Source organism: Bos indicus, chromosome 3 (assembly GCF_029378745.1).
Source record: "Bos indicus isolate NIAB-ARS_2022 breed Sahiwal x Tharparkar chromosome 3, NIAB-ARS_B.indTharparkar_mat_pri_1.0, whole genome shotgun sequence".
Lineage (NCBI taxonomy): Eukaryota > Metazoa > Chordata > Mammalia > Artiodactyla > Bovidae > Bos > Bos indicus.
The window spans coordinates 43,129,385-43,417,742 of record NC_091762.1 but is presented as its reverse complement, the minus strand read 5'-3'; the positions used below and the strand labels follow the sequence as shown (position 1 = coordinate 43,417,742).

At 40.4% G+C, this 288,358-nt stretch overlaps 2 protein-coding genes and 2 pseudogenes across 12 annotated transcripts; 3 read left to right on the top strand and 1 right to left on the bottom strand.

The window, feature by feature from the left end:
• Nucleotides 1–16,346: 16,346 nt before the first annotated feature.
• On the top strand, nt 16,347–20,234 carry LOC139182187 (high mobility group protein B1 pseudogene; annotated as a pseudogene).
• A 25,577-nt stretch (nt 20,235–45,811) lies between these two features.
• Nucleotides 45,812–235,485, top strand: CDC14A (cell division cycle 14A). Of its 10 annotated transcripts, XR_011565780.1 has the most exons (18): nt 45,812–45,961; nt 47,892–47,982; nt 70,092–70,167; nt 75,407–75,451; nt 81,726–81,818; nt 114,259–114,338; nt 134,973–135,039; nt 138,165–138,227; nt 157,567–157,654; nt 168,304–168,534; nt 176,795–176,933; nt 193,612–193,771; nt 212,437–212,552; nt 214,350–214,397; nt 216,657–216,779; nt 217,491–217,827; nt 232,552–232,638; nt 233,505–235,485. XR_011565780.1 is itself a non-coding variant. In XM_070786027.1 (17 exons), the coding sequence occupies exons 1-17, from the start codon at nt 45,868–45,870 to the stop codon at nt 233,532–233,534; spliced, it is 1,881 nt and encodes a 626-aa protein (XP_070642128.1). In that variant the 5' UTR covers nt 45,813–45,867; the 3' UTR covers nt 233,535–235,485. The 10 variants fall into 10 exon arrangements, 8 of the variants coding, with proteins under 8 accessions (XP_070642128.1, XP_070642129.1, XP_070642130.1 ...); XM_070786027.1 differs by lacking the exon at nt 232,552–232,638 and having other exon boundaries at nt 45,813–45,961; XR_011565781.1 differs by lacking the exon at nt 232,552–232,638 and having other exon boundaries at nt 45,815–45,961; nt 217,514–217,827.
• On the bottom strand, nt 68,595–69,106 carry LOC109556014 (large ribosomal subunit protein uL23 pseudogene; annotated as a pseudogene).
• Nucleotides 235,486–258,940: 23,455 nt separating the features above from the next.
• GPR88 (G protein-coupled receptor 88) lies at nt 258,941–262,913 on the top strand. Of its 2 annotated transcripts, none has more exons than XM_070786035.1 (2): nt 258,941–259,399; nt 259,813–262,913. In XM_070786035.1, exon 2 carries the CDS (start codon nt 259,882–259,884, stop codon nt 261,031–261,033), a length of 1,152 nt encoding a protein of 383 aa, XP_070642136.1. In that variant the 5' UTR covers nt 258,941–259,399; nt 259,813–259,881; the 3' UTR covers nt 261,034–262,913. The 2 variants fall into 2 exon arrangements, with proteins under 2 accessions (XP_070642136.1, XP_019812537.2); XM_019956978.2 differs by having other exon boundaries at nt 258,942–259,453.
• The last annotated feature ends 25,445 nt before the right edge of the window (nt 262,914–288,358 follow it).

Genomic DNA, 288,358 nt, shown 5'->3' with positions numbered 1-288,358 from the left:
GTGTAGGAGAAGGCAATGGCACCCCACTCCAGTACTCTTGCCTGCCTGGAAAATCCCATGGATGGAGGAGCCTGGTAGGCTGCAGTCCATGGGGTCTCAAAGAGTTGGACATGACTGAGCGACTTCACTTTCACTTTCTCTGTATGTATATGTCTTTCTGTTTATCTTTCTTGTATTGGTTCTATTTCTTTGAAGACTCCCTAATACTAATTTGTAAGCCACTCCAGTACTCTTGCCTGGAGAATCCTATGAATGGAAGAGCCTGGTGGGCTCTAGTCCATATGGTTGCACAGAGTTGGACACAACTGAAGCAACTTAGCAGCACAGCTTTGAAGGAGACGCTCTCTGGAACTGATGATCATTTCTCAAGAAGGAGTACATTTCAGCTGATTTTCAGACCTCAGAAGCATTATGGTTGGTACTCAGACTTTTAAAGGAAGGGGATGTAACCCGACAGGTGCTTAGATGGTTCAGGTGGCATGGTACAGCCGGTGAGGAAGCACAGTGGATCGAATGTTCTTAGTGCCAAGGGAGCACAGCAGGGTATGTGGCAGGGCCAGCTGAAAAAAGCTCGAGTCATAGTTGGCAGTGGCAGCAGCAGCTGCTGCTGCTGCTGGAGCAAGCCTGACAAGAACTGAAAGCAGGAAGAGTCCTTCTTCCTCTTTCCAAGCTCCACTGTAGGCTTCTGTTTTGCGGAATCTAACCAGAAACTGGTTGGCAAGACATCGGGAAATTTTAGTACATACACCCAAACATCATGAGCAGAGTCTTGAACGGAGTGCTTGGAGCTGAGAGTGAATAGCTAGCAGAATCTATTTTTTTGGTCATTTAGTATCTATTTTCGTGTTTGTGTTTTACAACAATGATGTCCTTTGGTTTTGCTTAACAAGATGCTGCTGTCTTTTTTACAAAGCTATTTCCATCCTCTCCTTCAAAGAAACCTAAAGGGCTTCCCTAATGGCTCAGTGACAAAGAATCTGCCTGCTAATGCAGGAGACATTGGGTTTGATCCCTGTTTGGGGAAGATGCCACATGCCATGGAGCTACTAAGCCTATGCCTGCAAGCTAAGTCGCTTCAGTCATGTCCGATTCTTTGTGACTCTGTGGGCTGTAACCCACCAGGCTCCTCTGTCCGTTGCCATGCCTTCCTCTAGAGGATCTTCTCAAGCCAGGGATCGAACCTGTGTCCCCTGCATTGGCAGATGGGTTCTTTACCACTAGTGAGTGCCACCTGGGAACCCCAACTAAGCCTGTGCTGCACAACTATTGAGTCTGTGCCCTACACAACCCGGGAACTGCAGCTACTGAAGCTCTCGTGCTCTAGAGCCTGTGCTACGCATCAGGAGAAGCCACGCAATGAGAGGCCTGTGCACCTCAACTAGCGAGAAGTCCCCATTTGCCGCAACTAGAGAAAGCTTGCATAGCACCAAAGACCCAGAATAGCTAAAAATAATTAAATTTTAAAAAGAAAGACACCTAAAGTCCCAGTAGTCACCGTAACTATTTCTGGATGATGTTACTATCTATGCTACTCAGTTCAATCAGTCAGTTCAGTCCCTCAGTCATGTCTGACTCTCTGACCCCGTGGACTGCAGCACGCCAGGCTTCCCTGTCCATCACCAACTCCCGGAGCCTACTCAAACTCACGTCCATCATGTTGGTGATGCCATCCAACCATCTCATCCTCTTCCCCACCTTCTCCTGCCTTCAATCTTTTCCCAGCATCAGGGTCTTTTCCAGTGAGTCGGTTCTTCACATCAGGTGGCCAAAGTATTGAAGTTTCAGCTTCAGCATCAGTCCTTTCAATGAATATTCAGGACTGATTTCCTTTAGTATGGACCGGTTGGATTTCCTTGCAGTCTAAGGGACTCTCAAGAGTCTTCTCCAACACCACAGTTCAAAAGCTATTCTACTCAATCCCAACTAAGTAAATACTCTGTAACATGCAGATTAAATTGGAAAGTTAATCACCAATAAAAGCCCTTACAGAAAATAAAGAGGGACAATAGGGAAGGAAAAAATAAGTGGGAAGGAAAAAATAAGTAAATATATATCATTGTATACATAAGAAAGGGAGATTTGCATAGCTGCTGCAGTCATGTGTGCTCATTATCTGCCCTAAAATCTATGTTTCCTTTGCCCTCAACTGCCACCACAGTCAGTCAGGGTTCTTTTCATGGTGGAGGCAATCCAAATCTTTACTCCCAAAGGATCTGAATGTTAGTGGTCTGTGTTTTTTTGTTTTTTTTTTTTAAATATGGACAAATAAAATAATGCTTTATTCCTACTATATAAAGAGTATTCTAATATAACGTTATTTCAGGAGGTAAATCCACATGTTTTTCTGTATTTTCATATCATTGCACAATATAATTTAAAGACATTGGAACATGTGTCAGTACCCTAAATGTGTTCTTAGTGGTCTATCTTTAATATGTTGCTATAGTTTTGCCTTAACTTGTACAGCCACGTTTGAGAGAAGTCAAAGAATGCCTTGGGCTCCAGACAGAGTCCTATAGCAGACACTTGGTTTACCCTTAGTGGTTGGGAGCAATTGCCCCAGGAAAAACAATGATCTCTTCTTTGTTATTTCAGTAGCATGAGAATTTCAACTTAGCCAGTGGAAGTCTTATCTTCCAGTTTACTGGAACTATTGTCGTGATCTCTGATAGGAGCATGCTGCCTTAAATTAAAGCCTCTAAAACCAAGAACAATCAAACTTGCAAAGATAGAAAACAAAATTTTGGGGGGTTGTAATGAACTATTGTAGTGGAGGATGCTCTCCCAGATCTACTCCTTATTTAATGTATTCTCGCTATGGAAGAAAACAGTACCCTATATTAGTTTCAGATCCCAAGAATAGCCCACATCCTACAGAATAGAGCCCAGTCTTTGATTGCATTGTTCCCCAACAGGTGTTCTTTTTTTTTTTTTTCAGGTGTTCTGACTGATTTTTCACTGGGCTCCTTTATCAGTTCTGCTACTTCTGAGGGTGTCTTAACCTGACAGAATCAGTAAACTCAGTGGGCATGAGCTCATTGGCACACTTTTTTAGCTAAGAAATGAGTTCCTTGTTCAGAAGCAATATTGTTTAGAACAACCCATAGATAATCATTATATCTGTCTGTTATGACATAGCTGCTGCTGTTGCTGCTGCTAAGTCGCTTCAGTCGTGTCCGACACTGTGCCACCCCATAGATGGCAGCCCACCAGGCTCCTCCGTCCATGGGATTTTCCAGGCAAGAGTACTGGAGTGGGGTGCCATTGCCTTCTCCGGTTATGACATAGTAGGTTGCTTCAAAAAATTGCAGCTTAAAACAACAAATACTTATTTTTCACAATTCCTGTTGGTCAGGAGTACAGGACCAGCTTAGTTGGTGATTCTGTGCATGCATGCCCAGTCATGTCTGACTTTGTGACCCCCATGGAGTGTAGCCTGCCAGGCTCCTGTCTATGGGATTTTCCAGGCAGAATACTGGAGTAGGTTGCCATTTCCTCCTCCAGGGGATCTTCCCAACCCAGGAATTGAACTCGCCTCTCCTGAGTCTCCTGCACTTTACCACTGAGCCACCTGGGAAGCCAGACTCATAGCATTTCCTGAAGTTACAATCAAGCCAAAGTACTGGGTAAAGCAACAGTCATTTTAAGACTTGACTAGAGTTGAAGGATCCACTTCCAGCTTCACTCGTAGTTGTTAACACGCTTCATTCCGTTCCTTCTAGGCTGATAAACTGTGGGCCTTTCCATAGGGCTTCTCACAGCAAGACAGCTTGCTTGGTTTCTCTAGTGTGAGTAGAGAGAGATAGACATTGGCCTAGAAATGAAGCCACAGTCTTTTTATAATCTGATGTCACCATGATATCCCAATCACTTATGCATATTAATTAGCAAGCCACTAGTCTAGCTCATGGGCTTCCCCAGTGGCTCAGGAGTAAAGAATCCATCTGCCAATGCAGGAAATGTAGGAGACCCAGGTTCAGTCCCTGGGTAGGGAAGATCCCCTGGAGAAGGGAATGGCAACCCACTCCAGTATTCTTGCCTGGAGAATCCAAAGGACAGAGAAGCCTGGTGGGCTACAGTCCATGAGGTTGCAAAGAGTTGGACATGACTGAAGCGACCGAGCATGCATGCATGCATTCTAGCTCATACCCAAGGGGCTGGGATTAAGGGCATAAGTAATAGGAGGTGAGGATCATTGGGAACAATTTTAGAGACTGACTACAACAGTCATACGAGCAAAAGCACAGAGCACTGGGGTTTTGGAATAGATAACTGTTCTTTTCAGAAACAGATCTTGGTTTGCTACTGGATCCTGGTAGAGACTGAGCTTCTGATCTGGACGTCTAAGAGACCTTATGACCTGAACTTCCAATGATGAACTAGATGTTTTCTTATCCACCAAGAGATCAAATTGCCAACATCTGCTGGATCATGGAAAAAGCAAGAGAGTTCCAGAAAAACATCTATTTCTGCTTTATTGACTATGCCAAAGCCTTTGACTGTGTGGATCACAATAAACTGTGGAAAATTCTGAAAGAGATGGGAATACCAGACCACCTGACCTGCCTCTTGAGAAACCTATATGTAGATCAGGAAGCAACAGTTAGAACTGGACATAGAACAACAGACTGGTTCTAAATAGGAAAAGGAGTGCGTCAGGGCTGTATATTGTCACCCTGCTTATTTAACTTCTATGCAGAGTACATCATGAGAAACGCTGGGCTGGAGGAAGCACAAGCTGGAATCAAGATTGCCGGGAGAAATATCAATCACCTCAGATATGCAGATGATACCACCCTTATGGCAGAAAGTGAAGAGGAACTCAAAAGCCTCTTGATGAAAGTGAAAGTGGAGAGTGAAAAAGTTGGCTTAAAGCTCAACATTAAGAAAACGAAGATCATGGCATCTGGTCCCATCACTTCATGAGAAATAGATGGGGAAACAGTGACAGACTTTATTTTTGGGGGCTCCAAAATCACTGCAGATGGTGACTGCAGCCGTGAAATTAAAAGACGCTTATTCCTGGGAAGAAAAGTTATGACCAACCTAGATAGCAGATTAAGAAGCAGAGAGATTACTTTGCCAACAAAGATCTGTCTGGTCAAGGCTATGGTTTTTCCAGTGGTCATGTATGGATGTGAGAGTTGGACTGTGAAGAAAGCTGAGTGCCGAAGAATTGATGCTTTTGAACTGTGGTGTTAGAGAAGACTCTTGAGAGTCCCTTGGACTGCAAGGAGATCCAACCAGTCCATTCTGAAGGAGATCAGCCCTGGGTGTTCTTTGGAAGGAATGATACTAAAGCTGAAACTCCAGTACTTTGGCCACCTTATGTGAAGAGTTGACTCATTGGAAAAGACTCTGATGCTGGGAGGGATTGGGGTCAGGAGGAAAAGGGAACAACGGAGGATGAGATGGCTGGATGGCATCACTGACTCGATGGACGTGAGTTTGAGTGAACTCCGGGAGATGGTGATAGACAGGGAGGCCTGGCGTGCTGCAATTTATGGGATCGCAAAGAGTCGGACACAACTGAGCGACTGAACTTAACTGAACTGAAGATACAAGGTTGGTTGAAGGCATCAGCAATCCACCATCAAGTGGAAATGGTATAAATAAGATGAAGTCCTAGCAGCTCCTGAAGACAGAAGCATTTGACTGAAGAAGAAAAAAAAGCTAAGGCCTAATTTATACATGGTTTTCACAATGTGTTGCTGTCAACTGGCGGCAGATGGCTGCAGCATTGTAACCCCATTCCGAGGTGGCCCTGCGAGACAATTGTAATGGAAAATCCTCTCACTCTCAGTGGATAGAACTTTGAGCAATATGTTTGTGTCTGGGTTGAGAGAAGGTCACAAGTGTAGATAGACCGATTCATGGACGGTGACTGGCAGTTGTTCACATGGTGGGGACCCAGAAAAAAGTTTTGGCAGATTGCTGACAAAGAAGATGGGGAAGGAGTTATGTGGATGAAACTTTCAGAATGAATACAGAGTGTGAAAAAGTTTTATGTCCCGCATTACTCAGCAAATGGCATCCATGTAGCAGAGACTTTAAATAAAAAGGTGGACAAAATGACTCACTCTGAATGTCAGCCTCTTTCTGCAGTTACTTTAGTGCTTGCTCACCAGCCACAGTGGTGGGAGCAAAGGTTATGGGTGGGCCCAGCAACGTGGGCTTAACCCCATCAAGGCTGGTCTGGCTGAGTGCATAACCTGCCAACAGCAGAGACTGATGCTGGGCCCTTGACACAGTGCTTTTCTCTAAGAAAGATCAGAAGATAGGCTGATGACAGCTTCATGAAAGGTTGATCATAATGCAGGGGGCAGCAGTTTGTCCTCCCTGGAAAGAAGTCAGTCAGGATATAGATTTATCATCCCTGACCACATGGTTCTGAAAACTGGTGTTTCCCGGGCCTCTGAAGAGCTTCAGTATCACAGTTCTTTATGTCTCAGTGCAGAAAAGAATTCAGTAAGAGGTAAAAGGATAGATGAGAAGTGATTTATTAGAACAGAACTTTTGTGAGCTTTACAAAGCGGGCAGGTGAGAAATGCCACGCCCTGAGAACTTAACCTGGCTACAGTTGTATAAGCAAAGAAAAAGTGGGGAGGGGGAGAACTTTTCTCTCTCTTGGGCAGACATCATGCTTCCATCATCAGTTCCTCCTCCAGGTTGAGCAGGGGAGTTTTCTTGTCTCTACATGGTCAAGCTAGGTCCACAGATTACTGTTTTTATGTGTGCAGAAAGCATGTTCTAGGGATCATTAACTCCTGAGCTCACTGGGCGGGATGTGGGTCTCATGCCACTCTTGTTTTATTGCTTTAGGGCGTGTCCTGTGCTGCTGTTGTGTGATTTTGTTGCTAGGCAAGCGTGCCTGATTTTGTGGTTAAGCAAACCTGCTTTCTTGAGTAGTCATTAACTTAAAGGGGTCTCCCATATTTTTTCTACTTACAGGCCGCTAGTGGGATTAACTGTTTAATCACCTACTTTGTCCCTTTACTCTGACCCTATCAGTTCTGCCAGTGTGACTATCCTTGTACTAAAGGAAGTTTGACACAATATTGTTTTTGACTAAAGAGTTCATTTTTAAGTCATCCTCAAAGTTACAAAAAGCCTGCATTCTTGAAGAAAAGAAAAAGAGAAGATAATATATCAAAATATTAAAAGTAGCTCTCTAGTGGGAATTGCTGATTCTTTCCACTTTTCAGTATTTTCCAGATTATTGTGTATCTGCAATAATCCATAAAGTAGATTCTGAAGGCAATTCAAGGTAGTTTTTAAACTGCACTCTGGAAAAAGTTCAGGTTTGTAACTAAGGAAGGATTTTCCCGGAGGCAACTGTATTCTAATCGTGATTTCAGTTCTATTATTTTCAGGCCAACTGTTACAGTCTCAGTCAGTGACATTTCTGTATTATCTCAGTCACTCAAATTTCAATGTACATAAGCCTCCAGGGAAACTTATAAAGATGACAACTCCCAACCTACCCCTCCATCCTAGAAATACTGGGTCATTCTGGGTGGGACAGAGGAATCTGTATATTTTAAAAAGGAGCTCAAGCTCATGACCCTTATTGAGGTGGTCCACATAACGTCCTTAAAGAAACACTGCTCCAGGAAGCTCCAGGGCTGAGGAATAGCTAGAAAGAATTAAATGACTGTGGGGGAGTTCACAGGTGCAAGTTGTTATTCTGTTTACAGTAAGATCAGATTCCAGAAACGCAAGTAGACAACCCCAGATCCTTTTTGCCTTTGCTTAGCATTGATTCAAAATGTGGCATGTCATTGCACTCACATTACCAATCTAGGTATGCAAAATAGTTCTCTGTCTGCATGAGAAAGGCTGCACAGCATAACGGGTACTGGTGTCCGATTGCTCTTTCACAGCCATGTCACAGCTGTCTCCAAAGCCAGTGGAGACATCTGAATTTGAGTATGAGCGTCATCATTTGTTAGTTTTTGATTTTAGGTGAATTAACTAAGTCCTTAGAGCCTTGGATTTTTCACAGGAATACTATTTTTGAGCTTTTACAGGGTATGACTTCTATTGAAATATTTAATCATTCTAGACTAGGGTTCTTTTATAAAAATAAAGAGCACTAGAGTCTGATGGTCTTTCCAGTTTTAAAATTCTTTGTATATTTTACTAGGATCCTATTTTTATTATAAACTAAGTGGAAACATTCAGATACTTGCAGAGAATAAAAAATGACAATATAGAGATAAAAGCCATTAAAATATTTCTGCTTTCTTAGGCAGAATTTTATTTCTAAATAATTAGTATATTCTTAAATAAAATAATGGAGAATAAAGCAGTGATTTCTTCAGGTGAAATGAGACTACATGGTGAAGCTATAAGGTCTCCTGAATTACAGGCAATCTTTGGACCTACCGCCTAAGTGCTACCTTTTCAGATAAATCCGGTGAATGCCCTCAGGAGACTCTCTGTCATGAAAGAGTGTCCAGTGAAGAGAACTTGGAGTTCTGTCACACTGAGCCTGACGTTACCACCTCCAAAGTGGAGTGTGTGGAGAGTGGATGACGCTGGATTCCTCAGGAGCCTTTGAGCTAAAATAGGGCATGGCACCTCATTTCATTCCTGATGTGTCTCAGGTTTCTCCCCACTCTCTGTCACCACCAGACAATACAAAGAGGAAAGATTTTCCAGCCAAAGACCAGGAGCCCAGAATCCTGCCTTTCCCCATTTTCTCTCATTTTCCTGGCACCCACTTGTCCACTCCAATGCATTGTCGAGGTCCGTGCAGACAACAGACCCCTGCTGCGTAGTGGGGATTCTGAGGCACGAGCACTCTTTAGTTGAGACTTTTCAAGTGCACTTGATAACATTCAGTTGGTTTACATAGTTATTAGATCGCCTAGACACGCATACTTGCCGAACAACTAAACAGATCTTGGCATTCCACCTATCTCTTGGGTCTCTATGGGGACTTCACCACTGGGAGTATAATTACTCTGATGGCTCTTTCTCCCTTTTCCATAATCGGAGTCTTTCTGTTTCCTGGAGGACTTTCCCTCACCCTGGAGGGTAGCAGGTGGCATCACTGAATCAAGGAGAAACAAAGTAAACCAGGTTCAAGAAAGCCAATGAAAAGGCCAGAATGAAAGTGTTAGTCTGTCAATCATGTCTGACTCTTTGCAACCCCATGGTCTGTAGCCCACCAGGTTTTTCCGTCCATGGAGTTTTCCAGGCGAGGATACTGGAGTGGGTAGCCATTCGTTCTCCAGGAGATCTTCCTGACCCAGGGATCAAACCTGGGTCTCCTGCATTGCAGGCAAATTCTTTACCATCTGAGCCACTAGGTTCAATAAAACCAGTGAAAAGGCCAGAGTGAAGCACAATTTAGAAAAGTCCCTGGTGGGAAAAATTTCGTGAGAGTCCGGGGTCGTGGAGAAGTTATAGGTTAAACCAGGGGAGCGCTCAGGAAACCAGAAGCAGATACAGAGAACCACAAACAAGACTTTAAAACTGAGCTCAAGTCTCAGCAGAAAGGAAGCACCATATAGTGTTCTCTTTTGCTGTCTTGCTGAAATCTTGTCGTATGAGGGATGCAAGTCACTTACTTTTCCAGAGAGGCTGGTTCAATGCAGGGTTGAAAAACTCAACCTTGCCTCCTGTGAAAGAACTTGGTTGCATTCTGTATGTGATTTAGATGTATACTCTGGCTTTTGCTTAAAGCTGCACTGACTTTCCTTTGTCAGTTTGACTGGTGTAGCTTCTCCTTTCCTGCCCTGGAGATGCTGCTCTTTTTGTCACTCCTGTATTGGCCATAAACATCCTAGATAATCTGTTTTTCCCTGTCTCTTCTTTTGTTTGTTTGTTTTCTATCAGTGATACTCTTTGGATTCTTCCTCTTCTTCTTTTCCTCCTTCTCTTCTTCTTTTCCTCCTTTGTAGTTGATCTGCTGTCACATTCACTTTTATACCCTGTGCTTTTTTCTAGCAGGTAGTTTGGTTATTCTCATAGTTTCCCCACCTTTATCTTGTGGTTATTTTTTTAGCTCGTTGTTACTTCAGTCCCTGGTTCTCCTTATTGTCAATCACCTTACATAAAGTAGAGATTATCTTGGAAGAATTTTCTTGGCTCAAATACAGTCTTTTCAGTGTGGCTACCAACTTGATAGAAGCTTTATTGTCTTGCATTGAATCAATGCATATCAAATTGCATGTTCTACACAAGAATTTAAAATAAAAAGAATTTGTTTTCTCACTTTAGTGATTATTTAAAAATTAAGCATATTGATGACCATCTGGGTACCCGTTTTATAACTAAATACTGTTATGAAATTTCAGTATCCACAGTTGCACATATAACTGCATAGAAACCGAAGAGAGCAGGAGTAGACTTAACAAAGTGGAGGGTGAACGAGATGAATATTTTTCAGTGGTTGAAATACAGAGAACTGATGGGAAAAGTGAGTCACCACAGCCAAACTAAAGCAAACTTATGCTGGAGCAATTAATACCATGTCTTGTTCAAATCACATCATTAATCACCTTAATGTTACTGATTCTCTTTTGGATTTGATTATAATTAATTTATAAAATTTAAAAACTTTTTAGTTGTATAAGAGTTTTATGTACGAGGGACTTACAACTTTTAAATTTGAGGATAGTTATGTAATATAATAAAAAGAAATTTATCTGGCTTCCACTTGCATCCAACATGGAGTAAATTTACCATTCTGCCTGAGATGACATAAAAAGTGAAAAAAAAATATATGGGACGATAATTTTCAAGATATTAAACATCAGACAATGAAGGATAGTGTTCTTTGAGAGATAAAAAACAAACAGTGAGCCCTGTGATTGCCCCAGATGACTGCCAAGAGAAAGTTTTCAGGCCATGGCAGAGGGAGGGAAGACCCTGGTTTAGCCTGGTGAACCCTCTGATTTGAGGATACCAACTGAGAACTTGGAGTAATCTGGATGACTAGAGTTTTCAGGACAGAGTACTGAAGAAGAGACAGAGTGAGCATCACAGAGCAGTCCAGAGACCTGCAGAGGGTTTCCTTCCAATATGTAGAGAGCTGCTGAAGACTGCATGTACATGAGGAAACTACCTGAGATTTGAAAGAATCACCCAAGAAAATGACACTTGGTGTTCACCTGGGGCTATGAAAAGTACCTGTCCACTGCCCATTCTCGTCCCCCGCACCTCCTGCCAAATTAGAAATCCTCATAATTCATAGGACATGGCTCAGAAGTCAGGAATCATTAGCCCTAGAATAAATACTGAATTGGGCCCACCTAACAGTATTGAGGGCTTCCCTGGTGGCTCAGACAGTAAAGAATCCACCTGCAATGCAGGAGACCTGGTTTCGATCCCTGGGTAGGGCAGATCCCCTGGAGGAGGGCATGGCAATCCCCTCCAGTATTCTTGCCTGGAGAATTCCATGGACAGAGGAGCCTGGCAGATTGCAGTCCATGGGGTCGCAAAGAGTCAGACATGACTGAGCGGCTAAGCACACATACACACAACAATCTTGAAAGACAGATATAAAAGGGCCAAACTGTCTCCTACTTATTTAACTATGGCCTAGACCAATCTCCAGGCTAGTTATAAGAATATATAAATATCCAGCTCCTAACAAGGGAAAAAACAATGTTTGCCATCCAATCAGAAATCACCAGGCAATCAATGTTGTGGGAAAATATGAACTTTAGGAAAAATAAATCAGTAGAAACTCACTCAGAACTGATAAATGAAATTATGCATAACAACATTAAAATATGACTATATTCCATATGTTCAAAAAGCTAGGGAAAAGATTGAATGCTAATTAGAGACATAGACAGTATCTTAAGCTTCCCTGGTGGCTCAGCTGGTAAAGAATCCGCCTGCAATGCGATAGACCTGGGTTCAGTCCCTGGGTTGGGAAGATCCCCAGGAGAAGGGAATGGCTACCCACTCCAGTATTCTGGCCAGGAGAGTTCCATGGACTCTATAGTCCATGGGATCGCGAAGGGTCCGACAGGACTCAGCGGCTTTCACTTTCACTTTCAAGATATCTTAAGACAGTGGAACTTTGAGAGATGAAAACAAAGATCTGACATGTCACAGAGACATGCGTCCAGTCTAATTCCCTTATGAAAACTACAAAACCATGCAAAACTATTCATTTACTTTATTGGGGTACAATAAATCCCAAGATAATGGGAGAATTCAGTATTCAGAAAAGTAATTACCTTGGGGCAGAGGGAGGGAAAGACAAACAGGCAACAAAAGGCACAAAGCAGGTTTCCAAGGTGCTCTTGGTATTCTGTGACTCAAGCTGGTGGTAGGCGTGTGGTATGTTCTAAAAAGCACGCACGTGTCATCTATGCCATTTGGTATATATAATATATTTATAGTGTACATATCTGTAATATATATATTTCATAATATATTTAATAACAATGACAGTAAAGATAACTCTGGTGGCCATGTGGATGAAGGGAGATTAATAGAGGAAGGGAGATTAATAGAGTCAGGGAGAAAATTAAAGCCACTTTTGCAGTAGTGATAAAATGGGAAAGAACAACAAAGCTCACAAGTCTTTTGAAATAGAATTTAGGAATGTGAGTTGAATGCAGTAGTTTAAAGGGAAAAAATGAGTTTTTTTCAGTTTCCTGAAACTGAAAAAGCTTCTGAGACTCTTTTAAGTTTTTATGAATTAATAGAAAATTTCTGGAAGGCTAGCTATAAACAGACAATATTGTTACTTTCATTGGGCAACTAAAAAGCTCTAGGCCCAAGAGGGAGGGTGTCTTTTTTGAATTCTGAACCATGTTTGTGTATTAACTACCGAAAAAATGGAAAGCAAAATTAAAGAGCAGAGATTTTTGTTTAGCTCAGAATTGACCATTCTAATTTAATAAGGGAAAATGTTGGGAGAAGCAAGATAATTATGGAAGTGACTTCTCCTGTTTTTAGTTTTCTGCCGCTGAATTAGGCTAAATAGCAAGTCTTTTGTATTCATCATAGACTAGGATGGGAGTCAGAGTTGACTGTCTTCTAGTCAGGGCTGACTCCTCATGAGGTAAAGTGTAGGGCCCAGGGGTGCCCCTTCAGGAGGGCAATGGGTGGGGGCAGTCACTATGGTTGATGTGTTTAGCAACAGCACAAAGAAACTATAAAGTGTTTCCAGGTGGATCCTTGTGACTGCAGCAGCACCATTTAAAAATGAGGAAGTGAGGTTGATCCTGTCTTACTACCCTTTCTATATTTTTTTCCTGATGGACCCGCTCCTGTATATAATCCTGGGCACATATTAGCTAGTCTTCAATAAGCTGCTAATTTACTGATAATGCCTTAAGGCATTTAACCCTCCAAGAGGGTTATGCATTTCTGCATTTTTATCAGAAATCCTAAAAAAAAAAAAAAAACTCAATGCTAAAAACAGATGTTGTATGCTGTCTAACATTCTTGCCTTTCATTTATATTTGACTAATTACTAAGGCTAACCTTGTCTCTCATTTTACATAATATAAAATTTTGATCATTGCTTAATTTTTATTCATGTTTTGCCTCATTTCACAAAATATTTTTGGAGACTTGTAATAAACACATACCATAAAGTGGTGAGCTATGAATAAATTAAAAATCAGGCTCAGAGAAATAAAAACTTGAAAGTTGTCCCCAGGTATAAAAGCAGAACACAAATGGAGCACTAGAACTGAGTTTCTTTCAAGTATGGTCTAGGATTCGTGGCGAAAGTGATAAAGGAGACGTGACATGTTACTAGTTATTCTCTGTCCCCCTCCCCCTCTCATCTCCTCCCCAAAACCCACTATTTCCGTAAAGGAAGTATATAGCTTTTCCTACATAAGACCCTAGAAGAAATTTCTCACCAGGATTATAAGCTTTTATTATCACATCCAAATCTGCATGCCTTTGAAAATAAAGGACACAGAACCAAAGAAAAAATAAGTTTTAGCTGAATTAAAATGGAGCACTGGGCAAGGAAGGGACAGTAGATATATCTGACATTTGAGAGAACTGTGTCTTTGTTTACTAGTTTATATCTCAGTAACAAATAACCAGGGATTTAAGAATCCTCATTGTGTACTTCAGAAATACCATGCAATCACCTGATATGGTTGCATCACTTTGGGGGTTCATATGAAAATAGTTGAAGTGATTTCACTTGAAAATTCTGTTTGCTGAACTTTGTAATACATGTTGTTATTCTATAGCATATTTAAGTTGTTCTTTACAGAATTAAACACCTTTATTTAATGGGCCACTGGGGAAATAATAATAGTTTCTAAGGAAAAGTTTTTTCCAGCATGTTTATTATTGACCTGAAGAGAGAATATATGGATTAAAACTATACTGGACATGAAGCTGTCAGGGGGAACTGGAACCATGGATGATGGAATCCGGGTCTCATTTCATTTTGAGACCCTAAGTGACCCTTGATGAAAAGAGCCTCTTCATGAAAGTGAAAGAGGAGAGTGAAAAAGTTGGCTTAAAACTCAACATTTATAAAACTAAGATCATGGCATCTAGTCCCATCATTTCATGGCAAATAGATGGGGAAACAATAGAAACAGTGACAGACTTTATTTTCTTGGGCTCCAAAGTCACTGCAGATGGTGACTACAGCCATGAAATTAAAAGACCCTTGCTCCTTGGAAGAAAAACTATGACCAACCTAGATAGCATATTAAAAAGCAGAGATATTTCTTTACCAGCAAAGATCCATACAGTCAAAGCTATGGTTTTTCCAGTAGTCATGTATGGATGTGAGAGTTGGACTATAAAGAAAGCTGAGTGCTGAAGAATTGATGCTTTTGAACTGTGGTGTTGGAGAAGACTCTTGAGAGTTCATTGGACTGCAAGGAGATCAAAGCAACCAATCCTAAAGGAAATTAGTCCTGAATATTCATTGGAAGGACTGATGCTGAAGCTGAAGCTCCAATACTTTGGCCAGACAATGTAAAGAACCAACTCATTTGAAAAAACCCTGATGCTGGGAAAGATTGAAGGCAGGAGGAGAAAGCGATGACAGAGGATGAGATGGTTGGATGGCATCACTGACTCGATGGACATGAGTTTGAGCAAGCTCTGGGAGTTGGTGAAGGACAGGGAAGCCTGGCATGGTGTAGTCCATGGGGTCGCAAAGAGTTGGACACGACTGACCAACTGAACTGAGCTGAACTGAAGTGACCCTGTCACAAGTTGTCTGAAACATGTTCACATCAGCCAAATCCATTTCCACCTATCCATGGGATTTCTCAGATAATTCTTCTGAGCTTCTGTTCCTTTCTCTGCTCTGTATCTACACTGGTTCAACCCTGTCATCTCAGGACTTGCTGCAGGTCTTTTGCTCACTGACCTACTTGGACCCTCTTCTCCAGCTCGACCCTTGGTGCTAGTTTCTGGAGATGGGCTTATGTTCAGTTCGACTCCATGCCCTGAAGCTCTGTGGCAAGGGTGTTCCTGGCCTCTCCTGCTCCTGCTTACCCGGCTTGGCTCAGCTTATCATGTTTCCTCATGGTATGTGAGTGTTTCAGTGTTTATCTCCTTCGTGTTCTGACTGGAGTCAAGGTTGAGGAAACCTGAGCGCTGCTCTGAGTTGTTTAACAAAACCGAAAAGCTCAAGGGAATATTCATAATTAATTCATCGTTCATTCATTGTCCATTGTGTGCTGGGTACTGAGACCACCAAGGCAAAAATAATAGACACTGTGTGTCTTCACAGAATTGAATTAACAGCAAAGGAGGAAGTCATTTCAAGGCAGCCTTTTATGTATGTGATTTACTTGTCATTGAGTTACCTAGTAGACATAGTTGATGGGACATTTAGGCAAGAGTGATAAGACAAAGAGGGAGCGTCAGTGTCCTGAATAGCAGCTATTAATTGCTCTAGCACAGTAGTTGTCAAACTGAGGTGATTTTGCTTCCCACTCCTGCCCCAGAGACACACAGCAATGTCTAGAGACACTGGATATTACAATTGAGACAGTGCTTCATAGTGGTTAGATGTCAAGGTTGCTGCCAAACATCCTACAGTGCTTAGGACAGTCCCCCATAACAAAGAATTATCAAGTCTAAAAGGCCAGCAGTTCTGAACTTGAGAATCCTTGGCTAGTGTATGTGTCAATTGTATGTTTCTGAGAAAGCAACTCTCAAGAAAGCTTCCTTTGGCCTGTTGTTTGTTACTGTTAGTTGCAGCTGACATTCATTGAGGGCTTACTATATGCCAGGTATTTATTGTAAACAGTTTAAGTGGATTATCTCATTTAATCATCAAAAACTCTATGCTGGATAGAGACAGTACCAGGGCAAGTGAGAGCTGCACGGGCACTTGGAAACTCTCTGCCTCTCGGAGGAAAGATAATTAAAAATGGGCAAAGGAGATCGTAAGAGGGAAAATGTTATCATATGCATCCTTTGTGCAAACTTGCCAGGAGGAGCACAGGAAGAAGCACCGGGATGTTTCAGTCAACTTCTCAGAGTTTTCTAAGAAGTGCTCAGAGAGGTGGAAGACCATGTCTGCTACAGCGAAAAGAAAATTTGAAGAAATGAAAAAGGCAGACAAGGCCCGTTATGAAAGAGAAATGAAAACTTATATCCCTCCTAAAGGGGAAACAAAAAAGTTCAAGGATCCCAGTACACCCAAGAGGAATCCTTCAGCCTTTTTCTTGTTTTGTTCTGAGTATTGTCCAAAAGTCAAACATGACCATCCTGGCCTGTCCATTGGTGATGTTGCAAAGAAACTGGGAGAGACGTGGAATAACACTGCTGCAGATGACAAGCAGCCCTATGAGAAGAAGGCTGCTAAGCTGAAGGAAAAGTACGAAAAGGATATTGCTGCATCCCGAGCTAAAGGGAAGCCTAATGCAGCAAAAAGGGAGTCATCAAGGCTGAAATAAGCAAGAAAAAGAAGGAAGAGGAGAAAGATGAGGAAGATGAAGAGGAGGAAGAAGATGAAGAGGATGAGGAGGAAGAAGAAAATGATGAATAAGTTGGTTCTAGTGCAGTTTTTTTTTTTTTTTTTTTGTCTATAAAGCATTTAACCCCCCTGTGCACAACTTACTCCTGTTAAAGAAAAGCATTGAAATATAAGGCTGTGTAAGATTTGTTTTAAAACTGTACAGTGTCTTTTTTTGTGTAGTTAACACAGTACCAAATGTGTCTTTAGATAGCCCTGTCCTGATGGTATTTTCAATAGCCACTAGTCTTGCCTGGTGCAGTATGAGGGTTGTAGATAGGCATGGAAATTTAAAGCAGGTTCTTATGGTGCACAGTGTAAATTAGGTATATATGGGGATGGTAGTTTTTTCATCTTCAGTTGTCTCTGACGCAGCTTATACGAATAATTGTTGTTCTGTTAACTGAATTACCACTCAGTAATTACAAATAAAGAAAAAACTGCAGCTGTTTTGTTGACATTCTGAATTCTTCTAAGTAAACACAATTTTTTAAATTAGTATTGTGTTTTTCATAGGTCTGAAAATTTTTCTTTTTAAGGGGAAGCTAGTCTTTTGCTTTTGCCTATTTTGGATCACACGAATTATTACAGTGTTTATCTTTCATATAGTTAGCTGATAAATAAAAAGCTTTTGTCTACGCACCCTGCGTATCCATGATGAGGGTATAAAAGTTGAATTGAGACAGTTTTCATCCATAACTGAAACTTAAGTCTTGACCAGTTAATAGCAGATTTCACATAGCCCAGTTATGTTTACAAAGTGAAGAGTAATGGGATTACTCACAGCATGGGATTATTAGAATCAAACATTTTGAAAGTCTGTCCTTGAAGGACTAATACAAAAGTATGTTCTAGTCTTTACGTGAAGACTCTATACTCTTTAACTCCCATTACCATGTAATGGCAGTTTTATTTGGAGTTCCTATGTTTGTTTGTTTTTTGTTTTTTTTTGGAGTTCCTATGTTAAAGACCTGAGAATGTATCCCCAAAAGCGTGAGCTTAAAATACAAGGCTGCAGAAGCTTAGGTCCCTTTGTTTATCTTTGCTTTTGTTTCCAGTATTCTGGGAGGTGGGTCATAGAGGATCCTGCTGTGATTTGTCAGAGAGTGTTTTGCCTATGTTCTCCTCTAGGAGTTTTATAGTTTCTGGTCTTACGTTTAGATCTTTAATCCATTTTGAGTTTATTTTTGTGTATGGTGTTAGAAAGTGTTCTCAGTTCAGTTCAGTTCAGTTGCTCAGTCGTGTCCGACTCTGCGACCCCATGAATCACAGCACGCCAGGCCTCCCTATCCATCACCAACTCCCAGAGTTCACCCAGACTCATGTCCATCGAGTCAGTGATGCCATCCAGCCATCTCATCCTCTGTTGTCCCCTTCTCCTCCTGCCCCCAATCCCTCCCAGCATCAGAGTCTTTTCCAGTGAGTCAACTCTTCGCATGAGGTGGCCAAAGTACTGGAGTTTCAGCTTCAGTATCATTCCTTCCAAAGAAATCCCAGGGCTGATCTCCTTCAGAATGGACTGGTTGGATCTCCTTGCAGTCCAAGGGACTCTCAAGAGTGCAACCACAGTTCAAAGCATCAATTCTTCAGTGCTCAGCTTTCTTCACAGTCCAACTCTCACATCCATACATGACCACTGGAAAAACCATAGCCTTGACTAGACAGACCTTTGTTGGCAAAGTAATGCTCTGCTTTTCAATATGCTATCTAGGTTGGTCATAACTTTCCTTCCAAGGAGTAAGCGTCTTTTAATTTCATGGCTGCAGTCACCATCTGCAGTGATTTTGGAGCCCAGAAAAATAAAGTCTGACACTGTTTCCACTGTTTCCCCATCTATTTCCCATGAAGTGATGGGATGCCATGATCTTCGTTTTCTGAATGTTGAGCTTTAAGCCAACTTTTTCACTCTCCTCTTTCACTTTCATCAAGAGGCTTTTTAGTTCCTCTTCAGTTTCTGCCTTAAGGGTGGTGTCATCTGCATATCTAGGGTTATTGATATTTCTCCCGGCAATCTTGATTCTAGCTTGTGCTTCATCCAGCCCAGCGTTTCTCATGATGTACTCTGCATATAAGTTAAATAAGCAGGGTGACAATACACAGCCTTGACATACTCCTTTTCCTATTTGGAACCAGTCTGTCATTCCATGTCCAGTTCTAACTGTTGCTTCCTGATCTGCATATAGGTTTCTCAAGAGGCAGGTCAGGCGGTCTGGTATTCCCATCTCTTTCAGAATTTTCCAGTTTATTGTGATCCACACAGTCAAAGGCTTTGGCGTAGTCAGTAAAGCAGAAATAGATGTTTTTCTGGAACTCTCTTGCTTTTTTGACCATCCAGCAGATGTTGGCAATTTGATCTGTGGTTCCTCTGCCTTTTCTAAAACCAGCTTGAACATCTGGAAGTTCATGGTTCACGTATTGCTGAAGCCTGGCTTGGAGAATTTTGAGCATTACTTTACTAGCATGTGAGATGAGTGCAATTGTGTGGTATTGTGAGCATTATTTGGCATTGCCTTTCTTTGGGATTGGAATGAAAACTGACCTTTTCCAGTCCTGTGGCCACTGCTGAGTTTTCCAAATTTGCTGGCATATTGCGTGCAGCACTTTCACAGCATCATCTTTCAGGATTTGAAATAGCTCGACTGGAATTTTATCACCTCCATAGCTTTGTTCGTAGTGATGCTTTCTAAGGCCCACTTGACTTCACATTCCAGGATGTCTGGCTCTAGGTGAGTGATCACACCATCGTGATTATCTTGGTCATGAAGATCTTTTTTGTACAGTTCTTCTGTGTATTCTTGCCACCTCTTCTTAATATCTTCTGCTTCTGTTAGGTCCATATCATTTCTGTCCTTTATCGAGCCCATCTTTGCATGAAATGTTCCCTTGGTATCTTTAATTTTCTTGAAGAGATCTCTAGTCTTTCCCATTCTGTTGTTTTCCTCTATGCATTGATCTCTGAGGAAGGCTTTCTTATCTCTTCTTGCTATTCTTTGGAACTCTGCATTCAGATGCTTATATCTTTCCTTTTCTCCTTTGCTTTTCGCTTCTCTTCTTTTCACAGCTATTTGTAAGGCCTCCTCAGACAGCCATTTTGCTTTTTTGCATTTCTTTTCCATGGGGATGGTCTTGATCCCTGTCTCCTGTACAATGTCACGAACCTCTGTCCATAGTTCATCAGGCACTCTATCTATCAGATCTATTCCCTTAAATCTATTTCTCACTTCCACTGTATAATCATAAGGGATTTGATTTAGGTCATCCCTGAATGGTCTAGTGGTTTTCCCTACTTTCTTCAATTTAAGTCTGAATTTGCCAATAAGGAGTTCATGATCTGAGCCACAGTCAGCTCCTGGTATTGTTTTTGCTGACTGTATAGAGCTTCTCCATCCTTGGCTGCAAAGAATATAATTAATCTGATTTCGGTGTTGACCATCTGGTGATGTCCATGTGTAGAGTCTTCTCTTGTGTTGTTGGAAGAGGGTGTTTGCTATGACCAGTGCATTTTCTTAGCAAAACTCTATTAGCCTTTGCCCTGCTTCATTCCATATTCCAAGGCCAAATTTGCCTGTTACTCCAGGTGTTTCTTGACTTCCTACTTTTGCATTCCAGTCCCCTATAATGAAAAGGACATCTTTTTTGGGTGTTAGTTCTAGAAGGTCTTGTAGGTCTTCATAAAACCATTCAATTTCACCTTCTTCAGCATTACTGGTTGGGGCATAGACTTGGATTACTGTGATATTGAATGGTTTGCCTTGGAAACGAACAGAGATCATTCTGTCATTTTTGAGATTGCATCCAAGTACTGCATTTCAGACTCTCTTGTTGACCATGATGGCTACTCCATTTCTTCTAAGGGATTCCTGCCCACAGTAGTAGATATAATGGTCATCTGAGTTAAATTCACCCATTCCAGTCCATTTCAGTTCTCTGCTTCCTAGAATGTCAATGTTCACTCTTGCCATCTCCTGTTTGACCACTTCCAATTTGCCTTGATTCATGGACCTAACATTCCAGGTTCCTATGCAATATTGCTCTTTACAGCATCGGACCTTGCTTCTATCACCAGTCACATCCACAACTGGGTATTGGTTTTGCTTTGGCTCCATCCCTTCATTCTTTCTGGAGTTATTTCTCCACTGATCTCCAGTAGCATATTGGGCACCTACTGACCTGGGGAGTTCCTCTTTCAGTATCCTTATCATTTTGCCTTTTCATACTGTTCATGGGGTTCTCAAGGCAAGAATACTGAAGTGGTTTGCCATTCTCTTCTCCAGTGGACCACATTGTGTCAGACCTCTCCACCACGCCCACCCATCTTGGGTGGCCCCGCAGGGCATGGCTTAGTTTCATTGAGTTAGACAAGGCTGTGGTCCTAGTGTGATTAGATTGACTAGTTTTCTGTGATTATGGTTTCAGTGTGTCTGCCCTCTGATGCCGTCTTGCAGCACCTACCGTCTTACTTGGGTTTCTCTTACCTTGGACGTGGGGTATCTCTTCATGGCTGATCCAGCAAAGCACAGCCACTGCTCCTTACCTTGGACGAAGGGTATCTCCTCACCACCGCCCCTCCCGACTTTGAATGTGGAATAGCTCCTCTAGGCCCACCGGCGCCCTCGCAGCCACCGCTCCTTGGACGTGGGGTTGCTCCTCCCGGCGCTGCCTCTGGTATCGGGTGTGGGGCAGCTCCTCCTGGCTGCCGCCCCTGACCTCGGACCTGGGGTAGCTCTTCTCGGCTGCTCCTGCACTGTTGCAGCCTGGTGCTCCCGGCTGCTGCCCCGGACGTGGGGTAGCTCCTCTTGGCTGCGCTCTGCGTGCCGTCGCAGCTGCCCGCACTCTGTGTTCTAGTTTCTAGCGTTCTAGTTTCATTCTTTTACAAGTGGTTGACCAGTTTTCCCAGCACCGCTTGTTAAAGAGATTGTCTTTAATCCATTGTATATTCTTGCCTCCTTTGTCAAAGGTAAGATGTCCATAGGTGCGTGGATTTATCTCTGGGCTTTCTATTTTGTTCCATTGATCTGTATTTCTATCTTTGTGCCAGTACCATACTGTCTTGATGACTCTGGCTTTGTAGTAGAGCCTGAAGTCAGGCAGGTTGATTCCTCCAGTTCCATTCTTCTTTCTCAAGATTGCTTTGGTTATTCGAGGTTTTTTGTATTTCCATACAAATTGTGAAATTATTTGTTTCTAGCTCTGTGAAAAATACCGTTGGTAGCTTGTTAGGGATTGCATTGAATCTATAGATTGCTTTGGGTAGTATACTCATTTTCACTATATTGAAAACATGGTATATTTCTCCATCTATTAGTGTCCTCTTTGATTTCTTTCACCAGTGTTTTATAGTTTTCTATATATAGGTCTTTATTTTCTTTAGGTAGATATATTCCTAAGTATTTTATTCTTTTTGTTGCAATGGTGAATGGAATTGTTTCCTTAATTTCTCTTTCTATTTTCTCATTGTTAGTGTATAGGAATGCAAGGGATTTCTGTGTGTTGATTTTATATCCTGCAACTTTACTATATTCATTGATTAGCTCTAGTAATTTTCTGGTGGAGTCTTTAGGGTTTTCTATGTAGAGAATCATGTCATCTGCAAACAGTGAGAGTTTTACTTCTTCTTTCCCACTTTGGATTCCTTTTATTTATACACAATGGAGTATTACTCAGCCATTAAAAAGAATACATTTGGATCAGTTCTAATGAGGTGGATGAAACTGGAGCCTATTATACAGAGTGAAGTAAGCCAGAAAGAAAAACACCAATACAGTATACTAACGCATATATATGGAATTTTAAAAAAAGGTAACGATAACCCTGTAAGCGAGACAGCAAAAGAGACACAGATGTATAGAACAGTCTTTTGGACGCTGTGGGAGAGGGAGACGGTGGGATGATTTGGGAGAATGGCATTGAAACATGTATAATATTATATATGAAATGAATCACCAGTCCAGATTCGATGCATGATACTGGAGGCTTGGGGCTGGTGCACTGGGACGAACCAGAGGGATGGTACGGGGAGGGTGGAGGGAGGGGGGTTCAAGATGGGGAACACGTGTATACCTGTGGCGGATTCATGTTGATGTATGGCAAAACCAATACAATATTGTAAAGTAATTAATCTCCAATTAAAATAAATATATTAAAAAAAATACAAGGCTGCCATATTGTTTTTTTGTTGTTTGTCCCAGCAAAGGCTCTGGGGGAAAAAGTGCTGGCTATAAATGTCTTCTCCTATTTATCTAAATACAGACTGTTTAGGAAACTTGAGACGCTCACTTAAAGGTATTTTTTAATTAATTAGACTGACTTTTAAAACTGTATACCACGTTTAAAATCAGGTTTATCTTCCTATATTATGGGTTGCCCCTTTATAAGTTGAATAGACATGAGGGGAAAAGACACTTTGTATTTCAGTATGAGTTATCTGATTTATTTGAATTTTACTTTTGTTTACAAAACTCAAGCTCATATATTAGGGTCATATGTTTATCTGCTTAGCAGTTTGGGGAACAATTTGGCAATTTTGTGGCTTTTGAGATTATTGTTCTCTTAAAGTGCCAGTGTTTTAAAGTAGCATTCTTGTAATTTTACATGCTTTTGTGAGGGAGTGCTGTTTTATTATAGAATTTTGACTTGGGTTCTTTCCATTTGCTTTTGTTTATGTAATTTCAGGAGGAATACTGAACATCTGAGTCCTGGATGATACTAATAAACTAATTTCAGTGGTTTAAAAACAACAGCAACAACAACAACAACTCTATGATGCAGTCCACAACCTTTTTGGCACCAGGGACAGGTTTCATGGAAGACAGTTTTTCCATGGACAGGGGGCAGGGAGGGGGATGGTTTTAGGATGCTCCAGCTCAGATCATCAGGCATTAGATCCCAGAGATTGTGTATCCCTGCTATAGAAGTGAAGAAGTGAAGTCGCTCAGTCGTGTCCGACTCTTTGCGACCCCATGAACTGTAGCCTTCCAGGCTCCTCCATCCATGGGATTTTCCAAGCAAGAATACTAGAGTGGATTGCCATTTCATAGAGTAGGTATTATTAGCTCTGCTTTACAAATAAAGGAGCAAGTTTATTGGGATTAAGAAACTTGGCCAAGATCTAATGTCTAACAAGTGACAGAGCAGGGAGTTGAATCCAGGACACCTGGCTCTTCATTCTTCACTACCAGAAATGGTTAGCATCTCTAACTTAGAGTCAAGCGCTCCCTTCAGCTGGGCCTTATAGCTCCTGAGAAGTTGCTGGCATGACAGCTGAGCTAGCTGGCTACGGGCTTCTGCTGGAGGCCTGAGGGGAAAGACAGGTTAATTTAACAGCATGTTAGTCATTCAGTCATGTACAACTGTTTTGTGACCCCATGGACTGTAGCCCAGTAGGCTTTTCTGTTCATGGAATTCTCCAGGCAAGAATTTAACAGTATAATTCAGCCCAAACTTGGGAAAAGAGAATTTAATACTATATTAAACACCAGCATCTAGTTTAGGATGAACGGTTCTCCCACATGGGTGTGCAGCTAGCTCATTAATCTGACCCGATTAAACTGGATCAACCAAAACTGTTAGTCATATCTAATTTAGCGATGATTGTGTTGATAGAGTGAGCCACAGCACTATAAATAGCAGAATGGCACTAATAGGCTCTGATGCTGTCAGCTTTCATTAGCTTACACTTTAGTTTTACTTTTCATGGTTTTATACTTCTGCTTTTCTAAGAGCTTCTGGGCAGTTTGGGGTAAGATTTTTAGGCTCAGACTGCGCTTTTTGTCAGTTTGGTGTTCTCCGAGGGCAAAGCAGCAGCCCACTGTCATCCATACCTTTATTAGCGTTACGAGGCCTGAACGCTCTTGGACAGTAATTTGATCTAGTTCCTTAACCCTATAATCTAGCTGATAGAAGGTAATTGAACACCACGTCTGCCCATGTGATAGGGCAGAATTCTTCTGTCTTCTCACCTGAGTACATCAGGCTTGTGCCACCCAGAAGAATGAAAAGGTAACTCAGAATATGTGGGGTCCGTATAGCCCAAGCGGATATCCTTATGAAGAAGAGGAAGTATGGGCCCCACAGATAGCAGGTTAGTGTGAAGCGAGCATGGTTTTGGTCCCAGTAAGTTTCTAAAATGACTTGCTCTGAGAACGGTATATGTGTGTGTCATTTTGAAGTCCTAGGAATTTTTAGAGTAACTTCCGTAGAATTCCTGTTTGGTTGACAGGAAAGACACCTTTGTCTTAGGGCCAGTAACAGCTTCTAAGAGGTGGCTAAATGTGAAGGATGTTGACTTTCTTTTTTATTGTGATCATAGTATGAGCTGTTATGTAAAGGAAGGTTGGCAGGTGAAGGTTTTTGGTGGGTGAGCATTGTTTTTTCTTTCATCAAGACTTGTGTGTTACCTCTCCCCCATATCATTCAATAGGTCTCTTAGACACTATTTCATTAATTACCTCGCTGAATTCCTGGAGTCAGTGTCGGCATTTTTTTTTTCCTCTTGTCCTTTGAAAAGTTATAGAGACGTTGAATATCTTGAACTGAATGACAATGAAGTAGAGATCATAGTCCCTATCATTTATTGACGGCAGTGTGCTAAGCACAGTACTGAATGCTTTAAATGTGCTCTCTCTTTTTATCTGTACAATCACCCTTTTATTTATTCATCCTCATTTTACAGAGCAGAAAAGTTTACATTAAGCAATACAAGTTGGGTTGAGTGTGGTAAGAAGGCAGCTGGGTAGCTAGACTGGGATTTGGACACATGTCTGCTGATACCAAGTTTCCTGTGATTAACTACTCTCCTGCACTGGGGATCCTTCTTGGGCTCAGAATTTAGCTGAAGGATTATAGAGCACAGGGAAAAAGGAATAAGAAGTGAAAGAATAGAGCAGGAGTAAAGGAGTGAAACTTTCCACCAGGAGACAGATAACAGTTTGTTTCCATTTTTTTTCAGCCAGGTTCTGCTTCTGTATTTCACAACACTTCTAAAAAGTGGCAATGTGCTCTAGGCAAACTGATGTCACCTTCCAGATATACAGTACAATATTTCATAATCATCATTTTTAAGGGCACACACTTAGAGCATTTTACTAGTGTTGCAGATCTCAGGCTTATTTCTGATAGAATTTCTCTCCCTTCTCTTTTCCCTTTAAGAGGCAAATAAAAGTTTAAATAAGACTTACCTAAGAAGCTACTACAAGTGTAGTAGTCATTTGATCAGAGATATAATATGTTGAGTTGTAATTTCTATCCAAAAGTCTGAATGTTTTTAGACAGATGTTTCCCGATACTTAGGCTTCGCAGTCTTTTCACAGACCATAAATCTTTAGGGGGAAATATGGATGTGAAAGTTGGACTGTGAAGAAAGCTGAGCACTGAAGCATTGATGCTTTTGAACTGTGGTGTTGGAGAAGACTCTTGAGAGTCCCTTGGACTGCAAGGAGATCCAACCAGTCCGTTCTAAAGGAGATCAGTCCTGGGTGTTCATTGGAAGGACTGATGCTAAAGCTGAAACTCCAATACTTTGGCCACCTCGTTCGAAGAGTTGACTCGTTGGAAGAGACTCTGATGCTGGGAGGGATTGGGGGCAGGAGGAGAAGGGGACGACAGAGGATGAGATGGCTGGATGGCATCACTGACTCAATGGACATGAATTTGGGTGAACTCCAGGAGTTGGTGATGGACAGGGAGGCCTGGCGTGCTGCAATTCATGGGGTCGTAAAGAGTCGGACACGACTGAGCGACTGAACTGAACTGAACTGAAGGAAATGTTAGTTCTTTTTGAATGTTTTCCAATACTTCTTGGTTCTTACCTGCTTTTGACTCAGCTTCATCTGCAAAGGAAGGTTGTAGGGCAGTAGTTGAATAAGCTGGTACTTCAGTGTGATGTCTAATAATAGCTACTATTTATTGAGCACTCAACTATCTGGCCCAGCACTAAAGCTGGGTACTTCACACTGTTATCCATTCTAGCAACCCAATATGTAGGTACCAGTGTCATCCCTTTTACAGATGATAAAACTGAGGTTCAGTGAGGTTTAGAAACTAGCACAGTGACAGAGCTTATACTCAATCACAGGTCTGACTCCAAAGTCAGTATTTTCAGTTTTGCCTCAGTGGTATCTGTGTTGAAACACTCCCAATGCCTCAGCTGGTGTTAGAAAGTGCCCATTATTTTTCTCATATCCTAGAATTTTCTTTCATTTGCCCCTTGCTCCAGTCACATCACATTGGATTACTCATCATACCCCAGGCATGCTTCACCTTTTTTTTTGGCTGCACTGTGTGGGATGTGGAATCTTAGTTCCTTGACCAGGGATTGAACCCGTGTCCCCTGCAGTGGAAGTGAGGAGTCTTAACCACTGAACCACCAGGGAAGTCCCTGCTTTACCTTTTTAGGTTACAAATTTGTCTTGGATTTAATAGATACAGGGAATTCCTTAAATATACGGAAGGTTAAAGAAGAACAGATAGTTCATAGTCAAGTGAAATCCATTTCCTTTCTATAGTTTAAGTATTTCAAATATTCACTCTTCTCCAAATAATCTCTACTGAGTCCCAAAGTTGTTAGGTGATCCCAATTTGTAATTCATAAAGAAAATAGGAGTAATTAGAAAAGTATACCATTTTTACCACTTGCCAACCCAATTAATAAATGTAAGTACATTTGCTCTTATTCTTACTTCCTCCCGTCTAATCTTAGAATTGAGATTGGCAAACTACGGTATCTGGGTTTGCCGAATGCTTTTGTGAATAGAATTTCATTGGAAGGCAACTACGCCCACTTGTTCATGTATTACCTATGGCTTTTTCTGGAGTTTGAAGGTAGAGTTGAGTAGTTACCACAGAGACTCTGTGACACAAAAAACCCTAAAGTATTTACTATTTAGCCCTTTAAGAAAAGTTGGCCAATCCCTGTCTTAGAAGATGGAATGGTCCTCACATGATCAAGGCTAATCTTTCTCATTCTTAATCTTGTTTTCTTTTCTTTCTTCAGATCATTTAGGCTTTCCCTTTGTCCTCTGCCTCTCCAACTCCCTTGGCCCCTTTCCCTCAGTCTATCAATATGCTATGCTCAAAATACCAGCCTTAAGACAAAACAGAATAAAGCAAAATGAAACTTTCCTTTGGTCTTTCAAGTCTCATGACCTTGCCTTATTTTTTGTCTTCCCTACTGACCTACTTCTTAAAAGTGTTGCTTTCAGGATTGATCTCACATTCCTCAATTCCTCAAATCACTTCAGCCTTGCTTTTGTCTTCATCATTTGTTTTTAATTAGTTAATTAAACCAATCAGTTTAATTTATCAAGTATACTATTTAATTAATCAATTAGAATATTTGTTGGGTTACCACCATGTTCCAGGTTCTGTACTAGGCTGAGGACACAATTGAGTGAACCAAATTGGCAGAAATTCTTGCCATGAGAAATTTATAATCTGGTTGGGGAGACACAATAAATAAAATAAATAAGCAAAATATCCAACATATTAGAAAGTGATAAGTACTACTGAGGAAAATCAATCAGGAAAGGGAGATAGGAAGTGTTGGTTGAGAGTGGGAAGTTCAGATTTTAAAGGAGTGGTCATAGAAGTATTCAATGAGAAGATGGCACTTGAACAAAGACCTAAAGGACGTGAATGAGTGAATCCCCAGCGGAGAGAACAGCAAGGGCAAGAGCCCTGAAGTGGGTGTGTGTATAGGATGTTCAGGAGCAATGTGGCTGGAGTGAATGGGAATAAAGGGCAGAGTGATAGGAGATGGGGCTGCAGGGCTAAAGGAGAGACTGTCATTTAGAGCCCCATATGCCATTTAAAGGATTCTGGCTTTTACCCTGAAGGATTTGGGACATTTTGAGCCAAGAAGTGATACGATGTAACTTAGCATTTTAAAGATTGTTGTGGTAGTTCTGTTAAGACTAGACCACAGTTGACAAAGGCAGAATGAGGAAAGTCAGTTGGGAGATTGTTGCAACTATCCTCGGGTGATAGTGGCTTGGATGTGGTAGGGTGATGAAGAGCTGTTCCAGTTCTCAATATATTTTCATGGTAGAGGCGACAAGATTTGCTACAGATTACGTGTGGTATATGACATTATACTATTTAATTAATCAATTAGAATATTTGTTGGGTTACCACCATGTTCCAGGTTCTGTACTAGGCTCTGAGGACACAATTGGGTGAACCAAATTGGCAGAAATTCTTGCCATGAGAAATTTATAATCTTCCCTGGTGGCTCAGAGGTAAAGCCTCTGCCTGCAATGTGGGAGACCCCGGTTTGATCCCTGGGTCAGGAAGATACCCTGGAGAAGGAAATGGCAACCCACTCCAGTACTCTTGCCTGGAAAATTCTATGGGCTACAATCCATGGGGTCGCAAAGACCCGGACACGACTGAACGACTTCACTTTCATGACATAAAAAGGGGGGGCTGTAGTTAGTTGCTTCAGTCATGTCCAACTCTTTGTGGTCCCATGGATGGCAGCCTGCCAGGTTCCTCTGTCCATGGGATTTTTCAGGCAAGAATACTGGAGTGGGTTGCCATTCCCTTCTTCAGGGGATCGTCCTGACTCAGGGATTGAACCTGCCTCTGTAACGTCTCCTGCTTTGGCACACGAGTTCTTTACTGCTAATGCCACCTAAGAGGGGGGCATCAAGGATAAATCCAAGGTTTTTAAGCTGAGGGACTGGAAAGGTAGAATTTGCCATTAATTGAGAAGAAGCTTGTATGTGGAGCAAGTTTGGGGGGAAAGATCAGGAACTTGTTTGGGACATGCCTTTTACATATTCAAGTGAGTATATCTAGTTGGATATGTAAGTCAAGAGAACAGTGGAGATGTCAGGGTTGGAGATAAACTTGTGCAGGTCAGCGTATCAATCAGAGTTAAAGCCAAAAATGAGCTACGATTGTAATAGGAGTGGCTGAGATAGAGAAGAGAAGTGTATAGGCTCTGTGTCCTGGGGTACTCCAGTTTTAAGAGATTGAGAAAATGAGGAGGAACAAAGTCCAAAAAAGCAGCAACCAATGAGACAGAAAGAGAATCAGGAGACATGGTGTCATGGAAGCCAAGTGAGGAAAGTGATTCTAGGAGGAGGAAGCAAACAGTGGGGTCCAGGAATGCAAATAGGTCAAGAGGAAGACAAGAGACTTGACTGTTTAACTTAGCACTATGTGGATCAATGGTGACCTTGATAAGAGCAGTTTTGATGGAATGGTGGGTATAGATCCCTGATTGGAGTGTGCTCAAGGGAATGAGAGGAAGAACTGGTAACAGGGAGGAAAAAAACATTTTGAGTTTTGCTATGAAAGGCAGCAGTGAAACAACTTCTAAGGGGCAAATCCAAAGACAGGTCATTTCTGTGTTCTTTATCTGTTATCTTTGACACTATGGACACTTCAGTTTAATTCAGTCACTCAGTCATGTCTGACACTTTGCAACCACATGACTGCAGAATGCCAGGCTTCCCTGTCCACCACCAACTCCCGGAGCTTGCTCAAATTCATGTCCATCGAGTTGCTGATGTCATTCAACTGCTCATCCTCTGTCGTCCCCTTCTCCTTCCACCTTCAATCTTTTCCAACATCAGGATCTTTTCAAATGAGTCAGTTCTTTGCATCACATGGCCAAAGTATTGGAATTTCAACTTCAGCATCAGTCCTTCAGTGAATATTCAGGACTGATTTCCTTTAGGATTGACTGGTTTGATCTTATTGTAGTTCAAGGGACTCTCAAGAGTCTTCTCCAACATCATAGTTCAAAAGCATCAATTCTTCAGTGCTCAGCTTTCTTTATAGTCCAACTCTTATATCTGTATATGACTACTGGAAAAACCATCGCTTTGACTAGATGGACCTTTGTTGGCAAAGGAATGTCTCTGCTTTTTAACATGCTGTCTAGGTTGGTCATAACTTTTCTTCCAAGGAGCAAGCATCTTTTAATTTCATGGCTGCAATCACCATCAGCAGTGATTTTGGAGCCCAAGAAAATAGAGTCTGTCACTGTTTCCATTGTTTCCCCATCTATTTGCCATGGAGTGATGATAGGACCGGATGCTGTGATCTTAGTTTTTTGAATGTTGAGTTTTAAGCCAGATTTTTCACTCTTTTCTTTCACTTTCACCAAGGAGCTCTTCAGTTCCTTTTCACTTTCTGCCATAAGGGTGGTGTCATCTACATATCTGAGGTTATTGGTATTTCTTCCAGCAATCTTGATTCCAGCTTGTGCTTTATCCAGCCCAGCATTTTGTATGATGTACTTTCACTTCAGTTCAGTTCAGTCGCTCAGTCATGTCTGACTCTTAGGGACCTCATGGACTGTAGCACACCAGGCTTCCCTGTCCATCACCAACTCCCAGAGCTTAGTCAAACTCATATCTATTGAGTTGGTGATGCCATCCAGCCATCTCATCCTCTGTCGTGCCCTTCTCCTCCTGCCTTCAATCTTTCCTAGCATCAGGGTCTTTTCCAATGAGTCAGTTCTTCGCATCAGGTGGCCAAAGTACTCTGCATATGATGTACTCTGTATATAAGTTAAATAAGCTTGGTGATAATATACAGCCTTGATGTACTCCTTTCCCCATTTGGAACCAGGTTGTTCCGTGTCTGGTTCTAACCGTTGCTTCTTGACCTGCATACAGGTTTCTCTGTATACTCTGTATACAGAGTACTTTTTACATTTCTTTTTCTTGGGGATGGTGTGAAAATGCAAAAAGGCAAAATGTTTGTCTGAGGAGGCCTTACAAATAGCTGAAAAAAGAAGAGACACTAAAGGCAAAGGGGAAAAGGAAAGATATACTAATCTGAATGCAGAGTTTCAAAGAACAGCAAGGAGAGATAAGAAAGCCTTCCTCAGTGATCAGTGCAAAGAAATAGAGGAAAACAATACAGTGGGAAAGACTAGAGATCTCTTCAAGAAAATTGGAGATACCAAGGGAACATATCATGCAAAGATGGGCTCAATAAAGGACAGAAATTGTATGGCTCTAACAGAAGCAGAAGATATTAAGAAGAGGTGGCAAGAGTACACAGAACTGTACACAAAAGATCTTCATGACCCAGATCACCACAATGGTGTGATCACCTCCACTGGTTTCTAGAACTTCTTTCTATCAATATCTGCATCTCTGTGCCTAAGGATCCTCTCTGAAACAGGCATACACCAAAGCGAAGTGACAGAGAATTGACATCCATGGGAGCAGCCTACAACCAATAGATAGCGGGAGGTGGTAGACAAATATCATAACTCCTTTGTCCTTTGGTTGATTTGGGGGTACTCTGGGACACCTGAGTTTACACCCTTATCCTGTGGACCCAGTGGCAGCTGGCTTTGAAACATACCCTCCATTGCTTGACTTCCTTCTCTGCCCATGTCCTCACTCCCCATGTGAAGTTCCTTGCATCTCTCAAATAAATAACTTGCACTTGAACCCTTGTTTCAGAATCTACTTCTTGGGGAATGTAAACTAAAACATTGCATATATAGATTTAATCTAAGAAATAAAGCTCAAATGGGCCCACATTAATAAATACTGATTTTTGGCTTCAGTCAGTCAGTTCAGTCATGTCCAACTCTTTGTGACCCTGTGGACTGCAGCACGCCAGGCTTCCTGGTCCATTTGTAACTCCTGGCGCTTACTCAGACTCATGTCTATCAAGTCAGTGATGCCATCCAACCATCTCATCCTCTGTCATTCCCTTCTCCTCCTGTCTTCAACTGTTCCCAGCATCAGGGTCTTTTCAAATGAGTCAGTTCTTCGCATCACATGGCCAAACTATTGGAGTTTCAGCTTCAGCATCAGTCATTCCAATGAATATTCAGGACTGATCTCCTTTAGGATGGACTGATTGGATTTCCTTGCAGTCCAAGGGACTCTCAAGAGTCTTCTCCAACACCACAGTTCCAAAGCATCAATTCTTCGGCGCTCAGCTTTCTTTATAGTCCAACTCTCACATCCGAACATGACTACTGGAAAAACCACAGCTTGGACTAGACAGAACTTTGTTGACAAAGGAATGTCTCTGCTTTTTAATATGCTGTTTAGGTTGGTCATAGCTTTTCTTTCAAAGAGCAACTGTCTTTTAATTTCATGGTTTTTAATGTCTTTTAAATTAATGTCTTTTAATCATTTCCAGTGATTTTGGACCCTCAAAAAATAAAGTCTGTCACTGTTTCCATTGTTTCTCCATCTATTTGCCATGAAGTGCCATGATCTTAGTTTTCTGAATGTTGAGTTTTAAGCCAACTTTTTCGCTCTCCTCTTTCACTCTTATCAAGAGGCTCTTTAGATTTTCTTCACTTTCTGCCATAAGGGTGGTGTCATCTGCCTATCTGAGGTTACTGATATTTCTCCTAGCAATCTTGATTCCAGCTTGTGCTTCATCCAGCCTGGCATTTCTCATGATGTACTCTGCATGTAAGTTAAATAAACAGGGTGACAATATACAGCCTTGACATACTCCTTTCCTGATTTGGAACCAGTCTGTTGTTCCATGCCCAGTTCTAACTGTTGCTTCTTGACCTTCATACAGATTTCTCAGGAGGCAGGTCAGGTGGTCTGGTATTCCCATCTCTTTCAGAATTTTCCACAGTATATTGTGATCCACACAGTCAAAGGCTTTGATGTAGTCAATAAAGAGGAAGTAGATGTTTTCTGGAACTCTTGCTTTTTTGATGATCCAACAGATGTTGGCAATTCGATCTCTGTTTCCTCTACCTTTTCTAAATCCAGCTTGAACATCTGGAATTTCACAATTCATGTATTACTGAAGCCTGGCTTGGATAATTTTGAGCATTACTTTGCTAGTGTGTGAGATGAGTGCAGTTGGTGCGGTAGTTTGAACATTCTTTGGTATTGCCTTTCTTTGGGATTGGACTGAAAACAGACCTTTTCCAGTCCTGTGGCCACTGCTGAGTTTTCCAAGTTTGCTGGCATATTGAGTGTAGCACTTTCACAGCATCATCTTTTAGGGTTTGAAATAGCTCAACTGGAATTCCATCACCTCTGCTAGCTTTGTTCATAGTGAGGCTTCCTAAGGCCCACTTGACTTCACATTCCAGGATATCTGGCTCTAGATGAGTGATCACACCATCGTGGTTACCTGGGTCATGAAGATCTTTTTTGTACAGTTCTTCTGTGTATTCTTGCCACCACCTCTTCATATCTTCTGCTTCTGTTAGGTCCATACCATTTCTGTCTTTTATTGTGCCCATCTTTGCATGAAATGTTCCCTTGGTATCTCCAATTTTCTTGAAGAGATCTCTAGTCTTTCCCATTCTATTATTTTTGGCTTCACATATTTGCAATTAACAGCTTCTTCTTAAAAAATAGTTTTGGGCAATGTACCCAGGCACTAGAAAATGAAAAGGCTGAGAAAACCTCCTTTCTGAAATAATGCCTAGGCAGCTTTTCTACCTGTGCTAAGAAATATATATTTAGTCTTTTTTTGTTTCTGACACAGAGCTTGTAAAACCCTTGGAACTTCCTGAGTGAAAGGGTGAGAGGAGCATCTTTTGTTATTCATAACAAATCTTATCTGAGTTTATGCTAATGAGGTGACTCCTACAGATACATTCTGGAAGGTGTAGGTGTTGGATACCTTGTAATTTAGTCAGTCAGTTAAGTAGCTCAGTTGTGTCCGACTCTTTGTGACACCATGGACACAGCATGCCAGGCTTCCCTGTCCATCACCAACTCCCATAGCTTGCTCCAACTCATGTCGTTTCAGTCAGTGGTGCCTTCCAACCATCTCATCCTCTGTTGTCCCAAGGGAACTTTCAGCCCCACCCCTGGACAGCTGAGAAGGGGAGAGAGGCTTGAGATTGAACACCCTAACGGCCAGTGGTTAAAAGAAAGGGTTTGGAGAACTTCAGAGTTGGTGAATGGCTTCCCAGGAGGCTCAGTGGTAAAGAAATTGCCTGCCAATGCAGTAGACCTCAGTTTGATCACTGGGTCGGGAAAATCCCCTGGAGGAGGAAATAGCAACCCATTCCAGTATTCCTAAAGGAGGAAACAGACAGAACAGGCTGCAACTTGAAAGCAGGACTCCATCTTGGGCTGGACTGTGGACTGAGCTATATGCCCAGTATCTATGGAAACAACATACCAACTGGAAAACCAGACCCCCCGGATGGAAGAGCCGGGGCTTGTACCTAGACTGTCCAGCTAAAAGAATATCCTAATTATCTGTGTAGCTGAACAGAATCATAAATTCTTTTATGCTTATTGGGGTATGACCACGGGCCTATTGATAATTGTCAACTGTTAACTACCTAGGCTTAAGGCATATGAATCACGGGTTAACTTTGAGTATATCTTTCCTTTGTTCAGACTAGTTTCAGGGAATTTGGGGAGGTGGGTTTGGGCATGTACACTCAGGGTATATCAGGTTTTCACAAAAACTGGTCGGGGTCCTTGGCTAAGAGGAGACTCTGCCTTGGGCCCACCGATATAGTAAACTGAACTCCGCTATCTGCATTGTCCTTCTGAGTGAGTTTGTTTCCCGGAACGTGTGGCTACAACATTCCAATCTGGGAAATAGCATGGACAGAGGACCCTGGCTGACTACAGTTCATGGGGTCATGAAAGAGTCAGACATGACTGAGCAACAAATCAACAACAACAAGAGCTGGTGATGACATCGAGGTGCAGGGAGGGTGACATGCCCAGAGAGGACATGGATGCGCTGAGCCCCTCCCTTCCGCAGACCTTGCCTTATGCATCTCTTCCATTTGGCCCTTCCTGATTGTATCCCTTGTAATTAACTGGCAATAGTAAATAAAATGTTTTCCTTACTCTTGTAAGGAGCCATTACTTACTCTTGTAAAAGAGCAATTACCCTTGTAATTGAGCTATTCTAGCAAATTATTGAACCTAGGAGGGAGTCATGGAAAACCCTGTTTATAGTTGGTGGATTAGAATTACAGGCAACCTGGGACCTGGGACTGGCATCTGACATAGGGGCAGCCTTGTGGGACACAGCCGTGTGGTCTGTTCTATCTCTAGGTAGATAGTGTCAGAACTGAATTGAACTGCAGAACATCTAGTTAATATCCACAGAGATTTGGAGAATTGTTTGGTGTGGGGAAAAAAACAACCAACCATTTATTTGGTGTTAGAAGTATTGTGAGTAGAAATAGTAGAGAACTACCAAAAAGTATTTTTAAAAGGTGCATTTCCTGGACTTCCCTGGTGGTACAGTGGGTAGGAATCTGTATGCCAATATAGGAGACATGAGTTCGATCCCTGGTTTGGGAAGATCTCACATAGTGGTGATTTATTCACTAAGGCCTGTCCGAGTCTTGTGACCCCAGGGGCAGAAGTAGCCCGCCAGGCTCCTCTGTCCATGGAATTTTCCAGACAAGAATAAGCCCATTCTCCACAACTACTGAAGTCCATGTGCCTAGAGCCTGTGCTCTGCAACAAGATAAGCCACTGCAGTGAGAGGCCAGTGTACCACAAAAAGCAGTAGCCCCTGCTCACCAAAACTAAAGCCAGCCCTCACTAGGAAAGCACCTAGCAACCCAGACCCAGTAAACCAAAAATAAAAGTAAATTAATTCATTAAAAAAAAGGTACATTTCCTGCATTTTAAAGTGTCTGGTATCCTTTTCTGGTTATAAAGAAGCCTCACATTTGAAGTTTTGAATTTGCTGCCTTAGAAAAAATCACAGGCTCTCAAGAGGAGTAAAACTGCTCTGATCATAAAATAGTATCTACTTCACAGATTCTAGGTTGAATAATTAATGTTCATAAAGTGTTCCAAAAGGAAAATCACTTCTCACACATGCCATCTTACTTTTTTCAGTTAATTAGAATATTTTAATAAAGTATAATTCTTGTATAGTTTACTTTTTACATTTGCTTAGGGTCCTTTAGTAAAAATACCTACAATTTAGAGGAAATATACATTGCCTTATTCACATTTATTAATATGCAGATTATTAAAAATTTCTTTTGGGAGTATAGGTGCTTTAAAATATTGTGTTTCTACTGTACCGTGAAGTGAATCAGCTGTACATATACATATGTCCCCTGTTTTGGATTTCCTCCCCAGTTAGGTCACCACAGAACACTGAGTAGAATTCCTTGTGCTATACCGTAGGTTCTCGTTAGTTACCTATCGTATACCTAGTAGTATGTATACATTAGTCCCAGTCTCACAGTTCTTCCCACCCTTCTTCCCCCTGTTGGTTTCCATATGTTTCTTCTCTATGTCTGTGTCTCTGCTTTGCAAATAGGTTCATCTGTACCATTTTTTCCTGATTCCACAAATATGTGTTAATATACAATATTTGTTTTCACTTTCTAAATTACTTCAGTCAGTATTACAATCTCTAGGTCCATCCACATCTTTGCAAATGGCACAATTTTGTTCTTTTTTATGACTGAGTAAAATCCTGTCATAAATATGTGCCACATCTTCTTTATTCATTCATATGTCGATGGACATTTAGACTGCTTCCATGTGCTGGCTGTTGTAAATAGTGCTGCAGTGAACATTGGCATACATGTATCTTTTGGAATCACATTTTTCTCTGGGTATATGCCCAGGAATGGGATTGCTGGATCATATGGTTGTTTTATTTTTAGTTTTCTAAGGACCTCCATGCTGCTGCTGCTAAGTCGCTTCAGTCGTGTCCGACTCTGTGTGACCCCACAGACGGCAGCCCACCGGCCTCCCCTGTCCCTGGGATTCTCCAGGCAAGAATACTGGCGTGGGTTGCCAGTTCCTTCTCCAATGAATGAAAGTGAAAAATGTAAGTGAAGTCGCTCAGTCGTGTCTGACTCCTAGCGACCCCATGGACTGCAGCCCACCAGGCTCCTCCGTCCATGGGATTTTCCAGGCAAGAGTACTGGAGTGGGGTGCCATTGCCTTATAGTGGCTATATTAGTTTACATTCCCACCAACAATGTAGGAGAGTTCCCTTCTCTCCATACTCTCTCCATTTATTGTTTGTGGATTTTTTGATGACAGTTATTTTGACTGATGTGAGGTGATATCTCACTGTAGTTTTAATTTTCATTTCTCTAATAATTAGTAATGTTGAGCAATTTTCATGTACCTCTTGGCCACTTATGTCTTTGGAAAAATATGTATTAAATCTGCCCATTTTTTGATTGGATTGTTTTTGTGTTTTTTTTTTAGTATTAAGCTTTGTGAGGTATGTATATATTTTGAAGATTAATCTCTTGTCAGTTGCTTCATTTGCAAGTGTTTTCTGAGGGCTGTCTTTTCATCTTGTTTATGGTTTCCTTTGCTGAATGTATATAAATTAAATTTCAAGAATCTCAGATAGCTCTTCCTTTTGTGCACTTAATTACATTCTGCAAAAATTGGGCAAATTCGACTGTCTTTTTAACAGTGAGAAGAAAAGGAAAGAATGAAAGCCCCTATTAAGTGAGCCTTAGTCTATATTGTTATAATTCTGCTTCTTTGGGGATAACTGGGTAAGCTCCAATCTATTTACAATTAGTTTAACTATTTTGTACACTATTTCCAGCAATTTTTTAATCCCCACCTGACTAGACTTTTCCTACTTAATATATTTTAATTTTGGTGCCCTCTTGCCTCTGGATAATGTCCAAATTTTTAACCTTTTCTTACCAAGATTCCTTTCCCTCTTCTCCCTCTTCACACTCTATTCTGGAGCCAAATGAAACTATTTCAGATCTCTAAAGCAGCCTTTCTCATGATGTTTCCCAGCCTATGTATAGACTATTTTCTCGGCCAGAGATTCTTTCTTTGCATCTTCCTCCTTCTTACCTCCCTTGCCCTTTTTTAGCTCCACAACCTGGCTCCTTCCATCTGGCTAACTCTTGCGTGGGGGTGGGGAGTGTGTGTGTGTGCCCAGTAGTTCAGTCGTGTCTGAGTCTTCTCGACTCTATGAACTGTAGCCCGCCAGTCTCTTCTGTCCATGAAATTTTCCAGGCAAGAATACTGGAGTGGTCCTACTTCAGGGGAGCTTCTGGACCCAGGGATCAAACCTGCATTTCTTGTGTCTCCTGCATTGGCAGGCGGATTCTTTACCACTAGCACCTCCTTATTCAGTCTCAAGTCTAGGTTTCTGCAGAGAAGTCTTCCCTCACTTCTTAGCACTAACGCTGTCCTCAAAAGCTTCCTAATAATACTCTCCACTTTCTCCAACCTATCATGTATCTTGTTTTTGGGGCTTACTTGCTTATCTATATCACTGTCTAGAATGTATATTTCTCAAGAAAACAATCTACCTTGTCCTTGATTGTATTAATAATCCTAGCACCTAGTACACTGCCAGGAAATAGTATCTATTTGTTGAATGAGTGAATGCATAAATATAAAAAGAAAATGTATGCTTGATGTTATGGGAAATAAAACATGGTTATGAAGAGAAGTATTTTATCTAAAATATGTTGTATATATATATATATGTTTATATATTTTATATATATTTTAGGATAAGCAGAAATTATTTTTGTCTGTGTGCACAGTAGATTATTCAAATCATTATTATTCTACACTAACATGTCCAAATTATACTTTAGATATAATCTAAAGAATAACACAGAATCTTCATGTAGGAAGGCTTGGTACACAGAAGACATTAAGTGTGTTTGTTTCAATACAATTATAGGTGTTAATAACAACAGCAGCAAGAACAACCATCAGGAATCATTCAATAATTGTATACAATGTTGTGATTGGAAAAATGGAAACCAAGAGTCTCCCTTTAGTCTGTCGAAATATTATTTTCTCCTGGAGTTTCTGCACAGGAGTAGGCAAAACCTGAGATTCTAAAGGAGCACCAAGGGTCACCATAGGAACCACAGGGAACAACATTTGTGTTTCAGGCTTCTGGAACAGAACAACTGAAAGAATGTGAGCCAGAGCAGGGGAATTTAGGAATCCATGGAAATTGCTTGAATGGATTGTTGACCCCAGTCACATTCTAGGGACAGTACGATGCTGCAGGCAATCCAAAATGAAGGACAACATTTACTTGTATCCTGTGGAATTGTCTTCAGTTGATCAAAACAGCTTCCCTGTGAGTGTATATTTTGCTTGTGTTTTTAATCTAGGTATAAATTAAGTAACAATACATAGATCCAAAAAGACATGTTTGGAGGCTTGTGAACATCAGATTTTGGAAATAATTCAGTATTTAATATCGGCTTTAACACCAGTAATGAATGTTTGTATACAATGGCATCATAACATAGTAGTCTTATTGAATTCTACAATTATTCTTGTGAGTTAGAAGTTATTATAATCCCCATTTAACACCAGAGGAAATAGTCTAGGATAATGCATACATTTGGTGATAGAGTGATACCTGAAACCCAGGCTTCCAATGATAAATCCCAGTATTTTTTCTGCTATCTAGGCTACCAAGGAACCAATTTACATATCCAAGTGATTCACATAAGTCCACCTTCCAACATTTTAAATACTCAATTATTTATTCTCCAAATATTCATTGAGCATCTGTTTTGTGGCAGTTTTCTCATCTGTAAAGTGGGAATAATAATACCTGCCTCATAGACAACTGATGTGAGACCTGCCACATAGGTAACTGATGTGAGACCTGAGATATAAATCGCTCTACTTGGTTTTCAATAAACTCAACTTTTATTGCTTTCCTGATAAAAACATGTATAGAGTATAGTAGTGACAGTATTAAATGTACATGTGGGAGTGAACATCGGAAACAAGATTAACATGTGAGTTCACTAATGATATTTCTCATCAGGGTGATGGTAAAGGGGGTGGTGGTAAGTTGAAGTAATGATGATCAGGGTGAAGAATGGTGGGAGGAATATTATTTTATATAGTTTTGGAGAAAAAAGTTCACTTCTTTATTTCTTCTTCAAAAAGTAGGAATGACAGATAAGTATAGATGAATAAACTATGTAAATTTTAAAAGTTAATTATTTATTTAGTTTTTGGCTGTGCTGTGTGTTTGTTGCTTTCTCTAGTTGTGGCAAGAGGGGGCTACTCTTCATTGTGGTGCTTGGGCTTCTCACTGTTGTGGCTTCTCTTGTTATGGAGCACCAAGTCTAGGTGCATCAGTTCAGTTCCGTTCAGTTCAGTCCCTCAGTCGTGTCTGACTCTTTATGACCCCATGAATCGCAGCATGCCAGGCCTCTCTGTCCATCACCAACTCCCGGAGTTCACCCAGACTCACATCCATCGAGTCAGTGATGCCATCCAGCCATCTCATCCTCTGTCATCCCCTTCTCCTCTTGCCCCAATCCCTCCCAGAATCAGAGTCTTTTCCAATGACTCAACTCTTCGCATGAGGTGGCCAAAGTATTGGAGTTTCAGCTTTAGCATCATTCCTTCCAAAGAACACCCAGGACTGATCTCCTTCACAATGGACTGGTTGGATCTCCTTGCAGTCCAAGGGACTCTCAAGAGTCTTCTCCAACACCACAGTTCAAAAGCATCAGTTCTTTGGTGCTCAGCTTTCTTCACGGTCCAACTCTCACATCCATACATGACCACTGGAAAAACCATAGCCTTGACTAGATGGACCTTTGTTGGAAAAGTAATGTCTCTGCTTTTCAATATGCTATCTAGGTTGGTCATAACTTTCCTTCCAAGGAGTAAGCGTCTTTTAATTTCATGGCTGCAGTCACCATCTGCAGTGATTTTGGAGCCCCCCAAAATAAAGTCTGACACTGTTTCCACTGTTTCCCCATCTATTTCCCATGAAGTGATGGGACCGGATGCCATGATCTTCGTTTTCTGAAGGGGCTTCAGTAGTTGCAGCACGTGAGCTCAGAAGCTGTGGTGCACGGGCTTAACTGCCCTGTGGCATGTTGGATCTTCCCAGACTAGGGATCAAACCTGTGTTCCTTGCACTGGCAGGCAGATTCTTAGCCACTAGACCTTCAGGATGTTCCAAACAATGTAAATTTAAAAATTGTATTTTAAACTATTTGAAAAAGTAGCAAAGTGGTCAACAAATTGAGCCATCTTATGTATAGTGACCTGCCCATGGAACTTTCTTTTACTTTCTAAAACTACATCCTTCTTTACTGACAGCATTAGTCAAGGATGAGGTAATTATTGAATTATTTTATTTAGTGTTCACTGAAACTATTTCTTAAACTATATAGAATGCTGGTATACTATTGATAAATCACAGGGGTGGAAAAATAATTCAGAATTTTATAGAAGCCACATGACAACAATAGCAATGCAGATAATTAAGCACCTTTTATTTTTTCATTCTGAGTTTAAATTATTTTCTCTAAAATTTTGAAGAAAATAGTTAATAATGTACATTATTGGTTGATATTGTATCATTTCAAAATTTTCAGAATCTATGAACTAAGCAATGTCAATAAGCTAAGTTAGGGGAAAACTTAGAAAAGATGGTTAATAGAGCAAATAATGAATTCTTGATTCTACCACCAATCAGCTACATACCTTGGGAAACTGGTTTTTTACTGTGAACCTCAGTTTCTTCTTTTTTCTTTCCTATATTTTGACACATTATCTTTTACAAATGAAATATTTTATAGAAATCCTATGTGCTTGCTCATCCTTCCCTCTCCACCTCCATCCCTAGGTGGGGCCTCTGCTCCCTTAGATTCCACGGAATCTGCTTGAAAACTGGACCTAGCTAAACTTTCAGGTCCCTTCTGGTTTTTACTATCTTTGATTCTGGCTTGAAATTCTTAAATACAATTAGTGTGATGCCAAATATGACTGGGTCAGGCCAAGATCTTAGCATCTGTGAGCAGCCACACCATCTATAATTTTTTGTGTATCTGTATTTTATTAAAAGCTGCTGTAAATTATTTTTGACATTAGATAAGCAATCTATCAAAATATTGAAACAATTAAAATTACTTTGAATTTCAAATTACTCAACAGTGTAGGTTTCTACTGCCCCTTGATTCACAGTTAAACTGAAAATTAAATTTTTAGAAAGAATTCAACATATATTTTGTGTATTTGCTTTTATTTATGTAGATAACATCATGACTGAACAAGCAACTAAAAGAGCAAGTTAAAATTATAGTCTGAGAAATAATGATAATTTTAACAGAATTGAATATGTAAATATCATAGCTGTCAGGCCTTTGACTATTCTGAGCAACTTTTTCCCCCTCTCTTCTAATGAGAGAATATTTTTCTTTTATTTTTGGCAGCCAAATAATAAAACAGTTCTTGGATGGTTTTCAATCCTTTTATTCCCATCTGAATCTTCATCAGTGCCTTTTTTTCTGATCTCAGAACTAGTCACACCAGGTCACCACTGGCCTGCATTTGGTCCTGGGACAAACTTTATGAAGGATACAGTTCAGTTCAGTCGCTCAGTTGTGTCCAACTCTTTGCGACCCCATGAACTGCAGCACGCCAGGCCTCCCTGTCCATCACCACCTCCTGGAGTTCACCCAAACTCATGTCCATCGAGTCGGTGATGCCATCCAGCCATCTCATCCTTTGTCGTCCCCTTCTCCTCCTGCCCCAAATCCCTCCCAGCATCAGAGTCTTTTTCAATGAGTTATCTATTCGCATGAGGTGGCCAAAGTATTGGAGTTTCAGCTTTAGCATCCTTCCTTCCAAAGAACACCCAGGGGACTGATCTCCTTTAGAATGGACTGGTTGGATCTCCTTGCAGTACAAGTTGGAAAAGACAGTGACTGGATAACAAAGGGGCTTGCAATCCATGTCATTTAAAAAAACGTTGAAGAAAATGGAGATTTCTATATGGGAAATAGTAAGGAGGAAGAAGTGGCCTAAGGGAGCTACCTTTGCATCTTTGAAGACTTGTTATGTACACGAATAACAAACAGTGTTCAGCACAGTCTTAAGGGACAGAATTAGAACCAGAGAGTGATAACCTATTTTGGAACTGCCTCCAGAAGTGAGTTTTCTAGCTCTGGAGATGTATAAGCGTAGGCTGCAGACTGCCTGTCAGGGCGGCAGAGGCAGGATTCAAGCTATGTTGACAAAGTTGGAATAAATATAGTCAAGTTTTCAAACTTGAGACACTTCTATACTTAGTTAAATTTCTATGTATAACATTACTTTCCCTCTCTCCAGTTCAGTGATGTCTGAATTCTCTTAGTACTTTCTTTATATGTGAAACACTGTTCCTTATTGTTGTTTAAGATAAAAGTCAGTTCCTAACATTTATATTGAGTGATTGGAAAGAAGTTTTTCCCATTATCTTCCTCCATAGACTGTGAAATCATGCCTTTATTATGAAACAAACATTAGGAACTTTGACCTCATGATAATTGAGAGAATAAAGTGTTTTATGATCTCATTAGAACCTTGACATGTATGTGCGATCTGCGGACTATTTTGGTCACAATTTTTCTTGTAGGATTTTTTAAATACCATTTCGATTGTGAAGATTTTGGTTTAGAGAGATTTGATTGTATGGACAATCACTTATTTTCCTTTATGCAGCTTCAAAAAAACATTATAAAGTCTTATCAACCTGAAAAATTTCATTAGAATACTCATTATAAATATGCTAAAGAAAAAATAAACATTTTCATTTTGAGTTCTTAATTTTAAGAACCTCTATTTGTTTGAGTCATAATTCACTCCTCACGACCAAAATTTCTAAGCAAGAGAGTTACATGAAAGAAAATGTTTTCATAAATTCATTCTTGAAAACAGCAAGAAATGTTTAATTAAATCTGACTTACCTGAAAGTGTAGATTTAGAGTTCTTTCCATTAGACTATTAACTTAGTAAAATGAAAAGTTCATGCATTGAATGAGAACCAGAGCTTCTTTTTTCTAATGCAATTTTTCTAATACAACACTTATATGAAAAGTTGTTAGGAATTTTGTTAAGGAATTTAGTCTACATGAATTTTACATCATCAAATTTGGAAACAGATTGCCAGCACTGGATTAATATAGCTTTTTAAACAAAGTGGGTAAGTTTATTGAGACATTCACATATTTTGCTTTTCCATAACTTTCACATATTAAGTCTCAAACTTCAGCAAAATAATATGAACTGGCCGACATGACTGCTGATACTCGATTTGTGGGAATAAATATCAGGGAAAATGCAAACAATTGTTGAATGTGGACAGGACATTTAGAGATACTTCGTTCTTTAGAATTCCATAGCCATGGCCAGGGGCCCGTAAAACGAGAAGTGCATCTCGGCAGAGTGGAACACTCATTAGAATTCATCTTTTCAGGACTTTTTCGGCTTTAAAAACTCTTTTGAGATAAGCTTTACTCAAGACTAGGTGATGACAGGAAGTCGTCTTTACTGAGTCCCCAGTTTTAAATTTATATGATTCTTGTCTTAAAGATGTGGATGTTAGGGTAGGTTTTTCTTTTTAACTATCTTGCAAGGGCTTGTTCGATCTGAATATCCAAGTAATATTCGTTTATCATTTTTCTGCGGCTGTTCAGCCTGTTGGATAGCCAGCAAAGCTAAGACCAGTAAATTTGAGTTTTACTTGCTGGCCTCAGAGCGCTCCTTGAGTCAGTCGTCTCTTCTCTTGCGCGCCCCCTTCCTCCAAGAGGTAAACAAACGACTGCGAAACCGATGGCTGGCACAAATCCTTTTCTGTTTCTGGAGAAACCACTCAGAGCGCATGCTCTTCCGGCGATAGGTCCGTAGCGCCATTTTCATATCGCAGGGACTGCCCTTTAATTAAGCTCGCGGGTAGGACACCCGGCATTAAAGTTGTTCTAGCTGTTCAAAAAGCCTTACAGAATCAAGTCAAGGGCTTCTTTGAGATGAACCACTCCCAGCGCTTCAGCTAAGACTGCGTCAAGAAATTCTTTTGTGTTTATTTTTCCCGTGGACATGTGGCCCTCTCCCTATACCTCTGTTCCCTCCCCGCCCCCGGGCTGGTCGCGTTCCTCCGCCCCGCCCACCACGGGGACCAGAGCGATATTAAGGTTTGGCATTTGTGATGATTTGCGCCCACAGCGGCGACCCAAATGAGAGGACGTGGGGAACCGGATGGGAACGTTTTACCCCGTGAGAACAAAGCACAAGTTAATTCAGAATCCAGTATGTGTAGAGGAAACCAGTAGGTGTTCTTCTGAGCTAGGAGGTAGGGCTTTTTTTTTTTTTTTCTGCAGATTTTATTTCTTATAAAGATAGAGATCCATCAGTGGTGGGATGGGCGGTGGTTGAAAGATTAGCTGTAGGTAATCTTATAGATTTTATAGATCCTAGATCTGTAACACTCCGTGTGCTCGCGCGCATGCAAGAGTTTGGAACAAGGGTGAGTGGGGCGTGAGAAGTAGAGAATGAGAGAGACAAACGAAAACTCTAGAGTGGGAAGAAGACTCAGTGGGGTGCAGAAAACGAAGGGGCGCGGGCTCATCCTTGCCTGAAAAGCCACAGCAGCGCTCTCCGGGACACTCCCAACTCCACCGTTTCATTCATAAGTTTCTGGTCTGGAGGCCCCTCCTGGCTCCTCTGCCCAGGGCCGCGTATCCCGTACAGCAATTGGTGGACGGCAACAAAGCCTTAGCAACTGGCTCTTAGTGACCTGCGGGGCGCCTGGTAACTGGGGCGCGGACCCGGCGCGGAGAAAGGAGCTGGGCTGTCCCTTTAAGGGATGGCCGCGGAGCCGTGAAAGTGGAGGGAGCCGTGGGAGGGCGGGGAGGAAGGCCTGGGGGCGGACCCAAGGGGAGGAGGAGGAGGAAGAGTTGCTGCTGAAAGGAGGCGGCGAAGGAGGAGCCGGAGCAGCTGCTGCCAGCCGGCGGGCACCAGAGTCCTGCCCGCTGCCTCACGAGTAGCCACGGGCGCGATCGGGGCCAGACGTCTCCTCCTCCATGATCACTTTGGGAGCCGGGGGAAGACTTTGCCCGGCCGTGAGAGCTGGTCTGCGTTTCCCAGGCGCGGCGGCGGTGCAGCAGCGGCAGCAGCCGGGTCCGAATCGGAGTGGCCACAGCCCGGGGCGTGTGCGCCCCGCTCGGAGCGTGCTCGGGTTCCCCACGGAATGTCCCCGGGGCGCCCGGCGCGCTGACCCCCCAGCCGCCTCCGCCTTCGGCGCCTGCTGCCTCTCTCGGGCGGGCTCGGTGTTCGCGACTGCAAGCTTCCCGGCTCCTGGGCACTGGGGAAGCCCCCGGGGGCGGGTAACCTCAGCTGGCCACGACCCAGCCCTCCCCCGTGCGTATCTCGCTTAAGATGGCAGCGGAGTCAGGGGAACTAATCGGGGCTTGCGAGTTCATGAAAGGTGAGGAGCAGTCGCCCCGCATCCTCCAACCCTCTGTCGACACCCCAGCTCTTCACTTCTCGCCCCTGTGTCCCAACCACTGTCTCCGGCTTCTTCTGGGGCCCCCAGCGTACTACAATCGCTGCGCGCGCTCTCATCCCTTTTTTGTACTATCCTTTCCCCCGAGGACCCCCCGCTTCCGGCTTCTCTGTCTTTCTTGCGTCCCTCGTTCCCTCTGCAGCACTTTCGGAAGGCCTCCCAGCTCGGTAAAGGGACCGCACCGTCCTCTGCCGGGCTCCAGCGTGCAGCGGCTCGAGGGGATTCTGCTCCAGGGGATCCTTTCAGTTGCCTTTATCCTACTGTTGCTGGATCTCGGTTTTCGGGACACCTCCTACCACACCCCCTGTCTCTCCTCCCTTCCTCTTCTTGAAGTCTCCGGAGCTGTAGGGGAGAGTCTCGCCTCTCTCTTCCCCTTCCGCAGCGGTCTGGAGATTTCTGAACCAAACTTGCATCTCCAGTTCAACGGGTACCCTCAGCTTCTACCTGCTCCCGCTGGCCTGAAACCAGGGAGATCAGGGAGTTTTGCACGCCACTGAGTCCCTCAGTCGGGCCCTCGACTCGCTTCTCTAACTGGTGTGCTCTTGGATCTCTGTGGCTTTCCGGGAGAGATCAGGTTTCTGCAAGAATTCCACGTGTTAATGGGATCTTTAAATACCGGGTAGCAGTTGTTATTTTGTTGTAGTGTATTAGCACCCCCCTACCCCACCAGCTTCCCTGCTTCTCATGTTTTCTCCCATCTTTTAAACTTGTCTTTCAGATCGATTATATTTTGCTACTTTAAGGAATAGACCAAAAAGCACAGTAAATACCCACTATTTCTCCATCGATGAGGAGCTGGTCTATGAAAAGTAAGTCTCTATATATTTTTTTAATCTCAGCTATTTAACTTGTTGGCTCTTGGGTAAGGAAATGCTATGCACCTTTATGACAGTTTTATTCTCCTTCTCCAGTGGTGCAAGTAACAAATCCAATTTCTTAGGCTCAGAGCTGGGGAAGAGGTGCAGGGAAAGTTAAGGTAATTTGAACCTGTCATCACCTCATTCCTTTTAGTCCTCTGTCTGTATTAGTTCTTCCTACCACCACAGTAAACTGCAGCTGTAGATTCCGAACACTCCCCAGAGCAGGGCCAGGGAGAGGCACTCTCTGTCCTTGCTGGATTCTGTAATAGGCATGTGAATCAGTCACAGGGTATTTATTGGAGCACCTACAGAGTACAGGGCAGTGTGTGTATTACAGGTGCTTCAGCTTTACCGATCACAAGGCTTCTGCTGTATCTCAGGATGTTTTTGTTTGTGCAGCTCATATTTGGAAAGTGGGACACACTTAGCTGTGTCCCAGTCATATCCATGAGTAAGATTTTACCTGGGTGGTAAATTGCTGCGTTATTTTATTTGAGTGTCCCAAGCGTCACTGCATTATTATTTTTGCCTTTGAGGAAGTGGCGTAGGAGTGCTGATTTACATTCTTTGGTTACTTTGGCTTTGTGGGGTTAGGATTTAAGAGTGAAAGATGCATGTAGGGAACTGTTTTCTGTGAAAGACTGTTGATCTACATGAAAAAGATTATAGTATAGTAAACATGTAATTCAAAGAGAGAAGTCTCGATTCAATAAAAGCAACATAATAGTAAGGAATAAGAAGGCTGAGTTGGCTTGATTATGTCCTTTTATCAAAAGAGCTGGTGTTTCAGGGTAGTCAGTATATTCTAACAGAAAATTTAGTTTTATTTTCTTGTTGCCTTAACCAAAAGTCCAATTACATGAACATAGTTAAGTGAACTGTATTCATGATAGAAAGTGCCCCAGGACTTGTGCTGTTAAGGGGGATTTTGGGAGTTCTGCCTAAGGATTTGTGAGTGCCATCAGGTGTTCAAAGAGTGAGAGTATTCTCGACCATCCAGAGCATATCTTTTCTTTGAGGGAAAACAATCTTTAATTGTCACTTCATCAGAGGGATTCATGAAACTGATGTCTTCAGGACATTTCTCTTACTGGTGCTGGGAGCAGGATGCTCCTTGAATGGCTGAAGCAAAAGTGGGAATGAAAGAGCCCTTTGCCGCTGCTCATGAATGCCCAGAGCTGCTGCAGCAAAGAGGTCTAAATCCCTGGTGTCAGATTACAGCTCTGCTCCTAGACAGAATGGAGTGCTGCACTGCCTACTCCCTGACCTCAGGTACCTGGGTGATGTCACGGCCAGCAGTGTTTCTGGAGTATTCATTCTGTTGTTGTGAATGTGCATTGTTGTCGCTTTCTTTTTCTGTGTGTAGAGTTTGGGGGCCTCCCCTGAGTCTGAGGGTAGGAACAGTGTATACATTATTATGTTCAGTTCTTCAGTGATGTGCTGGAGGTTAATATGTCACTGAATTAACCCCAGGCATTAAGGTCTCAATTGCTTCTTTTGGGATTGCTAGTTGATAGATCTAGATCTAACAGGAAATTATGTTTAGTCAATTAAACACAGTGCTCAGTGGTTTGATTCTGATGTTTATATATGAGGAAAGATTTTGTATGATTTTAATGTTAGTATTTTAGGATAGGACTTCAAATCACATTCTTCTTATACTGATTCTACTGTATTTCTGTAAAGAAAGACTTTCTGGAAAGACCATCCAATTTATATTGTGAAATTTTGATGTCATTTGAAACTTTGATAAAGACTTCAGTCTGGGCAGAGTGTGTACTTCTTTTTGTTTGAGGTGCCCAAGTACTGTGCCACAGGAGTAGCTATGGTTCTGATCACCCACAACTCCATTTTTTGGTCACCTTCAACATTATACAGGGTTAGATGATATAGTGAATACAATGAAGATGGATACACGTTACCTTCACGGAGCTCCAGAGCTGGAAGGAGAAAGACAGGACTTCAGTGAGAGAGAGAGAAAAGATAACTGCCATAGATTCACATACCCCCCTGTGCTGGGGGGAATTCACAGCTGGGGGAGCACATTTGGTTGAAGGGTTCAGAAAAGCCTTCATGGAAGAGTTAAGACTGGCTTGCAGAATGGACAGAGATGGGAAAGGAGAGATCCCAGAAGCAGGAATAGCAAGGATGAGGAGGGAGGCTCTAGAGTGTCCTCAGGGAATAGTGAGACCTCTGGTTGGCCTGGTGTGTATACAGGTTCAAATGGGGCTGTGTAATCTGAAGCTGAAAGGTCAGCTGGGCGAATTGAGTGCCAGGGTTCCCTTAGTATGCCATGGGACTCTCTTGAGGATTTGGGGGCAGTCCACGGTATGACTGGTCCTATGCTACTGCAAATAATGGCACATTTCATCAAGAATTTAAATGCACGCCAGGTGCTAGGTGCTCCACAACTATTAATTTATTTTATTTTCACTTCGGTTTTTAGGCAGTTACTGTTATTATCCTTAGTGTGCAAACAATGAGAGTAAGGGACAGAGAGGTTAGGTAAATTGCCCAAGGTCACAGAAGTAAGAAGTAGCAGACCTGGAATTTGAAATCGAGCCCTCTAGTTCTGGAGTACGTATGTGTGTTCTGTGCTTAGTCGCTCAATTGTGTTTGACTCTTTGCAACCCTTTGGACTGTAGCCCTCCAGACTCCTCTGTCCGTGGGATTCTCCAGACAAGAATATTGGAGTGGGTTGCCGTTTCCTCCTCCAGGGGATCTTCCTGACCCAGGGACTGAACCCAAGTCTCCTGTGTCTTCTGCATTGCAGGCAGATCCTTTACCACTGAGCCATCTGGGAAACCCTAGAATACATAGGTCCTCAAAAAATTAATATGATAGCATCATTTTGGACAGATTAGAGAGGAAGTAGAGCCTGCTTAGAGAAATTCTGAAATGTTCAGGGGGAAGAAATAAATGCCTTGATTAGAACTGGTGGCAATGGTGGTGGAAAGAAGAGCTCTGAATCCATGTGACTTGGCAACAGATCATGTGCGTGGGTTGGTGCGGTGCTGAGGAAAAAGAGGGGTCCAAGAAGTCTTTAAGACAGCCTGGGTCACAGTAAACCTGTTGGGACCATTGACTGAAACAAGAAGTAGGGCAGAACTGGTTTTTGTGGGGAGATCAGGCGTTCCGTGTTGGTCAGGTTGGAAGGAGGGAGTTTATGGGATGTGCACATCAGGGTTGGATATCACATAAATTAGAAGTCCTTAAATTTGGAGGTTTTCCTCCAAAAGATGATAAAGCTGTGAGAATGATGTAATTTCTGGGAGATACAGAAAAATATGAAGGGCTGTATTTCATAGGCATGACCAGGATGAGAGGAACCAAGGGAAAGAGGTAGTAATAAGCAGCCAAAAAGGTGGATCAACGCTGAAGGAGAGAGAAGAGTGGGGAGAGGAATAGACGCAGTGGAATCCGTATTGTCAGCACTGCTTTTAGGACGTATTGAATTAGAGAGACCACAGAGACCTTTGAAGGATGAGTAATATCAGAGTTCTTCTATGACAGATAGCTTATGGTGACAAAAACCTGGACTATTATATCAGATTGTAATTCTCCAAGGAAAGAAGAGGGCTTGCCTGGTGGCTCAGCGGTAAAAGAATCTGCCTTCAATACAGGAGCCTCAGGAGACTCAGGTTCGATCCCTGGGTCGGGAAGATCCCCTGGAGGAGGGCATGGTAACCCACTCCAGTATTCTTGCCTGGAGAATTCCATGGACAGAGGAGCCTGGTGGGCTACAGCCTATAGGGTCACAAAGAGCCAGACACGACTGAACCGATGCCTGCAAGGAAAAGAGAATATTAGTATATGTGATCACATGGGGCCTTATACAGCCCTATATCTGTGTACTTATTTACGGAATGTGTAAGTGAAATGCTGCCTTTCTGGCTAAATTATCATCCTGGAAATGCAACTATTGCTTTTTGAATTAAATAAATCAACAAATATTTAAATAGTGAGGCTTTGTTCCTCTTAAGGGAACTAAGGGCAAAATTTCTCCCAGCCAAAATTTTAGAACTGTTTTCAAGCTGACTTTGCCTGTGGGGTTGTTGGAGTGGGGTGTCCACTGCAGTGATAGCCCACACCTCTGAGTTGGATCTGGGAAGGCAGTAAAGGCCCTGAAGTTTCTTAATCCTGGTTTGGTAGCTACCGGCTCTGACACCTGTCAGGGCAGAAGGCATAGATTGGCAACCCAGACCCACAGGTGCATCTGCTACCCACACCTGGCAACTGTCTGAGAAGCTAGTGGAGAAGGGTTAACAAAGTGGCCTTATGAGATCCCAACTATCTATTAGAAATGAATTTTCTCTTTGAATTTTAAACAGAAGTTACCACATTAGTATAAAGGCATGAGCAATTTTAGTAAAATGTGGTTGATAATAAAGCATACATTTATCCTTGGGTTATGATTTCACAGATCAGAATTAAAATCAGAGTGTAAACTACCACACTTGTGGGGAAAATGTAGCCCCTAAAAAAGGGAGCCCTTTAAAGATTTGTCTGTATTTGATTAAGCTATAAATAATGCACAACTTTCCAGAAAGGCTAGTTCTTTGGTTTTGGAATTGGGCCGTGTAATCCAAATAGAGGCTTACTTTTTATAACTTGGCTCAAATTCCTTTTGGCTCGAAAGTTAACAAAATCAAATATGTTAATTGTTATAACTTTGTGGGCCCCTCCTAACTGTGATGGGTATAGAGTTGAACGTTTATGCATAGAAAGGAGACTGTAGAATTCTTATCCATTTTCATTTCTTCTGTCTTCGTGTTTGCAAAGGTACTGAAAATGCAGGAGAAAACTCTTCATGGACATACTCTGGGTACTGCATATTAAGCAGTTTCTGAAATGATTCAAAGAATTTCACCAAATGTTTTAGCATGGAAGAATGAGCAGCCTCTAATGAGAACTAATTAACTTGAAGATTTAAATAATTTAAAATGTCCAAATTTCATTTAAACTTTATTAAAGTAGCCTGATATTAATGCAACTGGGAATTTTGGAATAAATAATTTATAAAAGAATGATTTCTTATATGTAGCTTGTAGCATAGGCTTGAGTTGAAATGTGAGACTAGGACATCTTTGAGAGAAAGACAGAAAAACTTCTCTTGCCCGGAAATATTGTAGGAATAGAAAATTTAGGTTAAATCGAGGTAGGAAGAAACCCTTTTGTTTTTTCAGTTTTTATTTTGAATTTAATGTGTAACAAGTAGGCTAATGTCACAGAAAGCTGAATGCCACCTAAGCATATGAACATACACAGATATACACAGATATGTGATCTTATATAGAGCCTTGAAGTGAAAGTTGCTCAGTTGTGTCTGACTCTGTGGCCCATGGACTCTAGCCCATCAGACTCCTCTGTCCATGAAATTCTCCAAGCAAGAGTACTAGAGTGGGTAGCTGTTCCCTTCTCCAGGGGATCTTCCTGACCCAAGGATGGAACCTGAGTTTCCTGCATTGAGCCAGGTTCTTTACCTTCTCAGCCACCAGGGAAGCCCCTGGGCCTAGAGCCTTAGGGCCATCATTTGGTACCTCAAGTCTCATTATAAATTGCTATGATATAGACAGAACAGGGGATACAGTTGAATTCAGAGGCACATTTCATCATGAGAATAAAAATAAAATTATAGCAACAGCTAGTATTTATAGTCCCATGACAAGCTAATATTTACAGTCCTATGACAAGCAATGTTCTTTATGTACATTAACTCAATCTTGGGAACAACCCTAGGAGTTAGGTGCTATTATTGTCACTACTTTATAGTTGAGGAAACTGAGACTCAGAGAGGATTATGTAGATCCGAAGGTCATTGAGCTAGTAAATTTACCCTGAAGTCATGCTCTCCTGCTTCCAGCAAGTTCCCTTTTGTCTTGAGCCTGAGGCTGGTAAAGAGGGTGGAGAACAGCTTTGCCCCTCCCTGGCTCATGTGACCCTTCTAACTTGAGTGGTGATGGCTTTGGCAAGGAATGGGCTGCTGACATTGTGTACACAAATTTATGTCCAGGCTGTATCTGGATATGTGCAGTAGTAATTAAAATGTTTTCCCGCAGCTCCACTTTTGTGGATATGAATTTGCTTTTTCTCCTTTCAGTGGTCTGCCCTGCCTAAAAGAGAGAGAGAAAATAAATTGCGTTAATTATCATTGTATGTTAATAGGAGAGGTGAAAACAAAAGAAGCCCAGTTTTTATAAGCTTATGAAAATTCTTTGCAGGAAGACTGTGAAATGTTCTTGCTGCTTAACTGGTGTCACTTAAGATGTAATGATATGTGCATAGAATTCTCCTGAAAAATCAGAAAACTCTTTAGCATTTAAAAGGTGATATAGGTTTCTACTTTCTTCCCCTTTTCTCCTTTCTCTCATGCTAATCCTGCAGAAATAACAGTTCTGTTCAGGGCCACTTTTTCCATTCTCTGTTTTGAACAAAGAGTTTTAGGTGTGTGCTTATGTAGGTGTACCTGTGTATATAACCAGGATTATTATGCTGTATATGTCATGAGAAAATAGATATCTGTAAACATTCACCACTTCCCTGGTGGCTCGGACAGTAAAAGTGTCTGCCTACAATTCAGGAGACCCGGGTTTGATCCCTGGGTTGGGAAGATCCCCTGGAGAAGGAAATGGCACCCCACTGCAGTACTCTTGCCTTGAAAATCCCATGGATGGAGGAGCCTGGTAGGCTACAAGTCCATGGGGTCGCAAAGAGTTGGACACAACTGAGAGACTTCACTCATTTCGCTTATACATTCACCAGTCAGTTCTTAATTCTGTGACCCACTAGAGTCAACTTTTACTTTCAGGATACTGATTTATCAAATACTTGCTGTTTTGACCTCTTTGGCATTCACAGTGGGGTCGTCGATTTCTGTTCTTCATAAGGACAATTGTTACTCAGTTCTTTCAATTTGCTTGAGCCAAGCTTGGTGAAAATGCAAAAATTAACTGAGGTGCTGAGGACTCAGTTAAAACTGACAGGGCTAGTCTTAATCAGGAAGCCTGAGAAGGGATTCAAATGGGTTGGAGGAGAGTCCTGTGAGGAGCTGTGTGCCGTCCAAGTTCTTTGTTGGCCAAGTCACCACAGGGCGGCTTCATTATTGTGTTTGAAGTAGATCCCTAAGACATCAGATGTTCTCATTTGTAAGTTCATAAACACATTCCAAAGCCAAAAGTAAATGACTTACACTTAGCCACAGCTTAATGCATCTTTGTGCTTTAAAAAGAAAGAGAAAGAAAAAAAGACTCTTGACATGTTTTTATGGGAAGTGAAAAAAGCATAATTTAAAAGCTGTAGGTGGTTGGAAATAGAGGAAACAGTGCAGTCCTGTGATTGATACATCGTGCTTCCACTGCAGAGGCATGGGTTTGATCCCTGGCGGAGGAACTAGGATCCCTCATGCCGCATGGTGGGGCCAAAAAAAAAACCCCACTCCCCCCAAAACAAACAAACAAATGAAATATTTAGATGTGATAGATTTTGGTACAGAGCAGTATGCTAATGCTTTGGGGGTACATAAATACAGAAAGAAGGAAGTGTAAACAAACACAGGCAAGAAATGACAAAAGTTGTAAACGAATATATTAAAAATCCAAGAAAGGAAGAGATATTACTTCCCAGAGTGATAAAGACTTCATAGAGTGATATTTGAACTAGCTTTTGAAGGGTGTGTAAGAGCGAAGAGTATATTTTATGATCTTTATGAGGACAAGTACCGCCTATTTTTGCTCACCACTGTATACATATATCTAGCACAGAGCTTGGCTTAGAGGTTGTACAAGAAATTTTAGCTGAATGAATGAGAGAAGAAGGAAAGAAAGAAAAATTTCAGTGTTGGGGAATAGCAAGATTTTGTTAGGTGAGGCAAAATATTTGAAGTGCAGAGAGGTCATGGGTGAGGCTGGACGCGTGGTTGGGGACTGGCTTATGGAAAGCTGTTTGGATCTCAGTTCTGCTGGTTTACGAATGACACAGGGAGACTGAGCAGAGCTCTGCTTAGGGCAAGTACTCCCGTGACTGGGAGGTGTGGCAGGACTGGATTATGGTTACAGCAATGGGAACAGAAAGGCTAGGTGGGAGAGAGGCTAGAGGGGATGGATTGTCTATATTTGAGGCATTTGAGGGGTCAGGGCAATTGAAGGTTAAGTTCAAGATGTATGGTTTGGATGATTGGGAGAAAGTGACACCTTAAAGTAGGGCATGTATGTAAATCAGAAGGAGAAGCTACCTTTTTGTTGCTTTATTTGGGGGATGGGGAAGGGAAGTAAAAAGGGGAGTCTATAATGAAAGTAAAAGAGGAGTCATTGTCCTTTGTGATCTTTAAGCAGAAAATAGACAATGCCTGCCCTGGATATCTAGCTATTTCCTTGTTTTAAAAATCTGGGGAGGTGGGTGGGACAGCTGATCTCAAGTTCCTTTCTGGCTCACTGATTTGAAGTGGGCTCAAGTGTGGAGTTCATTGTTTCTTTAAAAAATTTTTAAGCTTTAGTTTCAATTTACATTAAAAAAGTTGGTTTTGTTAATCGGCTTCCAGGACCACCAAAGAATCAGATGTTGAATGAGAACCATCAAAAACATTATTTTATTTATTAAAGCATGTAATGATCCCAGCCTTTGACAAACTTGGAAACATCTGGTAAAGCATCACAATTATTTGTGATCATCAGTGAATTTCCTTTATGGAAAATAGTTTCATAAGCTATAGTTTTTGAATAAAGTGTTTCATTTATTAATTTAATATTTTGGTGTTAAAGATCTTCATATCCTATTGATGAACTGAAGAATTTGCTAGTTCGGACATGTTCTTCTTTTATAAAATTTAGTTTTCTTTTGAGAACCAGAAGAGATGGTGTATTTCAAATTTGCTCTCCTTGCTACATATACTCTTACAATGCGTATACTCTTATCTAGTCTTGTCTGGGAATGTGGCATTTCAGTAGGGCAGCTTCTACAAAAAGATGGAAAATTACATCTTGAAATATCAAAGTAGTTTTGTAATTTATGGGAGCCTTTCTAAAATGAATCTACATTGTTGCCTTCGTAAAGAATTTACTGATTATGATTTACTCTTTTTTTCTGTGAGACTTTATTACTATGAGTACATTGGTTGTACAGTTTCATTGTAATTCAGGTATAGTTTTAGGAGCTCCTAAAGGTGGCTGAGGCAGTAAAGAATCTGCCTGCAATGTGGGAGATCTGAGTCGATCCCTGGGTTGGAAGATCCCCTGGAGTAGGAAAGTGCAACCTGCTCCAGTATTCTTGCCTGGAAAATTCCATGGGCAGGGGACCCTGGTGGGCTACAGTCTACAGGTTGCAAAGAATGGGACATGATGGAGCATCTGAGCAAGCGACTGATCACAGCACAATAAAGAGATTTCTGCTTAAGTATCAGATTTGCTAAACATCTTTTGTTTCGTAAACATCTTGTATCTTTTAGTGTTTTTAATCTAGTTAGTTTCTGTTGATGAATAGCTCACCTGAGTACTTTCTAGGTGTTATTTACTGTTGGATTATGTACATTAGTCGCTCAGTTGTGTCTGACTCTTTTCAACCCCATGGACTGTAGCCCACCAGGCTCCTCTGTCCGTGGGATTCTTCAGGCATCCTGGAGTGGGTTGCCATGCTCTTCTCCAGGGATCTTTCTGGCCCAGGGATAGAACCCAGGTGCCCGCATTGTGGGCAGATTCTTTACAGTTTGAGCTATTAGCTTTTGACATTTCTATCAATGTACCAACAGCCACCAATAGCTGCCTCCTGCCTATGGTCTGTCTGATGAGTCTAACATGCTATGGGCATAGAAACCAGATATCATGTTTTATTAGCCTTTGGTGCAGTATAAGGCTATATAGACTTCCAAGTGAGTTGGAGACTTTCATAAATATTGCTAAAGGGCATGGGTTTGTGGCAGGCTTTAAAAGAAATAATATGCCTTACTTGTGATTCTCATTTATATTCCCGATTGAGATTTCTGAATTGGGGATCCTTGTATAACTGATTTCTGATTCTACACATTTCTTTTTCTTTTAAGAGAGTGTGAAATTGATATAGCACTTATCTTTAGTCCCCATAATCAAATTGTTGATCATCTGTAGCTGAATTAATCTGAAATGCTAAAAGCATTTTATTTTTATCTAAGTGTGATGCAAAGAAAAAGGGTTAAAAAGGTCTCTTCTAGGGAGCTGTGAATAGTGGGATTGTAAAATAGTGCGTTTTCTGTTCTGCCAGACACTTCAGTGTCCAATGTACTTCATTCTATATGCTCTATAGATTGCCTACAGCTCTAGAAAACTCAAAAGTAAAGTTTTAGGCTGACTTTAGCTTGGCAAAACTCTCAGATACCACTGAAGGGGCTGCTAAGCAAAAAAAAAAAAAGGAGTTGGGATGCTGTATAGTTGAGGTGAGTCTTTTTAGACTGGGAGCCACTTCTGGAGCAGGTCACATTTAGAGCAAGCCAGACTCTGTGTGACCCTATGGACTGTAGCCCACCAGGCTTCTCTGTCCATGGGATTCTCCAGGCAAGAACACTGGAGTGGGTTGCCATTTGGGCCTTAGGGAAGCTATTAATGAATATTCAGATATCGGACAGTCTGTAAACTCTCTCAAGGAAAGACCTATGATTCTTTGGAAGCACACAAGAATAGGACCTGGCCTGTAGGATGGAGTGGTGTGTGTGTGTGTATGTGTGTGTGTATGTGTGAAGTGGGATGAGGGTGGAGGTGGGGATACAGATGGAGGAGGGATCGGAGAAGAATATCCTGAGGAAGTGTGACTGGAGCTGAGTCCTGAAGGGTAAAAGGGTGTTAATTAGGCCAAGGAGGGTAATGTGCGAAGGGCCTGAGGCAGGAATGAAAAGAAGTAGCTTGCTTGGAGCTTACTAGTACTGAAATGGAAATGGTACAAAATGAGAACTAGGTGGGGGCTACATCATCCTGGCCTCACAGACAAGTTTCAGGGTTTTGGTTTTAATTTCAGGAGTTTAGAGAGGTGATGTGATCATTGCCAGATGTTAGAGTGATTATTTTCCTTTTCAGGGCCTCCCTTGCTTGATGACGTGTGAGGAGGGTTAGTCTTTTATGTACAGGGGATCAGTCACCAATCTGTTTTCTACCAAAGTCACATGTGTACTCTCTGCATAGCTCTCTTGCCTTTTATACCTGCCACTGAATAAAGGGGTTAATTTACACTGCTTGAGAATGTTTCTATGGGAGTGAATTTTAATCTTGCCAGTGCATTCCTGAAGAAGTCTTCTTTTGTTTTCATTAATCTGAGACTCAAAGTGGGAGTGTTTAATTAATTGACTTGCTTCAAAAAGGGAAGTCACAGGATTACAGACCTTGGTGCTGAAGGTTCTCTGTGATCGTTTAGTCCTGTCTTCCGTTGTTGTTGTTGTTCTGTGGCTAAGTTGTGTTCTACTCTTCGCAACCCCATGGCCTGCAGCACTCCAGGCTTCCATGCCCTTCGTTATCTTCCAGAGTTTGCTCAAATTCATGTTCGTTGAGTCAGTGATGCCATCCAACCATCTCATCCTCTGCCACCTCCTTCTCTTTTTGCCCTCAGTGTTTCCCATCATCAAAGTTTTTTCCCATGAGTCAGCTCTTCACATCAGGTGGCCAGAGTATTAGAGCTTCAGCTTCAGCATCAGTCCTTCCAATGAATATTCAGGGTTGTTTTTCTTTAAGACTGACTAGTTTGCTCTCTGCTCAGTCCAAGGGACTCTCAAGAGTCTTTTCCAGCTCCACAATTTGAAAGCCTCAATTCTTCGAAGCTCAACCTTCCTTATGGTTCAACTCTCAGATCTGCACATGACTGCTGGAAAAACCATAGCTTTGAATATATGGACCTTTGTCAGCTAAGTGATGTCTCTGCTTTTTAATATGCTGTCTAGGTTTGTCACATAACTTTCCTTCCAAGGAGCATCTTTTAATTTTGTGGCTGCAGTCACTGTCTGCAGTGATTTTTGAAAATAAAATCTGTCACTGCTTCCATTTTTGCTCTTTCTGTTTGCCATGAAGTGATGGGACCAGATACCATGATCTTAGTTTTTTGAATGTTGAGTTTCAAGCCAACTTTTTCACTCTCCTCTTTCACCCTCATTAAGAGGCTGTTTTTTTTTTTTAATTTTTTTTCAATTTTTTTAAGTTTAATTTTATTTTTTAAACTTTACAATATTGTATTAGTTTTGCCAAATATTGAAATGAATCCGCCATAGGTATACCTGTGTTCCCCATCCTGAACCCTCCTCCCTCCTCCCTCCCCATACCATCCCTCTGGGTTGTCCCAGTGCACCAGCCCCAAGCCTCCAGTATTGTGCATCGAACCTGGACTGGCGACTCGTTTCATACATGATATGATACATGTTTCAATGCCATTCTCCCAAGGAGGCTGTTTAATTCCTCTTCATTTTCTGCCATTCAAGTGATATCGCCTGCATATCTGAGGTTGTTGATATTTCTCCCAGCAATCTCAATTCTAGTTTGTGATTCATCCAGCCCAGTATTTCTCATGATGTACTCTGCATGGAAGTTAAATAAGCAGGATGACAATATACAGCCTTGACATACTCCTTTCCCAATTTGGAACCAGTCTGTTGTTCCATGTCCTATTCTAACTGTTGCTTCTTGACCTGCATACAGGTTTCTCTTTGGCTTTAAGGCAAAGTGGCAGCATTAACCCATTTTACAGAAGCAGCAGTGGGAGCCTCAGGTGGCCCTGCTACTTGCCCCAGATTAATAAGTGAGTAGGTGGAGAAGGGTTCTACATATTCCCAGTGTTTTGTATCTGGACGTCCCTAAAACCCTGGATAATGCACCAAAAGACAGGAGTGAGAGTTGATGTTGGGGTTCTCTCCTTTCTTTGTGATCTCAACAAATGTCAGACTTTATGTAGGTAAATAAATAGTAATGATGTCAAGTTTTCCTATCTTATAAAGCTTCTCTCTGAACTGTTGATTTGTTCTCTAGCTATGTTGAGAGCACAGTGAATTTCAGGGAGAAAGCTGTGAGGGTCTTCCCCTTCTCTGTGGGGGATACCCTGAGGGAAATGCCTTCTGAACCCAGACCCAACACACTGAGAGAGCAGAGTACATCAATTAGAGTGAGTAGATCTTGAAAAACATTTGAACTGTTGAATAGTTTGTCCAATATGGATAACCAGAGTCATGAACAATCTAGACTATTTTTAATATATATTCTATAACAGTCATATAGAATGACTGTGATAGGAAAATGTAATATAATATAATAGGCGGAAGGAACTTTAGAAGCAAATTGAGCATTTTCATTCAATAGATGAGAATGTGGAGTTGCAGAGAGGCTAAGACTTCAGCCCAGGGACACTGAGTGGTTCAGTTGGGACTGGAACCCCTTGTTTTCCAATGGTCTTTAGTTTTCCATCAGTCTGTAGTTGACTGATGTGTGGCTGGGAAGCTTCTTAGACGTGTAGCTTTTCTACCCTAGGAAGTTGACATCATTGTGACTATGGTTTATTATACATGAGCAACAACTCAGAATTGTACTTTGATCTTAGGTTAGTGTTTGCTGAGCATTTGAGGCCTTTTTGAATTTTGATTGTTGTGAGTTTCAGCTATGCACAGAATCTTTATCATCAGACTGGAGGGGTGCTGATAAGTTTTAGTAATAGGGGAAATATTAGGTGTAGCGTATAGCCTAGAGGTCTGTGCTGATTAATTTCACCAAAATTTTGCACATATGTACATACATACACATGCACACATATCACTGTCCTTTGGAGGAGACTGCTGTCTTAGTTAGTGCTTATCAGCGGTAATTATGTTTACTTGTCTGTCATTGGGTGGTGAGCTCCTTGTGGGTAAGGACTGGTGATCAGTAGGTTCTCAGTGATATTTGATTAATGGAATGAATGAATAGATGAAACATGTCAGCAGTGCTGATAAAAAAAAAATGAAGAGTTGGCATGCCTTATAATGATCTTACAGACTTTTAAATATTTTTGGTATGGACAGATCAGATCAGATCAGTCGCTCAGTTGTGTCCGACTCTTTGCGACCCCATGAATCGCAGCACGCCAGGCCTTCCTGTCCATCACCAGCTCCCGGAGTTCACTGAGACTCACGTCCATCGACGCAGTGATGCCATCCAGCCATCTCATCCTCTGTTGTCCCCTTCTCCTCCTGCCCCCAATCCCTCCCAGCATCAGAGTCTTTTCCAATGAGTCAACTCTTCGCATGAGGTGGCCAAAGTACTGGAGTTTCAGCCTTAGCATCATTCCTTCCAAAGAAATCCCAGGGCTGATCTCCTTCAGAATGGACTGGTTGGATCTCCTTGTAGTCCAAGGGACTCTCAAGAGTCTTCTCCAACACCACAGTTCAAAAGCATCAATTCTTCAGCGCTCAGCCTTCTTCACAGTCCAACTCTCACATCCATACATGACCACAGGAAAAACCATAGCCTTGACTAGACGAACCTTTGTTGGCAAAGTAATGTCTCTGCTTTTGAATATGCTATCTAGGTTGGTCATAACTTTCCTTCCAAGGAGTAAGCGTCTTTTAATTTCATGGCTGTAGTCACCATCTGCAATGATTTTGGAGCCCAGAAAAATAAAGTCTGACACTGTTTCCACTGTTTCCCCATCTATTTCCCACGAAGTGGTGGGACCGGTTGCCATGATCTTCGTTTTCTGAATGTTGAGCTTTAAGCCAACTTTTTCACTCTCCACTTTCACTTTCATCAAGAGGCTTTTGAGTTCCTCTTCACTTTCTGCCTTAAGGGTGGTGTCATCTGCATACCTGAGGTTATTGATATTTCTCCCGGCAATCTTGATTCCAGCTTGTGTTTCTTCCAGTCCAACGTTTCTCATGATGTACTCTGCATATAAGTTAAATAAACAGGGTGACAAAATACAGCCTTGACGTACTCCTTTTCCTATTTGGAACCAGTCTGTTGTTCCATGTCCAGTTCTAACTGTTGCTTCCTGACCTGCATACAAATTTCTCAAGAGGCAGATCAGGTGTTCTGGTATTCCCATCTCTTTCAGAATTTTCCACAGTTTATTGTGATCCACACAGTCAAAGGCTTTGGCATAGTCAATAAAGCAGAAATAGATGTTTTTCTGGAACTCTCTTGCTTTTTCCATGATCCAGCAGATATTGGCAATTTGATCTCTGGTTCCTCTGCCTTGTCTAAAACCAGCTTGAATGGATAGCACTCTTTAATTAATATGTTAACTTTTAGTGCCTTGCTCAGAGTAGGTGGTCAAAATTTTGTTTAGTGAGTATTGCTTGGAATATAGTTTATCTTTTTTGCTGAAGAGTTGAAAATTTTCAGAGAAAACTTCTGATATATAGAATAAGGTATCAAGAGGGAGGGGACATAGGTATACCTTTGGCTGATTCATGTTGATGTATGGCAGAGACCAACACAATATTGTAAAGCAATTATCCTCCAATTAAAAAAGAACAACAGCAGCAAAAAAGACTAAGACACAACTGTACTGTAAACAATGATTCCTCTAGGAATGGACCCACTTAAATTAGAGTTTGTTAGAAAAGCCAAACACAACACAAAATAATGATGCATCGTTAAGTGTCATGAATCTCATGAGAAGACGTAGACATGTTGGGTATAACAGAAATGCTTCTAGGTCCAATTTTTTTTTTTTTTTTAATTTAATTTTTGGCCACACCCTGCAGCTTAGTTCCCTGACCTGGGATTGAACCCGTGCCCCTAGCACTGGAAGGTGGAGTCTTTAAGCACTGGATGGTAGGGGAAGTTCCTAGGCTTAACTTCCATTTCCTTAAAATCTGTGGGTCATGGGTGACCCTGATCAACATTTGCTCTGTCCTTGGGCTCCCATTTCTTCATCCTGTCCACATAACCCTCCCTTCCCTTTCTTCCCCACTTGTAGGACTCCAGTTCTTTTAATTTCTTTTCTAACAAAACAGGGAAGAATTTGATTTTAGCTACTTAACACTTACTGAATAAAAGTAAGTGTTGATTTTCACTTAAAAATTCAGGAGTTTCATTCTAGATATTGGCCCATAATTTGCCAACCTTACAAGAGGAAATTTATATATAGATACAACATATATTGGGAAAGGAAATGGCAACACACCCTACTATTCCTGCCTGGGAAATCCCATGGATAGAGGAGGTTGGTGGGCTATAGTCCATGGGGTTGCAAAAGAGTCAGACATGACTTAGCAACTAAACAACAACAACAACAACAATGATATATATGTATTGATAAGGGATAGATATATAGACAAAGGATATTTACTCATATGTTCATTCATTCATTCAATTTGGAGGAGTACCTCAGGGTGCTCTACAATAATAAAATAATACATCCATGGTCTTCCTTGCCCAAAGGAGATGTTTCCCCTCATTCCAGCAAAAGTCTGGGGCCTTGCTTGGCAGTGGCTCTGGTGACCTCCTTCCTGGGAGTTGCCAAAAGAAGACACTATCAAGGGTCATTACCCTCAGGCTTAGGAGCCCACTCAGCCCTTGGGTTTCTTTATTGCATTTCTGCAGGGCTTATCTGTGCCATTTCTCCTCCCCATTTTCACTGTCCCCGGGTTGATGACCTTCCAGTCCTCTTCTACCCTGAGCCCAATTCTTTTATTCTCCTGCCTTGGTTCCAAGTTACCATAGTACGTATTTTATGCCTTCTAGCAATTATTTTGGGAGGAGGCAATGGCACCCCACTCCAGTACTCTTGCCTGGAAAATCCCAGGGACGGAGGAGCCTGGTAGGCTGCAGTCCATGGGGTCCCTAAGAGTCTGACACCACTCAGCGACTTCACTTTCACTTTTCACTTTCATGCATTGGAGAAGGAAATGGCAACCCACTCCAGTGTTCTTGCCTGGAGAATCCCAGGGACGGCGGGGCCTGATGGGCTGCCGTCTATGGGGTCGCACAGAGTCGGACACGACTGAAGAGACTTAGCAGCAGTAGCAGCAGCAGCAATTATTTCAATAGTTACCAATTGATTTTTCTGTTTTCACATTTTCTATGTGAAAATTAGCTAATGGTCTGTCTTGTAATGCATTTCCATTTTCCCCACCCTGGGTGAGGAAAATTCTTACAAAGATACATGTTGTAGGGAGGTGTCTTCTTTGTTCCAGGCATTTTATTGTACCTAAGTCAGTGATAACCTGTCTTGGTGTGAGCAGTGAGCGGCTGTGATTGGTTTTTCAGTGCTCTGGACATTTTTGAAATGTATTTAGCTTGTTAGAAAATTGTATATATACGTATAATATATATGCCTATATACATATATATGGTGCTGGTGCTTTAGTCATGTCTGACTCTTTGAAACCCTGTGGACTGTAGCCTACCAGGCTCCTCTGTCCATGGAATTCTCCAAGCAAGAATACTCGAGTGGTTGTCCGTGCCCTCCTCCAGGGAATCTTCCAGACCCAGGGATTGAACCCGTTTCTTATATCTCATGCAATAGCAGGAGGGTTCTTTACCACTAGCTAAAATCCCATGGACGGAGGAGCCTGGAGGGCTGCAGTCCATGGGGTCGCTGAGGGTCGGACACGACTGAGCGACTTCACTTTCACTTTCACACTGTATTATAAATACTGTAAGCACTGTAAGGAAAGGATGTATAAAATGACCATAAGATAAGAGTTTGTTGGCTGTATACTTGTCTGTGACAGTTCTGAACTTTGAAGACCTGTTCTGAATTGCTCTTGGCTGTGCAAAATGTTTTTTAAATTATATTTATTTATCTTTGTGCTGGGTCTTCGTTGCTGTGCAGGCCTTTTTTCTCTAGTTGAGGCAAGTTGGGGGGCTGTTGTCTAGATGCGGTATGCAGGCTTCTCACTGTGGGGTCTCCTGCCTTAAAGCACAGGCTCTAGGGCACGTGGGCTTCAGCAGTTGTGGCTCGAAGGCTCTAGAGTGCGAGCTCAACAGTTGCGGTGCATGGGCTTCATTGCTCCACTGCATGTGGAATCTTTCCAGAGCAGGGTTCCGTGTCCCCTGCATTGGCAGGCAGATTCTCAACCACTGGACCACCAGGGAAGCCCCTCTAGTTATTTTAAATAATTTATCTATTTATTTATATATCTCTAGTAGTGTTAGTCGCTCAGTCATGTCTGACTCTGCAGTCCCATGAACTGTAGCCCACTAGGCTCCTCTGTCCATGGGATTCTCCAGACAAGGATACTGGAGTGGATTGCCATTCCCTTTTCCAGGCGATCTTCCCAACCCAGGGATCGAACCCAGGTTTCCTGCATTGCAAGCAGATTCTTTACTGTCTGAGCTACAGGAAAGATATATATCTCTAGTTGTTTGTTATTTTTGTTTTTATTTCTTTAAAAAAAAATCTTGATCAGTATCATCTCTCAGCACAGAACATTTTCTGCAGGGATGGAAATGTTCCATTTCTGTATTGTACAACTTAGTAGCCACTGGCCACATGTGGTTTTTGAACTCTTGATATGGGCTAATAAGATGGGAGAACTGAATTTTTAATTAATTAATTTACTTTACTGAAATAAATTTATTAATTAATTTAACTTAATTTAAATAGCCACATGTGGCTAGTGGCTGCCATATTGGAGAGTGCAGATCAACTTAAGAATAACGTCTGTATTTGATTTACTTTTTTCTGTGTTATTGCAGTATACCAATTTATTTTCATGGTTTTGGTGAAGTAAGTTTGTTCATTAACCATGTACTTCCAAAAGTACTCATGGCTAAGCTGGCTGTAATGTTAGAAACAGCTTTGAGTTTGGGATTGAAGTTGGCTTGTAATGGTTAGTATGAAATTAGAGATGACTTGAATTCTTTATGCTTTCCTAAACTTTGTTCACAGTGAGTTAAAAAAGCTGAAATAATTTTAACTAAAGAGTCTAGATTTATCTTAAAATTCTACATCTCAATATTTATGTTCAAGTAGCAAAAGAATCAGATATATTAGTTAAGAGTTTTTCTTACAGTAAGCCAAGGACAAGGAGATCTGTGTGATAGAAACGGGCTGCCTTAACCAGTGCTGATAGGTGCTTATTTGCACAGTCCATTCATTTTGCCTCTCTTGAGTGAATTCTTGTCAACAGGGCTTAATTGGTCAGTAATTAAATGTTATAGGTATAGTTCCTTTTGCATTCATGGGTATTTTGTTTATACTTAGAGCACAATATCACACTGGGGACTTTAGAAATAGATCAAGAATTTTTAATTTCAAATTGTTGCAGCTTTCCTTTTTTTGGTAACTCTACTCAACTCTCATGGAGCCTGTGTGGAGGGACACCTAATTTTTGTGTTACCTTGAATATAAATTACGTGTTACCAAAATATTGTCAAGTTGTCTGACATGGTAAAATAAACAAGTTTAGTACTTTTTGCTTAAGTAAGGCAGGAGACTGTTGACAGATTTGTAATGACATATCTATGATAATGTATTTTGGGTAACAGAAAAAATTAAGTAAACCCTAATTTTTATTTAAAAAACTTAAACAAGGGTCTTTTGGAGATGCTTTTTTTTGGGGAAACGTGTTGATATTTAGTAAACTTATGGTCTAGGTTAAATTGAATTTGGGCATTAATGAGCAAAATATTCATAATGCAGACTCATTTCTGTCTGTGAATGTTGCTCAGTCGTATCTGACTCTTTGTGACCCCATGGACTGTAGCCTGCCAGGCTCACCTGTCCATAGAATTCTCCAGGCAACAATGCTGGAGTGGGTTCCCTTCTCCAGGGTGTCTTCCCAACCCAGGGTTTGAACCCAGGTCTCCTGCATTGCAGGCAGATTCTTTACCATCTGAGCCACCAGGGAAGCAGACACATTTGCTGAAGTTTATTATGAGCAGTCCATTCTTCTAAGCATATTAGGCATGAGATAATATCACTGAGTGAGAAGCTTACACTATAGTTGGCGGTAGAATCCACACTTAAAAAGATAACTCATAGTATGTGATAGATTATGAAAAGAAAGTGAAAGTGAAAGTTGCTCAGGCGTGTCCAACTCTTTGCAACCCCAAAGACAAAATAGTCCATGGAATTCTCCAGGCCCGAATACTGGAGTGGGTAGCCTTTCCCTTTTCCAGGGAATCTTCCCAATCCAGGGATCAAACCCAGGTTTCCCACGTTGCAGGCGATTCTTTACCAGCTGAGCCACAAGGGAAGCCCAGGAATACTGGAGTGGGTTGCCTATCCCTTCTCCAGCAGATCTTCCTGACCCAGGAATAAACTGGGGTCTCCTGCATAGTATGTGTTGTGGGCCAAAAGAATGGCTCAGATGATAAGTTTTGGGAACTTTGAGAGAAGGATGGCTAGTTTTCCCTTAGGATGAGTGGAGAAGTTAGGACTTGAACTGAATTTTGTGGAAGCTAGAAGGTATTAAAAAAGAAAAGGAGAGCACTCCAGGCAAGGAGACCAATGTGAACAGTAGCTTGGATTAAGAATGTGCATGGCGTATTTGGGAATGAAGAATGAATGTTTGGAATGAAGATTCTGTACGGGACCTGTTAGGAGAGATTTGTCTGGAAGCCAGGAGTGTGATTTTTGAGTCAAAGAATTATTCTGAAGGGAGTAAAGAGCCATTAAACATTTTTTTTTTTTATAGTGAAAACTTTTATATTTGGAATTAGCCAGCTGGACTCAGTTTAGATGATGCCAATTTTGTTGGCAACATCCAAAGCATCATAGTCAGGAGCCAGTCGAACATATGCCTTCTTCTCTCCATCAGGCCTGATCAGAGTATTGACCTTAGCCACGTCAATGTCATAGAGCTTCTTCATAGCCTGTTTAATTTGGTGCTTGTTGGCCTTGACATCCACAATGAATACCAGTGTGTTGTTGTCTTCTATTTTCTTCATGGCTGACTCGGTCGTGAGGGGGAATTTGATGATGGCATAGTGGTCAAGTTTGTTTCTCCTAGGGGCGCTCTTGCGAGGATATTTGGGCTGCCTCCTGAGCCACAGCGTTTTGGGCCACCGGAAGGTGGGCGACGTCCGGATCTTCTTTTTTTTGTGGCTGTGGACACCTTTCAACACTGCTTTCTTGGCCTTCAAAGCCTTTGCTTTGGCTTCAGCTTTAGGAGGAGCAGGGGCTTCCTTCTTCGCCTTCGGCGCCATCTTCATGAAAAGGCTAAACATTTTTGAACAGTGAGAGGATATGTGAGAAGCTAGATTTTCTAAAAATTAATTTCTAGTGCGGAGTACAGGTTGATTGGGCAAGAGAGAGAAAAAATTTAAGTACTAAAGATGTGAGATGAAGAAAGACCTGGACTTTTGTTGCCAAAGTAGGAATAGAAGAGGAAGGATGACTTAGAGTAATAGCTTATTTGATATATAAGAACTAAATTGATACTTACTTGCTGCCCTATTGTGATTAGGAGGTTTCATGTCTGAGAGACTGGAAGAAGGAAAATATTTCAGTCTGGAAGGCTGATTGGAAGGAAAGATGGATTGAGTTCCAGGTGACAAAAGGACCCAAAGATGGAAAGTCCAGCAGGTAGTTGAAGATGGGAAAGACTGATGCTGGATCTCAGCTTAAAAGCCGTCTGTTTTCCATGGTGTTATCATGTAATTTATAACAGCAGACTGGTGACTGTACCCTGGAGAGGATGTAAAGGAGTGGAGAGAGGGAGCTGAGCCAGGGTGTTAGAGCATACAGAAAGTTCAAGGAGAACGAAACTGAAAAAAGACTGCACTTAAGGTACCTGAGGATTGAGAGCAAGGTTTGAGAGGAACAGTTGGAATTGGAACCTGGGGTGCATGAGCTTTTAAATAAAACCAGGAAGTACAGACCACATATATGTTTTGTTCATATTGGTTCTTTCAGTGTCTGCTTTTTAATTTTTTTGACTTAATGTCCTGGCAAGGAGATAAAAGGAGGTGGAACTCAAAGCAGGCTAAATAGTTACCTGTTGCAAGACTGCTTATACTAATTGGAGGGTATTGGCAGGGTGAAATCACTAGTTATTTGGGTCACTCGGAATCAGTTATATACTGACTCTTAATCCTGAAAATAATTGAAACTCGGTTACAACTTTAATGAAAATAAAACTGAACATTGATGTAACTGAAAATTATATTTTTACTAAATACTACTTAAAAAAATCTCAGTTTCTATGCAGATTTTGGACCTCTGAACTTGGCAATGGTGTACAGATACTGCTGTAAACTAAACAAGAAACTAAAAGTGAGTATTGTGGTGATGTTTACATTTTGATATTAAACTTTTAAACTGTGAAGTCTAACCAGTGGGATTGCTATGCGCATACCATTTAGGTAGGTAATCTTGATCTTTGGAAACTGAAGTGAGTAGTTCACCTAGAAGTTGATATTGATCTACCTGACTACCCCACAAAGGACACGTTAACCTCTTTCATTTTTCAGGATCAATGGAAACTTGAGCTGAATGAAGTCATTGGAATAGTGATCTAAGAAAGAAAGCACAAATCCTTTTAGGTTGTTGTTAATGAGTCTATCAAGTTCCCTCCTAGGATGATTTTTCTGAAACCTTCAGGTCTGCTCCTAGATGCTGTTAACCAGGAGATAAAAGGGGGCATGGCTCATCATTGCACAGCAGGAGTCGTGGAGCATAAGCTTTTTCTGTCTGATCAAGATTGAAATGTTTGCGTGTTTTTTGAATGCCGTCTCTGTCGCATTAATAGCCGAGTGAGAATAATGAACTAGCAACAGAGACTGGACTTTACCTTTTATGACAGAAATTGGGTCATACATTCACTGTTCATCTGTATGTTTTTATATGTAGCTTTCCCCCCCTCCTTGAATTTTAAACATATATGAGGAAAAGTGATATCTATACTCCTAGTTTTGGTAAACATTTCATCACATAGAAGGAAATATTTATCTTTTTCTCTCACCTTTCTAAATGAGGGTCTTAAATATTTCAATTTGGAAGGTGAAATCTACACAGCAGATTAAGTGCTAACCTCTAAATTATAGCACTCAGTTTAATCTTTCTGTTGGGCAAAATGTTACTGGTGTGACATAGTATAATGCCTTATACATATTATCTGCTTAGTGATAATTTTTTTACTTGATTGATTTTTATCCAACTTAAGCATGAAAAGCAAGTCTGTCATGCAGAATTTCCTGTAAAATATGAATTCACAAATTTTTGTCATTTAACTCAAAATGATAAATGGACATGGAATGAAACTAAAGAGATATTTTTAAAGTAAACAATTATATAATGTAACATCTGTTGTAATCACCTTTGTAGGGAATTGATTTTGAATTTATTCTCTGACTTGAAAATGCATAGTATGTACATTTCTTTAACTGAACCTACTTAACATTTTTCAGAAAAGAAGCCACTCCCTGTACTTTAAAAGATAAAAAAATTTTTTGAAGTAGTTTTTTATTTTTAATGAAGTTAAAATTTTTATAATCACTTAGGAAGCAAATAATATCCCCCAAAGGATTTAATAAAAATATTTAATGGATTTTTAATAGATAAGTTAACAAGGATAAGATAACTTATAAATAATTGAAATCCTTTTCTTCCTTTTGAAGACCTAGGACTTCACTTCCTTGATTAGTAGTATGTAATTTGTATATAAACTGGGTATTATAATCAGCAAAGTGGAACCAGTCTACTATCTAGACTGATTGAAGAGAAAGGAATCATTATTAGGGAAACAAAACTTCTGGTCTGACTCAGTGTTCTATATGTTGTTGTTGTCAGACTCCCAATCGTGTCTGACTGTTAGAGACCCCACAGACTGCAGCACTCCAGGCTTCTCTGTCTCTCACCATCTCCCAACTACATAGAAGTAGATGGATTGAATTAAGATGATTTTTCTATCATATTCTGTACTAAACAATATGAGTAGGTGTATAAAGGACTTGTTTTGCTTTGCTTTCGTTTACAAAGCTTTCTTTCAACATTATATAAATTAAATAAAGTTCAGAACAGTCCTCTAGGTTCATTTTGGTGATCAGATAATCTGACGGATGCCTGGAATGAATGACATTTTTAGCTTTAGTGCAGTTAATGGGCACCTTGTTGCTTGCTGAGGGAATGAATTTTAAATGTTAATAAGTCATGGGTTATCTCAATAAAGCAGGTAGAATCTCTTTATTAGAAGAAAAAGACTTGCTTTACCAATTCAAAGCTACAGTCACTTCAGCCTTGTAGAATCTCAGTTTGCTGTAAAATAGGGATTACAGAGCTCTCAGAGAGATGGTTAGGATTATATATCTAGAGGTTAGAAAACAGGTTTAAGAAAGCGTTATGAATTTTGAAGTCCTATACAAAAGGAAGGTAACGTTTGTGAACCCTGATCGAAACTACAATAAAGACAGTTCTTCAACAAAGTTTATGACCACCTTCTCAGTTTCACAGCTATCATTTCCATATGAGAAAGCTATCTGATATAATTTAGGAATCTAGATGACCATTGAGTCCAGCCTTCTGGTTTGCAGACAGGAAAGCCCCAGAGAGGCATGTGACTTGCTCAGGGATGCAAGGTAAAGTCGGGACCAGGTTCCCAGGCCCTTGACCACATCATTCACGCTCTTTTCTCCACCTTTCCTGCTAACTGCAGCCTCTGGTTTGTCATCTTCCTGTGCTCACCCACAGCCCAGCCCTGACTCACTTCCCCTTGCTGTCCCACTATGGTCTCATAGCTCCTCTGCCTCTTTTTTGCTCCAGTGACTGTTCCTGCCACTCTGGCTACTTTGCCTCCAGGAACCCAGATTCTAGGCTTTCTGATGTTGAACGTACCCTCCTTGTTACGTGCCCCACGTTGTCTCTCCTACCCTTGTGCAATCTCCAGACCTCAGTCTCCCTATTCCTTTCACTTCCTATCCCGTCAGTTGCCTTCTGATGTCTCTTGTCTGTAACCCGTGATCACTCATTTTGATGAGACCTTTGGCACCTTACTTTCGTGCCTTTTGTCTTTCTCACCTTGACAACTCCCATCCTTCCTGGCAGGTGATTTCATGCACCAACTTACTGATTTACTGAAGATTGCAGTCCCCCTGCCTCTCCCAGCCTTGTACTTTACCCCAATCGTATTGCTGCTCCATACAAGTGCATGTGACATCTAGTCTGACTGTGAAGAGCCCTTGCCCTCTGGCTTGATAACCCCTCATTTGAAGACCTTGTTCTGGCACCATCATGTTTTGTAAGCGTCTCCTTGTGCTGCAATACAAGGTGGGAGGTGCTGCCTTGTTTTCCCATAATTCTCTGTGCATATCTCTATTATTGATGAGCTTTAATTTTACCTGAAATTATCATTTCAGTTCTAATTTGCACTTTTTAATTGCATCTTTTTCTCACTAGACTTTGAGTCCTAGAGGATAGAGGAATGTATTATAATTTTGTTCTCCAAGTATCCAGCACAAGGATGCTAAAGACAAAGAAATCTGTTGATCTTATCATGACCTCATGACTTAGACATCCTCTTTTCCTTTGCCTCAAGAAGTTTCAGTAACCTGCCCTCAGCATTTTACATCCTCAGTGTGTCCTGATTCCTCAATCATTTGCTATTGCACTTTTGCCTACCTTACTCCACTGAAACTGCTCCAGTGACATCGTAAGTACCCAGTCTGATAGCACTGATTTGGTCCTCAAAGTCCTTTATTTCTCTGAGTAATTGGCACTATTTTAACAAATAACAGCTTCTTAGAATTCTTCTGTGTGATTTCCTGAATCATTTAGGTGCATTTTATTTCCTACTTTGGAAATTTTTATTTCTCACAATAAAGCACTCATGATTTTTTCCCCTTTATTTGATACCTTATGTAGATAGGTAATATGTTACAGTACATTCTATTTATTTCAAACCCAAATTTGTTATTTTTTATATGTTAAAAGATTTTTTTCAAATTGATGATTTGAGGTGATTTATTGCTGTTTTTTTTGGTGTGTGTGTCAGTATACATTCTATTCCCAATGGCCTTTGTTTTAATTTTATGAATTAAAATGGAAAATTATTCATCAAATGTCTGCTTAGATTGGAAAACCAAAACCAGAAACCACCATCAGCAGCAGAAACCCTGTTTCCTATTTTAAACTATATTTTAAAAAGGGTAAGTATTAAAAGTTGTACAGTAATAGGTTGTAGTTTGTTATTTCTGCTCAAGAGTTACCATAAGAGAATCAGTCAAAGAAAAAAGATTTAATGAAGTGAGAACAATTTGAAAAACTGTATACATTATTTAATTTAAATCCATAAACTCTTGAAATTATATATAAAATTTTGTATGTGTTTACATTTTTCTTCTGAGAGGATTCATAACTTTTTAATAGGTTCTCAAAGGGATTTTTGGTGCACACAATGCTAAGAACTCTAGAACATAAGAGCTTCTTATTAATAATATAGCTTGCTTTACATTAATGAAAGACAAAGTAGTGGTATTTTGAAAAGTAAAATGCCTTTTTTCGTAGTTAATCAGTTAAGAAAATCTTTCAATTACTGATTTAATAACCTGACAGTTTTATAAACATAAGATGGCTGAAATGGCTTATTCTAAAATAAATACAGTTTTAACTGTTGATTTCACTTTTCATCAGAGAAAAATAAAAACCCAGCCTGGGGGTGGGGGAGGGGAGTCTAAGAGCATTGCTGAAAAAAGGGGACATTTTCTAGGGCACTGATTTTTTTTTTTTTTAATACCTGCTCTGTGAATCAACAAGACAATCACAGTAATCTTGGGGACTTATTTTTAAAAAGATTTAACAGAATATTGACAGAAATGTAATTTAAAGTGTACAAAATGTCCTGCGTGACCCTTTTAGGGTAAAAGGAGGAAAGGGAGTGGGAGTGGGCATGGTGAAATGGATGATTGTATTAGAACAATGACAGTACCTGGCAGATGGTGGGGGCTCAGGGAATGTCCTTGTTGCTGAATGGATCAGTGCAGTAATCCTGTCTGGCAACTGCCAGGGAAGCAGGTACTTCATACAAGAACTCTTGATATAATGATCAGACCACCCTCTTATTACAACTACAAAAACATGTGGAAGATTTCTTCATGAGGTTATCTTCTGTTGTAGGTTCATGGACTTCTGGGGGAAGAAAAGCAAGCTACATTCCAGAGAGAGTTCATATAGTTTTAAAGAGGTTTATCAGGGGTGCTGAAACAGTGTGATCATACATAGAGTTTGCAAGGCCTGGAGCCTTTATGCCCATTCACAATCCTCAAGCAAGAAAACCCCCTTTTATAGAGCAACCCCAAATGCCTTCAGTTATTTTATCAGCCTGATCGAATAATCTTTATGAGCAACTGTTCTTGACATTTTGACTTCTGCTTTAATCGAGGTGCCGTTTAATTGAAAGAAACGTACTGGGTTTGAAACAAAATGGACCATAAAGAGACACTGTTTTCTTTTAAAAGAAACTATTCAACCTGCTTTATTTTAGCTCTGAATAAAAACATAAACCATATTTTGTTTTGCACAGCCAAAGAAAATTTTCAAGAATATCCCTTTCCTGGGAAAGTTGGAGGTAAAACATGTAGAGGTCATGGCTGCTCATAGGAAGACCTGTTCATTTTATCGCTTTTGCAATGGGATGACCACTGGTTGCTATGGAGACGCTGATTGCTGAGGCCATTACTGGGCTAGACTAGTCACCTGTAAGAGAATGATGCCTTGGTCACCGTGGTCCCTGTGCTGTAATCTACTTAATCTGACCACCATCATTGGCAGAGCTTGCTTGTTTAGGGAAGTGCATGGGCTCTTTTTTTTTATTAAAGGGCATATTATCCAGGCTGCACTAATATCTTCTTTAGCTCAACCAGGCTGATTCATACAGCTTGGGAAACACCACATTCTAACCACACGACTTGAAGATTTTACTTTTAAGCATGGCAAGCAACTTTACCAAATGGCTGCCCTCTGAAAATCTGTGTCTTTAAATTGGCCATTAACTCTTTTGTTTTTGTATTTTCTGGCTTTGAGCTTAATTGTATCCCCTTTGATTTTGAATGGTTATGTAGTTCTGACCTAACTGAAGAAGTGCATGATTTGTGTCTGTCATCATAATCCAAGGATAGCCTGGTGGTTCTGTGATTTGTGTAACATGTCATCATTTTCTCTCTCTCTGAGTTGCCGTGGCTTGTTTTTCACAGTGACCTCACTAGAATGCAACCTTTCACATAGCTTTCCTTCCTGAGATAGAAAATGTCTGCCTGGAGTCAGTATCCTCATTTTCATTTGTGTTTTTCTACGATTGCAGTCATTGTACTTTGGTTTACAAGTACCATCAAACATTTATATGCTGTGTTACATACTCTTATGATGTACATAAGAGTAGTAGAACTTTAACTCTCACTCAGGGAAACAGTATAGATCTGGAAATTTCCATAGCTTTGCTTAGGTTAATTGATAGATGTTCAATACTGAATCCCATCTTTTAGCTAGTATTTTTTTTACCTTGTTAAATGAAACAGTTATTGTATCTGTAATTAAGATTACTCCATTGGTCCTTCCTGTGCTATGAATGCATCCCTAGGTAGTTATTCTCTTCTGTTTGTCATAAGCCTTGGCCAATATTTCCCCCTCATTTAGCATCAGATATTCATTGAACTGTGAGCCTTATGAGGCTAGAGACTGGGGTTCTGCTCCCCTTGTTACCATGTTGCTCAGTGCTGTGCTTGACACACAACAGCTACTCAGTTCATGCTGAGAGAACCATTAGAACTGTCTTCAGCTGCAGTATCCCGGTACCCAGATTCAGCAAACTGATTACCTGTGGGCTGCTTCCAGTCCACAGACATTTTTTGGGAAGGGAGCATGAATGCTGTTTAAAAATTTTGAATTCATGGTCAACATTGCAATTTATGAAATTCTTCCTTTATTAAACTATGAATTTCTGACTTCTGTTACATATTGTAGCATCTGATTATGGGCCCAGACTCCTGCACGAGAGCTGGGTCTGCTTTGGGCATACTTTTCTAGTTTGCCAACTGACCCACCTCAAATTCGTGGCCACTCAGAGCATCTGAATTTGGAACCTCTGGAATTACACCATTTAAAGCAGTTTGGTTACTGAATCAGTAAAGGAACTTTTTCCTTAGGTGTTACCAGCTGGAATGTAATAATGTACAAATTGTAGTAAATGTTTCTGAGAATCTGGGGAAATGTGTTTTTTATAACATGCTTTAAAAAGTCATATGGCATGATTTGGAGTTCCTAAAAGAATTTAAATGTCTCTTGGAGCTACTTGACCAGATGGACAATATGTTAGGGTCCATATAGTGCATTTCCAGGTGTTGGGCTTATTCACACATTTTCATGCAGCTCTTTTTCAAGATTTAGCAATATGTTAGCACAGTAGAGGTCAGTCTGTGGTCCCTGGACCAGCAGCCTCAGTATCACTGAGGAACTTGTTAGAAATGCAACTTCTTGGGCTCTTCCCTGCTAAATCAGAAACTAGGGGTGGGGCCCAGCAATCTGTGTTTTAATAAGCCCTCCAGGTGACTCCGAACCAGTCTGTTAAGAGAATGAAATGCAGCATAATAATATAGTAATAAAATATAATTTAGATTGAAATTTAGTTTTGTTTTTTTTTTTTTCTGAAAAGTTTTAAAATTATTGACCACTTCAACCTGAGAATTATTTAAATTTCGAACCATGAAGCTTGTCATGGCCTTATGATTGAGAGTTAAAGTTTACACATGTTATCAAGCTCAGAGAGTTCTGAATTTCTCCTGTCCGCCACACTTGCAGAGAGCGTTCAACTCTCTATGATCTGACCTTGGAGCTCTGGGTCAAGTGTGGTAAACCAGGCCCTCTATGGCTTCAGGCTTATGTTCTCTTGGTAAAAGAGAAACACTGCTTGCCTGTTACACTGTAGCCTTGCCCAGAACCTCCTGTTTGGGATTTGCTGTGTCTGGTCAAACTGGACGCCTCTGGCCCTGTCCTACTGCTTTGAGAAATGATGGAATGTAGCAACTGATCAGTAAATATTAGGTTGTTGTTGCTGTTATTATAAAGGAGAGTCCACTTAGTTAAGAAGATTCAGAAGGCTATATATTCCAGTTTCTAGATATAAATCTACAATATAGTATAAATAGTGGCTGCACATTAGAATTTGCAATGAGTCATATGCAGTCTTGCTGCACAGCAGATGAACAGTCCAGAGGTCGTAGTATTCCTTCTGTGACATCCTCCCCTTTATATTTAAGACTATATCCATTTGTTTCACTAGTTTATAACTTTGCTATTGTACACAGTGTTTTTATAGTCTCAAAGCTTTTCATGTAAAGCAGGAAGAATCTGTAATAGAGCAAGGAACTCACTGGAAGCCAGAGGTGATGGTATGATTTAGCAAGTAATGTCCATGAGGGGTTTGGCCAGCACACTGGACTCTAGAGGAGACAGGCCAGGTAAGGAAGAGGCAACTGTCCAATTTGGAGGCAGGAAGTTCTCTTGATATTAGGGCAGAACTTGAGAAAATACCTACAGGGCTCATTTATAAAACAGAGTCCTATGGCTGCACACTGTACCTTTCTTCTCTTGTGTGGTAAAGTTCTACCATGAAAGTTCTCAAAGGATGAGCCACATGTTCCTCTAAAGGCACTTTAGTCATCAGTGTCTCCAATGGACGGTATTGTTCCTTCTAGAGCAGTTTGATATGTAATAGGTAGTTTGTGTGTGTGTGTGTGTTTTAAAGAAAAAGGGCATGTTTAATATTTGGAAGGAGGAAACATTAAAGAGTTTGTGTATATCAGCCCAATCATGTAAAGCACCACTAAACAACTGGCAGAATGTTTTGTTATCCCTGAAAAATTCATGTGAGTAGCAGAATATCTCCTCTGTTGAACAGCATTGCTGCTGCAAGACTGGGGCAGGCCGACCCGTAAGAGGAAGGCCTGGCTGTGACAAGGAGGGAAATTAGGACAAGGCTTGTAATGTCTAAGCTTTTTCTCTGTTGTCCTTCACTTTGAATTAGTTTTGATTCCCTGAGTGAGAACTCAACTCTGTGTGACCTGAGATACTGGGCAAGCTTCACTGAACAGATCGGTTTTTGACTGTGTGCTTTTGAGAGTTAACTGAGAAAAACACTAGAATTCCAAAATCGCTAAGCAAAATAAATACTAGGAGTTTTAGAAACATCCCTGGAAATCAGATAGAAAACTCTCATTTAAAAAAGTTCGTTATTGTAATATACTGCATGGTGACTACAGTTGATAATACTCTATTGTAAATGTGAAAGTTGCTAAGAGAGTAAGTCCTGAATGTTCTATCACATGAGAAGGAAATTTTGTGAATAGGTATGATGACAGATGTTTTAAAAAGTCAATTATGTTTCCATCTCATAGGCAGCTTCCCATAGGAGGTATTTTAAAATAGTTTAAATTTCTAGGTAGATTTTATAAAGACTATTCCTTATCTGATGTAATTTCTTAAAGCTTTTAAGGTAAATTATAAAGCCCTTAAATTTTTACTTTGTATTGTATTTACTTAAAAATTATATAGAGAGTGAAAAGAAAATTTCCTTCAGAATTCTGTCCTCAGTTTAATGGTTCCCATTGCAGGGTGGTGCTCTGCACTCCGTATACTTTAGAATTAGAGAGAAAAGCAAACAAATACAGAAAATTCAAGAACAAGCCAACAGTAAAGACCATTGGCGATAAGAGTACAGCCGTATGAGTTTGTCACTGTTGGCAAGTAGATTTGTAAAATAAATTTAATTCCACATTATTTAATGATAACTTAAGTAGTTTGTCATGAAACCTAAACTCTTAGTAGAAAAGAGCCTCCAGACAGGTAATTTAAACTTCCTCACAGGTGTGTTAGAGAGTCAGGAAATAAAAATAGTGAGAGACTGGGAGCCAGAAGAGCTGAGTCCTTGTGTTCCATCCGACTCATGTTAATGGAGGCCTGGGCTTTGTAAGGCATTCTTTAGGTGGCTTGGGATTTAGAGACCATAGAAGAAGCTTAGGTTTTAAGAGCCTTGATTCTCCTTTCAATAAATATAACTTATTGATGGAGATAAATCACTGGCAAAAACAAAGACACAAACAAGAAATGTCCAGTAGATAATGTAGTTCCAGTGGAGGAAGCAAGTAGGCAGGTGTCAGGACCATTGATGGTGACCTTGAAGTCTTTAGATAACTTGTGTGCATTAACTTGACTGAACGGAATTGAATAAAATGTACTCTTTTATTTTTAAAATGAACTCAAACTTTATTTCGTAGGGGTATTTTAGTAAGCTTGTTTGGAAATAAGGACTTTGGTACTAAGATACTCTCTTAGAGGCAGACACTTATTTTTCAAAGTTTAATTTCAAAGAGCAATGCTATTTTCAGAATATGAGCCTTGGTTATCAAAGACATGCCTGAATTGGGGCAGTGAGGGTTTCCAGGCTCACAACCATGAAACTAATTTTCTTTGGTTACATGTTAAAGCCAGAATGTTGTAGTTTCATCTTAGAATTGACTTCAGAGTTTTGAAAGAGTTTCTTTTCCTTATAGAAAATAGCAGGGTAAAGAAAGGTATATAGTTGAGTTCTTACATTTTTAAGAAGAAAGAAAGAGAAGTCACTCAATCACGTCTGACTCTTTGTGACCCCATGGACTGTAGCCTACCAGGCTCCTCTGTCCATGGGATTTTCCAGGCAAGAATACTGGAGTGGGTTGCCATTCCCTTCTCCAGGGGATCTTCCCAGCCAAGGGATTGAACCCGAGTCTTCCGCATTGCAGGCGGATGCTTTACCTTCTGAGCCACGAGGGGCTTCCCTGATGGCTCAGAAGCCTCATTATCTACATTTTTAAAGGGGCTCTCAAAGCACATATTCTGTGGGTTGTAGTCAGGGTGTAAAGTATAAAAAGCTGCTTTGGCAGTAGCAATGAATTTATAGATAAATGTTAAAATGCATTTATGTGTCTATATTTTTAGAATCATTTGTCTGTTTTGAAATATGAGGAAAACCAAATAACTGTTTTGAAATATGAGGAAATCGAGCTGTATCATGTTTTCATTGTTTTATGTTTGAGTTTATTAATAATTTTATTTTATTTTAATGGATCTTTTAATTTTTCCCTTCTTTTCATGTTTAGCATGTATACAAAATACTGTGTTGCTTATTTTGGATTTGTTTGAGCATGCAGCATATTGCCTGGCGAAGAGCAGCAGGTGCTTAATAACTGTTCGTTTGAATCCATAAATTTAGTGTATGGCTATTGTGTTAAAATGTTTGCTGGCGTAATCCTTTTGATGGTTCATCTTTTTCCATTAATCATTTATTTTCAGATAATGGGGATTTTTATAGAATGTTATAAAAAGAAAATATTAATATTGACACTCTAGTTAATATAGGCATTTAAAATTTTTTAAAGAGGAAAATAGATTGGTTGGCACATTTAAAAAGAAATGGCATAATGTAAAAAGTAAAGATAACTTTTCTGGGAGTGAATATAGTATGCTAGGGAATGAAAAATGATGAATAAATTTTACATACAAGATCAAGTGTAAATCTTCAAAAATGATTCTGGCTAATACAGATCACAATAATTTAATTATTTCCTACTGTGTTAGTCTCCTTTCTTGAAGAGAAACATATTTGATATAGTGTCAGTTCTTACATGATGATTGAGCTATAAAATGTCTGAGCTGGTAACCTTCCATCCTGTAATACTTATACACCGATGCCCCGGAAATTAAAAAATTGTTAAATGTCACTGATTATGACACGTCTCTGTACTTTAAGAGATGATGTTTTTTTGTATGGTGTTTCTGTGGTCACACTAACTCTTTTTATTCCCTCTTTCTAGTCATACAGTTTATCGAGAAAGAGAATAGTGCACTACACCTGTTTTGACCAACGGAAAAGAGCAAATGCTGCATTTTTGATAGGTGCTTATGCCGTAAGTACTTTTTTTGTGATTATTTTCTATAATCAGGCCACTGGAATATTAACACTGTCAAATAAAATCCAGGACGCTTTTTCAGTGGATTTGGGAGATGATGAAGATTATTAGCAACTTGCAAATTGATCTGGAATGGAAAGCGTGGACCGATATTGATGAACCATTTACTCTTGGGTCTTCTTTTCCAGTAGCTAATGAGAGAATCTTGGGACTAAAACATATAGCTTGTATCCCACAGTTGTATAGGTGTTTTATAAAAAGAAAGGATATTTACAGGAAAAAATATATACTAGAAGATGATTAAAGACTGTTAAGGGTTTCCTCTTAGGAATAAGAGGAAATCTTTAATTGCATGGGGGAGGATTATTATTATTGTCAGTCCCTTTATTCATCTATACAAGTGTTTACAGTAAGCAAGCTGAATATAAATCCTGCATATATTACAGCTTCCCTAATAACTAGACATGGCTTTTCAAAATTAATCTTGATTAGAAATTTTGTCCTCTGAAATGTAAATGTGAGTTCTACATGAATGTGCTACACAATTTTGGTGTGGACACTTCTAGAATTTTCTATACATACTAGGATTGGGCAGGAAGGGGAGAGAGGTGTCCTTTTCCTTCTCATCCTTCGGGAGAGTCTGTGTCTCTAAAGCCTGGAAGCTCACTGCTATGTGACCTTTCAAGGGCCTTCTTCTGAAGACCCTGACCAAAGGAGGCACCGGCTACCAGACATCAAACTCTGCCACATCAAACCAAAAGCTCTGAGGGGAAGAGCCCAGCTGTGCTGTTGCAGAGACTGTCAGCTGTTGCACGGTGTGGGCTGAGAACAGTGGCAGGCTGACAGCCAGCCTGTGGCCTGGGGCCTTGTTTCCAAACGGAGGTATCCAGCTCTGCCCACCATTTCTCATCAGGATGTGGCTACCAGAAAGCCTTGGGCCATCCCTGGTGGTACCTTTCTTTCTCGCTCTGTAGACAGCATGCTCTAGTACTTGGAATCATGACTAAGAATCAGAAACACCGCTATTCATCCTGAAGTGGCTCTGGGATGATGGGTAAACCACTTTATCTTTCCTAGCTTTACTTAGTTTCCTTATCTGTTAAATAAGAGGGTTGGATATAATGAGCTCTAAGTTTCCTCCCAATTCTGAGGATACTAGGATTATTTGTAGTGCCAGCCAGGCTCTTGCTTTTATTTGGAGAGCATGCATGAAAAGCTGGCCATTGGCATGAAGGTTCAGTGAAGTGCTGGTAAGCTGAATTAAGCTGGCATGCTTATTTTTCACTTTACCTTTGATGACTGCTATTTATTTGAAACTGATAATTGACACTGTGTATTTAGAATATGGAGAGTCTGCAATAACCTCTGGATTCAGGCCATGTAAACATCGTATCTTGCTGAGGGGTTTTGTCCTACCTTTGAGCGTGTTATTTCTTGAGGCCTTTATCACAAGTAATTGTCATCAGGAAGAGGCATCTGCTGCTCCCGCCTTTCCTTCCTCCTCTTCCCCTCTCTCCCCACTTCTTTCTTTTTTTTCTTTCTTAGTGCCTGTCCTTCCTGTTTTTAGTGACATCCTTAAGTTCAGCATGGTATCTTAGGGATTTTGATCGGAAGTTTAATTCTAACAGATGTGTTGAGCTTGGGGGTAAAATATATCTTCTATTGCAGAAGTTTCCACCACTTTAAAGCAATCAAATGAGAGGAAAGCAGTCTGGGGAAGTGCTGAGGGCAGCTTGAGCTTGTCTTACAGGCTGTTACAGTCCTGAGAAGCAGGGTAATTATTCTTGTATTAGTCATTTCCCAATTGATTTTCTTTTCTAATTTTAGAAATGTGTTCCCCAGGAGGCTTTTGGACACAACACTTAATAAAAATGAAAACCAGGAGTTGCAATCTTTCCTGAAAGATAATTTTATGCTTTACTTTGTATTGTATGTGTGCATTTAATTGTTGATTCAGATATCTTAAGAAGACAGTAGTGGCATTATACATCTCAGCTAAGTTTCACATATATTACATTATTGCTATTGGGATAAGTCATAATCTCCCAGGGGAATCTTCTTGGACATAAAAGACTTTGACTTTGGAACAGCTGTGTAGTCAAATGGCATGAACTATGTACCTGTGTTTTTTTCAGAGTCCCCAGCAGTAAAGGTGTCACCCTTTTTGAAATGTGGTTATCATTCTTCTATCAAGGGTCATTGACTACTAAAAATATTTTGTACTAAGACAAGACTTTTTCTCTGAACCTTAGTTTTCTCATTAGTAAAATTTGATTAGTACCAGGGTTTTCTAGTCTGTCTCACAGGATTATTATCAAAATCAAATATCTAACTGCCTGTTGGATAGCCGCATATCTAAATGATATCTCACATTTATTGTGGCACAATTTTTAAAAATTTATTTTTAATTGGGGGATAATTGGTTTACATTGTTGTGTTGGTTTCTGTTGCACAGCAACATGAATCATCTGGAAGTGTACATATAGCCCCTTTGTCTTGAGCCTCTCTCCCACCCCACCCCTCACCCCTCTAGGTTGTCACAGAGTGCCAGGCTGAGCACCCTGTGCTATACAGGTACTTCCCGTTCGATATCTGTTTCACACTTGACGGTATATATGTGTCAGTGTTTCTCTCGGTTCGTCCCACCCTCTCCTTCCCGCTATGTCCACAAGTCTGTTCCCTACATCTGCCTCTAATCTTGGCAGACATTTTTACTCCTCTCCACAAATCTATTTATTCCCCGACTCATTGAGTTTTTAAGTAAATGAGCTACCATCAGCAACTTACTGAATCAAAGGATAGTAGTCATTTTGATTCTTGTCTCCTCCACATTATACTCATCAGTAATTTCTAACTCTAAAACCTGTACTGAGTCAGAATGCTTCTTTTCATCTCTGTTGCTGTCACCAGTCCAAGCCGCTGTCACTGTTCATGTGGCTGACCACCACAGCTTCATACATCGTCTCCTTTTCACACCCTCGCTTTCCTTTAGTTCAGTTGCCACACAATTGTCAGAGTAATGTTCTAAAACTATAAATTTGATCATTACCCTCTTTCAAATCTGTCTAATGTTTGCTCACTGTTCTTGGCATGAAATTTAGTCTCTTTACCCAATGCCATTAAGATCTTCCCTCATCTAGCCCTTTCTACCTCTGTGGTCTCCTTTCTACCTTTCTACCTCTCCTTTCTACCTCTGTGATGCCTTTTAACCATGACATCACAAGCTTATTCCCACCACAAGGCTTGGTATTTCTGTTCTCTCTCTCTGGAATGTTTTTACCTCAGACATATACATTCCTTCTTCCTTCTGATCTTATATCACCTCCTCAGAGAGACTTTCTCTCAACTTTTACCTTGCTTCCCCCACCTCCAGTACCCTCTGGCCCTTGATGTTTCATTTATTTATTTTTACTGCACTCTACTACTTGAAACTCTCAGGTCTGTTGGTGTACTTACTTTTTTATTATCTCTTTCCTAGACTATAAAGTAGGGACCTTGTCAGTTTTGTTCATTGCTGTGTCTAGGAAATGATAAAATATTTAATCAAGAGTTAGGCCCAGGCATTCACTAGTTGAACTGGAAGCTGGCCACAATGGAGCCTTCCTGCTGTGCTGAATCATGGGGAAGTCCAGGGTGGAGGGTGTCCCAGGGAAGAGACAAGGTGGCTAGCAATGAGGGGTGGGAGGGGGCTGTGCTGGGTTATTTGCCACTGGTATGAAACTGTTTCAGTACTTGAACACTGAGCATCAGTTTAGAACTGTGCCCAGTTGGTGGCAGGTGCTCCATAAGTACCTACTGAATGAATGAATAATGAAATGATAAAATATGAAAGAAAGAAGGAAGATAACTTCCTTTGGGTCACTTCAGAGAGAAACTGAAAACGATCAAATGGAATTAATTGGATATAGCTTAAAGTTGTATCTTCCTCATTACTAGAAATACTTGCAGTAATGACTGAGCCAACCATGGCCTTTAAAAATGCAGGATCAAAGTAAAGGTTATGGACCAAGGGAAGTGTCTGTATACAAAGTCACATCACTACTTTACTTCTCTTTTTTCTCTTTTGATAAACTTTTTTTCACTTATTTTTGTTATGGTGAAAAACACATATCATGCAATTTACTATCTTAATCATTTTTTCTTTGTTTCTTTTTTAATTATTTTTTAATGAGTTATAACTGACATAACATTATGTTGGTTTCAGAGGTACAACAAAATGATTCAATATTTGTATGCATTACAGTATGATCACCACAACAAATCCAGTTAACACCTGTTGCCATATATAGTTACCAAAATCTTTTTTTTTGATGAGTCTTAAGCCTTTTTAAGTGTATAGTTGAGTGGTGTTAGGTACATTCATATTGTTGTACAATTATCATACCTTGCTTTTGAGTATGACAATTTGTGCAAACATTATGTACCTGTAGAGTCAGGGCTTTCTGTGGTTTCTCTGTTAAATCATGACTTTAAGTATGTCACAGAAGCTTTCTTTTTTGTGTGTTTCTCTTTCCTTATCTGTAAGTGAGGGGGAAACTTTTTATGTTCTATCTCCTAGAATTGTCATGAGTATCAAAAAGGAGATAAAATACAGAACATCACATTCAGTAGGAAATCCACAAACCCTTCTCTGTGAGTGATCTGAAAGCCAGAGTTGTTGGAATGATGTGGCCACTGGAGATCACAGTGACACTTCCCAAGGGACAGACATCCATTTCAGGGAAGTCCCCACTCATGAAGCATCTCTTTACCCCTTAAGCTGAGCCATTGTGGACCTTAAGATGCAGGGTTCAAATTTTAAAAACAGATCAACTCTTTTGAAAAGAGGTTTTCCCTTCCAGTACAATACGCAGTGCAGTTTCAGAGTTAAGAAGCTTAGATCATTATATCATCCAGAATACTCTCAGATGAGTTTAAAGAAGATGGCTTTTGAAAAATTATAAGCATGAGTTAATTAGGTTCTTGCTACATGCTTGAAAACCAACTCCTCACTGATTTTTATACTGTTTTCAGTTCGTAGAGGGCTTCCCTGGTGGCTCAGACAATAAAGAATCTGCCTGCAATGCAGGAGACCAGGGTTCGATCCCTGGGTTGGGAAGTTCGCCTGGAAAAGGGAATGGCTACCCACTCCAATATTCTTGCCTGGAGAATTCCATGGACAGAGGAGCCTGGTGGGCTAAAGTGCATGGGGTTGCAAAGAGTCAGACATGACTGAGTGACTAACAATTTAAAGATGGCTTTTGAAAATTTATAACCATGAATTAATTAGTTTCCTGCCACATGCTTACAGACCAGATCCTCACCGATTTCTGTATTGCTTTCAGTTCACAGAACTGTGCTAAACAGGTCAAGGGGAATTTGCAGAGGCCATAATGATTGAAGGACTGGAAAATAATTCAGGGTTAAAGAATTAAGAATTTTTTCAGATATGTGGAAGATACTTAAACAAAGATGGTAACCACATTATATGTTCCTTAACACATTTGTTGAGGTTTCAGATTGCTCAGTAAGGGGTCTAATTATGGATTAACTGGGACTGGCCTGACCCAGATGTCATGTCTGGATCAGGGATGACAAAGCTAAGGTTTGTAGACTTTCTAACCATGTCTGTGTCTGCTGTTCCCTCTGTAGACTATACTTAAGGCCTTAGCAGTTGCATTATACCTCTAAGTCTACTACTAATTGCAAAGAAGCCCTTCTGCCTCTGGTGTAGAGGCTGAGAGCAAAGACTTCAGCGGAGCCACAGCTTGGCCTTGAATTCACTTGTTATTTGTATGTCTTGACCAAGTTCTTTAACTCATCCAAACTCCTGCTTTTTCCATCTTTAAAACAGAGATGATAACATCCCACCCAACATAGTTGTGGTGAGGATTGAGGAGGTCATGCTCATGAAGGGGTCAGGGCAGTGCCTGGCCTTGCGGCATTGTAAGCACTTAGGAACAGCTGGTGCTCTAGGAGGGAAAGCTGTGTTGCTTTCCAGATTGTTTTCTAAGCTGTTGTCTTACTTCCCCTGAAGAGCCAAGGCTGCTCTCCTCTTTTTGTCTTCCTTCCTTTCCATCTATTTCATACTTGATCCTTCCTTAACTCAGTGACACTCATATGGTTGTTACTCTGATGTGACTTAGAATAATTCACTGGAAGGTGTGAAGCTGTGCGTATGAGTTCTTTTTTTGCCTCCTAGGATGAAGTATAACCTTTCAAAACTGGTAAACAGACCAATCACAAGCACTGAGGTTGAAACTGAAATAAAAAAATCTTCCAGCAAACAAAAGCCCAGAGCCAGGTGGCTTCACAGGCGAATTCTACCGAAAGTTTAGAGAAGAGCTAACAGCTGTCCTGCTCAAACTCTTCCAGAAAATTGCAGAGGAAGGAAAACTCCCAAACTCATTTTACAAGGCTACCATCACCCTGATAACAAAACCAGACAAAGATGCCACAAAAAAAGAAAATTACAGGCCAATATCATTGATGAATGTAGATGCAAAAATCCTCAACAAAATTTTAGCAAACAGAATCCAATAACACATTAAAAAGGTCATACATCATGATCAAGTGGGCTTTATCCCAGGGATACAAGGATTATTCAGTATATGCAAATCAATTTGATACACCATATTAACAGATTGAAAGATAAAAACCATATGATCATCTCAATAGATGCAGAGAAAGCTTTTGACAAAATTCATTACCTGTTTATGATAAAAATTCTTCAGAAAGTTGTTTGTATTCTAAAGGAAGAATTTGCCCAAACCAGATGAATTTCTCACTTTTGAAATCTGTGTTCAGGTATTTGTTAGTTCAGTAAATATTTATTTAGTTCAGATGAGCTCTACTCAGCATTGTAGTGAACTCTGGGAAATAAAAAATAATTAAAGACAAAAAGAAGGAATGCCTAGCTTTAAAATAGGGCAACAGATGAGCAATAAATAAGTTTGGGAAAATGTGTAGTAAGTGTCAAATTTGAATAAATATTCATTCAAAGAGTGTTTTTCCAGCCCTTGTAATACATGAGACCTTGTTCTAGGAGTTGAGGATACTAAGGTGAACAGCTCCCTGCCTTCTGGTTTGGGTGTGGGCAGACCGTCAAACCTGGAGAGATTTGAGAGGAATTAAGGATGACCAGTCCCAGTGGGCCAAGTTGGAAAGGGAGAATCAGACAGGGAGCATGGCATGGAAGGGAGGATGCTTTTGGTGGTGGTGGTGGGGCAATTAGGAGAAGATAGAAAATGATTAAATTATTCTAAACATCTCTTTGTAAAGAGGACAATTTAATGAATTCAATCTAAAAATTGGCATAACCACATTATAGAAGAAAAGTAGGAAACTTCTCTTGCAATTATAGCTCTCTAAAGAAAGAAAGTGAAAGTGAAGTTGCTCAGTCATGTCCGACTCTTTGTGACCCCATGGGCTGTAGCCTACCAGGCTCCTCTGTCCATGGGATTTTCCAGGCAATAGTCCTGGAGTGGATTGCCATTTCCTTCTCCAGGGGATCTTCCAGACCCAGGGATCGAACACCGGTCTCCAGCATTGTAGACAGATGCTTTACCTTCTGAGCCACCAGGGAAATCTGAGTCTAGCTCTCTAAGCTTAGGCATAATTGCAGTGTAGTTTTGTGAACTGTTTTTCACTTGGTCTAATGGGGTTACAGAGTCAGACGCAACTTAGCGACCAAACAACAACATGTGTTTTGCCTTTTTTGCTACCTACATGACCAAATGGAGAAGGAAATGGCAACCCACTCCAGTGTTCTTACCTGGAGAATCCCAGGGACGGAGGAGCCTGGTGGGCTGCCGTCTGTGGGGTTGCACAGAGTCGGACACGATTGAAGCGGCTTAGCAGCATCAACAGCAGCAGCAGCACATGACCAAATAATATTCCCTTTAGAGTACATACCATTTTTAACATTGTAGATTCCTTTCAAAATTTTTTGTAATGTGACAAACAACTTTCTGCATTATAAATGCTTCTTTTTCTGGATTTTCATCTTTAGATTGCCACAACTGTGATTAATAGTCTTTTATTTAAAAACAAATCAGCATTAGTTTAGGCTCTTGAAGTGTATTACCATATTTAAGCTAGTTTTAACTAAATTTGTTATCATGTGAACTCTTCAGTGTCATATACCTTTGCATAATGGGTATTTAAAAATGGTAAATATGTGTGTGTGTTTAAACCATTGGAAGACTGTAAACCAGGCCAGCTAACTCTAAATTTGTTTTTGTCTTTATTTTCTGGACCAAGCATGTTCATTTCCTTAATCTCTGACTCATAATTCATCCATAAATTGCAATTTCAGAACTGCTTTAAGTTGTCATTAAAAAATTATAGATTAAACAAATGTTATTTCAAATGTAGAAAAAAAAATAAAATGTAGGTAAAATTATCAAGAAAAATGTTGGTTCAAAACAAGAAGGTGTTTTCCTTAAATACTTTTAAAATAGTAATAAAGCGGATGTCAGCTACCAGTGTTCTGTCACCCTCTGTGGCTTCTTGGTAAACCTACCAGGTAGCGTTTCTTCTGCTTATAGAAATCGTGGAGGAAGGGAGGAGTGGCCCATGGTTGGGGCAGGGCAATATCCTGTTTGCAGTTCCTTCCTTTTATAGCTTGATAGGCAAGAATGCTATTGTGATGGTGCCTGTAAATGGGCCAGAGAGGCTTTTATCCTTGCAGGCTAGTATTTTTGGTATCTTTAAGCAGGTCAGACGCCCTAAAATCATACAGCATTTTCAATTTCAAACTCTTTGAACTTGGAAATTCTGTTTGTCTTCTGCATGTGGATAGAGCAGTATCATCTTTTTCAATTCTCCTTGCATATTTCGGTTAAGCTGTGGGCTAGAAAAATCAGCAGTTTGCTTTTCACTTGTGGAAGGTTTGATTCTCAAGTTTAACTGAGTATGTCTTTTTTAGTATTTTTTTTTTCCTTTTCTCCTTCTAACAAGTTTCCTCTGTGTTGTAAACACACACACACACACACACACACACACACACAGTATTTAGGACTATACATTTCAGGGCTGATACTATGTCTGCTCACCCAGTTTTGAATCCTATAGTCTTGAAAAGACATATACTTTCTATCCGAAAAGCTTGTGTCCATTTGTTTCATTTACATACTGAATTAAGGGGATATATATTTGTAATGTAACAGGGAACTTCATTTTGTTCCCACAATAGCCCCAGAGTCTAGAACAGTGTCTGACATATCCTAAGTGCTCAATGAACACTTGCGTGAATGACTGAATACTTAATTGATAAGCATTAGTAACATTGGACAATGTTAATTGGGGTAGATGGATAATGATGTAATGTACATTGGATAATGATAATTTATCCATTTGTTTATGGATAAATAAATTATGTCCCACAATTCTTGAAAGTTTGATATGGAGCAATTAAAAAGCTCGAGTGCTTAAAAATAAACTATGAAGTTAGTACTAATTACAGAAATAACAAGAATCACAGTGTTTTGAGGCATTATTTTTTAAAGTTACTGAGTAAAATAAGATGTTTTTATAGGTCTCTAAAATTTTAGAATTGAAATGGGCTTTATTAATATATACAAACATTTGAAATCAGTGTTATGGGTGATAGTCTTCATTTTTAACCCCAGCATTATTTCTGTTTTTCTCAATAGGGGAAAATCCTTATTTATGCATTGTCAGATATTTTTAAACAGTTGTCCTTGAACTTCCAACATACTTTTCAGTAAGAACTAAGTCAAAAGCTCAAGAAAAGAATACTGGAAAAGGAAAGAAGCACTGAAAGCCCCTGAAGACATTATCTGTTACATCGTGTAACTTGGTGCTAAAAACACCCAAAAGACTCAATTTTCAGAACCACTGAAGTATCTCTGTAAGAAACTAAGAAAAAAATCTGCTCCAGTATTGCTTTCTCAGATGGAGAATCTCAGCCCAGAGAGGTCAAGTGTCTTGCCCAAGGTCAAATCCAGTTAGTGAAAGAGAAAGACTAGAACCTGCCCCCAAGTTCCCGGTTGGGGGTATATCCCCTCACAGCAGGAAGCTGAGCAGTGCCAATCTTGGAATAATACCGTCTGTAAACTAAGTGAAAGCGAAAGCAAAAGCCGCTCAGTCTTGTCTGATTCTGTGACCCCATGGACTATACAGTAGTCCATGGAATTCTTTAGGCCAGTTCTGCAAAAGAATCAAAGCAGCATTCAGTGTGGAAGGGTAGAATTTTTCCATTGGAAAGCAGCGTTTCAAATACACTGGTCACGCAGTTTCTCTTCCAGGCAGCACACTGCTGATGGAGCTAACACATGTTTGTGTACAAACCAGGTGAAATGTCAATTTTCCTCACATTTGCTTTAGTGATGTCTGTGGATGTCCCCAAGTAGTTCAAAGTGTCAGGAGTGATAGAAACACAGGAGAACTGAAGAGTGACATGACATAGTTTAGGGTGATATTAAGGACTGGGTCTTTATAAGCTTTTTTTTTTTTTTACTATAATCAATAGTAAGAAACATATTTTACATTGCAGCTTAGTTCACATACACACACACACACACACACACACACCATTCACATGAATAATTGAAACAAAAGATTAGTGAAACAATTCTTACATTATGATGGGTGAGGTATAATGATGTTTTATATTCTGTCCTATTTTATTGAAAAAAAAGAAAAGTCTTTATCCATTAAATTGATTTTGTTTCTCACAGCCATTGGAGAATCTGTGCTTAGATCTGAATTACTGTGCTTACTGCTTACTGGGCTTAGATCTGAAATGTGTTTGGATGTTTTTTAGGGCACTGATTTTGGCATTGAATGTGCAGGTGATTGGGTTAGCCTTCAATTAAAATGAACAGCTTAAGGAAATCGAAAGTGTTCTGAACTCCTCAGAGGTCCTCTCTAAATATCAAGATGTACTGCTGGCTCCCACATGATTTTCATTCAGTTGCTACTTGATCCTTAGAAAAATCTGAGTTTGGTTTAAGCCCTCAAATAATACAGTTTATCGTTTCATATCGCACTTCCATTTGAATCTCTCTGTTTTCCTCAAACTCCTCTCCTACACATCCCCTTCTTCCTGGTAGTCCGAGTGTGCATTTATTCTTTGGGGACAACCTTGAATGAGAAACGCCTGTGCTTGGGTCAGCTGTGGGGGCCCTGAGGAGCCAGCAATGAGCCTGCCTCTGGCTCTGTTATGTGAGTGCCTTTCCAATTTAATTTATAAATTTGTGCTCGTGGCATATAATACCCCATTGACCTCATGATGTCTAATCTTAAACCTTAGGTTTATAAGGGTTTTTGAATGCATACTTTTTTTGTAATGTGCAGTTTCACATTTATTAAACAACACAAGCAGATTTGAAGATGAATGAAGGTATTTTTACTTTTAAAAATTAAAATGCATTTTAAAATCAAGAAATCAGATGCAGATTATAAGATAAAGATAGAGCTAAGAAACACACTGAAATACATGAATATAAACCAAGAAAGATTCTCCCACTTAATTTTTAAAAATGTTCAGATAATCTATATAAAGAATGCTTTATTGTTTAATGTATATAAACATTATTTTTAGAGTTATAGAAATTCTTTGAAGGAAATAGTTTTAGAATGAAAGTATATTACATATCCACCAATAAAATGTCTCAAATCTGTCAGTTTATGTATTGATAAGTTTAACTGTTTACTTATTAAACTTGGATATAAAATCAGCATGCTGAAATCTGCTGCACTTCTATACACTAATAATGAACCATCAGCAAGAGAAATTAAAGAAATAATTTAGAATTTAGCTACTTTAATTTTTTATTTTAATCTCAGAAGTGTCATCCAAAAAGCTTAAATGATCAATTAAAAAAATAATAATAACTCTACAAGATAAAAATAACACAGATTATTGGTTTTTGTGACTATATACCTACATTCACAAAATAACTGGAAGACCTAAATTTACTGACAGATGAGAGCTAAAATGGCATATAAGATTTAGTTTTTCCTTCTGTTTTTTGATGTTCAAAAATTTTGGCTTTATTTAAATATACCTCAAATGATGTTTTCCCACATATATCTTCTTTTTTAAAAAAAACTTTTATTGTGGTAAAAGTCACATAATATAAAACATGATTTTAACCATATTTAACTGTACAGTTGAATGCATGCTTTTAATTTATATAAATTTTATTTCAAGACTTATTTTTCTATTTGACATAGTGAATAAAATAGTGACCTTTCCCCTACTATGGGCAGTGAACGAAAAGCGCTCTCCATATGTACTTTCTGAAGTTTTAAATAAAAGAGAAGCTAACTGCAGCTCCTGTTGAGCTTGCTGTGTGTTGAGTTATTCTAAAGATGCTTAGTGCCCCAAATATGGTCACTGCTGCCATAAACCTAGATTGTGTCCGTGCTGGCTACTAGGTCTGTGTTAGCTCTACTCTGTCCCTGGATCTTTCTTAGTTCTCTCCTCTCCTGTGCTCTGCCTCAGCCTTGTTTCCTGGTGCCTACCCCCTGGTGCCTACCCCCTCGCCCCTTCCATAATAAATGCTTGTAGGGCTTTTAAATTTTCATTATGGAAAACCAGGCTTTTATGATGAGCACCTAAAACCAGCGTTGTAGTTAGTCAGCAAATTCCGGTTAAAGTAAATAACGGGCAAAGAAAGTGTGACTTCAGCCTGAAAGAAATATTTAGAGTTGCTGCAGTACCTCAGAGAGTTATTTAATAGGGGAGAAACATTTATGGTTCATAGTTTCAAATTAATGAGCAGACAGACAAGCCTTTCCGTGTGAAGCTACCTCCTGTAGGATGAATCAGACTTTACAATCCTTTCACAAGTGGGTGTGTGAGTCAATTAGTGAGGCCTACTTTGGGAAATTTGTAAGTTGACTGAAGAAATAAAAAAAACAAAACCCCACAATTCCCTTCTCAGAAACTTTTTCTGATTTTTTTCCCCCATAATTGGTCTAGTTTCCTCTCTTCACGCCTGTTTATTTTGTCATTTCTTATTGTCTGACCCAGAACCTAGCTTAATTATAGCTTTTCTCACCTTGTCTTGTAACTAATTATGTGTAATATAATCCACTAGAATGAGCTCTTTGCTGTTACTTGCTTTGCTTTTCTTCCTACTAGAGAGCTCCTTGGGTGAAAGTATGACTGTTATTCACATTCCTATCCTCACTACTTGTCTCTGTTGTTTTAAGGAATAAGGAATGAACAAGATAGGAGACAGCCCTGGAGGTAGTTCTAATTCCCAGAGGTCTTGTGTTATCTGTGTGAGAGTTGATGCAGACAGACTCCAAGCTCAAGGTCTGCATCACAGCACTCCTGCCCCCTGGTCCTGCCCTTGACTTCTGTAACCCAGGTCTCAGCTGCAGTGCTTTCAATTTAAAATCCATGCTTATTAAAACCTATGGGAATGGACCCACCCATACAAAGAATTTAGGCTTATGTGATAACTCTCCTAATAGCATTGGAGGCTATTGTGTGTCTTGGAGTTGGAAAAGCCTTAAATCCTATTAGTTTGAATGTGGTAAAGTATGTTCCCTTCAGAAATGCCTGAACTTTGGAGAAAATCCTCAGTTGTCTGTAAGGGAGTTGTAGTTTTGGCAGTAAACTGCATATTTTGCCAGGAGCCAAATTTTAAGTTTTATTGTTCTTCGGGAAACACATCTGTGAAATAATGGAAATAGTGACAAAGTGTGCTTAACATTTTAAAACAGTTTCTAAAATTATTTTGTTTACTTGAATTAAAAAACAATAACTTTAGGATAGCCTGACATTAGGCTATGACATTAACATAAAGCTTAAAAAAAATTAGAGATTAAATTTTATATGTGTGTTTTGACTGATGACAGTATTTTATTTCTGAATTTGTGGAAGAGGAAGCTAGATTTTAGTTGTCGATTAAGATCATTTTACTACAGTTTAAAATTTGGGGGTTTACCCAGAATATGAGCAAGTGGATTTCCTTGATAAACTTTATTTCACCTTTTTTTTTTTTTTTAAAGGAACAGTAGTTGATGTAGACTTTGAGTTAAATACAGAGACTACAGAATGAGATGGGGGGTGGGGGGCGGGCGCGGGTGTCTACTCTAGCCATCCAGAGAGTAATTTCTCCTCTGAAGAACTGCTCCCGTGGAGCTGTATTCAGCAATTCTTTCCTAAGTGACAAAAACAGACAGACCTTAGACAGGTCTTCTCTTGCCCTGCCTGCCCAACTCTACGCTTTTCTCTAGGTCTCCTCGCCTCATTGTACTAGGAGACCTAGGGAAATTAAGTAACTTGCCACGAGAGACAGAGTAGGGACGGATGAGAACCCCCTGTGTAGTTGGCCCTCCAGTGCTTCCCTTCATTAGCAGCCTGCCTCCTTAGGTAGATGACCATAGTCCAAGTTAATACCATGTGTGTAATAACCAGTTACCTCTTTTCTTACACTTTGCTCTTGGCTGTCCTTTATGCCTGTTACTCATTCACATTCCTCTGTGGGGCTCTCCATCTTCATCTTTGCTTCCACCTCCCCTGCCGGCCCCCACTATTTCCATCTCTTTTTCTTCCTTTGTTTCTGATCACGTCTCACCTGTTGCTTTGTTTCTTTCCTTTAACCCCTCCCCTTTTTTTTTTTTAAAGGTAAACTAATTCAATCTTTTAAAAAATATTTATTTATTTATTTATATCACTGCAACCAGTCTTATTCAAGGCAGGCACGACTTGGTAGTTGCCAGTAGCATGTGGGATCTTCGTTCCCCAGCCAGGGACTGAATCTGCATAGTCCCCATTGCAAGGCAGGTTCTTAACCACTGGACCACCAGGGAAGTCCCCCCTCCTTCTATCTTAATTGACTAGTATATAGAATAGCAATATTGTAATAATTAGAGTTTTTTGGTTACATGTAACAGAAATTGGCTCTGATTTGCTCGGGTTCAAAATTTTAGATGAATTTTCTGGTAGTCAAAAGAGGGAAATAGAGGGCTCCTAATGGCCTTCACTGTTTGATTAAAACTCTCTATTCATTTTAATGGGAAATAGTCTTTCCCTCTCTCCTGTCTGGTTTGTTTGATCTTTCTGTCATTGAGCAAGTAATTATTGAGCAGCTGTGCCAGATAACTTTTCTAGGCTCTAAGGATATAGCATGGAGAAGGCAATGGCACCCCACTCCAATGCTCTTGCCTGGAAAATCCCATGGACGGAAGAGCCCGGTAGGCTGCAGTCCATGGGGTTGCTAAGAGTCAGACACGACTGAGCGACTTCACTTCACTCTTGCGACCCAACCACACCTTTGGCCAAGGCCCTCCCCTTGAACCCCTCGCCTTTGGCCTAGAACGCGCTCCTGCACCCCTCGAGCCCCGTCCCTTCCTCGGCCTAGGCTCTTCCCGGTGTCCAGTGTATTGTCTACCACGCAGCCCGAGTTTGCAATAATGCAGACACCGAGGGAAAAAAAAAAAAAAAAAGGATATAGCAATGAACTAGAGAGATAAAAATCCTTGTCGTCATAGAGCTTACTTTCTGTTGGGGGAGACAGATGAACAAATGAAAGGTTGGTGATAATGGCTATGCTGGTGTTTTTCTGGCTACTTCAGGTTGGAAGCTCAGGGGAGCTGTCTCTGAGGTGTTGACAGTTAAGCTGATAAAGAGGAAGAACATTCTAGGCAGAGGTAATAGCAGACACAAAGGCTTTAGGGTAGACATGAACTTGAGTATGACTGAGGAGCCAAGAGAAAGCCCGTGTGGTTGGAGCATAGAGGATGAAGAGGCTGATTCAGTGATAAGGTGTGAGGTCCCTACCATAAGGTGTGAGGGCCCTGCCAGGGCTTGTATGTGAGGGGAATAGTTTGGATTTTATACTCCATGACATGGGGAGCTGTTAGAGAGTTGAAATGGTCTGATTTGCACTTAAAAGGACTTTAAAAAGTCATCTTTCAGAACTCTACTCAAAGCTCTCCTTGATACCAGTCATCTCTGTGTTTCATATTTCTCTTATGCTGCAATGCCGTGATGATCTGTGTATTTACATGTCTGCCTTCCCTGTCTTTTTTCATATCCCTAAAATATAACTCTTCTTTAATTTCTTCCAGTGTCTTCTAGTTGTCTTGTGCTGCTTTGATTTAATTTATTCTTGTGTTTATTCTTTTTGATGCTATTATGAATGGAATTGTGTTCTTAATTTCTTTTTTGGATTGTTTATTGCTTGCATTTTTATATATTGGTCTTATATCCTATAATCTTGCTGAAATTATTCTGGTTGTTTTTTGGGGATTTTTAAAATTATTTTCTCTCTATATAAGATAATATCATCTGTAAAGAGAGATAGTTTTACTTTTTACTGCTTTTTTTTTTTTCGTCTTGCTTAATTACCCTGACTGGAACTTCCAGTGTAATGTCAAGTAGAAGTTGTAACAATGGACATCCTTTTCTTATTCCTGATCTTCGGGGGGAAAACATCTAGTTTTCTGCCATTAAGTATAATGTTAGTTGTGGGGTTTTCACAGATGCCCATGAATCAGGTTGAGGAACTTTTGTGTTCTTAGTTTCTTGAGTGTTTTTTCTTTTTTTTAATCATGAAGCAGTGTTGGATTCTAACAATGTGTTTTAATGAAGAGATGGATAGATTTTGTTGTGAGTTGTACTGTCTGTGTCAGTAAGTAAATTTTCTTGAAGTGAGCTTCTAAATCTGTAAAAGATGCTAATCAGGTTGAAGCCATAGACGTGCTTGTTGACAGTTTTTAGTTTGTCAGTTGATATACATTTAATGGTTTCTAACTTCCCTGGTGACTCAGTGGTAAAGAATCTGCCTGTCAATGCAGGTTCAATCTCTGGGTCAGGAAGATCCCCTGGAGAAGGAAATGGCAACTCACTCCAGTATTCTTGCCTGGGAAATCCCATGGACAGAGGAGTCTGGCAGGGTCATAAAGAGTTGGATACAACTTAGTGACTAAACAACATATGCGATAGATCTGTGGGATGGATTTAAATTACTTTTATTTAAGTTGAAGTTTCCTTCACTCGGTTCAGTTCTACTGTTTGTGAAATTAGTAAACTATTTAGGGAACATGGTTAGTTTACACGGTTAAGAAGTAACAGTGGTTACTTCTTAAGAATGTCTGTACATTTAAGAATGATAAATCCTATTATGTTCTTGAAGGATACCTCTGTCATGTGGCATCTGTTTGAGCAGTTTGGGCTAACACACAGTAAAATTGCCACAGAATACTTTCTGCAAACACCTGACTGGTGGGCAAAGCTCTTGCTTCTCCTGCTTTCTCTAAGCAACAACTCTTTGTAAATACTGGAAAAGAACAACCAGTTCCTTGTTTGTATTCATTGTTGGTTTTCTATTCTTGAGTCAATTCAAAAGAGCAGTAGCTTACAAGTTAGCATGAGATTCTAGACCTGAGATTTAGTTCACATGCTGTGTGGCTTCTGTCTTAGAAGTTTTCAGTTTGAAAAAGAATAAGGTGACTATATTCAAAAAGGAGAAACAAAACGTTTTTGTTTTTGGTCCTTCAGGTGCATACTCTAGTTACTAAAATGAATACAGTGGGTTGTCTGGTCTACCTTCTGCTCTCCTAGGAAATCTTAGGCAGCCATGAGTTGTCATTGTCTTACTGCTCTCCCACCCAGGTTGGGTTCCATAACTGGCAAGTTTGGCCATTGTACTCTTGTATGTGCCCAGTTTCTGACTTTTCTTATTCATTTTTCTTCCAGTTATTTTGCTCTGTTTGCATTGAGAAAATCTTCTTCCTCTCATACTTGCCCTGCCTTCTTTGCCTCAGATTTGACATTAGTCCTAATCATATTGCCAAATATTGAGAAAAGCTAAAATGCATTTTGAAGTGGAATTAGATGTAATAAAGTACCAGTCAAACATTTAAAATAATTCAGGGTTCGCTTTAGACTCATTATAAACATATTTGTTGATCTCCTCACGTTTTTCTAACCTAACCTTTCCACAAGTACCAGCATTGAGGGAAAATAAAAAGCAAACAAACGTATTTAATTGAATTATTTTGTTTTAGTTTTTGAAATAATGTTTTCTACTATATTTTATTTTAGATATCTGATTGTAGTAATAATATGGAATACAATATTGTTTTTGGACTAGGCTATAAGACTAATAACCATAAGACTTTATTTTTGGGAAACTATTTCCAGAAATCTAAATATTAGCTTTTACAAATAGGCTTTTGGAATAGAATTCATTTGCAAGTTAAAGACTTTCTATAATGGGCCATAGGTGTTCAGAGGATTTAAACACAGGTTCTTGATCTATTGCAGTGGATCTATTACCTGCATCTTCATCATAAATGAAGTTATAGGTCTTGCCTTCTAAGCTTGATCAAAAATTCAGTCTTTGCTTTAAAGACTCTTCTCACTTTAAAAAAACTTTTCTTTTTTAATTTGAAAGGTTTTATGAAATAAAACTCATACTCTACCCAGAATTAAGCAGTGAAAGTCATCATGAGAAGTTTCTAACATGAAACCATTTCATTTCAGAGTATGTATTATTCAGGTGATATTCTGGAGAGAGTCTATTTTTGTGCTTTATGCAGACACTGGTTTCTGATGATGACTGATGGTTGATATGCAGGGTTATGTTTATCTATGAATTGTAACCTAACAGCCTTGTACTCAGTTTGGGTGAGACCAAGGACTCAGCTTTTCTTAGGACCAAGTATTTTCTCCTTTTCCCCTTTAAAGGGTCCGTATAGACTTCTGTGTGCTGAGAATATTGGCTTAGTGTTTCCTTAGTTTGCTTAAATAAGCAGCTGAGCTAGTTCAGTGAGGTACAACGAGCTCAGCAATATCTGTCCTGGAACGCGAGCTCTCCTCAAGCAGGAGAAGCCCATGGCACTGAGACACTACTAGCAGGGAATATGTATTTGTCCTGGCTATGGTTGTCAGTTCTGGAAGGACATCTTTTCAAGCTGATCATGAAAGTTCTGTTTCCCATCCAATTAGATGGGAAGATACACATGGCTGATGTTGTCTGCAATTTTCCTAAATTACCCATCAAAGAGTTCCCAGTGGTTTCACTCTAATTATACCCATGAGAATGGTGGAGAGAGTATTTCTATTTTAAACTAATCCTCACATTAATAGAATAAAGTCTACTGGCTACTCACTGAATATCAAATCCCCAATTCAAATTCAAATGTGAAACAAGAACACATGAGAGTATTATAGAGCAGACATGACCTTAACCAAGAGGCACATTTATTTCTAGACCTTGTTCTTAAGAGGATAATGTGGAAGCAATGGAGATAAGAGACCTGACATGAGGCTCTGCCTTTCTTCTATAATGAGGGTTGCCTCCATTACTTGTTAAGCAGATGCATTGTCTAATATTCTGCAAGCCTTGTAACCTGTGGTTTATAATAGAATCAAAACCTGAAGAACAGGAAGAATGACTGACTTTCTTTTACGGCGTGTTCAAAGACTGTAAGAGACAACATACATTCCTTCTGTTCTCATTCAATTAAACCAGTAGAAGAAACTTAAAATAGACTGAATAATGCAAGTTGTTTTAACTATACAGTGCATTTCTGGTTTGTAATTAGTCTTACCTATCTAATGTGTAATTGTTTAACAAGGAATATTTTCATTTCCGTAAGTAGTTAGAACAAAAGTAGAAATGGCTGTGCATTTGAAAAATGTTTGCCTTTTTCCTATTTTAAAATTTTATTTTAAAGTTGAGTGCAGATATTGTTTTCTTAGTCACTGGTTATAATGGGAGGAAATGATTAAGAAGAAAAATGTTGCTAAAAATAAAAAAAATTAAGCATTTTGTTTGTGCTTGTTTATGACAATCAAGACTTAATGCTTTCTTCAGGAAAAAGAAGTTTATAAATGAAGTACCCTGACACTTAGGAAGTCTGAAAACCAAGTCTTGCAAGGCAAGGAAGAGACTTTAAAAGTTTTATGTTTCAGCTCTTTGCAGAGCTTCTCACCTCATCGTATGTTTTTATAGATGTTAATTTCATGGACTTCTGTGGTTTTACATCTTGTAGATAACTGGTAATTGCTCTCTTCTCCGTAAAAAAAAAAAAAAAAAAAAAACCCAACCAAACCTGGTAATCTTACTGTTTTGTTCGTGAGAAGTTTGCATAAGGAAAAATGAGTACAACGGCTCTCTCCTGGTTACTTTGTTGGAGAGCGTTGTGGGCCAACAGTGATCTTCTGATAGTTTGACAGTGGATTGATAAAACAGGAGCCAGTGCATGTATTTTGTGGTTGTTGATACTAAGTCATCGGGAGACTCAGGATGCCCTTTGAACAAAATGAGAGGACTGAACTAAATGACGGTCTGCGTTACGGCTCTGGTGTATAGCGATCGTGAGGGATGTTTACAGCCTCGTGTTTTGATGTTTGTTTGCATACATGGGCTTTGGACTAAGGTGTCAGAAATAATAGCAGTTATGGGTCCATATTCAGATGGATACAGGTGATGGAAAAGAGAAGAAAAAATAATTTTGAGATCAAAGTTTATCTTTTTCCTGTGGTCCCTTAATATAGATGAGTAATGTGGCAGGTACAATTCTGAACACTTTATATACATTGTTAATTCACTTAATCTTCCCCAAAAATAGCCTGCTGAGGCAATTACCGTGTTATTCCCACTTCATAGGTTAAGGAAATGGAAGCACAGAGAGTTGTAATATAGCTCGTAAATGAAGAGCCTGGCAGCTTGGCTGTGGACTTGGAGTGCCTAACCACTACACTGGGTCCCCTACTCCCTAGATAGGGGATCAGTATTCTGTGATCGTGTCGTGCGTGTTCTCACATAAAATGCTCTCTTTCCCTCCACTGTTTGTTCCTGCAGCCGTCAAACATTTTTTGTGTGTGCTATGTGCCAGGCATAGTGCTGAGTCTCGTAGATATAGAAGAGACAAGAAATCCTGCTCTCAGATTTACGAGCCTAGCCAGGGAGACAGACTAAAATAACCACAGAAACCTCGTGATGACAAACGAGGGTGAGAATGTGAAGGAGAAGGGCAGGGAGCTTTGAGAACGAACAGCAGGGGCCTGAGCTCCTCGAGGTGCCAGAGAAAGCTGCCCTCCCACAGTGACTAGAGCTATGATGCCAAGGGGAGCAGGAGACCATCTAAATACTGTAGTGAGGCCAGGAAGGCTCAGGTAGAGTCTACTGTCTTTGTGGACCATTTCCCAGCCCCCTTTAGAACCCTTGTTCTCGATATCTCAGTACCAGAATGACCGTGCAGACTTCCTTGTGTCCCTGTATGTGTGCAGGTTCCTATGCAGATTGTAAGCATTAAGCAGATACATGTTGGTCTTCGGTGACTGTGTTCTGTTCCACCTACTGCTTTCTGCCTTTTATCTCATGTTGGGAGTGGCCGAGTGTAACTTCAGAACAGATAGGGGGAAGTGAGAGAATGAATGTCTCAGTCAGGTGGCATGCCTTGGCTCTCAAAATACTTTCTAAAAGCTTATACAGATCATTTGATCTAAAGCCCTTATGTTTGAAATCAATCTCTTTCTTACTTTCTCTTTTAGCACACCATTGAAGTCTTGTTTCTATGTACCTGGTTTGATGCTTTCATATAACTGGGATCAGAAAGTTAATTTCACTAGCTCCTCTGGGCATTACCACTAAAGTTATAGTGACATGTTTAAAAAATCTCATTCACTGAATATTAAATAAGCTGAATTAACCCCCTAGGGCCGATATAGTCTTTGTATTTTAACAGTTTAAAGTAGTTTATATTCACTAAACATATACGTATTTATTGAACATCTACAAAGGAGGCTTTGTAAGGCTTATAGAAGTGTGAAACACTTGGTTACTGCGCTTAAGGAGCTTCATACTTAGGCTAAAGGAAAATAATTGCAACAGAACTGTGAGGGGCCCATCAGGAAGTGGTCAGGAACGCCTATGGGGGCTATGCTGCCTGACTCCACTGCACCCTAGCTATGTGGCCTTGAGGCAACTGATTCTCTGCATTTTGCGTGTAAAATGTACGTTGTGCTTGTGAGGATTAATGACCCATATTATGTAAATTGCTTAGAATAGTGCTTGCCACATAATATAAACGGTATAACTTCTTGTTTTTATTATCATCATCATTGTCATGGTCATTATAAAGAATATGAGGAAGAGTTTCTGAGCTAAAAGAAAAGACATCATGGAGGTAGTATTTGAGTTAGGTCTAACTCAAACTACTGCACAATTGCACTCATCTCAGATGCTAGTAAAATAATGCTCAAAATTCTCCAAGCCAGGCTTCAGCAATACGTGAACTGTAAACTTCCTGATGTTCAAGCTGGTGTTAGAAAAGGCAGAGGAACCAGAGATCAAATTGCCAACATCTGCTGGATCATGGAAAAAGCAAGAGAGTTCCAGAAAAACATCTATTTCTGCTTTATTGACTATGCCAAAGCCTTTGACTGTGTGGATCACAAAAATCTGTGGAAAATTCTGAAAGAGATGGGAATACCAGACCACCTGACCTGCCTCTTGAGAAATCTGTATGCAGGTCAGGAAGCAACAGTTAGAACTGGACATGAAACAACAGACTGGTTCCAAATAGGAAAAGGAGTACATCAAGGCTGTATATCATCACCCTGCTTATTTAACTTATATGCAGAGTACATCATGAGAAACGCTGGACTGGAAGAAACACAAGCTGGAATCAAGATTGCTGGGAGAAATATCAGTAACCTCAGATATGCAGATGACACCACCCTTATGGCAGAAAGTGAAGAGGAACTCAAAAGCCTCTTGATGAAAGTGAAAGTGGAGAGTGAAAAAGTTGGCTTAAAGCTCAACATTCAGAAAACAAAGATCATGGCATCTGGTCCCATCACTTCATGGGAAATAGATGGGGAAACAGTGGAAACAATGTCAGACTTTACTTCTTTGGGCTCCAATATCACTGCAGATGGTGACTGCAGCCATGAAATTAAAAGACACTTACTCCTTGGAAGGAAAGTTATGACCAACCAAGGAAAGTTAGATAGCATATTGAAAAGCAGAGACATGACTTTGCCAACAAAGGTCCGTCTAGTCAAGGCTATGGTTTTTCCAGTGGTCATGTATGGATGTGAGAGTTGGACTGTGAAGAAGGCTGAGCGCCAAAGAATTGATGCTTTTGAACTGTGGTGTTGGAGAAGACTCTTGAGAGTCCCTTGGACTGCAAGGAGATCCAAGCAGTCCATTCTGAAGGAGATCAGCCCTGGGATTTCTTTGGAGGGAATGATACTGAAGCTGAAACTCCAGTACTTTGGCCACCTCATGCGAAGAGTTGACTCATTGGAAAAGACTCTGATGCTGGGAGGGATTGGGGGCAGGAGGAGAAGGGGACGACAGAGGATGAGATGGCTGTATGGCATCACTGACTCGATGGACGTGAGTCTGGGTGAACTCTGGGAGTTGGTGATGGACCTCCCAGATGGGAGGCCTGGCCGGACATGACCGAGCGACTGAACTGAACTGAACGAAACAAGAAGGATTTTAACAGGCAGAGAAGGTGTGGAGAGGATTCCAGAACAAACCTCAGATACAAGAAAGTGTCAAGTATGATTCCAGAATGGTGAGGAGTCCAAGCTAGTGAATGGGGTTCATCCAAGGAACAGTGACAAATTCACCTGGAAAGGTGGATTAGGACCTTATCTTGGGGAAGGATTGACAGTCTGGCTGAACTTTTGAGCAGAACTGAGTCTCTCAGGCTCTGCTTTAGAATTACTAGAGTAGGCAGGAAGTGGAGGCAGAGAGAAATGGTGTGAGTTATAGCATATGGAGAGAAGGGTTTGAAATAAGTTGATAATGATGAAAAAAAGGTCATGTGCATATCTGCTGGAAAATAATGAAACTTAAAATTCAGGGCCCCTCCTGTGCTCAGAACCCTAGTGGTGGTTATGTATTAATAAAATTTCAAAAGATATTTGTATCCTCTGTTTCTTTCCCCAAATAATATGTTTCAATCCCCTAAAACTGCTTCCACCCCATAATTGAAAGAGACTGGAGAAAGAATCAGTCTATGTATTGATTTGATGAGGGTGGGTAGAGTGAGACAGAGAGGCCAGCGTTAAAAATGACTTTTGAGATTTTATCTGAGTGATGGGGGAACCTGATGGGAAAGAGGGATGATGAGGAAGCCATTTAGAGAGCACTGGTCTCAAACCAAGTGAATGTTCCAGACTGGTTAGCTACCAGGCAAAGAAACATTTTCTTTCTTTCTTTTTTTAAATCTCTGCACACCCCTATCCTCAATTGCTGTTGAACAAGTGTGATAATTTTAAGTTATATGAGGCTGGAGAAAGGGGTCTAAAGATGACTGCTAATTAATAGGCTAGAACCCAAAGCACATATCATAGGGACTTCTTTGTAATGTCCACATTGAGTATGCTGTATAGGCTAAGCCTAATTTTCTGAAACCTTTAAAGAGAGTCCCTCCTTTTTGGTATGGTTCTTCTATATTCAGCAAATCTTAGTGCTTCTAGACTATTTTCAAGTTGAAACATCTGTTTTCTGGAAACTTCTATCTTGAAGAAGTTTAATGGACTCAGACATGGTTGGTAATGCTGATTTCACGGCTGTTTTAGTGTTCCTGTGGCAGTACCTGACTGGGAAAGGCTGTTCTCAGCATTTTATTTCCTTTTTCATAAACAAGTAAAATATTAAATAACAGGAAATCAAAAGCCAAGATTGAAGAATACTGTCTCAGATGGCCAAATTGAATCTTCAGGATTATTTTCACTTTCCAGATCACAAAATATAAATGTAATTGACAGAGACACTCAGGTTTCAAAAATGAAACATTTTTGAATTATGGGTGTGTGTGTGGGGGGGGGGGTGTTGGCTTTGCCATCAGCCTTTTTTTGGGAAATAATAATACCTAAAAACAAAGCTAAAAACATAGTAAGATCTGAAGCAAATATCTCCGGGGAGGCCCATTAGCAAATTCATGACTCAAGAGTCTGGTTTAGACTTCTGTATTAAAGCATGTGTTGTTTAAAGAATCATCTCTTGTATATCAGATAGATTAAATTATCTGAGTAAGAAAAATTGTTGTAAATTCCAAACTGCTACTGAAATTCACATGTACCATTTTTTGACCGGCTTTAAGGATTTAATGACCATAGGATATAGTTTAAATAAATGATTTAGATGTATTTGCAGATTAGTTCAAAGAGGATTTTGTTTAACTTACCAGGTTGGTCTACTGTTCTATGAAATTAGTTCAAACTTCTTGTTCGTTACAATGGTCCTCAGTGTGTCGTGAACACAAACATTTTATTTAACTTTTTTCTTCAGTTTTACTGAGATATAACTGACATACAGCACTGTTTATGTGTATAACATAATGATTCACTCACATACATCATGAAATGATTATCCCTGTAAGTTTAGTGAACATCATAGTCTCATATAGATACAAAATTAAAGAGATAGAAAAAAATTTTATGATGAAAATTCTTAGGATATACTCTCTTAACTTTCATATATAACATGCAATAGTGCTAATTATATTTATCATGGTATACATTACATCCCTAATACTTATTTATCTCATAACTGAAAGTTGGTACCTTTTGACTCATTCACTTGCCCCTCCTGTCAGCCCCCACATCGGGTAACCATAAATGTGATCTTTTTTTTTGTATGAGACATTTATTTTTGAAGTATAATGACCTACAATACTGTGCTAGTTCCTGTTATACAGCATAGTGATTTGGTATTTCTATACATTTCAAAATGATCACCGTGGTAAGTCTAGTTGTGATATGTTACCATTCAGAGATGTTGTTGTTGTTCAGTTGTCCAGTCATGTCTGACTCTTTGTGACTGCATGTACTGCAGCACGCCAGGCCTCCCTGTCCCTCACTATCTCCCAGAGCTTAGCCAAGTTCATGTCCATGGCATTGGTGATAACATCCAGCCACCTTGTCCTCCGACACCCTCTTCTCTTTCTGCCTTCAGTCTTTCCCAGCATCAGGATTTCTTCCAATGAGTCAGCTGTTCACGTCAGGAAGCCAGAATATTGGAGCTTCAGCTTCAGCATCAGTCTTTCCAATGAGTATTCAGGGTTGATTTCCTTTAAGATTGACTGGTTTGATCTCCTTGCTGTCCAAGGGGCTTTCAAGTGTTTTCTCCAGCACCACACTTCAAAGGCATCAATTTTTCAGGGCTCTGCCATTCAAAGATACTATATACTATATTCCCCACATTGTACATTTCATATGCATGGCTTATTTATTTTGCAACTGGAAGCTTGTGCCTCTTCATCTCCCTTAACTATTTCTTTTTCTTCCCTCCTCACTCCCTGCATCTCTAGCAACCATCTGTTTGTTCTCTGTCTATAAATCTGCTTTGTTATGTTGTTCCTTTTTGTTTTTTTTAGATATTTGTATAAGTAAAATCATACAGTATTTGTCTTTCTGTGACTATTTCACTTAGTATAATATTCTCTAGGTTCATCCGTGTTATTGCAAATGGCAAGATTTCATTCTGGCTGAGTAATATTCCATTGTGTGTGTGTGTGTGTGTGTGTTTGTGTGTGAGTGAGACCACATCTTCTTTATCCATTTGTCTGTTGATGTGCACTTGGATTGCTTCTGTATCTTGGCTATTGTGAATAATGCTTTAATGAATATAGGAGTATATAGTCTTTTCAAATTAATGTTTGTGTTTTCTTTGATTAAATACTCAGGGATGAAATTTCTGGATCATATGGTAGTTTTATTTTTAATCTTTTGAGGACTCTCTGTACTGTTTTTCATAACAACTGTACCAATTTATATTCCCACCAACAGTGCAGGGGGATTTAGTTTTCTCCACGTTGTTATTTGTTGTTTTTTTGATAATAGACATTTTGACAGGTGTGAGGTGATAATCTCATTGGGGTTTTGATTTGTTTTCCCTGATGACTAGTGATGTTGGGCATCTTTTCATGTGGCTCTTGGCCATCTGAATGGCTTCTTTGGAAAAGTATCTATTTAGATCCTCTGTCCATTTTTTAATTGGGTTGTTTATTTTTTGGGTGTTGAGTTGTATGAGTTTTTGTATATTTTGTATATTAACCCCTTATCACATATATCACTTACAAATATCTTCTCCCATTCAGCAGGTGGTCTTTTTGTTTTTCTGATAGTTTCTTTCACTGTCAAAAGCTTCTTAGTTTAATGTAGTCCCATTTATTTTTGCTATTATTTCCCTTGCCTGAGGAGACATAGCCAAAAAGATATTTTTAAGACCAGTGTCAAAGAGATTACTGCCTACATTTTCTTCTAGAAGTTTTGTGGTTTCAAGTCTTATATTTAAGTCTTTAATCCATTTTGAATTTATTTTTGTGCATAATGTGAGAGTTTTCCATTTGGATTCTTTTGCGTTATAACTGTCCAGTTTTTCCAACATCATTTATTGAAGAGGCTGTCTTTCCTACACTGTGTATTCTTGCCTGCTTTGTTGTAGATTAGCTGCCTAAAGGCACTTCTCACAGAATTAGAATAAATAATTCTAAAAAATGTGCAGAGACACAAAGACTTCAAATAGCCAAAACAATCTTGAAAAAGAAGAGCTAAAGGTATTACTTGCTCTTACTTCAGACTGTACTACAGAACTATAGTCATCAAAGCAGTGTGGTACTGGCACAAAAACAGACAGACACACAGATCAGTAGAACAGAATAGAGACCTCAGAAATGAACTCATACTTGTATGTGCAATTAATTTTCACAAACATTTTTTAAATTTTAAGAGTTATACATTATAAAATTCATTTATGTGTAGACTCTGGCAAGTGATACTAGTTTTCCATTTATAGAAATGGTATAAACTACTTTAGAATGAATTAAATTAAAAGATTGTGTCTATTTATAAAGAGAAGAACATAAATAGAAATGATAATACATGGTGCTACGTGTGGTGGCAGAAGTTGAGAAAGTTGATGCATGATTAACTGAAGTTTGTGAAACATTGGCTTATTGGAAAATAATATATATTATACTTGCTTACAGTACTGTAATTTTAATTAATTGTTAAATTAAAATCTCACAGCTTATTGGTCATACATATATGTTAGAATGTTAGCTCTTTAAGAATTTTTTGTTAAAAGTTAAAAGAGTTATTTGGATCTTGATATGTGGCATCAGTGTTTTGTGTGTGTGTGTTCTTAGTTGCTCAGTTGTGTCCGACTCTTTGTGACCCCATGGACTGTAGCCCTCCAGGCTCCTCTGTCCATGGGGATTCTCCAGGCAAGAATATCAAAGTGGGTTGCCCTCCTCTAGGGGATCTTCCCAACCCAGGGATCGAACCCAGTTTTCCCACATTGCATCAGTGTTAATGAGCAGAAAAAAATTAGTCTAATTGGTTGACTCCTAAATGTGGGCTCAGCTGGTAAAGAATCTGCCTGCAGTGTGGGAGACCTGGGTTTGATCCCTGGGTTGGGAAGATCCCCTGGAGAAGGGAAAGGCTACCCACTCCTGTATTCTGGGCTGGAGAATTCTATGGATTGTGTAGTCCATGGGATCGAAAAGAGTCAGACACGACTGAGCAACTTTCACTTCAATAGGTTGGTTAGGAGTAAGAACATATATGTTAAATGTTATTCTATTGAGAAGAGTTATAGGACTTCCTGGCAAAGAGTGGGAAAATTTTATAAAAGCCATGCATGTACTCACTAATTTCGGGGTAAATTGTTACAGGGCTTCCCTTGGCTCAATGATAAAGAATACTCCTGCCAACGCAAGAGATGTAGGTTTGATCTCTGGGTAGGGAAGATCCCCTCAAGAAGGAAATGGTGACCCACTCCAGTATTCTTGCCTGGGAAATCCCATCAACAGAGGAGGCTGGCAGGCTACAGTCCATAGGATCACAAAAGAGTTGAACACTACTTAGCGACTAAACAACAACAATAAAACCAAGCACTGTACAAAGGGCTTTTGTTAAATTTTATCAGTCAAAGGTTGGGGAAGATTCTTCCAGTTTGGATTCATGTATGCTAATATCTATGGCACCCCACTCCAGTACTCTTGCCTGGAAGATCCCATGGATGGAGGAGCCTGGTAGGCTGTAGTCCATGGGGTCGCTAAGAGTCGGACACGACTGAGCGACTTCCCTTTCACTTTTCACTTTCATTGATTGGAGAAGGAAATGGCAACCCACTCCAGTGTTCTTGCCTGGAGAATCCCAAGGACGGGGGAGCCTGGTGGGCTTCCGTCTCTGGGGTCGCACAGAGTCGGACACGACTGAAGCGACTTAGCAGCAGCAGCAGCAGTGAGCAGAGCATTATTTTTTTTTCCTGAGAAACAGAAAAAGAAAATCAGGATATTTAGAAGATGCTTTGGAGTTAATTTTATTCAGCAATTACTTTTAGAAATATTAGAGTATCTGGGAACAATTTTTTGAGTATTAGTTGAATATAGACTTTATTTTTGGGAAGATACACATTTAATACTTTGTAAATGATTTAGTTATTCCACATTAAAAAAAATAAATGAATATACATTAGTACATAATACAAGAAATGTGAAGATAGTAGAAAATATAAAGTCCTCCCTCCTCCCACTAATCTTTCTTCAGCCCTATTCCTACACACAACTCCTATTAACAGTTTGAAGTCACATAATTTTAAAAGCCAGTGTAATGGCTTTTGTAAATTGAAAGAGTAGGGATCTTTGTTTCTGTCACAGATTCTGCTTGCATTGCCCGTATCTGTATTTTTAAGCAGATGTGATGTGTGGAATTACTGTGGCCTTTGGATTCAAATCAGAATTGGAATTCTAACTGCATCACAGAGCAGCCATGAGAGTTTGGGAAGTTCCTTACCTTTCTGAGCTTTAGGTTCCTCAACAGCAAAGGCTTAATAAATTTGTTTTATTTCTGAACTCGAGTCTTTCTCTTTTTAATCAGTGGCATATCAAAGAAGACCTGGCATAAGAATCCAAGACATTTTTTCTCCTGGAAAGATGGAATTTGTCATTTTAATGACCCCAGCATGCATGTATTCAGTGATGCACTGCTTTATTAGAATATTTCACCAGTCTCCCAAGTACCTATCATCAGGTTATAAAAGGACATTGCATTTACCTGCCCCTAGAATATTCCTGGAATTTAGATGGCCTCTGTTGAGTTTCACTTTGCACTTATTAATGATTAAGCACTGGGATAAAAATAAAAACAAAGACTCTCATCTTACAGTGTGAGAATATGGGTCATGTGTGCTAAGTCATGCAGGTAAGATGAGTAGCAAAACTCTGTGGGGTAACCGGTCTAGAGAAGTCTTTCATGTGGGCTGTTAACTCCCTCCTGTAGAATGATTGCCTCAAAATTAAATGGAGTTAATGTAATTGCTCCTGAGAATGGAAATGTATTTTGCTTTTCAAAGATGGTTGTATAAGCTTTAATTATCTAATCCAAACACAGGAGCTTTCTACAAACAGTTTTCTCTTTTAGCAGGCATAGTCAACTTGCAAATACTGCTGCATCTTTAGGCTTGAAAAATCATTGCGTTATAACCAAACCTGTAGAGTATTATATAATCTACCCATTAGGGAACAACAAACTCCTGTTTTAATGTTGGTTACTGAAAATGGTTTTTAAAGCTAGGGTTGGTTTAAGTGAATTTTTGTAATCATTTTAGCTGCAACTCGAGATGTGGTTCTCCACTGGTGGAATCTGCATCTCCTGTCTTGATCATTCTTTTACCATGGTTTCATTTTCTCTGCTGTTTTTGTTTCATATTCAATTCACTTTGTTTGGTAGGTGCTTTATCAGACCTTGTTTACTTGTCATAGGAATATGGAACTTTCTTAATAAAAGTTAGAAGTATTTTTTTAATATATTGATTTTAGCTTTCTTTTTTTAGAGAATTGAGTTGTTTTCTAGTCTTGAACTTACTAATAATTAAATACGTGTAATATATTGCTACCAGAATAGCTTAAAGCTGAAAGAAACTTTGTAAGCAGAGAATAAACCCTACTTTTTAAGAACTGGGACTCTGTCATTTTTGTTGTTGAAACGCATAGGGTTTTTTGTTTTGTTTTTGTTTCTTGGCTGTTCTATGTGGTATTCAGGATCTTAGTTTCCCAACCAGGGATCCAACCTGTTCCCCCTGCACTGGGAGCATGGAGTCTTAATCACTGGACTGCCAGGGAAGTTCCATGCATAGGGTTTTGATGTTGGGACATATTAAGGAAATAATGCCATTAATTCTAGGTAGAGAGGATTTTAGGGATCAAATTTGATTCAAACTGTAGAGGAAAAGGATCAGTGCTCTTGTCTGAGAATTAAAATATTAAACTGCACTTAGAATAAAATCAAACTCTCATCATGGCTTGCAAGGCTCTTCACTGACTCTCCCTTCTTCCCCCTTCCCTAGCCTCTGATCTCTGTCCGGCTCACCAAGCGCTGTCCCCACTCAAGGACCTAGCCCCTTCTGTCCCCCCTTTCCCTTAGCTATTCCATGGGTTTCCTCCTACATCTCTCCCAGAGACCCCTTCCTGACCACTTCGAGGTATTAAGTAGGTCTTCTCTTGTCCAGGACTCTGCGTATTTCCTTTTCAGCACTTATTTCAGACTGTATTTATTTTTTAATAAATAATTTATTAATTATTGTTTTTGCCTCTCAAGAACATAAATTCTATTAAGAAAGGTGGCAATTCCTCATACAGTGCCTGGCATCTATTGTATATAGTCAATAAATTGATTAAGTGGAAATAGTTTACTGGTTTTAAGAACTCTTTTTTATTTGTGTCTTTATTTAAGATAGTTTGTCCTGCTGGTCTGGAGGGATTTAAACATCCTCGACATCAAGAGCCTAGCCAGTATGTTTTCCAGTGCTCTTACCTGCATGCATTTCCTCTCATTTCATTGTGATTTTATTGATTGTTTAGAGAGCAACATAGGCATTCCTCAGAGCAGGCAGAGAACTCAGTAGATCTCCCATGGGTCCTGTACCCTGAGATGCCTTTCAGAATTCACCAGGAACTAAATTACTTCACAGCAGATCTTCTGTGAAGGACAGAGAACTCTATATTGGTCTTTGGTGAACACACAGTTCAATCATGGAGGTACGATTATTCTGTTCCCTAGAGAAAACCCTGCCATTATTTCTGTTCAACGTGCCTTTAAACAGCCCTGGATGGCCCCTTTATGGGTTTGCCCTGTGTCTTTTGGAGAAGGAAATGGCAACCCACTCCAGTACTTTTGCCTGGAAAATTCCATGGACAGAGGAGCCTGATAGGCTACAGTCCACAGGGTTGCAAAGAGTCAGACACTGAGCAACTTCTTTCCTGTGTCTTTAAACTCTTACTCATCCTTAAGCCAAAGGCTGCTGTTCAGCTTTAAGCTGAAAAGGAAAGTTTGGCAGCCTGCTTGCTGTCTAAATATCAACATTATCACCATGACAGTTGTCACATTCAGAGTGAAAGAACGGAAATGCAAATTTGGTGAGTAAGTAAAATTAGTTTTGTGTCATACTTTGGTCGTATTCTAAATGTTGCTATTTATTTGTCTTAGGTAATCTATTTAAAGAAGACACCAGAAGAAGCCTACAGAGCACTCCTCTCTGGCTCAAACCCCCCCTATCTTCCATTCAGGTATAACTGCTTGTGAGACTTGAGCTGTGGCACTTTGCTGGGCAGCTCTCTCTTTTAGAGTTGGATTATTGTGTTTTTTAACTGTATTAAGACTATGACTGTGATGTTATGTGGAATGAAATGAGACTAGTGTTTATTATTTCATTTTTTTAGAGATCCCCTCCCCCATCTAGTAAGAATAAAATAGCTTTCTCTTTTTAGGAATTATTTTTTTCCTTGAATTTTTTCCTGTATCTTGATGATTTAAGCATGAAGAGTACCTGGTTTATGACCTAATTAACCATGTCAAGATTTGTTAAATTTCAATAATCGGGTAAAGAATCCATCTGCAATGTGAGAGACCTGGGTTTGATCTCTGGGTTGGGAAGAACCCCTGGAGAAGGGAAAGGCTACCCACTCCAGTATTCTGGCCTGAAAAATTCCATGAACTGTATAGTCCATTGAATTGCAAAGAGTCGGACACGACTGAGTGACTTTCACTTGCATATTACTGATTCATCCATTCTTTCTTTCATTTTGTGAGCATTGATTGAGCTCTGACCAAATGTCAGGGACTGGAAATATAGAATAAGACCCTGAAAGTACCTTCCCAGATGCACATCTTTAGTGGGGACCCTAAATCACTTGTTCAGCAGACACATCTAGCTTCCATCCAGAGAAAGGCTGTCTCTCATTACAGTGTTGGAAAACGATATTTTGTAAGTATCACTTGAAGATGTTTTAAAATTTCAGGTAAACTTGAGCTTATTTGTAGAGTAGAAGGGAACATATATCAGAACTTCCACAACAGACATCTCTGATAGAATTGAGAATGATTCTAATATTTTTGCCTTTTTATTAGTGTACAAATCTACAAGCATATGGATTGCTTACTATTGTTACTAATATCAAAATTACCAACAATAAAGAAAGAAAAGAACAGGAAAAATTGAGGAGACCTCTTTGTGTTCATTACTCTCCTGAAACTCACAAAAGCAGGTCCCAGTGCCTCACACTTAAAGATGCTTTTTGTAAATATTTATTCTAATGAATAAATTAAGACTGAATCCTCTGAGATTCAGAGGATTCCCACCTCTGTTTCTTGACCACAGAAAAGAGTATTATTAGACACAGGGTGGGTGTCAAGGAGAGGAGGAGTAGGGGGTGACAGCGCCTAGTATGCTTCAGCTTCTCAGTGAAAGCAAGGGGTGAAGTACTGGAATTGGGACAGTGAGAGGAAAATATCCTCAAGCAGCCCAGAGGATAAGCTAATTAGACATTGAAGGGCAGATAGAAGAGGGCAGATTATGAGAAATGCGTGTTAGTTGCTCAGTTGTGTCCAGCACTTTACGATCCCATGGACTGTAGCCTGCTAGGCCTTCCTGTCCATGGGATTCTCCAAGCAAGAGTCCTGGAGTGGATAGCCATTCCCTTTCCCAGGGGATGTTCCCAACCCAGGGATCAAAGCCAGGTCTCCTGCATTGCAGGCAGATGCTTTACCACTGGGCTTCCCTGGTGGCTCAGTTGGTAAAGCATCTGCCTAAAATGCAGGAGACCCAGATTTGATCCCTGGGTCAGGAAAAGATCCTCTGGAGAAGGAAATGGCAACCCACTCCAGGACTCTTGCCTGGAGAATTCCATGGACAGAGGAGCCTGGTGGGCTATAGTCCACAGGATTGCGAAGAGTAGGACCCCGTGATTGTGCAACTTTCACTTTCACTTTTCTTTACCGCTAGCGCCACCTGGGAGGTCCAGGATTATGAGAGGAGAGTTTTAATGGTGATGAGAAAGCAGTTATTTCCTTCCACTTCTAATGCCTTCTAGAATTTGAAAGTTCTTTGCACAATATAATTCTGTTTTTTAGAAAAGCATAATTGTTTTAGTCAGTTTGGGCTGTACCATAGCCTGGGTGAGTTGTAAATAACTGAAGTTTGTTTCTCATGGTTCTACAGTCTGATCAGGGACCAGCATGGTCAAGTTCTGGTGAGAGCCCTCTTCAGGGATGCACCTGCTCACCTCTTGCTGTGTCCTCACATAGTGGGGAGAGGGCAGAAAAACTCTCTGGGGTTCTTTTTTAAAAGAGCATTCATCTCAATCATGAGGGCTCCACCCTCATAACCTAATTACTTCCCAAGGTCCCACTTCCTAATACAATCCCATTGGGGGTTAGGTTTTCAACATATGACTTTTGGGGGACACAAACATTCAGTTCATTGTGGTAATGATAATATTAATTACTTCCTAAATTCTAAGCAAAGTGGTTAAGAGTGTATGATTTGAAGGCAGAGACTCTGCCTGGGTTTGAAGATTTGTTCTGCTCTTTTCTGTATATAGTAAGTACATGTAATTTGGACAAATTACTTATCCTTTCTGAGTTTCAGCTTCCTTTTCTGTACAATGGCTTCCAGGCTATCTTAGAGATGAAATGAGGTAATGCTGTATCACTGTCCTGCTGCAGTACCTGGTTTGTGTTTTTCTCGTTCTTGTTAGTACTATTACTATTTATTAATAAGACATAAGGATTATCCATAGGATATAAAATGAATAGGAAGTGTTTCTAATGATCATACATTCTAGTAGGGGCAGGTGGCTCTATAGGCACATAATTAATTGTTTAAAAACTGGGTTGTATAAAAATAGAAGAAAAGATTCTGACAGAAATGTGAGAAAGTATCAGACTCATTTAAACTGAACTTTTAAAGGGTTTGGAGGTAGAGAGTGGAGGAGGGAAAGTTCGCCATGAGTGTGCCCTGCTGGACAGTCCTGGAAGGCATTGTGTCTGAGACAACTTCCAACATTGGTAGGAACCATAGCATCCATGGTGAGAAAGGGGCCAATAACTGTGAAGGGATCATAGATGTACTTTTCCTTGAGACAGTGATGATTCTTTAAAATTTTTTTTTAAATCAGAAAAATGTTTATAGTTTTTGTTGTTATTTTGAAAACAGCACATGCACCTCGGAATTGTAATGCTGTAACATTGGTAAAATTGTAATTCCAGTCAGTAGGCCCAGTGGGCAATGTATCTATTCAGGTATTTTAAGTGGAAAATATATATTAATTTTTATGCTTTTAATGTTATCCACTCAAAATTCATGGGAGATGTATTTGTTTCACAAGCCAGATGAGCCTTGTTATCCTTAATTGTCAATTTAGATGAAGATATTGAGGAGGAGAAGGAAAGAATGAATATTTCCTTTAAGCATAACTTTATTTTAGCCTATATGTGATAGGTAATTAGTTTCCTGAGAACTAGAATTTTTCAATAATTGATAAGATTGGAATGGAAGAAAAGATAGTAAGAAAATTATTACTACTACATAGACTTAAATCATAATTTTTATAGTTGTAGCCTATTTTTCCAAATTGTTATTTAAATATTTGAAAATATTTCTGTGGTTAAATACATTAACGTGGTTTAAATATTTTTAAAATATATAACAAGGTATTATTGAAAAATCTCTCTCCCACCCTTGATTCTTATCTATCTGGTCCTTTCTGGTATCTTCTGGTATTGGTTTATTCTATATCCTTCTAGAGTTTCTTTATGTGTATATAAGCAAATAAAGATATTATTTAGCCTTTTAAGTCTAAAAAAAGTCTTATATTTCCCATTTTATCACAAAATGTGACATATTATATGTACTATTCTGCATTTTGATTTTTTTCCCCCTTAACTCATCTTGGATATCTTTTTACACAAATACACAGAGACCGTCCCTCCTCATTTTGTCATGCTGCTGCTGCTGCTAAGTCACTTCAGTCATGTCCGACTCTGTGTGACACCATAGACTGCTATATAATGTACAAAGTGCATTTAACCAGTCTCTCTCAGGTAGACATTTAGATCATTTCCTGTCTTTTAAACTGTAGCTTTTTAATTCAGATGATCTCAAATGTCTTTTAGAAGAAACTGAGATAATACTCTGGAGAATATTATAGTATTGCTGTTAGACCTAAAAAGTTTAAGTAATGTGTTTACCTGAAAAAAGAATGCTTAACACAGACATTTTTTCTTAGTTTAGGCACCTATTTCCAACTAAAAGTTTGATCTTGAACATGTTGTATGTTGTATTTTTTGATAACACCATGAGTTGTATTTATATTAAGTTGCATTTCTAAATCCGTACTCTTTGTAAATCATACATTTGAAGCAGAAAATACTACACAATGTGCATTTATAATTCAGTGAAAAATTTAGTTGAAAGAATACTACTAGTTTTCTGGAATTTTATTACAGAAACAGTTTTTTCTCCTAATGCTGACATAAGATGTGAAGTGATTTTAGTCTACAGCCCAGATCAACTTAAGGCTGATGCAGTACTATTAAGAATCATTTTTATACTAGTTCTGGTCAGCCATCATCACCTTGGCCTTCCTTTGATCTAGGGTTTCATTCCATTTATTGTTAAATTACACTTCTGTGTTCATTCTCTAGATTTTTTTTTTAAATCCTTCTTTCTTTATTAATACTTTTTCATTACTCTGCATTGATGCTGCATTAATTTGCATAATTCTACATTAATCTTTCTGCATTAACACTTCTATTTAAAAAACAGGGATTTGCAAAAGGAACTTCTATTTAAATGTGATTGTTAAAAAAAAATAAAAAAAATAAATAAATGTGATTGTTTTATCGTGTAAGAATTAAGAAAAATGAAGAGAGTTTTGAAGGCCTGTTGAAGTGTGAATGGTGTCTTTGTATGCCCTCTTTACTGAAACGCCTGTGTTGCTGTTTGTTCTATACATAGTTTTAGTGTCTTTCTAATAAAAGTGTTTTAAGGTTTAAATTTAAATAATGCTGTTCTTCAACATTTTATTGATTTAACAAAAATTTACTGGAGCAGTCTCTTCTGTAGTGACTTGGCTCATTTTTCTAGAGAAGCTTGGCAGGTCCTGTGCCTATAATTTACTATTACATTTTGTTCATGGCCTATTACGTTTGCTACATAAACCATGAAAACAAATGTCTTATATTGTGATTATTTGTTTGCAGAGCTGACTCTCCATCAAATATAGCACAGTCTTCTCTCAAGACTGGGATTGGACTCTTCTTATTTGTGTGCCAGAGAATAATATATACACTAATTAATTTATTGCTTTTTCTGTGCATGTCACTGTGATAGTCTATGGGTTTAAAGGTTATTAGGACAACCAGGTGGAGAAGGCAATGGCAACCCACTCCAGTACTCTTGCCTGGAAAACCCCATGGGCGGAGGAGCCTGGTAGTTTTCACTTTTCACTTTAATGCATTGGAGAAGGAAATGGCAACCCACTCCAGTGTTTTTGCCTGGAGAATCCCAGGGATGGGGGAGCCTGGTGGGCTGCCGTCTATGGGATCGTACAGAGTCGGACATGACTGAAGTGACTTAGCAGCAGCAGCAGCAGCAGGACAACCAGGTACCTGCTCTAGGGAACTCAGTGTATAGTTTGTGTATGTGTAGGTATGTAAAGTAGTTAAAGGGTCTCATTAAAGTTTGGAATTAGGAGGTGTGGGAATATTGAGGAAGGAGGTTTAACACTGGAACTGGAGATTGGAGATGTTAGGGATAGGTGCCATGAATGCCTTTCACCTTAAGATGAAAATGGAGAATAAAAATGCAGGAATTGGTCTTAGGTGCTGTAATTTTTCACTTGTATGGCATAGATTATCTTTTTATAATGATAAGTTGGGTAGGATACTGTATAATATAATGTTTGCAGTGTATTGTTTTAACTAAAAGTACTATCTGAGTTTTTCTATTTGTAAACTTTTTTAGTTTTTAAATTATGAAAATGTAACACATTTATAGGAGACTTGGAAAATACAGAACAAAGTTACATAGTTCCACTATATATTACAATTATTTAAGTAGATAAATTAAGATTTTTAGAGTTTCAATATCAAACTCTCAAAAATTAATAGAATGAATATACAGAGAAATAGAAGGATAGAGTAGACCTGAAAAGCACTATGAACCAATTCAACGTAATTAAGATTTATACAGTTTTTACACAATGAGTGAGTGAAAGTTGCTCAGTTGTGTCTGACTCTTTCCGACCCTATGGACTATACAGTCCATGGAATTCTCCAGGCCAGAATACTGGAGTGTGTAGCCTTTCCCTTCTCCAGGGGGTCTTCCCAACCCAGGGATCAAACCCAGGTCTCCCACATATCAGGCGGATTCTTTATCAGCTGAGCCACAAGGGAAGCCCTGCTGCTGTTGCTGCTGCTGCTGCTGTGTCGCTTCAGTCGTGTCCGACTCTGTGCAACCCCATAGACAGCAGCCCACGAGGCTCCCCCGTCCCTGGGATTCTCCAGGCAAGAACACTGGAATGGGTTGCCATTTCCTTCTCCAATGCATGAAACTGAAAAGTGAAAGTGAAGTTGCTCGGTCGTGTCCGACTCTTAGCGACCCCATGGACTGTAGCCCACCAGGCTCCTCCGTCCATGGGATTTTCCAGGCAAGAGTACTGGAGTGGGGTGCCATTGCCTTAGGATACAAATGCTATTCAAGTTCCTACAGACTACAAACTAGGAGACACTGGAACATATCCAGGGACATAAGACCAGGTGCAAAATTTGATGGTCTAAAGGTATTTTAATCTTGCAGAGTCTGTTCTTTTATCACTGTGGAATAATGTGAGTTTTTCTATTTGGATTTATCTTACAAATTGTAAATAACCTAGCTAAAAATTCACTAAAGATGAAGCAAATTTAAGAAAAGGTTTAGATAGATTTACTGCTTATTCTTTTTTCCTTCCAGTTTTATTGAGATATAATTGATATACAACACTATAAATTTTAAGTGTACAGCAAAATGACTTGACATTCATATATTGTGGAATAATTACCACAGTAAGTTTAGTTAACATTTATTACCTCAGGTAGTTACAATTTTTTTATGATGAGAACTTTTAGGATCTACTCCCTTAAGAACTTTCAAATACGCCCTACAGCAGTGTTAACTCCGGTCATCATGCTGGGCTGTATATCCCCAGTACTTGTTTATCTTATAACTGGAGGTTTGTACCTTTTGACCATCTTCGTTCAATTCTCCCACTCCTACCTCCATCTACTGCTTATCCTTGATTACTATAAGTATAGTAGACTTTGGTGGCATTTAAATTTCTTCTTGGTGTGACACTCAAGGGGTATTTGTTGTCATGTTATGTCTGCAGTTTTAGGGTGTTCCATTTAATTGAAAAGTAAATGTGTCAAAAGCTATACTTTTCACTTTACTAAAATCGCCAATGTATTTATCAAGAGTTTGGCTTAAAACTAGAGGAAAAGAGTATATTTCACTTACTTTAATTCTTTGAGTCCATTCATCTTTACTGTAGGCTTGGCCGTTGGCCGTCAAAGGAACAAGGGGCCTTTCATTTCTCGGGCCAGAGTCACAGGGTTTGAATTGGCGAGCCTGGTATGAGTCTTTTTAGGTTCTCTTCTGTCAGTCACTGTACTACCAAATTTATAGTGTGTACTGTTGACCAGTCATTCTACAAAGTCATATTAATTGCAGCCTGTCTATGAAATCACCAAACCTTAGTGGAATTCCTAGATTATTTTCTTGGTAGTCAATGGCAGTGGTTTTTAAATCTGCATTTTTGGGTGTTCATAAAACAGTGTTTGTGAAAACTCTCTAAATCTCTCCTAACATTGAAAAGGTAACCCGTCTAAATTGTACAACTCTGCTTTTATATCTTTTTTTGTGCTTTTAAATTCACTTTGCACTTCTTTTTTTTGTTGGTCCATATGTATTAGCTTGGTAACTTTTTTGGTATTGATGATTCATAAATCTGCTAAAACCCAATTTTTCTATGACATATAAAATTAAATGGGGAATACAACCATACAGAAAATAAACAACATCAGGGTCCCAATTTCAAAGACAAATACTGAAAGCATGACTTAAAAAATAATGGCTTTAGGTGCAGAGGTGAGGATGAGATAGGGTGCTATGCTGACATCCAGTGAAATAAAGCTGGTTGAATGTTGGCTGTCTTGTCACCAGTTGTTAAGTTTAGCGTGTGTTTTGTTTTGTTATTTTTTTTGGTTGGTCTCATCCTGTATAGATCCAGGAACATATTTTTGCATGGCGAATTTATTTTAGCTTGAATAAGAGGCTTACAGTCAGTGTTTCCCTAAGGAATATTGCTTCTCATGTGTTTGTGTGCTAAGTCGCTTCAGTCGTGTCTGACTGTGACCCCCAGGCTCCTCTGTCTATGGGAGTCGGCAGGCAAGAATACTGGAGTGGGATGCCATGTCCTCCTCCAGGGGACCTTCCCGACCCAGGGATCGAACCCGTGTCTCTTACGTCACCTGCATTGGCAAGTGGGTTCTTTACCACGTGTGTCACCTGGGAAGCCCCATTTACTTGTTTTTTAGAAGTCTGGGAAGCTTTTAAAAAAGATTGATGCTGGTTCTACTTCCCAAAATTCTGATATAAGTGGCCTGAGGTGAAGTCTGGGTGTTGGGATTTTTAAAAACTACCAAAATGATTCCAATATGCTGCCAAGGTTGTGAACTACTGCTCTATAAGATTTGTTGTTGTTGTTCAGTCACCCAGTTGTGTCTGACTCTTTGGGACCCCATGGACTACAGCACGCCAGGCCCCACTGACCCTCACCATATTCTGGAGTTTGCCCAAGTTCGTGTCCATTGCATTGGTGTTACTATCCAGCCATCTTACCCTCTGACACCCTCTTCTCCTCTTGCCTTCAATCTTTCCCAGCATCAGGGTCTTTTCCAATGAGTAGACTCTTCTCATCAGGTGGCCAAAGTATTGGAGCTTCAGCTTCAGCATCAGTCCTTCCAATGAATATTCAGGATCTATTTCCTTTAGGATGGACAGGGCTCTTTCTGTTAACATTCAGCAGAACTAGCCTTCTGAAACTCTACGGCACATTTCCTGATCCACACCTGTGTGGAACAAAATAGGTCTCTTGGGATTAGAATAATAAGTTGCCATTTGTGGAAATGCTTTTGTGCTGTTTCCTTAGTCTTAGAAATAGATGGTGTGTCAAATAGGGGTATTTTATCTAATAGGAATAGGAATCTAACAGGAACAGGAGTTTTCTCTTAAAGCTGACTTGATATCAGAAAACCTTCCTTAATAGAGAACCCACAAACCTCTCCCTAGCAATCCTTTAATGACATTTGTTATTAAAATGAACCCATACTGTTTGTGTTCAGGGATGGGTTTGTTGTGTTTTGGGGATGACCCCTAGTGATATATCAGTTGCTGAGCTAGTAATGTGGCCCTGTCTTAACGGGAAATCTTCTCTGGGCATGCCACAGCTTGTAGGTCTCAACAAAGGCTCAAAGGGGTCAACCTCTTAGAATTTGGCATTAGGCTGCCTACTTTCTTCTAAAGCAAAGTAAATATGTGCTAGCAGATGTTAGATGTAATTATAAAATGTATCTCAACATAAAATGTTGAACCAAATATTTGTTAGCTCGAATATGATACTGTGATTTTTGTTTGTATTTCAAAAGGAAAGTTGTCTTTAATACCATGTTTTTTTCCCTGAGTATCAAAAATGTAGAAACAAAATTTATTTTATGCTCTGCCGGGAGCCGGCGAGAGGCATTCCACTCATGACAAAGGTCATGAGGAAGGAGGCTCAGCACACGCAAAGGCGGGATCGAGCCTCAGGAGTCCCCCTGGATATTCTCGAGCATCTACCCCCCAAAACCAGAGTCTGCCTACTTTATTGCTTTGTGCTCTCACCTCTGACTTTACTCGGGGCTGTCCCCCACCACCATCTCGCTCTCTCTGTCAAAGAGTTAACTTACAGCTCCAATTAATAAAGTTCCTGGGCAATTAGGAGTGTTTAAATCCAAACCCCTCAGATAGCTCTCTAACTCGCCTGACAAGTTTACCCGGACTCCTACAGCTAGGCATACGATTGTTTACAGTCTCCCAGCCTCAAAAGGCATGGGAAGCTTAAGATATTCAAATAGCTTAGAGCCTCTCAGAGAGTTAGAAACTGTCAGAATAAACTAGTAAAAGATTTCATTGATGAGCCAGTGCTTGCTGCCAAGTTTCCACATCCCCTGAATTGTATCCTTGAATGTGTATTAATTAATATAGTTGGTATGTAGAAAAAATAAGTAGTGGCCTTGGTGTTAGCAACTTTAGACCCTTAAGGTAATAAATTCTTTCCTTTGTTGTAAACCCATTGCACCTCTGCCCTATGGGAATGCAGTTTTATCTAACACCTTTGGCAATGCTCTAAGACTTTTCTTTCATTCTCAACTTTTCTTTATGATGGCCACTTCTCTGCTTCTCAGTGTTGATCTTTGGAGTCATTTCTGCCTCCATGAATCTTTTTGCTTTTGATGCTTGATGTGATTGGGAAAAAAATCTGCATTAGTTTTTTAAAAAATAATTTTATTTATTTATTTTTGGCTGTGCTGGCTCTTCGTTGCTTCATGGGGTTTTTTTTTCCTAGTTGTGGTGAGCAGGGGCTACTCTCAGTTGTGGTTCGAGGGCTTCTCCCTGGGGTGGCTTCTGTTGCTGAGCACTGACTCTGGGGCACGCGGGCTTCAGTAGGTGTTGCTCCCAGGCTCTGGAGCAGGCTCACAGGCTCAACAGTTGTGGCTCACAGGCTTAGTTGTTCCTCAGCAGGCGGGATCTTCTCAGATCAGGGTTTGAGCGGATTCTTTACCACGGAAGCACCAGGGAAGCCCCTGCCTTAGTTTTGAATAGTGAGGATGGGCTTGTTTCCTGAGTCTTGAAAATAGAAGAGAAGAGATTATTCTGTCCAGACTGTTGAATCTATTCTCAACAGCTGGGGTGTATTGAGTAACTTGGACCACCATGAAAAGCAGATTTATCAGGTTTTCTTGTGACAGTGGTAAATAAGCACCACTATTCAGAATCTGAAAACAGAAACAACTGTCAAGGTCTGTATGACCCACTAAATACACAGAAGGAAGTGAGTTATATCTTTTTTTTTTTTTTTTCTTTTGAAACATGGCAGTGCTTCAATAGTTTGCGTTGTGAAAATTGGCTCAGATTACTTTTTTTGTTATTCCTGTTTTTATGGTTTCGGATCAGGGTACCAAACTTTCTGTAGTCGGGTAAGTGCCAAATTTTTTGTACTCTTTATAGTACTTTTCCAGTAGCCAGCCTTGGTTGATGAAAGTGCTTTGGAATAGTTTGCAGTCATTTGCCTTAATGAGCATAGGTATTTTGTTGAATGCCTCATATATGAAGCACTTATTTTCAATAGTGGAGTCAAAGACAATTTACTAGTATTTTTGTCTTTAAGCAAAGTTAAATGTGGTTAAATGGGGGACACTCAGATATTGATAAAAGGCCCAGAGCACAGCTCTTGGTCTCTTTCTGGTGCCTGTTATTGCTACTTCTAGACAGATTCTGTTTTGCTGATTTATATGACCTTTTACGCCATGATTTAGAAGTGAATTTTTACATATCTCTGTTTCTTTAGATAAGCAAAAATGATTAGTGTATAGCTTTATGTTCAATCTGAAAAGAAGAGATTCTGTGTCGCATTTTTTTGTTAGGTACTGGTTGTGCTCAATTTTTGGCTCTGCCCCATGAAGCCATTTGATTTTGTTTTCAAGTGGGAAATAGCTTTGTCCTCCCCACTGGTTCTTATCAAATATATTTTTATCTTGTAGGTATTAGATAATATTAAACAATTGGCTTATTCTTTTCTAGGGACCTGGTACATATATGTCACAGATGTGTTCAGAGACTGAAAGCCAGGTGTACTTTGGACAGTTGTATAAAGTATTTAGTACATTGCCTAATTCCCAGGTATCCATACAAATTAGTCTAGAGCTGAATGGCCTAGAACAGTAGCTACAACCTACATGTACTATTCAGCACTTGCAATTTGTTTTGTCCAAACTGAAATAGACTGTAAGACTACCAAACACACATTAGATTTCAAAGACTTAGTATAAAAAAGTAAAATATCTTATAATTATGTTGATTATGTTCTGAACTGATAATATTTCAGACTGGATTAAACAAAATATATTATTGAAATTGATGTCATTTATTTCTTTTTACTTTAGTATGGGTATGTAAAAATTAAAATTACACATGTGGCTCTCTATTGCATTATATTTCTGTTGGAAAACTATGATCTAGATTACATTTTTGTGACTGTATATAGTTGATGATTACAGATTGTTTTATATAATTTTTACTTTGAAATGTCAGTAGTTCCCAGCCACTTAGAGTTGTTCGGGCATATGTTGAATGGTCTCCTGGTAATGGTCATTCATTCATTCATACAACAGCCACAGCATAGTAATGTGTGCAATACTGTACTAGACTCTGGGCATACAGCATAAAGAACACATTCTCTGTCCTTAGGAAGCTTGTGATCTTGTGCTGGTTGTGCAGATGGGATTCAGTTCGGTGGTTGGAACAGTGCTCAGATGACCTTTGAGATCCTTTCTAACCCACTGCTCTGCAGATATTTGCCTACCTTGTAGCTACTTGCTATCCAGAGGATTTGCAGAGAATCATAGAATCAAGACATATAAAGGAGACATTTCTGTTATTTCTTAGTCCATTTGCTATAGCTCTTTTTTATTCTTTAATGGAATCTCCACATTGTAAACCATGCAACTCTGTTTTTCATTTTTTTCTTCAAACAACTTCATTACCAGAAACGTTTTCTTACTATTTTGTGTAAATATGTTCTTTCATCTCTGGTTTCATCTGCTTATTATTACCATTTGCAGGGTTGCTTCATTCTGAGTGATTTCTTAGATTCACAGGTTGCAGGCAGTGGTGTGCTGGTAAACCAGCTCTTTAAGTAAAGAGCATTTGCTGATTTCTGTGGTGTAAATATTCCCACCAAGGCTGATTTGGGCTCTCAAAATTTTTGATTATCTAACAGTTGACTCTTGAGAGTCTGTAAAAAGATAGCTCTAGGACAATCAAGTCCTTCCTCTTTGTCTTTGTGGATGTTGATTCTGGTTTTCTTTAATTTTGCTGCTACTACTTCTCTGTAAAATAAATGTAAAAATATGAAAATAAGTAAAAATCCCAGTTGTTTCATCTATTAAAATATTCATACATTTAGTTTTTTATTCAGCAAATATTTATTGACTGCCAGGGATTTTTTATGATAACTTCATAATAGTTTTATGGTTCAGTTGACTATTATGCCAGAAGTCACATTTAGAAAGATAGAATTGCCGAGGTGGATAGAATGTGGATGGTCAAGCATGAGGCTGAGCTGAATTTGTATTTGGATGTCTCTAGATTGGTCCTAATGTTAGTCTTCTGTATTGGGGGTTATAGACCCATGATTTCTTCTTCAGCAAAGCTGAATGATTAGAAGTCCTGGGTGTTTGGGGTATTACCTCCTCCTGAATAAAGAGCATCCTTGTGTTTACCTGTTTAAGTGAGTAATGCAATTTATGGTATAACTGTCATGGTAGATAAGGGTTAGAGCCATAGTTTTCCCAGGCAGCATAGGACGTGCAAGCTTTTTTCTGTGGTTGATCTCTGTAGGCTTTCAGTGGTCCTTTGTGAGGAAGGTGGAAAAACACGTGTCCTCTTATTCAACTCAGGAACTATTTGGCTCAATAAATATAAATGAATGCATGAATGATTGAGTAAAAAAGCAAATCAGGAGTTAAATAAACAAATGGGAACCATAACTGCAACAAAAACTGTGGGAGTATAAAACTTTGTAGCACATTGGTATAGTGATTTAAATCCTAAAAGCTCCCTATAACCTCTCTAAAGTATCTGGTTTAAAATAAAAGTGTGTTTAATACCACTTGACAAAAGAAAACTACTTTGAACATCATTGCTTTTAGCTTTTTTCAATCAATACTCTTTGACAAAGAGAACAGAGGATGATATCAACGGACAAAAGAATTTTGGGTTAATGCAAAGAAAGCTCTTCTTGTTAATGAGAATTGAAGTGTTAGGCCCTTGAGATAGCAAAAGTGGCTGTAGGATATTATACAACATTTTCTTGGGATGATCTCCCAAGCTTCTTTAATTTAAACACTTACTGACAAACATTTATTGTTTGTTTCATACCAGGCACTGTAATAGGTACTAAGGAGACAATTAGGGAGTAATAAACATATAGATGCTGTCTTCTACGTGACTCTTATACATTGAGAGGCAGAGAATCAAATGAACACATCAGGATATAATGTCAAACTGTAGTTAAGTCCCGTGGGGGAAAAAATGTTGGGGACCTGATCTAGCCAGAGAGTGGGGCTGGAGGTTTTTCCTCCTGAGACAAGTGATCTATGAACTGGGAGCTGAAGGCTGAGTGGGGTAACCTAGGCACAGGCGATTGGAGAACATGTGACCTGAGAAGCAAAGGTTCTGTGGTGGGAGCTGAGTGCCTCTCCAAGGAGCTCAGGGAAGGGCATTGTGATGGGCTCAGAGAGTGAGAAGGGAGAGTGAAATGAGGGAGAGACCGGAGGGGCAGGCAGGGCCGGGTATCACAGGCCTTACGTCTATTTTAGGATTTGAACCTTCCCTTCAGAGAGCAGTGGGAATCAGTGAAGGGTGACAGCAGAAGAGTAACAGGAGCAGACTTGCCTTTTCAAGCTATCACTCTGGCTGCCGTGAAGAATACTCAATAGAAAGGCAAGGAGTGGACATGGGGAGGCTCTTGTCTGCACGAGAGGTACTGCCTGAGAGTTAGCAGAACTGAGGAGAAGTAAGTGCGTTCAAGAGATGCTTAGGAGGGAAAAGCAATAAGGCAGAGCACAGTAGAATACGGAAATGAGAGAGATGGAAGGACTTCTGGGTGCTAGCTTGAGTGATTATGGAAGCTGTATCTTTTACTGAATTAGGGTTGGAGGGCCAGGGTATTGTTGTTACTATTTTGGGGTGGGGCATATTCAGGAGATTCTTCTTACACAGTGAGACCCCATGGACTGTAGCCCACCAGACTCCTCCATCCATGGAATTCTCCAGGCAAGAGTACTGGAGTGGGTTGCCATTTCCTTCTCTAGGGGATCTTCCCAACCCAAGGATGGGACCTGGGTCTCCTGCATTGTAGGTAGATTCTTTACCAGAATCTGAGATTGTGAGCTCAGATTCTGAGCCACCAGAAAAGCCCATAAGATACCTTAAGATGCCCAAATGGAAACGTCATGTATGTGGTTGGCTGTACCATCTTGGAGTTTTAAGGAATCAGTGCTAGAGAGAAGCCCTTGAAGCTTATTGGCAGATAGATGGTAACTTATATCAATGAGTTTGTATAGGGCAGTGATCCTCAAAATGTGGTCCCTCCTACCAGAAGCACTGATAGCACCTGGAAACTTGTTAGAAATGGACAGTCTCAGCCCCTTCCCCAGACCTGCTGAATCTGAAACTCGGATGGGGTCCAGCATTCTGTGTTCTAAGAAGCCATATTGGCGGTGCTGATGCTGATGACATTAAAGTTGAGAGTGCCCAGGCTTGGGGGAAAGTATGGAGTATGAAGAATCTGAGTCTGGAGTTGAACCTTGAGGAGACGGGAGGTGAAGGATGACTTTGCACAGGACATTGGGATGGAGTAGTGTTGAGAGGGGTAGAATCCAGAAACAATGAAGAGAATATTCAGAGGGAATTACCTGTTCCTGACATATTAATAGTAAATTAAATGATGCTTGCAGAATCTTCTCTGGATTTAGAATAAGCAAATCCAGAGAGAGAGAAAATAGATTAGTGATTGTCAGGGATGGAGAGTGGGGGGAGATGGAATGAAGAGTTACTACAAATGGGTATAGTTTCTTTCTGGGGTGACAAAAATGGTTTGAAATCAGTGGTGTGAACTGTTGTTCAGCCACTCAGGTATGTCCAACTCTTTGCAACCCCATGGACTACAGCACACCAGGCTTCCCTATTCTTCACCATCTCCTGGAGTTTGCTCAAACTCGTATCCATCAAGTCGGTGATGCCATCCAACCATCTCATCCTCTGTTGTCCCCTTCTCCTCCTGCCTTCTATCTTTCCCAGCATCAGGGTCTTTTCTAATGAGTCAGTTCTTCCCATCAGGTGGCCAAAATATTGGAACTTCAGCTTCAGCATCAGTCCTTCCAATGAATATTTAGGGTTGATTTCCTTTAGGATTGACTGGTTTGATCTCCTTGCAGTACAGGGACTCTCAAGAGTCTACTCTAACACCACAGTTCAAAAGCATCAATTGTTCAGCGCTCAGCCTTCCTTATTGAATTGTGACTGTACTGAAATTGTGATTTGTGACTATACTAAAAATCACATTACGAAAACACTGAAAATCACTAAGTTGTGTACTTTAGAAAGGCTAAAATGATCAATTTTATTTCAAGAATTTCACCTGGGTTTAGCAGTAAGATCATTGGTGACCTTAGTGAGACATGTTCTTGGCATGGATGAGGGTAGAAACAGAGTTGGTTAAGATGTGAGAGAAGAGAAAGTGGTAGCAGTGAGATGAGTAATTTTTCAGAGAAGTCTTATTTTAAAGGGGAAGCCAAAGAGAGGGTAGTGGTTGAAGTCAAGAAAATTTTTTATTTTAAAAATGGTAGGAACCTGAAAAATGTTAAAATTCTATTGGGAAGGGTCCAAGAGAGAGATATAGAAAGGAAAGAAATCATCCATTGTGTTGAATAATTATGCAGTTTCAGAGTGGGAAGAACTTTTGAGTTTACTAAAGCCTGATGTATTCCTAAACTTCACCTCCATTTCACACAACAATGTAGGTGGAAAATATTCCTTGCAAGTCATCTTCCAATTCAAACTTGAACATTGTGTGGGTCAGGTATCTTGCTGCCTTCCAGGACCAACCATTTTATTTTTAGATGCTGCTGACTACATCGGGTGATTGAGAAAACTCAACAGGAAAGATTTATTTATAAAATGGGAGATAATATGACTTGTAGACACAATGGGGGAGGAGACATTGGGACCTATTGAGAGAGTAGCATTGAAACATATTTATTACCATATATAAAATTAGATAACCTGGGGAAATTTGATGTATGATGCAGGGAGCTCAAATCAGGTGCTCTGTGACAACTAGAGGGGATGAGGTGGGAGGTGGGAGAGAGGTTCCAGAAAGTGGGGACATATGTATACGTATGGCTGATTCATGTTAGTGTATAGCAGAAACCAACGCAATATTGTAAAGCAATTGTTCTCTGATTAAAAATAAGTATATTTAAATAAAAAATATTTCTTTTATCGAGTAAAATCTTTCAGCTTCTTAAGGGTACTTTCCAACTTATTTTAGCCCTTCATCCTCACTGCCTGAAGAACCCAGTGCCGTCGCTTCCTGAACCTTTTGTGAATTATCTGGTATTGATTGGGTCGATGCTGATTTTTCTACTGTTACCTTAGTATTCAGTTTTCTTAGTCTTCTAAATTATTGTCACTCATTTATCTGATTTTCAGCTTTCAGAATTTTCTTGATGTTGTCTGCTCTCATCTCCCTGACCTTGTTGGATTCCATGTTAAAAAGCCCTTTAGAATTCTCCTTCTGGTGGGGTTTTGGTAGATACGTGTATTTATTGTCACCTTTATCATTTTCTCTCTCTTTTTCCCACAGAGAATGTGTAACATGTCTCTGTGTCCCTTCACTTTTATGGTTGCTCTCCTTTGACTGCGTATGTGCCAGGTGCCATTAATAAGCCATTTTTCTCTTGCCTAGTTAGGAGGGCAGCTTTCTGCCTTCATGAGGATTAAATGTGTTAATGTGTCTAAATTACCCAGCATAGTAAGTTTTGGTAAAAAAGGTATGTCATCAACTTCCCCCAGTCCTGAGGATGTGACTTAATTTTATTGCATCCTTATTATATTAAATGTCTGCCTGTCTTTCTAGCTTGCTGTGACTGCCTTCTATCCTAATTTCGTCAGATGGCCTATTAACTCTCCCTTCACTCTCAAGTCTACATGTTTGATCACCATATCACTAGAGTTGTCTTTTCAGTTGTTGGTAGAGACTGGCTGTGCTAGGACAAGAGATATCATCATAATCTCACCATGCTTTGCAGACAGTAAGAAAGACTGGATTTGGAGCTTGTCTGATAACCTATATTTGTGCATTGTTTAGCTGAGTCTAGGTGGGAAGGTATACTTGAAGAAGTAAGGGGCATCTTCAATTCTTATAATTTCTTCTATCTTTTTTAAATGCTGAGCTTTTCTTTTCTTTACCAAAGCAGTAGTTTTTGATCTAGTGTTTGTGGAGAGAATTCAGAGGATCAGTGAATTTAGATGACAAAAATTCTTTATTTTCACTAACCTTATAAGATAATGTGCGTGTGTTCAGTTGCTCAATCGTGTCCAGCTCTTTGTGACCCCATGAACCACCTGCCAGGCTCTTTTGTTCGTGGGATTTTCTGGGCGAGAATATTCGAATGGATTGCCATTTCCTCCTCCAGGGGATCTTCCTGTCCCAGGGGTTGAATGCCGGTGTCTCCTGCATTGGCAGGTGGATTCTTTACCACTGAACCACCTGGGAAGTCCCAATTTATAAGATTAAATTCAACAACTGGGTTGGCTGAAAAGTTTGTTTGGATTTTTCTGTAAGATAATTTTTCCAAAAGATGTAACAGCAGTAAAACCTGAACGAACTTTTTGGTAACTCAATATAAATGTTGTAAATAATAAACTATAGTAGTATTAGCAATTCAAGTGACTTTTTCACAATAGAAACTATAGACATTTTAATATCCCATTACAGCTGTTGTGTATATCTTAAGATATTTATGTTCACTCCTTTAAAACTATAATCAGACCTACTACTAATATGTTAAGAATGGTATTGTACATAATTAAGTATTGTATTATATATTTGTTTTTGTTATGTTTTGATAACTTTACATTTAATTACATTTGTCTTTTATCAGTTCTATGTATTTTATTCATTTGAAAACATTCTGAAAAGAGGGATCCACAGGCTTCATGAGAATGCTGCAGGGGTCCATGACAAACAAAAGGTTCTGAACCTTGTCCTAAAAAGACACATTCCTACAAAGGAATGTGTTGTTATTTATATAAATTAGTATTTTTTCTTAGATCCATAGCTACTACTTTCACTAGCTTAATCCATTAAAATTTGCTTCTTAATATATGATTTATGTCTTTACAAGATATTTGAAAAGGGGGCTCTTTTTTTTTTCCCTATGTGTTCAGATAGCATTGAAAAAGAACTCTTTAAATCAGGATGAAATACCTAGAATAACCCTTCCTTAACATAGGTTAACTTTGAAGTTTCAGGACTTTAACATTTCTTTTAGGCTGCCTTGCTTAAGATAACCTACTGTTTTTAAATTAGGTTATCAGGATGCTGAAACTCAGTGATGTTGATGTTGCATTTCAGTCCGCGGCTTAGCAGCCATCGGTTCAAGTTCCCTTGACTGGTTGTGATACAAGACTTAGTTCTATGTTAATTATGTGTTAAAACCTTAAAGAGTCATTTTCTCCCCATGAAGTGTCTTCTGTGGTGTTCCCCGCTGGGCCCCCCACTTTGTGTGGTACATTTGACTTTGTGATTGGCAGGTGCCTGACAGCTCTGTTCATTCAGGTCAGCAGTGGAGGCTGGGCCAAGCTACTGAGAGCCTTGAGGTCAAGTTTCTTGCCTTGGACACCTTGGAACATTGTTAGTGTTAAAGCTCCAATGCCAGTTCTGCTAACTGACCTGAACTTGATACTAGAGTTTTATGTTGCCTAAAGAAGGCCTGCTAAGTTGCTCTAAAAACTTAAATAAAGGATGAAGCACTCAGTTTTCGATGCAGTAGGTCTCCACTTTTCCTAGAACCCGAGAGGAGATTGTTTGGAAGCAGGATGGCATTTTCCTTAGCATTTTTTGTGGGGATGACGGTGGGGGTAGGGGAGCAGAATGGAAGTGGTGGCATTTAATCTGTGAAAGTAACTGCCAGGTTTTATTGACCTGAATACATTGTCCCCCTTAAACTTTTATGTTTGTATTTGCCATATGGGCTTTCCTGATGGCTCAGATGGTAAAGAATCTGCTTGTAATGCAGGAGACTCAGGTTTGATTCCTGAGTTGGGAAGATCTCCTGGAGAAGGGAATGGCTACCCAGTCCAGTATTCTTGCCTGGAGAATCCCCATGGACAGAGGAGCCTGGTGGGCTACAGTCCATAGGGTTGCAGAGAGTCAGACACAACTGAATGACTTTCACTTTCACCACTTTGCCGTATTCCTGCCAGATGGTTATTTCTCTTTCTGATTACCTCTCATGATGATGCATGTTTTACTTAATGAAACACTCATTGTTGATAATAGTCATAATACTTATTGAGTGGTTCCTTTGTGCTAGGCACTATAGGAAGGACATTATTTTTTTTAATGAAATCCAACAACAGTTCTGTGAATATTAAATTAGTAACTTCATTTCACAAATCAGGAAAGCAAAACAGATAGAGGTAAAATTGGCTTGAGCTCCCAGCCAATATGTGGCAGAGTTGGAATTTGAAGGCAATCTGATCACAGAGCTCTGGTTCCTAAATCTGCTCTCTCTTAACTCAGCTTGTTGGATTCAAGCAATTTCAGAAGCGCTTGAGTTAAGCTGTAGGAGTAGTTAACTAGTAGGATCTGATGTGTTATATAAGTTTATCATGTTGACAGCTGTGAAACCAAACAAGCATGTATCCAACTGACATATTATTTTGAGTATTCAAAATGCATGTCTTTAATGTTACTTTTCTTTTGTCTTCATAGGGATGCTTCCTTTGGAAATTGCACTTACAATCTCACCATCCTTGACTGTTTGCAGGGAATCAGAAAGGTAATAACAATTTCCTTGCTGTAGCTGCCATCGTAATTTAACAATATGAAAAAGGAGTGGAGTTGCTATCTTTGTTGTTGGAGAGAAGGGAGAGGGGGTAGTAAGAAGGTGGCTTTCTACTTGAACGATGGTTGATCTGCAAAATACAGACCACAGGGCCAACAGGGGAGGTGTTCTGGGGGATAACTCTTCTTATAGACGCGGAAGGGGTCTCCCTTTCTCATTTAAACTGTTTGTGTTAGCATTTCTACCTGCTGCCATTGCCGTGACCTTGCTCTGTCACCTGCTCAGCTTCCTTATCAAGCTAAATCTTGGTGTGAGAGAGGCAGGAAGTCATCTAAGCCACAACTCTCCTCTGTCAGTGTGGAGAACATTCCCACCTTGCTTTTCTCATTGGATAGTATTACATACCCAGGAAGTAGTCAGCAGGTTAGATATTATTATCTCACTTTTACAGATGAGGAAACAACCCCAGAGAGGTTAAGTCACTCTCAGGGCCACAGGGAGTTATTAGGGCTTCTTCTAACTCAGATTTCCATATCAGTCTGGAGTTCCTTCTAGTATCTTATCTGGGTATGTCATAAACCCATGGTTGTCCCAGTGTGGGAACTTGTGCAGAGATGCGGATGCTCAGACCTCATCCAATAGCAACTGGACCATGAACTCTGGGAGCGGTGCCCTGCTGTCTGTGTGATCCGACGCATCTAAAGTTTACAGCCATAGTTATGGACTTATTTATATACGTTGTGGAGAAGTTAATCCAAAAGATTGTTGAGAACTTTGGAATATGTTTTAGCAACATTGGTTTACAGTCTGAGTCATGCATGTTATGCTGTGAATTCTAAAGAAGCTTCAGAGTACATCATTCCATCTCGAACATACAGCCATGACTTTTACCAGCCAGGAATGTATGTATTTCATAACCCATTGGCAAGGGTCATCGTGTAAATATAGTATCAGTAGTGAGCTTTGTTCTAGATTCTTTTCTCTGATGCAGTATAACATTGCTTTTGCCTTATTTTAAGTTGAGAAAATTGCTATGGTAAAATATGTACTTGTTTTCCATATGTTTGTTTTTGATTTTGTTATTTCATTTTAAAACGAACTTAAACTCTGTAAAACTTTAAAATGGTTTTCAAACATTTTTCGTTTCACTTAAAAACTATCAAGATAACCTAGCCTATCTCCTGCGAATAACATCACCAACCCACACTTCCAATAACACAAGAACCCTTATGTATATTTCACCCAGTATACAATCCAGAATTGTAGCATTTAAAAAATATGACTCAATGGAAAAGGGTAATTTATTTATGGTCACTATTATTATTATTGCTTATCCTGCCATCTGGTACAAGCTGTTTCTTTTATAATACATATGAAATTGAAGAAGAGTTCACACTGGAGTATCCCTCCTGTTGTTATGGTAACTGATAACTTGATACAGACATTTATGACATCCTTGCTCATGTAAAAGGAGGACATGACTTTGTTCATTAATAAGGTCTTCTGTAAATTTTTTGTTTCATTAAATGCTGGGGTTTATTTTACCCAAATGTAAATGAGATTTAGAGGATCTGATTGATTGTTCAACATGTCTCTAAGTAACTGGGACACATTGCCTCTCTGAACGCTCTCATATGGGGCTTCCCAGGTGGCGCAGTTGTAAAGAATCTGCCTGCCAATGCAGGAGACTCAAGAAACACAGGTTTGATCCTGGGTCAGGAAGATCCTCTGGGGTAAGGTGGGCTACAGTCCAGGGAATCAGAAAGAGTTGGGCATGATCGAGCGTGTGCACATGCCCACACACACACACACACACACTCTCAGACTATTTTTGTGGCAGTGAGTATGTATCTCCTATGAAGGTAGAGTATGTCCACGTTTTTGCCTTTTTAGAAAGCATATCTTTCTGATTTTGATGTATTGGCATCATTATAAGCACAGGTTGTATATGTGTGAACTACACATAGAGGCATACACAAACACAAACACTCTTTAAAAAAAGAGGAAGCCAAGTGGTAGTTCAGGGCATGTATTCTCACTGTTTTGTCTGGAATGGTACATGAAGATGAAGTAAGTTGCTTTGTTTAAAGGTGAAATAATTGAGATAGGTTGTTCTGCTTGTCCTGTAGAGGTTGTCTGAACCAGTGTTGTCAGAGTCACTTAGGAAGGCATTTAAAAAACGATGATCCCACCCTCAAAAAACCTGATTTCATAGTTCTGCGATGGGGCCCAGGGGTCTGTATTTTAAATATAAATTACCTTAAGTGCAGGTGTTCTACATTTTGGAAAACACCGGTCTCTAAGGTATTTTCAAAGATAGATGTACTAAACTTGGCTTAAGAGATTCTTGTATTTTTAATGACTTGATCATGTAACTTTTAAAAGTAACTGATTTTGTATTCTAAGGTAATTTGTATAGCTTCATGACTTATAAAACAAAAGACACCTCTTCAAAATATTATGTCTGAATAAGCCAGATACTTTTAAATTCTAAATCATTGGTTATAAAAAAGAAGTATGAAAATTTTCTTTGTTGTTAAAAGATCAATTCTTCCTTCTAAATTGTAAGAGTAGTCAAGTACATTTTTACTCTTTCAAAAACTAACACTGTAAAACAAATTCTCTCATTGTAGACTTTAGGAACAAATAAGGGCCTATTAAGTAAAAACTCCCTTTTTACCAAATATCTCATTAATGATAAAAAGGAAAAAAACCTGAGAATAACTGATTTTTCTTCCAGCTGAAAATTTAATCACAATTATATATTGTTATAGTTAGGTATGAATTAATTGCACAGTTCCCAATAGGTTTTAACTATACATTTATAGTATGATCCATTTTATATATATGAATAATTTTAATTAAAAACTAATGTATATTAGAACTCAAGAAGCATATTGTGTGGGACATATTTTCATATTTTTCTAAGTGTTTAGTCCCAAAGACAGCCCCAAAGCAAAATTATGTATGTTAGATGGTTTCTAGATATGTATTACGAATTGAAAGTTTCAAATTTTCTCCTTCAGGTCAGGCAGAATCATTTGTGAGCAGGAATTCCAGAAATGCCTAGAAGTCGTTATCAATTTCACATGAAAAACTAATTCAAATTCTGCTTTTAGGGATTACAACATGGATTTTTTGACTTTGAGACATTTGATGTGGATGAATATGAACATTATGAGGTTTGTACATTTTAATTTTTTGGAAGCTATAATTTCACATTGATTAAATTGTTCTTTTATTCCTAGCACTCAGGTATTACAAATTGATTGACTGCTAAATAAAAGCATTCTGCAGTTTTCTATAGTTGTCAGCTTCATCCTTTCAGCTTTGATTATTGCCTTTGAACTGGGAGTTATCAAAATTTTAGTTTAGGAAAATACCATATCTCTCTATATTCTTTCATCAAACCTTTATTGACAGTTACTTTGAACCTTTAGTTTATAAGAAAAAACAATTTAAAAGTATAATTTGGTAATAAAATCATGTTACTTTTATTTAAAAATCTGGGTTTTGATTAAAACAAAACCAGATTTGTGCCTTGTAATATTTTTGACTGTGTATATCTTGATTTGAAAGGTGGCTGAATGTACTCAGTTCTGAGAGTTGGTTGAATTTTTTTTTTTACCATGGGATCATAACAAAGGGTTCCCCTAGTGGCTCAGCCATAAAGAATCTGCTTGCAATTTGTGAGATGCAGAAGAGGGGTTGGGAAGATCCCCTGGAGGAAGAAATAGCAATCCACTTTAGTATTCTTGCCTGAAAAATACCAGGGACAGAGAAGACTGGCAGGCTACAGTCCATGCAGTTGCAAAGAGTCTAACAGGACTGAGTGACTAAACACAGACACACACACTATTACAAAGTTTTTGAATAGTTATCTTGCCTGCTCAGCAAGGCAGTTTAGGCAAAGGCTGTCCAAGTTACATTGTGCTATAAGGAGGTGTTAGGAAAGAGCACTTCCAGGTTAGTAGAGGAGTCTTCAGTTCAGTTCACTTCAGTCACTCAGTTGTGTCTGACTCTTTGTGACCATATGAACTGTAGCACTCCAGGCCGCCCTGTCCATCACCAACTCCTGGAGTTTACCCAAACTCATGTCCATTGAATCAGTGATGCCATCCAACCATCTCATCCTCTGTCGTCCCCTTCTCCTCCCACCTTGAATCTTTTGCAGCATGAGGGTCTTTTCAAATGAGTCAGCTCTTTGCATTGGGTGGCCAAAGTATTGGAGCTTCAGCTTCAACATCAGTCCTTCCAATGAACATCCAGGACTGATCTCCTTTAGGATGGACTGGTTGGATCTCCTTGCAGTCCAAGGGACTCTCAAGTCTTCGCCAACACCACAGTTCAAAAGCATCAGTTCTTCAGCATTCAGCTTTCTTTATAGTCCAACTCTCACATCCATACATGACCACTGGAAAAACCATAGCCTTGACTAGACAGACCTTTGTTGGCAAAGTAATGTCTCTACTTTTTACTAGGTTGTCTAGGTTGGTCATAACTTTCATGGCTGCAATCACCATCTGCAGTGATTTTGGAGCCCAAAAAAATAAAGTCAGCCACTGTTTACACTGTTTCCCATCTATTTACCATGAAGTGATGGGACTGGATGCCACGATCTTCGTTTTCTGAATGTTGAGCTTTAAGCCAACTTTCTCACTCTCCTCTTTGACTTTCATGAAGAGGCTCTTTAGTTCTTCTTCACTTTCTGCCATAAGGGTGGTGTCATCTGCATATCTGAGGTTATTGATATTTCTCCCGGCAATCTTGATCAAGCTTGTGCTTCATCCAGCCCAGCGTTTCTCATGATGTACTCTGCATATAAGTTAAATAAACAGGGTGACAATGTACAGCCTTGACGTACTCCTTTCCCTATTTGGAACCAGTCGGTTGTTCCATGTCCAGTTCTAACTGTTGATTCCTGACCTGCATACAGATTTCTCAAGAGGCAGGTCCGGTGGTCTGGTATTCCCATCTCTTTCAGAATTTTCCCCAGTTTATTGTAATCCACACAGTTAAAGGATTTGGCATAGTCAATAAAGCAGAAATAGATGTTTTTCTGGAACTCTCTTGCTTTTTCCATGATCCAGCAGATGTTGGCAATTTGATCTCTGGTTCCTCTGCCTTTTCTAAAACCAGCTTGAACATCTGGAAGTTCACAGTTCACGTATTGCTGAAGCCTGGCTTGGAGAATTTTGAGCATTATTTTACTAGCGTGTGAGATGAGTGCAATTGTGCAATAGTTTGAGCATTCTTTGGCAGTGCCTTTCTTTGGGATTGGAATGAAAACTGACCTTTTCCAATCCTGTGGCTACTGCTGAGTTTTCCAAATTTGCTGACATATTGAGTGCAGCACTTTCACAGTATCATCTTTTAGGATTTGAAATAGCTCAACTGGAATTCCATCACCTCCACTAGCTTTGTTTGTAGTGATGCTTCCTAAGGCCCACTTGACCTCGCATTCCAGGATGTCTGGCTCTAGGTGAGTGATCACACCATCATGATTATCTGGGTCATGAAGATCTTTTTTGTACAGTTCTTCTGTGTATTCTTGCCACCTCTTCTTAATATCTTCTGCTTCTGTTAGGTCCCTACCATTTCTGTCCTTTATGGAGCCCATCTATGCATGAAATGTTCCGTTGGTATCTTTATTTTCTTGAAGAGATCTCTAGTCTTTCCCATTCTGTTGTTTTCCTCTATTTCTTTGCATTGATTGCTGAAGAAGGCTTTCTTATCTCTCCTTGCTATTCTTTGGAACTCTGCATTCAGATGCTTATATCTTTCCTTTTTTCCTTTGCTTTTCGCTTCTCTTCTTTTCATAGCTATTTGTAAGGCTTCCTCAGACAGCCATTTTGCTTTTTTGCATTTCTTTTTCTTGGGGATGGTCTTGATCCCTGTCTCCTGTACAGTGTCATGAACCTTCATCCATAGTTCATCAGGCACTCTGTCTATCAGATCTAGTCCCTTAAATCTATTTCTCACTTCCACTGTATAATCATAAAGGATTTGATTTAGGGTATACCTGTATGGTCTAGTGGTTCTCCCCACTTTCTTCAAATTAAGTCTGAATTTGGCAATAAGGTGTTCATGATCTGAGCCACAGTCAGCTCCCAGTCTTGTTTTTGCTGACTGTATAGAGCTTCTCCATCCTTGGCTGCAGAGAATATAATCAGTATGCTTTCAGTGTTGACCATCTGGTGATGTCCATGTGTAGAGTCTTCTCTTGTGTTGTTGGAAGAGGGTGTTTGCTATGACCAGTGTGTTCTCTTGGCAGAACTCTGTTAGCCTTTGCCCTGCTTCATTCCGTACTCCAAGGCCAAATTTGCCTGTTACTCTAGGTGTTTCTTGACTTCCTACTTTTGCATTCTAGTCCCCTATAATGAAAAGGACATCTTCTTTAGGTGTTAGTTCTAAAAGGTCTTATAGGTCTTCAGAGAACCATTCAGCTTCAGCTTCTTCAGCATTACTGGTTGGGGCATTGACTTGGATTGGCGTCATATTGAATGGTTTGCCTTGGAAATGAACAGAGATCATTCTGTTGTTTTTGAGATTGCATCCAAGTACTGCATTTCGGATTCTTTTGTTGACCATGATGGCTACTCCATTTCTTCTAAGGGATTCCTGCTCACAGTAGTAGATATAATGGTCATCTGAGTTAAATTCACCCATTCCAGTCCATCTTAGTTCGCTGATTCCTAGAATGTCGATGTTCACTCTTGCTGTCTCCTGTTTGACCACTTCCAATTTGCCTTGATTCATGGACCTAACATTCCAGGTTCCTATGCAATACTGCTCTTTACAGCATCGGACCTTGCTTCTATCACCAGTCACATCCACAACTGTATGATGTTGTTTTTGCTTTGGTTCTGTCCCTTCATTCTTTCTGGAGTTATTTCTCCACTGATCTCCAGTAGCATATTGGGCACCTACCTAGAAGTAGTCAACTTTTCCTGAAATGTGAGACACCAGTAGACTCTGAGTAGGTTGACCATTCGTGAAAATGAGCTGTTCTGTCAAGGTTCTCCAGGGTTATAACATTTATCACTCTTCTTAGCATGGCTTCCCTGGTGGCTCAGCTGGTAAAGAATCCACCTGCAATGTGGGAAACCTGGGTTTGATCCCTGGGCTGGGAATATCCCCTGGAGAAAGCAAAGGCTACCCACTCCAGTATTCTGGCCTAGAGAATTCCACGGACTGTATAGTCCTTGGCTTCACAAATAGACACGACTGAGCTACTTTCACTTTCACTAGGAGGACAAGGGTAGCCCTCACATTCTGGTCTCTAGGTCAGGATGTATCTGTTCGGATATCCTGCTTACATGTTACGTTTGACACATCTGAGAAGAAACTAGTCATCTTTCACCCAAACTTGGGCTTTGGCTTTGTTCATCTGTGTGAATGGCATCACTGCTCTACTGTTCACCCAGGCTCAAGACTGAAAACATCGCTTTTTTCCCCTCCATAATCTGTTGACTATTTGAGTTCCCGTTGCTAGGGCCCCTGGGGTGTGTTTCGTCTCTCTCTTCCTCTGTGTTCTCATTTCCTTCCCCTGGCTCAGGTGTTGTGTCCTCTCTGGTAGACAATTATAACTGCTCTTTAAGAAGCCCAGGCCCTTCGCCCCTTGGTCTTTCACACACTTCACTGAATGGTCTTAAAACAGAGTTCTTGCCTTGTCTTGTCCCCACACTGGCTGCCGCTCCCATTATCTGGCTGAAATGAGGGTAAATTCCCCTGTCCTGGCATTGTTAGCTTTGGATGCAGTCCAGCCCACCTTGCTGGCCCGTCTCCTGTTTCTTCAGTCTGTGCACTCTGTGTTCCAGCCCTTCTGGGCTGCTTATTTATTGTTTCTTGAATATCTCTGCACCCTGGCTGAGCTTGTTTTCTCCAAATATCCGTCACCTTTAACATTTTCCTCTCATGTGTGTAAAATCCTACACAGATCAGCTCTCACCCTTTACAATATTCTCTCCCCCTCTATTTCATGTGTCAAGATTTGTGCTTTCCATTTTTCTTATATTATGGCTATTTGCATAAAAGCTTTATTTTCCTTACTAGATTGTAAATTCCTTGTGGACTGTACATGATTAAATGGAAAATGTGTCCTGTGTTCTTGGATAGAAAGATTTAACTTCATAAAACTGCCACTTCTCCCTAAACTAATACATGTAGTACAATTTATTAAAAATCTCCAAAGAATTTCTTCTTCTTAAATTGTAAAAACTTTGTTATTGTGGCATTTTTATTGGGTTGGCCAAAAAGTTTGTTTGGGTTTTTCCATACGATGGTACAGAAAAACCCGAATGAACTTTTTGGTGCACCCAACAGTAGTGTCGAAAAAAAAAAGAATCCTACTACCCACCCCCATCCCACAAAGAATTGGGAACAAAACGATTGCATTTTAAGGGGGAAGGTTGAATAAATAACTTCTAGTACAGATACACCATGGAATGTTATGTAGTGATTTAAAGAAATTGACTTGAGCTATGCCACTTTTCGTGAATGATTTCTATTATATATTGATTGGAAAAAGTTGATACGGAAGAGTGCTTATAACCTTCTATTTTTTTAAACAAACAATAACAAGACCCGCCTCCACCTTGTACATATATCTGTCTATCTGTATTATATGAGCAAAGGTATCAGTAATTTCCTATGAAGTGAGTGAAGTTTAAATTGTATAGGTCCCCATTTGCATGGAATCCATTTTTGTGTTCATCATTTTGTATTCTTTTTTTGAAATGGGCCTCCACGTTAGATAAGTTTCAAGTCTCCCCCAAACCTGCATCTCTGTCCCATGTATATGAACCTGGAGAAAAATACATGGCAAAACAACTGGAGCCATTTCAATGAAAGGAGAGATTGGGGTGGAGGTTAGAGAGGGAGGAGGACAAAGACCTACCACAATAAAGAGAGAAAACTAGTTGATGATTTACTTACTCCTTTCTCTTTTTTAAAACTTTGATGGTGATGTTGAGAGTTAGTTGAAAAAGCTATTGAAAACCCTAAACATAGTTTTAACTTTATTTTTGAAAAGCACGCAACCAACTAACTAAAAATCTGATGAGAATGTGATCACATCTTAACCTGAATGAATAACAACGACCATCAGCCAGGTAATGGGAGGAGAGGAGGCAGTTGGTGAACACTTGAAAAGTTTTCCATCAAATAACTTCCTTTTAGAGAATGATTTGTCTATTCTATCATAAAGCCTATAAAATAAAAAATCAGAAGTAGATGTGTGATCAGCAGGTAGGGGGCATTTCATAAATGCTGCTTAAGAAACAAGTGGATAAATAAAGGAACTCTTCCTGACAATCTGTGGGCCCAATCGTTTTTTGTTATAACTTGTTCCACTGTTTGCTCTACTTTAGTGAGTCTGGACATTTGGTAAACTCGTGGAATAGCTAAGTTCATATACTTCATTAGCTCTAACAAAGTCAGTATTCCAACGAAGTCTATAGTTTTCAAAGTAAAAGTGTTATTATTGATAGCAGATTATGAGAATGTAAGTCTTAGATGATAAGGAAATGCGCAAATTAAAGGTTCCAAAGGCACTTCTTGACTAAACCTCATTTAATATTTGACTCAAGAAAAAGCTTAAATTGATGATATAGCAGTTCTATGTGAGATTAAAAGGGAGTCTGTTATTTATTTATGTATTTTTGGCCATGCCGGGCTTCGTTGCTGTGCGCGGGCCTTCTCTAGTTGCGGTGAGTGGGGGTTACTCTTTGCTGCTGCATGTGGACCTCTCCTTGTGCTGGCTTCTCTTGTGGAGCACGGGCGTGGGCTTCAGTTTGCAGCACTCAGTCAGGTCCAGTAGTTGTGGCACATGGGCTGAGTAGCCCCTCAGCATGTGGAATCTTCCTGGACCAGGGATCAAACCCATGTTCCCTGCATTGGAGGTGAATACCTATCCACTGTACCACCAGGGAAATCCTAAAAGAGTCTTGTGATAAGAATGCTTCTTTTAATGTTCATGACAAGGTCAGCAGAGCATAGGAACCACTCTGCTCATTCTGCAAAAGGGTCTAGAGCAGTGCTGTCCAATAGAAATATGAGAATCATATTTGTGTATATAATATATATATTCAAAAGCTAATATCTGCATTTTAAAAAGTAAAAAGATATGATGAAATTAATTGCAATAATATGTTTTCTTTAATGCACTGTACCAGAAATAATATTTTGGCATATAATCAATGTAACAATTATTAATGAAGTATTTTATATTTCTAATTTTGAATTGAGCCTTTGAAACCCAGTGTGTAGTTTGTACTGCGGCACATCTCAGTTTGGACCAGCTACATTTCAAGTGCTTGGTAGCCAGACATAGCTAAAGTGCAGATTGTTCAAGGACAGGCTTGCCAATGAACCATCATAAATGACATGAAACCTAGGATAACGGAACAGGTTACATCTTGCAGCTTCAAGTGTTTTAATTTTTCACGTAAGAATTAATTTCAAGGCTCTATTCTATTTAGAAGGTTTGGACTAAGATATCTCAGGCTGTTACATTATTTTTATATGACTTACAAATAGTCCATTGTATAAATTATTGATAAACAAAAGTATTTTCTAAAATATGGTCTCTTTAGGTCCTTTGCCAAGCTGTTGTGGAACTATATTTTTGATCATATTTACACTGATCAAATAGATATATTCTTGGAGCTATGCTGGGAGGATCGAAAAAGTAACTGCAACATGAGGCCCCAAAAACTTCTGCTAAGAATCAGTGTCCCCTTTTCCAACAGGTTTCTTAAGGTATTCTCCAAGAACTTGAGAACTAAGAACAGTCACTCCTTTGAAATCTAACCATCAATAAGTTTATTTGAAAAATTAAAATAGACCTTTAACTCTAGGGAAAAACAGTGAAGATGAATGAGTATTCAAGTTATGCATCTGTAGGTATGTGAGGGGCTTCCCTGGTGGCTCAAAGGTTAAAGCGTCTGCCTGCAACGCAGGAGACCTGGGTTAAATCCCTGGATCGGGAAGATCCCCTGGAGAAGGAAATGGTAACCCACTCCAGTACTCTTGCCTGGAGAATCCCATGGACGGAGGAGCCTGGTGGGCTACAGCCCATGGGGTTGCAAAGAGTCAGACACAACTGAGCGACTTCACTTTCACTTTCTTTCAGGTACGTGAGGATGTGTATCCTCTCTAGCAGTAAAGCTTAGTAAATATTCAAAGTATAGGAAAATATTCTGTTTGTAAGACCCTGAAATAACACCCACATACAGAATCTGCCTTTGGTCAACTTCTGTTCCTTTGTGGGGAACTATCCTTACCGGGTAAGACCTTGTTTAAATACCACCACTCACAAATGATGCCATCTTAAGCAGTTGTTATTCATCAAAGAGAATTTGAAGTTACATCTTTAGTTTCTTATTTTGATTGTCCCCTAAACAAGATGGGACTTTCCACTACTTACGAGAAGGCTTGCTATATTGTTGATGTCCCTTTGTTGGGCATACACAGATGGCTCACAGAGCAGCACCCTATTTCTAGTTGTGGGGAGGGGAGAGAGAGAGAAATGCAAAGAAATGGAGCTTCCATGGCAGCATTTGGAGTTGCCTCATCAGTGTGCCTTACATTTATGACTGCATCTAGAATTTGGCCTATGCAACTTTGAGGAGCTGCTTTAAATATCTTTTTGGGATCAGCTACTTGGAGAAGACTCTTGAGAGTCCCTTGGACTGCAAGGAGATCCAACCAGTCCATTCTGAAGGAGATCAGCCCTGGGATTTCTTTGGAAGGAATGATACTAAAGCTGAAACTCCAGTATTTTGGCCACCTCATGCGAAGAGTTGACCCATTGGAAAAGACTCTGATGCTGGGAGGGATTGGGAGCAGGAGAAGGGGACGACAGAGGATGAGATGGCTGGATGGCATCACTGACTTGATGGCCGTGAGTCTGAGTGAACTCCAGGAGTTGGTGATGGACAGGGAGGCCTGGCGTGCTGTGATTCATGGGGTCGCAAAGAGTCGGACACGACTGAGCGACTGAACTGAACTGAAGAGCTTCAAGTTAATGTAAAACCTACTTCAAAAGCTAAAAGATTGCTTTGACTTCTTTCTTTGAGCTATTTCCTTTCTGCCATTATGTTTTTCCTCCGTAAGTCATCCCTTTATTTTGAGAAAAAAAGCTTTCTATGAAATAATTTTATCAATATGAGGATATTTCCCAGAATATCAAGTAATTATTAACTTGATCTGGTGCTTTTATGTGCTGGCAAACCTGGGGCGTTTCTTTACCACGGGTTACTTGATGGAGGTGGGTGGAGCTGGGTTTGGCTTCGGCAGGCCTGATGACAGGCAGGCTGGCTCCTGCTGATCTGAGTGGAGTCACAGTACAGGGCTTCCTCTTGTTTTCTCTGGTCACGGCACATGTGGAAAATGTGACTGTATTTGATCAGCACTGTGTGATCATAGTTCACAGCTTTCGGCGACTGGCCTGGGATCCCAGGCTGCCCCAGCCCCAGCCCAGGCAACTCCATTCTGTTAAACTGATTGGGAGGCTTTGTTCTACAGAAATAAGGTATGCAGGTAAATGTTTGTTATATGAGAACCAAGAAGCTGCATCACACTCTTTTTGGCTTCAATTTGGTAGCTTTTCAGTTAATTTATTGAACAGACATTTATCAAGTACTTTCTGTTTGCTCAGTATATTTGCTAGGCCAATATTTTTTTTCAGAAGGTGCCCTGTAATTTCGTTTCTCCATGGGTGGGTTTAGAGACTTTGTTCTTATCAGCTGCTGTCATACATTCCATGTATTCTTGTGCCTCATTCTGCAGGTGTTATCATGTTTGACCCTTCCTACACACTTCCCTCTTTTTGATTGTCAGATTGTCTATGCAGCATTTCTCGCTGATCTATGACAGGCTGAATGTGGAAAGTTTTGCTTCTGAGACTCTAGCAATTCATAAGTCATAGTTATTGCTATCATCGCCTCTTCTAGAAAGTGATTTCACATTTTCTTGGCCGCATTGCAATGGAGCCCATCTGGGGACTGTGAGAAAGTGTCAGTAGATTCTGAATGCTTGGGACTGGCTGGGATTTTCTTGGTCCTTGGGTGTCTTCCATCAAGTCTCCACATCACTCTCAGAGACCATGTTTTAGAACTTAAGTCTGCTTATATCACTCCCCTGCTTTAAGTCCTCCATGGGCTCTACCCTCAGGTAGAGTGTGGAGGAAACGCATGCCCCTGAGTGCAGCACAGAAAGCCCTCTGGACATGGGCTTTGCCATCTTCCCCCTGTTTGTCCTTTTGCCTTCCTCCTCACACCCAGTCTGCATAGCTTCCTGGGTGGCAGTGTTTCTGCATACTTTTGTGCCTTCACACATGTTCTTGTTTCCTGTTCCTCCTCCTTGTGACCTTTTCTCCCCTGCACACAATATTTATCTATTTGCATGTCTTAAGCCTTGGACGGCAAGGAGATCAAACCAGTCAATCCTGAAGGAAATTAACCCTGCATATTCATTGGAAGGACTGATGCTCATGCGCCGATACTTTGGCCACCTGATGCAAAGAACCGACTCATTGGAAAAGACCCTAATGCTGGGAGAGATAGAGGGCAGGAGGAGAAAGGGGGTGGCAGAGGATGAGATGTTTAGATAACATCACTGACTCAATGGACGTGAATTTGAGCAAACTCCAGGAGATAGTGGAGGACAGAGGAGCCTGACATGCTGGAGTACATGGAATCCCAAGGAGTTGGACACGACTTAGCAACTGAAAAACAACAAAAACAACAAAGTCATTCTTAACTCGATGGGAGCTCTTCTCACACAGCCTTGTGTGATGCTCTGTTTACACACCTGTGACATCCCTGCACTCGGGGTACTTGAAGTCAAGAACCGTGTCTCACTCATTTTTGTATCAATAAGTAACCCAGTAGCACAGAATACTCATAGTGGGCTGTCATTAAATGTTTATGAAGTGAAAGAACTAATGAATAAATGAGCGAATGAGTTCTAAAAGCAGGAGTATAACACATTTCAAGATATTTTATATTATCTGTTAAAACTAACTACTTTTCAATGGCAAATGAGCAAGACATATTAATTAAGAATCCACTTTGATTTTGTAGTGACACTCCAGGGAGAAAATTTATTGATTACGATAGGCAACTTCTTGAAATGACATTTCTTTTTTTTCATTACCAGCCAATCTATGAAGCAAGAGTGAGTTGTTATTTTCTTTTTTTAAAAAAAACCACTTATTTGCAACACAGATTGCTAGATATTGTAATCTTCAATCAGGGCTAGCATGTAATGTCAGTTTAGTTTAATATATGAACAGAGACTGTCCCCAGGTTGACTATGTCATTCTTCATTGCAGTTTAATAAGTAAATTGTCAAATGATCAGGTGGGGTAAATGCCCAATATTGCCCTTTTGTATATACCTTGAAAATAAAGTTTGTCAGGACTCTTCTCTCTCAGTGTGTTACCTCAGGTCAAGGGCAGGAATATTTGTTGAACATCTGACATATGAGGTTTCAAGGCTTTGCTTTCAATTAGAATTTGTATAGCAAATTAGAATGTTATCTAATGCTGCTTCGGTGCTCAGCTTTCTTCACAGTCCATCTCTCACATCCATACATGACCACTGGAAAAACCCTAGCCTTGACTAGATGGACCTTTGTTGGGTGTTCATTGGAAGGACTGATGCTGAGGCTGAAACTCCAATACTTTGGCCACCTCATGCGAAGAGTTGACTCACTGGACAAGACCCTGATGCTGGGAGGGATTGGGGGCAGGAGGAGAAGGGGACGACAGAAGATGAGATGGCTGGATGGCATCACCGACTCGATGCACATGAGTTTGGGTGAACTCCGGGAGTTGGTGATGGACAGGGAGGCCTGGTGTGCTGCGATTCATGGGGTAGCAAAGAGTCGGACACGACTGAGCGATTGAACTGAACTGAACTGAATGCTGCTTGCTTTGTTCTCTGTGAATGAAAAAACTGGGGGAGAAAAAAAAAGACGTGAAGTTCTGGCACTGTAGTTTTGAATTCCTGTCATATGACTGGGTCAAGCAAGCTCTAGAATGCAGGTATATGAGCATGTCCTCACACTTGGAGGGACTAGGGAGGTGAGCCTCACAGGGTGACTATTAAAAGAACTTTTAGAAGCATTTCCCTGGAGCTGTCCTGTAGGGTTGATTATACCCCCAAAGACCACAAGTTTAAGGAAGCAAGATTCAATCTTCTTGGACCCAGTGTTTTCACATCTACTAAAACACTGTACCCATTGCTGCTTCAAAGATCGTGTTGGTTAAATTTGTAAAGTATCTTGAGGTCAAAGAAATTCCCCATTTTTTTTCTTCCTCTCTATTTATTGTTTGGTCTCTGTCCTTCCTTTCACCTCCACTTCTAAAGAGAGCAGTCTTGAATTTGTTGTCACTCACGCAGTCAACTGATAATGGGTCTTGCCTTGACCCTTATCATTCAACTGAAACTGTTCTTGTTTAATGCAAGAGTTACCCAGACGGAACAGTTGACTTGGTCTTCTTCCTACTTGATTTACTCTGTGGCCACTCTCTAATTCTAGAAACTCACTTTCCTTCCCCAACTTCAAAATTCTGTCTCTTGCTTTTCTCTTCCTTCCATCTCTGGACATGTCTCGGGCTCCCTTGCAGGTTCTTTCTCTTCCTTTGGCCACCAGAAATGCTACTGGTCTCTAGGCCAAGTGATTTCTGGTTCAAAACATTTTCCATGAGTGAGGGGACTGTCTCCAAATTCAGCAACCACATATATGCTGATGGCCTCAAATCTTGATGTCTTGAGCACTGGAAAGGCACCTATACACGTACACCAGATTCTTGCTCCCTGCGGTTGTGCCAGCAGGGGCATTCACTGGATGGGGCTGCGGGTGAAGGTCCCTAAATGTTTTCTGTATTTAGAGGTGACGCAGTCATCCACATGGGGCTGCTCTTTCCCTCTACCACACTGTTCCTCTCAAAGTTCAGTTCAGTTAGTCGCTCAGTCGTGTCTGACTCTTTGCGATCCCATGAACCGCAGCACGCCAGGCCTCCCTGTCCATCACCAACTCCCAGAATCCACCCAAACCCATGTCCATTGGGTTGGTGATGCCATCCAACCATCTCATCCTCTGTCGTCCCCTTCTCCTCCTGCCCCCAATTCCTCCCAGCATCAGGGTCTTTTCAAATGAGTCAGCTTTTTGCATCACGTGACCAAAGTATTGGAGTTTCAGCTTCAGTATCAGTCCTTCCAATGAACAGCCAGGACTGATCTCCTTTAGGATGGACTGGTTTGATCTCCTTGCAGTCCAAGGGACTCTCAAGAATCTTCTCCAACACCACGGTTCAAAAGCATCAATTCTTCAGCGTTCAGCTTTCTTTATAGTCCAACTCTCACATCCATACATGACCACTGGAAAAACCATAGCCTTGACTAGACAAACCTTTGTTGACAAAGTAATGTCTCTGCTTCTTAAACTGCTATCTAGGTTGGTCATAACTTTCCTTCCAAGGAGTAAGCATCTTTTAATTTCATGGCTGCAATCACCATCTGCAGTGATTTTGGAGCCCAGAAAAATAAAGTCAGCCACTGTTTCCCCATCTATTTGCCATGAAGTGATGGGGCCGGATGCCATGATCTTAGTTTTCTGAATGTTGAACTTTAAGGCAGCTTTTTCACTCTCCTCTTTCACTTTTATCAAGAGACTCTTTAGTTCTTCACTTTCTGCCATAAGGGTGGTGTCATCTGCATATCTGAGGTTATTGATATTTCTCCCGGCAATCTTGATTCCAGCTTGTGCTTCATCCAGCCCAGCGTTTCTCATGATGTACTCTGCATATAAGTTAAATAAGCAGGCTGACAATATACAGCCTTGACGTACTCCTTTTCCTATTTGGAACCAGTCTGTTGTTCCATGTCCAGTTCTAACTGTTGCTTCCTGACCTGCATACAGGTTTCTCAAGAGGCAGGACAAGAGGATCTAAAGTAATGATCTAGAGTTGGTTATTATTTAAAGCCAAATAGCAAGGCAACTTAATTTAAGCCAAATACCTCAAATATTTACTTTGCTTTAAGCTCACAAAGTGCCAGTCATGACAGCATATTTGTGTTTATGTAATACAACTATATTGTCAACACTATTTTATTGTTTCAGAAGGTAAGGAAATATAAAGAAGGTGTTTTAATGAATAAAAAAGACCTTGTAGTTCTGTCTTTATTTTTAAAATAATATTTGTGCCATCATGAAACCTCTTATGTATGTGTATGATAGCATTTATTAAAGTTTAATGCAGCCTTTTCTTTAATGAATGTCTTAGTTCAGGCTGCTATAACAAAGTATCGTAGACTGTGGCTTAAACAACAGACACTTATTTTCATAGTTCTGGAGGCTGGGAAATCCAAGATCAAGACACCGGCAGAACTGTTGTCTGGAAATGGCCCTCCTCCTGGTTAATAGATGGCCAGATTCTTCTATGTCCTCCCTGTGTCCTCACAGAGGGAGCTCTCTGGGGGTCTCTTATAAGGTCACTAATCCATCCATAAGGTCTCCAATCATCATGGCCTAATCTCCCAAAGGGCCCACTTCCTAATACCATTCCACTGGGGATTTGGTTTCAACATGTGTATTTTGGGAAGGCACAAACATTCAGTCTATAGCAATGGGTAGAATGGAGATGGTAATAACACCAACCTTAAAGGCTGCCCTAAGGAAACAAGTGCATGTAATACTGTAGTGCCTAGTGCAGAGCCTGTGGTGCATATGTGTTTGCTGTTATTCTTATTAATGTTATTTGTTACTTATTTTCATACTCCTTAAGAGAACAGAGGGAATATTTTTATTTTATGTATGACACAAATTATAGTCCTTGATATATAATAAAGGCTTAGCAAATATTTTAATGAATTTTGAATCATGCTTAAAAACTGTTTATCTGTATTGTATTAGAAAACACATCTGTTGATAAAGGGAACCAGTCCAGTAATTGTCAGCCCAAAGGCCTATCTTTTCTCTCTTACTGTCTGTTTTTTATAGTGGTAAAATGGCCAAATGTTTTTCCGTATTCTTTTCAGAGACTGCGACCATCTCAACAGAGAGATGCCTTCTTAGAAGTTGTAAAAATTCATGTGTTCAAATCAAATTAGATTTTATTTAATTCTTATTCAAGAAATTTTTCAGTTTTAATGCTGTTTTACTTTGTAAGAAACATTGATTCCTTTTTTTTTGCAAACTAAATGCACCAGGAGGGTTAACTATTCCAAAGAAATGTGGTGAGTCTTTTGTAAGTTCAAGTATCCTAGAGTTACATGAATGTTAACACATAAATGTATCAGTTTCAAGAACTCAGATTTTCATTTTGGGGTTTTCTTGCAGTGAAGAACACCTGCGGTTTCTCTACTTAGGTTGTAGGCTTTAGATTGGAAGAGGTAAAATCAGTCTCTCACTTCACCTTTGCCTAGATGTTAGTTTGTAAATGTGGTAATGTTGGAAAGTATTTTAAGTTCCTGTCTGATCTAGGTTTCTTGGAAGTGTGTGTGTGTATGTGTGTGCACATGTGCACACTCATATGCGCAGGCACACACATTTAATTAGAAAAACCAGTTTGTGTCATCATAAGTATTTTATAATTGATAAATATTGACATTTGTATAATCTACTGTGAAAGAAGGCATGGATATTAATTTTGGAAACTTACCAGTAAGTTTAATGTATTAGTTAAAAGCTATAATTTTCTTATTAATTTTTTTTGTAAGATTTGGATCTAAGACCTAAATCTTATCATTTACACCATTAACCTTATCCAAGCTACTAAACGTAGCCCAGTATTATCTAACGTTTATCTAATGTTTTGGGTAGGCAGAGTTGGAAACATATTCTTTTGGTTCTGTGAGTGAGTCCATTGCCTCTCTCCATATAATTGATTACAGAAGGTTACTAGTTAACCAAACAGATGTCTTTAATCCGCATAAACAGACATAGCACAATGTATTTATGTAGGCCCACTTCCTGTTCAAGGATACAGGAATAGTAAACGTAGAAGCCTCTTTTCTTCTACTGTTCATAAATAGTTGGTTTTAGCCTTTTGGTGATTACAGCATAGCTTTATTTTTGAATTTTAAAAATGTTTTAAGCTTAGAAATTACTTGAAAGGAATATTTGGCCATTAATTTGACTGCTTTATTTAAATAAGAAAATGTTTAATTATCATAAACAGCTATATATTAGATTCTTTATTCAAATTATTCTAAGTAGATAGCAGTGCTTGGCATTTAATTTGGCATGAACATTCATAGCATCTCTAAGATTTTATTTAGGACATTATAGAGATTTTATGTTTATCATGATTAGATTAATGCAATTCAGACATTTACAAGGTGTCATGCAAAGTTTCATTTATAACTTTTATATCTGGAAAGAACCGTCTGCATTTTAAACATGAAAATTGTACAGCTAAGTTATGGTTTTTGTGAAAATCAAATCCAATCGGCAGTATAAGTAATTAAAGGAGAGGCTCCCGATTTCCTTGGTGGCATTACTCTAAATGGCTGAGTGGTAAAGAATCCGCCTGCCAATGCAGGAGACACAGGAGAGGTGGGTTCGGTCCCTGGGAGGATCCCCTGGAGGAGGAAATGGCAACCCACTCCAGTATTCTTGCCTAGAAAATTCCATGGACAGAAGAGCTTGGCGGGCAGAAGTCCATGGGATCATAAAGAGTCAGACACAACTGGGCAACTGAGCATGCACATGTACACGTGAGCTCTTACAGCAGAGTGCAGACTGTATTTGACACAGATCTCCACATTGAGGTCTGTGCTGAGTAGTGGAGCACGGAGCCTTTCATGTGGATTACCTTGGCCCAGCAGAGAGAACTGCCTTCCTTCCCTGCCTGGGGAGGTACCTATGCAGTGCTAGAGGAAGCCTAGCACAGGTACCTCCATTGGAGCCTGGAAGCTGCACCTGGTGGTGGGGTGGGAGTAGGGGTTGGGGGTGGGCTAAACAATGCTTGCGGGAAGAAGAGATACACATGTTTTGTGATGCACTGCACAACTGTGTCCCAGTAGCATGCAAAGTTTGGGTACCCTCAATCCTGCCCCAGTGTTCCATGGGTTCAGAGGCACACCAGGAAGGGACGAAAGTGAAGGAAACAAAAGAGTAGTGGGAGGATGCGCGACCCCTTGCCTGGTTTTCAGGTGTTTCCTGAGGGTCCTAGAGTGTGTAGAGCAGAGACTGAGAGCTGTTAATTAAAGTTGGTCCACTCATGTGTTTTATTTGGTTTACTAGTATTTAAAAACAATTTAAAATGCTTCAAACGTAGAGAGATTTTACATGAACATCCAGTTGGAAGATTGGTCATATTCAAGCAACTTTCCTGTGGACAGTTGGCTAGGACTGAGGAGCATTTGCCTCTATATGCTTCTTGCCTTTTCATACTGTTCATGGGGTTCTTAAGGCAAGAATACTGAAGTGGTTTGCCATTCCCTTCTCCAGTGGACCACGTTTTGTCAGAACTCTCCACCATGATCTGTCCACCTTGGGTGGCCCTACACGGCATGGCTCATAGTTTCATTGAGTTAGACAAGGCTGTGGTCCATGTGATCAGTTTGGTTAGTTTCTGTGATTGTGGTTTTATTCTGTCTTCTCTCTATGGATAAGGATAAGAGGCTTATGGAAGCTTCCTGATGGGAGAGACTGACTGGGGGGGAAACTGGGTCTTGTTCTGATGAGTAGGGCCATGCACAGTAAATCTTTAATCCAGTTTTCTGTTGATGGGTGGGGCTGTGTTCCCTTCCTCTTGTTTGGCCTGAGGCCAAACTATGTTGGGGTAATGAAGGTGATGGGACCTCCTTCAAAAGGACTTGTGCACACATAGTTGTATTTAGTGTTCCTGACCCTGCAGCAAGCCACTGTCTTGGGCTCCAAAATCACTACAGATGGTGACTGTGGCCATGAAATTAAAAAGATGCTTGCTCCTTGGAGGAAAAGCTATGATAATCCTAGACAGCATATTAAAAAGCAGAGACATTACTTTGCTGACAAGGGTCCGTCTAGTCAAAGCTATGGTTTTTCCAGTAGTCATGTATGGATATGAGAGTTGGTTGGATCATAAAGAACTCTAAGTGCCGAAGAATTGATACTTTTGAACTGTGGTGTTGGAGAAGACTCTTGAGAATCCTTTGGACTGCAAGGAGGTCAAAGCTGCAATCCTAAAGGAAATCAGTCCTGAATATTCATTGGAAGGACTGATACTGAAGCTGAAATTCCAATACTTTGGCCACCTGATGGGAAGAACTGACTCATTGGAAAAGACCCTGATGCTGGGAAAGATTGAAGGCAGGAGGCGAAGGGGATGACAAAGGATGAGATGGTTGGATGGCATCACTGACTCTATGGACATGAGTTTGAGCAAGCTCTGGGAGTTGGTGAAGGACAGGGAAGCCTGGCATGCTGTAGTCCATGGGGTTGCAAAGAATTGGACATGACTGAGCGACTGAACTGAGCTGATGTCTCTTGCCTGACCCTTGTGACTGTTGGGTTGGTAGCCCCTGCAGTAGACCCTGGCTGTCTCCAGTTTGTGGTATACCATGAGGGTTTGATTAGCCTGTCTCTCATTCCTGACTTCTGTTTCCCAGTCTAAAGATCAGCACTGATAAAATATAGCAACCTACAAAAACAAACAAAAAATGGAGATGTGTTCCTCATGACCCAGATATTTTTCGATTTTTTTTTCATTGTTTAAAGGATGTTTACCATATTCATGGAAAATGCTTGTATTTTATGTCTTCTGTTGTTTGCCTTTATTTCTTGCCAGGACAAGCAATGTTTGTTTTCATGTCATTTTCATTGCAGAGTAGCCAAAAGACAAAATTATTTTCAGCAAAGTATCTCCACTTTAAATAAAGTTTTCTAAACTTTTCTAGATAAAAATGCATAAAATTTTGAGAATCAGATGTTTTTTTATTTTAAGCTGTATTATTTTGTCTTCATGTATGTCCAGTTAGTCTAGTACTGCTAAGTCGCTTCAGTCATGTCTGACTCTGTGCGACCCCATAGACGGCAGCCCACCAGGCTCCCCCGTCCCTGGGATTCTCCAGGCAAGAACACTGGAGTAGGTTGTCATTTCCTTCTCTGATGCATGAAAGTGAAAAGTGAAGTCGCTCAGTTGTGTCCGACTCTCAGTGACCCCATGGACTGCAGCCTACCAGGCTCCTCCGTCCGTGGGATTTTTCAGGCAAGGGTGCTGGAGTGGGGTGCCATTGCCTTCTCCATTTACTGCATACTAGGTTAATAAAAATTTGGTCATTTCTACTGGCAATATGTGAAACCATTTCTCTGCTATATTTTAAGGCTGTATTAATACATTTAAAATATTTTATCAATATATTATTTTCAAAAAGTACTCCATGTTTAAACTTGTTTTAAAAACTGTTATACTGTGTAAAAACAATGACTGCTATGCCAAAGCAGTTTTATTTGTAAGGGTCTTCTAAATTGTATAAGGATTATAAAATATTTTTCTTCTCTTTTCTCACAAAATCCTCCCAGCGAGTTGAAAATGGTGACTTCAACTGGATTGTTCCGGGAAAATTTTTAGCATTTAGTGGACCACATCCCAAAAGCAAAATTGAAAATGGTAGGTTTTTCTTTACTTTACCCTCTGAAAATATTAGTTAATCTTCTTTCATTTCTTGGTTTCCTAAGATAATGCTTTCTTTTGGTAATATTCTCCAAAGAATATTTATTAATTAAAAAGTTGAACAGTAGTAATTAGTATGTTAAATTTAGAGTTTAGTGAGTGGAACTATAATCACTGTTTAAAACTAGCAAATTTGTAGGTTGCTGTTAATAGTGTGTTCACTTTACCTTGACCCAATTATTAAAGAAGAATCTGAGAAACCAGCTGATCACAACAATAAGCAGGTTGATGAATTGTATCAGCCGATCTCAGATTTATTTGGTGGTGGAGGCGTGCTGCACATCACAGTATTCTTTTGGGAACAACATGATTAATAATGTGATGATGGTATCATTTATTGAGTACTTACTGTGTGCTGCTGCTGTTGCTGCTGCTAAGTCACTTCAGTCGTGTCCAACTCTGTGCGACCCCATAGACGGCAGCCCACCAGGCTCCCCTGTCCCTGGGATTCTCCAGGCAAGAACACTGGAGTGGGTTGCCATTTCCTTCTCCGATGCATGAAAGTGAAAAGTGAAAGTAAAGTCGCTCAGTGGTGTCCGACTCTTAGCGACCCCATGGACTGCAGCCCACCAGGCTCCTCCGCCCATGGGATTTTCCAGGCAACTGTGTGCTAGTTACCAGCTAATCACAGCACCATCTCGTTTAGTGCACACACGATTCTATGTGGTGTAGGCACTATCCATTTCACAGAAGAGGAAACCGAGGCTTATGAGCAGCGAATTTGCCCAAGTTCACAGAGTAATATGCAGAACCGGTGGTACTTCAGCACAGAGTATAGCTTCTAAACCTCGTTACCGCACTGATCTGTTCAGTTCCATCCTGACAGCTAGGAACAATCTTCCAGCTGACAAAAGTTAAACTACTTATTTGCAGTCTTTGTATAGCCAGAGGCATACATATTCAGGGGAAAAAAAAGACTAAAAATAAGCCTCTTGAGGGAAGGGACATAGGTATACCTATGGCTGATTCATGTTGATGTTTGGCAAAAACCAACATAATACTGTAAAGCAATTATTCTTCAATTAAAAATAAATAAATTTAATAAAAAAAATAAGCCTTTTGAATGAAATGTGGTTGACTATGTGAGTTTCCTCATTAGCATATTTTTTTTTTACTTATTATTATTATTTTTTAACCTCACATTCCCTAGAACACAAATAATGATAGGCATCAAAAGTTTAAGAATGATTTATGGGAGAAATACATAAATTTTAAAAATATCACCCATGAACATAATAACTCATCTTTTTCCTGCCCCCTATCTGGTCTTACAGTTGAAACTCTAGTCCTCCAAAGAAACATAATTGAAAACCCCTATTCTAGATTTATTCTTCTTTAAATTATCATCATCATCATAGCTATTTATTCCAAAATCTAGTTTCATTGCATATGGTTATTCATTTATTTGGATTTGATCATTTGTTTGCATTTTCACACATGTGCCTATCATTTCATACCTATCATCTGTCTCCCAGGGAACTCTGCTTGAATTATGGTTTTCCTCTGGGGATGGGTAATCCTCCTGACAACCAGGCGGTCACTGTACTGAAGCCAGAGTTAGATCTTCTTATTCACAAATTTGCTCATGAGTCTTTTTCACTCCAGACGTTGACTGATTAACCTCTCTTCTGTTGGATTGTTAGGAATAACTTGTTAAGTGCCTCAGGGAACTGCTTTTCCAGAGTTGGTCTTCAAGACAGGATTGATTAAATCTCCCTTTTGTGCAAAATGACCCAACTCAGACCCAGAAAACTTAAGTAGGCATATGGTTTCTGTAGTGGCTTTGTTTTTGCATGAAGCTGAAAGAATTTTACCATTTAGGATTTCATTTTTAAATGAAATTTCCTTAAAGAGAAGCTGAGGAATATAATTTTTAAAAACCATTTAAAATATTTTTATAGAGGTAATGCCTGATTATCATTTTTGAAAAAGAAGAAAATGCAGATGAACTAATATTATTAGCAGCATAAAAAGTGATCTATAATTGTAACTATGTTTTCTATGTTTACTAGTTGGTGGTGGGATTATTTTTTTTATTTTTAAACTTTACATAATTGTATTAGTTTTGCCAAATATCAAAATGAATCCATCACAGGTATACATGTGCTCCCCATCCTGAACCCTCCTCCCTCCTCCCTCCCCATACCATCCCTCTGGGTCGTCCCAGTGCACTAGCCCCAAGCATCCAGTATCGTGCATTGAACCTGGACTGGCATCTCGTTTCATACATGATATTTTACATGTTTCAATGCCATTCTCGCAAATCTTCCCACCCTCTCCCTCTCCCACAGAGTCCGTAAGACTGTTCCATACATCAGTGTCTCTTTTGCTGTCTCGTACACAGGGTTATTGTTATCATCTTTCTAAATTCCATATATATGCGTTAGTATACTGTATTGGTGTTTTTCCTTCTGGCTTACTTCACTCTGTTTAATAGGCTCCAGTTTCATCCACCTCATTAGAACTGATTCAAATGAATTCTTTTTAATGGCTGAGTAATACTCCATTGTGTATATGTACCACAGCTTTCTTATCCATTCATCTGCTGATGCACATCTAGGTTGCTTCCATGTCCTGGCTATTACAAACAGTGCTGCGATGAACGTTGGGGTACACGTGTCTCTTTCCCTTCTGGTTTCCTCAGTAGGTATGCCCAGCAGTGGGATTGCTGGATCATAAGGCAGTTCTATTTCCAGTTTTTTAAGGAATCTCCACACTGTTCTCCATAGTGGCTGTACTAGTTTGCATTCCCACCAACAGTGTAAGAGGATTCCCTTTTCTCCACACCCTCTCCAACATTTATTAAGGATATTAATTTTCTCTTTATCTGTTTTTTGTTTTTGGCACACAGTTTTTTTTTTTTTTTTTCCCCTAAAGAATACACACACACACAGAGACTTACAAAAATATTTCTTTTTTTTTTTTTTATCAGCATGGAGTTATAACATGATTGATATCTTATAGCAACTATTTTTTTCACTTAATGTATCACAGACTCCTTTCTATGGCAAGGAGATCTTCATTATAAATATAGATAATGGTAAATCTTCATGATAAATGTAGATCGTCATTATAATTTTCCGTGAATGCATTCAATTACTATACCATAGTTTTGATAATTACTTGATTAATTTTTGAATGAGATCTGGGTATTCACAGTTTTTCACTTTTTAAAAACTGTAATTGTTGGCATACTTGTCCATATATCTTTTTTGCAGCCCCAGTTTCTTTTCTATATTCTTAAGAGGAATCACAAGGTAAAAGGCCATGAGTACTTTGTGTGTCAGTTCTTAATTGTCAAAAATCTTAAAATTGTTTCCAGTCCTATTTTACAGCATGGGGAAATCATTAGCTACCATTTGCTTATGTGCCAGGAGCGATGCTAAGCCTTTTGTGCACACTTCATCTGTTGAATAATCAGAACCACCCCCTGGAGCAGGGGGGTAGCTGTTTTGTGGATGAGAAGATAGAAGCTTGGTAACCTAACTTGCCCAGGTTGACAGAGCTGGAAAGTAGCATTGTGTGGATTCAAACATAGGTCACTTTGATTCCAAATTCTGTGTTCTTTTTTTATTTTACTTCAGAGGAAAAACGTGTTCACTATAGAAACTTTAAGCAATCTAGATAAAAAGTCACGTGTAATTATATTATCTAAAAATAACCACTGTCAAGTCATCACTCTATATTCATCTTTTCTTTTCTGAATACATATGTTGTGCCCTCTCACATTGAGGGAAGTAAAACAAGATCTGAAAGTGCTGCTTATATAATACTTATCAGTTTTTATGTCTAGAGCAATTTCATTTAAGGCTGTAATTGTTAGAATATTGATATTTTACCTGAATCCCCATTTTAAAATCTGATATTCACTGAAAGTATCATTATATTTTTTGCAAAGGGTTTTAATTTAAGGTAAAGAGTCCTGTTTGAACTTAAGAAAATATTTTCTGATGTAATTAGTAAACTTGATCCAGTTACAGTGAAGTCCTGGCACATTCTTTTTTCTTTTTTCTTTTTTTGAGTTGACAAACCCTATGTTTCCTGGGGAGGCTGAAAGTCGTTTTAGGGGGTTTGTTAGTAGAAAAGGTATACTTTCAAGAAATTAACACTCAAATGACTGTTGCTAGGATGTAGTAAAAGGAAGCCCTAAAATCTTGGGATCTGGCAGAAAGCATTGTAACAGTCTTAAGTGTGTGTTGTGTCAGCAGAGACTAACCAGGAATTCCTTACAGCCGTCTTTGTTCACATTTTTTTTGACAGGTTGGAAGGGAGGAACCCTACCCCCTTTTTGGTTAATAAACTTGACTAATATAGCAGTAGGACAAATTCGATTTCAAATTTTTTCCAAAAAAATTCCCCAAATTCTCAGCTGGCAATGTCCTTCTCATTTCCACCTTAAAAAGAAAGTAAAAAGCACAGAGAAAGCTTGGAACAGAGAATCCCAACAATTTGAAGTGTCACCTGGCTCATTTAAGGAGAGAAGCTCAAGTGTAGTGCCTGAGCTGGTTGAAGCCTGCCTCTGCCCCTGGCTGTATGGTTGTTGTCGTTCAGTCGCTTAGTCATATCCGACTCTGCGACCCCAGCAGCGGCACGCCAGGCCTCTCTTGTCCTTCACCATCTCGCGAAGTTTGCCCAAGTTCATGTCCATTGCATCAGTTAACTGGCTGTGTTAACTTACACCAGTTCCTCAACTTCTCTTCGTATCAAAAGGGGGAAAGTGGGATACATTGTGCAGGCATTTGGTGAGGATTGCAGATATCCTCAGTGGTGAAAAAAATCCGCCTGCCAGTGCAGGAGACACAAGAGATGTGGGTGGGATCCCTGAGAGGGGAGGATCCCCTGGAGGAGGAAACGGCAACCTACTCCAATATTCTTGCCTAGGAAATCCCGTGGACAGAGGAGCCTGGTGAGCTACAGTCCATGGTGTCACAAAGAGTCGGGCATGACTGAGCAACTGAGCTCACTCACACACACAACAGAGATTTTTTAGGAAGTGTCTTGCACAGTGTCGGGCACATTAACAGGTGTTATTAGAGAGCAGATACTCTGATTATATTTTTATCATTAGAGAACCTAATAAACATATTTTATTGCTTTCCAATTTTCCTGCCTATCTTGCCGTTTTAACTTTTAATAAAGAATGGGTGGATTGGTCATTTGACTTTACTGTTCTGAAGTTTCCTAACTTTAAATGAGGGGCTCGGAAAAGATGCATTTTTACAGTCCCTCTTTCTGAAAATCTTTCTGGTCAGCACCAGGGCTGTGCTTGAGCTTTATGATGTCAGGGCTCCATCTAGCGGCCAGACGGAGGAAGGTTTGTTTGAATGGTCCCTCAGTTCACACTATGCTAATGGTCCCTCAGTTCACACTATGCTAAGTCGCTTCAGTCGTTTCCGACTCTGTGTGATCCCATAGACGGCAGCCCACCAAGCTCCCCTGTCCCTGGGATTCTCCAGGCAAGAACACTGGAGTGGGTTGCCATTTCCTTCTCCAATGCCTGAAAGTGAAAAGTAAAAGTGAAGTCGCTCAGTCGTGTCCGACTCTTCACCATCCAATGGCCTGCAGCCTACGAGGCTCCTCTGTCCATGGGATTTTCCAGGCAAGAGTACTGGAGTGGGGTGCCATTGCCTTCTCCGTCCACATTGATAAAACCAGTCCCCTATCAGAAGCATCTGAACACAGGTAAAACACCCACAAACAGTTGTTTAGAAGTCAGAGGATATTGTCATTGTTGGTTATAACTTGTTCGAAACACTTTTTGAGGATTTTTAAGATATATGCTCACCGACTCTAGGAAGTGCAGCCCTTAATGTTCATATAACATTCCGTTTTCTAACATAGAATAGAGTTGGGTTTTGCCTGAGATGAGCCCCAGCACAGGCCCTGGAATCTGACTGTTGTTCTGTCGTTAAGTTGTATCCGACTCTTTTGTGACCCCATGGGCCATAGCCCACCAGACTCTTCTGTCCATGGGATTTCCCAGGCAAGAATACTGGAATGGGTTGTCATTTTTCTTCTCAAGGGGATCTTCCCGACCCAGGGATCAAACCCAAAAGCTCCTGCCATGGCAGGCATATTCTTTACTGTTGAGCTGTCAGGGAAGCCCATTTATTCTTGTTATCAAAGGTAAACTGAAAGCTTTCATTTGGCAATCTGACTGCTAGTGTTCAAACGCTGCCTCTGTCTCTTCCCAGCAGTGTGTCCATGAGTCAGTTCACTTTTCCAGGCATTGTTAACTGAGTAAGGTTTATTGAGATGATATACATGAAACACTTAGCTTAGGGACTGGCATATAGAAGTGCTCAATATATGTTAAGTATGATTATTACCATTATTGTTATTTTTTCAATGCCCTATTGCCAAATCTGGATACCTGTTCAGTGTTCTTCTCTCAAAAGATACACATAGTTTCTATTGATAGTAGATTTAGGTATATTATCTGTAATGCTGTTTACTTATGATGGAAATTCATGTATGAAAAGAGAAGCTCTCACAGCTTTGGTGGAGGAGGGGAGCTGCTGCTGCTGCTAAGTCACGTCAGTCGTGTCCGACTCTGTGTGACCCCATAGACGGCAGCCCACCAGGCTCTTCCGTCCCTGGGATTCTCCAGGTAAGAACACTGGAGTGGGTTGCCATTTCCTTCTCCAGTGCATGAAAGTGAAAAATGAAAGTGAAGTCGCTCAGTCGTGTCCGACTCTTAGCGACACCATGGACTGCAGCCTACCAGGCTCCTCCGTCCATGGGAGTTTCCAGGCAAGAGTACTGGAGTGGGTCGCCAGTGCCTTCTCTGGAGGAGGGAAGGGACAGTACCAAATGAACCATTAGCACACTTCATGACAGGTGCTATCATGGAGGTGCCAAGTGTGCTAGGAAGCCAGGGTCAGAAGCCCTTGTCAGCCCATGATACCACGGGAAGGTTCCCATGCCATGAATTCATGAACCCTCTCCTTCCCATTCCTTACACAATAGAAGAGCACTTGTTATTTATCTCTTTAGGCTGGGAAATGATTTGAGCACACAAACCAACTAGGGAAACAGATCTGGTTTTTTTTTTCCTAAGCTGAAAAGCATCTGTTTTCTCTAAATGTGTATAAGTCACTGTTTCTACACAGAAGATTTTAAATAAACTCTGTATTACTTGTTTGCTCCAAAGTAGCATGGTTTGTGAAAATCATGTATTTGGGCTGTGTTAGGCCCGTCTGCCAGTTCTGCCTCTATCCCTTGTGTGGCCTTGGCCAAGTGTACCAGTTAGGGCTCTTGATTGCAGGCAGCAGAACTCTGGTAAATTAAACCAAAAAGGCATATTGGGATTATGCTGGGGAGCTCACAGCTTCCAACGGAAGGCTGGAAAATGAGGTTTAGGAAATGAGCAGGATCTAAGAAAGATCGTATCTCAGCAGGATCCAGGCAGGACTAGAAACCACTTCATTTCAAATAGAAGGAAGGGATGCAATAGAAGGAATTTGCTAGAAACTTAAAGTGTTAGTTGCTCAGTTGTGTCCAACTCTTTGCAATCACATGGACTGTAGCCCTCCAGGCTCCTCTGTCCAGGGAATTCTCCAGGCAAATATATTGGAGTGGGCTGCCATTTCCTCTTCCAGGGGCAACTACCACACAATTGCACTCATTTCACAGGCTAGCAAATTAATGCTCAAAATTCTCCAAGCCTAGGCTTCAACAGTATGTGAACCAAGAACTTTCAGATGTTCAAGCTGGATTTAGAAAAGGCATAGGAACCAGAGATCAAATTGCCAATATGCATTGGATCATAGAAAAAGCAAGAGAATTCCAGAAAAACTTCTATTTCTGCTTCATTGACTACGCTAAAGCTTTTGACTGTGTGGATCACAAAAAATTGTGGAAAATTCCTAAAGAAGACCACCTTACCTGTCTCCTGAGAAATCTGTATCAGGTCAAGAAGCAACAGTTAGAACTGAACACGGAACAATGAACTGGTTCCAAATTGGGAAAGAAGTACATCAAGGCTATATATTGTCACCCTGCTTATTTAACTTATATTCAGAGTACATCATGCAAAATTCTGGGCTGGATGAAGCACAAGCTGGAATCAAGATTGCTGGGAGAAATATCAATAACCTCAGATATGCAGATGACACCACCCTTATGGCAAAAAGTGAAGAGGAACTAAAGAGCCTCTTGATGAAGGTGAAAGAGGAGAGTGAAAAAGCTGGCTGGAATCTCAACATTCAAAAAACAAAAGTCATGGCATCCAGTCCCATCACTTCATGGCAAATAGATGGGGAAGCCATGGGAACAGTGACAGACTTTATTTTCTTGGACTCCAAAATCACTGCAGATGGTGAGATGAAATTAAAAGATGTTTCCTCCTTGGAAGAAAAGCTATGACAAACCTAGACAGCAAACTAAAAAACAGACACATTACTTTGCTGACAAAGGTCTGAATAGTCAAACTTATGGTTTTTCCAGTAGTAATGTGTGAATGTGAGAGTTGGACCATAAAGAAGGCTGAGCACTGAAGAATTGATGCTTTTGAACTGTGGTGTTGGAGAAGACTCTTGAGAGTCCCTTGGACTGCAAAGAGATCAAACCAGTCAGTCCTAAAGGAAGTCAATCCTGAATATTCATTGGAAGGACTGATGGTGAAGCTGAAGCTCCAATATTTTGGCTACCTGATGGGACCAGCTGCCTTGTTAGAAAAGACCCTGATGCTGGGAAAGATTGAGGGCAGGAGGAGAAGGGGACGGCAGAGGATGAGATGGGTGGATGGCATCACTGACTCAATGAACATGAGTTTGATCAGGCTCCAGGAGATGATGAAGGACAGGGAAGCCTGGCATGCTGCAATCCATGGGATTGCAAAGAGTCGGACATGACTGAACAACAACTTTCAGGGGATCTTCCCAATCTAGGGATGAAACTCAGGTCTCCAGCTTTGCAGATAGATTCTTTACCTTCCGAGCCACCAGGGAAGCCCAAGGAATTTGCTAGAAAGAAAGTTAAAAAGTAAAAGGGCAACTCTGGAAAAAAAAAAAAAAACAACAGCATATTAAGGAAGAAATAGTTATTGCCTTTAAGGCCAGGGTTAGGGGAACAGAAAGGAAAACGTGAGACTACCAACCTGGGAGCTCTGAAGGGCTGGTGCTGGCACTTGGGGCCTGAGGAGTGGGGACCATGAGGCTCGGCTGGTGCTGAGAATGCCAAACTAAGCTGGGAGTTCCTCTCTTCTGCAGAAGCCATGCTGGCAGGAAAACATGTGGTGTCTCTTCCTCCTCTGGCCTCCAGTTGTTCCGGCCGTGTTTTAGTGCCTCCCATTTTTCAAACTGACAGAAAACCAGAGGGAAAGGTAGTTTGGGAAAATGTTAAATGTACACCTAAGACTCTTGTTGGCTTGCAACTAAGAGAAAATAGGAAACAACCAGCATATTCGAGGTTCGAGACAGCAGGAAATACAACCAAGGACACGGTGCAGAGAATGCTGGTTCGCCTTGCTGGCTGCTGCTGCCCACCACGCTTGGAGTCCTGAGTGGTGAACGAGTCCTGAGTGCGATCATCTCACTTGGTGTGCCCTGAATGGGTTACAGCCGTAGTAATCAGTGCGCTGAGAAATAAGTCCCTTTAGCCCTTGGGGCCACTAGGTAAGGCTTGCAGTGGCCAGAGCCCCCAGTGGTCACCTTCATGACTGGCCAAGCGTAGGTCATGCGTAGGGCTTCCCAGGTGGCACTAGTTGTAAAGAATCCACCTGCCAATGAAGGAGATGTAAGAGACAATGGTTCCATCCCAGGGTTGGGAAAATCCCCTGGAAGAGGGCATGGCAACCCACTCCAGTATTCTTGCCTGGAGAATTCCGTGAACAGAGGAGCCTGGTGGGCTGCAGACCACAGAGTCACACAAAGTAGGACACGACTAGAGTGACCTAGCACGCACCCACAGGTCACGCATCTGTAACCCAGCTCCCAGCAAGTCACGTGGTGCTGGACAAGTCACAATAGAATACTCACAATACTGACCACCTGTTCGCCTCAAAAAAGGAAATATCTCCTTAACTGATTACTCAACCTCTGTTACATGGGGTTTACTCTTTTTATCTTAATAGGTTGTTCTGAGGATTAAAAAAAACTTACATGCACTTGTGACTTGTACATAGTAGGTATGCTCTTCAGTGGGGGAATGCACTGTAGATTAAAACTATACATCTGGCAAAAAGGCTTTAACTGTAGCTCAAAAGTATTTGTCAAGAGGAAGAAATAACAGAGAGTCCTCCCAGGCCTACTGTGCACCCTGAGGGCCTCATGAATGCCTTTGTTTTTGGCTTGGAGGGCACTTGCTCCTGGGATTTGAATCTTAAGAGGTTGAGGTTTTGAACTATTCAAGAGTTTCTTTACAATACTCATATGTTTTTTTTTTCTTCTCTCCCTCCCATGGTGTTTTTCTCCAGTTATTCAGATGGCTGCTTTTAGGAAGGTGCTTCGACTTCACCCTCTCCTGAAATGCACTTTCTTCCTAAGCTCTGTTGAGACTGATCTCTATCTTGAAGGGTTTTCGAGTTCCTGGGTTACATGAGACGACATACGTGCCTTTTGCTTACACCTGCTGCTTCCCTTTAGGTTATCCTCTTCACGCCCCCGAAGCCTACTTTCCTTATTTCAAAAAGCATAACGTGACGGCGGTCGTGAGGCTGAACAAAAAGATCTACGAGGCGAAGCGCTTCACGGATGCGGGCTTCGAGCACTATGACCTCTTCTTCATCGACGGCAGCACTCCCAGCGACAACATCGTGCGGAGGTTCCTGAATATCTGCGAGAACACCGAGGGGGCGATCGCCGTCCACTGCAAAGGTGCGAGCAAGGAGGCCTTGGTGGACACCGGAAGGGGGTGAGACCAAAGGCCGCACAACAGGCGAAACAAAACCAGTTAGCTTCTTAGGAAACAAATGGGTTTGGTTTTAGAACACTGGAACCCCCGCCCCCCGCCCCAGCTCAGCTGGTAACAGGAGACCCCAGTTCGATTCCTGGGTTGGGAAGAACCCCTGGGGAAAGGGATAGGGTACCCACTCCAGTATTCTTGGGCTTCCCTGGTGGCTCAGATGGTAAAGAATCCCCCTGCAATGCCAGACACCTGGGTTCAGTCCCTGGATTGGGAAGATCCCCTGTTGAAGGGCATGGCAACCCACTCCAGTATTCTTGCCTGGAGAAACTCCATGGACAGAGGAGCCTGGCGGCCTACAGTACATGGGGTTGCAGAGTCGGATACGACTGAGCGACTAAGCACACAGCATCCCTCCCCCCAGTAGTCTTTAGCTTCATGGAACCGAATGTCTTGCCTGCCCATTGCTAGGGAGGGGTAGTGTACCTGGCTCATCGCTAGCTTCCTTGCCACAGATGTGTTACTACCTCTGAATGACTGAAAGACTTGTGTAAATGCATCTCTGGCCTCCAGGAGAGGGTACTTTGGGACAGGAGTCGCCAGATTTGCAAATAAAAATACAAGATGCCCTGTTAAGTTTGAATTTTAGATAAACAGCGAGTACTTTTTTTTTTTAGCAAGTCTCAAATATTGCACCAAACATATATTCTGTATTTTACCTGGAAACCATGTGTCAGCTACTCAGAAAATATGAAATAACTTTTGCTTTAAGCCTAGTTGTTGGGCTTTGCGGAGGCTCGCATTGTAGATTTTCCAGCACGGTGGAAGGTATTTTACTGGGGTCTTTGGTTTCAGCGAGGAGAAACTGCTTGGCCATCAAAGGCGGAGCCTCTTGTTGCTCACATGCGGCTTTTCGTACTGCCGCTGGGTGGTGCTGTTCTCCGGGGTTGCGTCTGAGAAGTCGGTTTCTGTGGCGTTTTATGCAAATTGTCTAGTAGGTGTTGGGGATTGTACTGTTCTTTTCCTGTGCTTGTGCTGCTGTAACTGACTTATTCAGACGAGCATGGCCTTGGTTCTGACAGAAATTAAAATACCGTTTTGTAGGCCCTTGTTTCTATGTTTAAGAGTTGAGTAGGTGGAGGTACTTTGCTGAAAATGTGAGCAGCAACTGAAAGCTGCATTTTGAGAGAGGCTGGGCGATGGAAACAGCTGCATGTGGCCCCTGGTTCAGCTGCGGGCTCCTCGGTTGGGTCAGGCTTCGTCCACGAGAACACAAAGCCCCCGACTGGCTGGACTTGCTGTCTCCCGGGTGGTGGGGGAGTGGGAGGGTGGATCTGCTAGGAAGGTGTCTCTAGACTGGTGCTTTCCGTTCTGCCCAGGTCACGGCGGGGTGGCTGTGCTCTGGCTTTCCCCCGTGTGATCCCTGTGCACTTGGCTCTGCCTCTCTATCTCATTTTGTTAAAGATTGCCTAGGCCCAAGGAAAAGCCTGCATTTCTCATGCCATTGGCCAGCTTTAGTATGCACAGGGTGCGCATCCGCCAATGTGACTGGAAGGGACTTGAGCATCTGCACATTTTAGAATCCACGGGGATTCCAGAACGAGCCCCTCGCGGATACCAGGAGACCACTGAATGTCAAGTGTCGGTGGAACTCGAAAGCTAATGAGAATATGGCAGTTGCTAACACTAATAAAGCTAGAGGTGGTGATGGAATTCCAGTTGAGCTCTTTCAAATCCTAAAAGACGATGCTATGAAAGTGCTGCACTCAATATGCCAGCAAATTTGGAAAACTCGAGCAGTGGCCACAGGACTGGAAAAGGTCAGTTTTCATTCCAACCCCAAAGAAAGGCAATGCCAAAGAATGCTCAAACTACTGCACAATTGCACTCATCTCACACGCTAGTAAAGTAATGCTCAAAATTCTCCAAGCCAGGCTTCAGCAATACGTGAACCGTGAACTTCCAGATGTTCCAGCTGGTTTTAGAAAAGGCAGAGGAACCAGAGATCAAATTGCCAACATCCGCTGGATCATCGAAAAAGCAAGAGTTCCAGAAAAATATCTATTTCTGCTTTATTGATTACGCCAAAGCCTTTGACTGTATGGATCACAATAAACTGTGGAAAATTCTGAAAGAGATGGGAATACCAGACCACCTGACCTGCCTCTTGAGAAACCTATATGCAGGTCAGGAAGCAATAGTTAGAATTGGACAGGGAACAACAGACTGGTTCCAAATAAGAAAAGGAGTACGTCAAGGCTGTATATTGTCACCCTGCTTATTTAACTTCTATGCAGAGTACATCATGAGAAACACTGGGCTGGAAGAAGCACAAGCTGGAATCAAGATTGCCGGGAGAAATATCAATAAACTCAGATATGTAGATGACACCACCCTTATGGCAGAAAGTGAAGAGGAACTAAAAAGCCTCTTGATGAAAGTGAAAGAGGAGTGAAAAAGTTGGCTTAAAGTTCAACATTCAGAAAACGAAGATCATGGCATCTGGTCCCATCACTTCATGGGAAATAGATGGGGAAACAGTGGAAACAGTGTCAGACTTTATATTTTGGGCTCCAAAATCACTGCAGATGGTGACTGCAGCCATGAAATTAAAAGATGCTTACTCCTTGGAAGGAAAGTTATGACCAACCTAGATATAGCATATTGAAAAGCAGAGACATTACTTTGCCAACAAAGGCCCATCTAGTCAAGGCTATGGTTTTTCCAGTGGTCATGTATGGATGTGAGAGTTGGACTGTGAAGAAAGCTGAGCGCCAAAGAATTGATGCTTTTGAACTGTGGTGTTGGAGAAGACTCTTGAGAGTCCCTTGGACTGCAAGGAGATCCAGTCAGTCCATTCTAAAGGAGATCGGTCCTGGGTGTTCTTTGGAAAGAATGATGCTGAAGCTGAAACTCCAATACTTTGGCCACCTCATGTGAAGAGTTGACTCATTGGAAAAGACTCTGATGCTGGGAGGGATTGGGGGCAAGAGGAGAAGGGGATGACAGAGGATGAGATGGCTGGATGGCATCACTGACTCTATGGACGTGAGTCTGAGTGAACTCTGGGAGTTGGTGATGGACAGGGAGGCCTGGTGTGCTACAATTCATGGGGTCGCAAAGAGTCGGACACGATTGAGCAACTGAACTGAACTGAATGTTTAGTAGGAGCTATTCACATACTCTCTTTCAAAGCTTTTGTGTCATAAAAAGCAGTATTTCTTATGGCATTAATTTGTCCTTATTTCCTAATCAGTTAGTTTTTTGGTTGCCAAGGCATGTAGTTTCTCTGCCTGTCATGTCTTGGTGGTTTAGTCACTAAGTCGTGTCCAACTCTTGTGATCCCGTGGACTGTAGCCTGTCAGGCTCCTCTGTCCATGGGATTCTCCAGGCAAGAATACTGGAGTGGGTTGCCATTTCCTTCTCCAGGGGATCTTCCTGACCCAGGAATCGAACCCAGGTCTCCTGCACTGCAGGCAGATGGTTTACCAACTTCTGTGTCATGTCTTGGATTGACAAATTCAGGGGAGGAGAAATGCAAAGCTTTCATTAAAACTCAGCATATCTCTTGATGTTATTCCTCACCTAACAAACGTTGGGAAAATAAGACGCTCTGATGTTAAACATTCTTTTTACAGGTATTCTCTCTATTATATCCTTGAGCTGTAATTGTTGCCCTTGTAAGGAATATTTTAAGAAATACATATATTTTATATTGCAGGGTTTTAAAAAAATATTTTAATCAGAACCTTTAGCATTGAAGTCAGTTCTTATATATGAAGGTCACATTTACAGGCGGTGACATTTTTTTGAGAGTTATTACATTTACTTCCACTTGTACACACATGTAGGATTCTTTCCCAAAGATTACACCTTTGATTTAATTACAGCTGTAATGCTTTTAATAGCATACTTAGCTACTATAGGCCTGTTAATTATTTTGACATCTGCCCTAATTAAGTCAGTTTAATTTCCTGGGAATTAAAACAGCACAGAGCATTTTAATTGAATTCTAAGGAGGAGGGAGAGAGACTTATCCGATGTCAAATGAACTTTGGTAGCTGCTGAAAAGAGAATGACTATTTCATGCCTCAATGTAAAGTGCTAAAAATAGAGATAAACTGGAAAGTAATTTTCTGGGAATGTGCAAAATCTCATAACGATTCAGTATCTGCAGCTTGCCTTCTGGTTGATAAAACGAAGGACCATGATTTTGTGACGTTTTCCAGCACAGATAATCATTAAACAGTGGCAACATTGTGATGTTCCGCTGTGTGATTTTTGATGATCTGTAGGGGTTTCAGAAAATGCCTAAAACTGTAAGGCAGTCAGCGTTTAACTTGGTATAAATAGAAGACTTTTCAACATCTTCTCTCCCTGTGCCAGGGAGCCCTTTAATTATGAATGCTTTAAAAAATTTGTTAAAGTTTTTATAGAAACTTAGTGAACTGTTCCTATTCTGCTGGGTTGTGGTAAGAGCTCCTGACTATTGAGTGCTAAGTAGGTTCTTTTTATAGATCTAAATTATAGACTCTTTAAAAGGGGGAAGCAACTTTTAGTTTTAGAGAAATTTGAAAAATTTCTGTGCCATCCTTTTCTTTTTGATTGTGAGTTTGTGTGATGAAGAGCCTAACCAAGGGAGCAGGTAGCCTCCTGCATGGGAGGGATACAGGGGGAGACAGGGCTATCTTGTAGAGAAGGCCATCTTCTCCCCAGGCTGAGACCCAGATTGGTGACTTGAAAAGGAGTACCCTGGAAACTGACTGGGCTTCCTGCCTCAGACCATCCAGCTGTATTCTATCAACATGATTACCTGAACAGTAGTCTTGTCAGATGTCTGAGGATTTAACAACTCTGCAGAAACCTAAAATATTTACTCTGGGCACAAACATGAAAGCCAATAAATCTTATATTAAAGGAAGAGAGTCCTACTGAGACCGCGATTAAGCTTCGCTCTTTTCTAAAGAATGTTGATGTTTGTTTGGGGGCAAAATGTACTTCAGATGAAAACAGGAGACACAGACATACACACACACAAACCTTATCTAATAAAATAGTGTAAACATAATTTTTAAAAAGGGAGAGTTAATGGGAAGGGAATGCCAGGCATCCATAAACTTGAGCTTGATTATAATTCCATTGATGTATCCTCAACCTCAGGTGATACTACCCTCAAGGGAGAAAAATTTGTTTTGGGGTGGTAAACAAATGTTTTCCTTTTTTATGCAAAGAACAGATTTATACACAGTACATATAGAAATATGCGATCTGTCTGTGACAGTAAAATTTCATGGGGGACAATCAGGAGAAATAATGCCTAGAGAGGCTCTTGGCTGGGCAAAGATTGAAAACACTGATTTAGAGACATACCTTTTTACATTTTCACATTTTTGAGACTAGGATGGATCTTAAAATGATTGCATATCATAGTTTAATTTTTCTTAGTGGAACTTAAATAATGGTGTGTGTCACACCATTAGATGACATGATTTTTTTTGGCTGAAAAATTGTGTATTTCCAAATGGTGAGGAGATTAGAGAAGATTGGCTTTATTATTTGAAAAATGATAGGAAAAGCTACAAAAGGACTCTTCCTTTAGAGGTGGGGAGATTCTGAAACATATAAATGAAGCTGCCAACTTTTTCCTATTTCCTTTTCTAACTGCATGTTTTCACGGATGACATTGTACCAGTTTTCCAGGCTAAAAGTATCAGTTGCCTTTCACCTTCCGTGTGACCCAATCAAAATGTCTCTAACTCAGCTCTTCCTTGTTACCACTGTCTCTCCCTACCTCTGCCTGGCAGCCAGCCTTCCTGCTTCTCTCTCTGGCTTCCATCTCTGACCTTTCCCATCCCGGAGGTATGCTGCAGCCTCACCCAGCTGCTTTTATCATGTCAATTTCTTTGTCCCCAAATATATGATGGCTTTATTTAGGGCTTTTTGTTGGTTAAAGGAAAAATCAGATATTTATAGGATAATGGCTATATGTTTATTATTAATAGTTGATAAATCATGAATTCCTAAATGAGCTGAATTTTGCTCATTAGAGCCTCATCTACAAATATTTGAGGAATAATAGCACATATATCACAAGGTGTGACCTAATCAGTGAGCAGATGGAGCACTGTGCATCTGAATCTGGAGAATCCCGAATAACTCAACAGTCCTTGGTGTCTTCAGCCCACAATTGGTAAGCTGCTTCCCCTAAGTACAGGCTCCTCCACTTGACTCAGAGGTGCCCCTTAATCTGGCCCCTCCATACCTATCTGACCTTATTTTCCACTCAACACACACTGACACATTCTCCAGGCCATCTGGCTTTCACTCATTGGACCCTTTGCTGAAATTGTCTGCAGCCTTCTTATTCTTTAGAGTCAGCTGAAGTCCTTGTCATCAATGACACATTCCTTGAAGACACCAACAACTCACACAGTCCCTTTCTCTGAGAGCCTAGCTTCAGTTTAAACCTAATTTCTTCACTTATTGGTTATTCTTGTGTCTACAACTATTTGATAAAATATTGTGGTCAAAAATTATATCCTTTACTTGCTTATCTTCTTAACCTCTGAGCAAAGCCCTGACATGGGTAGCTGGTAGACGATCAGTCAGTAAACATTTGACCAACTGAATCAAATGTTTGAAAACAAAGACAGAGCCACTTTGTCATTCTATAAGAAAAAGAGTATATGATAGCAAGAGATTAAGTAGTGGAAAAATAACTCAGCGTAGTGCCTTACTCATAAGTGTTACTTAAATAAAAGTTTATAGTGCTGAGTTTAACTCCAAGAAGCCAGATATGGAAAGATTTAGAAAATAGTTATAAATAAGCATTAGTGGCTCAGTGCTGTATATCTCAAGAGAGGAGCATCCTGCTTGTCTTCATGTTTCTGGCCCCAGCATCTGTCACAGTGTCTCATACTCAGTGTTCTTAGTATTTGTAGAATGGAGTGACTGAGCAGATGAGCCAAAAGTGGAAAGAACTCTGGAGGATAGCAGGATCCCCAGGGAATTTTAGTCTGGAATTCCAGAGTCATTTGTTACGCTAATATGAGTGAATTGATTAGTATGTTGGGCCTCAGTTCTGGTGTATGAACAGCAGTCACCGTATTTGAAGTCTTTACAGTTTGATCACATTTTTGAGTATTTTGGGGGAAGGGGAAGCCAGTGTAGATTTAAAAGAATTGTTTAAAATGCAAAGTCCTATCACTTATTTCTCTGGAGAGAGGGAAAAAATAGCACAATTTGTGAAAACACTTTGAAGAATGTTTTGATCATGATAGTAACCAGTACTTCTTTGACAATCATTTCTAATTGTATTGATTTCTCCTACATAACAGAAATTGGGTTTGACATAAGGAAAATATCCTGACACAAAAGCTTTTGAAAAATGCCAGAGCCTCAGGAAATGAAACTTGAGCACTTCTGTTGGCTTGGTTCTTTCTCACTGGAGTGCATGCTCTACGAGGGCGGTGACGATGTGTATTTTATTCATCACCTTATCCCCGGCTTCTAGCACAGCACCTGGCAGGTAGTAGCTGCTCCATCAGTGCATGTTGGCTGAGGAAATAATGAAATCCTGGTCTCTGAAAGAGTTACAAGAAGTTAGGACAACCTAGTGGAAATAGTATTGAAACAGTCCTGGGCTTGGCAGCTAGTGAGGTCAGATGATGCTTATGGTATTGTCCTATTTGATTCTAGAATTCCTTATTCTACAATAAATTAAAAAAAACCTCACCATTTAAATAGGTCTAAAAAATGACCATGATAATATAATCAGTTACACTTACTGACTCAGCATCACATACACACAAACTGTTAAATGAGGGTTCATCTCCACCTGGACTGGAACTAAGGAGCGTGGAGACACGCCTGACAGCTGATATTTTGCAAGTGCTTGTCTGGAACCAGCATTGCCTTAACATTCACAAAGGCAGTCATTCTCAAAGGTCCTCGGGAGTTGAACTGTCCATAATTTTCAAGACCTTTGCTCTTTTATATAGATATATTTATATTTCCATATGTTTATTTTGATCATATGATCTGTGTTTTTTCTTGAGTTAGAATTATTATTTAGCCCCTGATCATGTAAAAAGCATTACATTATTGCCTGGGTTTAAACATCTTGCATTGTATTTCATACCATGGCAATTTCTGGACACGGTATGATTTCAGTATGTTTGTGGATGTATTTCCTGAATTTTGTATTTCTTGTTCTTTTCCCCTCTCCTGCAGCTGGTCTTGGAAGAACGGGGACCTTGATAGCCTGTTATGTCATGAAACACTACAGGTTTACACATGCGGAAATAATTGCTTGGATCAGAATCTGCCGGCCCGGCTCTATTATAGGACCCCAGCAACACTTCCTGGAAGAGTAAGTACATTGTCTCCGTTATTACATGTTGTCCTTGTTCCTGATTATTTCTGCCTCTTGCTGCCCAGTTGTGGACCCTGTCAAGCCTGTGGCTGTGAAATGGCTGCAGTGTTAGAGAAGGCTGAGCCTTAGTCTAATGGAACATTGTTGATTTGACAGCTAATGCATTCTAACTTTGTACCTTTTATATCTCTTAGATCAGGTGAGAGTGAGAAGAAAATCACAGAGCTATCTCTGCCTACCTCTTTTCTGTCATTTTCTATGTGTGATCTGGCTACAGTGCAATTTTCTTATATCATCCCACTTGGCACTTTTCATTCTTTTGTTTGCACGTCTAAAAGCAGAATGAGAAAAAAACACGACCAAGGTCACTCAGTGATTTCAGCAACATTGCTGCTCCCCTGACAACTGACTACCCTGTTCATGGAGCTGCAACTTACGAGTGACCAAGGAGGAAAGGAAGAGAACTGGGATTTAGTCCTGGCTGTACCACTAACTAGCTTTATGACTATTATTTAGAAGAATACTTATAAATTCCTCCTTTGATTTGTTCACTCATTCATTAACTATTTGTCAAACCCCAGCCTGCAAGGAGAAGTTTAACCTGTATGGGTACACCCCTTTCTAGTTTCCCTTTACAAGTTCAGAAATTACCATTAATTTACCCATTAATAAAATGAGGAGATAAAATTAGCACAAGCTAATTTAGGTCCAACTCTAAAATATTATCAATTCGTGTCTTATACTGAAATTTCATTTTTTCCTTTTCTAGGATGGATTTATTTGCAATAGCATTCTTTTTCAGATAATTCCTTTCCCATTTAAATCATTTTATGTTGCTGAGAAACAAATGATCATGAATTGCATAGAAATATGCTGAAGTAAACTACAAGCATTCAAATGGTTAAAAGAATTTGAGCTGGCTGAGGAGTTACCTAAGCTGCCAATCCCAGAGGGAATAAGTGATAGGAAAATAAATGCTGAAACACATGCAGTTATACCTTAGCCTAAAAGAACGAGGTGTTACCATCTTTCTAAATTCCATATATATGCGTTAGTATATTGTATTGGTGTTTTTTTTCTGGCTTACTTCACTCTGTATAATAGGCTCCGGTTTCATCCACCTCATTAGAACCGATTCAAATGTATTCTTTTTAATGGCTGAGTAATACTCCATTGTGTATATGTACCACAGCTTTCTTATCCATTCATCTGCTGATGGGCATCTAGGTTGCTTCCATGTCCTGGCTATTATAAACAGTGCTGCGATGAACACTGGGGTACACGTGCCTCTTTCAATTCTGGTTTCCTCAGTGTGTATGCCCAGCAGTGGGATTGCTAGATCATAAGGCAGTTCTATTTCCAGTTTTTTAAGGAATCTCCACACTGTTCTCCATAGTGGCTGTACTAGTTTGCATTCCCACCAACAGTGTAAGAGAGTTCCCTTTTCTCCACACTCTCTCCAGCATTTATTGCTTGTGGACTTTTGGATCGCAGCCATTCTGACTGGCGTGAAATGGTACCTCATAGTGGTGCACTAGGACGACCCAGAGGGATGGTATGGGGAGGGAGGAGGGTTCAGGATGGGGAACAAATGTATACCTGTGGCGGATTCATTTTGATATATGGCAAAACCAATACAATATTGTAAAGTTAAAAAATAAAATTAAATTAAAAAAAATATTTTAAAAAAATAAAAGAATGAGGTAGAAGTGTAATGAAGACACAAGGGAAGAATACTCAAGAACAGGACCATTAAGAAGACAACTTCTAGGTTGAATATCATGTGAGATATTAATACAAGTAAAAGAATTGTATTCTTTTAGTTTTCTTTTTGTCAGATTCCCTGCCAGTGATTTCCACTATTTTGCTTCCTGTGTGCCTACAGCAGGGGACTTGGTGCTGTATATCTGCCGGGGGCTTGTACTAATTACTTACTAAAGTTGAATAAATGGCCTTACAGTTAGAATACAAAAGACATTCCTAAACCGGGATCTTGAGGCCATCTCTTAAAATCAGTGTTTGGAAGAATGATTGTGTTTGGAAGACACAGTTTAGTGCGTTAGTGACATTCACGTATTCAACAGGTGCATGTTAGGTGCACACTCTCACCAGGCAGTGCTCCTGATTCTGAGGATGCAACAGTGAAGGTGACAGGCGGGGTCCCTTCCTCCCAGGGTGCTGGTATTTCTAGTGTAAGGAGCGCACAATAAACAAGTGTTATGTTTGGTTTCCAAGTGGCTCAGTGGTGAAGAATCCACCTGCCAATGCAGGAGACTCGAGTTTGATTTCTGGGTCAGGAAGATCCCCTGGAGGAGGAAATGGCAACCCACTCCAGTATTCTTGCCTGGGAAATCCCATGGACAGAGGAGCCTGACAGGGTACTGTCCACAGGGTCACAAAGAGTCAGACACAACTTAATGACTAAACAACAACAATGTGAATTGCATCTATCTTTTGAATGTAGAGCCAGGATGGTCATGATGTGCTATTATTTGTTCATATGACTGGATCTGGTATGCTAATGTTTATTAGCATATTCAGATTTCTGTGTCTGTACGTTTGAAGGACATTGGTGTGTGATTTTCTTTTCTTGTAATACTTTGGTTAAGTTTTGATATGGGGGTTATGCTGTCTTTGTAAAACAAGTTGTGAAGCATTTCCTTCCTTCTCTGTTTCCTACAAAGAATCTATGAATAAAATAATATTATTAGATTTGAGGGGGTGGGATGAGAATGAGAGGGTCATTGGGAAATAAGGGCCTGCTTGATGTTGGATGGTCTGGAAGGGTTGATCATCTAGTATGACAAAGGTAAACCAGAATGTGAGCCATGATGGGTTTGGTTCTGAAAAGCTTTTAGAGCTCGATGGGTCATCAGTAGAGGCCTGAATGTATGAGCCATCTGATGACTTTCTACCCAGCAGTCTATAGGGTCTTGTAACCAAGGGAATGAGGAAGGTTCTCTACGGGCCATTTGCTTAGGTGTGCAGGAGGGGAGCATGAGTACTTAGGTAATCTCTGCTGCTCTGCAGGGCAGTGTTGTGGTCCACTGGGGAAGGGGAGGTGCTGGGCCACAGGGAGCCTGGGGGCTTAGGTGGCCAGACACTTTTGTTCAGTGCATTCCCTGACTGTTTCTAACTTCCTGCCGGGAAAGCTTATTTATCATACCTTTCTCCAGGCATTCTGTACACAACCTCAGGCCTTTTCCTAAGCTACATTTGGTGGCAGTAACAGTTTTTCTCTTACCTTTCTCATGCTGCTTGTATTAGTTGATAAAATTTACTTCCTCTATCATGTATAAATCATTAGAAGTGAGGGAAAGAGTTCATTTATGATTCTACTTTCTTTTAACAAGTTTCTCTAAGTTCCTAATGATGGAACTTTAAAATAATTTTCCATCCTGAACATGACTGTTACAATTTTCTGTTGATTTTAAGTTTTTTTCCAGTGGCCTTTAACATATCTGTCCATGTCATCCTTGACCCAGTTTACAGAGGTCCCTCCTTTCTTCCCTCATTTCCTTTATTCCTTCCTTCCTGCAACAACTGTTGATAATTGTTGAAAGCCACTGTTTGGCAGTATTCTTTGCACTTGGGGTGTTGCAGTAAAAGAGTAATTTCTGACCTATGGAGATGGAAGAAAAAGAATGAGAGGGAGGGGAGGAAGAAGAAAGCGGTGGTAGGGGCAGGGGGACGTTGATTTGTTGTGTGGTTAATAAACAAATGTATCAATTATATGGGCTTCCCAGGTGGTGCTAGTGGTAAAGAATCCACCTGCCAATGCAGGAGATGCAAGAGACCCAGTTCCATTCCTGGGTGAGGAAGACATCCGGGAAGAGGGCATGGCAACCCACTCCAGTATTCTTGCCTGCGAAATTCCGTGGGTAGAGAAGCCTGGCAGGCTACAGTCCATGGGGCCACAAAGGGTCAGACACGACTGAGCGATTATAGTTTCTCTGACCATGATAGGTGTGATATAGAAAAATGAAGCAAAGAATAGCAGAAAGCAGAGAAGGCAGTTTTAAATAATGTGGTAGCGGTGGGATGCATTGAAGGCTTTTGAGCAAAGGCCTCGAAGAAGTGAGAGAGTAAATGGTGGATGTTCTCAAGAAAAGGGTTTCCCTCCAAGGGAACAGCTGCTAAGGCTCTGAGCTGGACTGTTTCACAGGCCATCATGGCTTATGGGGCCAGGAGGAAGAGGTTAGAATATACATTCTGCTAGGCCTTTGTAGGAGTCTGACTTTTCTTTGGGTGAGGTGCAAAGTCATCAGAGGGGAACTTCCCTGGTAAAGAATTGGGCTTGCAAAGCAGGGGACGCAGGTTTGATCTTGGTTGGAGAACTACAATCCCACATGCAGTGGAGCAACGAAGCCCACACACCTTAACTAACACTTGACACAAACAAGTAAGTATTAAAAAAAAAAAATCACCACCCTTAACTGCTATGTTAAAAAAAGGCAGAGGATTTTTGAGCAGAGGAGTGATGCAATCTGACTACAATAGGCACACACACATACAGATACTTTTTTAATTAACAATTTTATTTTGGGATAATTGTACATTAACATGCAGTTGTAAAAAATGACAGAAAACTCCTATGTACCTTTTACCCATTTTCTTAGTGCTACCATTTTACAAAGCTCTAATATATCAAAATCAGGATATTGACATTGGTACAGTTAAGATATAGATACAGTTAACATTCCCATCACTGCAAGAATCCCTCATGTTGCCTTTTTATAGCTACTCTCCCTTCCTTCCTGCCCACATCCCCTCCTTGACTCCTGACAACTGCCAATCTGCTCTTCCTTTACATATTGTCATCTCAAGAATGTTATATATATGGAATCATAGAGCATGTAACCTTTTGGACTTGGTGTTTTTCACTCAGTATGATTCTCTGGAGATTCCTCCAGATTGTTGCATGTATCAATAATTGTTCTTTTTAGTGGCTGAGTAGCATTCCAAGGCGGAGAAGGCAATGGCAACCCACTCCAGTACTCTTGCCTGGAAAATCCCATGGACAGAGGAGCCTGGTAGGCTGCAGTCCATGGGGTCGCGAAGAGTCAGATACGACTGACGACCTCACTTTCACTTTTCACTTTCATGCATTGGAGAAGGAAATGGCAACCCAGGCCAGTGTTCTTGCCTGGAGAATCCCAGGGACGGGGGAGCCTGGTGGGCTGCCCTATGGGGTCGCACAGAGTCGAACACGACTGAAGCGACTTAGCAGCAGCAGCAGCAGCAGCATTCCAAGGAAGGAATGTTCTACTGTTTGTTAACCATTTACCTGTTGAAGGACAACTGAACTGTTTCCAGTTTTCAGCTATTATGAATAAAGGTGCTGTAAATTTTCATGTACAGCTTTGTTCAAACATAAGTTTTCATTTCTCCTGGCTAAGTGCCCAAGAGTGCAGTTACTGGACTGTATGGTACCTGTTTACTTTTATAAGAAACTTGTCAAACTGTTTTCCAGTTTGGCTGTATCGTTTTGCATTTTCACCAGCAGTGTTTGAATGAATGAATTTCTTTTCATATTTGCGAGCATTTTCTTTTAGCCATTCTGATAGGTGTGTAATAATTGATCATTTTTCAGTTTGCATTAAAATTGTAATCGTCAGTAATAATGAACAACTTTCCACATACTTATTTGCCATCTTTATAATGTTTTGGTGAAGCATTTGTTCAAATCTGCCTATTCTTCATTTGTTTTCTTATTATTGAGTTTTGATAATTCTTTAATGTTCTGGGTGCTAGTCCTTTGTCTTATAAATGGTTTGCAAATATTTTCTCTCAGTCTGTAACTTGTCTTTTATATTCTAAATAGGATCTTTCACAGAGTAAAAGTTAAATTTTGATGAAGTCCAATTTATTAGTTTTTTCCTTTTTTTTAGCTCATGCTATTAGTACCAAATCTAAGATCTCTTTGATTAGGCATAGATCCCCTGAAGTTTATGACTCATTTTGAGTTAATTTTTGTGTAAGGTGTGAGACTCAGGTCAAGGTTCATTTTGTTTTTTGCCCATGGATTTCCAGTTATTCTGGCACCATTTGTTGAAAAGGTTACATTTTCTCCCTTAAATTGCTTTTACATCTCTGTTAAAAATTTCTTGTTGTTCAGTCGTAAGGCATGACCAACTCTTTGCGATCCCATGACTGCAGCACACCAGGCTTCCCTGTCGTTCACCATCTCCTAGAGCTTGCGCAAACTCATGTCCTTTGAGTTGGTGATGCCATCCAACCATTTCATCCTCTGTCACCCCCTTCTCCTCCTGCCCTCAATCTTTTCCAGTATCAAGGTCTTCAAAAATTAGATAGGCATATTTGTTTCTCTGTTCTGTTCCATTGATATATGTGTTCTTTATTCTGTTCCATTGATATATGTGTCTATTCTTCCTCCAGAACTGTACTCTGTTGATACTGTACTTATGTAGAGAGCCTTAACAGAAGAATGATTCCTCCCATTGTTCCTTCTTTAACAAAACTGTCTTAGCAATGCCAGTTCCTTTACTTTTCCATATAAATTTTAGAATAATCTTGTCCTTATCTATAAAAAAATATTGTTGCAATTTTGATACAAATGTGTTAAATCTCTGTATCAGTTTTGGGAGAATTGACATCTTTACTGTTGTTGAGTCTGCCAATCCATAAACACAGTATTTATTTCTTCATTTATTTTTATCTTCTTTGATTTCTTTCATCAGCATTGTTTAGCTTTCATCATATAAGTTCAGTTTTGTTAGATTTACACCTAAGTATTTAATTTTGTTAAGTGATTATCAGTGATACCTTTTTTCATTTCAGATTCCATGTAATAATTGCCCACATGTAGAAATGCAGTTCATTTTCTATCTATATTTATGTTGTATCCTGAAATTTAAGAGAGAGAGAGAAGGAGAATACGTATGTCAATTCCTGGGGATTTTTTGCATAGACAAGTGTGTCATCTACAAATAGGGAGAATTTTGTTTCCTTTCCAATTTCTATGTCTTTTACTGCTTTTTCTTCCCTTGGTGCACCACCTAGAAGTTGAATAATTGTGGTGAAAGCAGACATCCTTCCCTTGTTCCCAATCTTGATAGGGAGAAACATTTAGGCATTCGTGATGAAATCTTAGTTGGAGGTTTATCAAGTTGAGGAAGTTCCTCTTTATTTCTGAGAGTTCTTACAATGAGTGAGTGTTGAATTTTGTCAAATGCTTTTTCTGCATTGACTGATATGATCATGTGATTTTCTTCTTTAGCCTGTTAATATGGTAAATTACATTTAAAAAAATATTGAATGAGCCTTGCATCTCTGGAATAAACCTCATTTAATCTTGTAAGTGGGAACTTTGCAAATGTGATCAGGTAAAGGATCTCAAGGTGAAGAGATTATTCTGGTAGGTTGGGTGTAATCACAGGGACACAGGAGGAATCAGACAAGAAGGTTATGTAATGATGGAAACAGATTAGATTGAAGCTGGAGGAAGGGGCCATACACCAAGGAGTATGGGCAGCTACTGATGGCTGAAAAACACAAGGAAACAGATTTTCCCTTCATAGTTTCCAGAATGAACCAACCCTGCCAACAATTTGACTTTAGCTCAAATGGCACAAGTGGTAAAGAATCTACCAGCCTGCCAGTGCAGGAGACAACAGAGATGAGGGTTCGATCCCTGGATCCGGAAGATCCCCTGGAGGAGAAAATGGCATGCACTCCATTATTCTTGCCTGGAGAATCCCATGGACAGAGAATGCTGTAGCCCGTGGGGTCTCAAGGAGTTGGACATGACCGAGCATGCACACACACATACACAGTGAAACTGATGATAGACTCCTGCCATCCAGAACTGTGTGAAAGCAAACATGTGTTCTTCTGAGCCACTGGGTTTGTGGTAATTTGTGATAGCAGCTTTGTGCAGACAAGAAACTAATCCATATGTGCACATTGTGTAAATTTGTGTAGATAGTAAATATGTACAGTGAGGTACATAGATCCCAAATGTGCACTCGTGTATTCCAGACTTCTCTTATTCATCATGTTTCTACTTTGGAATATTTGATGTAGTTGAGTCCCATGATTGACATGTTATTTAAGGAAGATTGGGCTGCAGCAATGTATAAGATGAATTTAATGGAGGGAGATTAGAGTCAGAGAGGCTAAAAAGGAGACTGCTAAAATCCAGCAGATGGGGACTTGTCAAAGGGGCTACAAGTTAGACTGAAGAGTTAGAGATGGGCACGAGAGCCTTTCAAGGAGATAAATCTCGAGCTTTGAGGACTGACTAATGATATGAAAGATGAAGAGCTTTGAAGTGTGACTAATGGTATGAGAAATGAAGAGTGTGATGTCAATGATGACGCAAAAGCATGAATAAGTAACACGTTCATTAAGGAAGAAAGAAGAGGATTAAAAAGTTTTCTGATAGGTTTTCGCCTGTCAAAAATGACTGAACAAGTTAGAGGGATTGTATTCTTTCAGAAGTGAAAATTCCAATCAGTGCTTTTTAAGTAATGTTAATTCTAAATCTGTGACTTTATGAAAGCTATTTTCCACATTCTTCTAGTCCTTGAACTCCAAAATATGTCCAGGTGTTGATTTCTATGCCGTGAAGAAACCTTCCTCTCACGTCATCGGTGGTAAGAAAGATGTTTATTAGCATCCTTGTAGGCTGGTGAATTTATGTACTGGCAGATGAAGACATCTTTTTTGTTGTGGTCTGAAATTTTATATTTAAATTTTTTCTAGGATATAAGTAAAGCTATTTGCAAAACAACCATCAAGTGTTTTTCTTCTACTAAAAGCTCATGTTCTTAAGCTAAAAATACTATTCTGCACCCAAAATATGTCTTCTACCAAATATCCTCAAAGTTCTTAAAATGCTGCACAAACATGACTCTTATTACTAAGCCAGTCTAAACTCATCCTTCTCAGAGAGAGCCTGTAGAATATAGATAGTATATAGATGGGATCCGGAGAAGGCAATGGCACCCCACTCCAGTACTGTTGCCTGGAAAATCCCATGGACGGAGGAGCCTGGTAGGCTGCAGTCCATGGGGTCGCTAAAAGTTGGACACAACTGAGCAACTTCACTTTCACTTTTCACTTTCATGCATTGGAGAAGGAAATGGCAGCCCACTCCAGTGGTCTTGCCTGGAGAATCCCAGGGACGGAGAAGCCTGGTGGGCTGCCGTCTATGGGGTCGCACAGAGTCGGACACGACTGAAGCAACTTAGCAGCAGTAGCAGCAGCAGATGGGATCAGGCTGCTTTTATGGTTTAATGTTTGATTGAATCTTTGCTGTGTGGTAGTCTGCTGACTTCTTTAATGGTCGTGATCCATTAAAACTTTCATTCATTAGAAGGGGTCCTTGCAGGACAGGCATGCAGTTCCCATGGGGACTTTTAGCTCACAGAGATCTTTTACTTGTGGGTACTCATGTGATGTGGAGGAGATAGCAACCCACTCCAGTATTCTTGCCTGGAGAATTCCATGGACAGAGGAGCCTGGTGGGCTACAGTCTACAGGGTCGCACAGAGTCAGACATGACTGAAGCGACTTAGCATACGGGAACGCACCCATATGATGTATTGTTGTTTTTATGTTTTAATTTCCTCCCGAGACAATAAGAATGCAGAGCTTAAATCTGGACCCTACAGGGAGTTCTATCTTTGCACAGTAGAGCTTCCACTTTGAATGAAGTTATCTTTAAGGAATCAGTGTTGTGGTTGAACTTTTTTATTCTTAGATCCATAAATCAGAATTTGACTATTCTGTTATATCATAGATACTGGGCTTCTCTGGTGGCACTAGTGGTAAAGAATCTCCCTGCCGATACAGGAGATATAAGAGATGCGAGTTCAATCCCTGGGTCAGGAAGTTCCCCTGGAGGAGGGAATGGGAACCCACTCTAGTATTCTTGCCTGGAGAATCCCATGGACAGAGGAGCCTGGTGGACTATAGTTCATAGGGTGGCAAAGAATCAGACATGAGTAAAATGACTGAGCACATCATACATGTTTTCATTAACTTCCAGTAAAGTTGGATATTTTTCCACATTGTAATTTAGTTATAAGCCTTCAGTTGTCTGCAGTACTTCTCAGATAATAAGGTATCCAACACTCATTTGGGGATCTTGGGAAATGCGGTTTCTGGTTCAGGATATCTGGGGTGGGACTTGAGATTCTGTCTTTCTAACAACCTCCCAGGGAATTCGATGCTGCTGGTCAACCAGCTACATTGTATAACAAGGGTTTGTGGCTCATTTTTACTTGTAGCTTATGCAATATTTAGTTTGGTGCTTATGGCATTTGGTGAGTTTCACAACTGGATTGAGCCACTGAGTTTCACAACTGGGTTGAGCAACAAAAGAAATGAATAGTTCAACCATTGTTTTTCATTTCAGGAAATTACCAAAAATAAGATGAAGAAAACCTATCCAGAAAAATGGAAAAAATGCTTTAAAATGTCTAGCAATAACAGCTTGAATTTTAAATTATAATTTATTTATAGTATTTTTTAAAGATACATGGACTAGCTGAAGTAATATGGATTAAACTTCTTTTTAGTAATATCTTTTAAAGATTTGAGAACTTATCTTTCCTAAAATATGGAACTTAAAATCTGAAATATTGTGAACAAAGAATTTAAAATAATAATAGGCAATAATGTGGTTTGTTTATTAAAATAACAAGCACAGTGCATAGACTTGAGTTTGCACTATTTATTGGACAGTCAGGTTTTTTTGCAGTAACACTTGATTATATTGCTTTTCAATATTTACTGCTATATCATTTGATCTATTTATTGGCTCTCAGGTGACATTGAATCTACTGGATAACAAAAGTAAGTTTCTAATTCGGATCTAAGTAAAAAGGATAAGGGCTTCCCAGGTGGCCAGAGCAGGAGACGCAGAGACATGGGTTTGATCCCTGGGTCAGGAAGATCCTCTGGAGTAGGAAATGGCAATCTACTCCAGTGTTCTTGTCTAGAAAATTCCATGGACAGAGGAGCCTGGTTGGCTACAGTCCATGGGGTCTCGAAGAATCAGACATGACTAAGAGACTGAGCACGTACACACACACACACACACACACACACACACACACACACACAAAGGGTAAGGTTAAAAAGGAATTTTTGGCAATGGTGGCATCAGAAATTTGTCTTGAAATACTCATGTCAGTTACTGAAGATAGAAGATTGAATGATTTTTGTTTTGTTTCCTGTGTAAAAGGGTTAAAGTTGGGGAAAAAATGTAAACCATAAAACATTAAGTTTACCTACTAAGTTTGTATTTTGATATGTTACCAGCGCTCTAGTTCCTAATTGTGAGGTTCTAGATCCAACCAGTCCATTCTGAAGGAGATCAGCCCTGGGATTTCTTTGGAAGGAATGATGCTAAAGCTGAAACTCCAGTACTTTGGCCACCTCATGTGAAGAGTTGACTCATTGGAAAAGACTCTGATGCTGGGAGGGATTGGGGGCAGGAGGAGAAGGGGACGACAGAGGATGAGATGGCTGGATGGCATCGCTGACTCGATAGACGTGAATCTGAGTGAACTCCAGGAGTTGGTGATGGACAGGGAGGCCTGGTGTGCTGCGATCATAGGGTCGCAAAGAGTCGAACACGACTGAGCGACTGATCTGATCTGATCCCTAAATGTGAATTAGCTAGTGAATTGAATCCTTTTGGGGATTCCCTAAGTCATTTTTCCCCTCTCCTTTTGTATTTCAGAAGTAAGAACTTCCCCCATTCCCTCATAAATTCTTCCTAGTGAGCGAGTGAAGTTGCTCAGTCGTGTCTGACTCTTTTCGACCCCATGGACTGTAGCCCACCAGGCTCCTCTGTCCATGGGATTCTCCAGGCAAGAATACTGGAGTGGGTTGCCATTTCCTTCTCCAGGAGATCTTCCCAACCCAGAGAACAAACCCAGGTCTCCCACACTGCAGACAGATGCTTTAACCTCTGAGCCATCAGGGAAGCCCAAATTCTTCCTAAACATCTTCCTATTAAATCTTCCATTCATACAAGGTAAGAGTAGAACTTCTTGATTACCTATCTTGTTCCTACCTCCTGAATCTTGGGTACTGCTCTCTAGTCTGTCTTCCTTTGATATCAAGTTAGACCATTTCATTAGCCCAGTTCTTTAAACCAGGAACTGCTTGTTACCATAATAACAGAGCAGTTAGTGGAGTAGGCACACAGGGAAGGCTGGGGCTCAGGTCACAGCTGGAGGAGGCCCAAGTCGAGCTAGAGAGTTGGTTGAGTTTCTATATGAAATGACTAAATGGTGGCTTTGGATGGATACTGAGGTCGGGACTAGGTCATACTAGGAAAATATGTGTTGAGGATGGATAAAGAGGAAGCGTTATGGTGTGGAGATGGGATTAAGTTGCAGTCAGGGAAGTTTGGGAGAAGAGGTCAGCTACAAACAGAAGAAGTTGTACAACAATGGCTGCTACTGTTCTCTGAATTCAAAACCAAAAGTATCTACAACAAGGCAACTGAAAGGAGGTTTTCTAAAAGACTTGTGAAGATTTTATGTCATAATTAACTATGAATTGGCTTGTAATAAGTCTGAATTAATTCTTCTTTTTCTTATGTCCCAAGCTTGGCTGGCCCAAACCTGAATAACCCAGGGCCAAGACGTGGCCAAAACTAATGACCCCAGCACTGGCTACTTTTCTCAAGACTGTTCAAAGTCACTTCAAAGCACAAGTTCTTTTTTAGCAGAGGGTCAATTATGTCATGCTCTCTTATAAAATGCACTACTTTACTGGAGGATTTACTTTGAGTTGTTATATTAGCTTCATAGGATTTGATTTTTAAATGCTAACTACTTAAAAATACATGTTTTACTTCTTCTGTTTGAGATGAGGCTTTTAAGGTGTAATAGATACCACAATAAAAGCTAGCGTGGTTTCCACTGTCAGTATAAAAAGTATTTGCGTGAAGTTCTGCTTTTTCTTAAGGAGCACTTGAATATCGCATCGCTTAGCAACACACAAATCAGCTTTGACACCTTATTCATCTGTATTTTCAAGTTCAAATCAAGTCTTTCCACTGATGGGACAGATTGAGTCTTTTAAACTGAGCAAGTGAAAGGTGTCACTTTGTCATTTTCATCTTTAGGCTGGCAGCAGCAGCAGAGTTTTCACTTTATAACATTTCAGAATTAGAATTTTTTTCAATTTATCCTCTTGGGCCTTCCAGCGTCTTGCCTTACTTCCCCTCTCTGTGTTTTTTATACCTCAAGACCTTCTCAGGGTCTTCCCTTCAGTTTTGAGACCTAATGTGAATTTCTTAGTATGGCATGCAGAGCCCATTGTGAGCTGGTTCTCACCTCCTCTCCACTCCTGTGAAGGAGGCGGCCTTCAGCCAAGTTAAACAACCCAGTTTTCCATACATACAGTCTTTGCTATCATTGTTTCTTCAAGCCCATGTGGTTTTCTTTGTCAGGAGATACTCTTGCTGGCTAAGCCCTGCTCATCGTTCTAGATACTTCTGGATTCTCAGATAACTTGTGTCTGATTCTTTCAGTTTGAGTCAGGGGCCCCTTTCCCTAGGCTCCTAAGCAAATCATGGTCATAGGGCTTTACTATTGGATTTCAGTTGTTTATTTTTCACATACTAAACTGGAAATTTCTTGAGGGACAGGAATTCTGTCTTATCTGTATATTTATATCCTTTCTGTGTGTTTCATGTAGCTGATTTTTTCATTATCTGTGACAGGGCTGTCTTCTCTCCCTGTGAAGAAGCAATTCTTTATTACTAGGGTTTTGACCAGAGGCCCAAGGCCTCTACTATTTATGAATTTATTTTTTGAAGTATTTGTACAGTACCAAGGACTATGATTTTGTTCACTACTATTGGAAGGATGTAATATTCAAGCATCATATAAAGGTTATGCTGGATGTTAATAGTAAGTGAGAAAAGTTTGGAGGAGTGAAAAATTAAGGCAAGAATTTTTGAAAATGCAAAGTATCAGGAAGGCTATTCCATGATTTTATGAAGATTTCCACAAAGGAAGAAAAAGTTAAGAGTTTGTTTTGAATATATATTTTTACAACTGGTATAGAAGAGTTAAATATGATTCAGTGGTTATGCTAGCCTCATCAATGTATGCATCCTAAGTTCAGGAAATAATCCTTGAAAGTTTGCTTCCAAGAAGCAAAAAAAAAAAATTCCCATGGTAGAAGGTAGATATTGCCATACTCCCTAGCAAATTGGTGTGTATCGATATCTGGAATTTTAATTTTATTCATATATTTAAAAATTCACCATATTTTTATTTTAAAATTTAATCTAGTTAGAAACATGGTTTAACCTAGTTTTGATTTTAAAACAATGTTAGGAATGATAAGTTAGTCTTATATATGGACAACATATTTTATATCTATACTAGCTATCTATATCTAAATACTTATATCCATAAAGGCTGTCTCAGAAATTATATCTAAAGGCATTTCTTCTCTCTTTTGCTTTATTTGAAAAATATTGAAAAGTGAACAAAAGGTAAAAGAAAAATAAAACTTATTCTTTGAAAGTGAAAAAATGAAAGTAAGTTGCTCAGTTGTGTCTGACTCTTTGCAACCCCATGGACTATACAATCCTTGGAATTCTCCAGGCTAGAATGCTGGAGTGGGTAGCCTTTCCGTTCTCCAGGGGATCTTCCCAACCCAGAGATCAAACCCATGTTTCCCACATTGCAGGTGGATTCTTTACCAGTTGAGCCACAAGAGAAACCCAAGAATACTAGAATGGGTAGCCTATCCCTTCTCTAGTGGATCTTCCTGATCCAGGAATCAAACTGGGGTCTCCTGCATTGCAGGGGGATTCTTAACAACTGAGCTATCAGGGAAGCCTTGAAAGTAGGGTAGGATATTATATTTAAATAAAGAATGCCCCTCCTCAACCGTTCAGTTGCACCCTATGCTGTTAAAATTTTGGCATTTTTTTCTCCTGACTTCTAAAGGTGCTCTTGTTAAGACAGTGTAGTAATGTACTGCTTGCTATCTTTTATGGTAACAACTTTTAAGAGTTCCTTTTCAAACTTACTCTATCTTTGTTCTGCTTTGATCTATATTTTTATTTATTTTCAAACCTTTTTTTTTTTAACAAAGGCAAACAGCACATTGTTTTTTTTAAAAAGTCCAAAAGTGTAGACATTGGGAAGTAGAAAGCAAAGTTTCCTTTGTTACCATTCTTGAGGATAACTCATTAATATTTTGGCATATAATCTTCTAAATAACTGTGAACTGTGAATTGTAACATTTTTCATTTTTTCCCCAAAAGATAGGATCACACTTTCCACACTCTGTCACCTAATTTTTCATTCACTAATGTCTTGTTTCATGGCCACTCTTCCCTGTCACCACATGTAGGGCCATCCCAGGCTTTTTTGACTGTATTATAATTCACAGAATAGCTTTACTATAATTTAATAAACCTGTTGTCCACTACATGCCTCAATTATTTTACTATTACAAATAATATTGTATCAAGCATGTTTATATCTTGTACACAAGTGAATATTTCTGTAGTATGATGCCTAGGTATGTATTTGCTTGGTTGGAGGGGTTGCATATGTAAATTTTGCTGTAATTTAAAGGTTAACTTCTTCAAGATTCTCAACAATTTTTAACCATAAACACTAACATTCTGATTTGGGAATAAACTTTGTTTAGAAGGAAAGACGGATTCCTTTCCTGAAGGCCCAATGAGACAGGACATTTCAGGGAGGGTTGTTTTTCCTCTCATGTTTTAACCTGAATTTTCTGTGATATGTGGAACTTTTGAGAGAAAGTATTACTGGGTCTTCCTGTTGCCTCAAGAAAGAAATCTATGTTCTTATTGGTGACATCTCCTTGATAATGTTATTATTTCATTACTTGTTGGTATTCCTTATGATGAACTATTATGTTTTTAGTTGAATTCTAATCTGTACAGTATGATATAATATGGAACATGGGGGCGTATGAAGGTGACCCCATCAATAAAAATAGTAGCCCAAAATTGTCATTTTGCTTACACATTTTAAATTATTTTTTTATAGCCTTGAAGATAGTTGTAAATATGCCCTGTTTGAATAAAGGGAAGCTTGTAGATGAACGTCAACTACATTTTCTTTTTCCCAAAAGATAATCAATTTGAGGCTATAAACCTTATTTTTAGATCGTAAGAGTGGGTTTGTAAAGTTATACGTTCATGACTTTTTATGATACCACATACAATTATGTGTGTGTTTAGTACTTTTTAAGGTGATATCTCCATCTAACTTAAGTTCATTCACCTATATCTTTGAGTCCATTTCACTCCAGCTATTTTCACAAATATATCAAATTGCTATTTTAGAAATATATTACAGATTTTAAATTAATATTTAAAAGAGAAATTAGCTCATAGACTTTATTACTGTGGAAGTTGTTCTAAGCATCTAAGAACCTTAAAAGTCAACCCATGTAGGACTATACAGACATATATTGAAAGAAGGGTGTTTGTGTTTAATATAGAACTTTATTTTGTCATTCAGAAAATGACTTTATTTTCTTTATTCCAAGACTTCATAATCTTTCTAGTCTGATTTGCAAATATCTGTCTGCTATATCTTTTTGTCTATGAGATGTCATATTTCTGAAGAGATGATAGTCATTCATTTTAAAAATGATTATTATTTTTTTCTCCTTTTTACAGGAAACAGGCATCACTATGGGTCCAAGGAGACATTTTCCGATCCAAACTGAAAAATAGACCATCCAGTGAAGGAAGTATTAATAAAATTCTTTCTAGCTTGGATGATATGTCTATTGGTGGAAACTTATCTAAAATACACAACATGGAGAGATTTGGAGAGGTGAGTTGTTTTCCAGGAAGATTTTCCTATCTCCTTAAGACTGACATTCTGCATGTCTTCATTTTTCAGTTGAACACATATAACATAGTCGTATCTCTTCTCTAAATGATGACAGTACTAAATTTTTAGGTGTAGAGGCACCACCTATAAAGCAAGAATAAATGCGAAGAAAGCAATTATCCTTACAAGAAAAAAAGCTGTAATTTAAGGAGTACAATTATAAAGGAGTCTACTCTGGTTTGGAAACTACTTGCTAAAGCGAAATTGAAAAGCAGACTTTCTATTTGAAAATGGAAATAGATATTAATCAGAAAAATCTTAATGTGATAATTGGATAGTACATATCACAAATGATACATTGCAACCTCAAATACATGATTTCTAAAGTAAGTCCAGAGTTGAAAGCATAACCAGGGGCAATTTTTTTTTTTGAGACTCCAGTAGAAGCAAACCACTTTAAATAGTTGACATACATAGTCTGATTTAATCTGCATAACTAGAGATTAAGTGAGTTAGGCAACATTATCTCTATGTTATCATAGGAAATTGAATATTAGAGAAATTCTAATCTTAGTGTTAGAAACATAATTCAATCCAGGTCTATCTGATTTTAAATCTGTATTTTTTTCTATTATACCTCCTATGTCTGAATAAAAATGGTAGTGATTTACTAAGAATTTTCTTGCCTGGAGAATCCCAGGGACAGAGGAGCCTGGTGGGCTTCCGTCTATGGGGTCGCACAGAGTCAGACACGACTGACGCGACTTAGCAGCAGCAGCAGCAGCAGGCTCATGGGTATTCTTGGAACTAAAAACAACCTGGAAATAATTTGTTCTAATTTTTTACCTTGTGTGGATCAGAAACCTGAGTTGCGTAAAATTCTATACTTGCTCAAGGTTACAGAGTTTTTAAGTAGTGGAACCACCTTCAGAGCAGGTAGTCTAGCTGCTAGTTTAGCTTTTTCTATCACAATATGACTACGGGCTTCCTAGATGGCTCAGTGATGAAGAATCCACCTTCCCATGTAGGAGATGTGGGTTGGATCCCTGGTTCAGGAAGATCCCCTGGAGGAGGAAATGGCAACCCACTCCAGTACTCTTGCCTATAAAATTCCATGGACAGAGAAGCCTGGTGGGCTACCATCCATGGGGTCACAAAAAATCAAACATAACAGAGTGAGCATGTGCTCACGCATCACAGTATTGACTAAGGCGAAGGTAAGCACCTGGTTTATATTTATTTTTATGTCCCTAAAGGGGCAGGAAAGCTATTAAAATATTTAAGCAGCAAGTGCAGATGTACATTCTATTAGGCAGTGACAAGGGCCTCGAACAGGCTTAGCCCTCGAGGATGGAAGGAATGTATCATAGCTTTGTTAGGTCAGCAGATGGCAACCCAAACAGATTTGTTTTTTCAGGAATCTGTTTGATTCAGGAAATCAAACAGATATCCTTTCACCAGGAAAGATAATGAGAGTGTTTGGAGATAGGGAGAGTGTTTTCTTCAAGAGGAAGCATGGAGACTGCTGGAGGAACTTAGTTTTCAAGCCTGGGGTCTGTTCTCCAGGACAGTCACCAATGAAGTGGCTGAGTTTAGTGGTTTGACCAGGCGTAAATCTTTTTAGCCAAGGTCGCGTTGACATTCAGAGCCTTTGGAGACCTTTTCTTGTCTTTGTGTTATAGTTTGACCTTTTCAAAGCAAACAGAAAGGATATGGACTGTCATTTTAGTGAGATAATATAGCTAAACAAGAAGGTCAGCATTTCCTCTTCAGGTTGAGTTCAAGTAAATAAGACTTTTGAGTATGGCTTCTGAAGAGGTACATGTGAAAACTGTCTGTCTATCTAAGAAATACATTTATCTTGCAGAAACATAATGCTCTTACTATTATAATCTGTATTATTGACATCTGATAGTTAGAACATTTGTTCTCATACTTTTTTGGAACCCAACTTGTTGAACTTGAGATCAGTGAACATTGATTTATCACTGAAAGGGTGATGAATGCAGTATGATTGAAATTCAAAATACCAGTTTTAAATATGAACATATATTCAGATGTTGGCTGTTTTACCTCCTTCCTCTTTTCAGTACCCCTCAAATTAATTACTTTAGTTCTCATTCAGAAGTGCTGTTAGTTTTGAAATTAGAGGACAGAAATGAAAGGGTTCAGAAATACTAGGGAATGATGGTGTGGTTAAGATTGTAGGCATGACATATCTATAGGTTTATAGTTAGCTGACCACTTTATAGTTAGCTGACGCTTTGTGTAAACACCTCTTATGATTCTCAGTCTTTTTATTGCCATGCTTATCTGGTGCTGTCTCCATGAATAGGGGGAGTTAGTTTACTCAAGGGAGTATATATGAGTTAGTGATTTCTTTATCATTCTTGTAATTGGGAAAATACTTTAAGAATGCTGCAAAAGTTTTAATAACGTGTTTCAAGTTCTATACCAACATTCAGGATAGAAGCCCATGGAAACCCTGGATATATTTAAGTTTATGTACAAAGAAATTGCAAAAGGCAATAATCTTCTAAAGGTGTTTTTATTTTTTAAAGTCAGACTGAAAGCAGAAATAGCAAATTATCTTTTGATTTCCAGGCCTACAGGAATTTTCCTGTGATTGGTTATTAGGAAGCTTAGGAAACTCTGTAGTTACCTGATTTGGAGAGCTTGAATGTGTAGTTTTCCAGTGCTTATAGGGTGAGTAAAAGGAAAATAATCAGAAGTATCAACTGGAATGCTTCAGGCCATAGTAATGGAATAGGCTATGGCTTTAATGAATTCTCTTGGTCTGCTCAGGGTTAAGAGAAACCTTTTAAAAACAGGTTTTACCTTCATTGAACGTGGTTGTTAGTACTGGCTAGGCACTATGAAATATACTTGACGGATATGTGCGGGTCTGGAGTGGGCTCCCTGCTCCACGCCCCTGTCTTTGCACGGCCCTTTTCCTCATGGTCCTTACTCGCCTTCCTTGCTGGGTGCAATCGTGTCTATCTATCTGCCTTCATCATAATTCTACTCCTAGCCCACAAGGACTTTGTAAATATTACCTGAATGAACAAAGACCGACAGTTTCACAGAAACCAAATAAGAATACAGACATGAAATTGGGAATAATAATTCAAGCTATCCAAGGGTTTATTTTTCTGGGCTCGAAAATCACTACAGATGGTGACTGCAGCCATGAAATTAAAAGACGCTTACTCCTCGGAAGGAAAGTTATGACCAACCTAGATAGCATATTCAAAAGCAGAGACATTACTTTGCCAACAAAGGTTCGTCTAGTCAAGGCTATGGTTTTTCCTGTGGTCATGTATGGATGTGAGAGTTGGACTGTGAAGAAGGCTGAGCGCCGAAGAATTGGTGCTTTTGAACTGTGGTGTTGGAGAAGACTCTTGAGAGTCTCTTGGACTGCAAGGAGATCCAACCAGTCCATCCTGAAGGAGATCAGCCCTGGGATTTCTTTGGAAGGAATGATGCTGAAGCTGAAACTCCAGTACTTTGGCCACCTCATGCGAAGAGTTGACTCATTGGAAAAGACTCTGATGCTGGGAGGGACTGGGAGCAAGAGGAGAAGGGGACGACAGAGGATGAGACGGCTGGATGGCATCACTGACTCGATGGATGTGAGTCTGGGTGAACTCCGGGAGTTGGTGATGGACAGGGAGGCCTGGAATGCTGCGATTCATGAGTCGGACACGACTGAGCGACTGATCTGATCTGATCTGATCTGATCCAAGGGTAGCACATACTCAAATACAAAATAGTACCAGTGATAAGTGCTCGTTTTGATCATCAGTGGCCTTAGGATCCGTTGTGCATTGGGCTTATAAAAAATGGCTTTAAGGGACTTCCCTGGAGGCCCAGTGGTTAAGACTTCACCTTCCACTGCAAAGGGTGTGTGTTCAGTCCCTGGTTGGGGAGCTGATATCCCACATGCCTCCTGGCCAAAAAACCAAAACATAAAACAGAAATAATCCTGTAACAAATTCAATAAAGACTTTAAAAAATGGTTTCAAGAAGATGAAATTTAATGCACCTTATTTAAAGTGCCAGATATATAAGGAGTTAAATGAGCTTACAAGGCAACAACAATAGCAACCTAAACAGTGCCTACTATGTGCCTGGCAGTGTTCTAAGCACTTAACATGGATTAAATTTAGTCCTTACAACAGCTGTATGGAATAGGCACCTTTCCTAGGTCCATTTTACAGATGACATAACTGAGGCAGAGGAAGCCACCTGCCCAACATCACAAAGTAGAGTGGAGCTGTCATTTGAACCCAGGGACTCCAGAGTTAGCCCCCAACGCTAAGGCCTCTGACTGTACCCCGCTGCCTGTCCATGGGTTCTTCTGTGTGGCTCTAGTACGTAACCTTAGCCAGTCTGTCCTCAGAAATTTCCCTTGCAATCACTGTTGTTTCTATCCTTTTCTTTTCCTACTCCAGGGTGATAGTCCAGTATTAGCACATCAGTCAGTATATACTCTTGACTTAGAGATATTAATTAGGTACAGGTGCTGCTGATGTTTGGCCGAGTTCACATAAATTGACAGTCAGATAAATGAGAATGTGGTGCTTTAATTACCTCACCAGTTACTATGATTTATAAATATCCCCATGAACAGGGTATATCTTAGAAATCTATGAAATACAAATTGAATCTCTAAGGCCCTACCTTTAAGCACCTTTCTTTCTACTCGTAAGTCCACTGAGACATTCCAGGTCCAATCTGAGAGCTGCTGTGATCCACCAGAGGCTGTCAGTCAGGGGAGATTTACCATTTGGGGAGCTCACCCAGGCTGTGCTGTTGAAGGAGTGCTGGTGTCTGTGTGTGGCTAGAGGTGGAAGGTCACAAGGCAGTGGTCCAGGTGATAGAGGTCTGAACCAGTGGCAGGAAAAAGGAGGAAAGATGAATTTGGGTTGTTTTTGGTCAGTCATCTAGTCATGTCTGACTGTTTGCGACCCCACGGATTCCAGCATGCCAGGCTTCCCTGTCCTTCACCATCTCCCAGAGCTTGCTCAAATTCATGTCCACCGAGTCGGTGATGCCATCTGACCGTCTTGTCCTCTGTTGTCCCCTTCTTCTACCTTCAATCTTTCCAAGCATCAGGGATGAATCAGGGGGGCTCTGATAAATCCAAATTTTTTGTTGATCAGAAACAACTTATGAAGATGACCTCTTTGCCTTTCCCCAACTTTTATATCTCATAGGTTTAACATCTGAGAGCTGAAAAGAATTTTAGAGATGACCCAGTCATTTTTCCTGGCCAAATCATTTAAATCTGCAAAAAAATGCTATTTTCGTCTTTTTCTTTCAGTCCCTTGACTTCTATTTTTACTTGTTTCTATTTCAAACTCTCCTTTTATGTCATTTTTCTATTATAACTCTTCCATCTTATTCCATAGTGTGCTATATTTCATCTAAAAGATCTTTTCTTAATGGCTTACACAACGACCTCCCTAGTAGCTTTCTCTTTTATTAATATGTTGGTCAGTAATTTATCCAACTGAAATTTGTGGGCACAATTTATTTGATTTTGGTTTTCATCTTGTCTGTATATAGTGGACAAATTGTAGAATAAAGTACATCTTCATATTTTATGCTATTATTTGCTCTTTAGCTAGACCATTACCTGTTAATAAGAATAGCTTAAAAGTTTTTTTATATTAATTTATTTTTTATTGAAGGATAATTGCTTTACAGAATTTTGCTGTTTTCTGTCAAACCTCAACATGAATCAGCCATAGGTAGACATATATCCCCTCTCTTTTGAACCTCCCTCCTATCTCCCTCCCTATCCTACCCCTCTAGGTTGATACAGAGACCCTGTTTGAGTTTCCTGAGCCATACAGCAAATTCCCGTTGGCTATCTGTTTTACATACAGTAATGTAAGTTTCCATGTTACTCTTTCTGTACATCTCATCCTCTCCTCTCCTCTCCCCATGTCCATAAGTCTGTTCTCTATGTCTTCTTCTCCATTGTTGGCCTGTAAATAAATTCTTCAGTACCATTTTTTTAGATTCCATATATATGCATTAGAATATGGTATTTATCTTTCTCTAACTCACTTCACTCTATATAATAGGTTCTAAGTTCATCCACCTCATTAGAACTAACTCAAATGCATTTCTTTTTATGACTGAGTAATATTCCATTGTGTATATGTACCACAACTTCTTTATCCATTCATCTGTTGATGAACATCTAGGTTGCTTCCCTGTTCTAGTGATTGTAAATAATGCTGCATTGAACATCGGGATATATGTGTCTCTTTCAATTTTGGTTTCCTCAGGGTGTATGCTTATCAGTGGGATTACTGGGTCATATGATGGTTTTATTCTTTGTCTTTTAAGGAATCTCCACACTGTCTTCCATAGTGGCTTTATCAATTTACATTTCCACCAACAGTGTAAGAGCGTTCCCTTTTCTCCACACCCTCTCCAGCATTTATTGTTTGTGGACTTTTTGATGAGGGCCATTCTGACTGGTGTGAGGTGATATCTCATTGTAGTTTTGATTTGTATTTCTCTAATAATGAGCGATATTGAGCATCTTTTCATGTGTTTCTTAGCCATGTGTATATCTTCTTTGGAGAAATGTCTGTTTAGGTCTTTTTCCCACTTTTTGATTGGGTTGTTTGCTTTTCTGGTATTGAGTTGTATGAGCTGTTTGTATATTTTGGAAATTAATTGTTTGTCAGTTGTTTCATTTGCTATTATTTTCTCCCATTCTGAGGATTGTCTTCTCACCTTGCTTATAGTTTCCTTTGCTATGCAAAAGCTTTTAAGTTTAATCAGGTCCCACTTGTTTACATTTGTTTTTATTTCCATTACTCTAGGAGGAGGGTCATAGAGGATCTTGCTTTGATTATGTCATCAAGTGTTCTGCCTGTGTTTTCCTCTAAGAGTTTTGTAGTTTCTGTTCTTACATTTAGGTCTTTAATCCACTTTATCTTTGTGCATGGTGTTAGGAAGTATTCTAATTTCATTCTTTTACATGGAGCTGTCCAGTTTTCCCATCACCATTTATTGAAGAGGCTGTCCTTGCCCCATTGTATATTCTTGCCTCTTTTGTCAAAAATAGGGTACCCAGAGGTGCATGGGTTTATCTCTAGGCTTTCTATCTTGTTCCATTGGTCTACATTTCTGTTTTGGGGCCAGTACCATACTGTCTTGATGACTGTAGCTTTGTAGTATAATCTAAAGTCAAGAAGGTGATTCATCAAGCTCCATTCTTCTTTGTCAAGACTGCTTTGGCTATTTGGGGTCTTTTGTGTTTCCATATGAATTGTGAAATTTTTTGTTCTAGTTCTGTGAAAAATGCCATTGGTAATTTGATAGGGATCACATTGAATCTGTAGATTGTGTTTGGTAGTATAGTCATTTTCACAATATTGATTCTTCCTACCCAGGAACATGGAATATCTCTCCATCTGTTTATGTCATCTATTTCTTTCATTAGTCTTACAATTTTCTGTGTACAGTTCTTTTGTCTCTAGGTAAGTTTATTCCTATATATTTAATTCTTTTTGTTTCAGTGGTGAATGGGATTGGTTCCTTAATTTCTCCTTCTGATTTTTCATTGTTAGTATATAGAAATGCAAGTGATTTCTGTGTATTGATTTTGTATCCTGCAACTTTGCTAAATTCACTGATTAGCTCTAGTAATTTTCTGTTACTATCTTTAGGGTTTTCTATGTACAGTATCATGTCATCTGCAAGCAGTGAGAGTTTTACTTCTTTTCTGAACTGGATTCCTTTTATTTCTTTTCTTCTCTGATTGCTGTAGCTAGGACTTCCAGAACTATGTTGAATAATAATGGCAAAAATGGACCCCCTTGTCTTGTTCCTGCTCTTAGGGGAATGCTTTCTGTTTTTCACCACTGAGAATAATGTTTGCTGTATGCTTATCATATATGGCCTTTACTATGTTGAGGTAGGTTCCTTCTATGCCCATTTTTTGAAGAGTTTTAATCATAGGTGCTGAATTTTGTCAAAGCTTTTCTATTGAAATTATCATATGGTTTTTATCTTCCAATTTGTTAATATGGTGTATCACATTGATTGATTTGCATATATTGAAGAATCCTTGCATCCCTGGAATAAACCCAACTTGATCATTGTGTATGAGCTTTTTGATGTGTTGCTGAATTCTGTGCTAAAATTTTGTTTATGATCATTGCATCTATATTCATCAGTGATATTAGTGTGTAGTTTTCTTTCTGTGTGTTGTCTTTGTCTGGTTTTGGTATCAGGGTGATGGTGGCCTCATAGAATGAGTTTGGAAGTGTTCCTTCCTCTGCAATTTTTTGAAAGAGTTTTAGAAGGATAGGCATTAGCTCGTCTCTAAATGTTTAATAGAATTCTCCTGTGAAGCCACCTGGTCCTGGGCTTTTGTTTTTTGGGAGATATTTTTTTAATCACAGCTTCAATTTCAGTGCTTGTAATTGGGTTGTTCATAATTTCTATTTCTTCCTGGTTCAGTCTTGGAAGATTGAACTTTTCTAAGAATCTGTCCATTTCTTCCAGGTTATCTATTTTATTACCATATTGCTAAGTCACTTCAGTCGTGTCAGACTCTGTGTGACCCCATAGATGGCAGCCCACCAGGCTTCCCCGTCCCTGGGATTCTCCAGACAAGAACACTGGAGTGGGCTGCCATTTCCTTCTCCAATGCATGAAAATGAAAAGTGAAAGTGAAGTCGCTCAGTCGTGTCCGACCCTCAGTGACCCCATGGACTGCAGCCTGCCAGGCTCCCCCGTCCATGGGATTTTCCAGGCAAGAGTACTGGAATGGGGTGCCATTGCCTTCTCCGTTATTAGTTGTTCATAATAGTCTCTTATAATCCTTTGTATTTCCGCATTGTCTGTTGTAACCTCTCCTTTTTCATTTCTAATTTTGTTGATTTGATTCTTCTCTCTTTTTTTCTTGATGAGTCTGGCTACAGGTTTGTCAATTTTGTTTATCTTCTCAAAGAACCAGCTTTTAGTTTTGTTAATCTTAACTGTTGTTTCTTTCATTTCTTTTTCATTTATTTCTGCTTGTATCTTTTTGATTTCTTTCCTTCTACTAATTTGAGGGGTGTTTTTTGTTCTTTTTCTGGTTGTTTTAGGTGTAAAGTTAGGTTGTCTATTTGATGTTTTTCTTGTTTCTTGAGGTAGGATTGTATTGCTATAAACCTCCCTCTTAGAACTGCTTTTGCTGCATCCCATAGGTTTTGAGTTGTCATGTTTTCATTGTCATTTGTTTCTAGACATTTTTTTGAGTGCCCTTTTGATTTCTTCACTAACCTGTTGGTTATTTAGAAGCGTGTTGTTAGTCTCCACGTGTTTGTGTTCCTTACACTTTTCTTCTTGTAATTGATATCTAGTCTCATAGCATTGTGGTTGGAGAAGATGCTTGATACGATTTCAGTTTTCTTACATTTCCTGAGGTTTGATTTGTGACCCAAGATGTGGTCTATCCTGGAGAATGTTCCATGTATGCTTGAGAAGAAGGTGTATTCTTCTGCATTTGGATGAAATGTCCTGAAGATATCAATGAGATCCATGTCATCTAATGTATCACTTAAGATTTGTGTTTCCTTATTAATTTTCTGTTTTGATGATCTGTCCATTGGTGTGAGTGGGGTGTTAAAGTCTCCTACTATTAATGTGTTACTGTCAATTTCTCCTTTTATGTCTGTTAGTGTTTGTCTTATGTATTGAGGTGCTCCTATGTTGGGTGCGTAGATATTTACAATTGTTATGTCTTCCTCTTGCATTGATTGATCCCTTGATCATTATGTAGAGTCCTTCCTTATCTCTTGTAATCTTCTTTATTTTAAGGTCTATTTTGTCTGATATGAAGATTGCTGTTCCAGCTTTTTTGCTTCCCATTTGCATGGAATATATTTTTCCATCCTCTCACTTTCAGTCTATATGTGTCTTGAGGTCTGAAGTTGGTTTCTTGTAGACAGCATATACATGGGTCTTGTTTTTGTATCCTTTCAGCCAGTCTGTGTCTTTTGGTTGGAGCATTTAACCCATTTACATTTAAAGTAATTATTGATATATATGTTCCTCTTCCATTTTCTTAATTGTTTGGGGTTGATTTTGTAGATCTTTGTTCCTCTCTTGTATTTCTTGACTATGTAAATACCTTTAATATTTGTTGTAAAACTGGTTTGATGGTACTTTTGCTTGTCTGAAGAGCTTTTTATTTCTCCATCAATTCTGAATGATATCCTTGCCAGGCACAGTAATCTTGGTTGTAGATTTTTCCCTTTCAGTACTTTAAATATATCCTGCCATTCCCTTCTGGCCTTCAGAGTTTCTGGTGAAAGATCAGCTGTTAAATATATGTTTCCCTTGTATGTTACTTGTTGCTTCTCCCTTGCTGCTTTTAATATTCTTTCTTTGTGTTTAGTCTTTGTTAGTTTGATTAGTATGTGTCTTGGTGTGTTTCTCCTGGGGTTTCCTGTATGGGACTCTGTGCCTCTTGGACTTGATTGACTATTTCCGTTTTCATGTTGGGGAAATTTTAAACTATAATCTCTTCAAAAAATTTTTCATACCCTTTCTTTTTCTCTTCTTCTGGGACCCCTATAATTCAAATGTTGGTGTGTTTGATATGGTCAGGTCTCTGAGACTGTCCTCAGCTCTTTTCATTCTTTGTCCTTTATTCTGCTCTTCAGAAGTTAGTTCCACCATTTTATCTTCCAGCTCACTGATTCGTTCTTCTGCTTCAGATATTCTGCTATTGATTCCTTCTAGAGTATTTTTAATTTCAGTAATTGTGTTATTTGTCTCTCTATGTTTATTCTTTAATTCTTCTAGGTCTTTGTTAATTGATTCTTGCATTTTCTCCATTTTGTTTTCAAAAGTTTTTGATCACCTGTACTATCATTATTCTGAATTCTTTTTCAGGTAGTTTGTCTGTGTCCTCTTCATTTATTTGGACGTCTGTGTTCCTAGTTTATTCCTTCATTTGTGCAGTATTTCTCTGCCTTTTTATTTTTATTTTTTTAACTTATTGTGTTTGATGTCTCTTTTTCCCAGGCTTCAAGGAAAGTTGAATTCTTTCCTTGAAGAAGGTTGAATTCTTTCTTCCGTTTGGTTTCTGCCCTCCTAAGGTTGGTCTGGTGGTTTGTGTAAGCTTCATATAGGGTGAGATTTGTGCTGAGTTTTTGCTTGTTTGTTTGTTTTTCCTCTGATCGGCAAGGCTGAGTGAGGTGGTAGTCCTGTCTGGTGATGTATTTCTGTTTTGTCTGTTGTTTCGATGGGCGTCCTGCACAGGGTGCTACTGGTGGTTGGGTGATGCCGGGTCTTGTATTCAAGTGGTTTCCTTTGTGTGAGTTCTCACTATTTGATACTCCCTAGGGTTAGTTCTCTGGTAGTCAGGGGTCTTGGAGTCAGCGCTCCCACTCCAAACACTCAGGGCTTGATCTCTGTGGTGCTGCTCAGCAGCAGGCACAGCGGCCCCAGCAGCCACATGGCATGGCTGCCACTCCCACTGCCTGCTGCCACCCAAGAATATCTTTTAAAATGCTCTTTCTTTATGTGTTTTAGTTGACTCTCATTTTCCTGTCTTTATGTAAGGCAGGCTGGTATCCAAATGAAAAGCTGCTGAGGCTCAGACCTTCAGGAGTGCAACAGGGAGCCTAAGAGCAGACCTCTTTCCTTGGGGGAGCCAAAACATAAGGTCTTCCCTGGGCTAGGCTTCTTCACCATCACCAGCAACCATGTGGCTTTGTTTCAGGGGATCTGCTGCTCCTAGAGCAGCTGAGAGCAGGGAGTGGGGGTTGCACTGAGACTCTGGAGAGAGGGGCTGAAGCCCAAGAGCACAGGGAGGGCTGGGTTAACCTTTGTTGTTTGTGGCTTTGTTCATCATTAGTCATCATGAGGAATGAATTTGGTATAAAGAATGAGGTCTAATAGTACCTGATCAGAAAACAGCCTCAGAATCCCCCAGGTCTGTCAGTTCTTGGGATTGACTTATGCCTCATGGCAAATGGAGCTATATTTTCTAATACATTTTCCCCCACACAGGTGCTTATGACCCAGTATATGTTGCACTTGTGCTCAGCTGTATCCTACTCTTAGCAATTCCATGGACTGTAGCCCACCAGCCTCCTCTGTCTATGGAATTTTCCAGGCAGGAATACTGGAGTGGGTTGCCATTTTCTTCTCCAGTATATCATCATGACCCAGGGATCAAACCCTCATCTGTTGTATCTCCTGCATTGGCAGGCAGATTCTTCACCACTGTACCACCTGGAAAGCCCCATAATTTATGTTATAGGTGCCCTAAGAAATACAGGCTTTGGTTATATGCCCACCTGCATGTCTTTTTCAGGGTTCCAGGAAGCTCAAATCCCCTTCTATATTAGCTTTTTGTTTCTTTTCAAAAATATTTTGAAAACAAGTATAGTTCATTTACAATGTTCTGTTAATTTCTGCTATATAGCAAAATTATACATATGCATACATTCATTTTTTACATTATATTCTATTATGGTTTGCAATAAGATATTGAATATACTTCTCTGTGCTCTACCAGTAGGACCTTGTCATTTGTCCATTCTATATATAATAATTTGCATCTGTTAACCCCAGCCTCCCACTCCATCCCTCACACTCTATCCCAACCCCTTCCCCTTGGCGATCACCAGTCTCTTCTTTATGTCCATGATTCTGATTCTGTTTTGTAGATGGTTTCATTTGTGTCATATTTTAGATTCTACATATAAGTGATATCATATGGTGTTTGTCTTTCTGACTTACTTCACTTAGTGTGATAATTTCTAGTTGCATACATTATCCAAAATAATGTTGACATTATTTTGTTCTCTTTTATGACTGAGTAGTATTCTATTTGGAGAAGGCAATGGCACCCCACTCCAATACTCTTGCCTGGAAAATCCCATGGATGGAGGAGCCTGGTAGGCTCAGTCCATGGGGTCGCTGAGGGTCAGACACGACTGAGCGACTTCACTTTGACTTTTCACTTTCATGCATTGGAGAAGGAAATGGCAACCCACTCCAGTGTTCTTGCCTGGAGAATCCCAGGGACGGGGGAGCCTGGTGGGCTGCCGTCTATGGGGTCACACAGAGTCAGACACAACTGAAGCGACTTAGCAGCAGCAGCAGCAGTATTCTATTATATATTTATCCATTCATCTGTTGATGGACATGTAGGTTGTTTCCATGTCTTGGCTATTGTCAGTAGTGCTGCTGTGAACATAAAGGTGTATGTATCTTTTTGAATTAAAGTTTTGTCAATATACACCCAGGAGTGGGATTCCTGGATCATACGGTAATTCTATTTTTAGTTTTCTGAGGAAACCTCTATACTGTTTTTCACAGTGGCTGCACCAACTTACATTCATACCAGCAGTGTAGGAGGGTTCCTTTTTCTCCACACACTGTCCAGCATTTGTTATTTGTAGACTTTTTGACGGTGTGAGGTGCATCTCATTGTAGTTTTGATTTGCATTTCTCTAATTAGCGTTGTTGAGCATCTTTTCATGTGCCTGTTGGCCATCTGTATTTCTTCTTCGGAGAAATGTCCATTTAGATCTTCTGCTCATTTTTCAATCAGGTTGTTTGATATTTTGTGTTTTTTGGAGATTAAACCCTTGTCAGTTGCATTTTTTGCAGATATTTTCTCCCATCCTGTAGGTTGTCTTTTTGTTTATGGTTTTCTTTGCTGTGCAAGTCTTGTAAGTTTGATTAGGCCCCATTTGGTTTTTTTTTTTGTTATTATTTCTATTGCCTTGGGAGACATTTAAGAAAACATAGGTATGATTTATGTCTGAGAATATTTTGCCTATGACCTTTTCTAGGAGTTTTATGGTGTCTTGCGTTTAAGTCTTTAAGTTATTTTTGAGTTTATTTTTGTGTGTGATGAGAGGGTATGTTCATTGATTTACATTCAACTGTCCAACTTTCCTAGCACCCTTTACTGAAGAAACTGTCTTTTTCCCATTGTATGTTCTTGGCTCCTTTGTCAAAGATTAACTGACCATAGGTGTGTGGGGCTTTTTGTTTAAATTAATTTTGTAATTTAATTTAAATGTGTTTTGAATAACATTGTGTATAACTATTTTTGTCAAGAGTTTGAAGGCTGTTAATCATTTACTAAGAATTTTGTAGCTCATATGTTTTATATTCTTCATCCTAAAAATGGCTAAAACTTCTTACAGTAGCCACAGAAATAAAATAAGGGGTGATTGAGACCAAAAAAATAATAATAATAATAAAAACTCCATGATTTAGATTTTAGCAGATTTTTCCAGACCTCTACTGTGTGTCCAGTTCTTTTTCCCTCCCTCTTCCTTCCCCAGGTCCTGATTTCCAAGCAGTTCTCCTTGCCTGGTCCAATCTGTCATCTCTCATCAGACGACTGCTGTTCCTTCCCACCAGTCTTGATCTCTCTAATTTACTAACCTCATAGTAATCAACTAAGAGGAAATAATTGTGTCACATTCAAATGAGGATTTTGGTTTTTTTTTAATGTAAAGAACTCTCAAAAATCAACCTGAGAACTCCATGTACACAAATAAAATGGGAGGCCTTATGGTTGGTAAATATAAAAAAAAATGTTCTACTTCCTTAGGAATAAAGAAAACACAGATGCTATTTATGCCCATCAGGTTATGTGAGATTAAAGAAATGTATGCTGTATTAGCAAGGGTTCTGGGGATTAAAAAGCTCTTAAACATTGCTAGTTGGAATTTAAAATGGTCTAGTCTTTTTGGAGAGTGGTTTGATAATATACAGCAGGAGACTTTAATCTAGCAATTCCACTTCTATCCATTTATCTTAAGGCAGCAATAATAGGATGGGTTCAAAAACCATGTGCTTGTATAGAAGGATGTTTGTTGGAACTGTTTATAATGATGAAAGACAGAAAACAGCCTGGCCGAGGGCAAAATATATAAAATCTGATATATCTAGACAGTGGAATTTTATAGAACCATAAAAATGATAATGTAGAGGATCTTAAAAATTTGCCCTGAAACACTTCCACAGTACATTTAAGTGAAAAAGTAAGTTACAAAGAAGCATGTTTAATTCAGCCTCCTTTTGTGAGGAAGAAATGTGTTGGTAGGGTATGTGTGCCACGGGGAAAAGTCTGGAAGACTATATGACAGAATGCTAGTGTGTTTTACTTTGAAGATAAGTATGTAGGTGGCTTTAATATTTTTTTTGAGATAATATTTTCTGTAGTTTTTTGTTGCCTATGACAAACAAGTACTATGTGGTAAAATATATTTTTTTTCTTTGGAAAAGTCATGGTTTCCTTCTCCAGAGGTTGAGAGCTGGGACTTAATATATAATGTTTTCTTTTTCTTTGAGAGCTAGTGTACTGAAGTAAACTCCTTAAGGAACTTAAGAAAAAAATATGTTAATTCTGGGTAGTAAGGTACATGACTGGCTGTTACATCATTTACTTGTTTTCTATGTGTTTAAAATGTATTATAATTAAAAAAATGTTCACCTTTAAGATTTATAATAAAGTAGGAGAGATAAACCAGAGAAGGCAATGGCACGCCACTCCAGTACTCTTGCCTGGAAAATCCCATGGATGGAGGTGCCTGGTAGGCTGCAGTCCATGGGGTCACTAAGAGTCAGGCACAACTGAGTGACTTCACTTCACTTTTCACCTTCATGCATTGGAGAAGGAAATGGCAACCCATTCCAGTGTTCTTGCTTGGAAATCCCAGGGACGGGAAGCCTGGTGGGCTGCCGTCTATGGGGTCGCACAGGTTGAAGTGACCTAGCAGCAGCAGCAGGAGAGAGAAACACACATAACTATAATATAAAAATAGTTACTTTAACTGTATATTTTAAAATTAATTTTTATTTTTAAAAATCATGACAACAGTTTTTGAAATTTCAAAAGTATTGAATTCTGATAAAAAAGAAAATCAGTTCCCTATCCCACCTTGCTGTATTCCCAGACCCACTCTCAAAGGGGGAAAGCCTTTAAGCAAATTATACTAATATTTTCCCTGTCATATTTCTAAGTATCTTACAATAACACTATTTTTAAAAATTTATCAATTATGGGCATTTTCCTATTGTCTCCTGGTTATGGTGGACAAGAATAATTCTTCTACCTTGCAATTACCTTTACTCCTCCAGCTTCCCAATATAGTTATAATTTTGGTTAAACCTAAATAATGTATACATTATTACTATGTAAATATTGCTCACTGTTGAGCTTAATAGCCCACTATGACTGTTTCCTTTGTTGAAGCTTTTTTCCCTAGAGTTATTTGCCGTTTTTATTTGCATGGTTTTCTATATATTTGGGAAAACAGAATGTTACTCTCTGTACCCCCTCCCCCCACCACAAATTGTGCCAAGCAATTTAAAAATTTTCAAAATCTCAACACAGCAAAAAAATCTTACCAAGTCCATTCTTTTCCTGAGGACGCTTATACCTTCCAACCTGGACTAACTGTTCTCTAGTGCAGACATAGAGTTCTGACCCAAGACCTTTTCTTCACACTCTTCAGTTGGGTCCCTGATTTTCCTGGATCTCACATTGTCTTCTTTTTTTCCCTGAAGCACATCCTATAATAATTTTCCCAGAAAGAGTGTGTAAGAGGTAAATTTTTGTACCTTTGTTCTACCTTTACACTTGACAGATAGGTTGAATATTGCAGTCTCAAGTTGAGGATCACTTTCCTTAGACTTTTGAAGGCACTTCAGAGCTGGGAACACAAAGATCCTCCTTGTTGAATGAACAAACAAGCATTCCTGGCTTGCCCACAAAGACACTCATTAGACTGTGAAACTGATTGGGGTGAAAATCCTGTCCGGCCTTCCAGAAGGTTTCCTTGCCTATCTTATGGAGGCTTATAATGTGGGAGACCTGGGTTTGATCCCTTGGTTGGGAAGATCCCCTGGAGAAGGGAAAGGCTACCCACTCCAGTAGTCTGGCCTGAAGAATTCCATGGACTGTGTAGTCCATGGGTTTGCAAAGAGTTGGAGATGACCAAGCAACTTTCACTTTCATATTCTTCTTGGTTCTCCTCATATTCTGGAGACTCTTGGCTGTGCTGTCCTTCCATCAGGAGCAAGTAACTCTTACCAACGCAGCATGTTGGGTGCTAGGTGAAGCTAAGTTCAACTTCTGAGATGTGCCGTCCTGCTTGGAAGTCTAGCCTGCAGGCATGCCTGATCTCTATTCCTGCAGGCTTCCTTGAGTGAAAGTGGATTTACTCCCACAGGGACTGAATGGACAAAGATGAATAGTATAATTGATTTCTTGGGACTTTATAGGTAGACATTTCTCAGTGACTCTAAGAGAACCCCCTGACTTTGAGGTTCCATGATCCCGTGACTGTTGAACTAATGTTCTTTGCCAGGATGGCCCTTCCTGTTGGCTTGATTTGGCTTGCTTCACAAGTACTCCCTCTTTAAGACTCGGCTAAGGAATTGCTTCCTCTGGGAAGCTTTCATCTTCATTTCTTTTTCTTCCCTACTGGCTGTGTATTTCTTTCTTTTTTTTTTTTTGGCTGTGTATTTCCTTTGTCTTTTTTTCTAAGATCAGAGCTGTAGTAATGAGGTGTAATCTTTTTACCCAAGACATGCCTACTAAGCTCCAGATGCATCCATGGGCCCCAACATAGGCGGCAGGGAACAAAAAGTGTTTTGATTCAGGAATGGCCATCAAAAATGACTAGAATGTGACAGAGGGAAGTGTATTTTTGTACATCTTTCATCAAATAAGAATTCTAGCTTTAAAGAGGAAAGGAGACTTATGGCTAGAAATGATCTTAGCAAATGCAAACCTTTTGATTTTTTTTCAGGTAAGGAAAAAACAAAATACAGTTGTTATGGTGCAAAGTTAGTGTGCAGTGGCATGTATTTTAGAAAGAACATTGTATCTGAGGACAGAAAACCTGATTTTAAAATCATAGCTCTGTCAGGAAGAGTTTAGGGGAGCTTAGGTAATATTCTTACATTCCACTAGCACCTCCTTTTCTCGTCTTGAAATTAAGAGTATCAGTGCCCTCCCTATCCCCACTCCCTGGGTTATGAGAATTAAATGTGAGCTGGCATGCGAAAAGAACTAGTGTGGTACTTATATATTTATTGCCAACTGTAAGACTTATTTCATCAGGCAACACACTTTCCCAGGCTAGTAAGGTTTAACTCCTTTTGGAAGAATCTTGAGTGCTTTTACTAGTGTTAAATGATGTTAGTAAGTTACTGTATAGATATCCTAAGTTGTTTATCTGTCACTTATATAAACAAATTATGGAATTTGCAGTGATGGATTCTGATAACTTCTGGAAAATATTTGTACTGTGTCTTTTGAGCCAGCTTATATCTAAGCTATATTCCAAAGTGTGATTTTGTCTGCAAGAAAGTCTCCGTCGTTGTGGTCCATTGCAACAAAGCTCCTTCTAAATTTACTACAGCCATAATCATGCTTCTTTGATTTGGAATTTGACTAGTATATTTAATTGGTAATTAATACAATGTTCTTTAGTATCTATGTGACCATTGCTGAATTTGTAGTGCTTTTATTCTTTTTAGATAATCTATGTAAAATATATTCCATATACAGAGATAATCTATAAGCGATTAAGAATTCTGTATAAAGTAGAATTATTTGTAATGACCTTTCTGTGGAACATGAATTTTTTTTTCAGAATAATTTAGAAGAGGATGAAGATGTGGAAATGAAAAATAATATAACCCAGGGAGACAAACTACGTGCCTTAAAAAGTCAGAGACAGCCCCGCACCTCACCATCCTGTGCATTTAGGTAGATCTATTTTAAACTTTTAAGTTTATATTTTACCTCCATGTGTGGGTAGAATATTTAATCTCTTTTGGTTATCATTCTATAAGTACCATGTTTACCTCTCATTTTTTGGTTTATTACTATTTTGTGTTATTTATTAATGTTGTGGGGAGTAGATACATTTTAGAAGCTTATCGAAAGCAGCTGCTACATCTTAATTTCTGGAATTCCCCCTAAAATTGCCACGCTGTGGTTGGTTGTCTCTGGGACTCTGTTCAAAATTCTGTTAGGAATGCCACTCTTTTCCTGTGAATGGGCTTCTTCTTCTGTGCCGAATCCTCAGAGGTGTGCCAAGCATTTGTATTTAATCTAGAGTGTGCAGGAAAGTATTGTATGCCGAGCTTTTGGTATACCCTCACTCGTTAGCCCGACTTCCTATTTCTGGGAATTGAATAAGCAATTCCTGTCTGTTAAGTTACAAACAATCTTAGTTTGGAGATCTGAAATTACTCATCAGAATCAGTTGGTGGGACTTAACTTCAGACCACAACCTTTGAAATCTTCTGCTAATTCAGACTAAGTGGAAGAAATAAAGCTTCAGAATTAATGTAGGTTCAACATCTCTAAATATCAAGATTCTTTATTGTAATGTAAGAGGTGGCAAGTCCACAAATGAGTATCATGGGAAATGGTTATTTTCCTTTGACTTTTAAGTGAGAGAAATGCATAGCAAGAAGGCTGTTTTGCTGTGATAAATGTCGAGCAGACTACTCACAGAGAATTTAGTTTTATGTATTATCTGGAGGGATTATAACACTTAAGTCAGATTGGGTCTGGTCAGATCATTATCTATGCTTTGAGTACTGGTTTCCTGCCCTGAAATATGAAGGTTCGTATATAGCTTGAAGTTGAGGTAATTGTTTTATATAGTAAGATGGGAAGATGGAATAGAAAATCTGGTACTTAGTGATACTCACCAACTGCCACTGAGAGGTTAAGGAAATGTAGATCTACCAACGAACTGCTATGGCGCCAGGAGTTTCGCTAGGTACCTAGTTTGGACATGAAGATTAACTGAGTAAGCACAGAAGGTGGCACCGTTACCTATATTTGTGTTGGTTGCTTGAGATTAGAGAAGGTAAATCGCTCCCTAGCTGGTATTCAAACCCAGCACTCTTCAAAGTCCATATTCTTTTCACTGTATATACTGTCTTACTGGAAGTTTCTTCAAGATCAGTAAATATATTACCAATCTTTGTTATTTACCATTTTTCCTTGAAACTCTAAGAAAGTGCTTTATGTTAATTAAAATTAATTTCCAACAGATTTATATTTGATTTGTAAGAAGCCATAAGTGGGAGGAAGGGATAAGTTGTGGTATAACTTGGCTGATAAAATGGCAAAAGAAGCAAGAGAAGCTTCACTAGACTTGAGAAGGCTCATTCCAAGATGGTGTTTATCTCTTTCTTTTCATCCTTATAAATTTTCTCATTTTTCTGAATATAATTTTTCTTAACAGCATCATGGCCCCATCATCAAACTTTTTTTTTTCCTCACTCTGAATAGATGCAGTACCAGCTTCTGATGAAAAAGAATTTTACTGTAAATGAAATTCAAGATGAAACAAAATGATTAAAATGGATTCCCCACTGGCTTTAGGACTTATAAAGTAAATAAATACTAATATCCATTTGCAAGGTCTATCCCTCTTGCCCATTTAATAATTTTGCTGGTCTGACTCCAGAGGATGTGGCTTTTGGTCTTGGCTTAAATGTGTGACCCTGGTGATGAGTGAACATTTGTCTTTGGTTTCTGTAGGTTGGAGGATATGAAAGGGCATCCAAGAGCAGTGTCCCAGCCTTCCAGGTACTGTCAACCAAGTTGAATTTCTAGTAGATTATAGGCAAATGCTACCCTTTAGATGGGGCTCCCCAGGTGGCTCAGTGGTAAAGAATATGCCTGCCGAGACATTAAGAGATATATGAGATGGGGGTTCTATTCCTGGGTTGAGAGAAGGAAATGGCAACCCACTCCAGTATTCTTGCCTGGAAAATCCCCTGGACAGAGGAGCCTGCGGGCTACAGTCGGACATGACTGAGCACACACACATTGCCATTGGGAGTGACCTAGGCCACTGAGAGCCATGGCCGTGGCAGAGACCTTGAACTATTACTAGATGATGACCCTTTAGATACATTTCACAACTTTAAGCCCATGGAAATAAGCTGCAAATAGCTTTTCACTTTTAAAATTCCTTTGTTTCTGTTCCAGATTATTATAATTGGCTTTATAGTTAATGCTCATGATGAGCAAGAGTTTTGTTTTCCTGAGGTGCCTGCAAAGCTGCATGGCTGTGGGAGCGATGCCAGTGTACCCTGTGTGCCCAGCATATGGTGGGGTCTCTTAGTAAACCAGAGTTGCTCTGCAACATGCCTTTCAAGCCTGTGATAGATTTTGCCTTGAATTTTTGACATTTCTGTTCTTTTTTCCTCCTATTTTTGCATGTGTCTGTTCCCTTCCTTTGTTTCCTAGTTTTATTTCCTTCCCGAGTCTCCATTAGAGGAGGAAACGTTAGTGGTTTTCTTTGGAAAAATGTTCCCCGAACACTTCCTGGTGGTCTCGGTGGTATCAGGATTGTGCATAGGCCTTGGTGAGGGTTGTAGAGATATTTGACCAAAACTGTCATGAACAGATGGGGAAGAAGCTAATACATTCCTCATCCCTGTTCTCATTCAGCTGTAGGTTTAGGGTTGCTTACTGGAGCAGTTCTGATATGACCCAGACTTATCCAGAAGCTGGAGCTGCTTCCCTGTTCAACTTCTTCTGTCCTTAATTTAGAGGCAAACCATATTGTACGCTCCTGTTTGGAGGGAAGATGATTAAAGGAAGAGTACAAGTAAAGCAGCTTTTCTGTAGCAGATAGGGAAAAGAGTCCCTCTTCATTAAAATACCTGTCCAGGACAAAACAGATTTGGTATTAAAACCATGACTGGGCCTTGACTGTCCAGACTTGGGTCAATTTTCCCTCTGTGTTCACTCAGCAAACATTTACTGAGCACCTGCTCTGAGTCTGGCACTGTGCTAGTCACTGGGAATTGAAGTGAGAGAAAGTTCTTTGCTCCTGAGGGAGCTTATTTTGAGGAAAGTAGACAGTATCAAATAATTCAAGATGGTATAAGAAGCTATGATTTACTGTGAGAATATATGATGAAGCTGCATGCTGACCCCACCTGGGAATTCAGTGAAGGCTTGCTGTAAGAGGTAGCAGCTGATTGGCCTATTATGAAAGGCTAAGCAATAGGAGTGAGTCAGATGGCAGTGGAAGGGAAAAGTGTGTGTGGGGGTGAGGTAAGGGCAGGGAAAATAGTGTATGTAAACTGGACAGGGGTATTGATGTCATCCATCCAGGTATCTCAGAGCATTTTATGTAGCTGGAGTAGAGGAATGGTGGGAAAGTGTGGAGAATTGGAAAATACCAGATTTCAGAGGGTTTTATAAGCCAAGCCAAGAAGTTTAGTCTTTTTGGACACTGAGGAAAGATTAAATGGTTTAAATAGTGAATCGACATGATTAGATATCTTAGATTTTGCTAGAGGCTATTCAGAATGTGAGTTTCCAGGAACAAGATTAAAAGGGGCTACTAGGAGTAAGGATAAGAAATAATGATGCTTACCCCAGGCAGCTGCAGTAAATCTTTCCAGTCTTGGAAAGGAGAGGAGAGATTTAAAATATACAGAAGTAGAATCTAAGGACTCGGGAGGAATGAACGCCAGTCCAAGGGAGGGAAGTGACCAAGGATGGCAGGATCATGGTTACCATGGGACTTTGGTTCCTGCATTTAAATCCCAGCTCTGCCTCTTCTCATTCGCTGAGAGGCTTTGCTGACTTGCAAAGTGCAGTCTTCGCCTCCCTTGTAGGGTTGTTGTGAGGATGAGCTGAGTTAATGCCTGTAAGGTCTGAGATGAGCGCCCGGCTCAGAGTGAGAGCTGCGTCAGTGTCGGCTGCTGTTGTTAGGACCTGACCTGATCTCTTTAACATTTGTTAGTTTACTTTGTCCTGGTTGATGGCTGAATGTTACGATAACACAGTTCCTGTGTGATTCTTTGCCCGTTTTCCCCCACAAAGATTGGGTTCTTCCCCACAAGGATCTGCATCTCCTTTGAAGACCTCGAAAGTGGCTTTGTCCCCTTCTGTGACAGCCAAGAGGATAAACAGAGGCTCTGTATCCTCAGGCGCCAGTGTAAGAAGGTAATTTTTCTCTCTTCTCCCGAGGCACTGCAGGAGGAAAGGGAAGGCAGCAGCGACTGCCAGTTTGTCTGAAGTTTGTCAGAGGAGGGGACGGGAGGGTGGCGGGGCGGGGAACCACCAAAGGCTCTGTGACCCCCTAGGCTTCTGTTCCTGTCTTGAATTGTGGGGACAAGGCCATGGAGGGAATGCTGTACAACATGCCCTTCCACAGCAGGCCTACCATGATCCCAGGAACGGTGTTCAGTTGCACAGACTGATATTGTATGATACTGTTGTCTGCTCCCTGATGCATAGGGGCAGAACTAAACAGGGCAGGAATGTTTGATGTAGTCATAGGATTGAATATATATTAATAGAAGTTACATCTTGTACTTAGGGCTGCTCTGTGCTCTCCCCTTACACAGTCCTATTCATTTACTTCCTGCCTCAGGGCAAAGAGAACCCCCACATATTCTATTTCAGGATCTCTGGTCAAAGTGAGCCTGCTCTAGAGTCTTAACTGATTTTGACAGAGGAAGTTGCCACGTATAACTACAGGCCACATATTGTAAGATCACCAAGAACTATTCTGTCACCATTTGCATTGATCCGAACTGTCTGCATCGCCTTCCCCTAATGTCCTGATTAATGTGTTTTAGAAACATGAACTCTGCATGAGTATACATGGCTATCTATGTCCCCCCCCCGCCCCCACCTGTGTTTTTCATTCAGCTTTTCCATAAACTCCCGGCTAGCCAGTTCTCTAGGGAACTTGAATGCTGCAGCCGACGATCCAGAGAACAAAAAGACCACATCACCCTCCAAGATGGGTTTCATCGCCAACCCGTTCACCAACCTCTTGAATGGCAGCTCCCAGCCGCCTGCCAGAAATTACCCTGAGCTCAACAACAACCAGTACAGCCGAAGTAGCAGCAGCAGTGGGAGTGCCCCAAGCAGTCAGCCGGGCCCCCACGGCACTAAGACCACCGAGGAGCACTCCACCGCCCTGCGGCCCTCCTACACCGGCCTGTCTTCCTCCTCAGCGAGATTCCTGAGCCGATCAATCCCCGTAAGTTCGCAGACACCACCTCTTGGCCCTCAGAACCCTGAACGTGACTTCTGTGCCTTGGCTGGGACCGCAAGTTTGCAGACACCCCCTCTTGGCCCTCAGAACCCTGAGCTCAACTTTTGTGCCTTGCCCTCCCAGCCAAGGCTGCCACCAAAGAAATTTAATAGTGCCAAGGAAGCCTTCTGATCTATGCCTCCCTCTGTGCGGTGAAACTGTCTCTGCACGCACATTCCGCTGGCTCCTTAAGTAAATGCCAAGTTTCAACCTGGTTTTCTTTCCTCCTTCTTTTTCTTCTCCTCTTCCCTCTCCTTTGTATGTGATGTCTCTAGGAAAGGAAGCGGCTCTCACTCCCTTCATCGTGGACCCTGTTGACTTCAGTTACTTTTCAGCAGGTTCATTCTCCAATCACTCTGAGTATAGGGTACAAGGTCAGGGGACTGAGTCACATGACAGGCAGCATCTGCTGTGGTTGTGGTGGTATCCCGGCTTTTTCTACACTGTATATCAATGAATTTGGAGTATTTAAGCATGTAAGGTGCTGATGAACAGCGTCTTCTCAGAAGTAACCATTTAAGCCCTTGACTGTGTCACCTTCTGGCAGGAAACTGACTCAGAATTGATTAAATGACAAATGGAGAGTGTTGATAAGGAAGGTTTATGGGTAGGTACCTGGGATATAGGAGAGGGGAAGGCAGGGTAACAGGAAGATGTTTAAAATGAGCTCTCACTCTTCTAGAGATAGGATGAGGATCTCCATACACATTTTACCCATGAGTTCTTCATTTCGGTCTCCAAGCCCACTTTTTAACCAGTAATCCTTGTTCAGTTCAGTTTAGTTCAGTTCAGTTGCTCAGTCATGTCCGACTCTTTTCGACCCCATGAATTGCAGCACGCCAGGCCTCCCTGTCCATCACCAACTCCCCGAGTTAAGTAAGATTTTGTTGGTTCGCCCCCCTGCCAAGAGTCACTTTAATCACATTTGTTGATTGCTTCAAAGGGAATTGAGATCTATGGGAATGTGAGTTTTGATTCAAGAGAATGAGGACAAAATAGGAAGGAGAAATAGATCTACACAAGGCAGTGTCAATCAGTGTTAGAATGCAGCCTTGCCTCGACTCAGGCACAAGCAAGCCCTAGTGTTCTGGGAAGGCTGTGGTCCTGTGCCCCTCATGCCCACTGTTCTTCAGACACTTCCTCAGCCTTTACCCTGGGAGGGGGCTTCCCAGGTGGCGTTAATGGTAAAGATCCCACCTGCCAATGCAGGAGACATAAGAGACGTGGGCTGGATCCCTGGGTCAGGAAGATCTCCTGGAGGAGGGCATGGCAACCCACTCCAGTATTGTTGCCTAGAGAATCCCATGGACTGAGGAGCCTGGCGTGAACTACAATCCATGGGGTCTTAAAGAATCAGACATAACTGAAGTGACGTTATCCTGGGGGAGGTGGGTCTTTGCAGGGGAGGGAAGAGGAGGAGACATGCGGGTGGCAGTGGGCCTCTCAGGGCCTTTTGTGAAAACCCATACCCCATGGTATTAGCTAAGAGGACCCGCTTTCCTTATATGGCAGTTTAGAAACCACTTTTCTAATGTGAAGATGCAGTGTGTGTGCGTACTCATACGTGTGTGCGCGTGTGTGTGTTGGACTCATTACTACGCCCATCCCTACCTGAGGCCTCTTTTCAAAGTTTTTTTCCCACTCTGTACACCCAGAGTCCTTTCTAGCACATATGATTCCCCCTATCTGATTTTATTCCCGGTGATGTTTTTCAACTTGAGATTCCTGTATAGATTATAGCCTCAGCCGACCCTATCCCTTAATTTGACTCTAATCCCATTAAGTTATGGGCACACATGTATCAATAAAACTTAAATCCTTGTAACTGGGATTAGATGGAAAATGAAGTGTATTTACATTTTCATAACTAGGTTTACAAGTCATGTACTTCAGAACAGGAGTTGAGTTCAGTCGATGTTTTCATATACTGATTATGGGTCAGCCTCTTTTTTTAGACCAGAGTATGAATCTTTCCATTTTCAGAAAAAGTGTTAAACATGAAGATAATTACTTGAATATCTTGCAGATTTTGTGGCTAAAGGTTTCGTGTACAGTAAGTCCCCTGCATAAGGACTAGTTCCTTCTGAGAGTGCATTCACAAGTCCAGTTTGTTCCTAAGTACAACAAAGTTAGCTTAGGTGCCCAACTATTAATAATGCAATCAGCTATATAGTACTGTACTGTAATAGGTTTTATAATACTTTTCACACAAACATAAGAAACAAACACGAAAGATAAAGAAAACATTCTTGACAAGTACAGTAATACAGTACAACAGTACAGCTGGTATACTGGCATCAAGTAACAGGCAAGAATTACTGACTGGAGGAGGGAGAGGAGATGGGAGATGGAAGACTCGAAAGATAATCAGCAATAGAAGACAGAGGGCAAGATGCAACTTCACTCATACCTTTACGTTGATGGCACAAGTTCTGTTTCCTTGTTGGATTCAATTCTGTCTACCCTCTTGCAAACAATCCAGTGATGTCTGTGTAGTAGCTCTTTCTGTCTCGTCATAGATGACGTGGAAGCACCGGATTGCATTCTGAAGGGCTGATGCAGTCTTCCTGTACTGTTGTAGGTTGGGTCCTGGCCTCAAAGACTAACAGTGCCTCCTCAAAGAAAATCTCCTTGCCGTTTCCTGCATCGTGAATCTCTTCGGTTCTCCAGTTACTTCTTCCTCTTGTCTCTCTCTGTCCTTTCTCTGGGCCTCCAAGTCCCAGTGCTTCTTAGCAGTACTAGCTACATCCCCGCTGCTTTGATGCTTGCTTCTGGACATCCTGGGCTTGAAATCAAGATACTGTACCCTATAGAGTCCTGTTCAGAAAAGTACATGAAAGTACAACCCCGTGTAGAAGATGCATGCGTGGGACAATACGCGCCAGACATGTGAACTTACTTATGTGATTGGACATGCGAATGCACATCTGCGTCTTTGAAAGTTCAAAACTTGAAGATTCATATGTAGGGGACTTAGCTGTAATCCACATTTATAGCTGAATACTTAGCTTGGTATTCAGCTTGGTATTCAGTTAGGAATACCTGATTGGTAGATAGCTGAATACTTACCAATACAAGCACTGGTAGTTTGATGAGAATAACGTTCTACTTGTTCTGGATCTCAGTTTTCCTCTTTTCTGTTGGCAATGTGGGGACTGCCTAGCTCCCATGTTGGTTCCTGTAGCCACTCTGTCTATATAACTTGATTTTGGCTTCATTCCATATTTTGTTATTTTTCTTCACCTCTCCTCCTGTGCCTCATCCCTCTCCTGGCCTGAATAGAGTGATTTTCCAATAATGAAATTTAAAGTAATATTCTGTGTGGGCAGCTGCTCCTCTTCCCTTTTCTCCTTAAATTTGTTACCTTAGTGTAAAGAAAAGCATTTATAAACAGAATTGCCAGCAGGACATTTTCCTCCCTCTCACCCTCCCAGGAAGTAACAACAATAGGTGTCTTATAGCCGATTTTCCTTCCTTCATCTTTGCCTAATAAACCTCTGTGAGAGGAAGGGCTCCAAGCCCTACCGTTGCTGGCTTGCTGGCAGAAAGTCTAAATTAAGATGGAAATTCCCATTTTATGCAGAATAAAGTAGGAGGTTGAGTGTTTTCCCTTCATTGTTTCAATGCAGCTTTTGTAATTGTTACAGGTTTCTTGTCTAAATAAGATGGTCTTTCTTTCCAGTGCTATATCACTCAGCAAAAAAATGTTTTTAAATCCTCAGGTAGGAAATGAAATCTAGATTGCAGTATCCTTCCCCCACCTTTAAGAAAGACCCAGAAACTCCTAGGGAACGGGGGTTGCCGGGTATTTAGAGGGCGTCTAATATTTTAAAAGCTGCAATTAGCATCTCTTTTGAAAGCTGCAATTGCTTCTCACTTTGTGCCGCAGTTCAGCCCCCAGAAAAATGTGGAAATGATTTCCTTGTTCTGTCATGAAGTGCTTTAACACAGAAAACAAGAAGAAATGTTAAGGAATCCTTATGGTTGTGACAGAATTCTGAGAAGCAGATTTTATTTTCATTTATTTGGCCTGTTCTGTTCTTCTTGAGGTTTCTACTGACCAGCACAACACACCAAGTTTCATTTTGGTTGACCCACTTACTGTAAAAAAAATCAGTTTTCCCTCCCCGGCATTCAGAGGAGTTTTCAAATCTTAAAAGAGTTGAAGGACGTGTGATTATGGTGTGGGTGGGGTGGAAGTATTTTATTAAATTGAAATTACTTGAGGCATCTGTCTTGAATATTTGCTCTATGTTATTTTTAAGAGACTTACCACTGAATTGCTAGTCATCTGCCTCGTCCTTGCCTGACCCTGCAAGTGTAGGTTAGGTCACCATGCTTCCCCCGTAAGCCCTTGTACACCCTGCCTTGGTCTTGATTGATACTCAGACTCTCACTTTGCATTTTAATCATCTGTCCCCTTATCTGTATGCCCCACTAGACTGTAAACTTTGTGAGAGCAGGGACGGTATCTCTGTTTTTCACTCTTTTATGCTCTGTGCCTTGCTTATTGTAGGCGCTCATCAAGTACTTCCTGAATATTATGGATGTTTGGATATTTAAATGAATGATCGTGCTAAGAATTATTGCTTCCATTTTAAAGATAAATACCTTGAGGGTTTGAGAGTTTAAATATTTTGCCCTAGGTTATACCACAAATATGTTGCAAAGCTATAATTTGCACCTGGATCATTTTGACTACAAAAAAGCATTTTCTTCTGATTATTTCATATCATATATATACCGTGATAGGTGTTTAAAATAGAGGGATATCTAAAGGATATCTCTTTTTTTCAAGAAAGATTAGGAAATGCTGTAAAGAAAGGGTAACATTTTAGTTGGGCTTTGGAGGACGAATAGGAGCCTTCTAGGAATCTAGTGATGAAAATATGAAGAGGAAGAATGGTCATTTCAGGCAATGGGAGCTACAAGAACAGAGGTAGAACCTTAGTACGATAGTTCTTAGGTTCTAAAGACAAGTAGACCTGGGTTCAAATCTTGTCTCTACCATTTCCTTTTGGCAAGTACTTTGGCAAGTTACTTAACTTCTCTGAGCCTCAGTAAATGGGAATAATAGTAATCAGGAGCATAACTAGGTTTTGTGCATCCTAAAACTTAAACAATTTGGTGGGACCTATTTAAGATAAACAGTACAAACTATTTTTGTAAATTTTATAGACATAAGACTGTGCTTTGAAAGGGGTTTGTGTGCCTGTGAGGCCTTAAAGCTAATGTGGTAATGATAATCTTTGTAATAGGGTGCTTGTGATCATTAATTGAGATAAGTCATCTGAAGTACTTTACGTAGTACATATAGATAATGCTCCATAATTGCAGCTATAATTTTTTTTAAGAGCGATGAGTGTTCCAGCGCAGCTGAAGCTTTAGGTGGTTACCTAAAATCAGGCTGGAAAAGTAAGCTGAAGCCCAACCAGGAGATGCAGTTTAAGCTACTGGAATTGCTTTAGCAAGAGTGACTTGATCAGATCTGATTTGATGAAGATAATCCTGGCAATCATGGGGACGGGAGTTCTTGGTAGAAACCCTGAAGGCAGGAGCCCAGTTTGAGCCCTGTCTGCCGTCCCCAGTCTGTACTTCAACAACTGTCCTTGGGTATATTCTATGCTTTTCATAATGACCTGCATTTCAGTGCCCATAATAGTACAGATACATTAAATAATATATGACCAACAACTAACATATTTTTATTATGAATTTTAAATGGTATATTTATTTTTATAAATGGATACTTAACTACCTGAGGAAAAATTATGGTCTTTAGGAAACATTTTTTAATAACACTTGAGCATGCTGCTGCTGCTGCTAAGTTGCTTCAGTCGTGTCCGACTCTGTGCGACCCCATAGACGGCAGCCCACCAGGCTCCCCCGTCCCTGGGATTCTCCAGGCAAGAACACTGGAGTGGGTTGCCATTTCCTTCTCCGATGCATGAAAGGGAAAAGTGAAAGTGAGCATGAGGAGTTGTAAAATAATGTGTTTTTTAATAAATATATATATATTCATGTTGGCAACAAAAGTTTTTTATCACTTCTGTGTCAGGGTACATTAATTTTTGCTTTATGAGAACAGCCTTTTTATTACAAGCTTTTACTGTATTGACCTTTAGAATGTATAAACATAAGTAAGATAAGTAGTCCTATAATAAGGTTCTTTTGAAAGCTGCTTTGGGTTTCGCCTATTAAAATCCTTTTTGTGACTTTTAAAATTTTTATTAAGTAGTAGCTGATACTAAGCTTTTATTTACTTACGTACTGATCTTCAAACATTTTAAGATTAGTCTCTTAGTGATGCTTCAGATTATGTCATGGTCATTCATTGTCTCTTGGAATTTCCCCATTCTTCTCTATTCTGTAGCTTTCTCATCTTCTTTGTTGTGTTAGCCTTGCCAATGGTTTTCCTAACTCAGTCTTTTAAAAACATTTTAAATTAGAGGCTGATTGTGTTACAATGTTGTGCTAGTTTCTGCTGTACAACAAGGTTAATCAGCTATAAGTGTACATATGTCCTGGCTCTCTTGAGCCTCCCTGCCCCTCCTCCCTATCCCACCCTGCTGTGCTGTCACAGAGCGCCCAGCTCAGCCCCCTGTGCTATGCAGTTGTTTGCTGCTGGCTCTCTGTTTTACCCATGGCAGCGTATATCTGTCAGTGCTGCTTCTCTCCATTCATCCCACCCACTCCTTCCCCTGCTGTGTCCACAAGCCCATTCTCTATGTCTGCATCTCTAGTCCTGCCCTGCAAATCGATTCATCAGTACCATTTTTCTAGATTCCATATATATGCATTAATATATGTATTTGTTTTTCTCTTTCTGACTTACTTCACTCTGTGTAACTGGCTCTGGTTCATCCACCTGTGGCATTGCCTTAAACTTGATGCAGTTGTTCAGCCAAGAAATACTAATACTGTCGAGATCTTGAGCTCGGTCTCAGTATTGAACCACATCTTTGGCTTTCTTTCAGCATTGGTATTCTTCTGTTCCCTTCCCAGGAGACTTGGAAATGTCAGTTGACAAAGCATTGCTTTGTTCTGAGGTCAGCATGGTCCCAATAATGCCTTTAAATGTGTGTAGATATTATATAGATACACACAGTGTTTGCAGACCGTTGTGAGCCTTCAGCCTTCTGATATTAATGAGGTCATCATCTGTGTGGGCTTTGGCATCCTCAGGTTCAGTCTCTGATTGAAGGTTATGGGAGTGGAAAGAAAGGATATAAAAAAATAGTATGTTAGCTTAGCTGCTATAATAAAATACCCTAGACTAGCAGTCTATATGGAGAAGGCAATGGCACCCCACTTCAGTACTCTTGCCTGGAAAATCCCATGGACGGAAGAGCCTGGTAGGCTGCAGTCATGGGGTCACTAAGAGTCGGACACGACTGAGTGACTTCACTTTCACTTTTCACTTTCATGCATTGGAGAAGGAAATGGTAACCCACTCCAGTGTTCTTGCCTGGAGAATCCCAGGGACGGAGGAGCCTGGTGGACTGCTGTCTATGGGGTCGCACAGAGTCAGACATGACTGAAACAACTTAGCAGCAGCAGTCTATAAACAACAAGTCAATTTCTCACAGTTCTGGAGGCTGAAAGTCAGAGACTGGGGGCCAGCGTGTTCAGGTTCAGGTGAGTATTCTCTTCTGGGCTTCAGACTGTCATCTTATTGTATCCTCGCATAACTGTAAGAGGGTGATGAAGCTCTCTGAGTCCCTTTTATAAGAAGGCCAATCTCATTCATGAAGTCTCTGTTCTCATGACCTAATTACCTCCCCAAATCTCTACCTCCTAATACCATCATATTGAGGAGTTTGGCTTTTTTTGTTTTAAGATTTTTTGATGTGGACCATTTAAAAAATCTCTATTGACTTGTTTCTGTTTTATGTTTTGGATTTGGGGCTGCAAGGTATCCTAGCTCCCTGACCAGGGATCAAACCCACACCCCCTGCACTGGAAGGCAAAGTCTTAACCATTGGACCATCAGGGAAGTCCCCAGCTTTACTCTTTAGCTACCAAGCTTCTACCAGCATTCATGACAACTGTAACATTTTTCTAATCCTTAACATCATCAGTGATTTATTGATTACCTCCTATGTACCTTACATTGTATTAGCTGCAATGCTTATGCATCATCTTCCCAACCCAAGAATTGAACCAAGGTCTCCTTCATTGCAGGTGAATTCTTTACCAATTGAACTATGAGGGAAGCCCATCATCATATTTATTTAACCCATAATTTACAGATGAGGAAACCAAGACTCAAAGAGACAGTGACTTGTTCAGTCTCGCAGCTGCTTCCTTAGCTCCTGTGATCTTTGTTTTTATTCATTTGGAATTCCATTTCATAGACCTTCTTACTGCTTAGACCATTGCTTCTGGTGTCTTGGGTTCTATAAGGCTCCTCTCAAACATTTTCTCCCCCTTACCACTAACTCCTCCCCATGACCTCTTTATGACCCCTGCCTGTTCCCTTTCTGTTTACTTCCTTCTGTAACCCACATAGTCATTTCTGCTTCCTTTTTCCAACATTCTCTTTTCCGCTTGAACTTTTTTTCTATAGCCACTTCATCACTAGCCTCCAAAATTAGATCAGTTCAACCATCTCCTATCTGTTTATAGTCTCTTCTGAGCTCTGTTGGAGAAAATCCCATGACTGTCAATTGATTCCATTTCAAATAAATTTCTAATTTACCCAGACCCTTCAGTGCTCATGATGAGTTTACCTGGCCTATCTTGGCTTCCTTTCTCTTCCCCGCATTTGTTGTTCTGTCACTAAGTTGTGTCCGACTCTTTGGGGCCCCATGGACCGCAGGACACCAGGGTTTCCTGAGCCAGTGATGCCATCCAACTGTCTTGTTCTGTCATCCCCTTCTCCTCCTGCCTTCAATCTTTCCCAGCATCAGGGTCTTTTCCAATGAGTCATTGACTGCTCCAAAACTTCTTCACATTCTTCATCAGCACAAATCCTCCAACCTCCAGAGGCTGAGAACATATAATTTTTCAGGAATAATTCCCCTTAACTGCCCTCTTTACTACCTCAAAGTATATCTGCATCTGACTTGTCCTTTTATTCCTTTTCAAAAACAGAAGCTCTCCTCTTTTTCAGTGGTAACTCCACGAACCTGAACTATTCTTTGTGGACTGTTCCTGGGAGTTGGCCTGTGCACAGCCTTGCTCTCTTATATCTCCAGTCTCTTACACCCTGTTTGCCTGTCTCTTCACCTGCAATCAGGTACAGGCCGGTCTTACCAATTGCTTCCCTCAGTTCTGCCACCTCTCATAGTGTCTCCTTTATGGCCAGACTTGGACAAGAAAGGCATGTGCACCGCCTCCTCCCCACTCCCCCCTCCTCCCCGACACCCGCTCCCCGCGCCCCCGACCCTGCCCCCCGCCTTCTGGTGAGTCTTTTCCACTGGCTGCCACTGACTTCTTTAAACCAGATCTGATGATCTCTTGTCAGTTTTCATTCTTCTTAGTTTTTGTGCAGCATTTGACGATACTGACCACCCTTTTCTCCTGTTATTTTGGTCCATTTTGAGTTTTGGAATATTATTTTCCTGTTTCTCCTCCCCTTCCCATTAAATAGTTACCTGTTTGTCTTTGTCCACCTGCCCCTTTATGATTTTTCCCCAGTCTCTGACCTTGGTCCGCTTCTCTGTGTGGGTAATCGTCTCCTCAGCATTGGACTTACATTTCTACCTTCCCCTGGGCAATACTGGAGGAGGATACATGCCCTTCATTGGTCCTCTCCTCCTCTTGTTTCCTGGCTAACTGTATCTTTGTATATCCAGTCATCTGAGCTAGAAATCTGGAATTGTCTTTGACGCTACTTCTGCCTTTCCCTCTGCCACATCCAGCCACTAAGTCCTAGCAGTTTTCCCTTGAAATATCTGTATTTTGTTGTCCATTCTTAGCACTGCTGCCTTCATCGAGGTCTCCATGGACTATTGAAATGGCCCTTTAAATTTCCTTCCTCTATTTTGCTGCTGTGCTAGATTTCTGAGACAAGCTGCTCAAACTATTCCTGTGTTCAGAATCATTCAGTATCTCCACTTCACACACAGGGTCCCATCTGGACCCCTGGCCTGCCTTCGGGGCCCTTCTCCATCAGTCCATGTGCCTCCCCGCCGGCTCTTCTTCAGCAGCTCCAGCCAGCATCCTGACTCAAGCTCTGCCTCCTGCCGAGTCCTAGCACAGGTGGTTTACTCTGCTTTTCCACCTGTCTCTGCTTGGTTATATATTTCCTGGCCTGGCTCACCAGTTTTCTTTTTGATAAGGCGTTTGTGACCCATCCAGGCAGAATACCTTTTCATCTCTTACAGGATTTTGTTCACAACCCCCTACCCCCAGCCCCCACCCCGGGTTTCCCGAGACAATCAGCTGTATGTGATTCTCTCTCTCTTCTGCTGGCTTTAAAGCTTCTCAGAGGCATGTTTGTTTTCTCAGGTTCCAAAGTACAGAAAACGCCTAATAAATATTTATTGAACTAAACGTTAGTTAGCATATCTAGGTTCACACATGTTAAGCAGAGGGCTAATTAGGGGCCCGTTATTATTGCAAGCACAGGAAGCACTAATAGCAAGCACACAACGCTTCAGCGTCAGCTTTAATACACAGTAATCTGAGAGTTTATTATTTTCTAGATATGTGACTTTACTAAAATAAGAGAAACTACATTTTAACCAAGCTTGCATCAATATAATTTTGGTGTTCAGATGAACTGAAAACTCATGTGATGGTTGGCTGAGTCAAGTTGGGTGTCAACAATCTGTCACCTAACAATTGAGCTCTTTATGATTGTTGAAGAGCACATATTAAGTTCCTCCAGAAAAAAGAATCTATTAAAAGTTATGTAGGAAGGCGAGAGAATAGTTATATAGCATTTTAGTTAACTAAAATCAGATTGTTAAATCTTTGGGTCCCTGACCTGCTTAGAGAACACTATAGAAAAATGCTTACACTTCTTTCAAAGCTGATTTTATCACAGAGCATAGCCTTTTTGTGTATATGATGCCAATAAAACATTATTCAGCTGTGCTTCTGCTAGAGTATGAAATCACATTTGTGGAAATATGTATCAATGCATATTGATATATGCATTGATTATATGCATATGATTATATGCATATATGCATATGCATATCAATATATACATATAATGCATACATTTTGTGTGTTGCTCATTTACAAGCACTACAACTGGAAACTCCATTGCAAAGCTATAAAAAGCCCAGGAGTATAGTGGCAGTTATAGATAAACTTATTTTTACTCAGTGTTTTTTTTTTTCCCTCATTTGTTCACTAAATCTTAAAATACAGGACGTACATGTATGATACCATATTGACAAATGTATTTTTTCTTTTAATTATCAATGATACCATGAAAACAAAGCACTTTTTAAAAATTGAGTATGGTTGATTTATTGATACAATATTGTATTAGTTTCAGATGTATGGCAAAGTGTGAAACAAATCACTTTTTTCCTTGTAGGTGCTTTTGCCTGGGTAGTTAGAACTCAAACCAGGGTAACTGGTAGATTATTTTTTTCTTCCTTAAGGGACTTGGGAAAATGGGGAAATGCAAGGAAGAAGAAATAAATGTGGCAAAAGCACATGGCGGTTTTGACCTACATCAGATCACAGGGTCCTTTGGTTCAAGTTGTTTGAACCTTAAGACATTATTGCATTGTTTTGCTGGCAAAGACCTTAACTTTAATTATTCGTTATGTTTTGCTGTTTTTGATAGTCAGTTTATAGTTTTATTTGTTAACTATTTGTATAGTATTTATATTTATAATTATTAGATATTATTCTACCATGATTAGATAACTGGGCTGTTTAAAAAAGAAACTCCTTCAGAGTAGCTAAATTTTTAAAGTCACTACCTACATCTGCCAAAACAGATTAGTAGCACATTTCCAGAACAGAACAAATTGTCTTGATCTCCTTACCTAACACTATGTTTTGTGTCAGATCCAACTGCTTTCAGAGCAAGAATTCTTGATGGAAGCTTATATTTTGACATAAAAATTTGGGGGGCTGCAATGTAAGGTAATTTTATCTTTCATTTGCAGGCTGGATATTGCTATATTATTCATTTACGGTATTCGTACTGTAAAAATACTATATAATCATGCTAAACTTGATCTAGTCTTAACTCACTAAACCCTATTGAACTCAATTGGCACATGAACTTGAATTTTCTATATGAGAAATTAAAATCTCTTGGTTATTTAAATAAGTGCTACTTTGTAAAATAATATTTACACCTCAGGTCTCCCTTCCTTTGTAATCATATCTTTGTCTTTGCTGAGGATTTTTTGTTGGTTTTGTATTTCAGATTGATTAGGTATCCTTATGGTAATGATAAAAATTGGCAAGGCCGAATTAAAACTTTAATCAGAATATTTAAACATGGGCGTTCTAATAAAGAAAATTCCTTTATGGACTATTACTGAGAATTCTTTTGGGTTCAGTCCTATGGAAAATCATTAAAAAATCTTAATTACAGTAATAAATAGTACATTCTCTTTTGTCTGTTAATATTTCTTTGCTTACTCAGGCTCATACCCTACTCATTATTTGTCTGTGTCAGGTGATAAAATATTCAGTTGATAAGGACTGAATCTCAGGACAAATGCTTAAAGTGTCTTGAGGCATTATATTGTGGAGGCTAAGACTTTGGGCTTTGTAGCCACTGCTGGAGTTCAAATTCCTTCCTAGTTGCATGATCTTAGGCAAGTTGCTTTAATGTTTTATTCCTCAGTTTCGCCATCTCTAAAATGAGCCGTTCAGAGCATTTAATGAGCTAACACACATAAGATGTTTAGAATTGTGCCTAGTATGTAGAAAGTACTCAATAAGTATCCTTTTACAGAATAATTGACCAGTAGCATATCTAATTTATCAAGAATTCCAGTTAGTTGTACTTCAATTAGTCTCTTTTGAACAATAAAATCAATAATGATATTGTTTATATAGTACAATGATGCATTTACATTTTTACTGTTAAAATTAAAAATGCTAATAACTGGCTATTGTGTTTTCTGGAACATTGATAGCTTTAGGATACATGTACATTTAGAAGACAAATGAACCAGATACCCTGAATACAACCCCATGATATAAACACGTGGTGCTTGAAATCTAAATGTCATTGTTACTATTGTCCCCTCAGTTAAAAGGCCTTGAAATACTAGTTATACTTTTTTCAAGTGGATAGGTCATGTAGATTTTAACAGTCCTCTTCCTTCCCTAAGTCCACTTCCATTAAGATTTCCATTTTAGACTGAAAATGAAGAGGAGTTAATTTATTACATAACACTGATGTCAGAATAATGTGCTAAACCTGTTTTGATCTGATCTGATTTTTTTTAACTTTATTTACACCATATAAAGAAACCATGGAATATGTTTGGTTTGGTTTTGAGAACTTTGGTATCATATTTTTATCCCACAGTACCTAATATATTCATACTACTGATGTTCAGTCATTGTTGAATGAATTAACCAGCATGACAGAAGACTAATGAATATATACTTCACATGAAGGATTGAAATCCTTAATATTCTAGGAAATGTTTCCATTTTTCAGTTCCGTGTATATCATGATTCCATAAATCATGTAAATATATGTACAGACATATTTTTTCCGTGTATATTGATGCATGTATAAAACACTTTGCCCTGGAAGAAAGTTAGTTTCACAAAGGTCACTTGTCTAGCATCTGTTCATTTGCTGTATCTCTATTTATTGAGAGTTGATAAAACTTTAAGATACTTGCAAAAACAACTTCTTTATAAATTTTCAAGCAGTCACAGGAGCTTTATAATTTCTGTTAGTGATAACATGAGTAACTTCTAGTTAGAACAAAAGTGAAAGTTAAAATATTGCCAAGAAAACACTGGCCAATGTATAGCCTGCATATGTGGCATCTTTGCAGCTACAAAGAACTTGTGGCTCTGCCCTCTCGGCCTACTGGCCAGATTTCAGAAGAAACTGGGATAAAGCACCTAGAAAAATGGTAGTCCACTTTTAAGCTCTAAATGCTAGGTTGGCAGCTGTTGTCTCACAAGTTAAATGGGCTTCAAGGCATTGGACCAGTTTCACTGGACTTTCTCTTTTATTCTCTCTCTAAATTCAGGTGTATTTACAATATAGTACCCTAAGTTTTGATCATCTCTCCTGTTTTGAAGCCTTTACGTAAACTACATCCTGCAGTCATTTTGCCAAGCCTTTTCCTTTTTTTCCTAATGCTCTTGACCTTTAACCTCTGAAATTTGCAGCCTGAGAGCACACCTACCCCCTACTCAACCTTCCCTTTCCACTCTTTGCCTAATCCTTTGCTTGTGAACAGTGTTACTCTTATTCTGTGTATATTATTGCTTAATGTTGGCACATTTGTCTTTTCACTTTATGTCTGTGTGACAGTGTGGTCTTTTGCCCTTTAAGGGCAGGGACCATAACTTTTGACTCACTGTGTTGATAGATTCTTATGTACTATAGTAAATGGCTGTTGGTAGGATATAAAATTCACTGGGATTTTGAAGCTAATCAAAGATAGTTTGAATCCTTTTGTAACTTATTTGCAAAATGAAGATTCTTCTTTTTTTTTTTTTTTTTACTGATACCTATACTATCAAAAAATGGACTGATCTCAGAACTGATGACCTATTAATAAAATGCTGCAGATAAATTTGAAAAATATTTATTGGAGGAAGAGAAAAGGGCATTTGGTAGCAAATCAAGTAAGCTTTGTTTAAGGTATTTGATTAGAATTGTGCAAAAATCGTTAATGTTATGTTTCTTCTAACTGCTGTTTGCTGCTCAAAAATAACTGTTGGCGGATTTGTCTGTACCTCTTTATCTTTTCCTGGCTTATGTCTGTTATCAGTGCATTCTGATTACATATCCCAAGCATGCTCCTTTTATATGTTGTTACCTAATGTGATGTGGGAAAAACTGTGTTTATTTTTTTGAAACTTGCCCACTGTTTATTATGTTATGACTGCAAGACTCTTCTGCACAAAAGCTTTTTGGGTCTTAAGATAAAATTTCAAAGCTAGAAGTGCTTTGTGTCCCCCTAAGTGGAAAGAATTTATAAGGTATTTATAACATTCAAACATTCTTAAGGAGTCTAATTTTTAAATGATGGCTAATTCTACTGCATTAGAAGCGTTAATCTTCATTTGATATGTGTTGAATTAAAAAATATATATTCCTTAAATATACTTTAATAATCTTCAATTTAGCCTCAAATGTCATTTAATGCTTTTCAGTAAAACTCAATAGTATTGTCCAAAGGTAGAAGTGAGTTTAATGCTACCTATCAATTTCCAAATAATACTTAATTTTTAATCACTAGTACTAAATTAGTGAGCCTTTTAAAATATAAAGTTTTCTTGTAATCACTTTACCTTGAATAATAATTGAATATCCCATTTTTAGCAAATCCTTTGTTTCTCTCATCTTCTTCTATTCTTCTTAGTTTGTTTCATATATCTTTTATATAACAGATCCAGGCTGCTTTGTGTTGAAGGGAAAAGCTGCATGATGTAGGAGAACTTTTGTGTGTGATGGAATTTAACCTCAATTTATGTCTCTCCCTGCACAGTCCCTTCAGTCTGAATATGTTCATTACTAAGGCCTTGCCACTCCGGTGAAAGCTGTTCCACTCTTACATGCAGTTTCCTCATCTGGATGAGCAATGTAGAGAGAAAACAACTGCTTGCTGGAAGAATATCTCTGCCTTTTTACCTTAAATTAAAGAGAGCACTCAGATAAGACCTTCATGAGACTTGAAACCAGAAAACTCTGGTTAATGACTACTCTAAATGCACTGAAACTATGTTTATGGAGATGTCAACTTTTTAAGACAGTTTTCATGTTGAATTTGGTATTTTGGAAGGTTAGTTTTAATGTATTTCGGAAATACATTTATTACATTTACATGTACAGTGTTACATTATGTATGTATTGTGAACTTTAAAAGACTATTTTGATAAATTTATAAATATATAAAATTATGTAAAAACTAGACTATATTTTGACTTAGATTTTCTTGCTGTTTCCTACCAAAAATTTGTATTTTGAATTTGTTTAGTATGGTTTTATCTACAATGAATAATAATTCCTCTTTATTAAGAAAAAGTAAAGGAGAAAGGTTTGAGAAAGTGATCTGTATGATTCCACTACGAATATGGCACATCAATTCATTCTTTTGGGAAGTCCGTCTAATTTAATAACTTTATCCAGGTTTCTCTCTTAGCAAGAGTACAATTGTTTGATACGGCTTATTAAGATCATTTCTCTACCCTTTGTTTTTGTTGCTGAGCCATTTAGTTTTGCATCTTTGGAGGTTTTAACAAAATTTAACATCCAGTTGAAGATCAAAATTCACTGAATGTTTTTCCTTGAAAGCATAGTTTTTCTCTATGAAATGACTCAACGGTCCAAATGCTTTTACTTCTTTCCTTCTCACAAAAGAATTCTTAATCCAATTAGAATATTCTGATTTTGGTACGAGGTTTTTGCCTGTATTCACACATGGTCTGGCAAGTTTTAAATCAGCAAAGAGGATTCAAAGGATGCTGCTAAGTAGTTTTCTGTATTAATAAAGGAAACAAGTTTAAGACAGATCACAAAACCCCTGGCACACAGGCTAGCATATCTGAAACCTCACATGAAAATGAAGGGACTCCTAGGTACTTCACAGGCCTTTCATGTAAGTGTAATCTTACATTTAGGGTCCGGAAGCCTGTAAACCTTTTTTCCATGGGGAGTTGGGGAGTATTAGGTTCTCATTGTCTTCCATGCTGCTCAAGAATGGACTACTCAGGCAGTCCAGTGGATTTGTATGAAGTGCTTTACTCTCAGCCACTGAGTTATTTATCAGGTATTTATTAGAAGGGGGTACCTTGAGGCTATTATACATGCTTCAGCAAAACATCTTGTTTATGTCTTACTTTTTTAAAAAGGCATTTGAATGAATGTTTGACTCAGGTTCGTTAACCTTCAAAAACTGCAGTACCAAATAATTGCACTAAACTGATTAAAAAAATGAATTGTATGTTTTAGGAATCAAAAATTAAGTGGAATTAAATTGTATACCTTTTCTAAAGCTAAAATAGTAAAATATTTTATAATGAGTTATTGTAAAAAATGATCAGTTAATTGTATAGGAAAATGATAGTATTTTTTCAAAATTATCGGTGAAAAGTAATTCAGATGATATTTGAGGAGTGGGGGAAAGGGAACCATATAGACAGTTGTAGTTCTGTGAACACTAATTGTGTGCAGCTACTAAATGATTGTAAAATTGACTACTGTAAATTTTCCATAATTATATGTGTATATTAGTCATATGTATCTACATGGGTATGTCTTAAAATTATTTATACACATGTACATACATAGACAAATCAAGAAGAATATGTGTATAATATAGAAAGTATATAGCAAAGTGATTCTACTCCAATAATAAAGATTGACATGTATTTTGTTATGAATAGTTTACCTTTGAAAAGACATTTTGTTCTATTTTAAGGTGTAGAAGAATACACTGCTAATAAATAATAAAAGTTTTATGCAATTTACATTCTCCCTGTCTTTTGTCATTTGGATTTGGAGTATCAATGTATTGAAATATCTTTATAATTTTACATTTAATTCACTCTACATTAAATTCACTTTTGAGTTTCTAAAAATCTCCGTTTCAGATTTTTATTTACTTTCCAGGTTGTGGCTGTTCCTGAATTATGTGACAGTGAGCACAAAGAAATCTTATACTTCACATTTCACAAGAGTCAGATAATATCCAGCCTTGTATATTTAATTTTCCTTTTTGTTAATAAAACACTGTTCATGATCAGTGTTTTGGGCTTGCTTGATCATGGGAAATGGATGGGGAAACAGTGGAAACCGTGTCAGACCTTTTTTTGGGCTCCAAAATCACCGCAGATGGTGATTGCAGCCATGAAATTAAAAGATGCTTACTCCTTGGGAGGAAAGTTATGACCAACCTAGATAGCATAAAAAGCAGAGACATTACTTTGCCAACAAAGGTCTGTCTAGTCAAGGCTATGGTTTTTCCAGTGGTCATGTATGGATGTGAGAGTTGGACTGTGAAGAAGGCTGAGCACCGAAGAATTGATGCTTTTGAACTGTGGTGTTGGAGAAGACTCTTGAGAGTCCCTTGGACTGCAAGGAGATCCAACCAGTCCATTCTAAAGGAGATAAAGCCCTGGGTGTTCTTTGGAAGGAATGATGCTAAAGGTGAAACTCCAGTACTTTGGCCACCTCATGCGAAGAGTTGACTCATTGGAAAAGACTCTGATGCTGGGAGGGATTGGGGGCAGGGGGAGCAGGGAACGACAGAGGATGAGATGGCTGGATGGCATCACTGATTCGATGGACATGAGTTTGAGTGAACTCCAGGAGTTGGTGATGGACAGGGAGGCCTGGCGTGCTACAATTCATGGGGTTGCAAGGAGTCGGATGTGACTAAACTGAACTGATCATTTATGACTGGTCATAGGCTTTGCAGGTGGCTCAGTGGTAAAGAATCTGCTTACCAATGCAGGAGACTTAGGAGACGCATGTTCTATCCCTAGGTTGGGAAGATCCCCTGGAGGAGGAAATGGCAACCCACTCCAGTATTGTTGCCTGGAAAATATCATGGACAGAGGAGCCTGGCTGTTTACAGTCTATGGGGTCACAAAGAGTCAGACACGACTGAACAGGTATGCACAGAACCACTGTGCTAAGCTGGTCCTGTACACCTGAGCAACAGGAATTGTGAAATAATCAATGTTTATCAATCATTAGGTTTCTTTTAAAAAAGAATAGATGTTTTTCTTAAGAGAGAAATTATAGAAATGAATCAGATATCACACACCTTGCCACTGTTGGGTCTATGACCTGAAGAGCTGGCTTGGGAGGAAGAAGCTGCATTCTTTACTGGAGATATTTTATGTGTTAAACTGGATCTCTTTGGGTTGTGATATTCCTGATGTTTTTCTTTTATCTTCTAAAATTTTTCAGAACACATAGGAATGGTTGTGGGTGGGAAGACAGTTTCACTTCTTGAGTTGGGAATCTGCCAATTAGCTGTTCTCACAACACTGCCTGAGACATCTAGTTGGGGTACCAAGGTTGTCATGAGCCCACATCTTAGAAAAGGAGATTTCTTCTGAATTCATGAACTTGTCTAGAAGGGCAGAAAATCTTTTTCTACAGATCTAGTGCCTATGAAAAAAAAAAAAGTAGAAAAAAATCAATTAACTAATCCCAGCACATTTCTCACCTATTGAAATCTTGAGTTCACATGCTTTTGTTACCTCAGATGTCAAATGATTTCTAAATCTCAAAACACACCTGGAGAGGCTACCCTGTTACGGATTTGGCTGTGATTTACATAACAATAAGAACATAAGTTTACCAACAGTAAGCTCTACAAATGTATTTTCAAGATTGTTCTCACTTGTATGCTTTCCTTGGTGACATGTGTTAAACCAACACTATTTTTAAAAGTTTCTACTTTTTACTTTGGGAGGAAGAAGCGCAGTGTGTAAGCTGAACAGTACTCTGTGGTGTTTCATGTCATGTAAGAAGCCTGATCTTTCCCCAAGTGCCCTCGGAAGGCATAGTTGATGCCAGTGAAAGCCTTGCTATGCTCTTGGCAACAACTGAGCAAAGCAAGAATTTGCTCACTGCATGTCTCCTGAGAAGATTAATTAGAGAGGTATCCAATTACAGCAGGATACAATTTACAGCATAAGAGGAAACTTTTTTATTTACACATAGGTTGCATAGAGGTGGCATCCATGGCAGAGAAAGGAAAGTAGAAAATAATTGCATTAAGTTATTTTGAGCTGGGTTGAAATGTTAATTTATTCCCACCCAGTTCCTTCTCTATGGATTGAATTATGATAATCATCTCAAGAAGGAGAAAAATAGATTTTCTAGAGAATTTAAAACTTTTTTTGGTTAGTGCAAGTAGAAACATATTGGAAGATTGCTTTTAATGCAAAATTCAGTTATTTTGAATTGGTTTTCAATGGATGAACATAAATTATTTGATCTTTTCACTCACCATGGCTTTACTTTAACATAAATTAATTGACCTTTTCACTCACCATGTCTTGCTTTAAGTTGAATACCACCAAAAAGAAGATGACTTTCATCATCACTTGCTATTTCTTGTTTGGTTTGAATCAAGTTAATCAAAGCTTTATTGAGAAGCTGGATCACAAATGAAAAATGAGTTAACTGTGGAAATGACTCCAGCTGCAAATGTTTATATTTACATTAAACTTCAGAATCAAGGGTAACAATCTATCGAATGGGTTTTGTTTATTTATATTATGGCTCTCCCAAAAAGATTTAAGGTGGTTTTCCATGGAGTCGCAAAGAGTCAGAGATGACTGAATGTGCATGCATACACATACACACACACACACACACACACACACACACACAAAGACTGGAGCAGGTGTATCACGGAGGATTAAAAACAGAGGGCTTCGGAGAGCAAATTTGGAGGCAACTGAGGCTGAGACTGAAAACAGATGAACTGCTTCCCAAACGTCATAGAATATGGATCTTCTCTTAGGTTGGGCACATTACACCAAGTACAAACCTTTAGTCAGCTCCAGGGCTCCTTAGTGGGATTTATTTTACTCAAAACATTAATATAATACATGATGGTTAATCATAAGCTCTATGCTGTACAGTGGGTCTCTAGAACTCATTTATCTTGCATAATTGAAGCTTTGTTATTTGTTTGACTAATTTACTAAGAAGGTAGATCTTGTGTCCTTACCACAAAATAAAACGAATGATGATGATAAAGATGGGAGGGAACTTTTAGAGGCGATGGATATGTTTATGGCACAGATTGTAGTGATGTTTCCATGGAAGTATACTTACCTCCCAACTCACCAAGTTATATATATTAAATACGTCCAGCTTTCTGTAGGTCAATCATACCTCAATAGTCTAAATTTTTTTCATATGAAGAGGTTATCTTCAAGTGAGTTTGTCAGTCTTGATATTCAGATCTCCCAAAATGATTGTCAGGTACATGGAATAGAAATTTCAAAAGGCAAATTGAAACCAGAGACCAGAATAGTATAATAATAGTCCATATAACTATCTATCTGTCTATCTATCATCTATCTATCTAGTATTTATTGACCTTTATTGACAGCTAATGGAGACTAAGCTATAAAGTGTAACATGTGCCTTTTTGTATTGAGAAGTAAAACTTGAAAGATATAGGAGTCCCAGAGACTTGAGATTAAAGAAGTCAATTTTGTCTTTCTTCTAAAACAAAAAAACAAAAACCCTGTGGGGGAAAGGAAACCCATTTTTTTAAAATCTAGGTTTCTTGCAGGTAGAATTTTAGCACCATACTGCACAAATTCTAAGGGGGCTTCCCTGGTGCCTCAGTTGGTAAAGAATCTGCCTGCAATGCAGGAGACTCAGGTTCAATCCCTGGGTTGGGAGGATCCCCTGGAGAAGAAACTGGCTACCCACTCCAGTATTCTTGCTTGGAAAATCCCATGGACATTCTAAGAGAGATCCCACATTCCAAGAGGCAAGATCCAGGATCCAGGCTTTTTTTTTTTTTTTTTTTTCGGTTCTAGAAGGATGTAACCAATTAGCTTCTCTTCAAGCTTGGCTGTAAAGTAACTTGGTTCTACTGATGGTGACCAGCAGGATTGGAAATACCTAGTTTTCCTGATTTGAGGAGATATATGAAATTCACTTTTTTCCCTTGGCCACTTTTCATACCCATATCTTTCACAAATATAGCAGTCAACTGCAGACTTTTCCTGCAAAGAATTGCCAGTAACTTATCTTACCACTTAGATCACAGGCCTTCAGTGACCAAAGAACACACGCCTGGGGCTGTGTTCAAGGAGAACACTTTAGAAACCATTAGATAGATCAAATGTGGGTGGCAGAATCACTGGGCTCCCGGATTCTCCTGTCCCCTCCCCACAGAGCAAGCACTGCCTTGGAGTTCTCTTTCTCAGATATAGTACCCGAGGCTACATGAGGGGTACTGGCCCCGAGATGGCAGCTCTCACAAGTAGAACTGCTGAGAAAGATTGCTAATTGACAAAGCTGACAAACTGAGGCTTTAGAATAGTTTGATCTTTTTTAAAGTCAAATCTTGGGCTTCCCAGGTGGTGCTAGGGGTAGAGAACCCGCCTACAAATGCAGGAGACCTAAGAGACTCGGGTTCAATCCCTACGCCAGGAAGATGCCCTGGAGGGGGGCATGACAATCCACTCCAGTATCCTTGCCTGGAGAATCCCCATGGACAGAGGAGACTGGCGGACTACAGTCCATAGGGTCTCAAAGAGTTGGACACGACTGAAACTACTTGGCACAAAGTCCAATCTTGGGGAAAATTATCCTGAATTAAGGATTCCTATCTAAGTGACAGGTGGTTAGGATTTTTCATATCTAAGGTAAACCAAAAGAGGAAAGTTCACCCATCTGGTCCAGAGAAGAGATACTAAAATAGGAACTAAGCCAAGGACAGATTATTTATCAGCTAGTCTGGATAGGAGAAGCCCTGTTTGTTGGCAACCCCAGGACCAACTCCAAGTTTGATGATTTGCTAGAAGGACTCACAAGACTCAGCATATGGCTGCACTGACAGCTAAGACTAATTCCAGTTGGATGCAGAGTAAAATCAGCAAAGCTGCCGGGAACAAGGTCTGGAGGAAACCACGTGCAAGCTTCCAAGAGTCCTCTCCCAGAAAGGCACACAGGATGTGCTCCAGCAACCAGTGGTGGCAACACATGGAAGTGTTGTCTACCAGTGAAGCTCATTAGATACCAAGCACCCAAGGGTTTTTTAACTGGGGCTAGTCATGTAAGTAGCCACCACCAACACGAACCAAAATTCCAGACTCAAGAAGGAAAGCAGGAGGGCGGTCTGCATAAACCTTATTCTTTTCCTGGTCCAAGGACAATGAAGCACCCTTATCATTAAGGGAAGTCTGATAACAGCACAGGGATCTGTTTACCAGTCAAGTTCCCAGATGCAAGCCAAGGCCAACCTTGAAAGCAGGCTTTTCTAAGGACACTGGTCTCAGGCCTGCTATGTAAACCCTATTTTGCACACTCTGTATCTTAGCCAACTGATCTGTAGTAGCTAAAGCCCACTTAAATTAACATGCAGTTAATCTTACTTTATGAAGTGAAACTGAAGTCTCTGTTATCAAAAGACTTCTTTGTGGATGGAATGAGTTGTGATCCAGGAGACAGGACCTATCCTTTTGAGTCCCCACTGTTCCACGTGGGCCAGGGTTCTGGTTTCTGTTTGTTTTTAAATGGGTACATTAGGAAGTCCTACCACTTGCCCTCACTAAACACTACTGGTCGTAGCAGACACGCCAGCACCCAGTGTCTCCAGTATTCTAATCTCTTGCAGGGCAAACTAGAATAGAAAATGCTCTCTGAATCTACTTTGCTTTAAGAAATGAACTAGTCTAAAATTGTTTTCTCCTAATGTTTACCCATTATTTAATATGTAAAAAGAAAAATACAGGTTAATATATTTTTTTCTTCCTTTCTAAAAATTTTTACTGGAGTATAGTTGATTTACAAGGCCGTGTTAGTTTCTGGTATGGCAAAGTGAATCAGGTATACCTATATCCACTCATTTTAGATTCTTTTCCCATGTAGGTTATTATAGTACTGAGTACACTTACCTGTGCTCTATAGTAGGGCCTTATTAGTTATCTATTTTAAACATAGTAGTGTGTCTGTGTTAATCCCAATTTATCCTTCTCCTTGCTTCCCCCCTCCAACCATAAATTTGTTTTCCACATCTGTGACTCTGTTTCTGTTTTATAAATAAGTTCATTTGTAGCATTTTTTTAGATTCCACATATAAGTGACCATCATGTGATGTCTGTCTTTCTCTGTCTGACTTACTTCACTTGCTTGCTAAGTCGCTTCAGTCATGTCCAACTCTGTGCGACCCCATAGACGGCAGCCCACCAGGTTCCCCCGTCCCTGGGATTCTCCAGGCAAGAACACTGGAGTGGGTTGCCATTTCCGTCTCCATTACTTCACTTAGTATGGAAAAATAACCAGAATAATTCTAAAATATTGCAATTTTTAAAATACTGAAATAACATTGAAAATTACATTAAAAATATAATTAATATAAGTAAAAAATTAAAATGATAAAAGATTTATATAAGTTGACGTGCTTAAAATAAAAGAATAAAATATGCAGTGGAATAATGCCATTAAGGAACTAAAGATTTAAAAGCATGAGGTAGGATAATCTAAAATAAATTAAGAGTAAATCAAACAAAAAAGATCTGGATTTTAAAAATAGTAAAACATAAAAAATGAAGGTAAGTTTAAAACACTCTGAACAAAGCAACAGGACTTCTTGAGCAGAGAGCGTTACAGATGCTCACTGGCCTCCCAGTTAGCCTAATCAGGTCTTGTGAGAATCAATTTGTCCAGGCAGAATATTCCAAGGAAAAGACCTATGAACAAGATATTTTATCAGCTCAAATTCTCCCAGTTAGATTTCCAGGCTGTCATGTGCAAACCTGTGAAAGCTGTTAAACCCTGGGGGAATATTGAGAATATGCTATTCTTTTTGAGTGATTAAGCCAGACAATGGGCTAAGTGCCATGAGTCTATAAATAAATCTATAAGGTATCTTACTATGTAGACCTCAGAGGTTTTAGGTAGATGAAACAGAGGTGAAGTGAAATGAGTTGTCCAAGCTCTTACATCTAGCAAGAGGGACAGCCCAGGTTTAAACACAGCCTTAATGCCAAAGCCCATCACCTAAACTTTTTGCCGTATTACATGTAACCAAACAGACTCTTTTAAATATGGCCTGATTGCTATGAAAGAACACATCAAAACAGAATACCAGACACAACAGGTTTGATTACTTTGAAAGTAGAACATGTTTCAAGGTAGGGAGTCTTAGAGACAGATATCTAAATTAATCATCTCTTGCTGAGTCTCAGCTCGTATGAAAAAACTAAAGAGGCCACAAATTCATACACTGGAATCTAATGAAAGATAAATTCTTGAAAATTTAAAAACTTGTTTTAATGTAGCATTGAAAAGATTAGGTGGCCAAAAGACAGAGTTCAGGTCTGCCACAGCCACTTGCCCATGTATCTTTTTTTTTTTTTTTTTTTTGCCCATGTATCTTTTGACATCCCTGAGCAAAGGCCATATAACAGTAGGCAACGTCTAATAAATAAGCCATTTAAGAATTTTTTATACAAATTCTTACATTGTCCTAATAATAAAACCTCCAAAATCACTGCGGATGGTGACTGCAGTCATGAAATTAAAAGATGCTTGCTCCTTGGAAGAAAAGCTATGACAAACCTAGACAGCATACTAAAAAGCAGAGAAATCAAAAAAAAAAAAAAAGGCAGAGAAATCACTTTGCCTACAAAGATCTGTATAGTCAAAGCTTTTTACAGTAGTCATGTACAGTAGTTTTTCCAGAAGTCATGTACAGATGTGGGAGTTGGACCAAAAAGAAGGCTGAGCACCGAAGAATTGATGCTTTCAAACTGTGATGCTGGAGAAGACTCTTGTGAGTTCCTTGGATTGCAAGAAGATCAAGCCAGTCAAGGAAAGATTGAGAGCAGCAGAAAAAGAGGGCAACAGAGGATGAGATAGTTGGATGGCATCACTGAATCAATGGACTTGGGTTTGAGCAAACCCTGGGAGATAGTGAAGGACAGGGAAGCCTGCTACACCACAGTCCATGGGTTCGCAAAGAATTGGACATGATTTAGTAACTGAACAACAACAACAAATAATACTAAGTCCTGGGCAATTCTTTTCCAAGTTGTTCTCTTAGTTTTAATGGGCTCAAACACTGTGCATTAATATACCTGACATATCAGAATTAGAATCCTACTTAATATTTCATTGGGCTTCCCTGGTGGCTCAGAGGGTAGAGCGTCTGCCTGCAATGTAGGAGACCCGGCTTCGATCCCCGGGTTGGGAAGATCCCCTGGAGAAGGAAATGGCAAGTCACTCCAGTATCGTTGCCTGGAGAATCCCATGGACAGAGGAGCCTGGTAGACTACAGTCCACAGGGTCACAAAGAGTCAGACGTGACTGAGCAACTTCATTTTCACTTAATATTTCATTGAAAGCATATGTTGTGATTTTAAGTCAATATTTTTATTTTTAAAAAGTAATATGATTCTTGTAAAAAAAAATAATCAGGACTGTACAGAGTAAAAGATTCAAACCCTCCTTTCCCTCAAATCTGCTAGCCTGAAGTAACTGTGATAACAGATCTGACTTTCAGAAATTTTTTTCTAAAGCATGTTCTGGAAAAAAAAAAAAAAAAGCATGTTCTGTACTTAAATAATGACTCTTATCTGAACACCCAAAATATTATGTGTTTTCTCTTGTTCCTGCACAAATATGCTCAGTGTTCCAAATGATGTTCTGGATAAAAATAGGCCCTGTACCCTCTTGTGAGTTATGCTTTAAGGCTTCTTCTTACATATTTTTCTGTGCCACGTAAGTCAACCCTTCTGGTGGTCAGCTTACTTTCCACCTTCTTCAGAAAGCCTTTCCTTACTGTGGCTTTGGTGAACTGTCATTTTTTTGCCCCTCACTGGACTGGGACACCCTTGGTTAAGCCTGTGCACCCTTTGTTACTTATCTCAGGTACCCCAACTCATAGAAGGATAGGTTGGACCCCTTTATTTCACTTCACCTTTTTTCATATTTTCTCTGTGCTGTGTTTAGTCCTTAGTTCAGTTCAGTTCAGTCGCTCAGTCGTGTCCGGCTCTTTGCAACCCCATGAATTGCAGCACACCAGGCCTCCCTGTCCATCACCAACTCCTGGAGTTTACCCAAACTCACGTCCATCGAGTTGGTGATGCCATCCAGCCATCTCATCCTCTGTCGTCCCCTTCTCTTCTTGCCCCCAATCCCTCCCAGCATCAGAGTCTTTTCCAATGAGTCAACTCTTCGCACAAGGTGGCCAAAGTACTGGAGTTTCAGCCTCAGCATCAGTCCTTCCAATGAACACCCAGGACTGATCTCCTTTAGAATGGACTGGTTGGATCTCCTTGCAGTCCATGAGACTCTCAAGAGTCTTCTCCAACACCACAGTTCAAAAGCATCAATTCTTCGGCGCTCAGCTTTCTTCACAGTCCAACTTTCACATCCATACATGACCACTGGAAAAACCATAGCCTTGACTAGACGGACCTTTGTTGGCAAAGTAATGTCTCTGCTTTTGAATATGCTGCCTACGTTGGTCATAACTTTCCTTCCAAGGAGTAAGCGTCTTTTAATTTCATGGCGGCAATCACCACCTACAGTGATTTTGGAGCCCCCAAAAATAAAGTCCGACACTGTTTCCACTGTTTCCCCATCTATTTCCCATGAAGTGATGGGACCAGATGCCATGATCTTCGTTTTCTGAATGGTGAGCTTTAAGCCAACTTTTCCACTCTCCTCTTTCACTTTCATCAAGAGGCTTTTTAGTTCCTCTTCACTTTCTGCCATAAGGGTGGTGTCATCTGCATATCTGAGGTTATTGATATTTCTCCCTGCAATCTTGTTTCCAGCTTGTGATTCATCCAGCCCAGCATTTCTCATGGTGTACTCTGCTATAAGTTAAATAAGCAGGGTGACAATATACAGCCTTGATGTACTCCTTTTCCTATTTGGAACCAGTCTGTTGTTTCATGTCCAGTTCAAACTGTTGTTTCCTGTTTCTCAAGAAACTGCCTCTTGAGAAACTCTGTTTCTCAGGTGGTCTGGTATTCCCATCTCTTTTAGAATTTTCCACAGTTTATTGTGATCCACACAGTCAAAGGCTTTGGCATAGTCAATAAAGCAGAAATAGAGGTTTTTCCAAAGAATAGCAAGGAGAGATAAGAAAGCCTTCCTCAGTTATCAATACAAAGAAAGAGATATCTTCAAGAAAATTAGAGATACCAAGGGAACATTTCATGCAAAGATGGGCTCGATAAAGGACAGAAATGGTATGGACCTAACAGAAGCAGAAGATATTAAGAAAAGGTGGCAAGAATACACAGAAGAACTGTATAAAAAAGAGCTTCACAATGAGAGCTTCACCAGATAATCATGATGGTGTGATCACTCACCTAGAGCCACACATCCTTGAATGTGAAGTCAAGTGGGCCTTAGAAAGCATCACTATGAACAAAGCTAGTGGAGGTGATGGAATACCAGTTGAGCTATTTCAAATCCTGAATGGTGATGCTGTGAAAGTGCTGCACTCAATGTGCCAGCACATTTGGAAAACTCAGCAGTGGCCACAGGATTGGAAAAAATCAGTTTTCATTCCAATCCCAAAGAAAGGCAATGCCAAAGAATGCTCAAACTACCGCACAATTGTACTCATCTCACACACTAGTAAAGTAATGCTCAAAATTCTCCAAGCCAGGCTTCAGCAACACGTGAACCATGAACTTCCAGATGTTCAAGCTGGTTTTAGAAAAGGCAGAGGAACCAGAGATCAAATTGCCAACATCTGCTGGATCACTGAAAAAGCAAGAGAGTTCCAGAAAAACATCTATTTCTGCTTAGTCCATAAGTCGCGTCCAATTCTTTGTAACTCCGTGGAATATAGTTTGCCAGGCTCTTCTGCCCATGGAATTTTCCAGGCAAGATTACTGGGTGAGTTGCCATTTACTACTCTGGGGGATCTTCTTGACTCATGGATTGAACCCTGGGTTCAATCTGCATTGGTAGGTGCAGATTGGTTTTCTGCATTGGTAGGTGGATTCTTTACCACTAACACCACCTGAGAAGCCCCTATTTTTCTCTGAGTGCTTCAGAAATTCAGAGCCATGGAAATTTTATTTTCTTAGGGAGACTCTTAGTCATTAGATCCAGAAGTCTAAGTGAAATCTGGTTTAGGACAGCTTTCTGCTGAAAGAAATTTGAGGAATCAGAAAGCATTTGGGAAAATTTAATGGGCCACTGTCTCTGGTGTCTTTGCTGGTCTATAAAGAATGGAGATGGTGAGAAAGGTGTCAAAGAAAATAACCTGTATTGACCCACAGAGATTGGAAAGTTGGCTATGTAGATTAATATTTCATTCATTTATTCAACAAAGCTCATGAGAGGCTGACAAGGAGTTATAGGTATAAAGTAAAAGCCCCTGTGCTCAAGTTCACAGTCTTGGGAGGAGCACAGACACCTTAGCAATCCGCATCCAGTTTGATGACACATTTTTCCTGGGAAACACTGACAGTCCTGAGGAGAGCAATGCGACTCAAACTGAAGGAGAGAATGTGGGCTGAGGAGGCTTCCCAGAGGAACAAGCATTTGTTGAGATGGTTTTGAGGACAGAAGGAGGTGTAGGATTAATGTTGGCATTATTTTTCCTAATTAAAAACCTGAATGTGTTCAGTTTGCAAGGAATTAGAGGAAACAACAATCTTGAGCCCAGTGGAGACAGCTGCTGCCATGGCTGCCTCCAGCTCTCTGCCCTGACACGGTCAGTCTATACTTTTGAAACTTGAAGGTAGGCTCCAGAGAAGAGGTGGTTTGCACGACAAAGGAACTGCCTGCTCCATCTTCACTGCTTTTCACAAGGGGACAAAATCGACTCAGGGAGGGGGCAGGGTTCTGTGTAGGAGGGGATCACAGGGACTGCAGGAAGAGAGGCATGGAAACGCTTTATCAAACAGTAGCTTTCCTGACACAATTTCCTCTGCTGGCTGCTTTAAAGGATGTATATAAATTTAACATCGTGCGTGTGTGCTAAGTCACTTCAGTGTCTAACTGAACAGTGTCTGACTCTTTGCGACCCCATGGATTGTAGCCTGCCAGGCTCCTCTGTCCATGGGATTCTCTAGCCAAGAATATTGGAGTGGGTTGCCACGCTCTCCTCCAGGGGATCTTTTCCGCTCAGGGGTTGAACCCGAGTCTCTTCTGTCTCCTTAATTAGCAAGCAGGTTCTTTACCACTAGTGACATCTGAGAAGCCAAGATTTAACATTATAACAATTGTTAAGTGAGATTTATATGGAACTATGATTCTAAATTCTGGCTGCATGAGAATCACCTGGGGAGTGTTTTAAAAATAGTGACACCAAGGTCTTACTTCAGAGTAATTATACAAGAAAGTGGGTTATGTGGCCTGAAATGGCTTTTTTGGCCTTTAAAAATGTTAAAAAAGAAACTTCATTAATTACTGGTGCACAGTAGGGTTAAGGAATTGAGTGGAGAAAGCCAAGGTTTCCAAGCATTTAACATTGCCTTTTAAACTAAGATTTTCAGCTGTTCAGGGTGGCTTTCAAAATCATGGTTTAGATTCAGAAACAGTAAACTAAATAGTGCCCCTCCTTAGCAGTTAACAACTATCTTGCTCAAGGTATCGTGCTGGGAACCCAAGGAAATAAAAAGAGAGAACCCAAGAGAATAAAAAGAAGGGGGACAAGGGTGGGAAGGCATCTTCTCCACGCCTTCATCTATGTCTTCAAGGAGTTCACAACCCACTTGGGGAAATTATCTAATCATGTGTTGGTTGCATTTTTTGCTTGTTTGTTTGTTTTTGGATTGTGAGAGATAGCCAACTTTAACTAGCTTAGGACCCAAGAAGCTTGTAGAATCCAAGGACCAGCAAGTGGTTGGACTTATGCTCGAGTTGGACCCAGGATTAAAGACCAGCAGGCGCACCATCTATCTCTGCACAAATAGTACGTCTGCTGGCACTGCTCTTGTTGCAACTTCAGTCACCCGGAGGCACTGGCTGCCTCTCACACTCAAGCCCACAGAGAATCACTCCGAATTTAATAGGCACCAGGCAAAGGAGGGGTTAGTTTTACGTTTAGTGTTTGAGGGACACCTGAGTGGAGGTGTGTACTATGCAGTCAGAAATGGATCAATGTCCTCGCCTCAAATTCCACGATGGGGTGGCTTCTAACACATATTCTGAAGCCTCTTTCACCAGGTTCCCTGGGCTGGCCCACTATCCAGAGAAAGTGTTCAAGGATTCAGTTCAGTTCAGTTCAGTTGCTCAGTCGTGTCCGACTCTTTGCGACCCCATGAATCGCAGCATGCCAGGCCTCCCTGTCTATCACCAACTCCCGAAGTTCACTCAGACTCACGTCCATCGAGTCAGTGATGCCATCCAGCATCTCATCCTCTGTCGTCCCCTTCTCCTCCTGCCCCCAATCCCTCCCAGCATCAGAGTCTTTTCCAATGAGTCAACTCTTCGCATGAGGTGGCCAAAGTTAGGAAATTAAAATAATATGCTAAGAAAAGAGCTTCTGGAAACTGACAGCGATTGGGCACCTTATTTCTGAGATGAGGAAAATAAAAAATATTAGCTTTTCTAACCACCACTGATTGCCTCGATGAGGTAGAAATAGTAGCTTCTGGTCATCTTGTTTCCTAATTAATCTAATTTAGACTTTAAAATTACAAGGAAATTTCTTAGATTTTTCTTGTTATTTCAAGTGTGATCTTATCAGTCCGGCTGACCTCTAACTAAAGATGATGATAATTGTGATCATGAACCCAAAAGTGAATAATCTATTTTCTTTTCAGTGATATGTGAACACACACACAGAGCACTCTTTTAAATTGACCTCATCATTAAAATTGCCTAAAATATTCCTAAACACTTGAGAACGTGAAACTTTCCATCTAGTTCCTATTTCTCTCAGACAGAAATATGTTTTAAGAAGATTTTAAAAATAAACTATATTAAACCCCTTACTGGAAAAAAGTCACTTCTGGACAGAGACCAAGTCAAAGCAATTTTAGTTCAAATTGGTTTTCCTGGAAAAGTTGAAAATGTAGTTCAGAAAAGAAACGCCTTGGCAACTTTACAAATCAACAAAATCAGTCTACATATCCTCAACCACAGTAATTCTCAGTACTACTGAAGGAAAGAGTCTCCTGGCGAGCTTGTTAAAATGCAGATTTCAGGGTCCAGACTGTATTAATATTAATAGCTCTCCCGCAGACCTGGGTACTTTTGGTACAGGAGATTTGAAGATCACAGTTCAATTAACTGAAAAGACAAACACAGAGATTTATAAAAGTTGGTACCTGACTTGATATACCTGTTGCAGTTTTAGATTCAGCTTGGTGATATTTCAAAAACCCCATGCTGCTAATTGAAATTCCTGAGTGTGTGGTGGTGATTTCATCTGGATTTCTCATGACGATTGACCCTCTACTGACATAAGCCTTTTGGTTTAGCCATCATTGAAATCCTGTCTAAATAGGATAGAAAGAGAAAAATAGGAAGTGAGAAAAGTAGAAAGCCGTTGCCTACATTGACTGCGTTTATGCCCCGTGTTCTCAGGATGCATCAGGAAGGTTCACTTTCATGAGCCTGCCCAGGTTAGTTTACTTCTGACCACTAATTGCACTTTGTCTAGATCTTTCAGATCAGTAGATGAACAAACCACAATACTTCTAGGGCCTACAGTACTTGATTTGAGCTGTAGGTCCTTAGCTTTTCTTCATGGTGGTGGCTATGGTGTATTGATTTCAAGTTACTAAAGTTACTGCCCTGGTTTTAAGTGTACTCTCATGACCTCTCAATAAGGCATAACCACCCTCAAATTGCATATGTTTATATATATATGTGCCTTCTGATAGCTGGTATTTGGACTCTTTACCAGAGAGAAACAGATATTTCATAGAATCAAGCCTTAAAAACCACATACTCAGCAAACTACCCAAATACATTGAGTGTAGTTTGTATTTAGAAATAATACGGTTAATGTTTAGTCCAATAATTATGTAGTAGTCATCGTTCTTATTTCAGGAGACTGAATGACAACAAGGATAATATTGAGGTTTGTTAAAACAGTGGAAATATTTGAAATGTATATGTATGTGTTTATTTGGCCTTTAGAGGTTTGTTTGGGTGTTTTTTTTTTTTTTATCTTTAAAGGCAGTTAAATGTTTCTATTTTATTTCTTTTTCAATGGCATTATAGACTTTTTAAATGAAACAAAATTTAGTTGAAATAAATTTTTTCATCTCCAAAAAAAAAAAAAAAGTTGGTAGGATGAGAATGAGGAATTGTGTTAATGATGATGTTTTGCTTTGCTTCACTGATGGCTCAGTGAGTAAAGAATCTAAATGCAATGCAGGAGACACAGGAGATGTGAGTTCAGTCCCTGGGTCAGGAAGATCTCCTGGAAGGGGAAATGATGGCCCACTCCAATACTCTTGCCTAGAGAATCCCATGGACAGAGGAGCCTGGTGACCTACAGTCCATGGGGCCACAAAGAGCTGGACGTGACTAAACACACACACATATTTTGTTATGAAGCTATTTTGTTATAAGCTAAACACAACTTATCTCTTAGCCCCCCTCAGCAGGGCCAGCTGACTTAATGTCATAGGACAACCTGGTTTGAGGCACAGATCTGTCACTCTGTGTGTGACATTGGGTAAGTCATTCACTGTCTTTGGGTTTCAGTTTTCTTTTCTGTAAAGTGAGGTGACTGGATGATATCAGTGGTCCTTAACCTTTTTGAGATGTGTCTCCTTTGAGCAGCTAAGAAAATTCTTCCATTTTTTTCTCCAGAAAAGTACACAAATACACTTGCACAAGTACACGTGCATTTTTGCACACAAATTTAGGGAGGGTCACAATTCCCTTAACATGCTTACAGGGACTTCCTGAGCCAGTGATGCTCAGAACTGGAGAAATGGCTCATCTCAACTATGCCTCATACCCCCTCCCATTCAGATTTGTTCCACTGGGGCATCTCCACTCCCTGCCCCATGTGGGGCATCACCTCTGTCAACGACAGGCATGGCACTTCATGAAGCTGCATAAATCCAATCATTAAAAGACTCTACAGAAGTAGGTGACATGATCTTCAATTTATAAATGAGAAAACGGAGGTTTGTAAAGGTGAAATCACTTGTCCGAGGTCACATGCTTGTAACAAACAGGCTCTGGATCTGACGCTGAGCTCTTAACCTCTCTGCTGGATAATTCTTTGTTGTGGGGTCTGTCCTGTGCCCTGTGAGATGTTGAACAGCATCCCTGGCCTCTACCCATTAGATGCCAATAATGTCCTGCCTCTCCCAAATTGTGACAACCAAAAGTGTCTCTAGATATCACCAAATATACCCTGGTGTGCAAACTAGCCCCCAGCAGAGAACCACATTACGTTCTCCTGATTACATTACTACAGTGAGCTGCAGTCACTGGGGAGGAAATAGGGACTCTGAGGACAGGAGAAAAGTTAAGAACCATGATGCCAAGCTCTCACGTACTTCAGGAAGGAACAAACCATAGGTCATTTCCAGCTTCAAGATTCCCTAAATTCTTAATTTCTAAAAATGTTCCTGTTGAGCTTTAATGTAATGGTAAAATGCTTGTGTGCAGCTGAGTTACTCCTAAATTTGGCTGTGAGACAACAAAAGCTGTTGCTCTTTGAACAACCTCTCCTACAGGCCAAACTGGCCTGTACCAACATGATTCCCAGAGAGGAATGCCAAGGTCTGAGGAAATACAGCTGGGATTTGAAATGGGATGTCAGATGGCCTCAGTGTTGTGTTTAGCAAGGCTGCCCTGTGGCTTGGCTGGCAGCAGACAGGGGAGGCACAGGAAATGAGAAGTTTGTCATTTTTGCCACTTACTGGTTGCTTTCCCAAAGCACTTGAAACGGTTGCTAGACCCAACTGGTCCAACTGAGACAGTTATTTGATCCGGTTTGGGGGATTATGAAATTGAGAGCTAGAAAAGTCAATATTGGATGCTGTTGGGGGCGGGTGTGGGGTTATATGAGGGGGACTGTTATACACAAAAGTTCTATTTAAAAATAATCTAGTGGATTATTATATTTAAAATGGCTAACCAACAAGGTCCTACCAGAGAGCACATGGAACTCTGCTCAAAAGTTATGTGGCAGCCTGGATGGGAGGGGGTTTGGGGGAGAATGGATACATGTATATGTATGGCTGAATTCCTTCACTGTCCACCTGAAAATGTCAGGACATTGTTAATCGGCTGTACCCCATTACAAAATAAAAAGTTAAAAACATTAAAAAAAACATGGAAGAAAATAATCTAGTGGAACAAAGCACGAAGATACGGTTACAGGAAGCTTTTAAAGTGTTTGAGAAAAATCTCAATGCTTTGCAGATTGACTGATGGTGGTTGTATCTCCTGAGAAGGAAATTGAGATTCAAATTCCAGCCCTACATATCAAAGGTTCCCAAGAGACCTATTCAGTAAACAAATGTTTACGTATTTACAACGTGTCAGACACTCTGATCAAAAACAGAGCCTGGCCCTGGACTAGGTTTCAGTCTGGAGAGGGAATGACCATAGCCAGGAAGCTCGGCTGTAGCAGCGATATGCTCAGGCACTTTGGGGGGCACCCAGGCTACACAGTCCGTCATGGAGATCCAGAAAGACTTCCTAATGAAGTCTGAGTTCAGTAAGACTTAGCTGGGCAAGGGTGGGGGCAGATTGTGGAGACAGCCTGGGAATAGCAGGTACTGAACAAATGGAGATGCTTGGATGGGAAGGAGAGGAGATTCTGGGGCACTCTTGGGGAGGGCACGCCCACAGCGAGGCTGGAGCAGAGGTTGGGGAGAGAGGTGGGTGGGGTGGAAAGATGAGGTTGTGTTGGGATTTAGCTGGGACGGTTTTAAGATTTCTGCAGACCTCGACCGTTTTGAAAGCCCCGTCATATCGAACATGAAAATGTATCCTGATTCCATCTTAAACTAATTTACAAGTAACAATGAGTTGAATTTCTGTTGACTCTTTAATAGCTTGCTCCTTTCTATTTCAAAGTTTTCTTTTTGTATTTCAGAGCAAGTAATTTTTTTTCCCCCCAAATACCAAACCTCTTCAAAGGGTATTGAAAAGCTGATACGCTGCTCTAGGCACCATGCTTATAGGGCTGTAATCACAATTCTTTGTTTTAAACTTGCAGGTTTAAACCTGCATAAAGCTGATAACTGCCCCCTCCACTGCCCAGTGTCCATTCTCTCCCTTCTCCCTTCAGCAGGCCTGAGAGCACTCAGTTAGAGTGGCCCCAGCTTCTCTTGCAGCAAGGAACAGCCATGTGACCAAAGTTTTGGCCACTGGGGTGTGAGCAGAAGCGACCTGTGAAATTTTCCGTTCATATATTTAAAAAGGAAGCTGTCTGCCCCTCTTTCTTTTTATCCCATCTCTACCAGCTGAGTATGGGAATATGTATGGGAATATGGACATGGTAGTTGCGGGGGCGGGGGGGATATTCTTGCCTAGAGAATTGCATGCATTGGAGAAGGAAATGGCAACCCACTCCAGTATTCTTGCCTGGAGAATCCCAGGGACAGAGGAGCCTGGTGGGCTTCTGTCTATAAGGTCACACAAAGTCGGACACGACTGATGCGACTTAGCAGCAGCAGCAGTTGGGGGAAATGTCAGCCACATAGACAGGGGTAATACTCCAGGGCAGTGGCTCTTGAACTGTAGCATCAGAGTCACCTGGAGGGCTTGTTAACACACAGATCGCTGGGCCCCATAACCAGGAATTATGAGTCACTGGGTCTGAATCATTCCTAACAAGTTTCCAGGGGATGCTGATGCTGCTGGTAGGGAACCACACTTTGAACACTATCCCCTAAAGGGTGGTGGAGCACTAAGAAGATACTTGGGTGTCTGGACAACGCTGGGGGGGCAAGGGGGTAGAGATCTGTCTTCCATCTGGACTGCTTGTTTTTTTCTTGAAACCTCTATCGCTTTGGGTCTTGTTACATCAGCTTAATCTACAGCAGCTAATCCATGTTAAGTATATTAAGCTTTGCCCAGGGAGGTAGTATACTGTGTGACTGAGTATGGGGAGCGTGTGCATGCTCAGTCGTGTCCGACTCTTTGTGATCCAATGGACTGTATGTAGCCCGCCAGGCTCCTCTGTTCATGGGATTCTTCAGGTAAGAATACTGGAGTGGGTTTCCATGCCCTCCTCCAGGGGTCTTCCCAATCCAGGGATCAAATCTGTGGCTCCTTTGACTCCTGCGTTACAGGTAGATTCTTTTCTGCTGAGCCACGGGGAAACCCTTGAGTATGGGGAACTGGATTTGCATCTCAGTTATGCCACTTCCTTAGCTTCCTAGATTTGGAGTAAGTTCTTTAACCTCTTGTGACTCTGTTTTCCCATCTATTAAGTGGATTTAAGTGGACAAGTTTCCCTAAACCTCACACACCCTTTCTAGACCATGTTCATCACCAGGACCACAGAACTCTGTGCCCAAGGGCCATGAATGCACTTCCATGAGCTGTATGAACATCTTCTCTGGCGCTGCCCTTCTGATGACTGCCTGTGCCTTCCAGGTACCACCCTAGGTCTGAGATGTTACCACGGAGTGACTGTAGGACAAAGATGTGAGTGAAACTTGAATGGGCAGGCTGGCAAGTCCTGTGTTAAAATGAGGCCTCTCTGGCGTGTGATGATTGAACAGAGAGTGCGGAAAAAACAAGGGGGGTGGCAGGTGAACTGTGGGCCAGAGGCAAGCTCTCCAAGTTGTCACATTTCAGTGGCATGGAATAATTTATAAATCTGAGAATTCTAGATTTGAGAGTAGCTTTTCAGTATATTTGTCAAGATAGGAGAATAGAGCATATTTTATTTAACAGTTTGATAGCTTGATTTATGATTTTAAAATATTTAGATGTATGGCCTATGGACTTCTATCTGGACTCCTTGGCCTGCAAATTTAAGCCCAAGCCTGGTTACTGTGTTGGCCTGGCATGAAGACTAAATAAAAGAAGACATGAAAAATACTCAAAACAATGGTACACGTGGTATGTGTGCACCATTAGCAATGATGGTACTTAATTCTCTTGAGGGCAACATGGACCTCATGAAAGACTTAAAGCAGAATACGGCATTTGCTTACTATGTTTTCTACAAATATTGACTAAGGCTCTACTCTGTGCCTGGCATTGTTCTGGGAGCTGCCAATAAGAGTGGTGAACAAAATAAAGCTCTATTTCCAATGAATGTATATTAGAGTGGGGGGGGGGTGGTTAAACAGATAAAAATAACTATTTTATCTTTAAGATTCAAGTGATGGGTTTTGGTTTTAGAAAGATCATACTGGCTGGAGGGAGGTAAGATTGCACTTAGAGTCAGGAGCTTGTCGGGATAATTCAAAGAAGAGATGGGCTTCCCAGGTGGCTCAGCAGTAAAGCATCCAGCTGCCAATGCAGGAGACACAAGAGACTTGGGTTCGTCCCTGGATCTGGAAGATCTCCTGGAGAAGGAAATGCCAACCTACTCCAGTATTCTTGTCTGGAAATTTCCGTGGACAGAGGAGCCTGGTGGGGTCCATGGGGTCTCAAAGAGCTGGACATGACTGAGCACACATACACACAAAGAAGAGATGATGGTTGTCTGATGCCAGGTAGTGGAAGAGTGAATAAAGATCAGTGAAAAGAGTAAAAAAAGATTAACCTAGTAGAATGATGGCACTTGGTGATTAATGGATATTGGGAGTAAGACTGAAAATAGGAATCAAGGGTGACAGCTAGGATTCTGAGGTACCGGGATACTGGTGATGCTGGTCGCTGAGATTTAGATAGAACACAGGAGAAGAAATGAATTTGGAGAGGAGGAGGTTTTGGAGATTTGGGGTTTCAAATGCCCATAGAGCACCGACGTGGAGATGTCCGTAGGCAGTTTTATATCTGGGCAGATCTTTGGCCAGTTAGAAAGTGTCTCAGTGGTGATAGCCAAAAGCAGCATGGTGCAAGCATTCAATGGGAATGTAGAGGCAGAAGTAGTGAGGAAGTAGAAGCAAAAAGACAGCAGTTTTGTCAGGAGTGTGTGAGCTGTGCAGGCTCCCTGAGAAGGAGGTGAAGTGCAAGGAAACTTTGGTGGTTTAGTTGCTAAGTCGTGTCTGACTCTTGCAACCTTATGGATTGTAGCCCACCAGGCTCCTCTGTCCATGGGATTTTCTAGGGAAGAATACTGGAGTGGCTTGCCATTTCCTTCTCCAGGGGATTTTCCCGACCCAGGTATCGAGCCTGGGTCTCTTGCACTTCAGGCAGATTCTTTACCAACTGAGCTACCAGGGAAGACCTACTTGTAATGAAATTGACATTTCTGTAAGGCCAATGGAAAGCAAGCAGTGGAGGGTAGATTGGAGATTCATCAGATGGGGTAGTTCACAGAGCAAGTTGCTGCAGGGGTAGGAGGAAAGAAATTCTAATGAAAACTATTGACTGTTTCACCATGGAGAAAAACAAATGAAATCATTTATATATTCATTTATGGGCTTCCCTGGTGGCTCAGTGGTTAAGAATCTACCTGCCAATGCAGGAGATGAGGGTTCGATCCCTCGGTTGCGAAGATCTGGAGAAGGAAATGGCAACCCATTCCAGTATTCTAGCCTGGGAACTCCCATGGACAAAGAAGCCTGGTGGGCTACAGTCCATGTGGTCACAAAAACATCAGACGTGGCTTAGTGACTAAACAACAACAACAAACCCTTATCCATTTGTTGATTCAATAACAAGTATATTAATTCTAACTGAATACTGTTCTGACGCTGGAAATAAGATAGAAAAAAACTCTCACCCTATATCATGTAAGTTCAGTAGCTTAAAACAAAAACAAACCCCCAAACAAAAACTGGGCCCCTGCCAGGCCAGGGCTAAACAGGCAGGGTCTTGGCAGAAGTGTATGTGATTGCAATACACCTGAGTCCCCCAGCAGAGATTTCACTCACTCCCATGTAAGGCAGCAACAACTGGACCAAGAACCTGGACTCTGAATCCCCCTGATGTGAAAGAAACTTTTTATTTCAGCAAGTTTTAACTATTAATGATTAGAGGCTCTCTTGCAAGCTCATTGCCCTTGCTGTTCTGAAAGCCTTAAATAACAACAGATAAAAGACACTGGCAAAAAATCCCCCAACTCAACTATTCCATTTAGATATCATCTAAATGGACTAAATTCATTAGGTCCTGCTTAATCCTACCCCCATATTAATGGGGTTAATAGTCAATAGACTATAGTTAATAGACTATTAACTATTAATGAGTTAGTAGTCATTAACAGTTTTTGAAGGACAGGCAGGGAAGCAAAGGAGGGGCATCTTGTGCTTCATCCTAAACAGGCACCCTGAGGAACACACTGGAAAAAACTCCTGCCACGTGACCTGAGACTACATTACATGTTAGACAGAGAAGATATATTTCAAGTGTCAGAGGAGGGTGGAGATATGTCAAATTTATGCATGGGCATTCAGAGAAAGTTCGAACACAAAGGGCCTTGGAAGTCTCCGAGTGAAATTCCTTATTTGACAAGATGAAAACAATCCATCACAAGGCCATTTGATAGATGTCCAGCTAGAACCCAAGTGTCCTGAAAACCCACCTAGCATTTTTTTCTGTCATGTTTCTGAGTTAAATTTTCAAATAAATGACTTTCCCAGTGAAAAATGATTTCTGGAGGGTGATGACTTTTATGAAAAATTTCGCCTGTGGAAGATTTCAACATCAGACTGCAGATCTCTAAGACCATAGGATCAAAAATTCTGCGGTAAAAACAGATCACTCTGTTCTTTATGGTGTGGATCATTCAAGCCCCTTGCTTTCCCCCCAGAAACCCACTGGTATGTAACCTTCTGACCAATTCATTTTTACCCTCTATTTCATTACTGAAACAGAAGCCACACTCTAGAAAGGAGTTTGGTGATGAGAAAGAAAAATGAAATTTTGATTGCAATTAAGACTTGAAGACTTTCTGTATATTACAACCCATATCTCACCTTACCAAAGAAAAAGTGAATTTCAATTAGGACATAAAGTAATTCTCTCTGAAACTGTGGGATGGAAAGATCAGCCCTGGGTCTTAGGAGTATATTTATGTCTCAGAAAAATCTCATCCCCAGGATGCATCAGACTAAGATGAAATACATTGGGGTATATTACATTTTATTCTAGCATTGATGGAACGGGGGTGGGGGTGGGAAAGGAAAGAAAAATGAAGCAAGGTGAAAAATAGGGCGATTGAGAGACAGAAAAGACAGAGAAACTTGTTAATTACAGGACTTTCTGAGCAAGATATTTTTCTTCCCTTTCACAAGTTAGAAGCTATGAATAATTCATACCAGCATGGAAAGGCTGCCTTTTCCCTGGGTGATGTATAACTGAGCAGGAGAGAGCTTCGAGTGGGTTCACCGCATCAGCCACCACTCTAGCTTCTGAGCACGGGGGTGCTCTCCTCTTGAGCTCAGCTTCTGCTTTTGCAGACAAGCACCCTTACTGCTGCTGCTGCTGCCTGCCTACCTGCCCACCCGCCCCGGCTTGCAGCCTGCCACTTCACTTTCTCCAGCCCTGCTGCCAGCTGAGGAGTCTCCCTGCAGCTGCTGGCTTCTGCCTAGGGCCATGTGTGGATGCTGCACTGGGAAGGAGGCACTTGCCCCTGGCGCTGATCCCAGCTGAGTTTCTCCTGTTGATTGCAGGACCGCAGATGCTGCTGCTGAGGAGGTATTTGCTGGCCTCCCTTCCTCTGCTACCCACCAGCTAAGGACCAGCCAGAAAGTAAGATACCCCCAACCCCTTTCCCTCTGGCATTTCCCCCAGCTGGCATATCTCTGCTTTCTCATGGAAACTAGGGGCTCCATCTGCCATTCCCACGTGTGTATATGTGTGTGTATTTAGGGGGTGAAGGGGCGATTGAGGGACAGGGATTGTATTGTTCTGTCCCAAGGCTTCCCTGGTGCCTGCTGAGTGCAAAGAGGCCTTTCTCGGCACTGGAGACATTTTCGAGGCAGGCACTTGTCATTTGCCACCCCCGTTCTCCTCGAGCTCCCTCTACCCCCTTCCCCAGCCCATTATTCTGCCACAGCCTTTTGTGTCGGTGGCAGAGGGCTGAAGGAAGGTCTCTGCCTTCCCTGCAGGAGGGCATCAGGATGGGCCGCGCTGCGAGAAACCGACGCTAGCCAGCGAGGTGTGAAGAGTTGGCCAGAATGACCAACTCTTCCACGTCCACCTCCTCCACCACCGGGGGATCGCTGCTGCTGCTCTGCGAGGAAGAGGAGTCGTGGGCGGGCCGACGCATCCCCGTGTCCCTCCTGTACTCGGGGCTGGCCATCGGGGGCACGCTGGCCAACGGCATGGTCATCTATCTCGTGTCGTCCTTCCGAAAGCTTCAGACGACCAGCAACGCTTTCATCGTGAACGGTTGCGCCGCCGATCTCAGCGTCTGCGCCCTCTGGATGCCGCAGGAGGCGGTGCTCGGGCTCCTGCCCGCGGGCTCCGTTGAGCCCCCCGGGGATTGGGACGGCGCCGGGGGCAGCTACCGCCTGCTGCGGGGCGGGCTGCTGGGCCTCGGGCTCACCGTGTCCCTCTTGTCCCACTGCCTGGTGGCCCTGAACCGCTACCTGCTCATCACCCGGGCGCCCGCCACCTACCAGGCGCTGTACCAGCGGCGCCACACGGCGGGCATGCTGGCGCTGTCCTGGGCGCTAGCCCTGGGCCTCGTGCTGCTGCTCCCGCCCTGGGCGCCGCGTCCGGGCGCCGCGCCCCCGCGCGTCCACTACCCGGCGCTGCTGGCCGCCGGGGCGCTGTTGGCGCAGACGGCGCTGCTGCTGCACTGCTACCTGGGCATCGTGCGCCGCGTGCGCGTCAGCGTCAAGCGGGTCAGCGTCCTCAACTTCCACCTGCTGCACCAGCTGCCCGGCTGCGCCGCCGCCGCCGCCGCCTTCCCGGGCGCCCCGCACGCGCCGGGCCCGGGTGGTGCTCAGCTCCCGGCGCAGGCTCAGCCCCTGCCCGCGGCGTTGCACCCGCGGCGGGCGCAGCGGCGTCTCAGCGGCCTGTCGGTGCTGCTGCTCTGCTGCGTCTTCCTGCTGGCCACGCAGCCGCTGGTGTGGGTGAGCCTGGCCAGCGGCTTCTCGCTGCCCGTGCCCTGGGGCGTGCAGGCGGCCAGTTGGCTCCTGTGCTGTGCCCTGTCCGCGCTCAACCCGCTACTCTACACGTGGAGGAACGAAGAGTTCCGCCGCTCCGTGCGCTCTGTCCTGCCTGGCATCGGCGACGCGGCGGCCGCTGCTGCCGCCGCCACGGCCGTGCCCGCGGTGTCCCAAGCTCAGCTGGGCACTCGCGCCGCCGGCCAGCACTGGTGACCCGGGAAGGGCGCTCGGGAAGCGGAGATGCCCGCCTTCCAATGGCCTTGGTCACCACCGCCTCCTGCCCTTGGAAAGTATCCCCAGCCTGAACGAAGACTCCTGCGGGCGAAGCTCAATAATAAATCGGTGCGAAGATTTCGCCTTCGACCCCAGTGGGATACCTGAACCGAGGTTTCAGTGTACATGTGGGCCGCGAAGTCATTTTCGACGGCCACCTGATTTTTACCCTTTGTTTCCGTGTATTAGAGAAATCCTAAAGTCAGAACACCGGAAACTTCAGGAACTTGCACACTGACTTTTCGAAAGAACCGGTTAATTTCTTTTAACAGTTTTGGAAAAAACAGCTTTGTGACCTTGATTACCATTCCCACCTTCATCGTCTTACGATGTATCTAAAGCGCCTTGAGTGCATTAGCCAAAGGGAATAATATTGATGAAGGAAATAATATTTATAAAGCATTTGAGAAAGTAACCTATCTTTAATGATGCTTCTGTTACAATTTAGCCTTTCTATATTGACCTGAAGAATGAAGCCACAGATATGCACACCAGTAAGTTGCCATTAAGACCTCAGGCCCTTTGTTCTTAAAAGGGTTTTTATAAAGTAAAATCATTCCCGGATGAGACAGAATCTTAGCCAGTGAGGAGGGAAACCCTCAGATTTATTATTTTACATTCCCCTTTGCACTTCTAAGACTGAAAATGGACATTAAGTGTTAAAGTGACAGGTTTCCATTGTGTTGATTGATGGTCTGAGCCAGCTCTGGAATGTTGAAAACAATAAGGGCGCTATCTATTTTAGGTACCAGTGTCAGGTTTTCTGTGGCATGCACATTTGTTGTTACCCTCATTTTGTCATCGATTTACCTGCCTTGTGAGTGTGATTGCGGCTGTGAACTTTCTGTACTATAATGGTTGCTAAGGAGAATAAGTCCTTCTGTTTTCTCTTTAACATTTAAAATATCTCAATGCACCTGATTTAATTAAACACGACTAACACCATGATTGCATAGCTAATATTAACCTCTATTGCATGCTCCTAGATGCTAGAACTTACTGAGCATGTGGTATACTAAAGCAATACCCATTGGACAAGGACATTGTACTTCTTCCAGACACCAGAAGAAGCAGCCATCAATTATATGAAAAGAGACATAGAGACACCTCTGGCTATCAAGAATTCTCGTCTTGACTCAATTTATGAGAAAACTCTCAGGTGGGACTTTATCTTGCAAATGAACCACTCTGCAAAGCCACCTGTGCTTTTTTAGGGTTTAGACAAGCCACACGTTAGAAAGTAATAATTTTTTTATGTAGGTCATATGTATTACCATGACACTTAACATTGATATCATATATGTTAAAGAAGGTATAATGAACTCAGTTATAAAAAGGAACAGTTCAAGTGGGAATCTGTTCTAAAGTGTATAATTTGAGGCTTGCCATTTTCATCTCTTTTAGTAAATTTATTTAGGGATGTTCAATATTTGAAATGCAAAGCTGTGTGAAATCACTATAAAATTAAAATGAGAGAAAAGTAGTAAAATAATCAGTTACCAGCAATTCTGACTGCTGCTCACTACATCCAGTCTGGGGCTGAGCAGCCTCGACTGTGTAATTCAGGAACCAAATTGTTGGCCTCCTGGACGTTTGTAGGCCAGGAGAGTGGGAACACTTGTACATTTGAATAATTATGGGAGTGGCAGGAAACTTTGACATGTTTGCAGAAAAACAAAACAGATGTGTTCATCACCAGTAGTCAGCAGTCATTTTATTAATCTAATCCCTTTGTGCATGCATCATTTCTCTCTTACTAAGGTTTCATCTGCTCCCATTTTTCTGGATTTAAATACTTAATTAAAGTTCAGACAACTCTTCCTCTGTCTGTTTTTTTCTTGTCTCTGGTCTTCTTGAATAGCTCTTTGAGAGCACTGTAACAGATGACACTGTATCCCAAAGCACTGGTGATAAAAGCGACTTCTTGGTTCTGGCTTTATTTGATTCTACATTTAGTTTCTAAATTTATTTCTATCTTCTATAACTAAATAGGATACATATGCCAGCATTGAAAAGAAACAGCTATTATTTCCTTTCTGTAAGTGTAACTGATTTGGGGGAAAGGCTGCAACAACAGAGAACTGAATTTTACTTTTTTTGTGGGGAGGGGGCTGGGGGACACTTGTCTAAGTTCCTTATCGAAAGGTTTTCTTTTAATTAGGCCTTTATCCTTGTTTCACACGGTAGATGCTACAAACGATTTTCCCCGCTATTCCTGCAAACAGTTGCCAAGCACATAAACTTAGCTTTTCAAGTATCCAATATCTTGGAGTGTTTCTGGCTAACACAGAACCGCCTTTGCTGGCTCAGTGCCATGTGGGAGACCTACTTCAGGTTGTATTTACTGGTAATTAACTCCAGAGGACTGATTCACTTTTAATTTAGAAGTAGAAATGACGTGTCTAAAAATGCCTTATTCAGGCAAGAGCTGGGAGTTGGAGTTACTGCTTTTACAAATTAAGTTAATGAAGATTGTGTTCTGTTTAAATGAAACTACATATTATCCACTCAGGAATGCAAAGTCCTAATTGCTGTTGTGGGCTGTCCTGCTTCGCTTTTTCTACTTTTTTTCTTTAGGTATATGCCTGTTAAGACATATAGCACACTCCCCACCCACCCATCCTTGCACTTTAATGGCTAAATTCTAGGATGTAATAGGTATTACTCCTAGTGCTTTCCTGCTTCCAAAATGAAAATATGTGCTTAAACAATAATTCTGTTTTGTACACAGGCATCCACGGATGTTTTTCTTTGTTTTTTTTTTTTTTTTTTTTTTAATACTATAGAGCTTTAACTCTCTGATAGAGAAAACCCTTGAAAAGATCTGCTTACCAAAGAAACGTGGGTCTGCTCTGGCCTCCTGGTTCAATGCAAGTCTGTTCTGACAACAGCTGAATTGGCCAGCTTCATTGTTTTCCACGTGGCCTTTATTCCATTCTCCCAGGGACTCAGACACTGCTCATCTGGCTCAATGGCAGTCCAGGGAGCTGACCTGACAAAAGGCGTCAGTGGCATAAACTTAAATTCAAGAACGCTGAGAAAAATTGTAGATGTCCCTCACTTTCAAAAGCCTGCCCTTAATGTTTCTCGGGTGTTGGGGGTAAGAATGGATCTCTGGGTAGGAGCTCTTGGCTTGCAGAAACAAGGCTGGGGGGACCCTTTCTTTCTGCCTTTCCTCTCCTAATCAGTATGCTGAGTGAGGGGACCCCCTGTGTGGACTCAGCCCAGGTCCTATCTCTGCACACCTCTGCCTCTCAACCAGCCATCTTGCCCAACTCCAGGATCTATGACACGCATACAGGGAGTAGAGCAGAAGTGACCTCAAGCCATTTAGAAAGGGAATTCTGGGGGTCTGGGTACCAGGGCAAGGCACAGGCTCTGCCTGGGGGAGGGCACATTTCCTTGGCTCCCCTTTCTATGTGGTAAAGGAATTAGCCAGAGGAGGGTGGGAGCAGGTTCTTTAAAGCACAGGACCCAGACTGGGACCCTCAGTATCTCTAACCTAAGGGCAATTCTGCTTTCATATACTTCCTCCTTGGGTATCCTTTCCTAGCTCCTCCCACCTTAAACAGGTGCAGCATACACATTTTCTCCAGGTACTTAATCACATCAAGCCTATTGCTGTCAGTAAGGAGGATGGTGGGGAGGGAGAGGGAAGGGTACCAATGAAACCAGGGAGGTCAGATGTTGATGGTTATTGAAAGGGCATAATGGGTAACTGGGATGTTTTGCACAGTTCTCTTTACTGTGTGTATCTTTGAAATTTTTCATAATGAAAAGTTTAAAGAAAAGTGAAGCCAAGGAAGAAGTAAGGAAGAAAGAGAAAAAGTCGGGAAAGAACAATAATTAAGGTACCTAAGGTTATGTGGCAACTTAAAAGGAGGAGCTGGGATTCAAAGTTTTGTCTGAATCCAGAGTGTGAGAGAGCATGCAAGCATGACAGCGCATAACTACTGTGCTGTCAGATACGATCAGAGTTTTTAATCAAGTGTGGCTCCCTCTCTATGATGCGCTGTTGTTGTTCAATCACCCAGCTGCGTTCGACTCTTTTCGATCCCATGGACTGCAGCATGTCAGGCCTCTCTGTCCCTCACTATCTCCTGAAGTTTACCCAAGTTCATGTACATTGCATCACTGATTCCAGGATGTGACCATTCTCTAATCCCCCCCCCCCCTCCTACTTGTACCTGTCACTATAGCCTGCTTGTTCTCTGCACTGCCTTCTAAACGTGGCCCATGTTGTGTCTGTAACTTGTTCATTCAAGGACCTCGCTAGTGTCACCTCGCATCTCATCACTTACCCAACCCTCATCCTTCCTTCCTGGAAGGTTCCCTTTGTTTCTCCCCATCGTCAGAGCTCCTCTAGTCATAATCTCTGCCCCTACAGCCCTCCCACACCTCTCTGATCTTACCACATACTCCCTTGTGTTACCTCTGCCATTATGTCTGTGACATCTCTGAAACTAGATAGGAAAGTTTTTTTTTTTTTTGGTTTATTTTTTATTTCTTCATTTTTTAGAGCAAATACTGCCTTTTATCTTTTGCTGTTGTTGTTATTGTTCAGTCACTCAGTTGTGTCCAACTGTTTGTGACCTCCTTGTCCAGGCCTCCCTGTCCTTCCCCACCTCCTGGAGCTTGCCCAAACTCATGTCCATTGAGTCAGTGATGCCATCTAACCATCTTATCCCCTGTTGTCCCCTTTTCTTCCTGCCTTCAATCTTTCCCAGCATCAGGGTCTTTTCTAATGAGTCAGTTCTTCCCATCAGGTGGCCAAAGTATTAGAGCTTCAGCTTCAGCTTCAGCATCAGTCCTTCCAATGAATACTCAGGACTGATTTCCTTTAGGATGGACTGGTTGGATCTCCTAGCAGTCCAAGGGACTCTCTTGTGGTTGGTTTCTATGAAAGGGAACTCCTGCTGGTGTGGAGCAGACAGAGGTGAGAGCAGTCCTCAGGCTTCCTCAAACATCAGGACTCGAGTGGTGGGACTATTTCCATATTATGGTCAGAACATACTGGGGTCTGAAAGTGGCCAGGAAATAGCACCCCCTCTTCACTCACTGAGTTTTGGACCATGTGATACATAAGAACATGTATGTACATGGTGACCCACAGTATCACCTGTATATTGACGAAGTTTCATTTAGAGGACGTAACTAAATGTAAAGCCTGAGATGGGCTTACTAATGCCCTCCCTACCAGTCTGGTCCTTGGAAGAAGCAAGTCAACTGGCTCTCACTGGTCCAGGTGAGAAGGAGGAAGACAGCACATCTCTTGGGCTCAAGACCTTGTTAAACTAGCTCTACTCTGAGAACTTGGCTGGTGGCTGTTGCCTATCCCCTTCACCTGCAAGGGATAGATTAACAGATGGGGCCATACTAGCAAAGGTGCCTTCTCTGGAGATCAGACGAATGAGAAAAAGGCATTCTCTTCTAGAAGACACTGAGAGAGGGTGCAGTCAGGAGGAACAGGCAGGCTTCCAGCATGTATGTGTGTGTGTTAGTTGCTCAGTTGTGTCTGACTCTTTGAGACCCCCATGGGCAGTAGCTCACCAGGCTCCTTTGTCCATGGAATTCTCCAGGCAAGAATACTGGAGTGGGTAGCCATTTCCTTCTCCACGGGATCTTCCTGATCCAGGGATTGAACCTGGATCCTCTCATTTCAGGTGGATTCTTCACCCGAGCCACCAAGGAAGCCCTGGCTTCCGGTAGATAAGCCATGGAGCTGTTCTTCTATCCAGATTTATCTGTTAAAGGAAATGCCTTACAGTTTCTGGGAATAGGTAAACTGACCATTGTGTTAGGAGTGTAAACCTAATATCACTGAAACTAGACCCTAAATGCAAATTTGAGCTATAAACAAATGTAGTATCCAGATCCAGGAAAGAATAAATTGTGCCATATTCTGAAGTACAATTGAAGGAGATCCTCGGTGTGGAGAAGAGAAGAATATATGAAAAAATAAAATTGCTTTCAAATATCTGAAAGGCTGTCAAATAAAATAATTCTGCCAGCTTCCATTTCTTGGTAACATACCATGTGTCAAGTACTATGTCATGCACTTTACATATATTACCTTTTCTGATTTTCAAACAACCCTATAAGGCAGTTATGATGACTCCAATATTGTAGTTGCAAATGCTGATTCTTTAAGAGTTAGACTTGCCTAACTTTACTCAACTGACAAGAGAAAGAGAGGACCACTGAATTCAAGTCCAGCTAATTCCAGATCTTGGCATTGCAAACACAACATCCAGCCGCAGATAAGGGAGGAAATGGGTGAAGGGTGTGGTTCTATGAGCAAAATTTGGCTCAGTGGGTGGGAGATAGATTTCAGCTTAATTTGAGACAGAACTTCGTCTCAATATGCGCTTAAAATAGAACAGGCTGTCTTAGGAAATTGCGACTTTCCTAATACTTGAGGAATTCAAGTACGGTGTGGAGGACTAGCTCTGGAAAGAATGTCTATTATGTGGGAAGTTTTATCAAATCAACTCCGAAATGCCTTTGAAACTGAATTTCTAAGATTATATAATATTTCTTCTTCTGCTTGGAGGTGACAAAATCTTTCTCGCTCTGAGCTTATAACATTTCAAATAATTAGTCCAAAGGACTCTGTTTGGCAAAAACCTTACCCACATCAGCCAACAGAGAAGCCAGCGTAGGTGACCAAGGATGTTTCTCTCTGGACGTGAATATGCCACATTCTTGGTGATTTTGCATCATTTCTGCAGCTATTTTTGTTTATTTCCTTTTTGTTCCCACCTCATTCCCAAACTTTTTTTTTTTTTAATGGAAAGTGGGCTGAAAGAAGTGCATTGTATTTAAAATTTCTCAGGCTAAATATCAGGGCCTTACACACCACCTAACTCACTTAAAAAGTTTCATAAACACAATACTTTGAAAGACCTTGAGAAGACTATTTGGATGAGAAATAAGCTATTATTGGCTACTGGGTAAAAGCTACCTTTGTTGAAAGTTCCTGGCTGAGTTTTTCTCCTGTAATGAAGTCCCCAGCAGATCCGAACCAAAGTCTGCTTGTGTGTTCAGATTTGGTGCTGCGCCGTGACAGTCTGACTTCTGTCAAGGTTCTGACACAATGCAAGATGAATTGAAGCACTAAAAGCTACCAATATAAAAACTGAGTAAAGAGCTATTTTGGATTTGTTGGAGACAAATAACAGACCAATAAACCTAAAAAATAAACCTAAAATTTATAGACACTGTGCTTTCTAATTCACTTGAACAAAAATGTGAAACTCCTCAATTTATAAGCACTGAAACTTCCTGGTGTTGGAATATGGAAACAATGCCACATGCTTTCTTGATTTACTGGAAGTGAATATGGCTTTCTTTAATCTTTGTCATTGTTATTATTGTCATTACCATCATTATGAGTACCATAAAAATTTTAGTCACTAATAGCTCAATGCAGAACACTGAGTTAAATGCATTAAATTTTGCTATTTAACAAAGTACCCTGGAATAGTGACTTTAAACAATAATCATTAATTTGCTCATGAATCTGAGAGTCAGAAATTTGGATGGAATTATCTGAGTGGTTCTTCTGCAGGTTTCAGCTAAACCCAGTCTGCAGTCAGTGGTGGTCCATGGTTCACACACCTGCCTGACATTTGATCAGCTCTTGGCTGGGCTAGCAGTTGGATAACTGCATTAGTCTTGGCTTATTCCTGTGATGGTGGTCTCAGCATCAAGTTTCTGCTTCTACATTGGCTAATGTACATTGATCAAAGCAAGTTATAGGACAAACCCTGCCTCAAAGAGGGGAGGAATGTAATCATCTTTTCATGGGGCTATCTTCGAAGTCACCTTGCAAGATTGTGGAGGGAAAGGAGTTCTGGCTATTTTTGCAATGGACTGAAGATATTAATATATCATCCTTATGCATAAGGTTCTGACAATCTCATTATGGAGATAGAACGTGAATAGGAGCAAACAACAAGTTGCCCCATATAAATATATACACCGTTAAATAGAATAGAGTAGGGAGTGAACTCAGGATGGCTTCACCAATGATTTGGAAGGGTATAGGAGAAGAAACTGAAGGGTGCTCAGTTCTGGCTGACTCTTTGTAACCCCATGGACTAGTTCTTGAGGCCAGATTACTGGAGTGGGTAGCTTTTTCCCTTCTCCAGCAGATCTTCCCAACCCAGGAATCTAACCAGGTCTCCCGAATTGCAGGCAGATTTTTTACTAACTGAGCTATTCTGCTTTATTGACTATGCCAAAGCCTTTGACTGTGTGGATCACAACAAACTGTCAAAAATTCTTAAAGAGATGGAAATACCAGACCACCTGACCTGCCTCCTGAGAAAGCTGTATGCAAGTCAAGAAGCAACAGTTAGAACTGGACCTGGAACACCAGACTGGTTCCAAATTGGGAAAGGAGTCCATCAAGGCTGTATATTGTCACCTTGCTTATTTAACTTATAGGCAGAGTGCATCATGTGAAATGCCAGGCTGGATGGAGTGTAAGCTGGAATCAAGATTGTCGGGAGAAATATCAATAACCTCAGATATGCAGATGACACCACACTTATGGCAGAAAGCAAATAAGAACCAAAGAGCCTCTTGATGAAAGTGAAAGAGGAGAGTGAAAAAGTTGGCTTAAAGCTCAACATTCAGAAAACTAAGATTATGGCATCTGGTCCCATCACTTCATGGCAAATAGATAGGGAAACAATGGAAACAGTGACAGACTTTATTTTTTTGGGCTCTAAAATCACTGCAGATGGTGATTGCAGCCACGAAAGTAAAAGACGCTGCTCCTTGGCAGTAAAGTTATGACCAACCTAGACAGCATATTAAGAAGCAAAGACATTCCTTTGCCAACAAAGGCCTGTCTAGTCAAAGCTATGGTTTTTCCATTAGTCATGTATGGATGTGAGAGTTGGACTATAAAGAAAACTGAGCACCGAAGAATTGATGCTTTTGAACTGTGGTGTTGAAGAAGACTCTTGAGAGTCCCTTGGACTGCAAGGAGATCCAACCAGTCCGTCCTAAAGGAAATCAGTCTTGAATATTCAGGACATGAGTCTGAGTAAGCTCCAGGAGTTGGTGATGGACAGGGAAGCCTGGCGTGCTGCAGTCCATGGGGTCACAAAGAGTCGGATACGACTGAGTGACTGAACTGAACTGAGGAGAGGAAGTGAAGTGAAGCTTCTCAGTCGTGTCCGACTCTTTGCAACCCCATGGACTGTAGCCTATCAGGCTCCTCTGTCCATGGGATTTTCCAGGCAAGAGTGCTGGAGTGGATTGCCATTTAAGGGCATTGTAAACACAGAGAGAGGTAGGAGCAAAGACAATGTATTAAGTTTTCACTGTTTTCATTACAAAATTCTGTGTCTTAAAGCAACACATATTTTTTATTTTCCAGTTCTGTAGGTTAGAAGTTCATACGATCTCACCAAACTAAAAGCAAAATGTTGGCAGGCTGTGTTCCCTTCTGGAGGTTATAATGGATAATCTATTTCCTGCTCACTTAGATTGTGGCAGAATTCATCTCTGTGAGGGTGTAGAATGGAGGTCCACATTTTCTTGGAGCTTCCCTGGTGGCTCAGACAGTAAAGAATCTGCCTACAATGGTGGAGACCGGGGTTCAATCCCTGGGTTGGGAAGATCCCCTGGAGAAGGAAATGACAACCCACTCCAGTATTCTTGCCTGGGAAATCCCATGGAGGCAAGAGCCTGATGGACTACAGTCCATGGGGTCGGAAAGAATAGGACACAACTGAGTGACTGACCCCTTGTAAACTGAGGATGAGACCCAGCTTGTTGCCCTCCCTGACTCATGGTCTCCTCCCTTCAGCTTCAAAGCCATCAGTGGGGAGTGGGGTGAATCCACTCATGTCTTCTGTCTTTCAGCCTTCTTGCACTTTTTAAGGATTTACGAGATTAGATTGGATCAATTCAATCTAATCTAATCCAGATAATCCAGGATTATTTCATCTCAAGGTCATTAACTTTAACCTTAGCACAAAGTCCCTTTAGTTACAGTAGGTAACATCATCCTAGGTTCTGGGAATTAGGACATGATGTATTGGAGGGAGGCATTATTCTCCCTACCACAGACAGGGCAGCAGGGCTGTTTGACTGCAAAGAAAAAGTTAACATAAAGAAAAGAAGGAGGTAAGATTAAGTAGGAAGGGAAGATGATATTGATCCAAACATATTTTATGATTGGAGTTTTTAGGCTTAAACCTAAACATAAAGCTCACTCCTAGTGATTCTGAAACTTTTATCCATATCTTTATTAATCAAGAAATATATACCAAATTTTTATTTTTAGTGATTGTATGGGTGGCTCAGCGGTAAAGAATCCACCTGCCAATGCAGCAGACCCGAGTTCGATTCCTGCGTCAGGAAGATCCCCTGGAGAAGGGAATGGCAACCCATGCCAGTATTCTTGGCTGGGAAAATCCCATGTCCAGAGAAGCCTGATGGGCTACTCACAAAAGAGTCGGACACGACTTAGTGACTAGACAACAACAATCACAAAACAATACTTTTTAAAATGTAAAATAATACCACAAATATACTTAAAAAGCTACACCTCCTTTCCCCACCTCAGCCTATCTGCTATTCAGGGCCACTGTTGTCTTCTACTCCTCCTCTCCCAGTCACAAAACAGGATTCTCTCTCTGAGATCCCTCCTCTGTGTTGACAACATTTCTATAACATTTGTTGACCCAGGAAGCTGTCTGACCTTGAAGCACATCACCATCTCCAAGATATTATGTAAGCTGTATTTGTTGGCGGGAGCCTGTAGCTCATTTTTATATGACTTGACCTTTTTACAAATATAGTAAAAAAAAAAAAAACACAACTATACTTATACAATGTCAATTTCTTATTAACTAATTGGATAGGATTTCACGGAACACTATGTCTCTGACTAGACTCACAGTCCAATTTTCATTTTGTTTTCTTTGGACTGAGTTTCCCACACCCCAGTTTGAGTCTGCAGTGTCATTACTAAAAGTACGGAGGACCATCCTTGTTCTCAAGAATAGCAACAAGAAGCTCCCAAAAGGCTCTTTGAACTTCTAAATTGAGGTGGAGATGAAAGAAGAAGTGCTCTTTGTCTTAAAGACTATCTTCTTTCTTCATGAAAGAAGTCAGTCTTAATGCTGAAAAATGTAAGAACAAGACACCTCAGTTGCAGAGATGAACATCTAAAAGCATAAAAGAATGGTAATTTGCTGTAGCTAAAAATAGACCCCTACCTTGATGCATTTGCACCATGTGGGTTGTTGGCAGTGTGGCCAGCCTTCATCTGTAAAGAGACAACGTCAGAGCCTGCAGTCAAAAATCAGATACAGTTGATTTTAATGTGCTTTGCTTCTAAGTGGGACACATTCCAGTGATTTCTTCTTCTGACTCTCCTCACACAGATAATCAGAGGCATAATTATTACCTTTCTGGTTCCAATCATTTATCACATGGCTACTCTGCAAACAATACAGTTGTGGTCCTTGCCTTTAGGGGTCTTAGGTCCAGTAGGGGAAGGAAACACAAAGCAAGTAATTACACACATTACTCATTCATTACAGTTGGGATAAGTGACAACAAGCAAAAATGGTCAGTGCTATGTACATTTATAAAGGAAAGCACTAAATTAGTTTTCTAAAATGACCAGTGCTCTCTGTAGCCTCCTGAACTTCTATCAACTGTATCCTTTGTTTAGAAATCAGGTGATTCCTTTCCTCAGATCAGATCAGATCAGTCGCTCAGTCGTGTCCGACTCTTGGCGACCCCATGAATCGCAGCACACCAGGCCTCCCTGTCCATCACCAACTCCCGGAGTTCACTCAGACTCACGTCCATTGAGTCAGTGATGCCATCCAGCCATCTCATCCTCTGTCGTCCCCTTCTCCTCTTGCCCCCAATCCCTCCCAGCATCAGAATCTTTTCCAATGAGTCAACTCTTTGCATGAGGTGGCCAAAGTACTGGAGTTTCAGCTTTAGCATCATTCCTTCCAAAGAAATCCCAGGGCTGATCTCCTTCAGAATGGACTGGTTGGATCTCCTTGCAATCCAAGGGACTCTCAAGAGTCTTCTCCAACACCACAGTTCAAAAGCATCAATTCTTCGGCACTCAGCCTTCTTCACAGTCCAACCCTCACATCCATACATGACCACAGGAAAAACCATAGCCTTGACTAGATGGACCTTTGTTGGCAAAGTAACATCTCTGCTTTTGAATATGCTATCTAGGTTGGTCATAACTTTCCTTCCAAGGAGTAAGCATCTTTTAATTTCATGGCTGCAGTCACCATCTGTAGTGATTTTGGAGCCCCCAAAAATAAAGTCTGACACTGTTTCCACTGTTTCCCCATCTATTTCCCATGAAGTGATGGGACCGGATGCCATGATCTTCGTTTTCTGAATGTTGAGCTTTAAGCCAACTTTTTCACTCTCCACTTTCACTTTGATCAAGAGGCTTTTTAGTTCCTCTTCACTTTCTGCCATAAGGGTGGTGTCATCTGCATATCTGAGGTTATTGATATTTCTCCCGGCAATCTTGATTCCAGCTTGTGTTTCTTTCAGTCCAGCGTTCCTACTACCTTCATTTTTCTGGCTTTTGGAAATTGTCTTTACTTCCTAAAACTGAACCTCCCTACATGCTCTTAGGGTATTTCTCTAGTGGCTCAAATGGTAAAGCATCTGCCTGCAACGCAGGAGACCTGACTTTGATCCCTGGGTGGGGAAGATCCCCTGGAGAAGGGAATGGCTACCCACTCCAATATTCTTGCCTGGGAAATCCCATGGACAGAGGAACCTTGTGGGCTAGAGTCCATGAGGTTGTAAAGAGTCACACATAACTAAGCGAATAACATTTTCACTTCATTACATGCTCTCATAGCACTCTGTGATTGACCTGTAGCTCATATCTTGCATATATTTAGCAATTGTTTTATTTATTTATTGGCCTATATGTCCCTGTAGGCCATAAGCTTCTCGAAGGCAAGACTGTGTCTTATTCAGTGACATATTTTCTACTACATAATACACACCAGATAAATGCTGAGAGAGTGAAAGAGAGTCAGTTGACATTGGGACGCTGATCTCTACGGTGAAGCCATTTATCAGTTAAGTTCCCTCTTTCCCTTTCTCACGTGTTTCTTCAACGTGTATCCTTCAAGTTAGCTCTTCAATATGTTCAAGCTCACGCCTCTGTAAAGAAATCCTCCCTTGATTAGCTATCTCATCCAGACACTGCCTTATTTCTCTTCTTATCTTTATAGCTCAGCTTCTTGAAAGAAGTATTTTCTTTTGCTGTCTCTACTTTCCTTTGTTCACCCAGTCCTCTGCCTCTCATTTTACCATACTCTCCAGCTTATCAGTGACAATGATCTCTTATCTAACTGACTTTACAACACATCATCCTTTGTTGCCATTCTTGCTGCCCTATCTTGGTCTCCATGGTGGACTCCTCTTTCTCTGCCCTCTACTCCTCAAAGGCCAGTTTTCCTAGTATTTTCAGTCCTGGCTCTCTTCTATTCTCAATGCACATAATCTCTCTAAGGGATATTATCTGTTCCAGTGATTCAAACAACCAGCTGTATTCTGCTGATCCAGCCCAGATGTCTCTCCTGAACTTACATCTCTATTAACTCTTGATTGAATATACACACGTGGATGTTCACCAATTCCTTAAACTCAAATTACTAATGAACATTCCAAATTGGGGAAGGAGTATGTCAAGTCTGCATATTGTCAGCCTGCTTATTTAACTTATATGCAGAGTACATCATTCAAAATGCTGGGCTGGATGAAGTACAAGCTGGAGTCAAGATTGCCAGGAGAAAGATCAATAACCTCAGAAATGCAGTTGATACCACCCTTACGGCAGAAAGTGAAGAGGAACTAAAAAGTCTCTTGATGAAGGTGAAACAGGAGAGTGAAAAGTTGGTCTAAAACTCAACATTCAAAAAACAAAGATCATGGCATCTGGTCCCATCACTTCATGGCAAATAGATAGGGAAACAATGGAAACAGTGACAGACTTTATTTTCTTAGGTTCCAGAATTACTGCAGATGGTGACTGCAGCCATGAAATTAAGAGACAGAGACATTACTTTGCCAACAAAGGTCCGTCTAGTCAGAGCTATGGTTTTTCCAGTCATAGTCATGTATGGATGTGAGAGTTGGGACTATAAAGAAAGCTGAGTGCTGAAGAATTGATGCTTTTGAACTGTGGTGTTGAAGACTCTTGAGAGTCCCTTGGACAGTAAGGGGATCCAACCAGTCAGTCCTAAAGGAAATCAATCCTGAATATTCACTGGAAGGACTGATGTTGAAGCTGAAACTCCAGTACTTTGGCCACATGATGCGAAGAACTGACTCATTTGAAGACCCTGATGCTGGGAAAGATTGAAGGCAGGAGAAGGGGATGACAGACGATGAGATGGTTGGATGGCATCACTGACTCAATGGACATGAGTTTGGGTAAACTCCAGGAGATGGTGATGGACAGGGAAGCCTGGCATGCTTCAGTCCATGGGGTTGCAAAGAGTCAGACATGACTGAGCAACTGAACTGAACTGAACTTCCCAAACTAGCCTTCCTATGCTTTCTACCTTGGTAAATAGTATCACAGTTAACTGACTCCTCATTATTCTTCACCTTTTACTTTTGTCACTACAAGCAATCCTCAGGATTTATCCCCTGCCCCCACCCTCCAGAATTCTCTCTTTTTTATTTTATTATGGTTTCCAGCCCCGAGGAAGTATCCATCTGATCTTGCATGTTGACCATCTTTTCTGGCAGAGGCTTTAACATCTTAATCATTAAATTTCAGTTCCAGTATTGCTTTGTCTCTTGGCAGTGTGTTGCTTTTTCTTGCCTTTTCTATAATTTTTTGTTTGAAGTTTTAAGACAGAGATGCGGAGGCAGAGAGTTTTACGCCTAGAAATGGGCACGTCTTTCCTTCTGCTGGGACTTTCGTGTGGGGATTTGAATTAATCTAGTTAGGAATTAAGGATTCAGGTTCACTTTTGCTATAGTTACCCTTGCATTAAGCTTCAAATGCCTCTAGGGATCCCTTGTGTTTCTGGTGGGACTAGTATGTCGGCGGGTTTTCACAATGTCTGCCCCAACCTCTGCTTTAGGTTTTCCCTTTGCACTGTATCAAAGAGGGCCTGTTTCTATGCTCCTGGAACGTTCCCAATGGTATCTTACTGTTCCTTATTATTCAGTGTTTTCCAACCTTGGAGGGGAGGTGAAGGGAGGTTTTTGTTCCTCTGATTCTGTTTCAGTCTCAGCAGGCACCATGCCCCTGGTCTTGGGACACTTCCTTTCCAGGGCTCCTACCCCTCCCACAGTTGCAGTTCTAGCTACATCATGTATTCCTTCCCTTCTCCCTGGAGTAGAGTTTTCCTACAACCTTCTCCAGCCGCAATGTATTTTCACCAGAGCTCTAAGAGCAACAGTCCCTCTCACCTCTTTGGACCCCAGGAAATGTCACAGCTATTTTTCTCCACTCCTTTACCTTTGCTTGCTGTCTCTTTCCTGGCTTCTGTTCTGCAGGCTTTCAATATGCTCAGGTCCTTCACAGCCTGACTGATTCATTAAATAGTTTATCTTCTATGAATCTACTTCCACAGTCCTCTCCTACTCCTCAGTCTTTCCAGTCTGGCCTCCACTGTTCTTCAGATGTTGCTCTTGTTAAAGTTTCTATGGTCAGGATTGGGCCCTGTAGACCACGATCCTCAGAGACCAGATGACTGGATGCACCATGTGCAGATCATCTCTGCAAAATAATGACCAGGAAGTAGGAAAACAAATGCCAAAACACTAACCAAGCCAACCATGAACAAACATTACAGTCAATGATTTATAGTGGAGCTCTCAGAAAGTAGCATTGACATATACACACCATCATGTGGAAAAGAAATAGCTAGTGGGAAGCTGCTATATAGCACAGGGAGCAGGGAGCTCAGCTCAGTGCTCTGTGATGACCTAGAGGAGTGGAATGAGGGGTAAGAGGGAGGCTCAAGAGGGAGGGGGGATATATATATATATAGTTGTGACTGATGCACATTGTTGTAGAAACTGACACGACATTGTATCAATAATGTATAACAGTGGAGAGAAAGCGATTTTGAAGTTTTCCCATTTCACACTGTAAAGTGGCCTATGTATCATTCATTTTAAAGGTTAAGAAGTTAAGAAATCAAAGCTCAGTGAGGTTGTCAAGAAGTTAGTAATTTCAAATTCGTGTTCGCTGACTGTAAACTCAGTGCTCTGAAACTTCAGTGAAATATCAAGGAAAGATCTGTCAAGTTTTTTTCACTTCTGGCTTCATTGTGTGATGTAAGAACACATTGGTTAATTTGTATGGACAGATTGTTTTCTCACTAAAACAACTAAAGGCTTCCTAGCATTTTGGATAGGTCTAAGCCGGGAAAAGAAAATAATTCTGAGATTTGAACTCTGGATGAACTTCACATATTTTTAGCAAGCCTTTGTGGGTATTTAGTGGAGCCCGTTACTGTTTTTGATTAAGACCGGAATTTCAATTGTGCTTTGGATTTTCAAAATGTATTTCCATAATTTTGTCCTCCTCTCCCCTCTCTCCCCACTGCTCCCCACCTTCGGCACAATAACTCCTTCAGGTACACGCTAGGGGTTACTCGACCAGGATCACATACCAGGCTGTGGCATCAGCTGACCTGGCGGTAATGCCAGTTGGCCGGCCATCCCTCTGAAAGCTTCCCACACAGATTAGTTTCAGATGTAGCAATGTAAGTATGGGCTCTGGTTGGAGGAAGTTGTAAATAAAAGTGACAGCCTGTAATTTCCTTGTGTCTTTTGTTTTGGAATTTGCAAGTAGATTATTTGAGATATTAGTGGGACTCCTTAGACCTGTCCCTTGAGGAAGAAACCCAGTTGACTTCCTTTTTAACTGACTTCAAGGGTAGCTGTACTCTCCTTAACAACTACATGCATTTTTTTCCAACTGTGTTGTTTGTCACAGGTCCTATCTTATATACAACCTTAGCAGTAAAGTGCCTCTATTAATCTTTACACTTTAGGAAAAGAAAATTTGTGCATTTTACTGGTGTATAAACATAAGCATTAGCTTGCAACTTTGCAGGATGCAGAAGGTTAGGCAGATCCTCTGTGTAGAGGAAGACTCTCTCTGTGCTATACAGCAGCTTCCCACTAGCTATCTATTTCACACATGGTAGTGTATATATGGGACTTCTCAGGTGGTGCTAGTGGGAAAGAATCCACTTGTCAGTGCAGGAGACATAAGAGATGTGGGCTTGATCCCTGGGTTGGGAAGATCTTCTGGAGGAGGAAATGGCAACCCACTCCAGTATTCTCGCTTGGGAAATCCCACGGACAGAGGAGCCTGGCAGGCTTCAGTCTATAGGGTCACAAACAGTCAGATATGAATGAAGTGACTCAGCATGCACGCATGCACACATTTGTATGAGTACCAATAAAAAGAGTAATTCTTGGATGTAAATGTAACATGATAGATTCAAGATCTATATGAGGAAAATTACAAAACTCTGATAAAAAAATTTAAAAAGATCTAAGTAAATGGAAAGATAGTCCACTCTCATGGATGTGAAAACTCAAGATGTCAGTTCTTCCCAGCTTGGTCTATAGATTCAATGCAATCCCAGTTGAAATCCCAGCAAGTGGTTTTGTGAATACTGACAACTAATTGTCAGGTTTACATGAAAATGCAAAAGACTCAGAATAGCCAACACAACATTGAAGCAGAAGAACAAAATTGGACAACAGGTATAAACAAACATATGAAAAGAGATTCAGCAGCATGTCATTAGGAAATTACAAATTAAAACAGTGAGCTACCACTACACACTTATTAAAATGGCCCAAATCCAATCACGGACAATACCAAATGCTGACAAGTATGTAGAGCAATGGGAACTCTGATTCATTGCTGGTGTGACTGCAAAATAGCACAGTCACTTTAGAAGACAGTTTGGTGATTTCTCATAACACTAAGCAAATGCTTACCATATGATCCAGCAATCATACTCCTTGGTATTTACCTAAATGAGTTGGAAAATTATTTCCCCTCAGAAACCTGCATGTGAATGTTTAAGCAGCTTTCTTCATGATTTCCATAAACTGGAAGCCAGTAAGATGTCCCTCAGTAGGGGGGTTGATAAATAAACTGTGGTATATCCATACAATGGAATACTTGCTAAGCTGCTTCAGTCATGTCCAACTCTGTGCGACGCCATATATGGCAGCCCACCAGGCTCCCCCGTCCCTGGGATTCTCCAGGCAAGAACACTGGAGTGGGTTGCCATTTCCTTCTCCAACAATGGAATACTACTCAGCATTAAATAGAAATGAACTATCAAACCACAAAAATATGGGAGGAAACTTAAGTGCATATGGCTAAGTGAAAGAAGCCAATCCCAGTAGGTGTAGTCCAACTACATGACATTTTTGAAAAGGCAAAATGATGGGCACGGTAAAATGCTCAGTGTTTGCCAGTGGTTCACAGGAAAAGAGAAGGAATGATCAGGTAGAGTGCAGGGCATTTTTAGGAAAGTTAAATTATTCTGTAAGGTATTGTAATGGTAGGTACAAGTCACGATTCTTTTGTCAAAATCCATTGAACTGTACAGTACCAAAACAAACTTTGATATAAACTCTGGACTATAGTTAATAATATTGGCTCATCAATTGTAATACATTTACTAGAGCTATATAAGAGAATAATAATAGGGGAAATTGTGTGTGTGTTTTTGTGTGTGTGTGTGTGTGTGCAGGCATAGAGGCCATATGAGAACTCAGTGTACATTTTGATCAATTTTTATGCAAACCTGAAACCTCTAAACAATAAAGTGCATTGATTAAAAAATTTTGAGTTGAGAGTTGGCAGAGGACAAGACCAGGTGATTGGGAGGTGAACAAAGTTTGCGCTGCTGTGCTGTGCGTAGTTGCTCAGTTGTGTCCGGCTCTTTGCAACCCCATGGACTGATGTAGCCTGCCAGGCTCCTCTGTCCATGGGATTCTCCCGGCAAGAATACTGGGGTGGGTTGCCAGGCCCTCCTCCAGGAGATCTTCCCAACTTAGGGATCAAACACAAGTCTTCCACATTGCAGGTGGATTCTTTATTGTTTGCATTATCTAGAGGTTAATTAGCTCTGGAACTTTCTTGGAAACCAAAACACATGGGATTTGAATATGCTTTTCAAAATCTCATTGCAGATGGAAACTTTGGACACCTGGAGAAAGTATGACTAGAAGATGCTTTCTGAAGGAAGATAGAGTATTTGTAGAAGTGATGCATTCAGCTGACACTAGCTCCTCTTTCCTCATAATCTCAGGTGATTGAGATGGCTAGTACTTGTGCCCAGGAAGTTGACCTGGCTGCCACCCACAGCCACCACAATTAATGCACCTCACCCTAGTGACTAATGACGTTTCTCTAGTCCGGGGAGACTCCTTCCCCTGCAGGTACCACAATGCTGTTGGGCTCCTTTGAAGCTGGCCTCTGTCCTAATCCCCTCTTTTTAAACCCAGCACAAAAAAATTTCCCTAGAACTGGGGCAGAATGTTAAGATAACTCTAGTCAAGGGTGTTCCCAAGAGCCCCTGTCTTTTCTGAAATTCAACCACACTCCAGGAAATTCTTGTTATTGCCATCTTTTCCTCCCATCACCCTTCCTCCAAAGTTTGGGTTTGTGCCTCCAGTACAAAGAGGATGCTATTTTTCTAGTAGCATTGAGGGATAGTTCATGTGAATTCACAGAAATTGCCCTTGGCCATTGAACTTTCTCATTTTACCTTTCTAGATGCTTCTGAGTCTCCCTTTCTCTCTATTATTTTTTGCTTCTGAGATTCTTTAAGATCCTGTTATGGATTTATTAGCCTTCAATTAACTTACACTCTTTTTGAATCAATGGCTCCCACTGTGCAGTTATAAACTCATTCAGCAATACAAATGGAAGTGTCATGATCTGGCTTTGATAAGCTTGGTTTACCTCTATGAATGTACCAAGCTAGGACTATCTTTCTATTTTGGACTTTCTCATGGGAGAATTTCTGATCCCTAAAAACCTGCCAGGGGTAAATTTAGAGGTGATCTATAGCAATATGACCAATGCTTCTAAAAACACAATTGATATTATGGACATATTTCCCACAGACTAGGAACCAGTATGTACAATACTGTGTTTATAAACTCACATATTTGTTTGAAATTCAAATATGCCTACAGAACCATGAAAGTATGAAGATGTAGGGTGACTTTTACGTGGCTGCAGATAGAATCGAACAATTAAGTGAAGCAGGAACAACCCAAACCCCCAGGCATGAGAGAGAAACATGAGGAAAGATGATGTAGAATAGTCATCAGAAGGAAAAGAGAAGGAGAGAGAGGTCTGGTGGTCCCAATAAAGCAGGCCAAGATTGCAGGGCCATGACGATCTGGAGACCAGGCTACCAGTCAGGTCCCAGGAGAGAAAAAGTACGAAAAAGAAGTGCTGTAAAAGCTGGGTAGCTTCTATATTAACCACCAGACTTTGTGTGAAGTATCTAGACATCATGACTACATAATCTGAGGAAACCTCAGTCCTTAGGTTTATGGATTCTAGATTCGTGTTTCAGACTAATCTCGGGTGTTGCCTCCTAGATGCTGTGCTCCTCCTTTTCTTCACCCCTGCATGCTAGCCCTCACCCTTTCCTGAACCCCAGCTACCCACTGTTGTCTCATGTCATAGCGAATATGTGTTTGCCTCTGTTTAAGAGGAAGAAAAAATGCTAAAGACAAATAGAATATAAATAGTTTCCCCTCTTTCATAAATCAGAGATTTGAAATGCAGACACATGGGCACGAAAATACTGCGCTGAAGAAAGATAGTAGGATTGCTTTGGTTCTGTGATTCTCTGGGCCCTTTCTCCAGAGATGGGGGAGATGATCCTAAGCCCCCTGTTTGTTTGAACATTAAAGATCCAGGGATATCTGCTGGACAGACTGTACTGGATTCTAGAACAAGACTGTCGAGGAAGCAAAAGTTCTCACTTTAAAATAACATCTCTCTGGACAAGTGTCTCTCGACAGGGTGAAGGGCCTTGCATATTGGAATGAGACAAAAGGTAACTATGGGATTTTGAACTTTATTTCAAAAGAGAGCTTGTGGGTTCCAGGAAGTTGCTTGTTTAGTTTTCTTAAAATATTTTTGAAAGAAAACAATGGATAGTTTTTTATAAATTGATCAAGATTTTACCAGGTTCTCAGTTACTATTCTCACTCGTGGGTAGTGTCTGGCATAATTGATTGGTTAAAATTAGTGATTGCTGTGGGCTCTGGGCTCAAACTATTTTTTCTTTCTCAATCACTTTTAATTATGCATAGAAACATTTCAATTAAGGTAATTGAAATGCTATTATAATCTGTGAAATCCTGAGCAAATTATTTGCATTTCTGAGTCCATTTCCTTTTTGTAAATTGGGGCTAAAGGAAGTTTGAGGTGAGAAATAAATAAACTCTTAAAGTGAAAACCTTAGAATGAAGGAGGCACTCAATAAATGTTAGTGACTTCCTTCCCCCATTTCAAATGTTTTAGTGAGTTTCTTGAATCCTTTCTCTTTGTAAAGACTTGTAAATACGGATGACTTGAGGAACGTTTCCTACCAATCTGTTCTCATAAGAGAGAAAGATTTATTCCTTCAACGTTCACAGAGTGCTTTTCATGTGAAGGTGGGTGCCAGGTGGTAGGGGAACGATAAAAGTCCACACTGCACATCCCACGTCCTGAAGAAGCTTCTAGTGCAATGGAGAGTGGAGAGCAGGACATGATAGGCATTCTGTAAATAAGCAAATAATGTACACTCTGGGAGCCTGTGTGGGAAAAGTAGGGTTGTTTCTGGTTGGAGTGAGCATCGTTTGGGGACAGAATGGAGCCAGAGTTGATTAAGTGCTAACCAAGTGCCAACAGGGTGAGGTGACCTTGTACATGTTGTCATATGTAATCCTCATGGTAATCCTGTGTAGCATGGACTCACAGATCCATTTTATGGGTCAGAAAACTGAGGCTCTGAGATGGTAAGGAACTTACCTGAAATTACCCAGTGAATGAATGGTAGAGTTAGGACGCTAAGCCGGTTTTATTTTATCTGTTTGCTGTTTTCTCTAATCCATACTGCTTCAAGGTACTGGGACAGATGATCATTCCAGGTAATGTATCCATTCTTCATAGTGGATATGATAGGGATGCTAGAGGGGTCTTGCCTTCATAGGTGAGAAAAGAACAGGAGAAAATCATGGATAGGACAAGATAGTCTCACTCCTGGTCATGGAATCTTCTCAAGGCACCACTGCCACGACAGAGACCCACCAAATAACTGGATCTATAATGCCTCTTAGTGGAGCAATCTAGAGCTTAAATAGGAAATGCCACCGATGAATTAAAAACAGAAAAGCAACATGAGGACACTTCCGCCTGGCACGGTCACCTGAGAGCCCAGTCACACTTCTGGCTCTGCCATCCATGTCCTGCTGCTCAGAGAAGCCTCATGTGATTGTCCCCATGTATCTTGGCCACCCACTCTTTATAATCCTTTAGGCTTCTAGTGAAAGGGGCATTTAGGTTATTGTTTGTGTGTGTTGTTTTTTTAAGAAATCGGGTTGGCTTTTCTCCTTGTTTAGACAGAGTCTTTCTGGACAATTTGGAGTATCTCCAGGAACACTAACCTTCTCTCAAGGGGGTTGCCCTGAACAAGGAGAAATGCTTGCTCTTCAAAAATGACTCCTTAGGGAGGCTGTCAGCTGCTTCATTTTTGCACAGTCAGGGAAGTTTCATCCTCAGATAAGGGATTTGAGAAGAGTTGGCTGTGATTGCCTGAAAAACTCCCCAAGGACAAACGTCCAGAAGACAGTTGCCCCCACTACCCAGGGGCCAAGGTCTCCTTGTTTATTCCTCCTAGTAGCTTTTCCTGCTTTCCTCTTCTATCTGTACCCATCTTATACCCGGTTTGGAGTCTGGAAGGAATCACAGCCCCTGGAACAACATCTGGAATGATCTATAGGAAATCAGTTTATAATGTGCCTTTTTCTTTCAGTCATTCATTAGTTCATTCATGATTTATTTATTCATCTGAGCAGAATTTTCTATTGTTAAGCAACACTTGTTACAGGATATCCTGTTTTTCTAACTACAAGGGGTGGAGAGGATGCTGACTTCCTTTGTTTTGTTCTTCTGAAGACCCTGTAAAGCAGGGTTTCTAAAGAATTACGTAGCTTGATAAACGGCACTTCTATTCTTCATCAGGTTGTCGGAGACTTCTTTCATTGAAAGTGAACCAGTTTTCCAGCTTAGACTTCCTTAAGGATCTGTGAACATTCAAAGACACAGAGAACCCAAAGCCTGTGCTCTGTGACAACCTCGAGGGGTGGGATGGAGGGGGAGGTGGGAGGGAGGTTCAAGAGGGAAGGGACTGATGGCTGATTCATGTTGATATATGGCAGAAACCAACACAATATTGTAAAGTAATTATCCTCCAACTAAAAAGAAAATAAAAATTAAAAAAAAGAGTATACGGCAAAAGACAACCAGTGGGTTTAGGCTCTTGTATGCTGGCTAGAATCCAAGTCCGTCCAGCACCCAACTAGGAATGGAGCCTTCCGCTCTGGCAAAGGCACACTCCCGAGGGTTGTGGTTTGGTCTGAAGATACAAGCCACTGGGTGTGTCTTTCTCATTCCCCACATCTCCATTAGTAAAATGGTAGCACCTTGTGGGGTTTACATGTTAACAAGAGTTTTGTTCTTAACTGTGTCCGATATACATTGTCATGCGTCTCAAATGGTAAAGAATCTCCCTGCAGTGCAGGAGGCCTAGGTTCAATCCCTAGATCAGGAAGGTCCCCTGGAGAGGGGAATGGCTACCCACTCCAGTACTCTTGCCTGGATAATCCCATGGACAGAGGAACCTGGTAGGCTACAGTCCATGGGGTCACAGAGTCAGACACAACTGAGCGACTAACACTTTCACACTTTCAATGCATCGTCAGGGAGGATGGCAATATAAAGACGGTAAAGAACCTCATTATTAATGGTGTATCATATGTAAAAAGAACATCTGCTTATACCCTGAGGATATACTATGGAGATTTTTACACTCATTTATCAAACCAAATGTCAGCCAGAATACCATTTTGAAACAGAAGTGACTCAGTGCAGTGAGCAGGCCCCAGGCTAGATTTTGTGCTATTTGATGTCTCCCATCATTTTTGCCTTTTCCTCTCCCCAACTTTGACAGTCCCCTGTCTTTCCCCCTGGCACATCTCTCTTTCCTCTTCCATATCAAATCTCCTGTATCCAGAAATTATCCAAAACTTACTACCTTTTGGGGATAGAAATGATTCAATTTGATATTTCCCTGATGCGACTTTGAATGCAATAAAACAAAAAAATGAAGGCTTAAAATGCAGACTTTCCTATATGTGGGTACTGGATGGGAAGTTCTTTAACTGATGAGAGCTTCCTGGAGTCCCTGGCATGAAGTAGGTTTGGTAATCTAACCTCTGTTATTTGACTTCTCAGCAACATTTGACATATTAACAACTCCCTCTTTTATAAAACTCTCTCCTGTCTTGGGTTTTCTGTTACCATAATCAAAACAGTTTTTTTTTTTTTTTGCTGCACCTCATGGCATGTGGGATCTTAGTTCCCCAACTAGGAAGCAAACCTTCACCCACTGCCTTGGAAACAGAGTCTTAGCCACTTGACTCTCAGGGAAGTCCCTACTATCATACGTTATGGCTTCCCCGTTTCATTGTCTGAAGCATCTCAGATTCCTTTGATGGGTCCATCTCTAATCAAACTCTCCTCAGAGTCAGTCTCAGACCCTTTTTGTTTTTTCTCTCTGCTCTCCTCTAGGTTGGCTTGTCCATACTCATGGCTTTAAAAATCATCTTTGTGTAGATGACTGATTACATTTTTATATCCAGCCCCCTGAACTTTAGACTCATTCATTTACCAACTTAAGATAGCTAAATAAAAAACCTGGCCTTTTAACCTCTGAAACTTGTTTCACTGCTTTCCCAGTGTTCCTTGTCTAAATAAGTGATACAGCCCCAAAGCTATGACTTATGCTAGAAATTTTTAGAACCATCTGTGATTCCTCTCTTTTCCTCACTCCTTGTGTCCACTGCATCATCAAATCCTGTCAATTTTTTACCAAGGTATATCTGAAATCCGTCAGCTTCTATTCACCTCCAGGGACACCATCCTGACTCATGCATCGTTATATCTCCCCATGGGCCTCCCTGGTGGTTCAGCAGTAAAGAACCTGCCTGCCAATGCAGGAGACAAGGGTTCGATCCCTGGGTCAGGAAGATCCCCTGGAGAAGGAAATGGCAACCCACTTCAGTATTCTTGCCTGGGAAATCCCATGGACAGAGGAACCTTGTGGGCTAGAGTCCATGGGGTCCCAAAGAATCAGGTATGACTTAGCAACTAAGCAACAACAACAGTCTCTCCCCTAGAATCCTGGAATAGCTCCCTAACCAATATCTCTGCCTCTTTTCTTGCCCTCTTCCCCATCTCACCAAATTATTATTCAACGAAACATGAAAACGTAGTTGTTAATAGGGAATACTCAGATGCGATTGTTTCGAGTGTACGGCAAAGTGATTCAGTTATATATTACATATATCTATTCTTTTTCAAATTCTTTTCCCATTTATGTTATTACATAATATTGAGTAGAGTCCCCTGTGTTATACAGTAGGTTCTTGTGGGTTATCCATTTTAAATATGGCAATGAGTACATGTTAATTCCAAGGTCCCTAACTATCCCTTCCCCATGGTAACCATAAGTTCATTCTCTAAGTGTGTAAGTTTATTTCTGTTTTATAAAGAAGTTCATTTGTATCATCTCTTTTTAGATGTACTCCAATATAAAATAAAAAGTTAAAAAAGAGTGGATACTCAGGAATGGTATGATTTGGGTTTGAATTCTGGCTCTGCAGCTTACAAACTACAGGAACTCAGACAATTTATTATTTTTTTTTTGTGCTGCAGTTGCTTCAGTTATAAAAGGATGATCCTAATAGCACCTACTGTACAGAGTTATGATGATTGAATCTTTTCCCCTTTTGAAGTGAGTAGAATTATTGTTGTTCAGTCACTAAGTCATGTCCGACTCTGTGACCCAATGGACTGCAGCATGCCAGGCTGCGCTGTCCTTCACTATCTCCCACAGTTTGCTCAGATTCATGTGTATTGAGAACTCATTAATATGTCAATAAAATATGTCCCCCACACCCCCACCCATTCTTAAGATCCTTCAGCGGCTTCCTATGTACTTGATATAAAATTCAAGCTCCAGTGCGCCCTGGCCCTGGCTCCACTCTGATCTCCTCTCAGTGCACTCTCTCCCTCCCTCACTGTGACCCAGACGCACAGTCTTCTCTGGGGTCTCAGGCATGCCATGCTTTTTGCGGCCTCAAGGGAATTTTCATTTCCCTCTGAAAAACTTCAAACGCCTGACTGCTTCCCCTACTTCAGGCCCAATCTCGGTGACATATCTTCTCAGCAGCTTCCTCTCGCCATGCTATTTAAGGTGGATTCCTTATCCACCTTATACCAAACACTTATTACAGTATTTGGTAATTTTATTTGTTTTTGTTTTCTCCCACCTCACCAACGTTAGCAGCTCTGTGAAGGCAGAACCATGACTTTCAAGTTCATTGTTGGATCAGTAGTGCCTGGCATATAGTAAGTGCTCAATAGTTACTGATTGAATGAAATGAACAACTGCTAAGCCAACACTGACCTTCAGTAGGAAGTCAGGTGTAAGCCAGAACCCAGGTTCTGCAGGATATATCAGATGATATACCTCTAAGTACTGGCCTCCCAACTTGCTTTGTTGTTCAATAAAGCAAACACTGCAGTGGAACTTCGTCAGCTAGTGAAGAAGGAGTCCCAGATATGGAGCCAGAGCTCTGGGCTCAGTCCAGGATCTGATATTAACTGGCTCTGTGACCTTGAACTGGCTCTATACATGCTCTATACATCTCAGAAACCCAGCCTCTTATTGGAGAATGAGAGTGATTGGAATGAACAACTCTTAAGATTCCTTCTAGCATACATATTCTGTTTTGGATGTCACGTTTTCTGCAGAGAACAGAAAACTGGTGCAGCATTTAGCATTCAAGGGGGAGATAAATCACACGCTGAGATTTAGAGAATCAAAGAATCATGAGTGAGTGCTTGGAAAGTTTCTCTTTGGGAGTATCT

Bases quoted from the DNA above. Each gene is read 5' to 3' on its own strand.
- GPR88 (XM_070786035.1), top strand. From the start codon at position 259,882: ATGACCAACTCTTCCACGTCCACCTCCTCCACCACCGGGGGATCGCTG.
- CDC14A (XM_070786027.1), top strand. From the start codon at position 45,868: ATGGGAACGTTTTACCCCGTGAGAACAAAGCACAAGTTAATTCAGAAT. The intron at 176,934-193,611 runs GTAAGTACATTG...TCCTTTTTACAG, and splicing joins CAGCAACACTTCCTGGAAGA to GAAACAGGCATCACTATGGG. The intron at 193,772-212,436 runs GTGAGTTGTTTT...TTTTTTTTTCAG, and splicing joins ACATGGAGAGATTTGGAGAG to AATAATTTAGAAGAGGATGA.